The 288,358-nt window shown below is 34.3% G+C and overlaps 13 protein-coding genes, 2 long non-coding RNA genes, 7 other non-coding genes and 4 pseudogenes across 30 annotated transcripts; 8 read left to right on the top strand and 18 right to left on the bottom strand.

Moving 5' to 3' along the window:
• Window positions 1–23,477: 23,477 nt before the first annotated feature.
• Window positions 23,478–24,828, bottom strand: LOC115981068 (receptor-like protein EIX1). The gene is made up of 2 exons (XM_031103254.1): window positions 23,964–24,828; window positions 23,478–23,863 (listed from the first exon to the last, which is right to left on the bottom strand). Exons 1-2 carry the CDS (start codon window positions 24,826–24,828, stop codon window positions 23,478–23,480), a joined length of 1,251 nt encoding a protein of 416 aa, XP_030959114.1.
• A 9,205-nt stretch (window positions 24,829–34,033) lies between these two features.
• On the top strand, window positions 34,034–35,594 carry LOC115979506. Its single transcript, XR_004089071.1, has 2 exons — window positions 34,034–35,363; window positions 35,531–35,594. It is a non-coding gene; the product is annotated as an uncharacterized LOC115979506 (long non-coding RNA).
• Window positions 35,595–37,885: 2,291 nt separating this feature from the next.
• On the bottom strand, window positions 37,886–39,649 carry LOC115981067 (receptor-like protein EIX2). The gene has a single exon (XM_031103253.1). It carries the CDS (start codon window positions 39,647–39,649, stop codon window positions 37,886–37,888), a length of 1,764 nt encoding a protein of 587 aa, XP_030959113.1.
• A 32,592-nt stretch (window positions 39,650–72,241) lies between these two features.
• Window positions 72,242–86,291, top strand: LOC115982239 (mannosyl-oligosaccharide glucosidase GCS1-like). Its single transcript, XM_031104780.1, has 22 exons — window positions 72,242–72,701; window positions 72,811–72,884; window positions 74,033–74,284; window positions 75,097–75,271; window positions 75,443–75,529; window positions 75,662–75,730; window positions 76,088–76,184; window positions 76,749–76,831; window positions 77,588–77,695; window positions 78,515–78,636; window positions 78,816–78,923; window positions 79,097–79,170; window positions 81,202–81,327; window positions 82,624–82,691; window positions 83,413–83,562; window positions 83,705–83,755; window positions 84,312–84,368; window positions 84,908–85,057; window positions 85,271–85,362; window positions 85,470–85,579; window positions 85,662–85,725; window positions 85,823–86,291. Exons 1-22 carry the CDS (start codon window positions 72,405–72,407, stop codon window positions 85,965–85,967), a joined length of 2,559 nt encoding a protein of 852 aa, XP_030960640.1. The 5' UTR covers window positions 72,242–72,404; the 3' UTR covers window positions 85,968–86,291.
• A 548-nt stretch (window positions 86,292–86,839) lies between these two features.
• Window positions 86,840–90,592, bottom strand: LOC115978777 (nuclear pore complex protein NUP54). The gene is made up of 9 exons (XM_031100641.1): window positions 90,022–90,592; window positions 89,874–89,927; window positions 89,581–89,640; window positions 89,375–89,485; window positions 88,586–88,651; window positions 88,424–88,510; window positions 87,777–87,878; window positions 87,534–87,683; window positions 86,840–87,318 (listed from the first exon to the last, which is right to left on the bottom strand). Exons 1-9 carry the CDS (start codon window positions 90,367–90,369, stop codon window positions 87,211–87,213), a joined length of 1,086 nt encoding a protein of 361 aa, XP_030956501.1. The 5' UTR covers window positions 90,370–90,592; the 3' UTR covers window positions 86,840–87,210.
• Window positions 90,593–92,799: 2,207 nt separating this feature from the next.
• LOC115982238 (F-box/kelch-repeat protein At1g67480) lies at window positions 92,800–97,761 on the bottom strand. 2 transcript variants are annotated; one of them, XM_031104778.1, is made up of 4 exons: window positions 97,520–97,761; window positions 95,985–96,054; window positions 95,001–95,874; window positions 92,800–93,672 (listed from the first exon to the last, which is right to left on the bottom strand). In XM_031104778.1, exons 3-4 carry the CDS (start codon window positions 95,528–95,530, stop codon window positions 93,045–93,047), a joined length of 1,158 nt encoding a protein of 385 aa, XP_030960638.1. In that variant the 5' UTR covers window positions 95,531–95,874; window positions 95,985–96,054; window positions 97,520–97,761; the 3' UTR covers window positions 92,800–93,044. The 2 variants fall into 2 exon arrangements, with proteins under 2 accessions (XP_030960638.1, XP_030960639.1); XM_031104779.1 differs by lacking the exon at window positions 97,520–97,761 and adding an exon at window positions 96,902–97,115.
• Window positions 97,762–100,232: 2,471 nt separating this feature from the next.
• On the top strand, window positions 100,233–100,328 carry LOC115983018. Its single transcript, XR_004089834.1, has one exon. It is a non-coding gene; the product is annotated as a small nucleolar RNA Z102/R77 (small nucleolar RNA).
• Window positions 100,329–120,733: 20,405 nt separating this feature from the next.
• LOC115982236 (small ribosomal subunit biogenesis GTPase RsgA 1, mitochondrial) lies at window positions 120,734–124,514 on the top strand. Its single transcript, XM_031104777.1, has 5 exons — window positions 120,734–121,626; window positions 122,487–122,708; window positions 122,818–123,012; window positions 123,152–123,345; window positions 124,116–124,514. Exons 1-5 carry the CDS (start codon window positions 120,931–120,933, stop codon window positions 124,297–124,299), a joined length of 1,491 nt encoding a protein of 496 aa, XP_030960637.1. The 5' UTR covers window positions 120,734–120,930; the 3' UTR covers window positions 124,300–124,514.
• Window positions 124,515–128,395: 3,881 nt separating this feature from the next.
• On the bottom strand, window positions 128,396–129,568 carry LOC115981543 (probable signal peptidase complex subunit 1). Of its 5 annotated transcripts, none has more exons than XM_031103752.1 (2): window positions 129,367–129,568; window positions 128,396–128,900 (listed from the first exon to the last, which is right to left on the bottom strand). In XM_031103752.1, exon 2 carries the CDS (start codon window positions 128,898–128,900, stop codon window positions 128,619–128,621), a length of 282 nt encoding a protein of 93 aa, XP_030959612.1. In that variant the 5' UTR covers window positions 129,367–129,568; the 3' UTR covers window positions 128,396–128,618. The 5 variants fall into 5 exon arrangements, 4 of the variants coding, with proteins under 4 accessions (XP_030959612.1, XP_030959614.1, XP_030959613.1 ...); XM_031103754.1 differs by having other exon boundaries at window positions 128,396–128,915; window positions 129,367–129,566; XM_031103753.1 differs by lacking the exon at window positions 129,367–129,568 and adding an exon at window positions 129,208–129,356.
• Window positions 129,569–131,948: 2,380 nt separating this feature from the next.
• Window positions 131,949–135,732, top strand: LOC115981066. Its single transcript, XM_031103252.1, has 2 exons — window positions 131,949–131,977; window positions 135,589–135,732. Exons 1-2 carry the CDS (start codon window positions 131,949–131,951, stop codon window positions 135,692–135,694), a joined length of 135 nt encoding a protein of 44 aa, XP_030959112.1. The 3' UTR covers window positions 135,695–135,732.
• Window positions 135,597–135,747, bottom strand: LOC115983077. Its single transcript, XR_004089879.1, has one exon. It is a non-coding gene; the product is annotated as a U4 spliceosomal RNA (small nuclear RNA).
• Window positions 135,748–139,296: 3,549 nt separating this feature from the next.
• LOC115982350 (60S ribosomal protein L17-2) lies at window positions 139,297–143,091 on the bottom strand. The gene is made up of 7 exons (XM_031104925.1): window positions 142,972–143,091; window positions 142,813–142,849; window positions 142,621–142,661; window positions 140,108–140,338; window positions 139,924–140,026; window positions 139,771–139,838; window positions 139,297–139,648 (listed from the first exon to the last, which is right to left on the bottom strand). Exons 1-7 carry the CDS (start codon window positions 142,972–142,974, stop codon window positions 139,580–139,582), a joined length of 552 nt encoding a protein of 183 aa, XP_030960785.1. The 5' UTR covers window positions 142,975–143,091; the 3' UTR covers window positions 139,297–139,579.
• On the bottom strand, window positions 140,505–140,633 carry LOC115983044. Its single transcript, XR_004089849.1, has one exon. It is a non-coding gene; the product is annotated as a small nucleolar RNA snoR74 (small nucleolar RNA).
• LOC115983042 lies at window positions 141,152–141,281 on the bottom strand. Its single transcript, XR_004089847.1, has one exon. It is a non-coding gene; the product is annotated as a small nucleolar RNA snoR74 (small nucleolar RNA).
• Window positions 141,443–141,572, bottom strand: LOC115983043. The gene has a single exon (XR_004089848.1). It is a non-coding gene; the product is annotated as a small nucleolar RNA snoR74 (small nucleolar RNA).
• On the bottom strand, window positions 141,708–141,837 carry LOC115983041. Its single transcript, XR_004089846.1, has one exon. It is a non-coding gene; the product is annotated as a small nucleolar RNA snoR74 (small nucleolar RNA).
• LOC115983040 lies at window positions 142,007–142,136 on the bottom strand. The gene has a single exon (XR_004089845.1). It is a non-coding gene; the product is annotated as a small nucleolar RNA snoR74 (small nucleolar RNA).
• A 19,410-nt stretch (window positions 143,092–162,501) lies between the features above and the next one.
• LOC115981065 lies at window positions 162,502–164,694 on the bottom strand. The gene is made up of 4 exons (XM_031103250.1): window positions 164,497–164,694; window positions 163,208–163,446; window positions 162,675–163,104; window positions 162,502–162,558 (listed from the first exon to the last, which is right to left on the bottom strand). Exons 1-4 carry the CDS (start codon window positions 164,692–164,694, stop codon window positions 162,502–162,504), a joined length of 924 nt encoding a protein of 307 aa, XP_030959110.1.
• Window positions 164,695–166,033: 1,339 nt separating this feature from the next.
• Window positions 166,034–178,781, bottom strand: LOC115982234 (endoplasmic reticulum metallopeptidase 1). Of its 2 annotated transcripts, none has more exons than XM_031104775.1 (21): window positions 178,185–178,781; window positions 177,861–177,946; window positions 177,609–177,710; window positions 177,067–177,173; window positions 176,881–176,981; window positions 176,213–176,300; window positions 175,694–175,782; window positions 175,405–175,544; window positions 175,141–175,303; window positions 174,883–175,018; window positions 174,605–174,701; window positions 173,059–173,188; window positions 172,829–172,888; window positions 172,615–172,733; window positions 170,981–171,105; window positions 168,781–169,005; window positions 168,405–168,565; window positions 167,632–167,795; window positions 166,959–167,041; window positions 166,784–166,869; window positions 166,034–166,693 (listed from the first exon to the last, which is right to left on the bottom strand). In XM_031104775.1, exons 1-21 carry the CDS (start codon window positions 178,398–178,400, stop codon window positions 166,550–166,552), a joined length of 2,622 nt encoding a protein of 873 aa, XP_030960635.1. In that variant the 5' UTR covers window positions 178,401–178,781; the 3' UTR covers window positions 166,034–166,549. The 2 variants fall into 2 exon arrangements, with proteins under 2 accessions (XP_030960635.1, XP_030960636.1); XM_031104776.1 differs by having other exon boundaries at window positions 177,861–177,960; window positions 178,185–178,269.
• An 11,657-nt stretch (window positions 178,782–190,438) lies between these two features.
• LOC115982318 (probable arabinosyltransferase ARAD1) lies at window positions 190,439–194,257 on the top strand. The gene is made up of 4 exons (XM_031104874.1): window positions 190,439–191,129; window positions 192,463–192,759; window positions 192,862–192,957; window positions 193,360–194,257. The coding sequence occupies exons 1-4, from the start codon at window positions 190,653–190,655 to the stop codon at window positions 193,780–193,782; spliced, it is 1,293 nt and encodes a 430-aa protein (XP_030960734.1). The 5' UTR covers window positions 190,439–190,652; the 3' UTR covers window positions 193,783–194,257.
• Window positions 194,258–194,760: 503 nt separating this feature from the next.
• Window positions 194,761–200,630, bottom strand: LOC115982482 (annotated as a pseudogene). Its single transcript, XR_004089637.1, has 12 exons — window positions 200,556–200,630; window positions 199,751–199,868; window positions 199,169–199,231; window positions 198,508–198,544; window positions 198,293–198,374; window positions 197,262–197,380; window positions 197,068–197,163; window positions 196,537–196,647; window positions 196,347–196,448; window positions 195,953–196,000; window positions 195,529–195,744; window positions 194,761–195,131 (listed from the first exon to the last, which is right to left on the bottom strand). The product of XR_004089637.1 is annotated as a sulfite oxidase-like (transcript).
• A 3,413-nt stretch (window positions 200,631–204,043) lies between these two features.
• On the bottom strand, window positions 204,044–240,635 carry LOC115981064 (annotated as a pseudogene).
• On the bottom strand, window positions 211,371–214,556 carry LOC115982973. The gene is made up of 3 exons (XR_004089799.1): window positions 213,875–214,556; window positions 211,929–212,082; window positions 211,371–211,573 (listed from the first exon to the last, which is right to left on the bottom strand). It is a non-coding gene; the product is annotated as an uncharacterized LOC115982973 (long non-coding RNA).
• Window positions 240,636–242,170: 1,535 nt separating the features above from the next.
• On the top strand, window positions 242,171–253,313 carry LOC115982433 (flavonoid 3',5'-methyltransferase-like). 2 transcript variants are annotated; one of them, XM_031105035.1, is made up of 6 exons: window positions 242,171–242,325; window positions 248,354–248,406; window positions 250,287–250,369; window positions 251,344–251,488; window positions 251,609–251,740; window positions 252,654–253,313. In XM_031105035.1, exons 1-6 carry the CDS (start codon window positions 242,253–242,255, stop codon window positions 252,945–252,947), a joined length of 780 nt encoding a protein of 259 aa, XP_030960895.1. In that variant the 5' UTR covers window positions 242,171–242,252; the 3' UTR covers window positions 252,948–253,313. The 2 variants fall into 2 exon arrangements, with proteins under 2 accessions (XP_030960895.1, XP_030960896.1); XM_031105036.1 differs by lacking the exon at window positions 250,287–250,369 and having other exon boundaries at window positions 242,249–242,325.
• Window positions 253,314–262,808: 9,495 nt separating this feature from the next.
• Window positions 262,809–264,039, top strand: LOC115981063 (annotated as a pseudogene).
• Window positions 264,040–264,053: 14 nt separating this feature from the next.
• LOC115981061 lies at window positions 264,054–265,214 on the bottom strand (annotated as a pseudogene).
• Between the last annotated feature and the right edge of the window lie 23,144 nt (window positions 265,215–288,358).

Here is a 288,358-nt window from a genome sequence, read left to right as displayed (position 1 = left end):
TTTACTATCTTACCAAATTTAGAAACACTAAATTTGGATATAGGAGAAAGTCCAATAAGCATGGTCAAGCCTAATTAGAATTAGGTATAAAAAAAAAATCCAAAATAAAGAAAGCTTTAGAAATAAAATGCAAGAATGGCCTATTCGGCCTTGCACAGATAATAATTTTCAAAGTGAATGCAAGGTGGGTCTAAGGTTGAAAGACCCCAAAGAATTATAAAATTCAATCATTACAGAAACATGACAATTGCTAACGAAAAATTTATTTAAAAAAAATATATTATTATAAGATTTTATACCTTGAATGTTCCATCATAGAGGACAAAAAATCTATTGTTCAAAATTTCACATGTATAAATACATGTTGCTTTTACTTTTAAAATAGAGCACAAAAATTGTTCCATTTATTCACAAATCCACCACATGGTTTCATGAAAACTTTAGTGGTCTCTATATGTTTGAGCATCATACTTTCACAAATTGAGCCATTATTTTAGTGCTCATTATGAATTAAATTACATTTTCTTTATGTTATGCACATACATATTTGTGTTATGGACTATGTTATGGATACATCAACCACCCATAAGCCACAAATTTTTTTTATATATTTGTGGTAAATAACATTTGTGAATTTTATACTTGACAATGCTACTCCAAGTCTAACACTTTGCATAGTAAAAGTACTAGACTATCTAAAGGACCTATATTCTTAAGTTTATAAGCTTTGGAATGAGAACTTGTCAAAAAGAAACAGCCAAGAAAGAGATCAAAAAGTCTTTAAGTGGAAGAGGGGAATACAACCAAAGATTGTTAAAATTCCCTTGACATCACAAATGGAGAGTCAAGCCCCAGTAGCTTTGAAGCCAACAAAGAAGAGCTTGTTGAAAAGAAACCAGCTTAAAAGGGTACTAAAAGTATCACACACATATCTAAATCACTCGTTATGTGAGCTAAGTGGTTCCAAGCCAAGCATGAATGTTCTTACATCCTTGCAAAGGTGGGCTCGGATATTCAATTTCTAAAAAAGTCTCCAAGGCTAACAGGTAATTAAAACCTTACTCTTTCTCCTATTAATTTTATAAAACTTAATTGTCAAGTGTAACATATATAGTTTACATTTAAGGCATTGCATAAATTACCAATTAAATACAAAAGTAATCTTTGGCATCATCACTCTAAATACCATAATAATACATGGATGTTAAGAAAAAGAAGCCAAATCCTAAGATGACTATTGGTTGTGCTCAAAAGCGGAAAGTGATGAATTGCGCTATTTAATAATTCATCTCTTTTTACCTTTTAATATTTGCATTTCTGTGTTATTTTTGAAAGTTAACTACCCATTGAGCAAGGTTAAAAAGGAGTATATATATCTACCCTCATATAGATTCAAACAAAACGTGCATGAGGGGTTCAGCCAATTGGTTGAATTACCTGAAACACCGGTGAACTACCAAGTTTAATAGTACTCTTATGACAAAGGTCAACTACACGGAAAATAGCCTTATAAAGATTGCTAAATGTGAGTCTACCAAAGAAAAAATTTGTAAAAACAAAGAGAAACTGTCGAGAATAGGAGTATCCAAAATAATTGACGATCTCTACTTTAGTCTCGACACTTTAAAGAAGCATATAGTCAATAGCTTCATTTTTTTTATACATTATATAATACTTCTCTATGATTCACATTTAGTTCACTTCATCAAAAGATATCTATTATAGTTCAACATGCAATTTGCCTATTTGGATATTGTCATTCCTAACAAAATGCAGCAAGCATTAGTGAGGTGACTCATTTTGAGTACACAATTAAAGATAAGATTAAGCCCCAAGAAAGAAATATACAGATTCAAACCATGACAAATTATTCATTTGCTTATCATCAAACAAAGGACTGCACCCTTCATGTTTGAATGGGGGCAAACCCTTTGGTCATTTTCAGATACTATGGACAACAATGATAAAAGAACTCAGGATGACCTTCGTCCTTTGATAAATAAAATATAGCCTTGGAACGACCTCGACGAATTACCACAATGTGGCCTAGTTCTCATCCCTTCAAATGAATGAAGCAAGAGAGAACTAGGCCCTCAACATGAAATATCATGTTAAGCTTAACAAAAAAGATCTCAAAGGAGGAGAACTCGGCAAGGAGACTCCAATAGTAAAAAGAATGATGTACGTGTCAAAATAACTCATCAAGAAGACTACAACAATGAAAAGATCGAGGTACGTACACATTAGTATCGTGATTTAAGGTTTCTTGTCGAGGTAACTCATTTATTTCTTTCTTTTTAATTAGCCATGCCATATATTAGCTTATTATAACTAAGTGCAAATCAAACTTGCATGATTATCTACAAATATGTATATATAGAACATGTTGAAAATATTTCTATAAAGTTATTACAAATATCACAATTAATATGGCTATATATTTTCTTAGTAGCAAATGTTTCATCGTCATGAGTCTAAGAGGTTCTATCAGGTCTCCTAAACTTAAAATGCTAGATGATCGTGTTCACAATATGGTCATGATTTTAAGTCTCGATAAATTTCCGCTATCTCCGTCAACTCACCAAAATCTTTTTAAATTGCTTTAAAAATTATATACGGTGTAAGCAATTAACAAAGACCAGCTTAAAGAAGCATATAGTCAAATAGCTTCAATTCATTTTATATCATATAATACTTTTCTACGATTCATATAGAATGCACTTTGTCAAATGACATCCATAATTGTATAGCATGCAATTGCATATTTGTACATTGTCATTCCTAACAAAATGCAGGTAGCACTTTTGAAGTGACTTAACTGTACAATTAAAGAAGAAGGAAGAGGAAATTGCTATTACAAATAGCAATGGCCATAGTCGTCAAAGCACCCAAAAAAAAAATTGAAGCAAAAGAGATCTAGGCCTTAGACATGAAGTATCATGTTGAGCTTAAAAAACCTTGAAAAGAGAAGAACTCATCATCTTAAAAAGGAAGAGCTAGTCAGGAAGATCCCAGCAATAAAATGATCGGGGTATGTGACAAAATAATATCGTCATTTAAGGTAACACATTTATCTCTGTATCTTTTATTTTCGTCTATAAAAATTTACACCTAGTAAGGTTTCATGCAAAAATATATGCATTACTAGACAGATCATGAAAGAGGTAAAACTCTAGGATTACAAGGAAATAAGAAAAAGGTCCACCTAGGCTATTGGTAACTTATTATTTATATATGAATTGTTTTAAAATTCTTGTTTAACCAAGTCTTGGCAAGTGCATGTGCTACGTAATGCAAATATCAACATGGCCTCAAGAAGGTCCAAAACGACATAGCGTCAAGGAATCTTTCCAACAACAAGTGACAAGATTCCTTAAATGGATGTAAGTCACCAAAAATGGTTAAGTGATAAGATTCTGCCAAGAAGGATGTAAATCACTAACGAAGCCTAAGTGATAAGATTCCTTAAATGGATGTAAGTCACCAAAAAATGGCTAAATGATAAGATTCCACCAAGACGGATGTAAATCACTGACAAAGCCTAAGTGACAAGATTCCTTAAATGGATGTAAGTCACCAAAAAATGGCTAAATGATAAGATTCCGCCAAGACGGATGTAAATCACTGACAAAGCCTAAGTGACAAGATTCCTTAAATAGATGTAAGTCACCAAAAAAAAAAAAAAAAAGGACAAGATTCCGCTAGACCGATGTAAATCGTTGACGAAGTCTAAATGGCGAAGCTCTGTAACTGGATGTAAGTCACCTAAAAGTGGCTAAGTGACTAAAATTCCCTTAGACGAGTGTAAGCAGACAAGGATTCTCACACAAACGTGACAACCAGAAAATGAATGAAAGAAGAAGCATCGAAGTGATCAAAAATGGTCGTCCAAAGAAATCACCTCGCTCTTCAGCATTGATAAAAAACGGTCGTCCAAAGAAATCACCTTACCCTTCAATGGTGATAAAAAATGGTTGTCCAAAGAAATTAGCTTGCTCTTCAGTAGTGATAAAAAATGATCGTCCAAAGAAATTAGCTCACTTTCAAGATCAAGCTATGATCCCTCGAACATCCAAATAGACCTTCAAAAGGTAGATACTAAGAATTCATCGCAAAAATACTACCATTCTTGAAGAAGAAAGTAGTTGAAGATAAAGAAGCTTGAATCTAAACAAGTCAAGAATATTCCCTAAACCTGACTAGCATAAAGCAAAATCAAACTTGGGAATGGGGGGCAACTGATGAGTCTAGAAAAATCATTAAGGTCGTCCATTAATATGGGCAACCTTGCATCATTAGTAGACCATCAAAGATAACCACTCAACACATTCAATAACGACCATCAAAGGTCTTAAACTCTCATCAAGACAAAAAATGTTACAATCAAGGTAATAATCACCCTAATTTATGTACAACAGCTACTTAAGTTACCTATAAAAGGGACAATCGGTCTCACTAGCTAAGGTATGTCAAAAACCACTACAAAATGCTATCTATATACAAAAGATATGGGCTGATACTAACTTAAGCATCGGAGGCTCCCCCACCAGGCACAATCCGGTGGTCTCTTCGATCAACTCTCTTTATCTTGCAGGTCCTACAAGATCGTCTAAAGTTCCGGATTGGATGAGTGATCCAACTGACGATTTTGGCATCATCAACTCACAATGCATTCCAAGTGGGAACATAGCAAAGGATTAAACCACCTCTTTTTTGGCCTCATCATTGTTAAAAATTAAAACTATAAAAGCACCCTCTCCTAGCAACGATGAGACCATATTTTACCCAACACTCCAGCCATGACAACCAGCATGATCGACCTCATCACCCATCGATGCCACACCCACTGCACACTTCAATTAACCATATTTTCTTTTCCTTTCTTTTCTTTTTCTTTTCAAAAATTTTTTTATTATTTTTTTGAATTTTTAATTAAAGAAGATTTTTAGAAAATTCAAAATTAAATACTTTACAAGTAGCTAACATAAGTGCATGGAAGAACTTAATTGAATAAGTTTGAAACTTAGTTTTTCATATTACTTGGCTTTCCTCTACCAAATTTTTTTTTTTTGTGCCAAGAGACATTTTTTAAAGTGAATTATGAATTGACATTCATGTAATATCTTGTGCAAGTGCTTAGGGAGCTTGTCTGTTATTAGTGTCATTGCATCTGTAAAATGTAAAGAGTGAATTTTTGCATGTTAACTTGACTTGAGAATATTGTAGTATGATTGTGATTATAGGTGCTTTCCTAAGAGTAAAGAGGTTTAGATGTGCACTGCCCCAACTTCTATCTCCATTAGTCTGTGGGATTCTCAATCTGGAATGGCAAAACAAACAAAAAGTTGACATTGTGATTCGTGCACAATGGAGGTTACAAGCGTATTCACTATGTTTTAATAGGATACATGAGAAGTAAAGTACAAACTATAAGACATCTTACTATGCGCAGCTTCAAATTTATTATGTTGGAGAGATAACACTTTCAAAAGACTCCACTTGAGAACTAACATACTGAGAAATCACTTAACTCAAAACGAAAGCCTAAATATTAAGCATATATATGATAAAAAAAAGTTTTAAGTACAATACATGACAAATAAAAATTAATTACAACACATATATATTACATTACTTAGTTCCATTACAGATCAATCTCAGTGTCTTTTCTTTCTCAAAAAAAAAAAAATCTCAGTGTCTTTCTGCTTGAATTTTCCTTTACAGATGAGCCATATTCACTTCAATGACCACTAAAAACCTATCCTTCCTTTTATCAGCAAAATAGAAGTAAGCCTGTCTCTAGGATTTCTTTATCACCAAGATTCCACAAACTGCCCAAAATCCCACAATGAACCTAATGCAATACTTAAATAAAACCATGACTTTTCAAATTCATCTTCACCATCATTATGCAAATTTACATATTGATTTTTATGTTATGCATTCTAGTCACTTTGACAAGTTCAAATGGCTCAAAAAAGTCATAGAATGCATGTTTGGAGAAATGTGACCTGAAAGATGATTGCTTGAGAGGACAAGAGTTTCTAATTGGCGCAAAACTCCAATATTCTTTGGTATCTTTCCAGTAAACTCCATGACAAATTCAAGGAATTCAATATTATTTGGAAAATGTTTCTCTCCAAATTAACCAGTTTGAAGAGAAACATTTCAAACTTCTCATTATCTTTTTATTGGATGTGAATTTAAAATTCTAGCCGTTGGATTGCATGTTCTTACCATATCCTCCATGTTCTCAAAATTTCAAGAAGATCAAAGATCAATAGTTATGTCATCAATAAAATTTTTAAATTTCAAGTTTTTATGATAAAAAATTATGCATTAAAAATAAGTTTTTTGATCAAATAGTAAATGAAATTGTATTTAAACAAAATTTAATATGCATGTTAAGAACATAAAGAACATGCAATCCAACAGTTAGATTTTCAAAATTCACATCTAATAAAAAGACATAGGAGAAATTTGAAAAGTTTCTCTCCAAACCAGTTTGGAGAGAAACCTTATCCATATTATTTCATATTATTGGGTAATTTCGTATTATTTTATGGGTTAGTTTTAGTGATTGAGTTTAGCTTAAAAGGAAATGAAAAAAAAAGGAAAATTGAATGTATTAATAATTTGGTGGTTGTCATTTTAACTATGCAAACGAAGAGTTGTTTTTTGTTTGAACTTATGACATATTGTCTATAATGGTTACTTTCTACCATCTGAATAAGATCAATTAGTTTTTAGTGTAACCTAGATTTGAATCTAAGTCCTTTATTCAAAGATATAAAAAATAAATTTACGAGTTGATCCAATTAAAATCTCCAAGAGTAGTGAAGTTATGTGAACTTGGATTTTGTTTCTCCAAATATTATTTTTTAAGTATTTTTTAAAGTACTTTTTTTGTCTTTTATTTGTGTTCTTACGAAAATTAATTTGAACTCAGCAATAAGGATATTTTAAAAAAGAATTAAAAGTAGATATTAAGAATCCTATTCCAAGTATATATACATAACAATGTGACAATCTAAACAAGATTATATTTTTTTTCAATTGTTATTGTCATATTTTATTGTAATTGGCTAATCTTTTAACAAAATGCACTTTACTTGTAATTGGATAGATCTAAGATAGGTTTAGTACTTCAAGAAACATGTTGTTCAAGTCAAGTATTAAAAACATTATTAAAAACATGAAGATTGGTCCAAGAAACAAGTGAAAAAATGATGTTCATTAAGTCTCGACAGATAGCTCGACAAATGCCTGCTATTGAGACTTACGATTTTCAGTTTTTCAGATCTGAAATCCGGCCCAGGCTTTTGTATTTGTTTAGGGTTTCTTTTCTCACAACCCTAGACATATAGGCTTATTTTAAAAGCCATCACACACGGATACAAAGACCACAAGACTTATTTTCTCTGTGAGAAGCTACTGCGTTTGTACGCCATAGGATTTTGTAACCAATTGCTTCTTGATCTTCATTTGTTCAAATTGCTGGAGTTAGTCATGTACTGGAATCCGTGCAAAGGGTGAGTCACAAATTGGAGGTTTGTGCATCAAGAGAAAGAAGGCTACTACAAGATCAAGTCCAATTGGATATTCGAGTGAAGGTTCAACTATAGGTTGGTATTAAAGTGAATGAATTCTAGGTAGGGATTAGTAAGTCAATATTAAGAAAGAACCTTTATTAATCTATTGGCAATTAAGAGATGAGTCATATTGAAAAACTCATAAAATATATGATAAAAAAAAAAAATCACAACTTCTACATTACGCTGATTACTGAAAGTCTTGGTCAAGTTGATATTGTGGAAACTAGGAGTCACACTAAAAAAATGGAGTCGGACCTTAGTAAAAGCATCAATCGGTGAACAGAAATAAGTCTAAGCAAAACTAAATTGGTCATCCCTAGGCTTTGTTCTTAGGGAGAATGGAAAAATGGAACCATGGAAAATAATTGAATAGAGAAGATACTTTATCAATCAATGGAAAATTTTCTATCTCACGTGTTTCGAAGGAATGATTGAGGAATTTAGAGGTTGGAAATTTGGTGTATATTTCCTTTGATAATAAAGAAAATGGGACAACAAGAGTAGTGAATTTGCAGCAATTTACTATTATATTCTTATCGGTTGAAATTTATGTACACTATTGTATGTATAGTACATTTAGTTTCTCAACTAAATTTAAACATATAGTTGTATTATATTTAGTTTTCATTGGAAAGTGTAACACTATTTGTATTTTATTAGTCAATACAATTATATATTTGATTTTAATTGGGAATGTAATGTATTGTTACCTAACGGCCAAGAGCCTTGTACCACAATTGATTGACACTTTTTTTTTTTCCAAAGGAAACATCACAATTCAAATCCTTTCACCACCAATTATCGAATTATAAAATTAAAATAAAAATATAATAGGATATTGTACATAAAGCTGAATTTGATTGGGGTGAAAAGAGGAAGGATGGAAAAAGGAAGGACAAAAATGAAGAAGAAAAGGAGATTTTCTCCTGTTTGGTTGGAAACAAAAGGAGGAAGGAAAATAGTGAGGTGAGGGGGATTTTCCACCTAGGCCTATCATTCTTTTTCTACAAATAAGCAAGAAAATAAGTGAGAAAATGTCCATGAACATGAAATTTTAAAATTACCCTTTCTATCTCATTGTTTCAAATTCCAATAAGGGCATAATAGTAATTTAGATTTTCCTTCCCACTTTTTCATCATCTTTACCAAACATACATAATAGAAAACTAAAACATTTTGGGACAAAATGGGCTTTTGCCCTTTTCCACAAAACTAATTAGCTTTTTGCCCTTCTTCCCAAACTAAATAGGGAACTGCCCCTCTTTTGAAACTCGACTTTTTCAAAATCAAGTTAAACCCTATAGTGACGTTTTTAAGGACCTATAGTGGCGTTTCGTAACTTGATATCCATAAAATCGAGTTATAGGCAATTTTATTGCCTATAACTCGATTTTGTGAATATCAAGTTATAAAACGTCACTATAGGTTCTTCAAACGTCACTATAGGTCCTTAAAAACGTCACTATAGAGCTTTAGAATTTTTTTTTTTTTAACTCGATTTTGAGAAAGTCGAGTTTCAAAAGAGGGGTATTTCCCTATTTAGTTTGGGAAGAAGGGCAAAAGGCTAATTAGTTTTGTGGAAAAGGGCAAAAGCCCATTTTGTCCAACATTTTGTATCCTTGTACTTTTCTAACCTCCCAACGTGTTCTATTATTCCAACTAAAGAGAGCTAAGTTTACCCATTTTTATTATATATAATGAGCAAATTTTAACATTACTTTTAAATAATAAACAAAGGGATAAAGTAGTGATTTTTCTTCTTCTTCATATTTTCCTCTCTTTTCTCTCCATTTTGGAGGTATTAAATTTTGTGGCCCATCCCATTTTCTATCCTCTCTATTTTCTCACCTACCAAGCAAGAGAAAATACTTTTCTCTCTCATTTTCCTCTCCTATCTTTTCAATCCCTCCCAAAATCACTGAAATAAAAAATAGTGAATGAGTAGAAACTAGGTACAACCGCTCACTAATTACCAATGAGTGATACTTTACCTCTGGACCACTACTCACATTCAAGTTTCTATAGAGTGCGATACTGCAATGTACTTGGGGGCCTTTTTTTTCTTGCCTTTGTCCATGCAGAATTTTTATATTGGAATTGGACATAAAATATTGGATCCAAACAAATATTAGCCCATTTATTTTTCTTCATAAGTTATTGGACTTTTGACCCACATTACTTCCCTATACATGGTGGGTTATTTTCTATGCTACATGAGTTGAACTTCAACGCCCAAGTTTGTAAGGGAGCACACGCTGCACACCGCCAAAGGAGTGCTCTTGGAAATTTGGAATTAGAAAATCCGCTCCGGAGTGCTTGACAAACTCATGAGCAAGTTCTATCTTAAGCAGCATAAAACAACATTGTCTTCCTCATTAAGATTTTGGAGAATAAATCTAAATACATGGATCAACCTTATCTTCTTCATTAAGCTACTAGAGCACATAACCATGGTTTTAAAAAATTAGAACAGACAAATAGTGATCAAAAATTGAGTTTGGTTCTTGGTTTTGACTGGACCAATTTAGGGTCCAATCATGCCGCCAGTCCCATTTTTAAACCATGCACATAACCAACTCTCACAAGTTGCTTGACAGCTCATAAGCACTTTCCATACACAATGGATATATGAAATTACGTGAAATATTCGAATAAACAAATAAATTCAAACTACATAGCTTTCATCTTAAATATAATCTGATGAGAACCAAGAGTATATGGCTTCATTTCATGCCAAGAGTCTTGTAACTATATTGATACCTAGTTTTTTCAATTGAGACATCTAGGTCTCAAATCCCTCTCTTCCATTATAACTATCGAATTAAAAAAATTAAAAAAAGATTTATTTCCTAATTACAATATAATAAAATAAAATAATGGATAAATTATATGGATAAATCTAATGTGTTCCATAGGCTGACTTTGAAAGGTAAGGGGTCCGTTTGGATTGAGCTTATTGTTGCTAAAACTGAAAACTGAAAACTGAAAGTACTGTAGCAAAATAATTTTTAAATAGGTGAATAGTATCGTGGGACCCATTTTTAATATTTTTAATGCGTGAACAGTACATGAACAGTAGGTAAACAGTGAACCCATGTGAGGTTACTGTTCACGTGCAGAAAAAAAAAAAAAAAAAAAAAAAAAAAAAAAAAAAAAAAAAAAAAAAAAAAAAAAAGAGGCAAAACGTGGAACTGAAAACGCAAGAATAAGCACTCCCCAAACGCTCACAAGGTATATATTGATAATGTGTTAGACACTTTTTATTTTTGGTAGGAAGAATGTGCTAGGCACTTATCTTCTCGCCTCATTAAAAATGGTACAATGACCAATATAAATAATCATGTGATGTGCACGTCACTATCTATATTATCTATAACAAGATTTCTTTTTTCGAACTGAACTTTTATGTTGTTCAAAAATACCTCTACACCCTATGTTAAATCTTGGAGACAAATATGTAAAATAAAACCACTACACCCCTCTCAGTTTTCAAATACACATTCATCTCTAAAATAATTTCAAATACACGTTCAAATCCATAAATAAAAAAACAAATTTTTTTTTTACCTCACAATCTGTTCCAATTCAATGTTTGTGTTCTATTTAAATTCAAATACTAGGCCTTTAAACTATTGCTCCTTTAAAAAAAGTTCTTATCCTTATCCTTGTCTCAATTTTTTTCCCTATATCTCTATATAAAAATAGATTCCTACAATCCAACACACATGTTAATCACCTTTTAATTGAATTCAAGTTTTTAATCCCTCATCTAAATAAAAAAGAGGAATAAAAAAAAAAAAAAAACCTCCTTTTAGTCTCCTAATTTTAAACTTACCCACCAGTGTGTAGTTTCTTTTTGGGGGGGAAAAAAACACCACCGAAAATCCATCCACCTTTTTACCTATTACAACTTTAAACTCCCCATTATCTTACACACACATTTGATTACCTATTTTATTTGAATTCAAATTTCCTACTCCCCATCTAATCCGAAAAACAAAACAAAACAAAACAAAACCCAAAAAAAAAAAAAAAAAAGCGCAAAAAGCTATCAACTACTACTATGAGTTTTAAATACACTGCTCTATTTGTACATGTATATATTTCACATTTCAGCTTTTCTTTCTTTGCACAAAGACTTGATTTCCTCAATTTCATTTTCCAATTCATCACCATATCTTCATTTACATTTGCTTTGATATTGTTTTAATTATACTTAATATTTTTTATTTTATTTTCCTTTTCTTTGAACTAATCTCATGTTTGATTTAATCTCCTATTATCTATTTACTTCTCATAACTTTTATCTCTATTTTCCAAGTTCTTCCCACAACTCTATTGATTTGCTCTAATTTTATCTTAATTTACACAATCTTGTTTTTAGAAAAATATTTTTTTCTTCACTTTTTAAACAATCATCGCTCCCCTAGAATTTTGGTGAAAATGTTTTGTCCTAAAAAATAATATAAAAGAGCTTTTGAGCATGCACAACGCGCATGCGTAAAGGCTAGCTAGTTTTATTATAAAAATATTCATTTTGAAAATAATAGGTAGATAACACATGACCATTTTCTGTTAGTTATAGTTAACAAAATTAAGAAGAAGGATCAATTTAGATAATTATTAAACCACGAGACTCATCACACGGGCTTTGCGTGTGTAATAATGCTTTTTTTTTTTTTTTTGGTTTAATGTTATAATGTTTAGAAGTGATATATTGTAATTTTTTTTAAAGAAAAGGTAAGGTAACATAGAATAATGTTCAAAATTAAGATAGAAATAGTATTCTAAGTTTTAAGTAGAATGAAGAAGATAAAAGAAAAAGCTTAAAACATAATCGAAGTGTTTGAATTCAAATAGATAACAAATACAGATAGGAATCAAACATTTGAATACAGGATAAGAATGGGTAGTTTTTACGTGAGGTAGTGGGTTTGTTTTGGAAGAAGTAATTTTGTACTTTTTTTTTTTTTTTTGATAAACATATTTGAATTCAAATAGAAAACAAATATGGATAGGTATCAAACATTTGAATACAAATGAGAATAAAGGTTTTTTTCCCCCCTTTTGTGCATGAGATAGTTTACTCTTTTAACCTTTTTCTGTTTTTTGTAGGAAAAAAAAATTAAACTAAAGGATATGTTATTTTAGAATTTGTATGAGGATATTTTGATATGTCAAAAATTGAAGACGAAACAGGGAAATCCTCTTATTAGTAGTATAGATAAGGGTTAAAAATACATAATTGATAGCATTAATTTGCAACTACCCAAACCCCAAGTGTCCATAGCACATTTTGCACTTCGATTTTCAACCAATTCAAACTTCAGTAGAGCTGTAGAAGGTATCAGCATGATTTGCCAATGGTCTTTCATTTATTTATTTATTATTATTATTTGAGATAATAAGAAATAGTTACAAATTAAATATGTTGCTCATGGCTCAAACCCATGCACTCTCCCTGCTCACCCTACTTAGAAAATGTATCCAAATGGAAATGGTACAGTGGTAATGGTATTTCATCTAGATTGAGATCACATGCAATACCTAGGGTATTGCACGGGGTGCAATAGCTCAAATCTCAGCCTTCCATTTAATCTAATGGCTCATTCTTTTGACACCTCACCAATTCAAGCTGGCAATCCATGTGCTCACTTCTGTTTTCATTTCAGCTTCCCAAATTTGAATTTCACTAAAACTCTCTCTCTCTCTCTCTCTCTCTCTCTCTCTCTCTCTCTCTCTCTCTCTCTCTCTCTCTCTCTAACCGGGTTCTCTCCCTCACTCTCCCTAATGCACCATTCTCTCAACCTCCACGCTTGGTCTTTGCCTCTCCCTCAACCCCGTCGTCACCGCTTCCAGCCTACCCAACTTAAACCCATCGGCAAAAACAAAGAAAAAATAGTAACTCACCATATGAGATCCTAACCTCCAAACACTTGCACCTTTTTTAGACCCAAATCAAGGTGCGTAAGGGTTAAGTTTTGGAGAGAATCAGGTGTAGAGAGAGAAGTTGATGCTTTTCTAACCTAGATCAGAAAAAGTAAGGGCTAAGGTTTGGACATAATCAGGTAAGAGAGAAGTGGATGCTTTTTCAGGTTTGATCTATGGAGGGAAATGAGATGAAGAGACATAGAAAGAGTGTTTGGTCGAAGGAGAGAAGAAGCCACCATCGAAGGTGGTGGTTGTGATGAGCCAGCCTTGCTGATTTGGTTCAGAGACTTGGGCTTTTTTCAGAGAGAGAGCATCACCCAATAGGTTTTCTTTTATCTCCATTTTTTATTAATTTTTTTTTTTAATGAACTCTGTTTGGTTGCTAGGAAAGGAAGGAAAGTAAATAATGGTGTCACAATTTTGTTGATTGATTGATTGGTGCTAAATTTAATTTATTTTCTCTTTTTTTTTATGTTTTTGGTTTTTAGCTTAGGAATTGAAATCAAGTCTTATATTGCTTGCATTTTTGTCAATTGTTTAAAAATGCTTAAATCCTCGTAATTTGTATCCAGTGGGCTTATTATTAGGCTCCTAATGATGAAAGTTTGAACCTTTATGAGCTATTTGACCAAAACATGAATGTTCAATACACTGAAAGGCTTTCATTGGAAAATTTTGATAGCATATATTTCCATTTGGAGGTAATTACATAATATTGACTTTAAAGACTTCTTGTAGATGTGTTGTTAAAAAGGCATGCTTTTATTGTGTTGAATGATTCATATCAACTGTCACTCCTTAGATATAGAAGAAACTAAATGGGTAGCACAGATGATCAAATTCTTAATTATATAAAATTTACTGTTTCATATTTTCAATTGTCCTGGCATCCCTAGAAACTGCTACAGATGCAAATCATTAGCTGTGAAGTTTGTTATTTATAATTTGTCTAATGAAATTGGTTCTTTAATCTTAGTCTTTTTTATTTAATTTGTAGTCACTTCGGTTACTTTTTTTTTTTTTTTAAATAACTTGCATTACTTCCACAACTCAACTGAAAACCATAACAACTTAGTACTGTGCTTTAAGTATGGCTGAATATGTTGTGATTGAATTTTTGTTTGATGGTGAGCTTGTGTGTGTCCTTGTTGTAAATATGTATTATGGTTATAGCTTTTGTTTGGATTTGAAACCAATGAATGCTGGTTGGATGGGCTTTTTATGTATTAGTGTAAAAAAGTTGCAGTGGGTGAGTGTATTAATCTTCTTGTTGTTTTCTCCCCTTTACTTTGATTTTTGTTATTGCCTTGCCTGTTGTTGTTACCTCTTAAGCAATTTTAGGAGTTTCTTTCTCTTTGACATAAATTGGAAATTCTATTGCTTGGTCATGAGCTATTTTAAAAATCCTTATGGCAATTTTCTTTTTTGTCCTAATTTTTCTTAAGTGCATGTTATTTTCCTAAATATGGATTGACCATGCACTATGCAGCAATGTATTATTTTGGTAGGATAATATGTTTGGCCTGTTGTAGTTCATTTTATACATACAATCTATGGCTCTTGACAGATGAACTTGTGAGGAATTATTTTGTTATCTTGAATTGTTACTAATCATACTTCATAAGTTCAGTTCAAATTTTAGGTAATGAATTACATATTTTTATATGTTTGTTAGTGCATGCCCAAAATATTCTGGGTTTTTGGTTCAAAATCATCTTCCAAAATTTGGTGATTTTATTTTTCTTTTAATAAAATATTAAGTTGTAGAACTGAAAGAGTAAATTAAATTAAATTGAAAGAGAAAAATGGTTTGGTGTTGTTTGTGTGATGCTAAATTGCATTGAGTTGTTGAACTTGTTTTCTTTTTTTGTATGGTAATGAATTGTTGACAACTTGTGTTCTTTTTTCTATAGTAATGAATTTATTAATGTTTCATATGATAAAAAAAATATGTTATTTACCACTGTGGTAGAAGTCTTACTAGTAAGTTCAAATTATTGACTGTAATGATTGTGACTTAAAAAAATAGAAATAAAAATTCTACGGTTACTATACTAATTGAAGTTTTATTTTTTTTTATTTTTTTTTCCAACACCACAGGATGACATAGAAGCCAACGCTACTCAACCTACCATCAAACTGGCTTTGTTCATGATTTTTTTTTTTTGGAGAAATTGTACATGAAATTTTAGATGTAAAGAACATGATTCATATCTATTTTGGCTGGGATTATAATCAAGATGTGGCTATTTTGGCTTTTGAAACACTGTAATCACATATTTATATTGTAAAGCTAATTAGCTAGGCTACAAAGCCTTTTTATTTTGGGTTTTGTTCATTTGGTTGTGGATAAAAATTACAATGAAATTTTGTTGTTTACAACAAGTGACAAGTGACTCTCGTGGCCCTACTACTAAGCATAAATGGTCTTTTCTTCTTGTTAGTACTAGATGGTATAAGGACCATAATTATTAGCTTGTCTTTGAGAAGGACTTATTAGCTTTTATGTGCTCTGGTTGTGCCTTTTATATAAGAACTTATCCGTAAACTTTCTCAGGAATTTATCAAGTTTTACAATACTATGGATCATATAGGAATTATGAGGAGAAGTTTCTCCACAATAATTTAACTAGTGTCTTTTGTGGAATTGTGGAACAAACAAGGTTATGTTTTTTGGCAAATTATATGATTAACGTTGCTTATCCTAGTGAACAATGCCCCATTCCTTCTCCTAAAAAATGAAAAAGAAAAGAAAACCAATCCAATTCATTGCAATGAGCATTTTTTTTAAGCAAATTCAACACAGTATAACAAGTTTCTCTAACTCTATAATTATATAGCAGCACAACAAAAGTTCAATTACAAAAAGGACCACAATTAACCAAAGAAAAAATGAACGTAATGGATAATGAATTAGATGCATATCTATAGTTGTCAAGGTGTCACATTGATTTATAACAAGCAAAAAATTCAAAATTTAATCTACAATACAACATCACAGTTTGACTCCAAGAACATATCATTCCCCCAAGAACAATTCCAGTTAAAACAGGGGCCTCGAGTAAGAGCATGTAAAAGAAATCGGTTATCCTTCCCCTAAACGAGTTCTCTTCAAGGAGCTTCTAGAATCAAGCACGTATATGTGATGAAGCATAAAAATATTAATCACTTGCATTTAAAAAATGAACAAGATTTTCGTACATGTCATTGCATTTAAAAATATTAATCACTTGCATATAAAATTAATGTTTAACTAGAAGTTACTCAAACATACACTTGTACAATCTAACATGTTTGAGTAACTTCTTTAGTTACAAAAAAATATCCAAAAAATTTGCTACATGTGTAATCAATTGTCTAAATAGTCAGATATGCTGTCCAAGAAACTGTCTAAGGCAAAGTTGTCCAAAAATACTGTCCACTGTGCAATATGCTACTATGTCCACTATGCAATATACTATCAAACAAACTGTCCAAAAAAATTTGTCCATCATATTGCAAAATCAATATTAGCCTAAAAATATGTCAAAAAAATCAAGTTACATTTTAAACTTAAACAAACATGAGAAAATTTCACTATAATTGAACTTACCATTTATTAGTTTTTAACGTACCAAAAAAGTGTTGTGTATGCAGGCAAGCATTTGTATTTTCAACACATGGAGTTAGTGCATAATTGAACCTAACTTCATTTCCCTGTGTATATATAAAAAAATAAGTTTATTCGATAAACATGTATGAAAACATTTATTTTTTACTTGACCAATATTCACATGATTTGATACTTGAGACAATGATGGAATTAAGGTGGTACTAATGAATGCTGCCTATGTAATCACAATGATTATAAGAGTAAAGGTGTAAAAAATAATCTAGCTACTTATGACTACAAAACATAAAACATATAAACAAGTATGTTTATTCAAAAAAAAAAAAAATTTGGTAAACCAACGCTGAAATAGATTAAGTACTGATAAGTCTGTTACAAAAAAGCTCGGTTTTGTCAAAAGCCAGCAAATCCTCCACCACAGGCAGTGGGTTAACAAAATTAACAAAATCCGACGAAAGGGTGGCTCCAAACTTAGCCAATGCATCAGCACATTGGTTTGCCTCCCTGAAAATGTGTTGGACATTTGTACTATGTTTATTCAAAATTTCATGTATGAAAACGTCTACATTTTACCTAACAAACATCCGCACCATTTGATACTTGAGACAATAATGAAGTTAATGGTGCCTATGTAATCACAATGATTATAAGAGAAAGAATTTACGAAATTATCCTCATGAAGCAGGCAATCATACTCTGAACATGTATGGCACATTGCTTTTTTCACATTTTCAATTTAAATCTGTGTTTTTGTTTATAGCCCTTGCTTCTTACTCTGTTGGTTTCTCATATGCTTTTTGTTGCATTGGCATATGTTTTAAGAGAATTCTCTTGCCACACTGTGCAATGAATTAAAGAATACTCCTGTAATTAACAAATATACAAAATATCTACTATTATAAATATAAAAGAATGAATGTTTTTCATTGAAAATAAAAGCTAAAAAATTTTGTACCATCATTGTGCTTATCATATATAAGAATTGCAACAAACCAATATATGATCATGAGAGATCATGACTGGACAGTTTCAAGCTAAAATTTCTTAAGAAACTATTTAAGTGTATCAAACCTATACAAGAACAAACATTCAATTATCAAAATTTTCTATCCCTATGACAGTAAATTTTTATTACTAAATTCTAACTGCAAACTTGAAATGCAAAGACTAAAACACTACAATTTAAACACATCTAGGACCTAAAAACATTGAATTCAACCAATGTAACATCTAAGTAAAATAGGGATTTTAGCTATATCCCCTCTATCACTAACCATCCATTTCTTTAATTTTGCTAGACCATATTTCACATATCCATTTGAAAATGTGCAATATTCAAGTTGCAGCAAAAAAAAAAAACTACCCAAAAATATTTGTCAAAACAAAAACTAAATAATGATTCAAGCTAAAATTTCTTAAGAAACTATTTAAAGTGTATCAAACCTATACAAGGACAAACATTCAATTATCAAAATTCTCTATCCCTAGGACAGTAAATTTTTATCACTAAATTCTAACTGCAAACTTGAAATGCAAAGACTAAAACACTACGATTTAAACACATCTAGGACCTAAAAACATTGAATTCAAACAATGTAACATCTAACTAAGTAAAATAGGGATTTTAGCTATATCCCCTCTATCAATAACCATCCATTTCTTTAATTTTGCTAGACTATATTTCACATATCCATTTGAAAATGTGTAATATTCAAGTTGCAGCAAAAAAAAACTACCCAAAAATATTCCTCAAAACAAAAACTAAATAATGATTCCATGGTGAAATATATATCACTTGTAGAACTAAAATCAAACCCCAACTATCCTAACCCCTGACCCAACTCTCCTCTTACCCAAAAAACAATATTTATTTTGATTCAATGTATACAAAAGAGAGAACTAACCTCCTTGAGTCATTCGATGTTAGAAGCAACCTAGGAATCAAAGATGGACTAGCAATGACTGTGCCAAATGAGATTTTGGGGATTTTCCGATGATACAATGGCCAAGTACTGTCGGAACCACCGATCTAGCCATTGGCTACATCACTTCAGAGAGAGCTTCACTCCTTGAGAGTTGAGACGACTTCACACTTGGAGACAAAGAAAGAGGATGAGTGTGAGTGTTTAGGGGTTAAGAAATTTCAGATGGTAAGATGTAGTTTTTTCTTTGTTTTGGTTAATGGGTCTAAGTTAGGTATGTTAGCAGCAGTGACAATGGGTTGAGGGAGAGGCAGAAAACAATTGTAGAGGAGGGTAGCTATGCAGGAGAGAGAAATTTGATTTAGGCTGCGTTTGGTTCGATGTAAATCGAATTCCGAGTGTAAAATGAATGCAGGGGAAAATGAATTCTCGTAAAGAAATTAAAATCCAGGTGTTTGGTTCTGTAATAGAAAATAGTCTTGAAAACGATTTCTAGTGTTCGGTAACATTCTGAAAATGCTATTTTCCTACAAATTTTTCACATTTTCTCAGCCATTTTCTCAGCTTCCAAACAAATTTTATATTAGAAAATTTCAAAATATACACTTTTAACACAACCAAAAATCAAAATAAAACATATTCAGAACATATACATGATATATCAGTGGGAGAAGGAGCAAGAAAGAGGGAGAGATTGAGGGAACGAGAGATAGATCGAGAAAGAGAAAGATCGGGGTGGATGGAGGACAGTGGTGGCCAGATCAGGTGGGTTTGGGGGTGGAGTGGAGTAGGCTAGTGGTCGGTGGCGACCAAATCGGCGACGTTGAGCAAAAGGGGGAAAAAGAGTTGAGGAAGAAGAGAGAAAAAAGAGGAAGGCAGTGGGGCGGTGCAATTTGGGCTAGCCTTGGCTTGGCTGGGCGGCGCAATCTAGGTTGGCCTTGGCTTGGCTGGGCGGCCGGAGCTTGGCGTCAGACTGTGGGTTGAGTTGAGGTTGGTGGCCTTGGCTTGGCAGGGTGGCCGGAGCTTGGTGTTGGACTATGGGTTGAGTTGAGGTTGGTGTGTGGGCTGGAGCTAAAATGAGGTTGGTGCGTGTGTGAGAGGAGTGTGTGAGGAGTGAGTAAATTCCAGAAAGCATTTAAAGGTAAAATGGGAACGGAAGTGATTTTACGGGTGGGCAAGGGTCTTTTACGGTCAAACTGAATTCTATTTTCAGTTTGACTTTATTTTCAGGTGTTGCCAAACATGGACCCGGGTGTAAAATGTTTTCTGATTTCAGTTTACCACTGAAACAAACTCAACCTTAGTGAAATATGAACTTAAACCCATTAGCACAGAAGAAATGATGGGTTTTGAAAAATTTTAAGGGTGAAACGGTCTTTTTAATATTTGGTGAGGTGTCAAAAGAATGAGCCATTGGATTAAATGAAAGGCTGAGATTTGTGCTATTGCACCCATACAATACCCTAGGTATTATACAGGATCTCAATCCCTTTCATCTTTGCCTTAATGAATAATGACACAAGTACGACTGTAAGAAGAGAGGGCTTTCTAAATAGAAATTGGGAAATTTTATTACTGTCAAAACAAAAATGAGAAAGCTTAAAGAAAGATGACTTACACTTGCTCTGCTATATATACGAAGGTAGTATTAGATTTAACTGGAGCCAAAACAAACAAACTAACTAATTTCTAAACATGCCAATCAGTGGATAACATCTATACAAGCACTAACAAACTAAAAGGCTAAACACGTGTTCAATCTGTCAACCCATGTCCTCTTTGTTTAAATGAAACGGCATCGTTTCCTTTTTAGTTTCTTCATCTTGTCACTTAATAAATATAAAATGGTGTTGTTGCTTTCTTTCTCTTCTGACTTCATCTTTCATTTGTTAAACGACACATCCCTTTGCTCTTGTTTCTCTTGAAACTTCACAACGACCAATGGTAAATGCCAAAGCAATAGCATACCACCTCGTAAATGGATGGGTTTCGCTTCTTAGCTCAAGACCTTTGCTACTGACAGTAACGTCCCCCATCTCTCTCTCTCTCTCTCAATGTAACTGATTCTTAGATATTTGAATTTTGCTTTGTCATTTTCAATTTATGTTGCTTTGGTGAATACATTTCTATGTTTGATTTTGGATTTTCAATGTGAATTTTAATAAATATGTTTTCTTTGATTAGTACCAAAAATAAGCTGAATAATAAAATAAGTTGGCAAAATTAAACATACTAAGCGTACACTAAATTTATCCATAAACAAAAAATACAAAAATGAGGTTTCGACAATTCTAGAATTTTTACCTTTTGTATGTGACTCTATTTATAATGAATCCTAATCTCAGAATAGCTAGAAGTTGAATAAATTGAATCAAATTAAATCCTTTATGACATCATTGTAGCCTTACTCTTTATTAATTTTCTCACAGAATTTGTTAAAAAGCTCAGAAACTTAAAAGTTAGTTTTACCCTTACACATGCCAAAAGTTATAATTCGATCTTCTTAGGTACGTAGGAGTGAGTGGTAGCGTTGTGTTAGGCAATGAAGCCTAAATTCTGGAAAGAAAAAAAAGACATGGTAGAGCCGCATTGTCTGATATATAATTCTGATTTTATTATTTCAAAGAGGTAGCAAACACATCAAATATAGTTTACATTAATTATATATGACAAACAAACATCAAGTACAATACATTTATATAACCCGTAGTTCCATTTGAACTTCATCCTCCGGCTCCCCCTTGCAATTACTTGTGACAGAAAATACAATAAAAAGTATAACATGGAACTATGGAAGCACAACCTAACATGTAATGATTCATCTTGCCTTCTTAAGTAACTTCCCTCAAATTCATCATGATCATGAACCAAACCTGCACTGGCCAGATAATGAAGTGAAATTATATAAAAGGAAAGATGAATTAGATGTACTATAACTAACAAATGATTTTTTTATTTAAATTACCTTCAACCTTAGGATTCAATCTTCCTTCATAGACGAGTCACATTCACCGAGATCACCACAAAAAGCCTATCTTTCATTTCATCAACAAAGTGAAAGTAAGCATGTCTCCAAGACTTCTTTACCACCAAAGTACCATAAACTGCCCAAAATCCCACAATGAACCCCAACGCAACACTTACATAGAACCATAATTCTTCAGACCCTTCGGTGTTGCCATCTAAATTTTCTTGATCTTTATGTTCTGGACCCTTGTCACTAGGTGTTGAGTAATTTGTTGGCAATGGAGGCCCACACAGTTGTGTTTTACCAGCATAATTGGAGAGATCATTAAAGGTTTGGAACTAGTTGGCTGTTGGAATTTGTCCAGACAAGTTGTTATATGACAAGTTCAAACTACTTAATGCAGTGATCGAATTCATGCTTTGAGGAATGGGGCCTGAGAGAAGATTGCATGAGAGGTCAAGAGTTTCTAAATATTGTAGGTCTCCAATATTCTCTGGTATCTTTCTAGTCAGGTGGTTCAATGACAAATTTAGGATATCCAGTTTTGATAGATTTGTTAATTCTATTGGGATTTCCCTTGAGAGATTGTTCTGTGAAAGATCTATGGTATTTATGATTGGGTAACCATAGTCCAACCGTTTTCCCTTCGACACCAAATCCATATGCTCCAGGTTAGAATGTGTGCCAATCAGCGAAATTGTAGGATACAAATATTGGTAACCACCCAATCAACCTAAACAAGTAGGAATAGATCTTGAGAGATTATTATGCCCAAGGTCCAAGACATGGATTTGGGTGCAATTACACAATTCTTCAGGAATGATTCCAGAGAGCATGTTGCCTCATAGGCGTAATGCCACTATTAAAAAAAATCTTTCTACAATCCATTTTTGTATGATTCCTGAGAATCTATTGTCTCCAAGATCAATTGCTAATATGTGAGAGCAGTTTTTTAGGGATGAAGAGAGGTCAACTGAAAGATTATTGTGGCTCAATTGCAACCGTATAAGACCAGGTAGTGAGCCCATTGAGTTTGGAATACCACCAGAGAGATTATTCTTGGAAAGATCCATAGTAGACAAGTTTTGCATACCCTTCCAATGGTCATGGATTTCTCCAGACAAATGATTGTTTGAAAGATCAATAAGAAGCAAATTCTTTAGTTTGTTTATGGACGGGGGAATGCTACCGTTCAAAAAGTTCATGGAGAGATCTAAGTTGAGCAATTGCAGCATTTCTTGGAAGATTTTTATTGTTATTTCTCCAGAAAATGAATTATTCCTCAAATAGAGATTTGTCACACTAGTCCATAAAGGGAGTGAGCCCTCTAAAAGATTGAAACTCAAATCTATAGATGCAAGAAGATTAAATTTCAATGACCCAAGAAGATTTCCACTTAATTGGTTATGAGAAAGATCTAGATTATAAATTTGTGAAGACAAGTTCCATAATCAATCGGGTATTTTGTCTAATATTGCAGCATTTTTGAGAGTGATATCCCACAAGTTTTTCTGAGTCCTAAGCCATGCAGGAAATGCAGGGCCTAATTGACAGCCATCAGCTTCGATGAGGGGTAGATCAAAGGAGGGAATCCAGTTATGACTCACATTAAGAACTAAAAGATTGGTAGTTGATGACAAAGATAAACTGCTCAGTTTTGTGAGATTTAGGAAATGAATTTCATATATGATTCCTTCCCAAGAATTACTGAAGAGATTCAATTGTGTCAACTCTGTAAGTTGTCCAATACTTTCCAAGATAATTCCACTCATCTTGTTATAAGAAAGGTCTAATTCTTCCAAACGAGACAAATTTCCTATATTTTTTGGTATTGGACCTGAAAATGAGTTTCTAGAGAGTAGAAGGCTTTTCAAACCTTTAAAATATCCCAAAGAATAGGGCAAATTCCCAGTGAGCATATTTCAAGAAAAATCTACCTCTTCTGTTACTGCATCCTGATAAGACATGGAAAAATTCTGTTATTTCGCCGCTAATATAATAATTTAATGATATATCTAAACTTTGCAAATTGTAAAAGCTCCCTATTGCAATCTCAGGGATGGAGCCCTTGAGATAACAAGAGCTAAGATGGAGATTTGTGAGGCCAGTGATGTTAAACAACCACTGAGGAATTAAACTAGAGTTGAAGTTATTATAAGAGAGATCGAGGACCGAAAGTGAAGTAAAGTTAACAAATTGAAGAGTTTGAGGAAGATTTTGAAGTTCACAACCAGACAAGTGCAATTCTATTAAAAAAGGAAGCATATTAACAATTTGTAGCCAATGAGTCGATGCCTTACTAAGGTTCACGCTAATCAAACTAAGGTACTGCAAGGAAGAGAGACCAGATAGCCAATTTAAATTTGAAACAGAAAAGTTAATCAAAAACGTAGAGAGATTAAGATAGTACAAGTTAGACAGATTCCCAAGATAAGGAGGGATTGTTCCACCAAAGGATGCATAGGAGAGATCAAGGTAACTCAACCTATTGAGTGAACCAATGAAATTTGGGATGGGAATTCCTTGAAAATCATTGTAGCTCAGGTACAAGTAATTTAGATATTTTAGATCAAGTAAAGAAGGAGATAACTCAACACCCAATGTTAACTCCTTACAAAATACACTACCTGCTACCTGATTGCAAACAGGTTGGCTTTTGAGATCAAGTTTAATGACGTGACCTGTTTGATTGTTACAGCCCACTCCTAACCATGTGCAGCAATCTTGGCCAACCCAAGAAGAAAGACCATTTGAAGGATCCTTAAGCCCTTCTTTAAATTTAAGAAGAGCTTGCCTCTCCATCTCAATGCAACCCACGGGTATTCCCAGCACTAGAATAGGACCATATAGCTTCAAGTGAAATGAATTTAGTTGACAAAAGAAGGAAATGGAAACAAAGGAATAGAAAGGTGGTTTACAGGCTAGCCATTGTTCCTTGACGCCTTACAAAGTCGAAGGTTGAGATGCTACTTATATAAACGTGGGGATTGTCTATTTTAGATTTTTCCCTCATCCCTTTGTGTTATTTATTTTTTGGGTAAAATGCAAATCTAACCTCTAAGTTTCTTCAGATTTCATTTTAGTCTTCTAACTTTGCTTTTATTCATTTCAGTCCTCTGACTTTCAAGTTTATTCAACTAAGTATTTTCCAATTTCCATCAACTTTTGTTATATGTTGTGGTTAATTTTTTAATTTTATAAATTTTTCTTCAAATTTTTTAAATTAAAAAAAAAATTCAATTAATGATTGAAAAATATTTTCCAGATTTTTTTTTTCAAAAAATTTTAACAAAAGTTAACACAAATACCTTAATTAAATAAATCTGAAACTTAGAAGACTGAAATGAACGAAAGCAAAGTTAGAAAATTTAAATAAAATCTGAAAAAATTTAGAGGGTCAATTTTGCATTTTAGTCTCATTTTTTATTTGGTATTACACAAGTACAAGAAAACATTAAAACTATCCTCAATCTCTGAATCTGGAATTGACTCTGTGTCAAGTCATCTGAGGAATAGAAGAAAAAACTTTAAAAATAACTAGCAAAAAAAAAAAAAAAAACAAAAGAAGAAGAGTGATCTGACTTCCACTAATTATGTTTGAATGTTTCAAGCCTTGAATACCAAAATATATTTATCATGCGGCCGGCTGAAATTATATTACTTGGGCTGTTGGTAGAAACTATAAATAATGCACTTCTGCATCGACTTTCTAAGGGGTTGAATTTATCTTGCTTATGAAAATGATCTTTTTGTGTTTGTTATTACACAAGTACAAGAAAACATACAAAATTACCCTCATTCTCTGAATCTGGAGAGTTGAATGTATCATTTCTCTAAATCTGCCACATTTTCTCTTTAATATGAAAATGATGGTTCGAAAAAATAATTGATGTAAGTGACAATATAAAACTTCAAGATTTGTTTTTTTTTTTTTTTTATTTGGTATTACACAAGTACAAGAAATCATACAAAATGATCCTCAATCTATGAATACTTGTTTAAAAATATATGTATATAGACTTGAGATTATATTATGTAAGTTTGTAAGGATCTGTTTGGATACCGCTTATTACTGATAACTGAAAACACTGTAGCAAAATAATTTTTAAATTTGTGAATAGTGCCGTGGGACTCAGTTTTAAAGTTGTTTTTGCTGAAAAAAAGTACTTGTGGGTCCTATGAACAATGCACAGGACCCACTAAAAAAAGCACCCACTAGGAAACGCGCAAAACACGCTTCCCAAACTCACTAAATAAGTCCATAAGATATCAAAATATCATTTGTAGTTTTTTATATATATGTATAACATAAACAATCCCCTTGTAGAAAAAAAAATCGTAACTTTGTGAAGGGGTAAAAAATTTGAGTCATGGTTTTATTATACATAGGGAAAGAATAATTAATTGAGTAGCTCATGAACAATCTCAAGTTTGTTTGTCAAGAATATGAACCAAGCTTGAATATGTAATTTTGTTCTGTAACGAGCTTGAGCTTGCCTCGTGTTAAAAAAACAAAAAACAAAAACTTAATAAATAAGCCTAAACTTTTAATACACAGCTCAACTCATTTAAAACCCTAGACTACTTTCACATAAGTATATTTTATTTAACTTAAATATTGGAAAAGTAAGGCAGATAGCTTTTAATTATTTCTTTCACTCATCATTAGAATGTTGTTGGCTACCCAACCATGGTTGATGGGGTTTGGCCCATCAACCCAAGGGCTAGGGATATTTGGCCAGCGTTGAAGCTCCATCTTGACAAATCCAACATAGATCCAACCACTTTTTTTTCTCTCTTGTTAACAAAATCAACTAAACTAGATAAATAAATAAAATAGAAAATAAAAAATAAAAAACTAAAACGAAGAAGAAGAGGAGGAGAAGAAACATAAACATAAACAAGAAAATGAAAGGAACAAATCTCATATAGAATATATCATGTAGCAAAAAGTATACCAAGCATTGGGTATATACGTCCACCCTCTCACAACATGTGGCCGATATGAGAGGGTGAATGTATACACTTGCTACATGGTATACCTTGTCATCATGTAGAATACCCACTTGCTGTGAGATGGTAGATTTATACCCATGATGCACACTATACCTTCTCATCATGTAGACTAACTTAAAAAATTTATTTCTAATGAAAATATGCATTGAAGATTCATACCTTTTGATTTTATGCATGGGTCAAAAGTTGACTGAATTGCCAAGAGAGATGGTTTGGTACTCCATCTAGTCCGAATGCTCACTTTTTGCCATTATGTTTAATATAAATGCAATAAATAAAATTAAGAGAGAGATTGCAGCAAATAATGATAGAGAAATTATTGAAATACTATTGCATATCAATGAATGAAAGAACCTAAAAAGTTAAAAGTCTTGTAGCTCAAGTGCTTAATTGATTGGCACTTCATTGTTCACATATTCATACATCAAACTCTTTATACTCTTTTCTTCTTTTCTTTTAAATATTCTTTAAAAAAATTGCTAAATAGCATGATTTTAGGAAAAGTTTGTTAAGTAGCATTTGATCAACTTATTTAGTTATGGAACACTTTTTTGGAACTCGAGTTTGTCAAACTCAAGTTCCAAGTGAAATTCGAGTTCCTAGCATTGTTTGATCAGATTGCCATAATGCTTGCCCAAAAAAAATGCTACATAACTAGATAAGTTTGACCCTATGCTTTTTTCCTAAATATTTTCAAATATTTTGCTATTTGGCAAAATATGCCTCTTTATTAAGTTTTATTATTATCACTCCAAATATATCAATATTTCTCTCCTCCGTCCTTTCCCAATTTCAATTTTCATCAAGTTCTCAATCTTCTCAACTACAAACAAATCAACAAAATTTCACAAAAGAAACCAAACACATAGAGAAAGTGTCTATTTTGTCAATTTCACAAATGATTTTTGAAGAGGAAAAAAATCACCCTCGTCCATCATATAGCAAAAGAAGAAAAATTTAGCATCGTCCATCATGCCAACTTCGTCCATCAAGCTAGCATTGTCCATGTGATGAACGACTATAGAATACGTTAAATGGGTTCACCATAAATGACATGAGTAATAGTTAACGTGCCATACAAACAAAAGCGTAACCGACAGACCAACGGGCAAAAGATCATTGAAGTCTATAATGCCTCCGCATTCATTACTAATGAGTATTAATTTATCAAGATCATCCATCTCTCAACGGACAAATTAAATGCTATTCACTACAAGGTGTAACGTACGGACATCAATGACGGACGAAGCCATAAAAGACATTCAATATCCAAGATAGCTAAGGAGTAACGTATGGGCACCAACAAACGAATAGCCATTGTCAAACAATAAAAAACAGCCATTAATACCAACGGCTCTATTTCCCACAAATGCATATATTTATTCAGACAATGAATACAAGGGCTATAAACCCACAAAAAACAATGGGAGAAAGGTAGACAATTCTCACCCCTAAAACTATTCTCAAGTTGAATTCTTTTGCGATGACTCCAATTGAATTCCATTCTGACTTAATTATTAGAGGTCCTCTGGACAAATCCAACACCTTCGTCCATCTTAATTGACAAGGAGTTCAACTGAAGATTTTCTACATCAGTAGCTATAAATTTAGAGAAGAACAACACCAAAAGGTTTGTCTCTAGACAAAACCAACGCCTTCGTCCATTTGTATCGACAAAGAGTTCAACTAACGATTTTTTTGCATCATCAATTTTTTTACAAAATTCATAATTTTTCACACAAAGACAAATCAACCTTCCACAAATTTTCACAAAAATTGTTGTCTTTTCCCACATTTTTCTTTTCTCTGTTTTCATCTTCTCTTATGAGTTTTTGTTACAAACCCAATTGAGTTTGTTGGTTGCTTCAGGGGAACTAAGACCTCTTAATTGATGAATAGACTACTTCGAGGGAGTTCAAACTAACCTCCAAAGTGAATATTCACTCAATAATAATATTGTTCAGCTTTCTTTATTAATCAACATTAAGCCATATAAATAGATGGCTTTTCAAGATAAAGCTAATATTTAAATTCAAAAGAAATCTAATTTTTATCTACAACAAGTAGGTAAGATTTATTCAAATACTAAACTAACAATTTATCCTATTCATATCTTTTTATTTTGAGAAAGTTATCCTATTCATTATCTAATTACCCAACTCCTAATAACAAAAAATAAAATCTTAAATAATTAAATTAAATTAAAAAAAAAAAACTAAGCACGTAACCGTTTTTCTTCTCCAATTGTCACCTTTGTTTTCCCTTGTGAGCTTGTCTTTGCCTAGATTCTTGTGACCTTCTTGATCTACTAAGAGAGAGCTGTAGCATGGGAAAGAAAGACCAAGAGAAACGTTGGGGGGAAATATTATAAAAAATATATATTAACTATTGTGCTACAATATCGCAATACATGTATAATGTATTGTAACGTTTATAAATAACTTTTCATTTAAAGGTGAAAATGATCAAATTAAGTTTTGATTATGATTTAGACCTCAAATTTTAATTGCAAATTAGTCAATTTAGGCATATTTATTAATTGAGTATAAATTAAAGTGATTAGTCAATTGGCATAAGCATGGATGGCAACAAATGTATGTATAAACATATAAATTGAACTCACAGACAATCAAAAGCACAATGATAACACGTGAGGTGTTATTGAAAAGGAAAACCCAAGTACCGAGCATAAAAACCTCTCCCCAACTTCACCTTTTAAAGTGATCCACTAGAATAGATAGTTGCAATATATATTACCCACAAAACCATACAAATCAAGTGGCAACCATGTGCTTGAGCCCTTCGAGCTCCTGCATACAGGTTGCAATTGACTCTGCAAGTCCATTCTCTACACTAGCATCTTGATCTGCAATTGAGCCTTTAATTGCAATATCCAAGTCTCTCGGCCAGCTATGGGCTACTTCAATGGTTCCAAGCACCAACAACACTCAAGAATACTCAAGGTCTTGATATGTATAATGGTTTTAATCTCCTCTCATGATATATGGCAATTTGAGAGGGAGAAGGTACATAAAATGAGAAGGTTTTATCGTTTTAGGTCTATAGCGCTTCAATATGGGGACTCTCCTTACAAATTTCGTGTGCGATGAAGGTTATATAAAGAGGTTAAGGGCTTGTGCTATAGTGAAGTTCATAACAAAATTTACTCAAGTTTTGGTGCTTCCACTTTAAATTTCAAAATGTGAATTTGCCTGATGGTGCTTCCACTTTAATATATGGGTCTTGTAACAAGTACCCTTAGAATGTTTTAATATTGCTTTCATGTAGTGTTATTAAACCCGGTCCAGCTCGGCCGATCAGACCAGTGACCCGATGATTTGTCGCGTTGATCAGGCCGGGTGATTAATTGGAGTGAAAAAGTATGTGACCCAGTCTAAACTGGTGGGTTTTAAGCAACCCGTGTGACTCGGTTGGGTTTTATAAACCCGGACGGGTTTGTGAATTATGTAAAATTGCATTAATAGATCTATTTTATTGACTCTTTTATTATTTAAATAGTCGTTAACCCGTGCGATGCACAGGAAAATTATTGATTATGAAAAAAAATCCAACAATGAATGAAGAATTTAAGTTATCACTTATTCAATGTTGTAGACAATGCTAAATAGCCTTAAAAATCTGAGATAAACCCATGGAATAGATTCGAAATTTGTCCACAAAGAAAGAAAGCCTTACGTGAAAAAATGTATTAAATTAGTATAAATAAAAAAATTAACTAAAATAGTCCAATTTAAAAGGTTTCAAAGTAATAATAGTCCAATTCAAAATATAAATAAATATATTAAATTAGTACAAATATAAAAATTAATTAAAATAGTCCAATTTAATATAGAGACATATATTTCTTTATATATTATTGGTCAAAATTCATATAATTTTTTTAAGATGTTTTAACTAATATATCAATACCAGACCCAAATCTTTACCCAATAATAATAATAACAACTAAATTTTCTAGAATATTACAATTATAATATGAACCTAAAAATCTTTTTTTTTTTTTTTAAAGAAATGAAAAAGAAGAAGAATAGGTTGACAAAAAAAGAAGAGAGAGACATGACATACATATTACATGGTGGAATGGAGGGTCTCAAAATTGAAATGAAATGTGGCTTGGTTTTCAGACTTGGTAAAGAAAGAAGTTCAAGGTTTTTAAGGTTGGACCTGAGTTTAACCGAGGTCGAACCGCAATAATGCCATATATAATTAATTTAGTAATTAATTAATATGAAATAAATAAAATAAATATATAAAAATTAATGATCTTAATTTAAAATTTAAAATATTCGAAGATATTCAAGTATAAAGGAGGCTTAAAAGTGGGTTCCAATTAGCTCAACTAGTAAAATCTCTAATAGTTGAATAAGAGATCTGGTGGTGTCTTTTTTTTTTTTTTTTTTTTGAGAAGGTACTGATTGATGTCTTGATCTGATGATAAAAATCTATCATTAGGAGCGAATATCATAGATTGAAAACTCTCTGGAGGCTTAAAAACAAAATGATATTTCTAGCAATTTATTATAGACTTTAAAAAAATATTTACCATTTGAAATATTTTTTAGTGCAATAGTCAATATAAAAATATCTTTAAAATCGAATATGATTATGACTTTATGCCATTAAAATATTTGAACTCTTTATTATTGGCAAGTGACAAGTACGACTACAAATAAATATAAAATAAAAAAAATCTAAATAGCTTAACTGTAAACCCTTTTGATCGTGGCTTTTAAGACCAATGGTCAATACAGTAACCATGTTGGGATAAAACCAAAAATTCATACTCTAACCTCTTTCTCATAAACAAACGACCCATGTTCTACAGAACTCACTATCTCTAACCAAAATCACAAGGTAAAGTATCACCTAGTCCACGATGAAGCTAAAACCATGAAGAACGAAGTCTATGGTGGAGCTATGACTTTAGATCTGGTTATTTCAAGCATTCTTCTTCCTCTACTTAATCATGGGTGGAGTCAATAAAAAAAAAAAAAAAAAATTGACTTCTCACCTCATCTATCTCTCTCTTCATCCTCTCACGGCAAAGGAGGGTGTTGTAATGGTAGTGGTTGTGATTTGTGGATTTGGCATGTGTTTGTGATTTATGGGTTTGGTTTGTGCTAGTTGTGTACTATGTTTGGAGAAATTTATGGGATGAAGAGGAAGATGATGAAGAGAGAGATGGGATTATTTTGGTTTTGGTGATTTATGGGCTCGTGATATAGAGGGAGATGGGGATGAAAGGAAGAGAAAGAGTTGATCGGTTTTTTTTGGAAAGGAGAAGGAGATTGGTGGAGATTTTTTTAGAAAAAGTATCTGGCGAAAAAATAGTGAGAAATAATTTTTCCAACAATCTCGTATTGGAAGGTTGACTGCTTATCATGTCGTCTTTGTCGTTGTCATCATCTTTTTCAATTCTCTGTTTCTTCTGAACCTTCATGCTTCCTAACATGGCTTCAATTTGCTCGGTTTGAGGAAGGAGATCGACCTCTGTTTTGAGGAAGAAGATGGTTGTTGAGGGTGTGCATTTTGGAGAAAGAGCTGAACCTTCATGCTTCCTACCATGGCTTCAATTTGCTTAGTTTGAGGAAGGAGATCGACCTCTGTTCTAAGGAAGAAGATGTCTGTTGAGGGCGTGCTTTTTGGAGAAAGAGAAGGTAGAGCATCGGGTTCGAGTTTTAGAAAAGTTTTATTATTATTATTATTATTATTATTATTATTATTATTATTATTATTTTAATATTGTGCTGATGTGGAAAATTGTGGGAGTTTCAAAAGTTTCGGTTTTATATATATAAATATATATATATATATATATATATATATATTGATGTGTGATAATATGGTCATTTAAACAAGAGAAAACTTGAAAAATCCCAAAAAAGCATTGTTTCAATTTTCAGTTTTCACAATTCTCGAAACCTACTACCACGGGTTGCTATTGTGCATAAAAATTTTTATTTTTTGAAGTCTAAATAGATGTACTTGGCCAACAATTAGCATGTAAGTATGACCATATAACTCTATGCCACCAACTATCTTCTTTTGTTTAGATTTTTTTTTTTTTTTTTTTTTTATTTCTTGATTGCTTTTTAATTTAAGCATCTTTTGTTTAATTTTTTTTTTTTTTTGGTCATGTATAGTGTGAGTGTATGAGAGACTGAGAGAAATATGCATTAGAGTTTGAAATTTTTCTTTTTATTTATTTAATATACCTAATTTTTAGACATGTAACAAGATTTTCTTTAGCAAAGACTTTGTTGCAATCTTATGACATTTGTTTATTTTCCTTGTGAATTTTATAGAATTTCTAATTCTATTACTTATGAAACATTGATTTTGAATTATAATGCATGGCAAGTTTAATTTAGGCATATGTCTATTTTTTTTTCTTTTTTTCTTTTTTAATTTACATACTCATGTTATGATTTCTCAAATTTAATTTTATATATATTTAATTTTTAAAAAAAAAAGATTATTTGACCTTGTGGTTCAACCAATGACCCACTAGTTAAACTAGTAACCTAGTGACCCATCTCATAGACCGGGTCAATGTCTGGTCTAGGTTTAATAACTATGCTTTTATGAGAAATATAAAAATTAATTTTTAAAAATTAATTGCTTTTTTATTTTTTAAATATAAAACTTCTAAAAATATTTTCTAAATTAATATCCTTAGAACATCCGATAACTTTTTCTCTCAATATTTTAAATTATTACTATATCTTACCTTCGAAATTATTGAGCTAAAATGTTTCCGGCCAGTTAGTATAGCTCGAAGAATGGCTCGGCGCCTAGGCCTTTTAGTGATAAACAGTCTTTCGGCTTAGAATTCTAACATTCTAATTATTTCACAGGCTATGCCTCTGAGAAGGACACACACTAGCAGGCCCAAACCCAAGCCCCTCATAGGCCCAACTTCAATTTCATTTCCATTGCGAACTCATAATGACACTCTCTCCGTCGCGACTTCCAGTTCCAGTTTTATAGACTGTGTCTGCGTTTGATCTAACACTCTTAATTTCATCCTTATATCGATCACTAAATATATCCACAAAAATCGACATGCTGTGCATTTGAGCATGGATAAACCCTAATCTGAAAATGAGTGGAAATGGCCGAAGAACTACTCGGAGCAGAACCAAATCCGCCGCCGATGCCGACGGCGACGAACCTCTCCGTAACACAAACCTAACCCGAAACTACGTAAAGATAGAAATAGAGCTCACAACTCCATTCGGATCTTCGACGTCAATCTCAAAGTCATGCTAGGAGTCAGCGTTTTTGCGTTCTTTGTGATCTTCTTCTTAATTCGCCGCCTTGTAAATCCGGCTGAAGAAGCACGGAGACCGTTTTGGTGGCTTCTTAGTCCTTAATCGTAGTGGTTTTGTGCACTTATCCTTTGGAATTCTTCTTGGATTTCTCTCTTTTTTGTTTTTCCTTTTCTAGTAGGGGTCTAGTATTATTCTACACATTCTTTAGATCTCTTGGCACTTGCAGGGTACATAATAATCAGTTTGATGTTTTGTCAAATTAACTGTTAAATTAGTAATTACCTTCTTCAAATGAAGGCAAATCACCTTTTGACTTTGAAGATAAAATTGCAGTGCAGGAGGGGGAAGGAAGCTGTATTATTGTAATGTCTTACAGCATAAATTCTATTGTAATTCTTTTGGGCTGCGAAATTTTGGAATTTTCAGTAGTGTGGTAGCAGCCAAAGGAGATGATTATAAACAGCTATTCCTATGGCCTCCATCATACACCAAGACTGTTGGGTTGGGACTGTTGGGTGTCTTTTAAACATTCAAAAGTGCATTTGGTTGGGTGGAAAAGTAAGAGTAAAGTAAATGGTAAAGAGAGAATCGAAGGTGGATTGATTAGAAAAGTGGAAAGAAGTTAAAAATGATTGATTATTAATTTTCTATTCAGCCCACCATTTTTAATCTTCCCAAAATATGAGAAAAATAGGGGAGAAATGTCTATATATTCTTTTTTTCTTTTTTTTTTCTTTTTTTTTTATTGATTCTTCTTATATTATCTTTCATCCCACCTTACTATCCTCTCAAGGAATGTATAAATCAATTGTGGGTTGAAATTGGGAGATTTTTGACTCTGTAGCTTACACATTTTAGTAAATGTTTTACATAACCATTACAACCATTTCCTCTTGACTTGCTCGTGAACTATATAGCGTCTTTAACAGAATGGTGCCTATTATGCAGGTTCTAAAGAGGAAGTATACTTTGATCTGCAGTCCTGCTTAGAACCTGATTTTGAAGATTTCTTCAATGTCAGTGGTGGTGAGAGTTGTTTTCAATTTGATTCAGAATTTGGCTGGCTTATATATGTTTATTCTTAACTTCTATAATTCTAAGCATAGACTTTTTTTTAATAAAATAAATAAATAAATTGGGAGACCAGTTTATATTTGCGTCTTAGATTTTTTACTAACTTGTAATTTCTGCAGATACCACCCCATCTTGTGAGAACACTCCTATCCATCATTGCGGCTTGAAAGAAACTCCTCACGTCAAAAAACCAATTTACATGGGCAGTAGCTCCAGTCCCATTCTTGAACCCTCTCCAACACATATGAAGAAACAACTAATTGAGCTTTTTCAAGAGAGCTTTAGGGATGATGCTATTGATGGCAATCAAAATATACAAGAGAGGTCAAAAGCCAATCCTACCATTTGTCCTCTTTCTTCAAAATCTACAAATAAAAGCCTTTATGGATGTGTAGCAAACTTTGCATGCAGTAGTGAGGCAATACACAATAGAAGTTACAACCCTGGGAAGGGAAAATTTGCCAAGTCTGCAAGATGTTGCCTTTCGAATTTGATGTGCAGCCTGAGCTTTAGTGGGAGGCGGAAGAGGCTGAGCCTTGCCGGACCCTAGTGTTGGAAGCAAAGCCTAGGTTTTTACTGTCTATACTTTAAAGAATTGGTACTCCTAACTGGACATAAAATTGATCTTAAAGCTCCCTTTTCATCTTACTTGGCTTTCTTCAAGCAAAATTGCAATTATTATTTTTATTTTATTTGTGGCTGAGGCAGTCTTTAAAGTGAAATATGAATTGACATCCATGTAATATCTAGTACAAGTGCTTGGGTAGCTTATTTGTTATTAATGAATTGTAAAAACTAAAGAGAAATTTTTTGCATGTTAACTTCCATTGAGGATATGGTATTCTAGTCAATGGTTGTGATTATAGGTTCTTTAGATATGAGTTAAGAGATACTTCCTCTGAGAAATGCACATATATATATATATATATATATGATGAGCCAAGCCAAGTTGTAGATGTGCACTGCCCCTGCTTCTACGGCTCCATTAGTCCATGCAATTCTCAATTTGGAATGGCAAAACAAACTAAAGTTGACATTGTGATTCGTGCATAATTGAGGGTAACTAGCGTCTTCACTATATTGCACATGATACATGAGAATGAGAAGCAAAAACTGTAATTCGTCTTGTTACGTGCAGCTTCAAATTTATTGAAGTTCTTGTTGGGAAGATAAAACTTTGGGGAGACTCCACTTGAGGCCTAACATATTGACATTGCTTAAGCAAAAAGCTTAAGCCTAAATATTAAGTACAATACATGACAAACAAAGAATAAGTACAAATACATATATATTACATTTCATAACACACACACAAAATATATATATATATATATATATATATATTATATTGCTTGGTCCCATTAGCCCAATCTCAGTGTCTTGTTGCTTGAATCTTCCTTTGCAGACAAGCCATATTCACTACAATGGCCACTGAAAGCTTATCTTTCATTTTATAAGCAAAACAGAAGTAAATATATCTCCAAGTCTTTTTTACCAACAAGCTGCCACAAACAGCCCAAAATCCCACAATGAAACCCAGTGCAATACTTAGGTAAAACCATAACTTTTCGAATTGGTCTTCACCATCGATATTTATATGTACATCTTCTTGATCTTTATGTTCTGTCTTCCTGTCACTTGGCATTGAGACACTTGTTGGCAATTGAAGAGGCCCATAAAGTTGTGGGTTACCTACATAAATGGATGGATCATTGAAGGTAACTAGTTGGATGATGGAATTTGTCCAGACAAGTGGTTATATGACATATTCAAATGGCTCAAAAAAGTCATAGATGACATGCTTGGAGTAATGTGACCTGAAAGATAATTGCATGAGAGGTCAAGAGTTTCTAATTGGTGCAAAGCTCCAATATTCTCTGGTATCTTTCCCGTCAACCCATTCCATGACAAATTCAAGGAATTCAATAACGTCAATTTGCTAGTTCCGCTGGGATCTCCCCTAAAAGACTGTTTTTTGAAAAATTTATGAGATTCACATTCATGATTTGATCATAGTATTCATATTGTCTTCCTTTAACAACCAAATCCATATGCTCTGTGAAATGCACCTATATGGGTTAAGAGGTACTTCCTCTGAGAAATGCTCATATATGTGACGTACTAAGTGTTAGATGTGCACTGCCCCTGCTTTTATGTCTCCATTAATCCATACATTTCTGAATCTGGAATGGCAAAACAAACAAAATTTTGACATTGCAATTCGTGCACAATGGCAATAACAAACCGTAATACATAGCTTCAAATTTATTAAACTGTCTGTTGGTGAGATAATCATATAACAACATTGAGAGACTCTATTTGAGGCCTAACATATTGAGACATAACTTTTACCCAAAAGTTAAACCTAAATATTAAGTACAATACATGACAAACAAAGATTAAGCACAATACATACATCCATACATATATATATATATATATATTACATTTTCTAGTTCCATTGAAGCCCAATCTCAGTGTCTTTCTGCTTGAATCTTCCTTTGCAAATGAGCCATATTCACTGCAATGATCACTAAAAGCCTATCTTTCATTTTATCAGCAAAACAGAAGTAAGCATTTCTCCAGGACTTATTTATCAACAAGCTGCCACAAACAACCCAAAATCCCACAATGAAACCCAGCGCAATACTTAGGTACAGCCATAACTTTTCAAATTGATCTTCACCATTTTTATGTTCTGCATTCCTGTCACTTGGCATTGAGAGACTTGTTGGCAATGGAGGAGGCCCATAGAGTTGTGGGTTACCTTCATAAATAGATGGATCATTGAAGGTTTGAAACTGGTTGGTTGATGGAATTTGTCCAGACAAGTTGTTATATGACAAGTTCAAATGGCTCAAAAAAGTCATAGAAGACATGCTTGAAGGAATGTGACCTGAAAGATGGTTGCTTGAGAGGTCAAGAGATTCTAATTGGCGCAAAGCTCCAATATTCTCTGGTATCACTCCCGTCAAATGGTTCCATGACAAATTCAATGAATTCAATAAGGTCAAATTTGTTAGTTCTGTGGGGATCCCTCCCGAAAGACTATTTTTCGAAAAATCCATGAGATTAACATTTGAGATTTGATCGTAGTATTCATATTGTCTTCCTTTAACAACCAAATCCATATGCTTTGTGATACCTGCATATATGTTGCCATGGAAAGACTTGTAACCAGTCAAACTACCAAAACACGATGGAATAGATCCTGAGAAGTTATTTTGGGCAAGGTCCAAGACATGGATAGAAGTGATACCACACAATTGTTTAGGAATATCTCCAAAGAGCATATTTCCTCTCAAGCTTAATATTGTTATGGACGGAAGTCTTTCTCCAATCCATTCTGGTATGGTCGCTGACAATCTATTCTCACCAAGATCAAGTGTTAATAGTGATTTGCCTGGAACAAATTTCAGGCATAAAGAGAGGTTCCCAGAAAAATTGTTGTTACTCAATTGCAACCACATAAGAGAAGGTAGTGAGCACATTGAGCTTGGAATGCCACCAGATAGATTATTCTTGGACAGATCTATGAAGACCAGACTTCGCATACTCTCCCAGTGGTAGTCGATATTTCCAGATAAAGAATTGTTTGATAGAGCAAGATACATCAATTGTCCTAGTCCATTTATGGATGATGGGATGCTACCATTTAGATAGTTGCCAGAGAGATCTAAAGCTATCAAGTGCGGCATTTCTTGGCTGATTCTTATCGGTATTGGTCCAGAAAGTAAATTGCTCCTCAAAAAAAGCCTTGTCACATTAGGCCATAGTGGTAGTGGACCCTCTAAATGATTAAAATCTAGAAGTACCGACTTTAAGGAAGAGAAGTTTAATGACTTGGGGAGGTTTCCCATTAATTTGTTATGAGAAAGATCCAACACCTCAAGTTGTGAAGACAAGTTCCACAACCAATTCGGTATTGTATCTGAAATTGCAGTATTTACTAAATAGATCTCTCTGAGTTCCTTCTGTGTTCTAAGCCATGGAGGAAATGTAGGGTTAAATTGACAGTCCAAAATATAGACATTTTGTAGACTAAAAGGAGGAATCCAGTCATGTGTCACATTGAAAACTAAAAGGTTACTAGATGATGATGACAAGGAAAAATCATACAATTTTGTGAGATTTAGGAAATGAGTTTCAGTCATGATACCTTGCCAGTAATTCCCGGAGAGACGCAACACTCCCAACTCAGAAAGTTGTCCAATTGATTCTGGGATGGTTCCGTTCATCTTGTTGTCATTGAGGGACAGTATCTCCAAACGGGACAAATTTTGTATAGATGATGGAATTGAACCGGAGAATGCGTTGCTATAAAGTTGAATCTCTCTCAAACGTTTTAAATTCCCCAAAGAATGAGGGATATTCCCAATGAGTTTGTTATCTCCCAACTTTTACTCCTCTAGGCTACTGTTACTGCATTCCGATAAGGCCTGGAAAAATTCTGTTATTTCGCCACTTAAATTATAATTTTCTGATAAATCTAAGTTCCTCAAATTGCAAATGTTCCCCTTTGCAATCTTAGGGATGGAGCCTTTGAGATTGCAATGGCAAAGTCCGAGTTTTGTGAGGGAAGTGAAATTGAACACCCATTGAGGAATTGAAGAAGAGTTGAAGTCATTATGAGAGAGATCAAGTACTGAAAGTGACGTAAAGTTGACAGAGGGAAAACTTTGAGGGAGATAATGAAGTCCACATTCGAACAAGTGCAACTCCAACAGAGAAGGGAGCAAATTAACAGTTTGAAGCCAATCAGTTGTTGCTTGGGAAAGGTTCACGTAATTCAGACTGAGGTATTTTAGGGAAGAGAGACCGGAGAGCCAATTTAAATTTGAAGCTGTTAGGATATTCCAAGAGAGATCAAGATAAAGCAAGTTAGAAAGATTCCCAATTTGAGGAGGGATCGTTCCATCAAAGGATGTATAGGAGAGATTAAGGTAAGTCAACTTATTGAGAGAATAAATGAAATTTAGGTTGGGAATTTCTTGGAAATCGTTGAGGCTTAGGTCCAAGTAATTTAGATATTTTAATTCAAGCAAAGGAGATAATACACCGATCGTAGGATTCCAACATTCTCTTGAGGTATTACCAGACATTTGATCACATAAAAGTTGGCCATTGAGGTCGAGTTTTATGATGTTACCTGTTCGATTGCTACAGCCTACTCCCAACCCAGTCGCAGCAATCTTCGCCAACCCAGGAAGAAAGAGTACTTGAAGGATCATAAAGACCTTCTTTAAATTTAAGAAGAGCTTCCCTTTCCATGTCAATGCAACCCACAGTGGAGTTGCCAGCACTAGAATTGGACCATATAGCTTCAAGTGAAATCAACTCAGTTTGCAAAAGAAGGTAAATAAGAGCAAGTAGAAAGGTGGTTTTCATGCTAGCCATCGTTTCTTGGCGATTTACAATGTTGAAGGTTTAAATGCTATTTATAATGATCATAGTTCATTTCAGATTTTTTTTTCCCCCTTTTCTTTGAAAGGGAAATTATGTTACTTATCTTAAAACATGTTTCGGGGGAAAGACAACGAATTTTTTGCATTCCCAAACTAGCCTTCTCACACACCGATACACGCTACTGGCTAGTATGTTAAAGTTTTTTTTTTTTTTTTTTAATCAAGAATTTTCTTTTTTCCTTTTAGCTAATATTTGGATATTGGGTTCATATTAATTTATGGGTTAGTTTTGGTAATTGAGTTGCCATTTGAAGAAAAATTAAAAAGAGAAATATAAAATATTATTGGTGGTTATCATTTTAACTACAAAACGAGGAGTGGATTTTTTATTTTTTCTTTTTAACCATAGACGCATGTATTTAATTTAATTACAGCATTATTATTTTTAGAGGAAACCATAACCACATGTAGATAAGAAATCCTTAAATTCAAATGGGAATAAATAACCTAAACAAGAGTGGGGAAGGTTTTTTTTTTTTTTTAATTTATATATTAATACGATAGCATTTGAATTTATGATATCAATATCATTTATTTGTTTGTTTATTTATTACTAAGAGCGTTGTAGCTTTATTGGTTAGAAATCTTTATATCACCCTCCTAATTATCGATGTATTGAAAAAAATAATGATATCTATTAGTTTTTTTATATAGGTGGGATTCAAACTTAGATTTGTTTTTTTTTTAAGATAAGAGGCTTTTTCCCGTTAATCTAGTTAAAACCCATGAAAATAATGAAGCAGTGAGATCATGGATTTTGTTTTTTTAGTTTATCTTTTAATTGTTAAGATACTATTTTGAGTTTGATTTTTTTTTAAAGAAAATTAATTTGAAATAAACAATAAATATTTTTTTAAGGGCGTATATTAAGTTAATATAATAATGGGAAAAATACATATTACAAGTATAATATGATTTTTTTATATAAAACAGAAGATTTAGTTATTAACTAGAGAGCATTGTTATATATATAAGATATGATTTTCTGGTGGGTGGTTTCTCGAGAAGGATTGGGTGCTCTAATAGCTTTATAGCTGAGCTTTAGGCTCTTAGAGACGGTTTAATCCTCTGCCATAACATGCATTTGACTACTGTTGAGATTCATCTTGATGCTAGTGCAGTCGTTCAGCTCTTTTCTACTTCTTCCAATACTAATATGTGTGCTATGCCTCTCATTGATGACTGCAGGCAGCTTCTTTCGCAGATAGCCCATGTCTGGATTGCTCATTGCTTTCATGAAGCAAAGTTGTGTGCTGACTTCTTAGCCTGTGTAGGAACTAAGCAAGATAGGAACTTTGTTTTGTATAATGATCCGTCTGTGGATCTTAGGGAGCTGTTAAGCTCGGACAAAGAGGGTCTGTATCATAACAGATCCATCTGTGATCACTTCCTTCCCCCTTAATTCTTGGTTAATGCAATTTCCTATTTACCAAAAAAAAAACTAAATTGGTTGTCCCTTAGGCTTTATTAGGGAGAATGAAAAGATTCTCCATAAAAGAAAAAATAAGTGGATGACACGTTTGGGGGACAAGGAATTTTTTCCACCCCTAAACTAACCTTCTCACACACACCAAGGGAATGTTAAAGCATTTTTTAAAATTTTTTAATCAAGAATTTTCATTTTGCCTTTTAGCTATTATTTGGATATTGGGTCATTTCATATTAATTTATGGGTTAGTTTCGGTAATTGAGTTGCCATTTGAAGAAAATTGAAAAAGAGAAATATAAAATATTATTGGTGGTTATCATTTTAACTACAATATAATAAACTTTTAAAGTCATATTAACAAATGTCCTTAGGGTATTGGTTAAGAATTCATTTTAAGAAAATTTTAATATCACTTTTATGGGAAATGAAAAAAATTATCAAAACATTAATTTTTTTTTTCTTTTCCAATAAAAACTTTCTTTAAATGGATTATTAACCAATGCTCTAAGGGCACTTGTTAGCATTTCCCTAAATTCAAATGGGGATAAATTTATATATATATATATATATATATTTTTTTTTTTTTTTTTTTTTTTTTTGAGAAAGATGGGGATGAATAACCTAAATGAGAGTGGTAAAGGTTTTTATTTATATATTAATATATTAATAAAAAAATGAAATATTTTACTTAAATTCAAATAAAAGAAAATTGTGTTCATCAAATTGTACTCATTTTTTTAACATTTACACTTTCTCCTTCTCTTTACCTTTTCATCTCCCCAAACATTCTACCTTGATATCACTCTTCCTCTTTCCTTTTATCTTCCTTTATTTTGTTTCTTTTTATTATCATCCTCTTAGTATAAATCTGTCATTTACTCTTCCATTCTTTATATAATTTTCTCTCACAAAAAAAGTGGTTATTTCCTATTCTTTCTTCAGTGGATTTTTATTTTTATTTTCCTTGCATCTCTATTTTAGCTTGATAAAGTTTTTTATTTTTTAGAACTCTATTTTGGTTGATGGGATTTAATTTTGTGTTTTAAGTTTTTTTTTTTAAATGACTTTGATTGTTAAATATTATTATATTGCATTATAAATAATTAAAAATAGTATATAAGAATGTACTATTATTATATTACATAGAATTATTTGGATAAGTTAGTGTTTGTTGTTATGTATTTTATTTTTATTTTTTTCTCATATCATTTTATTTAACATTTAAATTCAGCCCACATCCCCCATATATATCATTAAATTATTTATATTTCCACTCCTTTTTTATTTTAAAATTTTTAAAATATAATATTTTGGCTAAATTAAATAAATAAAATTGTCCACATTAAGTGGAGTAATGCCAGGGAAACTCCCATTCTCACACCCAATGCATCAAAGGAAGAATGAATTACAAAACAAATCAAGTTAGAAACACTAAATAATAATAATAATAATAATAATAATGCATATTTAATGTTATAGAATCATCATCAAATTTTGGAAAACGATAGGTTGCCAATGGAGAGAGAGAGAGAGAGAGAGATGGTATAGAAAAAACCAATACAAAGAAATAAAGAGTAGATAATAATAAAATAAATAAATAAACCAAATGTCAATTAATAATCGTTGATTAGAAAACAAAGAGGTTGTAAGGAGAAGTAAAAAATAAAATAGAAATTACCGTCTGGAGAACATTAAAAACTTTAAAGTGTAGTAACATAAACCATTAAATTCACTTAAAAAATTAAATCAACAATCAACAATTAAATACAATCATAGTACTAAATTTAAATTTAAAACTAATCAAACTCTAATTATGGAAACCATATTAATCATAACTAAAAAAGAGATGTTTTCTAATATTAGTAGAAATTACATAAGAAATAAAGTTAGAAAATTTAAAAATCCATTTTTTGACTTTTCATTTAACCTTATATATATTTATATATATATATATATATATGAGATGGGTTCAAGTTACACCTGGTGTAACTTTGTAAGAGTTACACATTTTTTAAACCATTGATTTGCAAAAGATCTAATGGTTAAAAATTCACTAATAATTATGTCATTATTAAATATTTAATGCTATGAAAAAGTCAGCTCACTCATTTAATACTGGCATTTTATTTTCTCTCTCCCTTTATTCATTAGAAGTTTGGATATTTTAAAACTCTTAAACCATTACAGCGAGAGATAAAGCAAGGAAAAAAAAATTTGCAGAAGAAGAAGACGAAGACAACTTCGAATCCACAACAAGCCACTAGACAAGACTGCCCATTTGCATAGCCATTAACTCAGACTGGAAGTGACTATTTAGATGGATTATGCATATCAATTGCAATTGTAGTTGGACTTGAACATCCCAGTATTTCTCTTTTGACTGTACTTGTCTTTCAAAATATTTTCTTTCCCCTAAATTTCTAGTGGCACGAAAATCCTTATAAAAGACGTCTAATTTTATTCAATGAAATTTTTATATAAAAACCTTACATCAATTCACTTATACAGGTGTGTTGTCTCCAGCCAACTCATGTCAAAGACTCAATCTCAAAAGCATATATTGTAAAGCTCTCATTTTTTTCTTTTCATCGAACACATAATAAGAGCCTTCACCGAGGTCCTGGCATATGAGAGAGAGAGATAGAAGAAGAAGACAACGATGGAGTGTGAAGCAATTGTATATATAATTCAATTGTAAATCTTTCTTTTTGAAATAAAAAGCAGCAGATTACTTTTAAATTCAATTGTATATATAATTGTATAAATTTTATTTAAGATAATTTAATTTTATCATCAAATATCTACTTTTTTTTATTTTTTTTTATGGGATCAAATATCTATTTAATTTCTCTTTTAGGATGAATAGGTTGTTGAAAATTACAAGTGCCCTTTAATCAAGTAAAAAACAATAAATAAGGAAAGAGACAAAAGTGGAAAGTAATAACATTTAATGATGTCTTTTTTAACCGTTAGATCTCTTAAAAATCTATGATGTAAAAAAGGTGTAACTTTACAAGAGTTACACCAGGTGTAACTTGAACCCATCTATATATATATATATATATATATAATTTTCATACACTATTACTTTCGAAAATCTAATGAACAATGCTACCTCTCATTTATTGTCTTTGTTATGCAAATCATTAGTTAGTAAATATATAATAATGGTAAGAAGCGTTACAAATGAGATCACTAAAAAAATATGTAAAATTAACTAGCCACTATCATTACGGAGTCGTAGTCTAAAATTTTACGTATCCAAAAAAGTGGAATATTTAGAGTTTTCTTAAAGGTATGTGTAAAGATTCACTATATATATATGTGTGTGTGTGTGTGTGTGTATAAGGGTAAAAAAAATGTATATTTAAGGTTTTTATTAACTTAAAAACTAATGAAAAACCAATGGTTAATAACTAAAATTATAGTATTAATAACATATTTAATGAGACCATCCTAAAAAATTATCATGTGCAACGCTCGAGTGTGCGACTAGTAATTAATTAAAAAGAGGAAAAGAAGTGAGATTGAATGCATTAACGGGGTTCATAAAAAAAAAAAAGAATGCATTAACAGGCTTAAATCAATAATGGCCTATTTGGTTAGAGATTTTTAATATTATTGTTTAAATATTGTAGAAATACGTGTGGGTTAAAAAGTGCAGTAGGAAAACATGTTTTAGTGTTTAAATACTGAAAGTGAAAATTGTTGTTTAAACAATAGTACTAAACACCCCCTCGAAGATACAACATTCTTCACCCTTTTTTTTAATTATGAAATAAGTTGTCTTTGGATTTATTGTTAAGTTTTTCCTTGCAAAATAACAGGGCAATCTCACTTTGAAGATTTTCTGTTTTTCTTTTTTTCATTTCAGTCTGTAAGTTAAATTACACAAGAGGCAATTATGAATTTGGAAGTCTATAGACGTGTGTCCCAAAATTCCACTCCTGTTGACGTATAAAAAAATAAAAATAAATAAATAAATAAATAAATTGTTGTTTGCATTCAAGGAATGAATGGGGCCAAGAAAATGGAGAAAACATAGAGCTATCAATTCACACAAGACAAGACTTGTACCGTACATGACAAGAAATAATGGCCAAATTTTTGTGAAAGAGACAAAAAGGAAGAACAGTTGTTTTCACTTTGTGAATTGGAGGTGATCATGTGATGACAAAGAAGAACAGCTATTTTTCTCAGTGCTAGACTAATTGAAGTAGCACAATTAGCATCCACATCAATTGATGTAAATATTTGTAAAATATGCAATATACAAAAAGTAATAAATTTTATACAATTTATTTCAAAAATCTTTTACATCAATCCTTCTAAAATTGTGTATATTTACACATTTGCTGCAATAATCATACATATATGCACGGTTACTGTAACTTGTGTATACCATTATTTTATTAATTTCACATTTTGTGCCTTTTTTTCTCTCCCTTCTCCTCATCGTCTTTTTCCTCAGATACACGCACACAAACACACCCACACAGACAAACCAATAGACAGACAAATTAGTGTTGGCGACAGAGATCGTTGCTTGTGGATCGATGGAGTCTATGCTTGTGGGTTTTGATTCTTGTGGTGTTGGTGGATTTTTATTCTTGTGGTTCTTGTGGTGGAGATTGGTGCTTATGGTGGATAAATTATTTGACCATGAGAGGAAAACAAAGAACAAGATGCTTGTGGAGGGAGGTGATTTGACCATGAGGAAAGGAAGAAGGAGGAGTTTACCGTGAAAGGTAGAAGAAAGAAGTAGAAGAAGCCAGATGGACAAAGATTGGTCTGACTGAGAAATGAGATAAAAACAAAGAAAAAAGGATAAGTACAAAAGAAAAAGTAGGTACTTTGGAAAAAGGGACAAGTACAAAAGAAAAATAATAATTAAAAATTAAAAAAATATTATTATTTAAATAGAGGAAATTGTAAAATAGATGAATTGTTGTGGGTACTTTGAAAAAGTAGTAATGTAAAATAGAAAAAGTAAGGGTATGTTTGTTTTGGGTGAAAATCATTTTCGGAAATGTTTTTTCGTATTTACGGGTGTTTGGTTGCGCATGAAAAATGCATTTTCTGGAAATGCATTTCAGTTATACTATGTTGGGAGTGGAAATTGATTTCCATTTCTATTTTACCTTCAAATACTATTTTCCAGAAAATAGAGAGAGAGAGAGAGAGAGAGAGAGAGGGAGAGAGGAAGAAGAGTTGCGCCAGAGAGAGAGAGGAAGAGAGAGAGAAAGAACGATCTCGCGCCGTCGATCTCGCCTTCGCGCCGTCGCGCCGTCGATCACGATCTCGCCTTCGCGCCGTGAATCGCGATCTCGCGAAGCACCGTGCCGATTGCGATCGCGAAGCACTGCGTCAAAGCACCATGCCAATCACGAAGCACCGCACCGCGCCGATCGCCTCTCTCTCTTCCTTCTTCTCTCAATTTGACCGGATTTGATGATTTTTTTTGTGGGTTTTGTCTGTGTTTCTGTATTGAGGAATGAATGATATTGTAATATTTGTTTGGCAACCGAGAAACTGTGAGAAAATGTGACCGGATTTGATGATTTTTTTTCTGGGTTTTGTTTGTGTTTCTATATTGAGGAATGAATGATATTATATATTCGTTTGGCAACTGAGAAAATGTGAGAAAATGTGTTTTCCATGGTATTTTCAAGAACACAACTAAACACCAGAAAATATTTTTCGGAAAATTTTTTGAAATGCAACCAAACACATGAAAACATTTTCCTTTCCGAAAAATAGCATTTCTGGAAAATGGAATATTTTCCGGAAATTCTTTTACTCGAACCAAACGCAGCCTAAGTTTTAGTGTAAAATAGTTGATGAACCTCTATTTTCTACAAGGATAGATCTACATGGGAAGGTAATCAAGCCTACGATTATATTAGTATATCATTTTCAACTTTATAGCAAAACCTATTTTTTAATAACGGTCTATTTATTAATTAATTATTTTAGAAAATTTTCTAACTATTATCGTGCACTTTTTTTAAAAAAAAGTTTTTAAAAGCATTTCCTAAAAAAGGGGTATTTATTAATTAATTATTTTAAAAAAATTTCATACTACTATTATGTTTTATTTTTTTAATAAAAAATTTTTAAAAGCATTTCCTAAAAAAAACCAATTCCATTTAAACAAAATACTTGTACCATAAACGACAAGGAATAAATGGCTAAGTAATTGTTTTCATCTTTAAAATAAATAAATAAAACCACTTCGGATGCTTGACTATAGTCACATTAAACTTTTTTTATTATGAAAAAACAATGATAATATATATTGTGGGGCCCGAAATCTGAGGTCCCAGCCCACTTTGTATTAAAAGCCCAAAGTCCAGGCCGAGGAGCCTTACTGCTAAGAACGCACAATGAAAGCTCCTTAAAGGTCCAAGGATGTGGCCGAGGATGACTTTACGCCCAACATCTCACAAAAAAACCTGAAGAAAAGGACAAATTCAGTACAAGAGCAGCACAAGGGAGAAGGCTGCCAACGCCTTAATGTGGAGCCCATCGCCTGACAAACCCATACTCATACCATGCTGTCCAGCTTTTCCCAACCACTCTGATGTGAGGATTGACAAGACAAGTAACCACCCCGAACGAGGAGAAACGGACACGTAGGTGAGGAATGGAAAGGAAATACTAGTATAAAAGGGAAGCTCGTTGCCTTGAAAGGGGGTCTTCCCAGGAACCAGAGAAAAGGGGGGAGGACGAACTCATAAAAAAGGAGGACGGTGAGGGCGAGACGCTCCTCGGACTAATTCCGAGGAGATAGATCTTCATACCACATCCGTGTAAGGCTTAGACATGCAGGCCAAATCCACCTTCGAATGGGCTCCCATGAAAATCTTGACTAAACCGTTACCCAAAGACCAAGGTCTAACCTTTCCAAACCCACTCTCTACAAATCATATTGTTCGGGCCTTTTATATACGAGCTCAAAGCCATCTTTGGGTCATTAAAAATCGTGTCCCTACAATTGGTGCCGTCTGTGGGAAGGATTGCACGTTGGCGCGGGTGGCGGTGGAGTCAACTCTCTAGCAAGCAGAGGTTCGTGGGGTTTCCTCCGTCTCCGGCGACATACCGTTGTTGCTCCAACATAAACTTCTGCTAGAGGCTACGCCTTGCAGTGCCAAGGGCGCGGGCATCTCTAGGGGCTTCCGGCCTCGAGCCAACTCTCCCCGCCCTGGTATAGGGGCTTATGGTCGAAAAATAAACCAAGTACAAAAAAGAAAACTCCAAAGTTTTGGACAGAACCAAGGCCTTGTATGGTCCTCGGACTCAAGCCTATGGGGAAACCAAGTACAAAAAAGAAAACTCCAAAGTTTTGGACAGAACCAAGGCCTTGTATGGTCCTCGGACTCAAGCCTATGGGGAAACCAAGTACAAAAAAGAAAACTCCAAAGTTTTGGACAGAACCAAGGCCTTGTATGGTCCTCGGACTCAAGCCTATGGGGAAACCAAGTACAAAAAAGAAAACTCCAAAGTTTTGGACAGAACCAAGGCCTTGTATGGTCCTCGGACTCAAGCCTATGAGGAAACCAAGTACAAAAAAGAAATCTTACAAGTTTTGGACAGAACCAAGGCCTTGTATGGTCCTCGGACTCAAGCCTATGGGGAAACCAAGTACAAAAAAGAAATCTTACAAGTTTTGGACAGAACCAATGCCTTGTATGGTCCTCAGACTCAAGCCTATGGGGAAACCAAGTACAAAAAAGAAAACTCCAAAGTTTTGGACAGAACCAAGGCCTTGTATGGTCCTCGGACTCAAGCCTATGGGGAAACCAAGTACAAAAAAGAAAACTCCAAAGTTTTGGACAGAACCAAGGCCTTGTATGGTCCTCGGACTCAAGCCTATGGGGAAACCAAGTACAAAAAAGAAATCTTACAAGTTTTGGACAGAACCAAGGCCTTGTATGGTCCTCGGACTCAAGCCTATGGGGAAACAAGTACAAAAAAGAAATCGTTTTGGACAGAACCAAGGCCTTGTATGGTCCTCGGACTCAAGCCTATGGGGAAACCAAGTACAAAAAAGAAAACTCAAAGTTTTGGACAGAACCAAGGCCTTGTATGGTCCTCGGACTCAAGCCTATGGGGAAACCAAGTACAAAAAAGAAAACAAGTCCAAAGGGGGGCCTCAAGGTTGTATGGTCCTCGGACTCAAGCCTATGGGGAAACCTAAGTACAAAAAAGAAAATTCCAAAGTTTTGGACAGAACCAAGGCCTTGTATGGTCCTCGGACTCAAGCCTATGGGGAAACCAAGTGCAAAAAAGGGACAGAACCAAGAACTCAACCCTATGGGAAACCAAGTAAAAAAAAAAAAAAACTTACGAGTTTTGGACAAGACCAAGGCCTTGTATGGTCCTCGGACTCAAGCCTATGGGGAAACCAAGTAAAAAAAAAAAGAAGAAAACTTACGAGTTTTGGACAGGACCAAGGCCTTGTATGGTCCTCGAACTCAAGCCTATGGGGAAACCAAGTACTTGAAAGAAAAACTATGAACCTTAAAATCCATCCGAGGAGAACTCCCCATTAACAGTTGGGTTAATCCCTACACTGAATGGATTCTCCAGTCTACCCTTGGGTCCTCAGTACCAAAGGGATTGATGCAATATGGAGCAATATACTACCGAAAACACAATTGAGGTCCCTCACTGCTCGGCTATCCTTTCGGATGAATTATTTAGAGTTTATCGTTCGCGGACATTTGTCTAGCATGCATCGCACAGCGCTCGGCCGTTATCCCGGTTAGTTCCAAGAGTTTAATTTATTAAGGATTAGCATTGTTATACTTGATAATGTCAGTAAGCTTAAACTAGCAGGAATATGTTTTAAGGCATTTTTCTGCTCCAAGTATCATTAAAGGCAAGCTTATATTTGATATTCATGCACAAAGTAGTCGTTACAGAAAAGAAAAGTATTCAGAAAGAAATAAACTCATCTTTTATTAAGACAAAGAAACAGTACAGTGTACAATGAAAAGCTGAAATAAGCTTACATTAAAACTAACTACGTAAGTAAAAAGAAAAAATACAAGGCGGCAAAGATAAAGCCGAAGGAGAAGCACAGAGGAGAGGTTGGCTGCTGTGCCAAGACGTTGAGTAAGGGAACCATTTCGCAATACTTTTACATGTCCATAACACAGGCAGCAAAAAAACCCAACGAGGGGCCTGCACCTTCGAAGAAAAGGTGCAGAGAGCACCTGGCTTCGGGCTGGCGCCGCTGAAGAAAAGGTGCAGGGAACCCAACCTGGGGCCTGCACCGTTGAAGAAAAGGTGCAGGGAGCCGGAAGTTGAGGAGCCCCCGCGGAAATTTGCCTGCGACAAGGCAGACGGTGCTGATGGCGGAAATTCCTTCTTCTGACATACCAAAAATCTGGCATGACCAGAACCTGCTTCGGATTTTGACTGAAAGGGGGAGAAGTACCATCTTCCCCCTGTCAAAACGAGGGACTGGCTTGAATCTGTGCCATCCTTGTCCGTACCATATCACCTTGAGGATTCGGTGCCTCTGAAGCGCGCGAAGACCTTTCATCCCCATCCACGCTTCAAACACCTTATTTTGAGGCAGAAGGGCACTAGAAATGGAGATCGCGGATATGGAAGAAGAAGTATGATTCTGAAGGGAACAGGAGAGTTCATGTGTAAGGGGAGCGACCCCTACCCTATTTATACACAGAAGCAAACCGATGGCATTTAATTCATGCAAATTTCCAAGGAATGCTACGGACAAAGCAGACTCGGCTCAATTTCCAACCTCATCCTCAGCCGTAGGATCTGAAGATCCTCGTGAAGGCACGCCTCGGGTACCGAAATGTCAAAGGACCCCGCGTGAGCGAACAATAAAGGAGTGGCCCTTATCTTGACACGCCTCCCATGTAAGTGAAAAAATACAAGTAATAATGGAGGACTGGATTTGAGCGAGCCGCAATGTGGGCCTGATGTCACCAAAACCCTCCTCCCCAACTAAAAAGCCGGGCAGCAGGATTTTGAGGGGCTATTGTGGGGCCCGAAATCTGAGGTCCCAGCCCACTTTGTATTAAAAGCCCAAAGTCCAGGCCGAGGAGCCCTACTGCTAAGAACGCACAATGAAAGCTCCTTGAAGGTCCAAGGATGTGGCCGAGGACGACTTTACGCCCAACATCTCACAAAAAAGCCTGAAAAAAAGGACAAATTCAGTATAAGAGCAGCACAAGGGAGAAGGCTGCCAACGCCTTAATGTGGAGCCCATCGCTTGACAAACCCATACTCATACCATGCTGTCCAGCTTTTCCCAACCACTCTGATGTGAGGATTGACAAGACAAGTAACCACCCCGAACAAGGAGAAACGGACACGTAGGTGAGGAATGGAAAGGAAATACTAGTATAAAAGGGAAGCTCGTTGCCTTGAAAGGGGGTCTTCCCAAGAACCAGAGAAAAGGGGGGAGGACGAACTCATAAAAAAGGAGGACGGTGAGGGCGAGACGCTCCTCGAACTAATTCCGAGGAGATAGATCTTCATACCACATCCGTGTAAGGCTTAGACATGCAAGCCAAATCCACCTTCAAATGGGCTCCCATGAAAATCTTGACTAAACCGTTACCCAAAGACCAGGGTCTAGCCTTTCCAAACCCACTCTCTACAAATCATATTGTTCGGGCCTTTTATATACGAGCTCAAAGCCATCTTTGGGTTGTTAAAAATCGTGTCCCTACATATATATATATATATATATATATATTAATATCTATATATATATTTATATATATACACAATTATTTACACAATTGTTTTTAAATGGGAAACTTCCACGCAACAACAACAACATGACTAGGAGTAAATGCCAAAATAGAGAGCTAGCAATAGCAACAGTAGTGACTAGAAATGACTTGTACAGTATATGAGAGGAAAAAATGGCCAATTCATTGTGAAAGGGGGATGATGGCAGAGAACAATTTACTGGCATCAAGCAATTATTATACAGTCCAAACTTCCAAGACTTCAGCTTTCCAAAGTCTTTGGGAGTTCCAAACAATGACCAAAGACTTGTGAAACGTTAACAGTAAGTCTACTAATCTAAACGACACGTTTACAAGGTTCATTGAATCTTTTAGTAAGAATAGTCATATTTTGTTTTCTCTCATACAAATTGATAGCAGATATCTTTCATTCAACCACCATGTGTTTCACCAAGTCTTTTGGTCTTTGCTCGGAACTTCCACAAGACTTGGGAAGTTATAGTCTTGTCTATTAACCAGTGTGCGTTTTCAAGGTTGATGAATGACTACGTTGAAAGCAACGAACAAGAAACTAAAAAGAGAAATAAGAGTGTTTGGGAAGCAAAGAGAAAAGGAAACTAAGAAGAAAGAGACATTTAGATTAAAAACAATAGAGAATCAATTGAATTAATTCATCTCAGAACAAATATATTATTTATATATAAGAGCTAGGCTTAACTACTTGCTTCTTAGTTTGAATCCAAAGAAAATTAAAAAAAAAAATTAATTTACTTTCGACTATGAGGAAACACTTGATCGAGAAGCAAGCCTAGATCAAGTGTTTCCTCATAAACCCCTTTTTCTGGTTTTATATATGAACTGCACATCACACTCATCATGGTGAAGTTCTATTTTTCGTCCATAATTTTTCATTATTTGTGAATTCTAATGCATAAAATTTTTTATTAAAAAAAATATCATCATTTTAAAAGGAAAAAAAAAACAGTTCATGTAGATCATGAGGATCGAGAATTTATTTAATGTTCACTAAATTGATATTTAATTTATTTTTTACTAAAGAATTTATTGTACCATAGAAAATTAATAGTTGATAATGATGCAAAATTGCAAAGTCATCTTGTTGAGGACCAAATTAAAAAAAAAAAAAAAAAAAAAAAAAAAAAAAAAAAAAACAACAACAACAACAACAACAACAACTAAACAATCTTTTAGATGGAGTTAGACAACACATACCCAAATATTGAAATCCCAAACTTTAATTTTGTAGTCTAAATAAGCAACAAGCCAATTTCTTAGACCAAATACATAGTTATAGTGTACAACCAAATATAATTTAAGTGGCCACTTCAATGTTTGAGTTTTTAAGGACAAATTTCAATTTTCGGGGCTGATTTTTAATTTTTGGGGGGCCAAGAATTTTTTTCAAACAAAGTTCTCAAATAACTGTCTATTTATTAGTTAATTATTTTAGAAAATTTTCTTACTACTATTGTGCTTTTTTAAAAAAATAAAAAGTTTTTAAAAGCATTTCCTAAAAAAAGGGTATTTATTAATTAATTATTTTAAAAAAATTTCATACTACTATTATGTTTTTTTCTTAATAAAAAGATTTTTAAAGCATTTCCTAAAAAAAACCAATTCCGTTTAAACAAAATACTTGTACCATAAACGATAAGGAATAAATGGCTAAGTAATTATTTTCATCTTTAAAATAAATAACCACTTCAGATGCTTGACTATAGTTATATTAAACTTTTTTTATTATGAAAAAACAATGATAATATATATATATATATATACACACACACAATTATTTACACAATTTTTTTTTAAATGGGATACTTCCACGCAACAACAACATGACTAGGAGTAAATGCCAAAATAGAGAGCTAGCAATAGCAACAGTAGTGACTAGAAAAGACTTGTACAGTACATGAGAGGAAAAAATGGCCAATTCATTGTGAAAGGGAGGTGATGATAGAAAACAATTTACTGGCATCAAGCAATTATTATACAATCCAAACTTCCAAGACTTCAGCTTTCCAAAGTCTTTGGGAGTTCCAAACAATGGCCAAAAACTTGTGAAACGTTAACAATAAGTCTACTAATCCAAACCACACGTTTTCAGGGTTCATTGAATCTTTTAGTAAGAATAGTCATATTTTGTTTTCTCTATTACAAATTGATGGCAGATATCTTTCATTCAACCACCATGTGTTTCACCAAGTCTTTTGGTCTTTGCTCGGAACTTCCACAAGACTTGGGAAGTTATAGTCTTGTCTATTAACCAGTGTGCGTTTTCAAGGTTGATGAATGACTCAGTTGAAAGCAACGAACAAGAAACTAAAAAGAGAAATAAGAGTGTTTGGGAAGCAAAGAGAAAAGGAAACTAAGAAGCAAGAGACATTTAGATTAAAAACAATAGAGAATCAATTGAATTAATTCATCTCAGAACAAATATATTATTTATATATAAGAGCTAGGCTTAACTACTTGCTTCTTAGTTTGAATCCAAAGAAAATTAAAAAAAAAATTAATTTACTTTCGACTATGAGGAAACACTTGATCAAGAAGCAAGCCTAGATCAAGTGTTTCCTCATAAACCCCTTTTTTTGGTTTTATATATGAACTGCACATCACACTCATCATGGTGAAGTTCTATTTTTCGTCCATAATTTTTCATTATTTGTGAATTCTAATGCATAAAATTTTTTATTAAAAAAAAATATATCATCATTTTAAAAGGAAAAAAAAAAAAAAAAAAAACAGTTCATGTAGATCATGAGGATCGAGAATTTATTTAATGTTCACTAAATTGATATTTAATTTATTTTTTACTAAAGAATTTATTGTAACATAGAAAATTAATAGTTGATAATGATGCAAAATTGCAAAGTCATCTTGTTGAGGACCAAATTAAAAAAAAAAAAAAAAAAAAAAAAAAAAAAAAAAAAAACAATCTTTTAGATGGAGTTAGACAACACATACCCAGATATTGAAATCCCAAACTTTAATTTTGTAGTCTAAATAAGCAACAAGCCAATTTCTCAAACCAAATACATAGTTATAGTGTATAACCAAATATAATTTAAGTGGCCACTTCAATGTTTGAGTTTTTAAGTACAAATTTCAATTTTCAGGGCTGATTTTTAATTTTTGGGGGGCCAAGAATTTTTTTCAAACAAAGTTCTCAAATAACTATCTCTTTATTAGTTAATTATTTTAGAAAATTTTCTTACTACTATTGTGCTTTTTAAAAAAAATAAAAAGTTTTTAAAAGCATTTCCTAAAAAAGGGTATTTATTAATTAATTATTTTAAAAAAATTTCGTACTACTATTATGTTTTTTTCTTAATAAAAAGATTTTTAAAGCATTTCCTAAAAAAAACCAATTCCGTTTAAACAAAATACTTGTACCATAAACGATAAGGAATAAATGGCTAAGTAATTGTTTTCATCTTTAAAATAAATAAATAAATAAATAACCACTTCAGAATCAGATGCTTGACTATAGTTATATTAAACTTTTTTTATTATGAAAAAACAATGATAATATATGTAGGGACTCGATTCGTATCAAACCACAACAGGGTTGGATTCGCACGTAAAAAGGCCCATACAATATCATTTGTAGAGCGTGGGTTTGAAAGGCTAGGCCTTGGTCACCAGGCGGTGGGTTTTCCGTGGTGTTCATACATGGTTAAATTTTCTTCACCCCTAGAATCTTACTCCTGGAGGTGGGCTGGGAGGCTCTGGTTTTTGGTCATTTTTCCCAGCCCCTTCTCTAGATTACTTACTTTTCCTTTTATACTAGCCTTCGTTCACTGTCCTTCGTCCACGTGTAGGGTCAACCTTTCCAGGACTGATAATTATCCCATCAGCCTATACCCAAAGTCATTGGGGGTGGTTGTAAAAGTCAAAGAATGCGGCTCTGTCAGATGCAGAGTATTGAATGGCAGTAAGGGCAGCTTTCCCTTGATATTTTGGATTTTCTTTCAATCTTAGTCCTATACCGTTTTTGTCCCTCTGTCCGATGGGACTTTGGGTTCTGCCGAGGACTGAACTGTCCTCGGCTGTATCCCAAGGCTATCTTGTGCTTCATATTATCGGGCTTGGGCCATAGCCCTCCTCGGCTTGGACCTTTGGATTCTCCACGGGTAAATGGGTCTGGCCCGTAAATTACTTGGGCCCCACAATATATATATACACACAATTATTTACACAATTGTTTTTTAAATGGGATACTTCCACGCAACAACAACATAACTAGGAGTAAATGCCAAAATAGAGAGCTAGCAATAGCAACAGTAGTGACTAGAAAAGACTTGTACAGTACATGAGAGAAAAAGATGGCCAGTTCATTGTGAAAGGGAGGTGATGACAGAGAACAATTTACTGGTATCAAGCAATTATTATACAATCCAAACTTCCAAGACTTCAGCTTTCCAAAGTCTTTGGGAGTTCCAAACAATGACCAAAGACTTGTGAAACGTTAACAATAAGTCTACTAATCCAAACCACATGTTTTCAAGGTTCATTGAATCTTTTAGTAAGAATAGTCGTATTTTGTTTTCTCTATTACAAATTGATGGCAGATATCTTTCATTCAGCCACCGTATATTTCACCAAGTCTTTTGGTCTTTACTCAAAACTTCCACAAGACTTGGGAAGTTATAATCTTGTCTATTAACCAATGTGCGTTTTCAAGGTTGATGAATGACTGAGTCGAAAGCAACAAACAAGAAACTGAAAAGAGAAATAAGAGAGTTTGGGAAGCGAAGAGAAAAGGAAACTAAGAAGCAAGAGACATTTAGATTAAAAAAAATAGAGAATCAATTGAATTAATTCATCTCAGTACAAATATATTATTTATATATAAGAGCTAGGCCTAACTACTTGCTTCTTAGTTTGAATCCAAAGTAAATTAAAAAAAAAATTAATCTACTTTCGATTATGAGGAAACACTTGATAGAGAAGTAAGCCTAGATCAAATGTTTCCTCATAAACCCCTTTTTTTGGTTTTATATATGAACTGCACATCACACTCATCATGGTGAAGTTCTATTTTCGTCCATAATTTTTCATTATTTGTGAATTCTAATGCATAAAATTGTTTATTAAAAAAATATATATCATCATTTTAAAAGGTAAGGGTTGTCTCTCCCCAATGTGGGATTGAGCAAATCCGTGAGGGTCACACCTGAACCCAAAGCAGACAATTCTTTCTTGGGGTAGATTCATTCCTCCCACAGTTATTATTATTTTATAACAATGCATATATAGAAATTTAATTCTTAGATTTGCTAATAATTGGTTATTTGATAATATATTTTGGGTGGGTGAAATTACAATTTCTACAAAGAAAATAACTTTAATAGATTATCAACAACAAATTTTTTTTCCTAATTGGTCCAATTAATCATTGTTAAGTTTATTAATTTTCTTAGTTATGTTTTTCGATGTTTTGGATTGTAGGCAGAAAAAATAAGGTTTGAGAAAGTTTGTTTAAAAATAAAAGAATAATTTACAAATTTTATATTCTTTTTAATGATTCACAACTATTATAAACAAATTTTATTAAAAAATGAATATTTTTGTTAACGCCTATTGAATTTCTAAGAAAAATTGTATTGCTTTTATTTTGATACAACAAAATTTATATTTATGATTGTTCTTATATTACATTTATGATTGTTCCTATAATAAATAAAAATATGATTATGAAATACATTATTCTTTATTAAATTAGTTTAAATTTTTTTTTTTTATAAAAAAACAAAGCTAATAAAACTACCATAAAAATGCTTATTACGCGCAATGCATGGGTTCACGGCTACACGGCTAGTATTACTAGAATCTGAAGCATGGCATTTTATGTTGCTACACTCACATTCAACAGCCACGTCATCATTTTTTGTTTCCAATTTTTCTTATATATTTTTTTAAACATTTTCTCATTTAAGGTGACTTAAAAACTCCATTATTTAAAAATTAAAATATCTTTTAACAATTATTTTTATTATTAATTTTCCAAAACTCTCTCTCCCTTTTACCTCTTCATCTCCCCACTACTTTCTACATTAATATCATTCTTTCTCTACCTTTTTATTTTCCTTTATTTTGACTCATCTTATTCTCAACATCTTATTATAAATTTGACATTTTCTTTTTCATTTTATGCATAGTTTTCTCACACAAAACAGGTTACTTCTCTCTCTCTCTCAATTTGTTTTTCATTTTTTTGTTTGATTTTTTTTTATTACATCAATTCTTTAGGTTGATTATTTTTATGTTAATTAGAATTCTACTTTGGGTTGATGCAATTTAGTTTTGTGTTTTAAGTTTGTTATCTTTTATATTCTCTTTGATTAAATATTATCCTACTACATTATACATATAGTATATAATAATATAATGTTATTATATTACATAGAATGACTTGGATAATTTGACGTTTATTGCTATATATTTTATTTTTACTCTTTTTTCTTCTCATCTTATTTTATTCATCATTTAAATCCAATCACATCCTCCATACTATTAAATTATGTAGCACAAATCAAGAAAGTGGCTAGACACAAACCTGCCTTCCTTTACCATACATTGGGGGAATCAAAATATTTGTGTGATAAAGGGTCATATAATTTATAATTTAGATAGCACCCTTTGAATGTTTCTAGGTCCATAGATTGAGCAATTTGTAAACTTAAAAGGCTATTGAGAATGAACTTTTTGAATCGAGTCTAAAAAAATATGAACTACTATATATCATTTAAGAATGCTACTATATATTTTAATATTGATCTTATGGGAAAAGTTACATAAAATATTGAGGAAAAAATGTTTTATATAACAATCTACTAAAAATGTTTTTTAAATATTTAAACCTTTCTGTTTTTCATATCACTGACGTGTTTTACAACTACCACATGTTTTAACTTAATTCTTGATATTCTTAAGTTGTTTCGGCAAAAAAAAAAAAAAAAAGGGTTGTCACAAAAGAGGAGTTCATTTAAAGTTTTTTGCGAAATGAAATATCTGCTTTGTAAGTCTACCAAACTTGATAATTTGTAAATGATGGAACCACTCACAACAATATTTGCATAGTTATATAGTTCCAATTAAAGCAATTGTGTATACTTTTAGTCTTCAAAAAACACACATCTACCAATAGTTAAATGTTCATCTTGGATAGTTTTAACTTTTCGTATAATTTTACCTTTACATATTCATCTATTTTAATTTAATTTTTTTTATTAAAAAAAAAAACTTTAATTTAGATATTTATAAGTAAACAATGAAATAATGATTCATGAATAATATAAATATATATATATATATATATATCTATATATATATAGATAACTTTACATATAATTTTGCATTTATACATTCATCTTCTTTAATTTAGATGTTTATAACTTAATAATGAAATCTATAAACAAGGTAATTAAAACAATCATATTTCTACAATTCAAAGAGTCACAATTTCTTTTCTTTTTTTAAAAAGGCCTTTTACATTTCCTCGGAATTATTTTAATTTTTTTTTAATAAAACCTTTGACATACCACTAACCTAACCACTTCATACATTAAAAGAATGTAAGGCTCATTATTACTTTCGTTAATATATTATGGATATCTTAATTGATGGAGACCAAACTAGAGAAATGTCTTTCATATTTCCTTGAAAATTCAAAAGGGAAAAAAAAAATGACATACCACTAACGTAACTACGTCTATAACTATTTAAGCCATCTATAATATCTGTAGGGACACAATTTTGGAGCCCAAACCCCTATCATGTGAAGTTTTGATCCAAAAAAGCCCAACACAATGAATTTTGTAAAGTATGGGTCAAAGAACTAGGTTTAGATAAGTTAGACAAAGGCTTGCATGGGATAAAGGTACACATGGACAAGAACAAAAGCCATTACGTTGAAAGATCTCACGATCCGAGGAGATTCAGAACTCAATTTATGTATACAGACCAGTGCATTAAGGTTTTTTTGCATGCCACAGTATTTTGCCTTTCTTTTTCTACCCCCTCTTTTTCCTTATGGGGGTTTCTATACATTATATAGGCTCTTCCTTATCATCTGGGTTTTACATTTATTGATCATCCAAGCCTCAACTTGAGCACCCATCCCATCAGACACCTCTTTTAGTCCTTTGTGAGTTGTGGTAGCTAAGGTAACACTGTTCAGGCGTCTTCTTCACATTAATGGGGCCAGGAAAGTAGCTGTAATGCATCCAATGTGGTGGTGACAGCTTTTGCTTAGATATTTTGTGTTTCCTTCATTTTCACGTATTTAGGAGATGGGCTTCAGTGGCTTGGACATACTTTTGCTCTGGATTTTCAATGTCTGAGGAGAAATTCCTCCTCAGACTTTTTTTCTTTGTTTCCAGTGATAGGCTTAACATGAATCGCCTAAGCCACGTTATCTCCTCGGACAGGCTGGTGTCCTCGGACGGGCCCAAGGCCCAACTCATCACTTTGGGCCATAGTCCCCACAATATCTATTTCTTATTGATAACCATAAAATTTACAACTAGCCAGGAACATACAAAGTAATAAAGAATAAATGAAGGAAGAAAAAAAGAAATGAAATCAAATGTCAATTAATAACTGTTATTTGGAAAATAAAAAGGTGGTCAAGAGGAGTAAGAAATAAAATAGAGATGACTATACAGAGGACATTGAAAACTTTATAGTGCAATAAAATCAACCAAAACATTCACTTAATTAAATCAATAATCAACAATTAAATATAATAATACAAAATTTAAACTTAAAACTAATCAAACTCTAACTAGGGAAATTATATATATATATATATATATATAATCATAATCTTCATACGCCATAACTTAAAAAAAATTAACGAATAGTTTTATCTCTTATTTAATGTTTATGTTATGCAAATTATCAACCAATAAATATATGATAATGGTAAAAAAATGTTATAGACAAGATTATGAAAAATATGATAAAACTATTTTTAAAAAATAAAAAAAATAAAAACTTTTTATAAAGTTTAGGGACTAAAATAGTATTTTATCTAAAAAATTATCACGTACAACGCGTGAATCTGCGACTAGTATATATAATAAAAAAATAATAAATAAATAAATAAAACATAGGGCCCTAGTCCAACATGGCTCCATCCCTGCCTACGGTCCACTGGTATAAACTTAATACTAACGGCTCCTTCTTAGGTAATCCTGGCAAGGCTAGGGGAGGTTTAGTGTGTGCTATTGGGTCAACATCTAGCGTTATTGTGGAGCTTTGGGCTCTTAGAGATGGACTCAGTCTCTTCAACCAGTTCCATATTCAGTCTCTTAATATTGAATTGGATGCCTCTATAATTATTAATTTGCTTTGCAATAATAACAGATTCTCTAGAACCTTATCTCCTCTAATTGATGATTGTAGGGTCCTTCTCATCAGGATTCTACATCACAAGATTCAGCACTGCATTCAGGAGGCTAATAGGTGTGTTGACACTTTGGCTAGAATGGGAGCTAGGATGCTTACTGATTTTGTTTCTTTTGTCATTCCCCCTTCTTGTATTTTGGATCAAATTAGGATTTATGCCTTGGGTGCTGTTTACGTAGGTGCTGCAGTAGCAGTGCCATAACTATTTAGTCTCTTCTATAATATTTTCCAGTTTATTGAAAAAAAAAACAAAAAGACTTACTATGGGGGAATTATTTGATTGTGTCATTTTAGGTTATCAGGTCTAGGCCCGTTGTATAGAAAGTATCCCACTTTAGTATGTTTGGATTGGATGGTTTCGACAGCCTAGATGGGCTAGGTTAAGAGAGCTTATCGACTTCTAATGGTGAGGACACAAGAAACTTTTCTTCTACAAATCATTGAAAGAGGAGGGGGGGGCGGTGAAGAATGAACAAAATAAAAGAATAAAGATGTTGTTTATAGATTATTATACTATTATTAATAATTATTGACATCAAAATATTATTATTATTAATATGGTTAAAAAGTTGCTATTTTATAAACTTCTAAAACATCAACAATATTTAATATACATATGGCGACATTTTGAAGGTTTAGTTTTTTTATTTACGGGTATATTAGAATGTAATTCTCAGTGGATAGATGTATACATCCAAAATGGGGACATCTTGATTCTTGAAAACTACTTTCGAAGAAAGAGTGCTAACCCAATGAAAAAAAAAAAAAAAAAAAAAAAGACTCTTTGGGTATCATCCAAAATCGGGACATCTTGATTCTTGAAAACTACTTTCGAAGAAAGAGTGCTAACCCAAAAAAAAAAAAAAAAAAAAAAAAAAAAAAAAAAAAAAAAGACTCTTTGGGTATCTCCCTTACTCCTTCGCTTTCAAGTCAATACTCAAAAGACCGAAGTCAATGCGCTTATTCAAACTAGGAAACTTCCAAGTTCGTTGCATGAAATTACCTGCGCAATTGTAGAGAAAATTAGGCCCTGTTTGGTTTAGAGCTAACTCAATTCTTAGTTCTCAGTTTTCAATTCCCATAACTTAAACCTAAAACTCATAACTCAATTTCACTCAAAAATTGCAAAACACATGTTTGGGTTGAGTTCTCAGTTACATATCTCTACCACTTTTCCTCAAACCCGTGGACCCCACCACTGACACTACCCAGTGCAACATTGTTGCTACCCGCGGCTTATTAACAAAAAAATCCTCCACTCTTCCTCTTTACTATCAAATTTTTTTGTCTATCAAAATTTTCCACTTTTCTCTGTTTCTTTCTCAACTTTCTCTATCTCTCCCCTCTTCAATTTGTATTTGGGTGTTGGCTGGGTTTCACGATGGAGATCAGGTTTGAGATTGGGTTTTTGGGGCTGGGTTACAGTGGAGATCAGGTTATGGGTCACGATGTGGCTTGAATCGGTTAGGGCTGGGTTACGATGGAGATCGTGTTATGGGTCACAGCGTGGCTTGAATAGGTTTGTTGTGGATCGGCGCTGGGTTGGTGTTTCGATGGTGTGGATCGGCGCTGGGTTGGTGTTTCGATGGTGTGGATCGGCGCTGGGTTTGTTATGGTGGTGTTGTGGTGGCGCTAGGTTTGTTGTGGTGGTGCGGTGGTGGCACTGGGTTGGTGTGGTGGTGCTGTGGTGTCGCTGGGTTTGTTGTGGTGGTGCTGAGAAAGAGAAACAGGTGAATTTGCAACAGTAATATCAAGCTGACATGACAATACACCAACTGTGGGTCCACGAGGTCTTCCATTTTACGGAAATTGCCACTGAGTTTGAGTTTGAGAAACAGAAAATAGCAAATCCTTGTTTTCGGTTTTCATCACTCTCACTCAACCCAAACTGAGTTTGAGTGATGAAAACAAGGAGAGGAAATCAAACCAAACACTCCGTTCTCAGTGGGTCCCACGCAATTCTCAGTTTAAGTGATGAGAACTGAGTCATCTGACTTAAAACGGGGCTAATCCAAACAGGGCCTTAGAGTCACTCTTTTCTTGGTAGATAAGAAGTGTTCATTTCTCTTTATCAATAATTGGTTTGCTTCTATTCTGTGCAGTTTTTGATTTCTGTGAATAAAAATCTAATTCATCCAAAGAAAATCATAGTGTTTCTTATCTAGGTTTTCACTTTTCAAAGATATTGGACACAGAGTTATGGCAGAAGTTGGAGTTACGGTCGTCTAGATATTGCATCGAGAAGAGAGGTGACGCAGTGTAGGAAATTCTACAACGTTTTTCTTGAAAAATTCATTTCTCTCAATCTGTGGTTGTTATCGTTAAGCCCTTTTTGTGGGAGGTATTCGAGACATCATACTTCAATCATGTTTAGATAGATTGCCCCAATTACTATTTAGTTGGTACAATTTTCTACACGAAAACGGCCAAAAAACAACCCTTTTGACTTGGGAAAAAAAAGTGAAACATTTAATTAGGGCTTCAGAATTTTATTGATATCTCGTTTGTTTTAGTTTTGATTTTGGCCCATGAACAGTTGTTTCAAAGGGAAAAATATGACCTACAAGATGGTCCAAAATTTAGTCCGATTGGATGGCTAGATAAAAAAGTCAACTTTTTGATTGACCCCAATTAGGGATTTTGGTCTTAATTCTTATCAAAAGGGATTAAATTGTCACAACTTTTTGATTCACCGTCCAATCATGTTGCATTTATTTATTACCCCTTTTTGGCTTTTAAAATCACAATTTTCACCCTTTCTTGAATTTTTATCATTATTTTGACGTGTTAATTAGGACCGGACAGAATATAGTATCAACAATAAGTATAATCTAAATAACAAGTTGCTGTAGGAATTTTCTATTATGATTACTTGGCAAGGCAGAAGCTTCATAAATTCAAAACTTAGTCTATGGGTTTTACTATTTCAACAAAATAATGATTAGGTGCAATTTTACAAAGGGCAAATGTTATTTATTAAGGAGTTAACTAAGTGTGTCATAGAAGGAACTCACCTTTGGGACTTGTCTTTTGGTACAATATTTTTTTATATGAATAATGGATTCCTTTGATTATATGAATCGTATATTTTTATATGTATGTACGTATGTGTGTGCTGTGGGGAACCTCTTTGAGGTGAGATTTAAGATTTTCTTAAGTTTGAGAGTCAGGTTGTGATTCATGTGCAAGTTTTTATATTTAGGAAGAATTGTCAATAATAAGTTTGGACCTTCATTTAGGTGACGAGAATGTGGACACTTGAGCTCCTCTTATTCAAATCTCTCACGTCTTCTACTTTCAAGTAAGGGATATGTGATATGGGCATTTGATAAGCATGAGGTTTGTTTAATAAAATTATTATGCATTAAAACATTTTAATTAGAGATGTTGCATATAATCATTATTTGAGTAAAGATATATGTTCGTGAATTTTTTTTAATCTTATATATGATTTTTTTAGCATATTGATGCTATTACTCATACCACGAACATAATATTTAAAATAAAGTGGATATGCTACTATTATGAAATATTTATGTAAAAGCATAATTGTTAAAAAGATTTAGCTTTTGGGATATGTCCATTGTTATGATCTGAACTCGACTAGTAGGGGTTAAATTATTGGCATTTCCTTGGAAATATTGATTGATTGACCATTAAAAGTGGTGAGGGCTCTGTTATACCTCCCTTATTGGAAAATACCAACTTATGGAGGATACCAACTAACCCCCATGGTTTATGATTTGATCACACCGAAAAGGTGTGATATTTTCTGTTATGATCCCAAGATTTCCTAACATTGTGAAGAATGTTAGATGCCTAACACAGTGTGTTGGAAGCCTCCCAAAAGTTATGACAGACTTACAAATGGACTAACTGACTAATATATTATTTGTGAGCTATTAAGCTATTCAAAATTATTTTTAAAAAAAAGTATGATTATAAGAAAAGTATGTTGAATCATGAATGTATTATAAGTCTAATAGAAAGTTTATGATAAAATCTTTTATAGTTTATTTAACAATAAGGTTACTGAATTATGTTAAAGTGACAAAAGTTATTTAATGTAAGTTCCTTATTTTGTCCATTTATTTTTACATGAAAGGGAAAATGATTTATTTTCATACAAAACTTTATAAGTTATTTTAAGAATAGTATGAAGACTATTTATCAAAGCTAGCATATCCATAAGACATTTGATTTACACACATTCTTATTAAATGCTCGTGGAACTTAAACTTTACTGGCGTTTGCAGTTCACCCTATTATTTTTGAGTGCACAAGTTCTTTCTTGAAAGCAACAAGAGTATTAAAGGTGACAAGGGATCTATGGTTCACATTTGTTAGAATGTATAGTTCTTTTGTTGTATGGAAGATATAGCTCTTATGTTGTATTGGAGGAATCAAGATGTACTTGATCCTTTTGAGCATAGATATATTTTGGAACCTTAGTTTGTTACGCTTGTTTTGAAATCCTAGTTGTATGTCTTTGGGGCTAGGTTTGTAAATAAGTGTTTTTGCTAAACACTTAGTTATGTAATATTTACACGAAAACCTTAAGTTTCAACAAAGTGGTTAAACTTACAGGTTTGAAAGTAATGAAGTTTTAAGTTTTATGAAATTTTGTATATTATGGCTTTTGGGCAAGGAGATACAAAGGTAGACGAAAAATGAAATTTTTATAATCACCTTTAGCTTTAGTTGGTTCGTGTTAGTATTGAGTTTAACTTGATATTAACATGCCAGTTATGCTCTAAAATCTGAAGTATAGGTTTGGGTCATGAGAACACCTGTCTCTATACATGAAATCCTTAGATTCGCTTTTAGGAGCTTTGCTTGTTGGCACGTGTGTCGTCCATAATTCAATTCAATGGATCTACAGACACCAAATCCAAACCTACATTCATTCCTTGTGAATACACTTTCTTTTTGTTTGTTTGTCTACTTGCATGCTTTCCTTTCTTTACTTGTTTGCAATGTGTTTGCTTGTCTACTTTGTGTTCTTGTTTGCTTGTTGCATGTGATGTATGGAGCATGCACGTAACTTCCAAGATGAAACAAAAAGGGCATTGATCAGTAGATTGGGGGCTTAGCCCCTTTATGAGGTCCTTTCTTTCCTAGCATTTTCATTAGAACCATGTCTAGTCGCTTTCCTAGATTAGGGTTCATTTCTTGTACCTTGCTTGGGCCACAACATCTAGGTGTGGATATGTCTACTTTTCTACTCTATGTGTTGTTATATTGTCCATGCTATATGTTGTAAAGGTAGTCATGCACTTCGGATGATGGGCGTTCATGATTAGGAAGGCAACCCCTCCCTAATCATTGTTGCTCTTAACCTTGGAGTATAGGTATGCATTCAAGGCTTGTGTTGTAAATGTATATCCACGCTTTATTGGGTGCATGATTTACTACATGTGTGATTGCACCTATACATGTCAGCTGGTGACATCGGTTTCCTCATGTATACGACACACATCACATGTTTAGTACTTTGGTGAGCCTCAGCATGCCTTAGTCCAAGCATATTGATGCATGTCATATACATAGGCATGAAACCCTATCGGTGCGCCATGGCGCACCTAACATGAAATTCTACCAAATTTTCGCCGTGAAAATGTGGCATCTTCTTGCCATATTCTCACTGCGAAGCTTGGTGAAAATAACATTATGCATGACATGATGCACCTGACCCAAAATGCTATCGGATTCCCACTACCAAAATAAGGCAAAATGCTGCTGGATTTTCGTCGTAGAAATTTGGTAACAATTCTAATGTGCTAGCAAAGCATTGATGAAGGCCACACACCCTTCCCAAATCAAATCTCAAAGACCAATTTCTATAAAGCCCTGAAAGCTAGTGCCAATAGTTTGTTTTTATCTACCAATAACCAAAAATTAAGAGTTTACCAAAACAAAGGACCATCTTACGATAGGCATTGTGGGGTGCTTAAAACCTTCCCCACATGTAACCTGACTTCCGAATCCAAGAATCAAGATTTTTATCATCCATTAAGATTTGGAAAAAAACTGATTTTTTCTTAACCTAGGATTGGTAATAAAATCAACATAGAGTTAGGTGACCAGTTCACACCTTAGAAAAACTCAATGATTGGTGGTAACTCTTGAACCTTAATAAAAAATGACTCATTAGTCATAGTTCACACCCCAAAGCATGCTTCATTCTCAAAAAGAGGAAAATAAGGGAAGAAGAGACTGCAAGTGCCCTGTTGCCCATTTCTCCAAGCCCTATCCACACGTGTGGGAAGCACACGTCACTATCCGGAGTGGTCAAAGGCCACGAGGCATCGATAAAATTGATTAATTTTATGCAAGACAAATCGATGAATTAACTCACAGAGAATTTTAAGCAACTAACATATCCAAAATCTATGCTAAATCAAATAATTATACAAAACTAAACACTTTTTCTAGATAAGTAAAATCAATTAAAAACACAAGAACATAAGCATTAAAACCATAAAATTATTGTTAAGAACATACCAATAAATAGTTAGGTTGCATCCCTTGCCTTAACAAGACTTTGAGCAAGCCATTACACCAAATAATGTAAGGCACCTAGCCCTTGAATTTTGCCATAAAGAACCTTTAAATAGGCCAATAGTTCCTATTACAAGTTGGATTCCCGTTTGCCATTTTTGTTTAATTTTTTAATTAATTTAGTTTTTCTATAGAAAAATTTAATTAATTTAGTTGTAAGAACATATGAATAGTACTAGGTTATATAATCCATGCTTAAGTATTTACATGAAAACATTCAATAGAGTAACAATGAAGTAGTCTTATCTAAGTAAAGTAGTTATATCGATTTTCAATATTATGAATGGATCACTTTAAAAAAAATTAAAAAAGACAATTGCCATAAAATCATACTACAATTAGAAACTATTTAGATTCAGTTTAGATTTTGACAATGCTTGACTCTAATGTATTATTCCTTCAATCCCAAATTGTTTGGCTTACTTAAAAAACCCAACTATTTATGGGAACATCATTAAATGCCTTATCCTTTTTTAAAAAGTTAAAAGCTTCCTAAATTACTCTTAAACAAATTTATCAAAAATTTAAACAGCTATAGATATAAAAAAAATAAAAAATAAAAAGTTTTACAATGTTCAATTTTCAAAATTATTGTAGAATACAAACTCTATTGGTGTACTATTTCTACAATTCTATTTGCTTTAAATTACAAACTTATGTTCAAATTTAAATTCTATAGCAGTCAAGTCTCATTTAAATACAATCTTAGTCTTCAAATTAAATTTTAATACAAGTACCGATAAATTCTACAAGGGCATAATGGGAATGTTAATAAAATAATGGGGTTTGATTCTTAAAAGAGGACTTAATTTTGAGACATCTCAAAATGACATACAAGCCAAACAATTTAGAACAAAATGAAGTAACATATTTTACCCCAAAAATTAGAAGAGCTAACATGTTTCCTGCCCGTTGTCCATGTCCATTGAATTGCCACCCAATTGAGCTCTACTTCTAAGAATGGCTTGGCGCCTAGGCCTTCGGTGATAATAGACTTAGGGTCCGTTTGAATACAACTTATTTTGCTGAAAACTAAAAACTAAAAAACACTGCAGTAAAATAATTTTTAAATGTGTGAATAGTGCTGTGAGACCCATTTTTAATAAAAAAAGTTGCTGAAAAGTGAGGTTTATGGGTCCCGTAAACAGTGCACGGGACCCACTGGTGTGCACTGTCCACCACTTATTTTGCTGAGTGAACAGTGCACTGACAAAAAAGTCAAAAATCACGGCTTAAAAAAAAAATGCAGACACAAAACGCGCTGCTTTTCAGCTATCCAAACCAATGTTATTAATTTCGTTCCATTTTGGTCGGAATTTCTCGTGCCGATTTGCAATCTGGAAAGGTACTACCACCCATTCCACCTCAAGTCAAATTCCGGCATGTTTCTGCCGTTCCAGTCAATTCCGGCCAATTTCTATTGGTGTACTATTTCTACAATTCTATTTGCTTTAAATTACAAATTTATCTTCAAATTTAAATTCTATAGTAGTCAAGTCTCATTTAAATACAATCTTAGTTTTCAAATTAAATTTTAATACAAGTATAGAAGGGCATAATGGGAATGTTAATAAAATAATGGGGTTTGATTCTTCAAAGAGGACTTAATTTTGAGACATCTCAAAATGAAATACAGGCCAAACAATTTAGAACAAATGAAGTAACATATTTTACCCCAAAATTTAGAAGAGCTAACATGTTTCCTCCCCGTGGTCCATGACCATTGAATTGCCACCTGATTGAGCTCTGCTTCTAAGAATGGCTTGGCGCCTAGGCCTTCGGTGATAATAGACTTAGGATCCGTTTGAATACAGATTATTTTGCTAAAAACTAAAAACTAAAAACACTGTAGTAAAATAATTTTTAAATGTGTGAATAGTGTTGTGAGACCCATTTTTAATGAAAAAGTTGCTAAAAAGTGAGGTTTATGGGTCCTATAAACAATGCACAGGACCCACTGGTGTGCATTGTTTACCGCTTATTTTGCTGAGTGAACAGTGTACTGATAGAAAAGTCAAAAATCACGGCTCAAAAAAAAAAAAAAAAAAGTAGACATAAAACGCTTTGCTTTTCAGCTAACCAAACCAATATTATTAATTTCGTTCCGTTCTGGCTGGAATTTCTCATGTCGATGTGCAATCCGGAAAAGTACTACCACCCATTCCACCTCAGGTCAAATTCCGGCCTGTTTCGGGGTGTTTCGGCCGTTCTGGTCAATTCCAGCCAATTTCGGGTGGAATGGGAATTTTGGCCGATACTGGTTTTGCCTTTAAGAAAAAAAAAAAAAAAAAAAAAAAAAAAAAAAAAAAAAAAAAAAAAAATCTATCCTGCAACTACGTTGTTTTACATCTCAAATCAGATGTTCACAGATCCATTCACACATGTAAAGCTTCTATTTTGACAAGATCTAAAGCTTTAAATTCATAAGAAAATAATCACAACCCAAAAAGAAATTAAGAAGAGAGAAGAAAATTAACAACAATGGCAATATCCAACCTTCATCTGCATGCTCTATCTTTTCTTTTCTCTTTTCATTTTTGGCTTTATTTTCTTTCTGCACTACATTTTTTTGCTTACTTGTCTTCAGGTTTCGTCAAACCTTCAGAGTGCTAAGAGCTTGAGACTTTTTTCTTTGTTAAGTTGAATGCTAAAAAACTGAGACTTGTTATTTCTAAACAATGTGGTTTGGTAAAGTTTTTAATGGCTCCTACTTCCAAGATATAATTGTCTTTTAGTGAAACTGAAAATTATTATTTTATTTAATTTTGAATGATGTGATGTACTGATGGGTTATTACTTATTATTATCTACTTGCCTATTGAAGTACATTGGATATAGAATGTAGGCGTGGAGTTTTCTTTACCACACAATATGAGGGAATTAATTTATTGTAATAATAAGTATGAAAAAAAAAATTATATTGTATATATATTTTTAATCTTTTTTTAAACCTGAAATATTTTGAAATAGTACACTGGAATTGGCTGATACCGAAATATTCTGTTCCACTGGACAAACCGAAACGGGTCCTAAATTAGAGTAATAACAATGATCCAAACCACACCTTAACCAGACTTTAGGCCCAGTATTCTAACATTCTATTTATTTCATGGGCTATGCTTTTTGAGAACAACACACACTGCCAGGCCCAAATACAAGCCCATCTTAGGCCTAACTTCAATTTTATTTCCATCGTGAACTCAGAAGGACATTCTCTCCGTCGTGGCTATCGGTTCCAGTTATATAGATTGTGTCTGCGTTTGATCTAACACTCTCAATTTCAACCTTATATCGATCACTGAATACATCCACAAAAATCGACATGCTGTGCATTTGAGCACAGATAAACCCTAATCTGAAAATGAGTGGAAATGGCCGGAGAACTACTCGGAGCAGAACCAAATTCGCCACCGATGCCGACGGCGACGATCCTCTCCGTAACACAAAACCTAACCCGAAACTACGTAAAGATAGAAATAGAGCTCACAACTCTATTCGGATCTTCGACGTCAATCTCAAAGTCATGCTAGGAGTCAGCGTTTTTGCGTTCTTTGTGATCTTCTTCTTAATTCGCCGCCTTGTAAATCCTGCTGAAGAAATTCGGAGACCGAGGGTTGTAACGCCATTTCCGGCGCCAAAAATCATGGACCTTCCTCAGGTGAAATGTGAATTTTTTTTTTTTTTGAATTCTGGTTGATTAGTCATTCAGTGTTAGTTTTATTGGTATTACTATATGTCTATGGAGTGAATTGAATTGGTTATGGCAGTTTCAAGGAGAGCACCGAGAGAGTTTGTATTGGGGAACCTATCGCCCTCATGTTTATCTTGGAATTCGTGCCAGGTATAGTGAATATTCTTTTTTGTTTGAGGATTTTTTTTTTTTTTTAATTAAGCATGTTCTTTGTGAAATGAACTATGAATGGGAATGAAGGAATAGTCATATAGATTATTATTCAGGTCATGATGATTATCCTGAAAATTCAAAAAAAGAGAGACCAAATATTTCTAGTAATTGATTTATTTGTTTTTATAGTAGAGTTTATGTTTAAACCAGTTTCAGTGTAAATATTATAGGAATTTCTTTGAAGTGTAGTTTTTAGAGCATTTGGAATTTTCATTGAAAGTTGCCAAAGATGATACCAGAACTATTGTTTTGGGGTAGAGGATTTGGTTTGGGTAATACTCTTGGGATGTTCGGAATCTTATTTTGCTGTTTTTGATGTGGACATTGTGGAGGGAACATAATAAGCCGCACTTTGGAAGATACAGAGAGACCAATGGATCAGTTGGAATCCTTGTTGATTTGAACTTTGTTTGATTAGTCTCAAATGCGGTGTTCTACACATGGGAATTCCATTTTTGAGTGCCGAGATTCACTTAGATTTTGTGTATAATTCTTTGTAATTTATTAAGTTACTTTGTGTTCATCATCATACACATGAAGTAATCTACCTTCTTAATATATACATTTTATAGGAGTTAGGGTTTAAGTGTAAAAAAGTGGGTGGTTGATTATGGCTGTTCATATTCTGTGCTAAAGTATGTAAATAAAGATCCAGATTTAAACTTCAAAGTATCAAACACCTTTTACACAGTACTTATCCAAAAAAAAAAAAAAACACCTTACTTTGGTTTCGTTTTTGGTTTGCAACAGTAGATAAATAGACTTTAGTTTGAAATCAAAATTGAGGAATTTCATGATCCCAGATCTGCAATTGTGCGTGTTGTGTACTTGGAGTTCATGTTTGGACATGACTAAAGTTACTTTAAACACTAAAGTAAGTAACTTTGTATTGCTACAATCAGAAAGCCAGTTCCTGGCAAAATGATATAGTTGGGAAGATCACATGGCTGTTATATGTTAGAAAGAAGAGGAAAAAGAAAACATTTTTGTCAGCATCTGATTGTTTTTATGTTTGTTTTATTATTCACTTTCATCCAACTTTATGAATTACAAAAGATGTGGTAATAAGCTGCTGTAAGTGGCAGGACTCCACGGTCTTTGCTTGCTGGCTTGATGTGGATTGGTGTAAAGGATGGAAGATATGTCATGAGACATGTCTGCCAAGATTCAGATGAGCTAAGCACATACGGTTGGACACATCATAATGGACGTGACTTTGGGCACCAAATTCTGGTTGACCAGGACATGACTTTGGCAACAAGTTTCCTGAAATCCAAGGTTGATGGCAGTGGCTATGGAGGAGATTGGGCTGTTCGGATTGATGTTCAAAGCAAGCAGTAAATGACCTGACCTGCTAGTTATGATCTTTGCTTTATCAAATGCATATACTATGTTAAGCTTTAATAAAAATTAATAATAAATATAAGGAAAAAATCATCTTCAAAGAAAGAAAGAAAAAGTAGCATCTCAAATTGAGTTAAAAAATGATGGACCTGTTAGGACTGCATCAAGTAATCTCTCTGGCATTCTTTTCTGGCTCTGATTCATAAAGACCATAGTTGATTATTTTAAGTTGTTTAAAGAAATTTATGAAGTTTCTAATGCTTTTTATTACTAATATATAGCTCTTAAGCACTTTGTAAATCACGTATTTTAGGTTAATATCTTGGAGAGAAGTGACTGAACGGCATGGGTTAGCCAACAGGGGTTATTTTATTTTATTTTTCTCCTGCTTCTTGTTGCTAGTTACACATGCATATCCCTACTTTGATGCTAGCACAAAAATGTGAACCACATTAGTGTTGTGTTAATCTTTTTTGTTAGAAAATGATGATCTGTTAATCTTACAGAAAGAGAGAGGGGGGGGGGGGGGTGGAAGCTTTGCCGATCTCATTTTGCAACACAAATTTTGTACGAAATGAGGTACATTAGTAGGCATAAGGCAAGCCACAGTCCAGAATTTGCATGCATCATTCATTTATTAATAGAAGATTGCCTGAGGGAATGAATGTTATATTTTCAACATAATGCCTACAGTTAAAAGATTGCCTGCATACTTTATACACTTGCCATGCACATGGTTTTTGGCAGACTCAGGATTTCTTGATTAGCCATTCATACATTAATAGTTGTTGTAATTCATCAACAGATCTGAAAGGAGTGAGGATATGTTGAGAACTGCACATATATTTTTCTATATGGCTGATGAAGATGGCCACGCTCTAAGTTTGGGTAGAGATAACTTGGATGTTCATGAAGGTTCTCTCCTTGCATCGGGTTCACGAATAGATGTTGGAGGTTGGCAGCTACATTTAAAATCAATGGTAATGTTAGCAATGGAATGAAATGATAAAGTAGCCAAAATTTTGCTTCTTTGTGGTGTTATATTTGTAGATATTATCAAGGAAGTTTTCCATGGAGTAGCATTATTAATTTAATCTTTTTCCTAGTTTGGATACCTACCTGTAGCCTACTTTGTGTTTGTGCTTTTGCAGGATGATTTGGAAGTCCATTATTCTGGTTTTAAGACTAATCACATTCACAATTTATCTGAGCTTGTCCAGGAAAACCTTGGAGCTCAAGTATGTCATATTTATAGTTGCATCCCAATTTCCATTTCCTTTTTTTCTTTTTTCTTTTGTATTATTAGAAAAACTTTGCAGCTTCAAATTATTAACCTGGTTATTAATTTCTTTGCTTCATAACGCCACCAGGCAAGAAAGTATGGTCGGCTGCAGCTGTCTGACACATCTGATGGCTCTCCAAATATTCTAGTTTTTCAGGTAGGTGGTTATAGAGTGATTGGGTACCACGTATTCTTTGAATTATATTCAACTATTTAACTAATTTAGGATCTTAAAGCTGTGAATTATCTGTTAACTGCTCAAGATTTTTTTTCACCAATCCATTGGAGGCCACTTGAGCTTATGGGCTACTACAGAAGGCTAGCAGCTACCAAACCACCCCCCTTCTCCCAAAAAAATAAATATTTAATTAAGGGTGTCCCTAGTGAAAGTGTGTTTCAATTCATAGTCTCTGATATGAAACCAAGACTTTAATAAATAAGCTAACTGACACCTTCCGTCCTTGAATTTTTCATTATCATCTACCTTCTTTTGAAGTTATGCAATTCTATGCAGGTTTCTGCTAGGATTCCTTTCAAAACAGATATTGTGTTTGTCTCTGGAACTGGATTGCAAAGCTCAGGAGTTGAAGAACGTGTCAACAGCCTTACAGGTGCCTTCCACATGCATTCAATATGTCTATGATATGCATTTGCAAATGTTTTATTTATCTGTTCATTGAGTTTTCCAATGGCTGCTGGCAACAAATTATATATGAGAAAAATCAGAAATGTACAAGATAATAGAAAGCCGCCACTTGAAATTTGAGCTACATAAAATTGAAGTTCTAGATAGGGTTATCTGTGGGTTTAGTCTTTGAAAAGTATTGTCGCTAGCCATTATGATTTAATTATCGAACCAATTTCACTCTGCCTTCAATCTTACTGCTAATGTTGCTTTCTATTATGGTTTTTGTCAATCCATAAATCATAGTTCTCCTTCCTGCTAATTATCTAGAATGTGTTTCAGTTTCTCTGCTAATTATCTAGGATGTATTTCTCTATATATAGTTTTATAGTCCTTTTCCCCTCCCTTTTTGGCTTGAACCTCTCTTTGCCAGTTGAGCCCAGACCCAGGGGCAGGTCTTTCCTGAATCCAGGGGAAGTTTTCTACTTTAGCTTCCAAATTAAAAGTTGTTGTTTCTCCTTTCTAACTCTGTTTTACTGTTAAATTTTAGGTACCTCACTGACTGGTCAATTGAAAGAGAAGCAAAGAGAATTTGACACTAAATTTGAGAAGAGCTTTAATCTGGCTGACAAGGTATCAATTGTTAAATCTTTGGAAGCTTTTTCCATCTACTTTATCATACCTGATTTTTTATTGTCATGACACCAGTGATGTCTCTCATTTTTATAGTTGCATTAGATGAAGTGATGTAACAGATAGAATTCCCTTTTAATTTAAAATATATATATAAAAAGAAGAAGAATTTAGAGTTCCCTTCAATGATATCATTTTGTTTAAGATATCAATTTGATCCTGAGTAATATGGTGGAGACTATGCTGGATAAGCTGACTAAAGCTTGATAACTAAATGCCCCTGCCCACCATCTTGAGTACTTTGTTGAAGTATGAGATGTGATGTTTGCAGCCTACCTAAGTCCTTATTTCCCTTGTATTCATGCCTTCCCTCACCCTGCCTTTAAATTTTAGGGTGCTATTTATGCTTTCTGATGTGATATTTAGTTTTGACCCAGCCATCTCTGAAATATCAAACACTAAAACCGAACAATTATTGAGATTGGTTAAATACATTTCATTAAAAACAGTGCAACTGACAATGCATAATTTGTACATTTGTGATTACTTGAACTTATATATATGATTTAATTTTAAGAAAGTTAAAATTACAAATGGAATTTTTTTTTTTTTTTGATAAGAAAATTACAAATGGAAATTAATGGAAGGAAGAGTCAAAACTCATTAAAAGTCTTTTTCCCTTAAGTTTTGTTTTATTCGCCTACTTTATTCTGCCTAAACTTGAAGAATTCTGAATTTGTGGGGTTATATTTTCAGCTCGATTCTGAATCCATGATTGCTGGTAAAGCTGCTATTGGAAACATGTTGGGTGGCATAGGCTATTTCTATGGCCAGTCGAAAATTTCGCTCCCAGGAAACCCTAATGTGAGTAATATGAATTTGTTTGATTTTCTTTATGTGAACTAAGTTCTCTTTCAGTAGCATCGAAGTATTTAAATGAACATTGATTATTCCAAACATAAATGATAACATCAGCCATATGATGAAGTTCTTGTTCTACATGATTTGAGGTATTATTCCATGTCTTAAGCTGCACCATTATCAAGCCCGATTTCTAGTTAGTTAGAGTGCTTATAGTGATTAAGATGGAATTTTAGATCTTGTTAAGTATTTTAGACATGTGAGTGTTAAAAGAATGATTAATGGACATAATTAGAGACTGGCAAAATAACAAAAATAAAGCTTTCCATGATTAGTGGACGGTAAGAGTAAAAAGTAACTAAAGATTTCAGTGGTTTCCTGTCTTTCTTGGGGCTTTCCAATAACATAATTAGAGCGAAATATCACTTGATTTGGTTCACTTCTAAAACCTTTGACATTGAGAGTAGTAGTATACATCAGGGGGAAAAGAAACCGTCAAGTATTATGTGTTAGGTTTTTTGCATTAACTTCTGTTGTTCACGTTAGTAATTACATTCTAACATTTTTTAACAATGGGACATTATCAAGTCTTGTAGCTCGGTGGCAATGCCTAGTCCCCTTTATGTGGAGAACCAAGGATTTGAATCCCCCATCCCCGCACTTGTAACAATTGAAATATAAAAATGTTTCATTGTTTTATTTAGTTTTCATCTATTCCCCTTCGTTTTACAATTTGTGAAACTGCTATTATTCATATATGTCATCAGCTGTCATCAATTTGGACATCTGACAAAGTCCTATAGTGGGCCATTTTCTCTGCAGCTTGGGGGTCTCAATAATTTTATTTCATATTGGCCAGCTGAGCTTTACTCAACTGTTCCAAGTCGACCCTTCTTCCCAAGGGGATTTTTATGGGATGAAGGTTTTCATCAGCTGCTGATCTGGTTAGTTGTCTCTTTTATTGTTCAATCTGCATTTTTTTTTCATTGTCACAAGTGCAGATTTTCTGTTACCAGTATGTTTAAGGAAATATGCAATTTCTCTGACAGTATGAAGTTGATTGCTTTTTTAAATACTAATACTTATTATTAACACCATATGTATATTATTTAACTTTGAGCAGGCATTGGGATGTTCACATTAGCTTGGATATCATTGGACACTGGTTAGATCTAATGAATATTGATGGATGGATTCCACGTGAGCAAATTTTGGGTGCCGAAGCTCAAAGGTAAAATTGAATCTTCATTTGGCTGTGCTCTTTTCTTTTCTTCTTCCTCTTCCCTTTTTTTTATTTTTTTTATTTTGTTGTGTAGAGAATCTTTTTCAATTATGCACAATAAAGTTAAGAGTTTTAGATTTTTCCGGTGCAGTAATGCAAAGTCTTTTATTGTGCACTTGCAGTAAGGTCCCAGAGGAATTCATTCCCCAGCATCCCACTAATGGAAATCCACCAACTCTTTTTTTGGCCCTGCGTGGTAAGGTTCTCTCGCAATAACTTTACATAAATATGTTACTGGAGAATCAATTTCTGATCATTTTATGAGGCTTCTTATATGTTAAGTTGAACAATAATGTCAATGAGTTGATGGTGATGCTTAAGTTGATACAAGTTATGGCCTAGTGCAAGATCACATAAGGCCTTGATTCTCTGAATTGAATCATTATGTAGAAAGTAGTTTGATACTGAGTACTGTAGTTGTGGTTACTTATTGCTTAGCTAAAAATCAAGTTTTTGTAGACTAGATTCTCTCTTTGATAATGTGCCTCTCTCCCTTCAAATGTGCTTACTTTGTAGTGGGGCAATTAGTACAAAGCTTACAAGCAAGGGACAATTAATAATTAGGGAGTGGATCCCTTCAAGATTACATTTGTACATGATGCATCAGTTTATGATTTACCACTTCCTAGATGTGGGTGATCAGAATTAAGAGCATTTATATGGAATAAATATGGAGAAAATCACCATCGGAAGAATATCTCTGAAACTGAATCTGCTATAGTGCTGTTTCATGCCGCAATATTGGGGCTGATATGGATGTCAAAACAACAATGAGATGATACTTTATTAAACTTTTATATCTTTAATGATAAATAGTGAGCTATGGTACTTTTTTTTTTTTTTTAAAAGATGAATAGTGAACTATAGTAAGAAATGTGGAACCATTGCTAGCTTTAAAGTGCCAGTTATACAAATAACAAAGCTATAATTTGTCAACGAACTATAGTTTAATTGGCACTTCCTTCATAATATTGGGATGGAGGGTGATGTTATGGGTTGAAAACCCACTAGGTGCATGTGTAACTTACCAATTACCAATCAAAAAACAAAGCTAAATATGGTCCTTAGATTCTCAAGATTGGGATTTCATATTGAAGTAGTGGCTGAGTCTTATCTGATGCACTTTCTATTAATGATTAATAATTTATCAACAGAGGTTAAGATAAATTAATATCTTTTTTCTGGTTAAGTGAATGAAAAGTCATCTTGATTTGAAAATCTACAACTGCCAAGGAGATCTAGCTCAAATGGCATCTCCTTCCCTTGTAAGAACAAGTTGGAAGGTGAGATCATGGGTTCAAAACCCACTATGTGCATATATAACTTACCAATTAAAAAGAAAAAAAGATCTGAGAATCAACAACCATAGCTCATATTTTTTTTTATAGGGTAGCACTCATGGCTCATTCAGCAATATTGAGCCCAACTGCAAAATTCCACTAACTTATAGAAATAAAATTGGACCATACTGACTTGGGAGTTCTGACTGGGATTTGGATTCAAAGGTAGTTGAGAAATTTAGGAATCAATGACTCAAATTGGATTTTAAATTAACTTGCTTGGGACATGGGTTATTTGTTAATTTGGTTATGAAGATGCCATTTCAAACAAGTAGAAGGAGAGAACTTATGTTCATACAGTGGGTGAACATCCCTTCACTTTTTATGTAGAAGAATTGAAGTTATTGCCCATGCCCTGTTTTCTGTATCTGTGGCACATTGTTTAAAACAAGTCAGTTTCTTCTTCTCTTTCTTTCTTTTTTTCTTTTCTTCCAGAATCGTGCATGTCTCTTGTTTTTGTCATTCAGTTATGCATGATTACAGGAGATTAAAGAACTTGCTACTCTATTTCTTTCTGTCCCCATTTTTTTTATAAGCAAAATAATGTTATTCGAAAGAAGAGCTAGTTCGAAAACCACTCCTTAAAATTACAAACTGAGATTCAAAAGATCTAAGAAAATTTAAAAAGGTTGATGATGGTAGATTAAAGAATTTGCTACTCTGTTTCTTTCCCTATTCCTTGTATGCATTTGTTATCTAAATAATAATTTAGCACTCTGGACTTTGAATCCAGCGACCTGGGTTCGACTCCCAGTAGGAATTCAATAATATCATTTACTTTTACTTATCAAAAAACATACACCTATCCAAAAAAAAAATCTAATAATAGTTTACCATCTTTCTATAAACCTAATTCTCCATGTGGTGCGAAACTTTGCTTCTTCTAGACATTGTTCATAGCTTAAAGAGAAACAAGTTTACTTCCATGGAAAGCAAGGAGATCTCTTCATTCCTAGAGCGGGCTTATGTTCGCCTTGAAGCATGGTTCCAATGGTTCAACACTACACAGTCAGGTATATAAGGTTTATCTTTCATTTCCTCTTTTTTTTTTTTTTCTTTTTTTTTTTTTTTTAATTTCCTGTGGTGGTTGGGGCTGTAATTTTGCGAAGCTGTAGACTATAAAAAGCACATTTGACATCAATGTATGTTTTTGTTTATAATGTTTACATTGATTGTTACTTATCAAAAAAAATTACATCAACCTATGTGAAGCTCCATTCTCTGAGCTTGATGTCATCTAAAATAGTATATGATTGTGTTTAATATTACTCAAGGATATAGACTATATATAGCCATTGCTGGCATGGTGTATGTAAATGTATATGCTTGTATTTGTATATCATATCATATACTTTTATTATAAAATTTTCCTACAAATTGTGGTTGTGTCGACTGGATGTCCTTTTTAATTTTTTTTTTTTTGTATGTGTGTATGTTTTTTTTCTCCTTATGCCTCATGAACAGTTCTTTTTCCCCTTTTATTTTAAACGTATAACATAGCTCTTGTCAACATTGTTGTCTTCTATAGAACTCTATTACCCATGGGTTTGGTATATTTAAAATAAGCAAAATCTTGGTGATTTGTCATTTTGGTCCCTTAAATTTTTTTTTTTTTTGGGGTCCTTTTAGTCCGGAATGTTTGTGTTTGTCGTCAATGTTGGCCCTTCCATCAATCTCTATTAACTATTAACTACTAAAAAATATTTTTTGATTCTAAAAGATAATAAAATTTCATTCTATTTATGACAAAAATACAATGTACACCCCATAGGTTTGATAAATTGTCATTAAAAAAATATTTCTTTAGTAGTTAATGGAGTTTATGGATGGAAGGACCATTGCTGACAACAAAAAGACAATTCACCAAGTTTAAAGGGTGTAATTTTATTTTGGCCTTTAAAATCTTACTTCAATTAAAAATTTAAAACTCAATTTCCAAATGTTTCAAGAGATGTAAAAAAGAAGTTTCGTTATGTATTTTAAATTGTTTTAATAATTTACCTGGTCTTACACAATGTGTTTTCACCACGTAACTTAAAATAATTATTGATCTTTCATTTTTATTGTTCAGTTTCAATTTTATTTGTTGAAATATCTTAGTTTATATGTGCTTTTTTGCCACAAGTATAATACCAAGAGACACATTCTCAAGTGCAAGAATGCACAATTGCGCACTCTCACATTCATTTGCATCTATGCTCTGTTCTTCTTCTTCTTTTGTGGATAAATAGATGTGTGTCTATTCTTTCACAATGCTGGATTTTTATTTTTCAAATTTCTGATAGATCTGGACTATTGTCTTTGCACAGGGAAGGAGATGAGCAGCTATTATTGGCATGGGAGAGACGTTACAACAATTCGTGAATTAAATCCAAAGGTTCTATGTTTCAGCATTTCATAATTAGAAACAAGGAAAATGACTTTCTTTTGGTGTGTAAATATAGAAATAGCATCAATTTTACAATATACAAGGTCCAAATTTTGAGAAAAAATCTATTAAGGTTAGCTTTTAATTATGTTCTTCATATGTTTTCATTATCAGGTAGCTTTTTTATAACATAGGTTGAATCTTTTATTTTTATTTTTTAATTTATCGGACATGTCCAAATTAAATTCTTTTGAAGTTTCAATAAATGACAACTATTATCTTATGAGTTTGTTAAGTGAGTGTCTTCACATCATGCTGTATCATCTTTTTTCCTTTTATTTATTTTGTTCTTTTTTTAAAGCATTTCTGGTACAATGAATTACTGAGACCAAATATATAACTATTGTGCTTTATCCCTACTTCTAATTATGTTTGCCCCTAGGGATTCAGTAGAGTGTTTTTGGTAACAAAAACACATCTGCGTATATTTGCAAATTTACCAAACCTTATTACTTGTCACCATAATCTTCTCAAAAATAATTCTGGCAAACTTGACTCTATTGATTTAGGCGATCTTAGGAGTAATATGATGTCATGTGTAGATCTAGAAATTGGACTTCATTTTGTGCATTATTTATTGACCCCTTTATCAATGTAATGTTGGATTCCTTGGAAACGTTTCCCTAATTGAAAACTAGTGGTAAACTTACATTGTTTCTGGCATTTCCAGACACTGAGCTCCGGTTTGGATGATTATCCACGTGCTTCACACCCAAGTGACGATGAACGTCACTTGGATCTTAGATGCTGGATGTATCTTGCTTCAGATTGCATGCATTCCATTGCAGAGCTTCTTGATAAGGATACTAAACCTGGAAAGGTAATGAGAAAAGATATCTTGAAAACTATTAGAGGTCTCATCTAGAATTCCAATCCCCCCGCTCCCCCATTGTAACTCTTGAATTATCAAAAAAGTAGAACTCATCTATTACTTAATTGACCTTTGAAATTAAATGATGCAGGATTATGGTGCAACAGCTAAGCTGCTCTCAGATTTTCAAATTCTGAATCAGGTTAGTTTTATTATCATGCTGTCTGAAAGTGTTAATTCCTCTACTTTTTGTGCTTATCATTAGGTAATCTATGATATGTCGTTTTTATTTTATTGAGTAAATAGGTAGTACTATTGGAATATTGATCACAAACAATTCTTCCCTTACTGTTATCAGTGAAGTGAGGAGAAAAAAAAAAAGGTGTTATAAATTTTGATGACTTTTCTTTTTTTTTTGCTTTTTTTTTTTTTTTTTTTTTTTTTTTTTTGGGTTTGGAGGGGGAGGAGTTGAGTAAACTCTATTAAAAAGCATAAAAGCAAAGCTCAACCCAAGAGCGCGGGGTTTCTACAAGAGTAAACCCTTCTAAGAAAAGGAAAAAGGAAGAGAATGAAAAGTCCAAATGAAAAATACAAATAAAGTTTTGAGCCGCAAAATATAAACTCTAGGAAGTAACTCCAAGCCGTGAAAGAAGGATGTAGTTGAGTATTTGATTAGATGTTTAGGTAGAGTACATATAAGAGTAGGGTTGCCATTAAAGATTTATTTTATGTCTCATATGTGCTTGATGTTTAAACAGATGCACTTGGATGATAAATACGGAGCTTACTTTGATTTTGGAAATCATACAGAAAAGGTATGCTGCTTGCATGTTTCTGTTTCTCTCAATATGATATGATGTTTGTGGTGCACTTTTCACAAACTGGTGAGTTACACATGCATCTTGTCGGATTGAACCCGTGACTTCACCATTGTCCTGCATTGTTTCATTTAAAGGTCAATTGAGTAATATATGAGTTCTCATAGTCTCCTAGATAGCTTTTCTCATCGTTACACCTTACTCTCCTTTTACATAAACATGTTTTCATCTTATACATTTGGTAAGAATTTAAAAAGGTTCATCAATTACCACCAATCTATCTACTCTGCAGGTAATTGAATAAGAATTGATTCAGGGACTTCTCTAGGCTTCTTAGTACATTAGACATTGAATCTGCAGGCTTGACATGCTAGCATTTGCTATCATCATTGAAACATTAGATATAGATTGACTCTGTTGTGGAATAGGCCCTTGCCCTGCTGAATCACATATATTGTTAGGAGAACATGCCTAGATATTACCTTTTTGCTTACAAGATCACCTGTTTGTATTGAATTTTGGTTTAACCATGCTAGGTTCGTCTGCACTGGAAAGAAAATATGGTAGGACACAATTATGCAACTCGAGAGCTTGTACGTGAAGTGTTAGAAAGGCCTGAGTTGAGACTGGTTCCTCATGTTGGCTATGTTAGTCTTTTTCCATTCATGGGGAGGATCATTCCACCTGTAAGTTACAGAAAATCAAAATCTTGATGACAATGTTTGACCAATTTTCTGGTGCTTGGCTTTTTGTACTTTGTAGCATTGTAATATAAAGTTGTTTCTCCTTTTTTTTCCCAGTGTGTGTGGGTTCTTTTTTTTTTTGGGGGGGGGTGTGGGAGGGGGGTGGATTGTGTCCATTTGTTCTCGTAGATCTCTCATGTGGACTGTTTTACACAGGAATCATGGATTCTGGAGAAACAGCTTGACCTCATTTCAAACCAGAGCATCCTATGGACTGACTATGGACTCCGTTCTCTTTCCAAAACAAGGTGTTAATCTATTCTATCTAATTAATGTACTTTGATACATGATTTGCTTGAGATCATGTTTTTCCTAGAACTAATCAGACCACCACGTCTCATTTTGTATGCTGCAGCTCATTATACATGAAACGCAACACAGAGCACGACCCACCGTATTGGAGAGGTCCTATTTGGATGAACATGAATTACATGATTCTTTCAGCACTCCACCATTACTCTAAAGGTATAACTCGGCACCTCATTCAAACAAAAAGAACCACAAAGAAAATCTTTTACAACAAATCTTTTTGGGTTGATTGTAACAGAGGATGGACCATATAGAGACAAAGCCAGAACCATCTACGTTGACTTGCGAGGCAATTTGATTAGGTACTGTTTCAGATTCTTTTGCCCACAATGCCTGAATATGGCCGAAGCTCTCGTGAACTCATTAGTTAATTTAAATATTATTCAAACCTTGCTGCAGAAATGTGGTACGCAATTATCACCAGACTGGGTTTCTGTGGGAACAATATGATCAGAGGAAAGGCAAGGGAAAAGGCGCACGTGTATTTACTGGTTGGACGGCACTTGTGGTATTAATGATGGCAGAAGCTTATGGCGAAAGTTAGGATACTTGGAATCAGTTGTGCCGTAATATATCATTAGATGTTTAATGGTCGGAGCATCCCATTTTTTTTTTTTTTTTTCCTTTTTTGTTTCACCTTTTCCTACAGTTTTAAGGGAAATTATAAGTTGATAAAATCATTGGTATCGACATTTGCACACTTGCCCTTTTGCGTGCATCATTGTGGCATAATGTTTTGGAGGATCCAATGTTGCAGGAGCTTGTATCAAGTATTTTATTTCAGTTTTTCTTTTTTTTAGTTGAAGATGAAAATAGATGATAACATGACTAGGCGTGCCCTTTGGAATCTCCCAAATATTGTTATTGATGTGCAAGTCCAGTGAAGTGTGCAATTAGAAAGAATCAGAATAGTGATCAATCCATGGTTAGCAACCTGTCCGCACACCAGGTACCTGTGCTAAATGTTCGACTAGGTTTGCATATATGATAAGCAAGCACTGGATTTCTAAAGTTGACAAATGCGTGAAGAGTTCTAAATGGCAATATCAATGCAAACACGTATCAACATTGAATAAAAATTAACCGGAAGCATTTTCTTATCTGGATAAAGAGCTGGGACTATCTAATAGATATTTTAAGCTTGGAGACGCGATTTTTTTTTTTTTTTTTTTTTTTTTTTTTTTTTTTTTAGTGAGAGAGAAGTCAGAAGATAGTGATTGTAGACCGTGATTTCTTTCATCTGTTTAAAAGAATGCAGTGCTTTAAAACCGACAACTGATGAAAAAGTACTCAAAGAAACGGGAATGATGTTTGAATCACAACCATATTAGATCATTTAAACCGTTTTATAAAAGTTCAAAGAAAAATTTCGACCTATGAAAACGTTCACAGGAGAAAAGCAACAAATGCAGCAAATTTCATCCACTGGCTGTAATTATCATGAATGCATATTAATGGAACCCAATTGTTAGTCTACATCATACTGTATTAGAGTGTGCTCACTGGGCCAAAAGAAAAAAAAAAACTATATTCGTCATTTTTGCCTCGTGGCCTGACCTGTTCTCTATAAAACGGGGATTTTTTATTATGAGTAAATGAGAGTTTCTAATGCTCTAAAGGTTAGCTTAAACGAATTCTTCTATTTTACTTAAAATTTTTCTATAGGTATCGAGTAATATCAGCCGCCAGTGATTTTTTTGCTACCTCAAACGCAAAGGCTTTTTTAACACATTGAAAATATCATCAGAAACAAATGCAAAAGTGTCCGGCGTTTAAGCTTTATTAGTTCAATCTGTCAATTCTGTGTCCTCGGCCATAATGATCTCCATGTCCCTGATATCTCTCTTCAAAACATTGCCAAGCCTAGCAATGGCCTCCGTCTGCTGTTGTACAACCTGGGCCACAAAAAATGAAGATACAATGATGTCATACATCATAAATTTTCAGAATTCTAATAATGAAACTTAAATAGTAAAGCCCCATACTGAGAAGTTATAAATTATTATGCCATATTAGTGCACTCTAACCCCCCCAAAAAAAAAGTGTTCCTCAAAATAATTAAAACGTCAAGAAAAAAATGATGAGCTTTCAAATTTTAGTCTGCTCTCACCTCCTGCATATCAACAAGACTCTGTTCATGTATTTTGGTTGATCCTGGAAGATAAACAGAACCTCCGGCACCAATGCCATTTGCTTGAACACGGGACAAAGTCAGCAGGTTTTGTACTCTTCTAGAAAGTTCTGCTCCAGATCCTTTCAGCTGAAAATTTGTACTTATCAGTACCATCTCCAGATAACAGCCCAAGAGAATTACCAAGCATCAAAATGAGGGTAAAGGGCATGAAACGTCTACCTGTCTAGTTATTGCAGCTAACTTCTCAGCCAATTCAACTTCCCCTTTCATTAAGGGTAATCGGAAACCCTTACCCTCCAATGCCTCCACCATTCTCATTACCTTTAGGAATATCACATGCAAAGATAGAAGTCAAAAGAAATTACAAGGAAATTCTTTATCCCGAGCCTCAGAGCCAATTGCAGATTTGACTAAAAAATAGAGAACAGTAAAAGAAGCAAACCCTGAGAAACCTAAATCATACTTTTAGTCCCTAAAACTGTGTGTGGATTCAATCCTTTTAGATTTGGTCCCTGATAATTCAAAAAGTGAACAGTTTCATCCCCCAATTTATTTTTTGGTTTATGTGACTAACAGGATGCTAAGGAACCCCATTTTTGAGGGGTCAAATCAAACTAATCATATATTTAAGAGACCAAAATTGAATTGACCCCATAGATGGAGGGACAAAATTGTGGAATTTTTTTATGTTTCCTGGACTAAATCCGAACTTTTTGATATTTGAAGGACCAAACTTGAACCCCAAAATTTCAAGGACCAAAAGTAGAGTGAAGAACAGACAAGACAGATTGATTTTCTGATGCAATTGACTAGATCATTCTACACAGTTAGCATAGTTTCTCAAACAGAGTAGAATTTGTCCTCACCCTTAAAAGACGCCTTTGAAGACCTTGCTCTTTCTGTCTCATTCTTTCAATCAACGGAAGAGTGTCAGCTTGCAAATGTCTTTGAAGCTGCAGAGATTATTCGATATGTAAATGCTAAATCCATGTGAGAGAGAGAGAGAGACAAACAGAGAGAGACAGTACCATCTTCACATTGCTTTGGGTAATTCGCAATCTCTCAGCATCTGAAACAATGACATCATCTTGGAGCTGCATCAAGCCAGTAGTAAAATGTTATACTGGCCTACCCCAAAATATGATAAATAAAAGGGAAGAGGGCACAATCCATAAGGTAAGGTTTACTAGAACATCCTATTATCCTTGCCATTTTTTCTCCTTGGAAGTGCAACATTAGAAACAACAGAAAAATAACTATAGCAGCCTCAACAAGATAATCTTCTCCTCATCGCTAAATTTATTCCTTTCATATAAAATATTTCACTTTACCAACAGAATATATATATATATTCCCCCCATTTAACTCTTTCATTGCTGTAGATTGTTTACTGCCATAACATCTTACTCGATATGCGTCATCACCTAGCTATACAAAGTTCCAATAAATGAATTCATTTTTAACCCTTTTCTTTCTATCATAGCCATTTGTCTAACCCAAAGCATAAGTGGTATCATATACTTGATGCTATTTCCTTCACTCAAAATTATTTCATTAGGCCTCATTCATTACAAAACCATTACTAATATACAAAGACTTTTCCTTCTGCATCCATAAGTTTCAATCAAGTCATAGCAATAATATAGCTTCCATAATTCCATTATCATTTTTTTCTCGATAACTAAAAATTGCATGGAAATTGTTCAAATCAACAATATTATTTTTGTTGGATCCAAAACAACAATCTTTTCAGTACAAACTTCTAAGAAGATCACTTGTGAAAGCTACCATTTGTGGTTCAAATTAACATACATTACCTTAAGACGTTGTGAAAGATCCTTAAAACCCTGAACGAGCTGGGGCCATAGGCGCTCCCTGTCAGCACTTTCCATACCTTCCAGCTTTCCCATTGCCTCCGCCCACATAATCTGGGAACACAAACTATCTCAAAACTTAGCAAAAATGACTCAAACAAAAAATTTTGTAGCTCACAATACAAAAACCAATGCAAACATAAACTCACATCTGATACACCAGCAGGCTTCACCCTGAACTGCGGATCCGTTACGCTGAACAACAAATGCTGCAAAATCAACACAATCGTAAACACATAACATAAACCTCCAAAACCCTAATTTCTCAATTCCTTTGCTCAGAAATGGCATTGAATCGAACTGAAATTTTCACTCCATTATTTAAGAACAATAAATTTTCACTCCACAAACACAACCTAAGCTGAATTTACTCCATTAAGTTATCCAATGCATTCGAAAATCTAAACAGAGAGAAACCGAAAAAGATAACGTATAAACGAACCTTGAAAGCATATTTAGGGTTTCCAGGCTCTTCTTTATAAGCATCGACAATCGCCTAATCCAGATAACACAAAAGAAAATCAAAAACTCAAAACCAAAATGCAAAAATGAAAAAGAGCTTAGGGTTAGGGTTAGGGTTAGGGTTTTACTTGAATATCGCGATCGGCGAGAGAGAAAGGGAGAGGAGACACAGGAGCCATCTGAGTAGTCAATTGCGCATTGGGGAAAGGAGTGGGCTGCGGCGTAGAAAACGGCGTCGATTGGAAGCCGAAACCGGTAGATGGCGACTGTTGCTGAAACAACGAAGTCTGTTGCTGTTGCTGTTGCTGCTGCTGTTGTTGAGAGGAGAATGGTGTGGAGAAGAGAGAAGAGCCGAAACCGCCGGCGAAAGACGGCGTCGTTGGAGTGCCGAAAGCTGGAGTTGAAGACGGAGTGCCGAATGCTGGAGTGGAGGAAGGAGTGCCGAATGCTGGGGTGGAGGACGGAGTGCCGAACATTTTTGCTCTTGTTGTTGTTGTGGTGGTGGTGGTGGGAAGAGGGAAACTGGAAAATGTGGGGGGTTTCTTTGCTTAAACACAGAGCCTCATTTTGAGTTCTGCAGCTCAGGTGCTCCAACTTTTCTTTTTCCTTTTTTTTTTTTTGAGTGTTTAGTGCTTGGGATATTTGGCTTGAGGGCTGAAGTTGAGAAGGACTGAGAGATGGTGAGATCTGAGAATTTTGTGTTTGGGCGCCAGAAGCCGTGAAACTTTTATGCTGCCAATTTAAATTTGTTTTTAATTCTTTAGTCAAAAATTTGTTTTTAACTCTTTTTTTTTTTTTTTGGTACTGATTTTGGGGAGGGGCATTTATTGAAAATAAAAATATAATAATAATAATAGTAATAATAACCATCTAAGCTATCAGTTTATCATCAAACCAAGTTGTTTATAAATGGCTTGATTTTTAGTTTGAAAAAAACATTTTTTTATATTTGTTTATTTAGTAAATAAGACAAGTTTAAATTTAGATTCTACTGTTAAACAAGTCAGTCTCAAATATAATAAATTGTTTGAGAGTAATCTCAACCTTGTTTGACAAAAATAAAATTAAACTTGAATATGTAATTTTGTTTAGTGATGAGTTATAAACTTGACTCTTATTTGAAATAAAACTAAATAAACAAGTTTGAATTTTTGAAACTCAACTTGAATAGATTTGTTTATAGTGCTAATTTTTTTTTTTTTCACGAATATAATTTTTTGTTTTTTCTTTCTAAGAAAGTGAACCAAGGGTATGATTAAATGAAGTTTATAAATGAGTTAAAGACCAATCACAAAAATGATATTTCGTTCTCCAAAAAAAAAGAAAAAAAATCGATAAAGGTTATACAGCCACCAGCAAGTAACATAATGGTTGTTGTTTGCATATTACCAAAAGATACGTATGAATGAACCTGGTACTTGATGACCTATTAGGGGCAAAATGGTCTTGAAAACAATTAACAGCTCACTGATTAGGTTTTTTTTTTTTTTTTTTTTTTTTCTATAAAACTCAGTATATATTATTTCTATTTTGTAATTTTAAGAAAATGGTCAAGTTTAGATCTAATGTCCAGTGATAATGGACCCGTTAAGATAGTGACACATGTCCACTTTTGGACATATGCCATCATTGGAAACATGTCACCATCTGACCGGTTTAGTGCACTGGACCTAAACCAGGTCCTTTCACAAAACTAGTGATTTTTTTTTTTTTTTTGAAATGTGGTTTTTTTTTTAATATGACAACCTTGAAAATAAAAATAACTTACACTGTTACACATTCTAATAAATTAAAACTACAAATCAAATCAAAATCCTCTAACTTCCATAAAAAAAATAAAATAAAAAAATCACAATTGTTTATCTAAATTAGCAATTAGCACACCCTCAGTGCTGCCCTATTATACTTTAGTTATGTATAATAACCACTTTAATAAATAAATCAGACAAAGTTTATTTTATGCATACAATGTCTCGAACAACATTATAAGTTATAACGCCCCTCCCAAAAAAAATTGGGAACCAGTTTGTGCAATTTCAGTAGAAGAGCTACTACACAAATGGCTACTCGCAAACAGCTTCCTTGAACTTCTCATTAATCTTCTTTTTCATTTATACTTGATAGAATTGATTTGAAGGATCAGAGAATTGCCTTACTTGGGAAGGCCAAGGCTTCTTTATACTGTTTTAAAAGTTAACTTGGCTGTATTGAGTCTCTTGAACAGCTGGCTTCTTTAACTTGGGGTAATGTGGAACGAGATCTCATCAGGATTTGTAGTAAATTTTCTACACGAGGGGCAAACTTAGCTCCAATGCTGATACACAATTATTGCAATCACAAACAAAAGGGAGGAGAACCATCCTTTATGCTTTGTTGTGGCAATTGGAGAGTTCCACTTCAAGGGGATATGATGTTTGGTGTGATGAACCTTTATCACTACTACTACAGCAGAGAGCTGCAGAAGTCGAGTCGGGCAACCAGTAGTGGTCACTTCTTGACATGAAAGCAACAGAGCTGCAGATTGAGTTCAATTAAGGGTGCTTCTCATTAGAATAGAGGAATTAACTCCGCTGCATTACTCCTCGCTATGGCTGTCCTTAAACGTATCTAATTTACGGCTACCCTTGAGGACATCACTGCGCTCTCTTAAGTTTGCTCGACACTTCAAATGCTAGATCCCCCTCCACTTTTTGGGACAATGGCTTCCAGCTTGGGGGTGTTGAGCTACTTCACTCACTCGTTTAATTGCTTCCTTTTTATTGACAATCCTAGAGAGTGGGCAGCCATTATTGCTACTCAACAACATCCCTCTTTTAAATCTGCCGGTTCAACTGAAAGACACTGACTATATATACCCATTGTATACGTAAATCAATTTTGTTCATGAAACACGCTGCAACTAAGAATGTTCCAACCAGATAACACTTATATTTAACATCAAGCATAGGAAATGTTCTAAATTAAAAGTAGCATCCAGAACCAGAATACATAACAAAATTAAACTGAGATCCAATAAGTCATATAGTACCTGACAACTCAACATAAGAAACGGGTAAATTATGACTAGTGCCACAAATTAGTCAATGCAAAAGACCGACACATTTAGAAATGCATGACTGTTGAGAAGATCCTCAACTTCCAAAGACAGCTTTTACACCTTGATTGTCACACTGCAGAGGCAAAAACCTGATGGCTTTATATCAGAAGTCTTCCACTCAGAGCCCGGGGCTGCATTTGGATCATACAACAGAGTACTGTAACCAGGTTCCTCCTGGAGTGAGAACAACAACAATTTTCCATCCAGTATTCCAAATCGAAACCCAATACTTGAGCTCCCTGTCAATGGAACTGGAACCATCTTCCATGAATTGTCATCTGGATTGAAGATTGCCAGTTTCCGCTGGTTCTTCCACTCCATACAAAAGAGCTTCTTTCCCAGCACAGCATGAGCCGTGACCATGACGCAGCCATTCTTCATTTCACACCAGGTGTGCCTCTCAGTGTTGTACACGTCAACAAACTTAGAATTCCCAATTGTGAAGTTTGATCTTCCACCCATGACATACAGCTTTCCCTCAAGCCCACAGGCAAAGCAACCCCACCTTGGGCGGCGAAGACTTTCTATCAGGGTCCATTTGTCAGTATCTGGGTTGTACACCTCAACACTAGATAGACTGTTGCCATCCATCCCATAACCTCCAACTGCATAAACCATACCTTTAACCTCTGCACAACCAAAGTCATACCGAGCCTCATTCATGTTTGCTAATTTACTCCAGCTGCAGTAACAAAAAAAAAAAAAATGTCACAAAACTAGCCAAAGAGATTTTAAAAATTGAAGTAAAGAAAAGGGGAAATAGAGGGGAGGGGGGCTTCGTTTTTGAAGGTTAGACCAAGTCCCTTGTTGAAACCAAGATCTTTTATGGTGTTTGATATCTTGTGGTTGGGAGAGTAGAAACCCAATTCAATACTTAAACTAAATGGAGAACCCACCAAATCAAACACAAGAAAGCAACAACTTGGTATTGCAACACAATGCTGACTAAAACAAGGCATTCGCGCAGACAAGGGTCAAATCTCCCTCAATATTCCTACCTCAACTGAAGTTGTTTTGATTTGGTTCTGTAACACTTCAGTATGGGTGGAAATGATAGAAAAAAGAAAGATTAGTTCTGTAATATTTTGAAACTGAAGCACATCAACCCGAACGAACTTGAAGTCAATACCCCCAAAATTAGGCTCAAATTTCTCTTGGAACAGGATATTGCACTAAGGATGTCTATGCTTACAGTCTTATCACATTTTTATTTTCTGCTATGGGGCAAGAAACATAGGAACTAATTCATAAATTCATTTTTGGACAGGAAAAGTATTGCATATTCTAGTGAACAATGTATCTTATTAAATGATTTAGTGGTCACAGCACAAATCTCTATATGGAATTCTGCTTTCGAAGAACACCATTGATTGTAATACTACATGTAATCTCAAGGGAAGTTCTAAATATTTTAAGGTAGTAATATTATAAAGGATTTTGTTAGCAACTACCCTATAGGCATAAGTTCAAATGTATTTAATCCTATTAATGATTTCTTTTTTATCCTTTATGAAACAAATAAAGTCAAATTGTATACAACTATTAAAAGTAACACACAACCGCCTTGAATTTGTGCTCATATAGTGCATACAACCAATAAATCATTGTCTACTGTTTTTTTTTTAATCGAGTGAATTACATCTCATAATTGAATATTTAGTATCTCTTACCCTATGGCCTTAGGCCAACCATTAACAATACCCTATTATTACCGTTATTGGTCAAACAGTACAAATCTGTTATTTCTTTTGAACAAAATTACCAAGTTAAGGCTGTTTTAAACTCAAAAACTCCAGAGTTATATAAAAAACCATTTAGAAAAAGAAAATAAAAAATTACCATCCAGCAAAATGCTGCAAAATATTTACAAGCCTGAAATATAAATTAATAAAATTTCAATTAAATATGACAACTGATCTGAATCTATTGCCATAACCAGTTGAGATATATCAATCAAGTATAAAGCAACATAGTTCCAAGCGTTTAAAAAACCTATAACAGAAAATAAACCTGTTGAGGCAAGAATCATATTGGTAAACATCTGCGGAGGCAGAGCCCGTCCCATCGACTACAGAATAGCCAGCCATGACAAGAAGCTTTCCATCAAGAACCACCACCCCAAATCCAGCTTTCAGTGGACCAGGCATCTGTGGAAGAAGGCAGTGTTTCTGGCCCAAACAATCCAGAACCTCCCAGTGGCTTTCCTTCTCTTCAGCATCGAGAGTTAAGACATAGAGCCATTCCTCTAGCACCCCAGCTAATTTCCGCACAGATATGAATTCTTTGCTTTGGATAAACGACCTCCACCTTTTGCACACACCACCCATAGCTGGGAAATTGGAACGAGGAACAAGTGCAAGGCAATGCTTTGCCACATCATCAGGCAGCCCAGGTAGAACAGGGCTGTCAAGATCATCAACAACCTGAGAACATAAACGAGGATTGCTTTTCCCACAAGTGGGTATATTTTGCTGGACTGGATTGGTGAAACACATATTCGGTTTCGTCACTCTCTTCTTTCCACTCACAAATCCCACCATTGGCTGAATTGAGCAGTTATATAAATCTTGAAATATATAGCTGATTCTTGTCTCATCAACTATATCACCCAGAAAATGTATCAATATATTTAAATGACAGACTTTAAACTAGAGAAATTCATGGTATCCTTCCCCAATAGGAATTCTGCAAGACCAAGGCATAAAAGATGTTGCAGAACGAATCACTTGAGCTGTAAATGCTGAGGATTTTCTGTGTTTCGTCCAGTCTGATTCAAATGCCATGCCAAAAGTTTTTCCCTTAGAATAGTTTCTTCTTGTTCTTCTATGCAATGAATTATTAAAGCCTCCAAAGTTGTTTCTTCCTCCGCACATTGCCCAAATATCTACATAGCATACAACAAATTTATCACTGCCTACTTTTCAAAACAGGAATGCAAAAGTACAGACGTTTATACATAAAATCATTGACTTAAACATGATGGGAATCTCATACCAGTCAAGGCCATAAAAATCAGCAAGTTTTAACCCCCTGTAACTTCCATTTGATTGAAGTACGGGACAACCTGATCATATAAGAAGAAGAAAAGTCAATTCAAATTAGTATCGCTGAAAATTGAGTTAAAGACCCCACGAAGAAAAAAACATTGACATTAACAGCTAAGCCTATGGCTGAAATTCTAACATGGACTCAACAAATGCATAAACTTTTTTCAGTAGTCATGATAACTATCTTTTTTCTCTTCTTTGATAAGTTTTATGGAAAAAGAGAATTACTTCACTTTCAGGATGATGAACACAAAGTATCTTTAAAAAAATTACCAAGAATCAAACAGAAAAGCTAAGAGAATTATAAAACTCAAAAAGTCACGACTACCGTTTTCAAAGAACGGGGCCTACAAGGGCCTATTAGCCTGGTCATAAACACCATAATTGCAAACAAACGGTTGAAATTAAAAATTAAAATAAAAAAAGCATTTTCTCCAACTTCCTGTGTTCATATCTATACATCACGTTTCATCACCGCATAAAAAATAAATAAAGGGCACTACTTTATTGGAAGTGGTAGACAAATGAAATTGACCCAATAAACAATCCAAAAAAGGCCTTATTATATATTCCTCTTTAAACTTCAAAACGCGTAAATTCAAAGGCCACTCGCCGACCCACCTACCAATACAACAACAATATAACAATAGAAGAGCCTAGAAATATAAAGATCAAAGATTTATACAATTTTTTTTTTTCTAAATCATTATTCAGCATAGATGTTAAAACCAAGGTGCAGAACTAAATATTCACAAACAAGTAAAACTCAAGCTATAGGGATTAGTAGATCGTTAACTGGCCCCGTAGCTATGTGTTTGTTTTTCCAATTGAAAATCATGAATAGATCAGATCTAATATCCTCACCTCGAAATTTACAAACAAGAGAGAGAGTTTAATAACCAGATCTGAAGTCAATTGCTTAAAGAATGACAAAGTGAAAACTTTAGGAAGTAAAAGCTATTAGAACAAGTTTAGTGTATCAAGTAAAGGTGGAGGTAGTAAGTAGAAACAAATAAAGCGAGAGATAGGAGCTCAACAGTTGAAACACAAAGAAAGAGAGAGAGAGAGAGTGCAGAAAATAGAGAAAACCTTCATGTATTTATATACTCATAAGAGCTAAAACACTAATGAAAGAGCTATTGTACCATATTTGACATTGAAAGCTAGACACAACCACAAAAAAATTTCAAAAAAAGTTCAAATTTTCGATTTAATGTCATGAAAAAATCTATATTTACCGAGACCCCAGTTGACAAAATACCATTTTGCAGAACAAAAAAAAAACCAACGTAAAAAATCACAACCTCAAAAATAAAATCTAGGCATAAGCGAGAAACAAGCAAAACAAATTATAGATTTCTAAAAATGTCATAGTATAAGCACTAACATAGGAATCAGAGGAGCAAATGTTGGTGGATCTGAAATCAAAAGTCATGAACCAGTACAATGAAAAGAAACAAAGATTAGAGACAAAAGTAATACCTGAAAAACGAGGATGTTATCAAATTCCAAATCCAAAGAGATTGTTACAGAGCTGGGAAAAAAAGAAAGAACAATATATATGTGTGTGTATCAGTGTATGAAATATAAAGGTGAGGCAATTGTGAATGCAGAGTGGGTGGTTTTATAGGAATATCAAGGAGAGCCAAAACAAGAGGGAAAGATAAAATTGACAGAACCCGACCACGTCACAGAAATAGAAATATATGTATGAGAGATATTTGCCTAACTGGTAATAAGGAAAAAGACCAGCACAGCATTATCTTTGTGTATTATTCCCGACATAAAGGAATAGTTTTTTTACTACACAATTTATCTATAAATATTACATTCTGTTTTGTTTTTCTTTTCTAATTATTTTGAGTGTGTCAAAAGTTAGACTGATGGGATAAGGTGAAAATTGCTTACTCAGACAGAAGTGTTCTCTATGACTCTATCCATGTACACGTTTTTGAGCCGCTGGGTTTTAGGTCTAGTTTTGGGATTATGACTAAATCCGTGATCACCTTTTGGGATTATGATTCCGTGCGTCCAATCTGGTAGATATGTTTAGAAATATTTTTATAAATTTTTTTTTTTTTAAATTTTATAACTTTTTATAATTCCTATAAAAATAGTAATATTTTTTTTTTAAATATTGTATTAACAAATACAATATTTAGCTTAAGATATAGATAAAATATGGTAGAATTATGTAAAGTTATTATCCATCATTCATAATTAATTATTGGACAAGTTAAAACTATAACAGATTATAGTAGATTTATATACGGTAATTATTCAACATTCACGGTCAATCATTTTTTAGAAGTTAAAATTAGAAAAATAATAATAATAATAATAATAATAATAAATAATAAATAAATAGTTATGCTGAATTGGTACATGCGTATGTGGGGTACTTGGTTCCCTACTCGACTTTTGGGTTGAAAGTTTTGGGTGTGGTAAATTTAGACACAAGGTGCTCTGTAAAATGAAATTCTTGTTGTCAAATTGAGAAAACAAGACGTGGCCGATCAATCAGATAATCACTTCCTCAAAGTCATTTTCTTCCTTTATTTAGGGCAAAAAAACAGTTACGTTGACTTGAAGATAAATTTTTACCAAAATTCTCATTATTTTATTTAGAGAGATGTTACGTTTACAATATTTTTACAACAAATCACAGGTGGTTAGTTGTTATTGATTCAAATTTGAAACTAACAATAAGATTACTTTTTTACCCTAACAATAACAACCAGTAACAACTTGCCACTTACTGATTGTAAAAATGTTATAGACATATCATTTCTCTTTTATTTAAATAATACTACAGACATAAACCATTTTATAAATTATTAATATGATAAATTTTATGATTTGGTGCATTCTTCCTCTCACAATCACGTGGATTCATTGTAAATTTAATTTGTGTGGATCTACTTTGAATGTAAGAAGAGGAAATACTAGCATACCATATCATCGTGCTCCAAAAGCTTCTAATAATTACTTTCAAATCATATGACGGTAACAACTGCTAAGAAAAGGAATCTAAATAAGTATAAATTAAAAAATTTTAAATATTACATTTAGCTATATAAAATATCATCTTAATCCCATCAAAGAATAAAATAAAATACAAACAATATTGAGATACATGCCTGTCAATGTTTTGATAATTTATCTCTTTTATGCTCGTACAATTATTATGATCATGCGTGCGCATCTCTGATAATATTTATTTGTCTAAATTTTATTTTATATTTTTTAAAATTTAGATTATTTGTTACTTGGACTCTAATTTTGTCAATTTTGTATCGTTTATTTATTTATAAATACAATAGAATTTTAATTTATGATGTCTACTCCATAATGATTGTTTTTTGTTATCAAGTCAAGACATCAATTAGTTTATGGTATAGGTAGAGTTTAAACTCCAAATATGTTATTTGATAACAAGAGACTTTACTAGTTAAATTAACTATAATTCACGACTTTTTAATTTGTAATTATTGTCAGCTTAACATTTCCTTTCGCTCACATTAGAAATGCAATTGTTAATTCTTTTAAAAAGAAATATTGTAACTATCAAATTAAATATGGTCTCTCTTAGGGATGGCAATTTTTCCCCGCCCCGCTTGACCCACACCCCTCCCCGCTTCACCCCGTGCGGGTTTTCTCCACCCCGCAAAAGTGGTGGGGCGGGGATGGGGCGAGATTTTAGACCCGCACCACGGGGCAGGACGGGGATAGGTTTACACTTTTTAGACCCACCCCGCCCTGCCCCACCCCGCATTAATAAGGGTTAAATTGTAATTTTATCGTACCCTAAAACCCTACTATTTAAACAAAAATATCATCAGCTTATTTTATTCTACCTAACGTGGCTCTACCTCTTTTTTCTCTTTAGCAAAGTTGGAAATAAGGTACTAATTTTAACTTTTTTTTTGTTTTTATTATAAACAAATTTATATACTATTGAATTGTTGATTTCATTCATAATTCATACGGTATTTCTCAACTTACTTTTCATCATGAAAATAATATAATTTTTTTTAATGAGGTACGGGTCTGTGGCTCTAAATATGTGTCTGTATCATTGTTTTTGTAATTTTGTGTGGGCATTTGGCTGCTTAACAACACTGCTTCTTTATGCTTGTTAAAATACATATCTATTTTACAAGCTGGGTTTTTGTTTTTTAATTTTTGGAGAACAAGATGATGAGGGTCAAGGATATGTTTCCCTATTGGTTTGATTGCCAATATGATGGCATCAATCATGTGATAGGCTACTAGCTCTAGCTGTTCATTCTCGTTCTCCACGCAAAAAAATATTTACAATTTAATTTTGTTTTATGTATTTTTATTAAAAAAATATAAGGTACAGGTTTTTTTTTTTTTTTTTTGAAAGGGGTACAGATTTGAGACTTTGTCCCATTCTCTATGAAATAGTCACAAAATGGGAGGAATTAACTAATGCATACTACTGACTACTTAGTATAAAGGAAATTTGTTTTAGTGTTTTTTAGGCCAATGAAATATGAATACCCATTTGTGTATGTGCTGCAGGTGCTATGATTTTTAATTTAATTGTTTAACGACATTGCTTAATATATTTTAATTGTTTAACAACATTGCCAAGGAGATTTGTTTTAATTTTTTTTTTTTTCGTTCCCATTATTTTATATTATCTTTGTTGGAGAAATATAGTTTGTCCATTACTAAGTTGCTAAATTAACATCAGGAAAAAAATGACTTCACATGAAAACATTGGTAGCTCCAATCCATCTGGCAGCAATCAATTTCCTTTGATAGTAGATGAAGATAATGCAACCCCATCATCATCTCTGTTGAATATGCCAAACGATGTCCAAGCAGTCTAGCCTAGCAATGAAATAATACAAGAAGAGGGGAAGTACAAATCAATTATTTGGAATCATTTTAAAAGAAAGAGAGTTGATGAGAAAGACAAGGCTGAGTGCAATTATTGTAAGAAATTGCTAGTAAAGGGATCCAATTATGGCACTAAACATTTGCATGGCCACGTGAAAATATGTCCAAGGAGAAAGTTTCAAGACATTAGGGATATGAATCAAAAAATTTTGGCTAGGGATCAAAATAAAGTGGATTCAATGGCGGGTGTGAGTGCTTATAATTTGATCAAAATGTATCAAGAAATGAACTTGCTCGTATAATCATCTTGCATGAGTATCCCCTCGCTATAGTTGACCACATTGGTTTTAGAAAATATTCAACTTCTCTTCAACCATTGTTCAGGATGGTTTCTAGGAACACAATCAAGAAGGACATTTTGGGCATCTATGAGAAAGAAAGGGAGAAATCAAAGCATGAAATTGATAAGAATCAGGGTAGAATTTCTATTACCACTGATATGTGGACTTCACAAAACAAAAGGCGAGGGTTTATGGTTGTAACAGCACACTTCATTGATGGTTTATGGAGATTACAAAGCCGAGTTGTGAGGTACTTTTTTTTAAAATATATATTCATTTTTATGTTTCAATTAAATTCTTTTCAAATGTTTTATGAACTTATATCATTGTTGGTTCTAATTATTTAAATTTCTCATTTAAGGTTTATTTATATGCCATCTCCACATTCGAAAGAAGTGTTTTCTAGTGTCCTTCTAGATACTTTGTTGGAGTGGAATATTGATAGGAAGTTATCTACTGTGACTATGGACAATTGCAGTACCAATGATGCAGTTATAAAAATTATCTTAGATAAGTTTCAACGTGGTGCACTTATTATGTGTGGATCAATGTTGCATATGCGTTGTGCAGCACATGTTCTTAATTTGATTGTTCAAGATGGTTTGGATGTAATTGGATCATGCATTGAAAAGGTTCGAGAAAGTGTGGGATTTTGGACTGCATCAACAAAGAGAAGGCAGAAGTTTGAAGAGACAGTCAACAAGCACATGTTGAATGTACCAAAGAACTAGCCCTTGATTGTAAGACTCGTTGGAACTCTACCTATCTCATGCTTTCTATTGCTATAAAGTATCAAAATGTCTTTTATTGATTGAACATAGGTGAGTCATCTTATAAGTGCATTCCAACGGAGGAAGAATGGGAGATGGCAAGTAATATATGTGAGAGATTGGCAGTGTTTCACAAGGTTACAGTACTATTTTTAGGTACCTCATACCCTACAGCCAATCTTTTCTTTCCTAAGGTGTGTGAAATAAAAATAACTTTGAATTCTTGGTTTACAAGCGCAAATGATGTGATTGGGAGTATGGCATTTAAGATGTTGGAAAAATTTGATTGTTATTGGAATGTGATTCATGGCGTTATGGCTGTGGCAACCATTTTAGACCCAAGATATAAGATTGAATTGTTAGAATATTATTTTCCAATAATTTATGGTGATGAAGCTGATAATGAAATTCAAAGAATTAGAGATATTTGTTATGAAATGATTCGTGACTACAGTTCTAGGAGAATGGGTAGGGAAGGTACTCGTGGCCCTTGTGTGGGAGAGGATCTGCAAGTTGATGACTCCCTTATAGATTTTGAAAGATATCTTAATCAGGAAAAAAGGGGTGGGAATATTAAATTGGAGTTGGACCATTATCTTGAGGATGATTTAATGCCAAGAACTATGGATTTTGATATTTTGGCATGGTGGAAATCTAATGGGCCAAAGTATCCTACTTTGTAACGTATTGCAAGGGATATCCTTACCATTCCAGTGTCAACTGTTGCCTCAGAGTCATCATTTAGCACAAGTGGTGGATTGTTAAGTCCACATTGCAGGAAACTTCATCAAAAGACTGTAGAGGCATTAATGTGTGCTCAAAATTGGTTATGGGCTGAAATTAATGGTAATTAAATTTACTAGTTTAATTATGCAATGATTTATGTTGTTGCATTCTTTATTATATTTTTCAATTGTTTGATTGAATTTATTTTATCTTTTTTTTAGGTTCTTCATCTACCATAGATGGAATTGAAGATAAATTCCAAAATATCCTGGATGATTATGATGATGATGAAGAAAGTGGTGTCACAATGATGGAAGAAAGTGGAAATTCTTTTTGAAGAACTAGGCAATTTTTATTTTGTTATGTATTAGGAGTTTGGATTATTTTATTGTGTCACACTATGAGATTTTTGTTGTGATATTGTCTTGTTAAACATTTAGATAATATAATTTAGTTTTTGCTAAAAATTAGTTTGATTTGATAGGATAAATTTATTTATAATTTCAAGTATATTTTTATTATTGAAACATGTCATTTTATTTGAAAAAATGGTAATAGTTGTAGGGAAAATTAACAAGAAATAAAGTTTTACGGTGTAAGGCGAGGCTTCGCGGGATTCACGGGGCCTTATGGGGTGGGGATGGGGCAAGAAATTTTCCTCGTCATGCAGGGCGGGGCAGGGGATGGGGCAAGAAAAATCCATGCGAGGCGGAGGTGAAGATCTCATCCTTTGGCCCCGTCCCGCCCCATCGCCATCTCGCCATCTCTCTCTCTCTCTCTCTCTCTCTCTCTCTCTCTCTCTCTCTCTCTCTCTCTCTCTCTCTCTCTCTCTCTCTCTCTCTCTCTCTCTCTCTCTCTCTCTCTCTCGTGTTGCTCCATCACCTTCTTTGTGGCATTGGTTACAAGCAAACCCCCACTTTATCCCTTGGGAACATTGTCGCCATGCATGGTGCCCAATCACCTAGTCAAGACATCTAGGTGATCACCCATCTGATCGTTCGAGGTGGTGGCCAGAAGGAAGTACACAATGGCAACAATTGTCAAATATTTCAGGATCAAGAATACAGCACAACGTCCATGAGTGTGTGATACAATTTGTGCTCCGAGGGTGATGTTATGCTAGGTTATTTGGACTTTTGGGAGAAATAAGGGGTGATCATATGTCAAGTGGGTTCGAGTTTGTTGTTAATCCATCAATCGACTTTATCACATTAGCTTTGAAAGCCTCTATAATTAGCTATCGATTATGGGTATGTGGGTTGTCGACCAATCCACCAAGGGAGATTTGGTAGTTGGATCATTCCCGCTAGTTATCTTGTCGATCGCAGCGTTATGGTGATCTAGTGGCAAAGATCATGTTAATGGTGGCAACGAAAATCGGTATATATAAATGCACACATTTGGTATGAAAATTTTATTTATTTTTTATTTTTTTTATTTTACGAGTGAAAATTCTTTATTAACAAAGAAGAGCCAAAAATACAACTAGCTGCCTGCTTCATCCCACACAAAAACGACAAAACACGGGGGACAGCAACCAATTAGAATGTACTGAAAATTTAAAGACAATTTACATCAAATTATGGTTCAATAACATAAAAAATTGAGATCCAATTAGAATCTATTTGAATTTTTTATTGAATCTTCACTTTAACATATTATACACTATTTGTGAAAAGTTTTCATGACAAGGATGTTAATAAAAACTTTTATACTAGTTCTTATTGAATTTAATTTCTTCAATGTAATTTTAATTGCATGTAATAATTTTTTTTTTTTTTAAAAGGTAAACTATGTTTTTGGTTCCTATCAGATACATCATATTTTAATTTGATTATTAACCTTTCAATTATGCTAATTTGGTTTTTAACCTTTCAGTACTGTGTCAATTTAGTTTTTGACGTTATATTTTAGATGAAATTTGATAACATGTCTAATAACAAAAATAAAAAATTAGCTTTCGTTGATATAACAATTAACTAGAATTTTATTTTGATCGTTTATTATGTTATCCATTTTCATTCAAAATATAACAATAGAAACTAAATTGACATAACACTGAAAGGTTAGAAAAATAGATTGGCAGAATTGAAAAGTTAGGAGTCAAATTAAAATATAATGTAAGAGATAAAGATTAAATATATAATTTATCCAAAAAGAAATTTAAAAACCATCTATTCAATGAATCAATTTATACTACATTAATTACAACTTAAAAAAAATCAAAATCAAAATTTAAAATGATAAAAAATTTATCCGAGTGGTAGCCAAATTTACCGTAACCCTTAAAACAGAGCCTTTAACATATAGCTTTGATCAAGTGGGATGATTCATCAAATGTTTCTATCCTCTATGGATAAAGACACAACGTTCAACTTCACCATCACTCGCATTATCCATACCGTCAAATACATAAAAAAGCAGATTTTCATAGCGAACCATGCATTTTCTGACACTAGGGACTTGCTGAACCAAAAACCGAGAATCTCAATGCCTGGCACCAATAATAGTGCTTGTCAATTGTCATGTACAAGATAAAATCCGGTTTTAGCAATAGCCCACAGAAATTCAAAAGTCTAAGAGAAACCCATATTAATCATTTCATGGAAATCAACAAGAGAAATATCAATTATACTTTTCACTTTCACGTCTGATTTTGATTTTGATTTTGATTTTGACAAGTGATTCCGTGGCACTTTTATGGTAATCACACGCCACAAAGAAATATTTGTGGCTTGATTAATTAAACAATAAAGTTCAATGTGAACCACCGGTTGTTTTAGCTAGTGGAAGCCACACTTTTACTAAATTGTCCTAAACTACAATATCTCATTTCTAGAATTAACGATGATTCCTAAAAAAAATTAATAAAAAAAAACCCCGATGATTCCCGCAACCTGGGACGTTGATTTTTACGTGGCCTCAACAATCAAGATTCGGGATGCATCCTTAGCTAAGACATGTGGATGTGGTGGTGGAACATGACCCTTCATTATTACTAAAAATAATAACAAGGAAAAGTTAACCACACTTATTGGTTAAAGAAATATTTTATAGAAAAAAGTAATTAATTATTTTGACAATATTTTATATTTTTCATACAAGTTATGTCAAAAATTTTCTAAAATATTCATCAATAATTACCCTAATAACATTCATTAATAGGACTCATAATTATAATGAGAAAGTTAACGGATCCTTTGAGTGGGGGTGTCAATTCGGGTTAGCGTGTCGGGTTCGTGTTGTGTCGAGGTAGGGGTATTAGATTAAATGGCTCAACCCTAACCCGACCCATTTAATAATCGTGTCAGGATCCTTCAACCCTAACCCGACCTGTTAATAAGGCGGGTTGACCTGACCTAACCCATTTGACACGTTTAATAAACGAATCGTGTTGGGTTGACACGAATGTAACACAACCCATTTCAACCTGCATAATATTAAATATAACATCTATCTATAAATTATTTTTTTTTACATCCCAAAAACCAGTGCATACACTTTAAGTCTTCGACCCACATTCAAAATAATATAGTTCAATAAAAATATAACATTCATTTAGAAATAAGTTCTTTACACTTCAAAAAAAGCGCAACTCTTCAACCCAAATTCAAAATAACATAGTTTAACAAAAATAAAATAACATAGTTCAACAAAAATATAATATCCTTGGAACTCGCCAAATGCTAAATATCAATATTGAAAGAATTTGAGCAAATAGTAGACTAATCCTGACTATGACCACGATTATCATCCATAGATTCTTTGTTGATGTCCAAGTTCATAACATCTTCCACAAGCTCATCCAATTTCATTTGTACAAGTTCTATGCCAAAAAAAAAAAAAAAAAGTATTAGTAGTTACAAAATATGATCATGCCTCAACAGTTTTACAAGAACTAAAAAATAATAATGTAAGAGTAATAATAACTAATGAAACAAATAAGATTACCTTTCTCATTTGTAATTACTTACTTTTTTTTTTTAATTTAAAATATATGTTGGATATAAAAGGTATTTGAAAAATCTAAAATAAAATAATTATTTATTTGTTATACGAGTTAAACAGGTTGTGTTAAGTGGGTCATTTCGGGTTTGACACAAATAAATTGGCGTGTCAAACGTGTCTATTGCGGGTTACGCGGGTTGACCCGCTTATGACACGTTTCTTATCGTGTCGCTTTTGGGTCGACCCGTTCATGACCCAAACCCATTAAGGCCCAACCCTAACCCGAAAAAAACCGTGTTAGGTTCGTGTCATGTTCGCGGGTTGGGTCGAACATTGACACCCCTACCTTTGAGAGTATTTGTTTAGAAAGTATTTTTAGAAACTTTTTATGCAAAAATAAAAATGGAAAATATTTTTTTACAGCTTTTTATATTTCTAATATAAAAAAGTATAAAAAATTTCATAAAATTGTTCATTAACAAATACCCTAAGAGTATTCACATCAATCCGTGTATAATATAAAAAAAATGTGTAAAATTTACATAATTTTGCCTAAAAATGACCTATATCAATTTGTGTATAATTGTGTAAATTTACAAGTTTGTTACAGTAATCGTGTAAATTTACACCGACACTATTCATTTTGCACATAATTGTTTATTCCTTTTTTTACGTATCTTGAAGATGAAAGAAGAGAGTGGATGATAATTATTATATGTGAAGAAAGAGAAAATTAAAAAAATTAAGAAAAATTAATATTTTAATAAAATATAATATAAAATAAATAATTTAATGTGAAATATTTTAAAAAGTAAATGTATAAAATAAACAAAAAATTTTGCTAAACTAGGGCGAATACTTTTTTTTGATAGGCTAAGGCGAATACTCTAAAGTAACAGGATCCTAACAATAATACTCTAATTAGAGTATTACTATTATTATTATTTTATTTTTGGGTAAGCCGAGCTGTGCCTGTGGAAGTGGAACATGACCTCAAACAATGTTCCAAGTTCCAACTGGTGTTACAATTATAGTATGTGACATGGCGTGGTGATGGCAGAGATGTAATTTCGGTATAGACTTGGGGCAATTTGTTGGATGATGATTGTTAGTGGGGGGGGGGGGGGGTGGTTGACAACTAGACTGGCTTGGGTCAATTGCATGAACTGTGGAGTCGGGTCGAAGTTGACGGCGGATGAGCCCACTGGATTGGGTGGGGCCCACCACGGGTGAATGGACGGTCCGATTGTTTTGACTGGCCGTTATTGAGAGGGTATGGCTGAGTAGCTTTTGGATATTTAATTCCAATTTCGTGGAAAGAGACGTGTGCTTGCTTGGGAAGGGTGTAGAAGAATTAATTGCACTCAATTTCTATAAAATCGATTCAATTAGCAATTCTAAACCTATGTGAATGTGATATGGTTGATGGGTCTAGACTGTCTAGTAGACTAGTTTTAGTGTCTATCTACTCGGACAAAAGGGTTTTTGTCCACAATTCCCTTTGACATCGAGCAATTTGGGATAAGGTTCATGTTCATCGTCTTGTTCTTCTTGAGTCCACGGTTCCCTTGACAACGAAGGGCAAAGTTTGGAATCAATACTCTAAAGCTTTTGGACCCAAGACAATGTTATGAGTTCACCTTTAACCAAGTGTCATCATTTTGATGAATCTAGTATGCTAAATTATTAGACCCAAGACAATTAAATGATCATCAAGATAGGCTCAAGTCACTAAAAAAGAAGATAAAAATAAATAAAAACCCCTATTTCCTTCACCTTTTTTACTTTGTTTTTGGACTGCAGCATTATTTATTCCCAAAAAAAAAATAAAAAATAAAAAACTACTACATTAAAAAATGGAAAATGATATTGAAAAAATCTAAATTTGAGATTATATTCTAACTTTTTTTTATCAATTAAAATCCTAAATTTATGAAATCATTTTAATTTGAAGTCGATGTCCATCTCAATTATTTACTTTTGTTATTCTAAATAGTAATAGAGTAAAGAAAGACAAAAAAAATCATTAATTAAACTATGTGTTTTACCTAGAACTTGTTCATAATCAATTTGGCAACCAATGAATAGAAAAGGTAGAGAGGGAAGACTATTTAGAGAGAGAAAAAAACCTCATTTAAAATGAAAAAATAATTTCCCAAAAATCTAACTTAGCTAAGTGAAGCATAAAATTTTATTAATTTATTGTTTTACTTACTATCTAGAATAATAGAAATGAATGGTGAAGATAAACATAAATCTCAAGCAGTCAAATTGAAACAGTTTTATAACTTTATGATTTTCATGACAAAATTATAAATTTGTAAAATAATTAGAAATGTGGTGTGAACTCTAGACTTTTATACGTAGTTAAATTATTCCTTAAGAATATCATTTCTTTGTTTCTTATAAGCCACATAGTCAAAGGTGAAAGGTATAGCCAGATTTGATAAGCTTTCAACAATGACAATTTTAATATCTGTTTTTTTATAGATAAATTTAAATAGCTGAGTTATATATAAATCAAATATAAAACCTATTTAATAATATGATATTTCTTTTTTATTTCTTAAGGGGAGGTTTTTGCAGTTCAATCTCATCGAGGTGGATTTGTATGTTTACAAATTGTGTATATTTTGATTAAAAAGAAAGAAGAAAAACTATTTAACTACCGGTCCGTGTGGTGAACCTATAAAAATATTTAAAATTAAAAAATAAATTCCTGCCAAAGCAGTTGCACGCGAAGTGGTAGACAATAATTTCTCACCTACTGGCATTACTTATGCAATACATCACATATCTTTTACACGGTGCAACATACACCCTCATATAGGTACCAGTCTTTCAAAGTCTTCGTCTCACCGGCTGATATATAATTGTCGTTTATATTTATTTATAAACAAATAATTGTCCATTAGACATTGGAAATCTTTGAGGTAAAATCGTAACCTTATTCACAGTTAGGTTGTTTCTGAACAAATAACTCTATAATTAACACACATGATTGGTGGCTTGATAGAAAATGACTCGAGCTTTCATGCACATCACACAGGTTCAAGCACACCCATTAGCACTTTGTGGGTGTCCTATTCATTTATGCCCTAAGGCAAGTTGGCTGTTATTATGGTAACACCTAGGCAGTGTAGTCACGTGGATCGCCCCCAACTCATTCTTTGTTTGCTAAAAAAAAATAGTTCAATAACTTTCAAGTGGCTATCAATATCTTTCAAATTCCAATTAGGGGCTTACCTTGAGTAATTAATTAATCGTTAATAATCAAGAATATCAACAACCCCAACCACTTTATTTAATCGAAATTCTTTAAAAAAAAATTCGAATACCTTGAAAGTTATAAGTGTTCAATCTTTTTATTAGAGAAGTTATACTTATCTTGCCAAACACTGGCGACACGTATCATCTACTCATTAACAACTCTGATGTATATCTACTTAATAAGTAACAACTTAGATGCCATTGATTTTTGCTTTGTGCGTTGGGATCATCTACCACCATTTTTAGTTTTTATATGAACTTTGTGTTGTCGACTTGCCGTAGTGTATTGAGCATTGACAAAAGTACTTCTCCATATATAATATATATATTCCCTTTTCTTTTACTCGGTTCAAAAGTCTGATTCTGATGTCTAAATCTATATCCATTGCACTTGGTCCTACCCAATAAGTGGACAAATGCATAATTGAGATCTATATGGTTGAATATCCAGCTTACTTTTTTTTCTTTTTTTTTTTTTGGTGTCAATGCTTTAAGCGCTTTATCCTCCTTTTCCGGTTTTCCCTAAGAACTACTTCGTCAAATTTCACCCTTTTTCCTCTAACAAGTGCCAAATTCTACTCACAATGACCATAAAAATTGTGCTGGTTTTTCAATATAATGTTGGGTATAAAAATGCGATGAAGTTTTTTTTTTTTTGGTCTAATTTTAAAATGGATAAGAGGGTTTGAAGCTTCGAATTATTTCTAACATTGATTGCACTATCACAAACAATTAGGGTATGTTTGGTATGCTGTAATAATTTCTGTAATTAAATAATTATTCATATGTAATAGCAATTCGGTCATTTGGTTACATCTTTATTATGTAGATTAGTTATTACATTGCAATAATTATTCTTTAAATTGAAGAATAGTTATTTCTCTTTAAAATGGATGTAATAGTTATTCTTTAGTTCATATAATAGGTTTTAAAATAAATATATTTCCAAAAATATAAAGTTTCCTTATACATCATCTTTTACAAGCTTTCTATATGTAACAACCAAACTTATGAATAGTAATAGTTATTATATTATAATGTCTTCTATTCCCAATAATAAATATTACTATTGCTAATGTAATTTACATTTAGTGTACCAAATGTACCCTTATAATTTCTTGATCATGCATCTGTTTGCTTCAAAATGATATGAAAAGCCGTACAGTCCATTTGATAAGATTAGATAGAGACATGCAAGCCGGCTCAATTGGTGATGTAATTGATGTAATTATTTAAGGCTCCAAATAAAAGGAGGCCCCACTTGTAAAAAAAAAATTATATATTTTAATTAAAAAAATTTAAGCACTTTTATTGATAAGACAATGCATTAAAAAGGTCTAATTGCATCATAAAATGCAAAAGATTTAGCCATAGGATGATAGGAGTACAGACTGAAGTGCACAGGCTGTACTGCCCAGTGCGCAACTGTACAGTACAGCCCACAGTTACAACTTATAAGACAATCCGGGTTCTCACTTTTTTTTTTTTTTTTTTTTAACCCGATTTCTCACTTTATCTATTATAATAAATTATTATACCAATTTTGAATTTCAAAAAGCAAGAAAAATATATTTTAAATTAAAAAAATTCAATATATATATTATTTGATTAATATTTAAATAAAAAAAAATCCCACTTAACATTTTTACTAAGCTGGCCCTGGAGGCATGGAGCCCCATATCATATGTTGTCATATATACGTATTTAATTTATAAAAAGATAAATAATAAGTAAGTAAATAAAAAATTGAATTGCTTTCACCTTCTTCACGTCGTTTTCCCAGAAGATAATGCTAAAATATGTGTATTTTGCTTGGAAATCGCCTACCAGGCAAATATTTTAACTTAGTTATTACTTTTTAGGAGCTGTTTAAATTAATCCTCGTTCAAAACTTATACTGACAAACCATGTTCGAAGATTAGAGTCTACTGGAGCGGTAACTACTACAATCAGCCTATCAGTAACAAGTCTATAGATTCAGTGTTGAAAAGTTCCAGGACCCCAAAATTCTGATCTAGGCGTCATGATAGAGAGAATATAAAAATTATGCTAGCTCGAGCCTTTAAATTGGGACCTCACGCAGGACTAGTCTACAAGAGTTGGTCAAATTGTGCATGTATATGGGATTAGGATGCAAAACTATGACTGGGGATTTCACAAAAACAACTTTCAGCTAGCCCAAACGAAGAAGGGGAACCTTGTGAAAAGAATATATGAAGCCACAACTGGCACAATAGAAAAGCTTTGTTTTTGAGTAGTTCTATAATCAACCATATAAAAAGTTACAAATTTTGCTAAAATTACTTTACATGATAAATATATGATGACTAGCTGCATGTTACTTTCATATGAACCTATCACTTTTTCTCTATCACTAACAGGCTGTCACATGGACAATTGTGATAAGAGTTGACGTTGTTTATTATTTAGTCTTAGAATTTTGTTTGTTTTTGTCTTTATTTAAACTAGCATGTAACTCATGCAAACACATGTATTCATTTAAAATTAAACAATTTTTACTATAAAAGTATAAATAATTAGTAAAATTATTAAAAAAAAAATAGCATGTAATATATGCATACGTATGGATATATTTAAAATTAAATATAATTTTTATCATAAAAATATAAATAATTAGTCAATTTTTTTTAAAGTAAACGTAGTTAGTCACATATTAAATTTCTTACCTAAATTTAATATTACTTATGATCATTTTTTTTCTAATTTTTAATAAGATAGAATGTGTGGTGATCTTTGTTGTATGGTGATTTTTATTGATCGAGTATATATATGTGATTGGTTTTTTTTTTAATTTATAATTCATTAATATTAAATTCTTAGTATCTTGCACTTATTAACTCACGTTGCACAAAGATTAAAAAACCTAAATGGATAATTATGGCGTGGTCCTTACATAAATTTAGACACATGACGCAAAATTAGATTCTAATTTCAAATTTTAATTGAACTTTATCTAGTTTTGCCTATATATATATATATATCACTTAAACCCTTTAAAAAAATTATAAAAAAAAAAAAAAAAAAAAACCACTTCTATTTGTAGTTTTATTTGAACTTATTTACATTTAAAAGGTATTGCAATGCTCTCTTTTCGGAGTATATGTTTCAATTTTTGGGATGTATTTGGCTGAGTTGGGCATTGGCTACCGCACATACAATGTACGTGCATGGCTACAATTAATGTCCACGTTTAGTATTTTTTTTTTGGCCAAAATAATTCGTTCAAGAAGCTTGGCAGTGAATTTCCATGAAAACTTCTGCAACAAACTAGAACTCTAGCGATTTTCCTGTCTTCTACTTGAAATCAATAGGAGTGTTTGGTACATGCATTTAAAAACATGTGTTTTGTTATTTGAAAACATGTGTGAAAATACGTGTGGATGAAAAAGTATATGAAAATACGTGTAATATTGTTTAAAAACTGAAAACATGTGTTTAAGTTGCCATACTAAACGGGGCCTAAATGCTTTTAAGGATAATTCTCAAAAAAGAAGAAGGTATTATTGTGATTTTGAATGAAAATTATGTTTTGTTGGTTGAAAATTGGAGTTTTGACTAAGGAATTTCATGGCTGATTGGCATAACTTACCAATAAAAGACAAAATTAAATTATGTTAGGACTTAGGCACTAGGTAGGCAGTGGGTTGGCCGTGGATAATGCACATGGGGTGTGTGCTAGTGCATAGTGCGGTGTGTGTTAATAATTAGTAAAGAAAAATAATGAAACAACTAATAAACAATAATTAATAATTTAATTAACCAATACATTATAAAAGACAAACAAATTAAATTATGATAGGCTAAAGAACAATTAATAATTTTATAATTAATGAAACAACAATATAACAAATTATAATTTATAAAAGACAAACAAATTAATGAAACAATTAAATAACAAATTTTAGATTGTGTAATTTATGCTTCTTAAGAAACACCCTGAGAAAAATTCTTGGAGCCGCCACGGTATACATATGTGTCTAAGTGTCTAACACTCCCCATTCTCTATTAGACCAATACAAATTAAAGGACCATTTTGACCAATCCAAAGCAACCAAATTTGATTCCGGCTCATGTCCATTTTAAAGACCATTTCTCAATTAATAAAAATCAACATTTCTATATGTCTTGATAAAAATTTTCATGTTTCATCTGCAAAATGACAAATTTGCCCATGATGACCTAATTTGATACGATTTTGTCCTAGGTTAACTTGCGGGCTTCTTTGCTCTCCAACCGCTGTGGAATTATGGGCCAATTCTCCCATCAATAAACCCAGGTGTTTAAAGGCCCAACTTCATTTCTAGGCCACCCTGTGCCACTTGACTGCAAACATCCCCTACAATACCCTTCACTAATATTCTTAAAATATCAAATTCTCCCATTTATTTTTAGGACAAATTATAATTTTCTCACCTATAGTTTGACCGAAATTTAAGTTACTTACCTGTGGTTTGAAATTTGACACTTTACTCACCTAAGGTGTGACCGAAATTTAAATTTCTTACATGTGGTTTGAAATCTCATGATAAAAGTATTTCGCTATATCCATTTTGATCTATTTTGATACTGTATTTTGATATTTTTTGTGTTTTTGGAGAAGAGAGACATAAAAGAGGAGTAAAATCACATATTTAGCCATGTTTTTAACAGAGGTATGTTATGAAACTCTAACTAAGCTAATCTCATGTAGGTAAAGTATCAAATTTTAAACTACAGGTAAACAATTTAAATTTAAGCCAAACCACAAGAGGGTAAGTAGGAGTTTGCCCTTTTTTTTTATTAGGGTTAAATTGCTGTGTGGTTGGTAAGAAGATGATGGAAAATGGTTTTTTTTTTTAGCGTAATTTTAGAAATTATTTTGTTAGTAAGCACGTTTTTAAGGAAACTAGCATCTCAAGCCTTAGAGGCTTGAGTTTCGTGACAAACTCGAGTCTTAAAGACACGAGTTCTATATGCTGGCAACACTAATGTGGAATTATAATCCACATGGAACTCAAGCCTTAGAGGCTCGAGTTCCGTAAAGGTGCTGCCATACTTTTGTTTTCATTCTTCTCTTTTTTCTTCCTTCTTCTGCTTTATTCTTCTCAAGCAACCATCAACACCCACGCCCAGAAGATCGAAGGCTGGGGTTTCTAAGAAGATCAAAGGTAGCGGTTCTTAAGGTTTTTAAGAAGAACGAAGGCAGTGGCTGGGGTGAAGAACAAAGGTGGAATGACGGTGACTAGGGTGAAGAACGAAGGTAATGGTTCTTGAGGTTTCTAAGAAGAACGAAGGCAAGGTCGGGTGAGAGGCTCACAGAGATGGAAAATTTGTTGGTTTTGGTTTTGCTAGTGTGAGGAACTTGAGTTCCATTTGGATTTTTCTTCCACATTAGCTTAGAACTCGAGTATTTGAGACTCAAGTTTCTTTACTGAACTAGAGCCTCTAAGGCTCGAGATGCTAGTTTGCTAAAATGTTTCAAAAACCTACTAACTAACGAAATAGTTGTTAAAATTATGTTAAATCAAACATCCTGGACAAAATAACTCAACACAACACATAAAATAAGCTTATTTTGACCACATGTGATCTATTAAGCATTCATACATTGACTACAAAAAATAAACACAACAAAATAGATTGTAAAACCTGAAAAAAAATAGCACATCACAACTAACAACACACACAAAAATCCAATTTTCACCACCTTTGAAGTGTGACCTTTTAAATAACCACACACTGACTACCAAAAAATAAATACAACAAAATAGAATGTATAACTTGGACAAAATAGCAAAACACAACAACACACAAACATGTCTATTTTTACCACCTGTGATCTGTTAAACATCCACACAATACAAGAACTTGGGCAATAAGCTAGTAGCTCAATACAATATGTCATATATATTCAAGAAAACCGAGAGGCATAAAAGCCAATCTTAACACTTATACTAAACCTGCCAACTACACAAGTAATATTTTCAGTAGCAAATAAGTCAACCACAACAAGCACAAGCAACAGATAAGAGTATATTGCAATATTTCCATCTATATGTATAAATGGATATATACTTAGTAAGCCATAGGAGGCAGAGAAGACAATTAGATTACTGCAAGTTTTTAAGGCAGTAAACCATAAAAGACAATAAGCTTGCTAGCTATACAATGCTCCTAGCAATATAATTAGATACAATTATGAAATACCACAGGTATTTCCAAAAAATAGCTTTTCCAAAGTATTGAATGACAAATACTTTATAGTTAATAAGTCTATAACTTATATAAAATAAAACCTATGGACTAAAATTTCTTTTATATAAGCACTAAGAGTTGAGTATTGTTAGAAAAGTAATATCCAAAAGAGCTTCCAAAATGTTCCCAAAAGGCTGCCTCCTTTACAAAATAAATGATTCCTTCTACAATAGACAAAAATATTTAATAAATAATATATTAGTACCAAATACAATACCAACTAGAAAGGACAGCAAGTTTATAACAATGAGGGGCTAAATGCAGTAATATACCAAGTTAATTACCAATCATCAATACTAATTAAGGGTCGTTTGCCAGGGCTAGAACCTTTACCTGAGCTGGTATTTGCTGTTGCACTTGATGTTGATTGTTGATTTAAAACTAGAAAAGAAAAGGAAATAAATACAATAGATTAAATTTTGTTTGAATACATGAGACATTCAACAAGAATTAATAGACAATAAATTTCAGAATTTAAATATATTACCTAAATAATGAAATTCCTCCTCCAACGCCTCTACCTCATCCCTTGATTGGTGATGAGAAATCAGAATTGTGACTTGAAGCCAATTTTGTGCACATACAAGGTTTTGAGAGGAGAGAGAGAACTTCGAAATGGATCAACAATGTGGCCTCCGGTGCTGAATGCTGACTCAAATGCAACAGTAGAAATTGGTATAGCCAGCAAATCCTTAGCCACTTTGGGCAACACTTGGTACCTATTAGAATTGTCCTTCCACGACCCCAATACCTCAAAATTTACATGCTTTCTACCATCACAATTTTCAGCCAGATACTTTTCAACCTCATTACTACAACCTACAGATTGCTTAGCTTCCAAGAAACGCTTATATCAAAAGTGAACCATCACATATGGATCACTAGCATCACCTTCCCATTGCATTCCCATAAATTTCATAAAAAGAAAACTTCAAAAACCTTAATTTTATCATGGATCAAGAACCACAACCACATACAAAAGATGATAAATTTTATCACTTTCCCCCCAATACTTCTTAAATTTAATTTGCATGTTTGTGGCATTGTTTTTCAATAGGGTGTTTTGGGATTTAACTAAATGATAAATACTCTCCTAAATAAGAAATACCTCATCAAAGAAGGCATTTGAATTAACATATAAAGAACTGGAGAACTTCTTTGTTGCATTGTAAAAAAGCCTCACGAAAGTCACAAATGCCCTACAATTTGGGAAATCACTCATATAGGGAGATCCTAACCGCCACTATTTTCCTTGGTCTTGAAGTACGACGAATAACCATCATCTTCAGAGTCCATTCTAAGGAATACTTTCTCAAAATTTTCAACAGTTTCTAACATGAGGTAGGTTGAATTCCACCTAGTAGGTACATCTAGACAAAGAAGACTCTTAGACTCCATACCTAATCTCTCCATAAAACTCCTAAAAGTTTGATTTCTATTGGGTGAGGACTTCACGTACCTCACAGCTTCACGCACCTTAGGATATGGGCACAACACTTCATATGCAAGAACTCATTTTCTAAAACTGTTCCATTTTAATCTTTCGAACTCTTTTGCAAAAATTTAATTGTGGTTAAATTTGAGCTAGCATTATCCACTGTCAAAGTGAATATGCCATCAATACCCCACTTATGCAAAGACATCTTAATCTTTCCACCTATAGTCTCTCCCTTGTAGTCTTCAACTTGACAAAAATTTAAAATTCTCTTATGTAACTTCCAAGCATCGTCAATAAAGTGATATATGAGACACACCTATAATTCAAATTTTGAATAAAATTCCATGTGTCCGTAGTAAGACACACCCTACAACCCTTCAAGTATCTCCTTAGTTTTTGTCTCTCACTATTATAAATGCCAATCACATCTCTAGCCATAGTTTGATGAGATGGAATATCCTTTAGATGGAGCTTAAGTTGCAAGGTAGTTACATATTTCTTAAACCCATATCCCTTAACGCACCTAAAAGGCAACTTATCAATTATAATCATTTTAGCAAGTGCCTTTCTATAAGCCTTAACATCAATTTGACGTGACAATGAATATGATATGTACATTTGAAACATATAAAAAAAATAAATGTTAGAGTTACCTTTTTGTGATTTGTAGGTGGTCATTAATATTGTGCGTGGGCGTTAGTCGGCCTAGACTAAGATTGGGCTGATGTCTAGAGGCTTAGGGCCCAATGGATGGTGTAGAAGAGGCGTAAATAGGTCCACAACATGAATAATCATGTTAAGGAGTGTCTACCCACCTGCACTATCCCTCCCAAGGAGATCTGGTTGGTGGAACTCGACCAAGGAGATATAATGTCTTGGGGAAGTTCACCATCCGAGCACAGGCCTCAATGCATGACACAAGTTACCAAGAAATTTCCATAGTGATAGTCCAAGAATATATTGACCCCTTGTAATAAATTAACCAATTAATTAGCTAAATGAATTAATTAAGTTAATTAACATGCAAAATGCGTGGTAGTATAAACAAATCATTAACTGTGTAAATATGTAGCGGAAAATAAAGTTGATACGGTGATTTGTGAATGGGGAAAACTTACACGGCAAAAATCCCACCATGTGATTTTAAAGTCACCACTCTTGAGAATTCACTATTATCATAACAAGTGGTTACAAGTAAGGGAATTTCAGTACCTTATACCAACCTACAGTTGAACTCTTACCCTAATACCTAATTGGACTTGTTCTGTAATGACAATCTCTCCTTTCATTACACGACTCCCAGTACGTGACTAACCAATTCGATGCGCGGATTCTAGTACGTGGCTTACACACCGACTTGAGAAAGATGTTGGCTGCAAAGTTCTTCAGTTCATCTCACACGATGAAGATCACGAAACTCCTTGGTTACAAAACCCTCCGGTGTACAAACACAGCAGCTTCTTAAAGATAAAGATGAACTAGGGCATATGTCTCTGGTTCACAATATGTTTGTGAAAAACTTTTGTATTGAAGTGCATCAGCTGTGACGGCCCTTAAAATAATCATTATATATGTTTAGGGTTGTGAGAAACGAAAGCCCAAACATCTATACACAGATTGGAGTGAAATCAAATCTGAAAAACTAATTTTCTTAAACCTCGATAGATAGCTTATCTGTCGAGAAGTTGTCGAGCATCGAGCTTAAATATCCTTTTAAACCTCGATAGATACTAGCTGTCGAGTTTTAAAATCTAGCACTTTTTCACTTGATTCTTGGACAATCTTGCATGACTTTAACACTTGAACTTAAGACTTTGTTCCTTGAAACATTAAACACATCCTAGATCTACCAAATTACAAGTAAAATGCGTTTTGTCAAAGGATTAGCCAATTCTATAATGACATATGTTCCTAACATGAATCACATATGTCCTAATACATAGTGACAGTGTTAAGAGGGCCCCGTCTCCTGATTATATATTTGATACGTCGAAATAGTGAACTAGACTTAAATTCCTATTACGATTCTAAGAGGTAGTGGGAACCATGCAAAGGTGGAGGATTCTCATCATACTAATCCACTGACTCAAGAGTATAAAGGGGGCAAGATTGGAGAAATCAGGGGTTGGACATTTTTGGGGAGGGAAAATAGGAGAGAAAGGGAGTTTTGGGGAATTAGGGAAACACAGAATCTCATTCAGTCGTTGCATGCACTTCTAGCAACCAAAGACCACATCGGGTAGCTTGAAAAATGAATCTTTATAGGTTATAGACCAGCTCCACCATCGATCGTCTAGCTCTTTCCCTTTTGGGATCTCTCATTGTAAGCTATTCTCCTACTGACACATACAAATTAGTTGTGGTATTTGTCCAAAGCAAGTGTAGCTGATTTGGTCCTCCACATGATTGATAACACATTAATTTATAAATAGTAATCAGTAAAAATGTCATGTTAACAAGTGTTCTTAGGACATTTGGTAATTTACAATTTTAAGAAAATTTTTATACTACTTTCTTAAGAAATATAAAAAGATGTCAAAAAAAGTTAAATTATTTTTTCTTTACCCATAAAAAATTTATATAAATATTTGCTAAACCAATGTTCTTATTAGGGCATTTCCTAACTTTTCCCCTAGTAAAATTTGCACTATTCTATTTCCAGCATCACTCCCACTCCCAGTCCTATGCCTGTTACATTGCAGTCCGTAATGAAGCCTACCTTAACCGCTTGGGCCTTGTCCTTAAATCGTTTCATTTCCTTCCGAAATTTGTCCTTTGTATTTGATTGGGCCTAGGCATTTTTTGTTTTTGTTTTTTTGCTTGACATAAACTGGTCGGTCTTTTAAATTCATTGGGCCTTTTCCAAACAAGTTTAAAGCAACAGTTGGATTCCGATATTACAAAAGAGAGTCTAGACTCTAGAGTCTCTCAAGACACTGCCGGTGAGCGGTTAACTTTCCCTCCAAAAGGTAAACTTTTTTTTTTTTTTTTTTCAATTGCTGCCGTGGCATCCTCATCAATTCATTTTCCATTTCCATTTCCATTTAAAATATAAAATCTATTTCACTTCCTCCAGGCCTTCTAAGGTTCTACTACTGCTCTAACAGAAATGGACAAAATACCCAATTCATGACTCTCTCTCACTGATACTACTCATTACTCTCTCTCTCTTTCTCTCTCTCCTATCCAAATTCCAAAATCCCTCGAATAGAACAGAATCACACTCCGAAAACAAAAACTTTCCATCCAAATTCTGCAACCAAACAACACCATATGCCGATCGCTTCCATTTCACTCATCCGCCACCGCGCCATTACACCGGCCGCCACTTTTCTCTTCAGCTCCAACCACAACAACCTCCTCTACCGGTTCTCGACTCTCCGATGCTTCACAATCTCAGCCAAACAACAACAACAAAAGCAAAAACCCAACAACGTCTCGAAGAAGCCACCGCCGAACAAGAATCTCCTTAGAGCCAAACACACCTTCAGAGACTATTCCTCCTTAGCCCCAATCCTCTCTCCCAAAGAGGCCCCTCCACTCTCCCAATCCCAAGCCATCGGCACCGTCGCCGCCGCTCAGGCCAACTTCATGCGCGTCATCGTCCAATCCGAGCCTTCTAGAACCGCCGACGTGGCTCCTCCGGAAGGTTCTGGAATCGGAGTGGAGTTGCTGTGCGTGGTGAGGGCGGTGCTGAAGAAGATAAAGAGGAGAGTGTTGGTTGGGGACAAGGTGCTGGTTGGGTCCATTGATTGGGTTGACCGGAGGGGCATGATTGAGAATGTGTTTCAGAGGAGCTCGGAGATTTTGGACCCTCCGGTGGCCAATGTGGACCATTTCTTGGTGCTTTTCTCGTTGGAGCAGCCGCGGCTCGAGCCTTTTGCGCTCACTAGGTTTCTTGTTGAGGCCGAGTCCACTGGAATTCCGCTCACGCTCGCATTGAACAAGTCGGAGCTTGTGGATGAAGAGGTTAGGTTTTAATTAACTTAGTCTTAGTTGGTTTTTGTTCACTTCAGGTGTGAAAAATATAACAGTTGGCAGTTGCATTGCATTTGAGTTTAGGTTTTAGCTTTGAATCGCGATTTAGAAGAGAAAATTTTATAAGTAATGCTGTCCTTGATGCTTCACTAAGTTTAGGCTTATATTTGTTCTTGGAGGTTTTTATTTTAATATATATATATATATATATATATATATATTTTTTTTTTTTAAATGCAAGTAGTTTGGCAAAAGTGCTAAATATAGTTCTTCAGTTGAAAACTAGCGAAACCTCTGTTGTAGGATGGCAGCGGGTGGGGTGGGGTTGAATCAGGGGTGCCCCATTCCCTTCCCTTCTCCTCTTCGGGACGGGAGTAGGGTGGGTTGAAGTTATTTTGACGTCCCTAATGAGAGGGAAAGGGGATGGGTAGTCGTGAGAGTGCTAAAAGTGGGAGACTACTAGTGTTTTGGAGATGATGGTATTAGAATATGTACAATATATTCGGGGTGGGATGGGGCAAGACAGGGCGGCCTGAGCAAAATCTGTCCCCGCCCCATCATCTCTTCGGGACGGGGGAAAACCTGAGCGAGGTAGGATGGGGCAGTGCAGAGCTAGTAGGGTGGGGAATTTTTGCAATCCCTAATCTGTTGCTTTGGCTGTTGACTTCTCAATATATAGTTTCTAAAAGTTCTTTTATGAAGCCACTACTATCTCTAGAACTTGTTCTGAATGTGAAAACATATTCAGCAGGCTACATATTTTGGTCTCCTGTTACGAAAAATTGTTCATTGTTCTCTTTTCTTTTCCAGCTATTTGTCTGAATTTTATTAGCCTTTGATGGTGTGTGCAGACACTAGTTGGATGGAAGACTAGGCTACAGAGTTGGGGCTATGAACCAGTGTTTTGCAGTGTTAACTCCAAATCTGGGCTTGATGCTCTTGCCTTTATTTTGAAAGATCAGACAACTGTAGTTGTTGGTCCAAGTGGAGTTGGGAAGTCTAGTCTGATTAATACTCTGAGAAGCAGCCACCATGCTTCTGATGCAGAAGAAGGGGATAATTGGTTTGATCCTGTAGGTTTGATATCTTTCTGCTTCATATCTTCATTTTCTTAATATCTTTTCTTTGTGTTTGCATGTAATCTTGGTATATTTTCCACCTTTGTTAATGTACTTCTTTCAGATTCTGGGCAGCAAGTGGTTTGAGGAACAGCGTATTGGGGAAGTTTCAACTCGAAGTGGCAGAGGGAAGCATACTACTCGCCATGTTTCTTTGCTTCCATTGTCAGGAGGGGGTTATCTTGCTGATACTCCGGGGTTTAACCAGCCAAGTTTGATGAAAGTAACAAAACAATCCCTTGCACAAGCTTTCCCTGAGGTTTGCGCTATTTGTGAGACACTATGTACCTCATTTGATTCATTTACATTAGTTTCTTCTACTCTTGCAAATCAAATGCTGAACCTGATTTGACATTTTTATGTTTCAACTAATGGCTTCTCTTAACTACTCTCTTCAGATCCAGAAGATGCTCATTGACAATGAGCCCACAAAATGTTCATTCAATAATTGCTTGCATCTCGGTGAACCAGGGTGTGTTGTGAAAGGGGAATGGGAAAGATACCCATACTATTTTCAACTTCTTGATGAAATCAGAATCAGGGAGGAATTCCAGTTGAGGACATTTGGAACCAAAAGAGAGGGTGATGTAAGGTATGTTCAAACTGTACATGGAGCGAGTTTAACGAGCATTTGTCATGTTGGTACCTGCTCAACTTTTTAGTTTGATATCTATGATGTAAAAACCTCTTCTGGAGCATTTTGTAATGTTCATTGTGACAGCAAAATACTGGCCAGAGGCTCCACCATTATGATCATTGACATTTTATTTGACCATTAGTTTGTTCATCACTTTTTTTTTTTTGTCAACCAGTTGTATTGTATGGGTCTTCATGTAGCCTTTTGGTTAGTGTTTTTTGATAAGTTGCCTTTTGATGTCTATATGGTTTGAAAAGCTCAATCCTGGAAAATTTTCTGGGTGATTAAACCTTCTGAGTTTATTCTTTAATTAGTTTTGTTAAGAATGGTGCATTATGCCTGCAACCTGATAATTATCAAAGTTTTTGTTAGTCCTGAAAAGTATACAAATTTATTGTATTAATGTGAATTATCTATAATGGATGTTCTGCCTATGAGCTATGGCACAACTGGACTTCCTTCTCCCATAATAATGGGATGGAGGTTGAGATCGTTGGGTCAAGAATTATTGGGATTTGGGTGTGTGCATAACTTGCTACTATTAAAAAAAAAAAAGAACTAATGGATTTTCTATTATTTCTTTAGCCCTCCCTCTGGTAAACTCCTGCCATAGTGTTAATTCGTCTTGTACTTGTATTTCTGCTTGGTTGTTACTGGTATGTTAATACTTTTCATGAAGTTTACTAGTTTCGTTAGTTATTCCAAATGAATCATCTTGTTTGCAGGTTCAAGGTTGGAGAAATGGGTGTTAAGCAAGCGGAACCGCGTTTGGAGCCTAAGAAGCATAGGCGAAAATCTCGTAAGAGCATCAACCAGTCAATACTAGATGGTTTGGATGAGCTTGATGATGACGACAACTTAGATATGGAAAATGATCCGATTCTGAGGGCAATGAAGGAAAATCAGTAGGAAGTAACTGCCGCACATCTTATACTGTAAATAATAAATTTCATAACCCTTTTCTCTTGGTGGTTAAACTGAATTTACCAGTACAGGCTAGTGAGAGACTAATTAGATTTCACTTTCTGATTAACTGGAGGCAAAATCTTTTTTGAAGACAGTTAATCAGATTTGACATGTAGAGCTAATCAACTAATACAATGTTCACCTTTTCATGCTTGATCTTTAATTCAGATCTGGCATCTGTCCAGTTCGTTGTATATGCTTCTTTAAAGCCTTCTATATTTTGATGAACCGTTCTTGAACAAGTCTTGTTTGCAAAATTTCAGGAGTCCAATGTTATGCTGTCCATGCCTCCATGGATTTTTAACCTTTTGTCTTTTGGGGATAACAATTGCTATAACAGTTGAGGGTTGGCATGGGCAAATGCCACTTTTTAACGTCATATGTAATTATTTAGCTTGCCCTTTTTTTTGGGTAGGGTGATTGGGAAATTTATTATTGGCCCAAAATGCAAAAACAGTGCATGGATTTGGGTCAATTGCTAAAACACTTCTAGGTTTTCAATTCTTTCTTAGAACTCTTTAAAGTTTCCATATTTGCCAGATTGACACGAATTAATTGGTGAATCTTCTTAATGTGAGCATATAATGGTCATGTGAATTTTCTATCCCAAAAGAGAACAAAAGTTAGTCACATGTCAATTTGGCAGATATAAAAATCTTACGAAGTTATAAGGAAGAATTGAAATCTTAGAGGGTGTTTTTGCATTCTGCCCTTTCTTATTGTGTAACCATTGCATATTATATCAATCTTACATAAAACTATACCACCACAAGTGCAGAACACCTTACTAAGCATGCGAATTTCGCATATAACGCCTAAGTTGAGTCATCCCCCTTTCCCTATATATGTGAGTGTGTTTTTCAAATACAAAAAATACTCAGTGTTGTCGAGTCATCTCATATTGGTAAGGTGTGATATTGAGAAGGGGTTTATTACTTGCTCCGCGACACTAACTGTTGCATGCAGTTTTGGTGTTGGCGTGTGAGTGTATTCCTTTACCTCATCTCTCTTCCTCTATATATGTGTGTGTTTCTCAAAATTAAAAAATACCCCTCAGTTGAGGAGGACAATGTGCAGTTATATCAAGATTTTTGGACATACTTGCCTTGGATGTGAACAAGGACTTTAGTATGGATGGATGAATTTCATTCCTGCACACAGTTCTTTCTCAGGAGTCTCCGGAATAAAAGAGAAAACTCAATCATCTGCGGATTACTAAATAGTAAAATATACTCCATTGTGTTTGCATTGTGAAAGTTGGTTTTCAGGGATGTCAAGCAACATTCGTGAAGCCAATTTGCTGTGCATATAGGACCTCAGGCTGCGATAAAGTCCTCAAATTGCTTTAACAGCTTAGCCAATAAAATCTCGAAAATTGTCCTGTTCGTGGCTGGAAATCAAAACCTGTTATCCAAGGCTTTCTGGTGAAGCTCCTGGAATGTACTGAAGCTGGCAGATACATCATATATGTTGTTTTAATAATTTTAACCGTCTTCATAAATCACAACACTAAGTTTAATCCCTTCAAAAGTTCCTCACCTTACAAGATACAGTTCTCTTTATTTCAATTTAGTGCATTTGGCCCTTTCAAAGTTGCTAATTCCAGGCCTCATTAATAGCTTAAGGTACCAGGGGAGGAGATAAGCCCTCCACAATGATTTATGGCTTTACGCTCCATACGTATTTTAGTGGTGAACAAGTGTAATGGTTATCTGCAGCCTTGGGTCCTGTGGAATGCAAGGTAGATAATGGATTGACTGATTTGGGGTAAGGAGAATGAGAGGAAGATCTGAATAAGCTTATGACTGGTTTTCTTATTGATATTCATTACTTAAAGCATCACCTTGGTGGCGGTTAAAATTTAGCAATCCGGCATCACAAAAAGATACTTTATTTATTTTACTACCTTACTTCACAAAACACCCAATATCAAGTTGAAACAACGCAATAAAATAATATAAACAACCTAATAAAATATTGTTTTTTTGTTTAACATCTTAGTTACAGTGCACACGCAATCTTTACGTGTGCATTGTCGCTCAAAAGCCGGAATTTTTGGCTTTTCCTCCACTGATGCAGCCCACTTTTGTTATATTTGGTTGGTAAATTTAGCATTTTAGCAATTTGAATTGCCTCCACCGATACTAATGCTCATACCCAATATTTGTACAAGCTGGTCTAGAAGTTAGTTAGTGTAACTAATTTGAATGTAACAACTTCTAACCGTAACTAGTAACTAACTCCCAACCAACTGATTGTAACAAAACTCTTGACAATGCAAGTTATGTACAAACAGTTAGAATCACAATTGACAATACACTCAGTTTCATTACACCAGAGCCATTGCTTAGCAAGGTAAGCAAAAAAGTGATGAACCAACAGGCTCAGATTTAGGAAAGAAGAGCAAATTACTAGATGTGTATATTTTGTAATTCCCTTGGACCTAATGCCCTTACACTAGAACCAAATGAAACTGTTTTGACACTATTTTCTCCCCTTGGCTTCATCCATGCCCGAGAACCAATCCCCGGAGGGGAAGGAAGAGAAAGATAAATGTTTTCATAAAATGTGTGAACAGTATTAATATGATAGCACATTCCATGTTTGCTTTTTAACCACCGTGCCCACCCTGGGTAAGTTCCTGCTGCAATTAGATGAGAGGCTATTACTCCTGGAAGAGAAGGTCCAATCATTTCCATTTTTATAATTGTTGATTGGCTAGAGACAGAATGATCCATCTTAATTGTCAGCACGAAAAACACATTCCATCCCATTTACATGCCAAGCTGAGAGGAGTATGACAAGAAAAATGACATTGTCAACCCAGAGGAGTTTATGACAAACCCACCAACAACCACACAGCAAAATGTCTCCAAAGCTAGGTGTTCACATGGCTACTTCCAGTCATTAATCTACAGATTACCTATCATTCTTCTACGGCACATAGGGCAAGAATTTGCCACATGGGCATGGCATCCAGATTTAGAAGCTCAATAGCCATCAGATGGTTCTCAACATATAAACTTGTGACATAATTAAACATCTGCAGTTATATGCAAGTTAACATAGCAAAAACCTAACTACTAGACAAGAGATCAAACCACAGCAATAATCCAATTCTTGGTGTTTCATAAAATGAATGCACTTCAAGGTTTCATCCAACAAATTAACTATACTTAAACTTACAATAAAAGCACCCAAAACTGATGGGCTCTAGGAGCACAACTATCTCTGCAACATTGGACAGCCCATGCGGGGCATACCTAGCACAAAACATTTTAAGAAAATATTGGACCTTTGAAAAGCAAGAATCCATCATTTACCATACTTGTCAATTTGATATGTTCAAATCATCCAATCTTGGCCAAGTATATAAAGCAATGAGGAATGAGTAAACATAACGACCAAGCATCTTTGGGTCATCATTGTTTACTTAAGGCTTCACTGCTTTTCTAAGTACCCAAAGGCACATATGGACATTCCACATCCTCCTATTAGATGCCTCATGATACCATCTTCTTACTAAATGACTCAATATCATTGAAAGAAAAGCTCAAAGGGGGGCATTTCCTTTTGGAGAGTTAGCCGCCCTATATTACACATGCATTTAGTGGGTCCTAAACCCATAACCTAACGCTTCACTATATTTGGCCATTTGCATCAGAGCTCACTGCCAAGTTAAGACTCCCTATCAATAATTTACTGAGCTTCAATTTCAACAAAAACAGAGCCTTAGTCCCCAATTTTATGGGTTCGGCTATGCATCTTCAATAGATTAGTTAGGGCCGGTCACATGTATTATTGATAACAAACCCCAACATCCAACGTCCAAATTGAAAAATGGGTAGAGCCATATAAAATGTTATAACATGAAACCAACACAAATTAATTCAATAACACCCTGTCATCATATTTCAACTACAACGGTGATCAAATCTTCAACACCAGCTCGATTATATGCATCACTATTCGCATAGATATATCATCACTTGAGCAAATTTAAATTTTTCTCAGAAATTTGACCAAGAGGAAGGCAAAATAAAAAGAGAAATTGTAGTAAATCAGTAAACATAAAAGACTTGCAAAGCTTATCAAAATCAAGAAAAGAAAATTCTTTCTACCCATTGTCTCAAGGTCCAAAATTCAGGGCAATCAAGTACACTGTATTATCCATATCAGGAAGGAAAAATAAACGTCACAAAAACATCGATTTTCAACCCCTAGCAAATTTGCTTATACGAAGATTGATCAGTAGGACTGACCTACTTCTTAGCGGGTTTCTTCTTTGAACTCACTGCCTGCTGCTGTTGCGGCTTGGGATGCTTCTCGGCCTCACTGGGGTCCAACCACTTGAGCGGGTGGCGATTGAAGAAAGGCCAATTGGGGACTGTCACCAATGTGGTGAGAACCACACCGCCAGCGTATATTAGCATCATCATCTGGAAAGATCCCAATACATAGCCAGTTCCGAAAGAAACCGCAGCGAATGCCAATAGCAATATCTGCATCAGCTGCTCCGCTAGCTTTTGCCCTTGCCAATCCATCTAAAACACAATCCACTAACAAGTTTGATTTTTCAATCAGAATTTATCAAATTTATGGAAACTTAACCCTAGATCATCAATCCAATCGATGAAACACCTAAAACTAAATAAAATTTTTAAGATAATGAATTGAAATTTGAAACCCTAGGTACCTGTTTGGTTAACGAGAAAAGGGAGGGAAAATAAAGTTGAAGCCTTTATGTTAAAAATGGCTCCACTTTAGTCGATCAGTAGTGGAAAACGTCAAATTGAGTTAATTTTTCATTTCAACAGAACCAAACAAAGGATATGTAAAGAAAGATATAACCTTTAAGTTTATTTTCCCTCGATTTCACATGAACCAAACAGAAGCTAAATTACTCAGAAATGGTGGGAATTTATGAGTTTGGTATTAGGAACAAGATTAACAAGACAGAGCCCTAATCTTTTTGCAATCCGAAGAAGAGAGAGAGAGAGAGAGATGTACCTGAGTGAGAATGTGAAGAATACAATTGTGTGAATGAGGAAGAGAATGGAGTATTTTACAGTTTCGGAAACTAGTCTTATAGTGTAATATTTAGGGATTTGGTAACCTCAGGCTCAGGATTTATCATCAATCAAATCCGAGTTGAAACGCTTTTCTTTCTTTCTAGTCGAGTTTTTAAAACAAGAAGTCAACAACAATCAATGGGCCGAATAAGCATTTCCTGTTTTCATATGCCTAAAAATAAACTAGCCTCTACGCACTCGAGGATCTTCAATTTTTTTCTTTTTTGATAAAGGTTAATAATTTGTATATATTATAATTTAGAATATTTATTATAATTTAGGGTTATTATATTTTTTAATCACAAAAAAAAAATTAGGATGTGATGAAAAATTATGTAATATTGTATGGCAGGCACTAAAAAAATTAATCAAACCCAATAATCACAAAAAAAAAAAAATATATATATATATATATATATATATATATCATTCCCACACTTTAAAAAAGAGTCATTAATTAGAAAAAATATTAAACAATTATCAAACTGACCAAATAAAAGAAAAGTGTAATCCTATTTTGCACGCAGTATTTTTGTGGAAGTTAAAAGATTTTTTTTTTCCCTTTCAAACTCTAAATTACATAAAAGAATAAGGTTTTTTTGTTTTTGTTTTTTTCCTAAACTCTAAGTTAGCGTTCAGTTAAATATTTTGTTGAAAAAAAAAATATCAGAGAGTAATTTGAGTTCAAGTAGAACTCATATTTTTTTCTTTGAAATATTTACGTTTAGAAATATGAGTTCAAATATAAAATTCTCTTTTAGAAATATAAGAAAATTCATGTTTAAAAATATGAACTCATATTTAAAAATTTTAGTCCAAATAGAAATCAAATATTTTATATTCATGTTTTCAATATGAGTTCTAATATAAGTTCAAAAAAATTTCATGCTAATATGAGTTATATGACTTCAAAAAGTGAATATAAGAAGTTATATTTGAACAAAACAATAGGAATATAAGAAAGAGTGATGTGAAAGTGTTTTTTTTTTTTTAAGATAAGATAATGATATGGAAAGAATAATGATAACAAAGTAAGAAAACCAAATATAGGAAAGCAAATACTAAATGACAACTCATAAAAGCAAACGTAATAGAGAGAATTCAATACGCATGAGGCGTTCTAAATAGAGGTCATAAAAGATACTTACATTTTTGTTGTTGACTACATTGCAAGTTCAAAGACCAAATAGTTCGTTGGAGATGGAGGACAAAACACACGAAAATCTTAAAGATCAACACCCTAGTGCAAGTTCCTTGAAGTTATACCAAAATCTTGAAGATAAACACCTCGGTGCATGTTCCTTGAAGTTTAAATACAAAAATCTTAAAGATAGGCACCCCAGTGCACATTCCTTGAAGAAGTATGTGAAAGAAATTAATGGTGAGGTTGAAATATGTGAAACAAATATTTGATTTGTTTCTAGAAAATAAGAAGTTGTTCATGAATTAGAAAATCAAAATAGAAAAGACCAAAGTATATTGACATACACATACCGTTGAGCAGAAGTAAATTTGAGTAGAGCAAATAGAAAAAATGATGATAATGGTGAAAAGAAGACTAAAAGAATTGAGAGAATTAGAGAACTGAAGAAGAAGCAATTTGAGTTTGAAAATCAATGTGAGTGTACCGGGAGTGTGGTCCTATTTTGTAGATAGTGTTTTACGTGGGAGTTTCTATTTAGAAAAATGATCCAACCAAATTGTGGTGACACGGTGTTGAGGGCCATTTGTGAGAGCCCAAGCAGAAAGAAAGAAAACCCAATAATAAGGGCAATAAGGAATTAACAAAATAGATAGCAAAAAACCATTAGGCCCAAGCGGCATGAATAATGGATCATAGACCCAAGGAATAAACAAATGGGTCTTGAAGAGGCAAGTTGGCTCAAAGAAGCCTGGAAAGAAAGAAATAGCATCACATGGGCAGTGTATGAGGTAAAAAAGCGAGAAAGGGCCACCGCAGGCCCAATGTAATGTAAACTAAGAAAGTAAGGGGTTTATGGCAGACCCATAAACCCCCAAGGATGAGAATAAGGTTATTGGGTCAGGGAAGCCCAATGAAGTTAGTAAAAAGCCCATAGGAGTGTGGAATTAGCAAATGGGCCGAGGAAGCCCAAAGAAAGCAAACGGGCCGTGGATGCCCAAAGGAAAGCCCAAAGGGACATAGGAGCCCATAAGTAAAAGTAAAACAGTGGCCATGTCAAGCCACTAAGAGAAGGAATAAATGGCTGGCCCAAAAGAGGCCTAGCAGGATTAAGTTATTACGGCAGGAATAAAAGTACAACATTGCAAGAAATAAAGAAAATCAAGAGTGGGCCAAAGAAATGTAAGGCCCATCATCAGACAAAGTCCAGCTTTTGGATGAAGCGGGAAAACAAAGAAAAGCCCACATAAGAGGTCAAAAAACACGGACGGCGAGCCTCCAGATCACGGCAAACGCATGAGCAGCAGGTAAATTTTTGGATATATCTGAAAGGAAAGCATGCGTAAGGCCCAGACATCACTAGCTTGTACCTAGCCAATATGGGACGTGGTGGGATCATGGGCCAGAGGTAAGAGGTAAAAGGGGTATGGTTTGGTGGTGGGGAGAGGGGAAAAGACTTATTTTGCGGCTCTTGGCCAAGCCCTTTTGGGAGGTACATCATGCTGTGATGACAGACCACCTAAAAGAGGCAAGGTTGAGGGGGGAGCCATTAGGTGCATGCCTTGAGGGAAAGAGAGAGAAAGCATTTATGCCGTGGCAGGTAAGAGTGCTATGGTAGACTGACGAATTAAACAAACCTGCCTTTGTCTGGCAAGGGTGAGTGGCACACAGACGAACCCTTTGGTGGTCGGCAAGTACGCCCAGACCAGACAAAGGCGGTTAAGGGGCAAAGTGGTAAAAAACTGGTCACGACAGGCACTATAAAAGGACCCTTGCCGTGTCATGAAAAGGGGATTGAAAAACAGAGGGTATTCATGGAGTAAAAGAAAGCAGAGTAAAAGAAAACAAGAGAAAGAAAAGAAAAGGATAAGAGAGAAAATAGAGGAAAGAAGAGAGGAAATTGAGGAAAAAAAGAGAGATAATACAATGGGCATGCACCAGTAGGTCAATTTCCCTCTCTTCCCCTTCAAATCCTGCTCTCTTCCAAAACATAACAAGGATTCCTTTTGGGCATTAACCATTCAGGTCTGACTCTCTCAAATCCATTAATCCTCACGGCAAGATCTTTTCTTAGTAGATTATTTGCATTGAGAGGAGGCGTTCTCCCCTCTTTGGTTTTGCTTCTGCGAACCAAACTTAAAACTTGACTTTATGCCCATTCTTGATTAGTTCATATTATTTTCTTTCTCCTTTACTTTCTTTGTAAATGACATTATCACGACTGTAATTATGTTTTATAAGTAGGGATTACTTGGCCATTTTTTATTAAATAGTCAGAGTACTCTGTTTTGTTATTATTATTATATCTGCTTGCCGTAATTCATCTGAAACAGTTCTGCATGCCGTAAGCCTACTCCTAGCAGACGAGGCATAGTTTGTGCACAAACCGGCCCAAGTTGAGTTACAGTTGGACCGGTCTCAACTCCCTTACTCAGAAACATTCAGGCCCATTATCGCAGGTGGCAGCCCAGCCCAACGCACAATATGCAAAAAAAGGCCCCTACACATGGTTAGCAATTTGAAAACTAACAGGAGAGTAGTAGTGTCTAAATTTAAGGGATATGGATGAAAAGTTATAGCGATAGTTTTATTGTATGAAAAATAAAAAAGAACTTTTATAATTAAAAAAAAGAAGAAGAATTGTTATAAAAAATAATAAATAAAGAAGAATTGATTTGGAAAAAAAAAAAAAAACGTGAAGGGAGTATGAGTAAGGGAAACTTGAATTCAAAAGAGAAAAAAAAAAGGAAAAAAAAAAAAGAGGTAACGAAAAAAAGAGTGAAAAAAATAAAATAAAATAACCCACTTAGGGGAATTGTTAGACATGGGTTTAAAAAAAATGAAATAGATAACAAAAAAAAGAAAAAAAAATTAAAGGGTAAACCTTAATAACAGGGTAGATAACTCTTTTTATTTATTTATTTATTTATTTTTTATGGAAACGGTTTTTTTTTTTTTTTTTTTTTTTTATTAGGTTTTCTAATTTAATTTTTAAAAATAAGTTAAGAAAATAGTTTAAATAAATTGTAATATATATCTATTTAGTTTTTTTTTGGATAAACTTGAGGATGTTAAAAAAAAAAAAATGATTTGAAGATAACTTTTTTTTAAAGGAAAAAAATAATAACAAATGTATAGTTGCTTTAAAGAAGTGGGTTAGTGGGAGAGTGATCTTATTTTGTAGGAAATGTTTTAGGTGAGAGTTAAAGATATATTTTTACTTTGTTATCCTCAAGTTTTGTCCCTACTTAAACATAGGCTGTAGGGGTATTTTGAAACACAAAAAAATCCAGTCCAAATAGGTGCAGCCCTTTAAATAGTAGTATAGATAAAAGTGGGTCAAGTTATTATTATTATTATTTTTTTGGGAGAATAGGGGGAGATCAAGTTGAGCTAAAATTCCTTCTCAAAAAAAAAAAAAAAAGTTGAGCTAAAATTGAATATTCAAAATAAGTATTGAATTAAATCTTTTTTTTTTTTTTGAGAAAGGGTATTGAATTAAATCTATGCACTACTTATATAATATATAATTGAAACATAATCAAACATTATAACTATCCAATTGTCATGATAATTCATAAGGTTGCAATCACTAAAAATACTGAAAATATAACATTATAAATTGATTTACATCACATAAGTTGTAACTATTCAAAAAATTATTAAAAACCAAAATACCCCTTTGTTATTGATAATCTAGTTTTGTGTAAATAAATTAATAATATGTCTCTTTTATTATTTTAAATGTAAAATTTAGATACCTAAAGTATGAAATCCAACCTTTACCCACCCTTAATGGGTTTAAAAAAAACTCAAACCCTAACTTAGGCTTGGATTGATTCGAAAAACCCACAAAACTCCGATCTATTACCATACGTCCATACCTATGTAATTGGAAGGATGAACCCCACATAAACTGTATTGGGTATAGAAATAATTATAATTTTTATAGATTTTTTTTTTGGCATTTCTTTCTCTAGTAGAGACACCTTGATCATTATTTGAATTAAATTAACCATACTTATTTTTAAAAAAATCGTGAAAAATTAGATTAACTTTTCAAGGAGCTTCCTCTTTGTGGAAGAAAGTCGAGCTTAATTCAGGTGTGTTAATGGCATGATGCTTGGCCAATGGTGGCAGCTTGGGATTTGAAAGGTAGTAGCAACATCAACTTGAATGTGATCTTGATTTAGTGATGTGGTGGCATCGTAAAGGTGACATGGATGTTGGGTTTCTTGGTTGACAACTTTGGAGTTGATTGGGTGTGATTTCTTAATTGATTTTTTTTTTTTAATTTTTTTTAAACATGTGGATTCTTAATTGATGGTTGGGGGTTTCAATATGATTGGCAAAAGTGAAGTGAGTAAAGGTGCTATATTTTGGGTTTATCTAGAGAATTTAGCTTGAGTCTAGTATTCCAATGCATTGAATTTGATATGATAAGAACAAATGATCAATTTTGAACGCTTGTCTCGTTTAGTGCACTCAACAAAAGTAAAAAGAGTTGGTTGGTTTTGGTCATTGTATATGATTTAACGGTTTGGAGTCATTCTTGACTAGGCATGAGTTTGATTTGGGCAATGAGCCTTGATTTGGTTTTGTGGTATAGTTTTGGTTGGGGTTTCACTTTAGGCACATGAGTTTGACTAGGCAATTTGTAATATAAAACTATAAAGGGCTTTATTTAAGAATCGGTTTTTGTTATGAATTATTCTCCCCACGTAGGAATAATAATTTTATGTATGTGTTATTCTTTATGGTGTACAAATCCTGTAACAATATGTATGTAATTATGAATGTATCCCGATGTACACCGGTTTTGCTCGTGGTGGTTGAGTAGTTGTCACTATCTACTCATAGAGTTAATCTAATCAAAATTCTTTCATATATTGAAAAATTTTAATTTTCCTTTTTACATTTTAGTGACTTTTACTGGATATTAGGTTCTTATTTTCCCGCCTTAGGAAATTCAATTATACGTATGAAACTCCATATAAAGCAGTAATAATATTGAACTAGAATTGTAGGGCTTTACCCCAAAGGGAGCCCTTCCAGAAATTCTCGAAGGCCTAGGTTGAACCTAGGCCCAAGAGGGGGTTTGGAAATAGTTTTCAACCAGCAATAGACGCGCCTCGGTTAGAACCTCACTAGCTGCGTCATTGCCCCAAGCGCAAAGATGACGTTCTCTTTCCGCCTCCCTCTCTTTTTATAGTCAAGTAGGCCTCGCGCTCTTCTTTCCGCTATCGATGTGGGAGGACCTTCTTGCATCACTATTACTTTTAGGCGCTTTCACATTCAGCCACGTGTTTTACTTTTTATGCATCAAAGCTAAGAATTTAGACAACCTACTCCCAGGCTCTTGTTTTTCAGGTGCTTCAGACTAAATCAAGATTTTAGCTTTAGCTTTCCTGGTTATTGAATTAACTCAGTTTAAGTATTCTTGTCTCTTCGTTTTTCCCCTTTGTTTCCAAGATTTTTTTTTTTTTGAATGAAATGGCCCTTAATGAATGTTTAGGAGAAGAAGGATCTAAATAAAAGGGCTTGGTTCACCATGTCTCAAGTCCATTTGCTAGGAGTAGCTGGTATTTTCAGCTGGAAATATAAGGAAGAGAATTTTGTAACTAAGAAATCATTGTTAACATCAAAAGTATGAAGCATCATTTTTCTGCGTTTCTTCCATAGAACCTTATACCTCCCAGGCTCCCACACAGCTTTATAGAAGCTCTCTCCTTTTCAAATCTGAACTGCCTCGTCCTTCTCTCTCCGGCGTTGCTTCACTGTTTATCCTTCGGCTTCGTATTTCCTTTCTCTTCTCCACTATTTTGACAATAGCACTTGTTCCTTTTGCTGGATAAATTTTCTTATTCATATCCTCCAGTGGCAAACTAGCATGTCCTTTTACGTGACACAGAACTGGTTAGAAGGAAGTTGAGGAAAATAGTTACAAAGAGCTAGCGGCCAATTGCCTTTCTACGCAATGGCACCTCCTACCCACACCTTCACCCGTGGTTCCTAGAAATTTCACCTAAAAAATACATGAATTACGAAGATAAATGTTTCGATATTGAATAGAGCAATCATCACACAGACTTTAAGAAAAAACTTATATAGTTTTGGAGTAGTGCTCCGGAACCATGTAAGATATATGGTTTTGGAGTAGTACTTCGGAACCATGTAAGAATTGCCCAAAATTTTAAAAAGATAAAAAACTGTTCAATGACACAATACTAGAATATTAATTTTTTTTAAAAATTATTATTATAGGTAAATGATATATCTAGCTCTATTTTTAGAATTCAAGAAATTAGAACTCGAGAAAGTGACCTAATCAGGAAGAGAAGAGATGTTTATAGGTCCATCCCATTTATAATGAGTAGCCCAACTGGTAATATTGTGGGCCAAATAATTAATAAGTTTGGATACAATAACAAAAATCCCAACAGGATTGGGAACTAATGGAAGCCCAAACAGTAGGCTTGAAAGGAATAAGAAAATTTGGAGGTGAGGGTTGTTGGAGAGCCTCAATCACAGGTTTAGAATCACCTTCAAATAATACAAAAAGACAATTGATGATGAACTGCTAACTTGAGAGCCAAAAGTGCTGCATGAACTTCACCAATCTAGGAATCAGAGGGAGGCAACAAGGATGATTAAGCGAAGACTGCGGCAGCTATGGAGAAACCAAGTCTAATAGCGATATCAAAGTTAATCTTCATCCAGCCAAGAGGAGGAGGGATCCAAGAGGAAGCCAGGGTACGAACTTCATTGCAAACCAAGCTGCCAGGTGCTCGTAGTAGGATTTATTGATTGCCTAAGATGTATGTTTAGAGTTTGAAGAGGTATTTGGAAAAAAAAATTAAAAAATTGGTTTCGAACACTCTAGATATTGTTTATAAGAATAGAGGCAAACAATGTGAAAATTTGTCTTTCCTTGTCTGGTATTTTCAAAGATCTAGATGGATATATCAAGCATTTCACAATATCATTTGTATTCATATATCCTAACTTTGAAAGGTTGATGGGCCAAGCTGTGAAATAACATGTGGCGAGAGTGTATGAGCAATGTAATAATGAGATGCTCAAGTGTGGTGATTGCAAAGTGCACAGCTAAGATCACCTTAAGGCCATCTCCTATTCAAGGCCTCCTTGGTGAGGGTAATGCAATTTTCCATAGTGGTGTTTAAATATCGATATTCAAAATGATGTGAAAACTGTATTTAAAAAATATTGTAAAAACATGTGTAGGTATTCATAATAAGAAATATGTGTTTGGTATCATGTTTCTAATAACATATTTTCAAGAGTGAAAAAACATAATTGTATTTGATATGTGTATGTGTTTTTTTTTTTTTTTTTTAAGTGATGACTCACTGAATTGTACAATAAAAGTATATTATTTAATTTAAGGAGAGAGAAAACTCCCTCTACTTACCGTTGATTTATCTTTAGTTTTCACATACTCTTTTTTGTTCATTTGTCTCTATTCTCTTCTCTTTGTTTCTCTCACATACTCTTTTTTGTTCATTTGTCTCTATTCTCTTCTCTTTGTTTCTCTCAACACTATTATAAACTAGTTAAATCTCAATGAACAAGTTGAAGAGAAAAGCAACTCATAGTGACTACATGATTGAAGCTGAAGAAGATCTTGTATATGAAAGTTCCATGTATAATAAGCTATGGCTGAGGAATTGTAAGGATTAATGAGGATTAGGCAAGCAGAGGGGAAGTTAGGGAAGATCTAAGGATTTATGTGATTTGAGAGAAAGCTGGTTCTTGGTGTTAAATGGATTTGAGAGAAGTAGTGATCAAGGAGTATGAATGAATTTGAAGAATTTAAGAGGAGTTATGAGGTAGCATCCAAACTTAAAAGAGAAGTTGAGAGAGAGAGAGACAGAGAGACAGAGAGGAGCGTAAGAGGAGTTTAAAGGGACTCTGTTGGCTGGGTTGGATTATTGGGTAGGTAGGGTTTTGTAGAATGTGATGGACAGTGTTGCCATCAAAAGTCTCTGAAATAAAGGAAGACGACCCAAGCTTGATCTATGGGGGGTTTTTAGAATTTAGATACCTAATTATTGTTCCTTGGAAATACAGCTAGCCTGATACTCCAAAACAATTATTGAGAACTAGTTTTATACCATACACACTTTGCACGTGTAATGAGATCTTTTTTTTAAACTTGTGTTTTAATTATATATATATATAATTTTCATTTTGAAAATCTAATTTATAAATAAATAAAATAATTTAAAAATCAACAAAAGAATAACATTATTTTTTAAACAATATTTTAGTAAAATTAAAATTGTATTTTTACTAGATTGTCCATTAATTTTGTCTTTATTTATATATAAAGATGCAGAGACATTTTTGAACAAAAAAATAAAAAACCCAAACAAGAAAAACCCCTTAAATAATAACATAGATAAAACATAAAACATAAAAATAAATCAAATAATAACTTCAACTTTTTTTACAAAACTTTTTTATTTTCATTTTTGTTTTATTAAGTAATTTATTTTTATTCATATAAAACAACACATAGCCTTTTATGTCGTTATTGTTATTTTATTTTGTATTATGCAAATTAATTTTATGGGTAAATTAACACGTCAAGTTGTTCCCCAAGAATCCTTTATAAATATTTGATGAAATGGTACGATGAACCAGCTGTGGTAAAACACATAGGGCAAATAAAGATAAGTACAACAAATTAACGAAATTTGACCACTAAACAACCAAAAATTGCAACGATGGCCATGGATTAAATGCATCTAATAAAAATAACAATGTATATAAACTCCTGCATTCTTAGGCTTCCAATCACAAAATCTTCAAGAAAAATTTCACTTAAGACTAAATATAGTTTGAAAAAAACAACAAGCCGTCCAAATAATCTAAATAACAGCTCATTCTATACGACAAGCAATAAAAATCCCCATTGACAGGCAAAAGGGCAGCAGCAAGAAACTCGAGACGGCCATTCAATTATCAGTTCTACAACACCAGCCACTCAAGACGAAGCACCACTACGTAAAGCATGAGACTTCTTTGATTTGCTAGTTGTCAACTGGGACTCGGGCTGCAAAACAAACCAAAGGTAAATAAGCAAGTACGACTAGTAACGAACTCAATAATTCCAATACTACGACAGCACATCATTACTTTTTTGACATTAAACTTGATACAGTAAGGATGAATTACCTCTTTCTTCACAGGTTCTTCCTTCTCGGACAAAACCAGCTCAATGTGGCAAGGAGACGACATGTAGGCTGTCAAAGAAAAAAGATCCTAACTCAATTATCAAGATAGAAGTAGATAAGCCAGAAAACAAAGTTGAATGCATTTATAACATACGGTTGATTCTTCCATGAGCACGGTAGGTACGACGCCGTTGCTTCTGTGCTTGGTTCACTTGAATATGAGAGACGAAGAGTGAATCAACATCCAAACCCTTCACCTGGAAGATTTAAAAACAAAACTATAAGATAACAGTAAGGATTACCAAGACAATACAAGCAAATAACCAGAAGAAACTTACTTCAGCATTACTCTCTGCATTCTTGAGCAAATCTAGGATGAATTTAGCAGACTTAACAGGCCAGCGTCCTTGTCCATTAGAGTGCCTGTTCTTTGCCTGAGCAGTACGTCCAACACCACGACAGAAGCGTCTAAAGGGGATGGCCTGTTTGTGGGCCAGAACATCCTCCAAATACCTCTTGGCCTTGACCAATGGCAACTTCCTGATGGCAAATGCTGTCTCTCTAGTGTTCTGCAAGGACATTAAATAGACAAACTCTTTTAAGATAAGCACCATGATAAATGAGCAGATACATGAGAAAGATAAAAATAATATATTCAATTAAGCTTAAAAAAAGGACCAAACATCATTGCAACATTAACTGTATACAGCAGAGCTAATAGCAAATTTTCAAAATATATGTAGCATCATTTACTGAACCATCAGCAACCAAAAACTACATAGGTTCACCCAATAACAATGCAACTAATTTTCCTGAAATTTACGAGAACCCTCTTCACAAAAGGCAAAAGGGCACTGCTTTTTTAATCAGGTTCCAGAAAGAACAAAGGAAATATCAATATATACTTCATCAAATACGTCCAAAAAGAAGCAAAATCAGAGCAATGCAGAGACACGAGGCATAAAGCCCAGAACCTTCAAATCCTCACCACCTTGATTTCATTTTTCAAAAATAGGGAAAAAAAAGTGTGCCAAAGAGAACCCTAAAGTACCAAAACTAAGTGCTAAACTTACTAGTTAACCAGTTTTTTTTAATGAATGACACAGTAACCCCAATTAATAATTCATAAAGAGGGACAATTCCAAATTATTTCTTAACAAGCAATTTCATAGCAAGACAAGTATCCCTCAACTCTCCCGAACAAGCTCACCACAGAAATCAATACAAACCTAACCAGATCCTTCAGATGTTGCATCAATTACTGAAACTTTAGTCACACGTGGAAACTGAGGCTCACTTAAGGAAAGTGCAACTGATTTCCCAGACAATCACTTTATACCAATTGATAGGATTAAAGACTTATAAAACTAATGTAATATAATAAATGTTTCATCATTTACTGAACCTTCGGTCACAACAAACAAACAGAGGTTCACCCAATAACAATGAAACTCGATATCCCTGACATTTACGAGAGGCCCGTTCACACAGGCAACAGGTCCCTGCTTTTTTAATCAGGTGGAGCAACCAAAGACACTCATTGGAGACAGTTGCATAGGCAACAGATCTTCACTCAATATTCTCATACAGTTCAAAAATCAAATCTAAAAATGACACCTAGTATACAAATTCAAGCTCAAAATCTTAAAATAGCTTCAAGAACCAAATATAGTAAATATTCCATCATTTACTGAACCTTCAATCACAAACAACAAACAGAGGTTCACCCAATAACAATGAAGCTTGATTTCCCTGACATTTACAAGAGCCCCGTTCACACAGGCAACAGATCCCTGCTTTTTTAATCAGGTATAGCAACCAAAGACACTCACTGGGGATAATTTGGATAGGCAACATATTTTCACTCAATATTCTTGTCTAGCCTAGCATATGCATCAAACTTAAAATCCTAAAATAGCTTCAAGAACCAAATATAGTAAATGTTACATCATTTACTGAACCTTCAGTCACAAACAACAAACAGAGGTTCACCCAATAACAATGAAACTTAATTTCCCTGACATTTACGAGAGGCCTATTCACATAGGCAACAGGTCCCTGCTTTTTTAATCAGGTATAGCAACCAAAGACACGAACCAGCAATAAGTCACATTGTCAACATATTTTCACTCAATATTCAATATTCTCATCAAATTCTAAAATCAAATTTAAAAATGAAACCTAACATATGCATTCAAGCTCAAAATCCTAAAATAGGTTCAAGAGCCAAATATAGAAAATGTTCCATCATTTACTGAACCTTCAGCCACAAACAACAAACGGAGGTTCACCCAATAACGATGAAACTTGATTTCCCTGACATTTACGAGAGGCCTGTTCACATAGGCAACAGACCCCTGCTTTTTAATCAGGTTACCCGACAACCAAAGAAAATGTAAAAGACATCAAACAAAAAAGCAATTTCAACAATGTTTAGCATACTCTAAAACAACCTTACATCAAACTCAATAAAGCCACTACTCTCACTAAGATCATGATTTGTAATTCAATACACAAATTAATTGGTTCATTTACATTAGCTATTAGCTGGTTATTATCAACAATTTACACTATCGACGATGATATTCTGAGCATTTAGACATTACTTCCCAATACATTTTCTTTCAAATTCATTGAAATTTCATATACAGATTCTTGAATACCTACTATGTTATAACATTCAAGTGGCATTTTCTCAGATTATATGCGTGTGAAACATGTTCCTTCTATCTCTCCAAGAAAACCAAACACTATAAAACAACATAGATTTATGTTTCCCTCATAAATAAACACTTAATATTAATACTAACGAACCAAAAATTGAAGATGAGGCAGTAACAGATTATAGTACCTTGAAATGAACCCTAAGGTCTGAACCCCTGGCCTTGCAGGCTGCAATAAATTTAAACATAAATCAGGCAATCAGATCCAAACAACAAACGGTGAAACAAAAATAAAAAATGGTTTTGTCAATAAATAAAAAAGACAGGAAATGAAAAAGCTTAAGAAACTGAGAAGTGTAAAATGAAAATGTCGAACTTACATTTGGTGGGATTGTCGGGTTCTCTGGAGTACTTCACCTGAAAAAAACAAAAAAAAAACAATGAGATTTTTGTTAAGTTTAGAAGAGATTGAGAGAAAGAGAAAAATTTGTAGCATTTGAGGAAAAGAGATTTGAGAAAAGGAAAAACGTATTGGATACCATGGCGGCTGATCTGTGCGCCTCTGAGTGAAGCTCTTGGAATTGTTTAGATGGGTTAGCTCTTGCAGAGGAAGAGAAAGAAAGAGGAGGCGTTAAGAGTCTTATTATAGAGGGTTGAAATATGAAACCCTAGTCCTCCTCCTAAAACCTAATGCCGTGGTGGCCTTTATTTGGGCCTTTATTTGGGCCCATATGTGACTAACTATCTGGGCCTAAAGTTTTCGCACCTACCGAATATTGTTTCGGACCAAAAGCTCACTTAATTGGTCTTAACCGTGCTTTTTCTTTCAATGAGGACCCTTTCTTTATTCATATAAAGTTTCTTTCCTCTTCTTTGCTACAGCTGATAAAAATCATTGTTTTGAACGAAACCTGTGATATGTGGAAAGCCTATTTTCAAGTATTTATTGGCGTATTTTTTTTTTCTTTCTTTCTAGAGTGGAGATAGTTGCACGTAATGATAGATCATGGCCATATTATTAAAAAAAAAAAAAAAAAAAAAAAAAAACTTATAAGAGCACTAGTATTGGGGGTGCAAACCCCAATTGCTATTTGTTGATGTCCATTTTTTGTAAATCCGTACCCAAAGGCCCATACGGAGGAAAACCCAATGAAAAGCAAGGCCCAAAGGCCCATCAAGAAGACCAAAGAGCAAGAGAGGTCCAAAGAAAGAAATGTAAGGGAAAGCGATCTGCATTAGAATACAACTTTGCCGCAGAATACAGTTCTTTAGTAGAATGACTTTAGCATATAAAGACGAATTGGGCCCAAGAACCTTTTGATCCAGCCAACATTATTTGGCCCACAAAGGTCCAAATCCTTTTGTATAAAAGGATAGGTGTGAAAACTAATATAAAAAAGCATGATGAAAAGAAACAAGGAATAGCATGAAGTGTCAGTAGCAGGAAACGCGTGAAGAAAAGAAAAGCCAAACTAAAAGAAATGACAAACATAGCAGGAAACACATGAAGAAATAAGACAAAGACATGCAGCAAAACAAAACAAAGCTAATTTGCTACGGCGGAAACGGCGTGGGAACGAAAGAAGACAAAAACAGAAGATAGTGAAGCAAGCACACAAGGGCTGGAGCATCACTAACATGTACTCAGCCAATATAGGAGGAGGGCCCACGGTCAAGGAGATTTAGAGGGTGTGGTTTGGTGGCGGGGGGAAAAGGGGTTTATATTTGGTTTTCAGCCATAACTTCTTTTGGAGATATACTCTGTCGGGATGGTATCTTACCCAAAAGAAGTAGTAGATGGTTGAGACTATTTGATGCATACCATAGAACTAGGTAATGAGGTAGCCCGATCTTTATCCATTTGAACCTAGAGGTAGAGGTATACAGCTAGAACAAACAAAAGAGAATTTTGTCACGAAATGAGTAGTGATGCAGCAAATGTATTCTGAGCAAAGGTAGTGGCCGGGTAACCAATGGGTTGGTGGGCATACTAAAGGAATGCCTACAACAAGCCAAAAATAGTTGGTGAAACCTTAGGGGTAAAAAGGAGAAATCCTATTGAATTTGTTTGCTATAAAAGAAGGAGGTAGCCATGGATGTAAAGGGGGAAGCACCTAAGGGAGGCACTTAGAAAGAGAGAGTCACCTAGAGATAGAGACCTAAGAAAAGAAAAGACCAAAGGGGGAACAACTCACAACAAGAGAGTAGTAAGAAATTAAGAGTAAAAGAATAGAGAGAAAGAAAGAAAGAAAGTGGTAAAATGAAGAGAGAAAACACGGCAGGAATAGGGGCATGTATCAATAGATCATCTTTTCCCTCCCTCTTAGCAAACCTACTCTTTGAAGTCCCCTAAAAGTAGTAGTCAGTAGCCATTTAGACCTATTCTCCAAAATGCACAACTTTGATGGCAAAAGCCTATGACAAGGTTGTTCAAGTTGGGGTTTGGGTTCCTTTTGGTTTACTTATTTTATGGGGAGATTCAATATTTGATTTTGATTGCAAATATATTTTATTTTACTCTTTACAACTTATAACTGTTGTATTTAGTCATTCTACTGTAGCACATTTTTTATCACGTTTACTGCATCAGTTGTCCTGCTGTGATATCTTTACTTGCTGTACTAGTTATTCTGCTGTAGCACCTTTTTATTATATTTACCATGTTAGCTATTGTACTAGCTAAACCTTTTCCGCTAAAGTTTTCTTATTTCTTTGTTATTATGTGTTTTACTTTTGACACGAACTAATCATTATCTTGCCATAAGTATATATACAAATACATTGTATCTCATGTTCTGCAAAATATATTTTATATATGTATATATGAATACGTATAAGTACATATATGAATATAAGTATGTATATATTTGAGAATGTGCTAACTCATGTAAACTAACATTTGCTTGATTGATATTTTCTTTGAGTTTTAGATTTGTTTATGTGCAGGAAGTAGAAAAGTATTTCTGCAGTAAAAAATGAAGAGTAGTCATTCACATTGCAGAAAAGTGTAAAAAGCTTTACTACACAGCATAAGGTGTTATTGCATAGTAGAAGGTTTTACTGCACAGTAGAAGGTTTTACTACACAACAGAAAGCTTTACTGCACAGTAGAAAGTTTTATTGCACAACAGAAGATTTTATTGCACTGCAGAAAGTTTTACCGCAAAATAGAAAAGTCAGTCCTATGGCAGAAATTGGAGAAAATTTCCTTCTGCGGTAGAAACAAAGGATAAGCCACTTTGCAACGTCTTCCCTTGGACTTGGACTCAACATTTGCGCACAAACTGGCAGCGGCAGAATGGTACGTTGGAGCCCATTCTGTGGAGTGCCAGACCCAACTTTCTTCTTAGAAAAAGCCTAGACTAAGTGTTGTCCAATAACATCAAGACGCGTGTCTAAGGTACAGGAAACGTAAAAAGAACCCTCGACACTATTTTACCACTTAGACCCTTAAAATCATGCAACATTTGGGTATGGAAACCCAAATTTTTTTCCATCCTTAGAGCACTAGCATCCAGAGATGCAAAATTAAAAAAAATTAAAAAAAAACCCTATTTTACATCATCAGACACCACTTTATCTATTTTACCAACTCATTTTACAATAAACCCAACATTTCAATGCTTATTTTTATATACAACCCAATAAAATAATATAAACTACCGAATAAAATAATATAAACACTACTTTATCTCTCCTCTCTCTTCCTCTTTATCTCTCCTTTTCTCATCCACTCCCATCACCCAAACCCAAACCCAGCTCCTCCACCACCCACTAGCCAAACCCAAATCAATCCAACCACTGAAACTATTAACAACAACCACACCACTACCACTCCACGATCATCAAACACCATTGGAATCTGCCACAAACTTATCCACCACCCATCATAAACCCAAAACAACAAATCCATCCACCACTCTAATACCAACCACAAACCCATCGAAACAAATCATAACAATCCTATCACCAAACCCAAATCGAAATAAATCAGAACAACCACATTCCCACACCCAAATTGGAACAAATCAAAATGACTATATACCCATACCCATACCTAAATCAAAACATCCATATACCCATACCAAAATCAGAACAACTATAGCCATACAATGGACAACCACTACCAATCTATGAAGGCTAGGTATATGGTTTGCTTTGTTAAACTGTAAAAGACACACAAAAATTAAATGACTGTGCAATTTGTAATGTGAATTGCTTTCTTTCTTTTGTTGACATATGGATTAGCAGAAAGTAAGCAGCAGCATCACCGGCTATTGCACTACTTGGTTGTATAGATAGGTGTGAATTTGTTTCAATGCCATATTTATTTGGAATTAGACTTGATTGCTACATAGTCAACTAGTTCAAAAATGTTTGCAATAAAAAAAAATTCAAGGAACCAAAAGAGAGAGAGATGAGACAAAAAGGGAGGAGAGATAGGAGAAAAGAAGAAAAAGGAGACAAGAAGAGGGAGACAACAATGTATGTACCCATGAGACTTATGCAATGTCTTCATTGAGTGTCACTTGTTCTACAATAAGTCATTTTTATTGTGCTTTAGAAGGGCATTTATGTACCCATGAGACTTATGTCCTGCAAACAAGTTTGGAAGTTGGTAACTTTGGAAGGAGATTTTTGGTTTGTAGCCAATTTAAGGTAAGCAGCAATTTTTTATTTCTTTTTGATTTGAATTGTATGTTAATGGTTAATAGTGATGGATTGTGAACTGTAAAATAACATGTTCTAAACTTTGTGGGTGTAAAATCAATTCTCAGATTAGTCCCAAACGTGGCTTCTTTCAGTGGGTGGATAACCATACTTGTAAATGTGGGAATGAAATTGCCCCACTTGTCATTTAAAGGATTAATATGCTTGAGAATGAACTGCAGCTTGCAACTTAGAGGGAAAGGTCAGCTAGGGAAATGGAAGAAAAAGCTATTGAGAGGGAAAGAAAAGCTCACGAATTGTATGTAGAAGTTAGGGAGAAAGCAATGAGGGCAAGAGAGAATGAGAGATTGTGCAAGCTTACACTAGTGGTGTTATGGGGATTTTTGTGTTTTGTAATATTGGTTTTGTGTTTTGCCTTAATCAACAAACAGAGTTAAGAGATTGAGTCTAGCATGATGGCTGTGTGTTTGTACTGTTGTTTGTTTTGTTGAGGTTGGTTGGACCATAGAGCTTAATTTAGTGAGCGATTATTCACTATTTTGTAAGTTGAGTGCTCAGATGGTCATTTTGTAAGTTGTTTTGTAATATAACAACTTTGTTAATAGAACCACCTGATTTGGTTGTTGGTAATATATTGTTGGTATTTGTAAATTGATGACACTCAACTAACATAACCACACAAGGTAAATTTTGTTAGAAAAATATTTTGGAGTGAATAAGAAATTGACTTTTAATGTGTCAACTTGAATATGATATTGAAGTGGTGAGAATCCTTGAGTCCTACATAGGAAATGATAGAGAATATGAGTTTATATGCTCATAGGTTGGACATTGGGTTGGGCTTTAGGCATGTGTGGATTAGGCCTTCTTGTCCAAATAATAATAATATTTTATTATTTTATTTTTTGAGTCAGTAAATCTGTATATAGCAGTTATTTCTAAATCAATGTGTCTGTTCAATAACATATATATCCATTGTCTCTCATTCATGAAAAATAACTTTTGAGAAACTTTCCCAGAGAGAATATTTTGTGCATTAGCATTTGAGTCAAAGAGAGAGAAAGAGATATAGATTAGTTTGTAGAGCACTGACCTTGTGTGCTTTTTCTCTGTGCTATAAATCATTTTATCCTATGAGGTAAACATCTATGAGTCTCAAAGAATCACAAATTGTGTGAGGGGTGAAATCTGCTTTAAGGAGATTGTGTCAAACACAAGACTTGATATGTATCATTCATCCTTTATGCATTTGGTTTGTGAATTTTTAATTATTTTGTAAATTTCTACTTATATATGCAGTATCTATTTATTGTTTTTGCCTATCATATCTATTTGTGTTATTACTTATAATTAGGTTTGTATGTTGTTCCTTTTTGCTCAATCACAAATGCAAATTGTTAAAATATATCCAAAAATCTTAAAGCAAATTTTATAATTTCATAATTTATTTTTGTGATAGAGTTTGCGTTGATATAAAGTGGATTTTTTTTTTAAAAAAAAAAAAAAATTTTGACTGACGGTTTCAAAAGAACTTTTGCTTGGCCAGACTCTTGGACGTGTTGTTATTTTATAACCATCGTTGTAGATCTTTTTCAAAACTTATCCGTTTGGCTCTAGATTCAAAAGCAATTTTGATTGAGTTCAATAATATAGTTTTGTTGCCTATATTACATATATTTCTCTAGTGCCTTTTTATATATAAAAGGTTGTTTGCAAAAAGTTGTTTGTACCACTCATTCGGTTTGAAAATCTTAAAGGGTTTTGTTTATACTATTCCTTTTGATTCGTTGATTTAAATTTTTTAATAGCATAATATTTTATTATATTATTGGCTATTGATATATAAACAACTTTGAATCTTTGTGATTGTAGTGCTTGAATGTATCGGCGTGAATCTTTGATATATTGTGCTAATTTTATTTTTATTTAATCTTTTAGATATTGTTTCGTTGGTATTGTGTGGTATACATGTATTGTAAACTACCAATTTGTGTCTTCTGATATTTCACAGCAACGTTGTTTGAAAGTTAATATTTATATATCTTTCTTAAACTTGGTTGGTTTTGAGGATTCAATTTGATTTTGTTTAACACAGATATCAAACAAAATTGTTGTGAATCTTGTTGTGGTTTAAACCAACATGAATCTTTCTGTGGTGGTTTTTGAAGTGAACTTGGTAAGAGGAAATATCAAGGAATGGTGGGTGGACACTGGGGCTACTCGCCATGTATGCTCAGAAAAGAAAATGTTTTCTACATATAATCCTATGGGAGATGGAGAAAAAACTTTTATGGGTAATTCCTCAACCTCTAAGGTTGAAGGAAATAGAAAGGTTGTGCTAAAGATGACTATGGGCAAGTATCTTACTTTGAAGGATGTACTGCATGTGCCAGACATTCATTAAAACCCTGTATCTGACTCATTATTAAGCAAGAATGGTTTTAAGTTGGTTTTTAAGTCTGATAAATTTTCACTTTTTAAGAGAGGAATGTATGTGGGCGAAGGATATTTGAGCAATGACTTGTTTAAGATGAATGTAATGATTGTATTTCCTATTATTGATAATAATAGGAGTATATATTCTGTTTACATGCTTGAGTCATCTAATGTTTGGCATGGTAGATTGGGTCACGTTAATTATCATACTTTACATAGATTGATCAATTTAAAATCACTACCTAAGTTTGAAATTGATTTTGATTATAAGTGTGAAACTTGTGTGGAAGCTAAGATGACCAGGGCATCTTTTGTATCAGTTGAAAGAAGAATTGAACCTCTAGATTTAATACATAGTAATGTATGTGACTTGAAATCTGTACAAACTAGAGGTGGTAAGAAATATTTCATCACTTTCATAGATGATTCCACTAGATACTGCTATGTGTACTTATTAAGGAGCAAGGATGAGGCAATTGAGACATTCATTCAATATAAGAATGAGGTTGAGAATCAATTCAACAAAAAGATTAAGGTTCTAAGGAGCGATAGAGGTGGGGAATATGAATAACCTTTTGGTGAGTTATGTTTATAGCATGGTATTGTTCATCAAACCACTATACCTTATTCATCTCAGCAAAATGGAGTTGCTGAAAGGAAAAATAGAACCTTAAAGGATATGATGAATGCGATGTTGATAAGTTCCTGTTTGCCGTAGAACTTGTGGGGGGGAGCTATTCTTTCCAACAATTATATTCTTAGTAAATTGCCTAGAAAGAAAACCAAAAAGACACCATATGAATTATGGAAAGGTAAAACGCATTCCTATCAATTCTTAAAGGTGTGGGGGTGTCTAGCAAAGGTGGCTATCCCTATTCGTAAAAGGATAAAGATAGGGTCAAATCAGTGGATTGTGTTTTCATTGGTTATGCTCATAATAGCAATGCATATCGGTTTCTAATTCATAAATCTGACATTTCTGACATGAATGTGAATACCATTATTGAATCAAGGAAAGTAATATTTTTTGAAGAAATATTTCCTTACAAATCCACACAAAAATAAGTTCTCTTAAGAGAAACTTTGAGTCTACGTATAGTACCTCTCATGATCAAGAGTTGATGGAAGAGAGGAATGAGGTTGAGCCTAGACGTAGTAAGAGGGTTAAAATGTCAAAACCGTTTGGTCTGAATTTTCTAACTTATATGTTAGAAGATGAACCTTAAAGTTTTAAGGAAGCTATCTCTATACCTAAGACACATTTCTGGAAAGAAGCTGTCAATAGTGAGATTGAATCTATCTTACAAAATCATACATGGGAACTAGTGGATCTTTCGCCAAGTTGTAAACCTCTATGTTATAAATGGATATTTAAGAGGAAATTGAAAGTTGATGGATTTATTGACAAGTACAAGGTAAGACTTGTTGTAAAGGGTTACAAACAAAATGAAGGTGTGGATTATTTTGACACATATTCACCTGTTACATGAACAACATCCATTCAGATGTTGATGGCTATTGCAACGTTGCATAACCTAAAGATACATCAAATGGATGTAAAGACTGCATTCTTAAATGGTGAATTAAATGAGGAGATTTATATGGAACAACCTGAGGGGTTCATTGTTCCTAGTCAAAAAAAGAAAGTGCGTAGGCTTGTTAAATCTCTTTATGGATTATAACAAGCTCCAAAGCAATGGCATGATAAATTTGACAATGCAATGATGTCAAATGGGTTTAGAATCAATGAGTGTGACAAAAGTGTGTATATTAAAGATACCGCAAGTGGCTATGTCATTGTGTGTCTCTATGTTGATGATATGCTTATTATAGGTAGCAATAATGATATCATTAAAGCTACGAAGAGAATGTTGACTAGTGAGTTCGACATGAAAGATTTAGGTGTTGTAGATATGATACTAGGAATGAAATTTTCTAGAAAATCTAATGGACTTGTCTTATCTCAATCACATTTATTTAGAAAGTTCTTGAGAAATTCAGGAAATATGATGACAGTTTAGTAAGAACTCTATAGATGTAAATTTACATCTAACTAAAAATAAAGGCAAGGAATATCTCAATTAGAGTATTCAAGAATAATAGGCAATCTTAGGTATATAATGAACTGCACAAGACCGGACATAGCGTATTCTGTTAGCAAGTTGAGTAGATACACTAGTAATCTAGGGGAAGACCATTGGAAGGCATTAGTTAGGGTTTTGAGGTATTTGAAATACATCCTAAACTATGGATTGCACTACACTCAGTATCCAGCTGTACTAGAAGGGTATAGTGATACTAATTGGATATCCGACACAAAAGACACAAAATCCACGAGTGGATATGTCTTAACCCTTGGTGGTGTAGCTATATCTTGAAAATATTCTAAACAAACATGCATTGCTAGGTCCATAATGGAATCAGAATTTATCGTATTGGACAAAGTAGGAGAAGAAGTAGAGTGGCTTCGTCATTTCTTGGAGGATATGCCAATGTGGATGAAACCTGTGCCTTTTATTTGTATACATTGTGATAGCAAATTAGCTATTGGTAAGGCACAGAGTCATATGTACAACGGTAAGTCTTGACATATATGACGTAGACATAATATCGTGAGACAATTGCTCTCTAATGGAATTATTTCCATTGACTTCATAAAGTCGAAAGAGAATATAGCAGATTCGTTAACCAAAGGCTTGAGTAGAGAGCAAGTAAACTACTTATTGAGGGGAATAGAGTTAAAGCCTATGACCTAAAAGTTTTCGGGATGGCAACCCAACCTAGCTGATTGGAGATCCCAAGATCTAGGTTCAAAAGGACAATCGAATCATGGAGACTAGTTTTATTACTACGGAGATAACACCTTCTACCCATTCCTATGATGAAATAGTGATGCCTGTAAGCGACGTTCAGGGTAAGACTTGCTTTTAATGATTCTTAATTCTTGGAAATCCAAGTAGGGTATATCAGAATATTCTTAATAAGAGTCACTTGTGTGAAGTGGGCCGCTTCCATGAGAGTTTTAAGGTTGAATTCTCTAGAGCACTTCATGAATATACTAGGATATGTTCAGGGCCAAAATGAACAAAACCATAAGAATGAACTGTGTTCGAAAAGGAGGTGTGTGAATTCTATTGTCTTGGTATACACAAACGGCTGAACAGTTCAAGACATCATGTTCACCGAATATCTAGTATATCAAATAGTCTTTCACAAAGGAAAGTTCAACGCCAAAAGCTACTTCTCCTGATACAGTAACTTTTCTTCTACTTTCATTGTGTCTGCATTATCATTTGCATTGTGCTTTATCAACTTCCATTCATGTAGGTGATTGTTAGAAAAATATTATAAAGTGAATAAGAAATTGAATCCTAATGTGTCAACTTGAACATGATATTGAAGTGGTGAGAATCCTTGAGTCCCATATAGGAAATGATAGAGAATATGAGTTTATATGCTCATGGGTTAGACATTGGGTTGGGCTTTAGGCATGTGTGGACTAGGCCTTCTTGTTCAAATAATAATAATATTTTATTATTTTATTTTTTGAGTCAGTAAATCTGTACACATCAGTTATTTCTAAAACAATATGTCTGTTCAGTAACGTATATATTCATAGTCCCTCGTTAATGAAAAATAACTTTTGAGAAACTCTCCTACAGAGAATATTTTGTGCATTAACATTTGAGTCAAAGAGAGAGAAGAGACATAGATTAGTTCGTAGAGCACGGACCTTGTGTGCTTCTTCTCCGTGCTGTAGATTATTTTATCTTGGGAGGCAAACGTTCGTGAGTCTCAAAGCATCACAGATTGTGTGAGGGGCGAAATCTGCTTTAAGGAGATTATGTCAAACACAAAACTTGATCTATATCATTCATCTTTCACGCATTTGGTCTGTGAGTTTTTAATTATTTTGTAGATTTCTTCTTATATATGCAGAATCTATTTATTGTTTTTACCTATCATATCTATTTGTATTATTGCTTATAATTAGATCTGTATGTTGTTCATTTTTGCTCAATCACAAAAGTAAATTGTTGAAATATATCCAACAAATTTTGTCAGAGTGCAATACATACTAAGATAGTAACAATCTCAAGAAAGCAAAAATGTCAATAAGAATTAAGACGACACAATAATTCTGTCATAAATGGCACATGCCAAAACCAGTCACAACAATTCACAACCAAACTATTACAACCTTTCTACTAGGCATTCATTGTTTTTTGTATGCCACCTTGATAACAGGCTTGCAACCAATATATAGATATTGTTTGACAAAAGACAGACATGCACATCTTCCAACCAAAGCATAAAACATTGTTTTTGGCACTTGATCATTTTAACTACTAACTACACTAGGTTTGTGGACCAAAACAAAAACAAAACATTTGGTCTAGTTTCCTTCTATTTTGCTACTCTTGATATACTGTCATTCCTACCTATTAGTTGAAACTTGGTTAGTTTTGATGTACTACCCTTTTTGCCTATTGGCTGAAATTTTGCTTCTCTTAATATATTGCCATTTCCTCTAGTATCCACAGCAGAACCTTCGTCATTTCTTTGACCAGCTACACTAGCAACAGTAGCTACACCAGCCACACCAACTACACCACTTGTAGGCTACAAAATGAAGACCACAGTCAAGCCAATGTATGGTATAGCAAAAACAAAAATTATATAAATACAAACTGCAATACCTGGGATGATGATGGTTAGGCCTGTTCAAGAATTCATTGGCGCCGACAAAACCGCCCGAAACCGCGCTGATCCAACCGCTGAAAGCTTCACCGAAGGTTCCCGGTGTGATGATCAGTAGGCTTTTTCCGTTACCAAGGTCGGCCGGTGCAATGGTCGGCAGCAAGATCTACAAACTGAAGAGAAACCGAACCGAACCGATATATATATATATATATTTAACTTATACATATATAATATATAATCATTCATCAGTTTTAAAATAAAAGAAATTGAGAGGGAGAGAGAGAGAGTACCAGTTTGGCATGAAACTGAAGTCTGAGAGAAGCAAAGGAAGAAGAAGGAAGTTAGAACGACGCCATTTCATTTATTTATTTATTTTTTTTAAAAATCTGATCCAAATGACGCCGTTTTGGAACCATTTTAAAATTTTACCATCAAGTTCAAAACGGCGTCATTTTAGTGTCAGAATTTAAAAAAGAAAAGAAAAAAGAAGAAGAAAAGGAACGCCAGGAATGACTAACGAGGTCGTCCTTATCAAAAGAAATTTTTGAATAAAAAAGTCAGGAGGAATAGTCAAGAAACGTGTGTGTGTCAGGAGGAAAGTCTGAGACTTTGAGTGGTCTTGTCCAAGTAAGTGTCTCCCACTTGCATTTTTTGAAAAAAAATATATTAAAAAAAAAATGCTGTGGTCGTATAGGTTAGTGTGTTACAGTCATGCCACTTGCGTTTTTTGAAAAAAAAAAAAAGGATGCCTTTCACTGATAGAGTTAGTCACTGTGCAAGATATTTTTTTCCTCTTGTGATCTCAACCACAGATGTCTTTTCTCCTCCTATTCAGCTGCTCTCATTTCTCATCTTTACTTTTTAGACTTCTGCTACTCTCAAGACTCTAGAACTCAGTCATCACTCATCAGCTAGACAGCTGCCTTCATTTCTCTTCCAAACCCTGATCCCGTCGAACAAAATTAGTTTTTCCTTCTCAATCTCAGGCTCTCACCTAACCATTTTTCTCTTCTTTTTTTGCTCTCAGTTAGCCACATAATGTTTCTTCCAAACCCTAATCCCACCAAACAATTAGTAGTGTTTCCTTCTCAATCTTAGATTTTCAGGCTCTCACCAAGCATTTTTCTCTTCTCTTTTGCACTCAGCCACATAATTTTTTTTCCATACTCTAATTCCGCTGAACAAACAGTAGTTTTTCCCTCTCAAATTCTCAGTCTTAGGCTCCAACCTAACCTTCCCCTATTTGAGAACACAAGCTTTTAGTCTCTTTCTCCATACTCATCTCTGATTCTCAGTCTCACTCTCTCACAAAGAAAGACTTTCCTCTCAAGGTCTCACGAAATTCCTAATACCTAAGACAGTTGTGCGAGTGCTTTTTCTCTAGCACTCAGGCCCAAGGATCCTGGGCCAAATAGTTGTAATTTGGTGGACTGGGCTTTGATTCACCGCAGCTAAAGGACTGTTTAAGAATCAAGTGGTGCACAGGGCATACTTCCTACAATACACATAAACTAGCAAACGAGGATATTTGTATTGAACAACAATCAAAACAGCAAAAGTAATGCAAAGCAAATGGCAAATGTACAAAGTAATGGTTAGGGATCCTCAAATCAATAAGAAATGCTTCATTGAATTTTCTTTATTATGATTACAGTGTACTCACTAAGACGTGATATAAGGCTCAAGTAAGCTCAAAAATTACAGTCTTAGATGACTATTCAAGCCTCTAAGACTTGCAAAGTTTGATACTTTTTTAATTCGAGTATGTGCTATAGTGGCTGTTTTCTGGGATACCAGGAGATAATTTACTAATTTCTCTGAGTTTTCTTCTCGACAGAACTTTCTTAATGATTCTGTTGTAAATTTTTCTCTCCCCCTCTTCTTCGCAATCCTTCCCCTTTTTATAGTGTTATTCTAGAGTCCCGGGGAACTATTAATTCCCCTGTTTTGCCCCCTGGGTACCAGAGCCTATTTTGTGCCTATCGCCCAGAAGGTTCAGTTTTCCCTGTTCTTCATTCTTTTCTTTCTTTTAGTGTTGTTTCTTCGAAAGTCCATGGCTAACTACCTATTTCAGAGTGCGCTGAGGTCACGTTTTTCACGGTTCAGCTTTTGGCTGTCCTTCTTCTTTATCTTTTTTCTCAAATGGGCAGAATCCCACTCTGTCGGTTCGAAAGTCCTTTGCTATTACTCCCTTTTTATACCCCTTCATTTTGGTTCCCCAAGGTACCGTCCACTTGCGCTATGAGAAGTCACTCTAGGTTTTCTTCTTTTCTTGCTGGATCTCTGGTACCTGAGAAGGACGTATCCATCCTCTGTTTATTGTTCTTTTGGCTTTTCCTTTAAGCTGTCTTAATCCTTTCTTGATTGTGCTACATGCCTCGGGGATCCCAAACCTTTTGGCAGCCTCTGAGGATCCCGACTCAGCTTTTTTTTTACGCTGGTAATTCTTCAATCTTCTGATCTGGGCTTCTTTTCTTTTTCTTTCTTCTTTTCTCACAAACTTTCGGGCTTGTCTTTTTTTCTTTATGTTTTTGGGCTTCAAGCCTTTTGGGCTTACCATTTCTTTTCATTTTCCATGGCCCATTGTGCTTATTTCTTTGGGCTTGGGTGCTGTGATTTTTTTGGACCTCAACAACAGTCAATCTCCTTTTCATCTCCGTTCTCCACTGTGGCTCTGCCACTATGTATTTTTGTCTTTGGTAACCCTAACCCCTACTTTGTTTTAGTTTTATTTTATGGTCACTAAATGTTTCTTGTTGATTCTTTTTTTTTTTTTGGGTTATTTTCTTGTAATTTCAAGGGTAATTTAAAAGATTCAGCTTAAGCCTAGTAAAAGAATAAATCTCAAAGGCTTAAACAGTTCCTGGGTATTTTCTCATACTATTTATATTTGTTTTGAATTCACAATTTTTGATTTTTTTTTTCTTTTTTGTTTGATTTTCTTTTAAGGATTATTTTTTATTTTATTTGCAGTTCACCATGTAAATGTTGTGTCAAACTTTCATGTTTGTGTTTGATTTTGCTTTTTAGTTTTAGTTTTTTTTTTTTTTTAAAAGGGTCACTCATGTTGTTTGCTGTTTGGTTTTGTTTCTAGGGTCAAAGATTGTAAATTTATTTTTTGATCATCCTGTTGATTAATCATACTGTTGTGATTTTAGTTATAAATATATAAATATATATATATATATATATATATATAAAATATTTCTTTTAAAGTTTCACTCATGTTGTTTGTTGTTTGATTTTGTTTTTAGGGTTCAAAGATTGTAAATTTATTTGTTGATCATCCTATTGATTGATTATACTGTTGTGATTTTAGTTTATTATATTATGCTAATATGTTGTGATTTTAGCACTGAGAAAGTTGCTTGTATAGTTTTTGTTTACTAGTATTTTATTGAAATTAGTGTATGACTACGTGTTTAAGTTAAAGGTTGCTTGCATAATTTATTTGTTGTTGATTCCTTAATTACTATGTATATGTGATTGTTATTTATATTGATGTAATTAGATCATGGCTGCTTGTGCTTCTTCTTCCACCCTTTCTACTGAGTCTACTCCTAGTTCATGTGTTAAGGCTAATCAACCAAATACGCAATCTCCCATTCCACCATTAGGTGCTGCACCCCCTCAAACACAAATAGAAACTCAACAAGCTACTATTAATGGTGGTAAAGAGCCTTCTAAGATATGGGATCATTTCTCTAAAATAGAGGGATGTGACCCCCTTTACCCTAAGTCCCAGTTCAATTATTGTAAAAAGAGTTATAATTGTCACCCAAAAAGAAATGGAACCTTTGCCATGTGGTCTCATATAAAATCTGGTTGTAAGAAATACCCCTATAGGCGTGATAAAGGCCAAACCACTTTGAGTTACCAAAGTAAAAAAAAAAGGGGAGGGAGAGGGTGGTAATGAGCTAGTGTTGAGGAAGTTTAGTGTGGAAAGACTAAGGATGGCCTTGGCTAGGATAATAATTGTTGATGAACTACCTTTTAGGTTTGTTGAGCATGGTGGGTTCATTGATTTTATAGCAGAGGTAGAGCCTAGGTTTGAAGTTCCCTCTTGGGTTACTGTTGCAAGGGATTGTCTTAGAGTTTACATTAGAGAGAAGGAGAGTTTGAGAAAGGTTTTAATGGCTGGTCAAAGGGTGTGTTTGACAACTGATACTTGGACTTTAATCCAAAACCTTAATTACCTTTGTTTGACTGCACATTATATTGATGTTGATTAGGTTTATCATAAAAAGATTTTGAATTTCTGCCTAGTACCTGATCATAAGGGTGAGACCATTGGTAGGATGGTTGAGTCTTGTTTTCTTCAATAGGGGATTGATCATATTTTTACAATTACTATTGATAATGCAAGTTCAAATGATGTGGCCATATAATATTTTAGGAGGAAAACAAAGGAGAGGATGGGTAGCCTTTTGGGTTGTGAGTTCCATCATATGCGTTGTTGTGCCCATATTTTGAATTTAATTGTGCAAGATGGGTTAAAGGACCTTAATGAGTCAATTGTTAAGGTTCGTAATGTAGTGAGGTATGTGAAATCCTCTTCTAATAGATTTGAGAAGTTTAAGGCATGTGTTGAAAAAGAAAAAATTCAAAGTAAAAGTTTGTTGTGCCTTGATGTGTCTACTAGGTGGAATTCAACTTACTTGATGTTAGAAAGTGCACTAAAGTTTGTGGTTGCATTTGAGAGGATGGAGGAAGATGATGGGCATTTCCTTCATTATTTTGAGGATCCATCTAGCGATCCCCCTCGGTTTTTAGATTGGGAAAATGTAAGACTTTTTACAAAGTTTCTTGGTATGTACTTTTTACAAAGTTTCTTGGTATGTTCTATGAGGCAACTTTAAGATTTTCTGGTTCTTTGTTTGTGACTACTAATGTGTATTTCCATGAGCTTGTTAGTCTTCAAGACCAGTTAAATCAATTGTGTAATGGTGGGGGTGATCCTTTGTTAAAGGGTATGGCACAAAGAATGAAATTGAAGTATGACAAAGTATTGGGGAAGTGTTGATAGGATAAATCTGATGTTGTTTGTGGCTGTTGTGGTTGATCCTAGATATAAATTGAAATATGTGAGATTTTGGTTTAAACAATGGTATGACAAGGAGAAGGCTGATGAGTTAGGATTGAGAGTTAGGGAAATTTTGAATAGATTGTACAAGTACTATAGTGGAGCAATGGGGACCCCATATGGTGCTAGTGCTAGTGGGACTAGTGAGTTTGGTAGTAGTGATGTTGCTACCATGTCCTCCATGCTAAGTGACTTTGGTAGTGCAAAAGAGAGGATAAAGAGGTACAATAACATTTACAAACAGCATATAGCAGATGAGGATAGTGTTAAATGCAAATTTGAATTGGACCGATACTTGTTAGAAGCTAGTGTAGATCCGGAGACGGAAGGCTTTGATATTCTTGATTGGTGGATGGTGAATTCTTTAAGATATAAGATCCTTTCTCAAATTTCCCGTGATGTTTTGGCAATTCCCGTCTCTATCATTGCATCAGAATCTGCATTTAGCATAGGGGGTCGTGTCTTGGATCCTTTCCGTAGCTCATTGTCTCCCAATACTGTTGAAGCTTTGATTTGTATACAAAATTGGTTGAGGTCCAAGGATTCAACTGAACTAATTAACCTACGAGAGGCAATTGATGAAGTGGAAAACTATGAACTTGAATCGGGTAATGTGTTTATGTTTTTTTCTAAATTTTTTTCTGCTTTTGTTATTTATAAATTCTCTTGTATTTTTTTGTTATTTATTTATTTGTGAGTTATTATTTATATACAATTTGTTTCCCCTCCCCCCCCCCCCTCTTTTAGAGCTTGCACCAAAACCCATTATGGGTACAGATTCTGTTTTAGACTGATTTGGAAGGTGGGGTTGTTTTTTGGACTTAGCTACCTAAGGTAACTTAAAATTTTATGTAATTTGCTTATGTTTATTGGCTGCCATTTGTAATGTTGTTAATTGTCATGTATTGCTTTCTACTTTCTACTTATCATTATTTTTTGGGGATTGACATTGTAGGGATGAAGTTTTTTGTATATGATGATTTGGAGTTGGAGTTGTTGGCTGGCTGATTGCAGAAATTTTTTGTGGTTGAATTGCTGACTTAATCATGGAGATGACCAAATTAGGAGTGTTTGGGTGCTTGGGCTACTGTTGGTTGGTGGCTGCTGGCTTGATGCTTCTTTGCTGCTCTCTACTTTATTTTTGTTTACTAAATGCACACATGACAACACAAGCACTAAACAAACACACTATTAGTCTTAGTAGACTAGACTGCCTCCATGTTTTGTGAAAAATATGTAGTTGTGTAGTGTATCAATTGTATATTCTGGTCCAACATCCATTATGTATATTTGTATGGTACTTCTTAAGCACTACTTGACTATTTTGTAGTGCTGCACTACTCCCCCTCCTTGGGGGTGTGCTACTGCTTATATTTGATGTGATTACTATGATAGAAAAATTAATGTTAATGTTGCTGCCATGCTGGAATTCTCTTGTTATTGGAGACTTGATACTTTATAATTGTGTGTTTGATTTGGAATGTTGTGACAGGTTTAGATTTATTAATGTGTTGATATATTTAATAAATACATGTTTAATTTTGAATTTAAGTTGTATTATAGTTGAGACTTGATACTCTATAATTGTGTATTTGATTTGGAATGTTGAGTCTGGTGATAGGTTTGGAGTTGTCTTCTTGTGGTTGAAACTTGATAAAGAAAGGCTTAGTTAAAAAGAAGTCATAATGGGCTCAAAATGCTATTTTTTAAAGGCCTAAAATCCCAAAGCTTAGAATAGGAATTTTTAAAAATCCAGCCCATATAACCGAACGAACCGCACCGAACCGCTAAGATTAACCGCACCTTGTGTAGACCGGTTTTTATCTTCCAAAAGTGAGGTGCGGTTAAGCATAGGGTGAAACCACACCCTATAGGTGTGGTGCAAAAAACCTTTCCAAAACCGACCAAACCGAACCGTATACACCCCTAATGATGGTCTAGAATCCCATGTCTCTCTAGGAAAACGAAAGCTTAATTGGGTAGATGAAGAGTATCAATGGGCCCTAGTTATAGCTTATGGAGTTTAAACTCTATTAGCTGGTTGTGAGGACAAAGGCTAAGATCTAGAGGTTTTAGCAAAAGGTTGATATGCAATTTGGGATGCAAGTTGAGTTGTAGGCTGAGGCCTTGCTTCAGGAGCATTTTTCTTGGTCCTATTTGCAGAATTACCTCCCTGTGCTGATACAATAGCATCACAAGTTACAAAAATATTGATGCATATGTGAAGCAAGATGCCAAGTGACTAGGGTTGAAGTCTAAAAATACTTATAGCTTTATCCTTTTGAAGCCTTTATCTCCTTTCCCATGCAGTTTCACCAATAATGACAGCTTTGTTATCTCTTGAATTGTGCCATTATTTATGATACTTCCCACATTTGATAGTCTTGTTTAGTCTAGAAATTCTATATGGGTTCCTTGGTTCATCAGTGGCTTTTTTCCTTAGCTCAGGTGCTCTACCAAGTGGCTTGTAAACATGAGGGGCAAGAAGAGCAAGTTGTCCAGTCTGAACCCATTTTGATTGGCTAGACATTGGTTGCATAATCTCCTGGTAAGTTTGAAGATATGTTTCCCTTAGGTAGCAAGGATGTACATAGTCCTCCACTTTCTCTAGGTTCTTAAAAATACCAGCAATACCATGTTTGCAAGGGATTCCTGTTAAATCTCATATCCTACAGCTGCATGTCCTATTTGACAAATCAACCACATACATTTCACGGTCATTATCAACTACATACATGAACCTACCAGATGGAGTAGCACAAAAAGGTACACACTCTTGTTTTAACTTCTCTAAGCTGTCATGAATATTTGGACACACTTTCCTAGCATACTTCTCTATACTTTTTCTCTTTGTATAGAGTTTGATCATTAACCTATTCTAATCCACTCTAACATTGCTAAGATGGACTTGTCCTTAGTAGGAAAAATCATGGAATTGAAGGATTCACTCAAATTATTAGCTAGACAGTCAGTTAAAGCCCTACTGGTAAAATAAGACTTAGACCATTGTGCAGGGTTAATATCAGCAAGATACTCCTAAGCCTTGGTTCTAGATCCTTCAATTGCTGCATTTTCCTCTAAAACTCTCTAATAGTTATGGCTCCAGCACATCTTCATAATGCATCCTTCAACTCCAACCCCTTGTGGTTAACTTCAAAGTTATTGTAAATATGCTTCACACAGTACCTATGCTCCACAGTTGGAACAATATCTCAATTGCAAGAATAAATCCCTGTTTCACATAGAATTCAATAGAAAACAATACTAGTAATATGAATAATCAAAACACATGTAGGTTTAAGCTAAACACATGCATGTATTAGTAATATGAACATACGAAGTTTATACCTTCTGCCTATCACTGATAAATACCAAATTTAGTTGCTTTGGAATCCCATTGTCATCTAAAAACTGTTGAAGGAACCAAACTCGAGAGTCCTTGTTCTCTTGTTCAACAACAACAAGTGCAACTGGAAAAATATTATCATTTTCATCCTTAGCTGTGACAGACAAAATTTGCCCACCAAATCTTCCTTTTAGGTGGCAACAATCCAATCCTATGATTGGTCTACAACCTCCTAAGAATCCAACCTTCTGTGCATTATACCTTATATACATCCTCCAAAATTTTAGTTGGGAATTTTCATCCTCCATTTTAGTTTGTAAAATAACCCTACTTCCCGCATCATTCAACCTTATCATCTCTGCATAGTCTCTCAGCTTCCCAAATTGTAGCCACTCATCCTTAGTAATCAAATCAATGGCTTTTCTCTTAGACCTATACACCTGACTCACATTTATGTCAACAGAAATGTTACCTCACATGATGTCGCACACCAGCTGTAGTCCAATTAGGGTTCTTGCTAAAAATTTTCACGTACTTCTTAGCAACATAAGCTGATGTCACTTGGCTATGTTGGAAGGTTCTAGGGTAGGTGCACTCAGGATGAACTGTCTTTATCTGGAAGGTCAACTCCCCACTGACTGTAGATGCATAACTCCTCCATCCATGCTCATTCTTGTAATAGACAAATATCTTGTTCTTCTTATTCAATTTGAACCAGATATCCACAAGTTTCTTTATAACATATTCTCTCAAAACCTCCATAAACACCTTAGCCTTCGTTTGGGAGGAAAGAATGGAATGGAATGAAAAGAATATTTTTAGAATATTCTTCCCTCCCCTTGTTTGGGAGTTTTAGTGGAGGGAATGGAAAGTCTATTCCTTTGTTTGGGAGTTTAAGTAGGAGGGAATGGAATGGTTAGAAGGGAATACTCATTCCTCCATCTTCTCTTAAAACCTCAAATTTTTGTTCCTCCCAAAATTAGGAGAAATGGGAGGGAATTGATTTAGGTTTAATGAAATTTTTGTTAAAAATCCTAAAATACCCCTTTAATCTCAGCCCCTTTTTACACATCACGGCAACTTTTTTTCTCAACTAGTCGTAAGAAAAAACATAGCTATCATTCTTGCACTCTACTGCTCATGTTGCTACTGTCGTTCTCTTCACAGCTACTACTGTTCTCGTTGATTCATCAAATATTCTATGAGTTTTTATATTGAATACAAGTCTTTCTTTTTCTTTCCTTGTCTGCTAGTCTTTTAATAAGTCTTTCTTTGTCCGCTAGTGTTTCATGTCTTTCTTTGTCTGCTAGTATTTCTTTTGTTTGCTAGTCTTTCAATTCCAAGCCACGCAAATGTGTCCTATTGACACTGATGTCTAAGCCTAAAATTAAAAAGTGTGGGATCTCTTGGCCAAATTTAGGTTTGCTTTATTTTGTTATTTTGTTTTGTTTTGATAAGACTCATTACAAGAGTTTTTTTAAAAGATATTTGTTTGCATTTTTAGATAATGTTTATTTTGTTGACAATAAATATGTGATGCGTGAATTGCTTTACAACATAGAAATATATATAACTTGATTTTTAGCTACAATTTTTTTCCCCTAAACTAGAATAAATTTTTATGTTCTTTAAAATGAGGGATATAATAGTAATGTTATTATAAAATAATTCCATTCTATTTCTTCCAATGTCACTTCCAAACAATGTTACTTACATTTTATTCATTTCCATTCTTTTATTTTGAAACATCCAAACAAGATTTTTTTAATTTCGATCCGTTTTATTTCATTCTATTCCATTCCCTTATGAACTCCCAAACAAAACCTTAGAGTTAAGAAACTTCATTCCCTTCCTCAGCTTTGGTTTTCTCATATCAGTCTGAATATTAAACGTTGGCTTTGTTGAAGCAACAACTACTAGCTCATCATCATTAAACCCTACCAAACTTCCTATGTCATCCTCAACAGGTGGTTCAAGCCAATCATTGACTTCCACACTAGTATTTTCTCTTGCATTATTCATCTATGGGGCATCATTACCTACTGCATTACTACTATGTGGGGCATCAGTAGCTGCTGCAATACTCCTTTGTGGGGCTATAGTGTCCCTAAGTCCATTCCCCTCAGCTCCATTCTATGTAGATGGCCTAGCATCCATATTCCCAAATACATCATCATCAAAATCTAGCCCCTCAAACCCTTCCTCTAACCAATCAAATTCCGAACCTTCATTTTGCTTAGTTGCTAGCACTTTATCTCCTTCACCATCCACATGTACTTCTTCATCTACTTCACTCACATTAGCATCATCATCATAATCTAAATTATCACCTTCTACCACCCTTTCCTCAATACCTTTTACATTCTGTCCAAGTATTTCAACAACAAGTGGCTTCTCACTACCTTCCACATATAATACTATCCTATCTATTAGCCATGCAACATGAATTTCACACATATACAACACCTCATCATCTCCAGTTATTAGTCTCAAGCCTTGCTCCAATTTACCTCTAGGAATTAGATAATGATATGTACTTGTACTAGGTGCCCCAAACTTCTCACACATATCTTGTATTTCACAAAAACTTAGCCTATTAAGGTCAACATCTTCAATTGTAGCTATGTTGCCACCTACATATTCTAGGTTTTGGTTCCACACAAAGGTGCCACCATAATTAATCTCAACAATGAAATTCAAATCAGCCATCTGCATATAAATAATTGCTTAAATTTCAAAAGTGTTAATAGACAAAAGTGTTTGTTTTGCTTTTGGGAGACAACCACATGGAAATGGACCACATAGCCCACATGTACACATGTTTTTCTTAGACCAAAAAGATTTTTAGGGTCCACATAGAACACCACACAGAAAAAGACCAAACAATTAGCAACTTTTAGCTCATTAACCAATATATAAATTTATAAGCTATTGCTGAAAATTTCTAACATTTCCTACCAGAATATGCACATACATTGACAAACGCACAAAAGTAACACATTAACGTCATCTAATTTTAAAAAAAAAATTAAAAGCCTTAGGTTAAAGAATGTACCTAGAATTAACTCCGGAAGGAATTCCTCAAAATCTATCAAGAAATTCCAGTAAATGATCTTGATGGAGTGGCTCAATTGAAGAGAGAGTGAAAGAGTGGCCTCTCATGTTTGTTTTGAATAGGTTCTGGTGTTTGATTTAGTTTGTATTATGTTTTTCATTTAACAGGTGTTAGAGTAACGGCAAGTGGATTGGTAGGCTACGGACCCCTAACAGACGAAACCACAGATGGGTAAAGTGCCAATTTTTAAACCTCAAGCAGGCAAAGTGTTTTTCGGGCAAAATCACAGATGGGCAAAGTGTAATATCAATAAATATTAGTGGTATTTTCCCGCAATTTACATATCTAAAAAATGCCAGTGACTTTTACCCCCGAGAAGAGGGGAAAAGAAAAGAAATAATAAAATGACATCAATGTAAATTTTTCTTTAAAATTTTCCTGAATCAAAACAATTTTCACTATGGAATCAGCTACATCAATCATTTGTTGCAATTTCTTGGCAATGCTGCCGTCATGGGTATACAAGACCTTCTGACATTATTATTTGTCCCTTCAGTATAGTTCTATCTTCTCATAAAACTAGTCACAATACTGTGACAAAAAAAATACATCCGTGGGAGCTGGTGAGGGTTTACGGCATTGGTCTTGGTCCTACTATTGGCATGATGGAGAAGAATGAAGTGTTCAGCCAAACAAAAAAAAAAAAAAAAAAAATCAGATGAATTTTGAAACCTATTGATTTTTAATTAAACCATCTCATACAGGATTTGATTTTCCAACCAATGCATTGGCAGGCTTGCGAAAAACCCTGCCATTGTGGAGCTAAAAGATATAATTGGAAATAAAGCTAGAATAAGCAGTAACATCCACCCAGTCAGGGAAAAGGCTTTTCAACTTCTTTGCCGGACCAAATAAATTTTGGTCTAATACAGAAACTTGCACCCTTAATTTTTCAGAACTGCTAGCCTGCAAAAATCACAAAGTTGAACATGATTATCAATGGCTGCAAGAAAGATCAAGACGAAAAGAAACTGCTAACAGTGATCAAAACTATACCTCTAACCAGAAGGTCCAATTCTCGTGGCTGGTTCCACTGAGTCTCAATATATATGAAGGTGGACAACCACGAATTATTTCAGGAGCTGTACCAGTTTCACAAGGGTAAAATTTCTACTACAATGAGAAATAATTTAAGCCAAAACCAAAGTGGGGTTGGAAAAAATTTTCATACCTGGAAGAATATTATCTGCAAATGACCAACCGGATAAGGGACCAGTAATATTAAGGACTGTAACCCAAATCTCCTCTAATGAACTGAAAGAAAGACAACACATAAGTTTAAACATTACAACTGGAAACATAATTTATAATGCATTGTCCACTAGTTTCATTTTATATGTTTCAACCGTGTAAATTTTTTTTGTTTTGTTTTTGATTGTATACACTTCGTCCTATGCTTCAATTCTTCCCATATTTTTGGGTGCATATAAATCATACACCAGTCATGCAAAACAAAAAGAGTTGACTTCTAAACGCATCAGATATCACATTGTAAATTCTGGACTAACAAATATACAAATATGGGGTAGACAAGCATCTGTACATAGAACTATAAATTTATACATGAATGAAACAAGATTCCAGGGATACAAATGTCTGCGGTCTGCCTAGTTGTGCAAAATAAATAAGCAACGAATAGTCTTTTAGAAAACAAGCCCATCAGAATTGTAATAAACCATTTTTTTAAAAATAAGATCTATACTTTTTTTAATAAAAAGATCTATACTATTTTATTAAAAAAAATTGAAAATCATGAATATTTATGGCTTTCAATAGTAAACTATGACAATGTCATGCATATAAATATAACTTAATGGATAACACATGCATTTCAATCCACTCACCCTAAGGAAAGTTCCAAGTATACTCTTCGAGATCCTTTGCTAAAAATTGTACGTGGCTTATACTCAGACAAATGTGGGAAATGTCTATACTGCTTCAAAACATCATTGCTTCCTGTGGGGAACTTCAAGCTTCTTGAGAACAAAAAAGTAACTGGGTATGTTGCCTGCAAAAGAGAGAGATCCTCTGATAATTTTACATTGCATCTATTGGCAACCATGATTTTAAATTAATATAGAATGATTAATTGAAAGTAATAATTGCTTCAACTTATGCAAGGTATCTTGGTTCATATAAATCATTTTTACAATTTAATAAAGAATGGCAAACCCCAGTATTTGTGCCAGGTGTTTAGGTTTTATTTTATTATTGTGGCTGAGGTCAGGTGTTCAAAAGACCAGCTTAGGCATCAATGAGAAGTAAAAGAAGCTTTTGTCAATCCCATAACCATATGTTGCAACAAAAAAGATCTGGTCAACAAACCTTAAAATAATGGGTGGATGTGTGTGTGTGTGTGAGAGAGAGAGAGGGAGAGGGAGAGGGAGAGGGGGAGAGAGTAAGAACTCTTTAGCAGGAAATTAGCATTCTAATAAAAAATGACTCTCATGGTTTACTTTACATCTCAAAAAAACAGAAGAATATTGACTTATTGTAGGTATACAAGGCTTTGTTGGCAGGGATGAGGGGACTGTCACTTGACAAATTAGTAATTACGAGTTTGAAATGTAAAAGGTTCCTTTCCAAGGGATAGAAGACCATCTTAAATCATACATACCATCCAACTCTCCTGGTGAGACGACATTGCAGTTTCAAAAGATAACTCTGAACCAATGTGCAATTCCTTTGCCACTTCAGGTACATATTTGAAAACGAAAAGTAAAGAATTGGAATCCACCACAGAAAAATCATACGTGGAGTCTACAACCTGATTTGCATCTGTCAATCCAGAAGTACAATTTTTTTAGATGACAGGACCAACAAAAGAGGGGGGGGGGGGTGTTTAATTCCAAAATCAATTAAGTACACTAACACTTAAATTTACAGGCTGAAAGTGTAACACTATCAAATGTAGTATTTAAATAATCAAGTTTGAAAAGCTTTCAAAAAGTACAAAAGTCATTCAATATATAAAATACTGGTGGCTGCAGTACCTGCAGTAATGAATGTATGCTGAAAAGCAACCCTCTTAGGTGCATCGTTGCTATATGGAAAGAATTGCGATGACAGAGCCAAGGCAAGCACAGTAAGATGCAGCAAAAATTGCAGAACTGATGAGCTTGCTAACCAATTACCACATATAGGTAGTAGGGGGCCCACACACAAACCAGTTACAACTCCAATTGTTGCTGCCACCATAATATCTGGAAGAAAATACCCTGAAACAAAAAATCTGATAGTAATTACTAACTACCATCACTATTTGTTGCCTCATGAACAAATGTCACATAATAAATTCTTTGGATTATTGACTTTGAACTGCCTTATATTTTTTTGGATTATATAAGACAGCTTAGGTTGTAATTGGATTTGAGGATTCAAAATCAAGGGATTTGAAGAATATTGCCTGTATAAATTGTGTGATATGAATTTAACAACACATGATAATCTGAGCTTTAAGAATTTTTCCCTAACCAATTGTAATTGGTGCTAAATTTTGGGCTGTTAAGAAGCAAAATATTCATAAAACAAGTATAGCTAAAATGAGAATGTTAAGATGAATAGGTGGAAATGCATGAAAAGATAGGATTTGAAATGACAAATCCACTTAAAGATATGGGTAGCTCCTATTGATGAAAAGAAAAGGAAGAGTCACTTGAGATGGTTTGGTCAGGTTTTGAGGAGAGTGATTAATGCACCGGTAAGAAAGAGTGAGTTGATCCAAGTGAGGGAGTGTAAAATGTAGAGAAATAACCAAAATAACATTATTAGAAGTAATAAAAAAAGACTTATTGCCAATAGCCTTGTAGCTCAATTGGTTGACATCTCTTGATATTTCCAATTGTGAAATCCATGGTTCAAATCCCCCCCCCCTCCCAACTATCGAATTATCCAAAAGAAAAAGGACTAATCAATTAAGAAAGTAACAGAGTGACAAAGTTTGGCTACAAACTTAGTTGTAGCCTAAGGCTAAAACTCCTGCTATAAAAATTAACATGATTACATATTTTGAAAATCTAATCGTTGGATTGCATGATTTTTATATTTTGAACACTCTTGTTAAATTTCGTGCCAATAGGATGTTATTTACTATTTGATCCATAAACTTATTTTTTATGCATAATTTTAGACTACAAAAACTAGAAATTTAAACATTTGATTTATGACATAGCTATTGATCTTTGATATTCTGGAAATTTTGTAAGCATAAAGGATATAAAAAGAAAATGTAACCAAATCCAATAAAAAGATCTTGAGTGAGGTTGTAGCCTTAGACCATAACCAAGTTTGTAACCAAACTTTGTCCGTAATAGGGAATATGACTTCAGATAGAATAGAATAAAGGAAAATAATACATGTGGCTAACCCTAACTAATCTACTGAGGATCCATGGCCAACCCCATATATTTGGGTCATGGCTTGTTGTTACCATATTATTATACCTAATAATTTTAAATTCTTGTATCAACAGAGCTAAATCCATCCATAAATTTCATAAATAGAAAACAATTGGCTGTTTCATACTCTATTCATATCATTTAAACTAAAAAGTGAAACCCAAATCCTTCTCTTTAAATGCTTCCATCCAAAACCATAAAAGTGTCATTTTTTTCTTCTTCTTGACAATTAATAAAATTTGATTGAACGGAAAAAAGAAAAAAGAAAAAAAAAAGAACTATAAAGGAATATCTTGAAACTTCTAACAGACGGACTTTCATAAGATTAGTATGAATAAATCCACTGACCATAGCACAACAGAACAGAAGCAGTGGATAAGAGTCATAAACACATGAATTGACCAGTTCATACAGTTTTCCCAATACAAAAGAAATTAACTGTAAGGTAAAGTTCATTTGTCAAACAAGTGATAAAATCCATTTGATTAACTTCAAGTGCCACATCTATCCAAGTGCTCACTGAGGGATGCAACTCATTATTAGTGCAGCCATAATTAAGTTCAGGAAGTGATAATATATCCTGAGCAGGATTGAGGGATGAAAACTCATCTCTAAAAAGTAAAAAATATATAAAAACCTTATGCAAACAAAACTGCATTTTCAGTCTTCTATGATTTTAACAAAACAGTCTTGCTATGGTTCATGCCTCAAACAATAGCAAGATTTTTGGAAATTAAAGGTTAATATATCATTAGCTGAAAAAAAAAAAAAGAGATAAAAGTTTAGAAAATCTAACCGTAAGGGGGTGGAACAGCACCCACCATGCCCATCTTTTCAATCACAAATTGAACAAGAAACCCCCCGAAGTAAACACCATATGTAAGGCATGGAATTAGAGGTATTATGTAAATAACTGTTGACCTGAAAAAATAAAAATCTTAATCAGATCACAATGTTCAATATGCTACTACTTTTAACTCGTTGCGGAGGATATAGAAAACTAATGAGAGAAAATGAACAATGCATACAAGAAAATGTAAATGAAGGATTTATTTTCAAAGAAGAAATCAACTAAGAGATCATGCAAATAAAACTGGAGAGGAAGAGAGAGAAAACAAGGTTGCACTCCAAATTCATAGCTTCACCATGGGCAAAGAAATCAACTATAAACTGGATGTACGAATAATCTATACTCACTATCCCATCCCTACTAAAGGTTGTACTCAGTGCACAAAACTCCCTGTTTTAAACTTTTTGGGAGAGGCGATTGGTAGGTAGCCTTGCACTCATATTTTTTTGAAGAGGCTGATTCCTAGACTCGAACCTGCAACATATTGCTTTGGGTGGGACTTAGGGAGGCACTTGCCATCACACCGAGGCCCAACATCTAATCACTATCCCCACTAGATATACATAGTTCTTTTCCCCACACTCCAAACTTATGAGCCAAAGACTTAGGCTGCATTTGGTAAGGAGAGAAAGGATAGAAATTTTTTGGTGGAACCCAAGCGTTTTCTCCATGGACCCACCAAAAATTGATCTCTCCAAAATGGAGAAAAAACAAGGGTGGAAAACTGGTCCAATTGGTTTTACAAAACTACTCCCTTCTTTGTTACAAGCTTCTTTTTGTTCTCATCCATTTTAGTCTTTTTCTTCATTTGTTTGTCTTTAGCTTCTATCCCTGTGCAGTAGTAAAAGTAACTTGCAGATTCTTCTTTTTCTCTTTTCTTTGTTCTTTGCTAAATGGGTGTATATCATGTTTGCTATTATGGCTTTTATTTTTTAACTGGCCATTGTTGGGGTTTTATTTATTTATGTTTCTTTGCTTTAATTTATTTTTTAATTGGGCATGATTTTTGTTTTAATACACTTGGTGGGGTTATTATTTTTTGGTTGATTGTTTGTTTATTTTTTAATTGAGCACAGTTTTTTAATAAGGGTGTATGAGTCAATTTTATACCAGCTTCATTTTCTATCCTTGCATTTTTTTCTTCTCAACCAAACAAATGAGTTTTCCATTTCTCAACTGTTCCATCCTTCCAACCAAACGCATATGAGAGAAAACTAAATCTTTTCTATTCTCCCACTTTTCTATCCCTTCATCATTTTCTATGCTCCCTCTTTTCCACCCCTCCAACCAAACAAACCCTCTGCAGGGAAGCACAACTTCTTTCTTTGGCTAGGCTGAAGCCCATTGGACTTGTAAGCTAACCAAGCATCCAAAGGTGACGTAGGATCTGAGAACCAATATTCACAAGGATTGCAAAAAACCAAAGAGTAGATATACAAGACCTTCACCCAATAAATTAAGAGTTTCTCTATACAAACAATTAGGAACCAGCCACAACATAATTGACTTCCAAATTAACAGCTAAAAGAATTGACATTGCAAAAGAAAGAAATCAAACTGACTGACATTGATATGGGTACCTGAGCAATTGGCATCCATAATATTTGACTGCCAAGCGAGAGGAAACCCATGAAACAAGCATAGAAGCAGACAGGAAAAAAGTCAAGAAGCCTCCACTCAAGCCAGCTACAAGATAAGCCTGTTTTTACAAAGGTTCTTTAGAAATTTTAAAATTTTCTCTATAGAAAGATATTTGAAATTTACTAATTAAACTAATCACAGTGCACAACATACCGATGTAAATATAGCATGATAACCAAATGCTCCCCAAAATCTTGCTTCATCAGATAGTGCCTACAAGATTCAAATTTAAGGTTAATGCTAAGACAACCACATTGAGAATCTGCTATAGGTTTATACACTTAAATGGGGAAAAAAGATAGAATGAAAAATCTATGAAAGAATTACATGATGAACTTGGTCTTTACCAAGGAATATTTGAGAATATTCAAATAGAAGTTTACCTCTCTTGAAGTTTTAAGAACTGAAACCTCTTGAGAGAGAGGAAAGCAACTCCAAAAGATTCTTGGAATTAACAGACCAACAAGTGAACAGGGGACAAACATCATGAAAGCCAAGTATGGATGAGCAAACCTGCATTCCAATCCAGCATGTCAAGAAGAACCTTGCATATGCACCGATACTTATTTTTTCTTATAAATAAACAAAAATTTTATTGAAAAAATACTACTTCAGATACATGTATAATGAACATAAAGGAATCTAAAGAATTACAAAAAAATATTATGTAGAGAAAGGAAACGACTCTCAAAAATCAGAGAAGGAGATACTATTAGTAAAACCCCATGCATGAGACCGATCAAACAAAGATCCAGTAAACAATGTTATCAATCGAGTCCCTGAGCTTTCTGTATCCTCAAACAAATGATGATTTTGTTCCCACCAGAATGTCCACATCAAAAGTAAGACTATGTTCCAAATATTTGAGGAATGCACTAATACCAAAGTGTAAAACTTGATCTTCAAATAAAACTAGAGCCACTCCAAAGATCCGGAGTTTATTTGTTTATTTATTTTTTGGTAGAGGTTTCAAGAAGTTTAACATGATAAATCGGCTTGGAATTCAAAAACAAAACTTATTATTTAGAGACACATCTGGAATCTTGCAATTACTTTATCACTTTGTGCTTAATTGAATCCTACTCTCTCTCTCTCTCAAAGGCACAAACAATATGACATACTACTAGGCCACTTCATATGCCATGATTTTCCCCAATAGCCGTAATATGCCACAGGTTAAAATAGAGAAACTCAGAGGGTATAATCATGCACAATGAAAAATTCTTTCAATGATGGCAACAGATTATATAAGCCAGTGAAGCACGGACATGGATATAGGCACGGGTACAACATGGTGACACAGTAATTTTTGAATAATTAAGACACGGGTATAGTGGGGATGATACCTATATTAATTAATTATTAAATATTTTTATTTTTAAATATTGTTAAACATTTATTTTTCATATAATGTTAAACAAATATCAATTTAAGAGTAATAAAGGATACTAAAGTGAATTCATGACTAATATATGATGTTTAGAAATTAGAATACAAATCAAGAATAAGATCTAAAAGAGTAAATAAAAGATAATCAGATAAGTGTTCAAGATTAAAACTAAAAAGAAATAAAAGATAAAGAGTCCCTCTTGTGTCCCAAAAATTTTCAAAAAAAAGAAAAAGAAAAAAGGACATGACTGGGACACGAGTACAAAAGTGTTCTAGGCGTGACTCGTGTCCAACATGGGTATGGCACCCCAAATGAAATATCCGTACTTTCTAGTTATAGGCTGAAATGAAGTTCCTTGAGATCAAATAATACCAAATACGATTTTATCAATCAGTATAGGGATTTCAAACTCATATAAGCTACACCTTAAAAAATAATGCATGGACAAAAAGCTAATACTTCAATATTTATATAAAAAACAACATTAAGAAGATTTAATATTTATTGAAAGAAGTAGTTCAAAAAAGATATCAACCCACCAGCTCATCGCATGACTAGAGAACAGCAATCTTATGATCGAAAATAAAATTGGAACAATAATTGCAAGTATAACCCCAGTAGTGTGGAACAGCAGTCCTGAAAAATTACAATTTGACAAAGTTACCAAAAATCTTCCAGTGGCGCCGATGTTAAATAAGAAAAATATGGAGTAAAAAAACCAAAACTCTTAACAGGAAGATATTATAATAAGATTCATACCATAGAATGTCAGCCACAGGAAACATTTTTAAATAAAAAATCAGCAGTGACAATTTACCTTTTGTAAAATCACAGAAGATTGCAAACCAAGAACGCAATCCAGAATACAGCAAACACAAAAATAAGGGCATAGTAAGGAAGATGGCAATAGGAATACTATGAAGTATAAGAGCTACCCTTCTTGAATAGACTATCTGAAAGATTCAGCACCCAAAAAAAAAAAAACAAAAGCAATGTTATTTGTCACTTAAGATTACACTTGTAGGAAGACAAATCTATCATAATCAGATTTGTAAATCAGAATTTAAAAGCATACCATGAACCATGTTAAGTAATCAAAGAAAACATCCTGATCCACGTAATTGTTGGCAGTAGGAGCAAAAGATTCTCTATCACGGGCATTTTGTAGCATAGAAGAATTGGTGAAGGCCTTAATTATGCTGAACAAATTGTCCCCACGTGCTTGGATGCTCCCAGGTCTGGAAACATTTGGATGTATAAGAGGAAGTGTTTAAGGATGAAATAACATAAAAATTCCAATTAAGTAAATATGTACCAAAATAGCACATGTAATGCATACAATAGTTTCTCAATTGTATCATAGGAGGTATGATAAAAATAACCACCAAGGAGAAAGATGATATCCAGCCCAGGAATATTGCCATAATCTTGGGAAAATATTCGGTAATCTGTATCTCCAGGAATTACTGGAAAAACATCCTGCATATAACAAAAAGATCCTTTGCAATTAAATCAGTTATTACCGAAACAGAAGACAACTGCAGCAAAAGCACATAAAATGTCAGGGGGAAAAGAAAACACATGTCATAAGTTTAGTTAGAGAGAGAGAGAGAGAGAGTAATAAAAACCTGAGCCGCACTATGAGCCATTGGGTACACTGCTGATTGAGCGTAGATGCGAGAAGGCCATGAACCAGGTCCAGATTGGCAAACCAAGTCTGTAAATTGAACAACACAAAAATCAGCAATGCATTATGGAACCACAAAGCTAAATATAGAATGGGAAGTTGTTATCCTCAATCAACAAAGACGACAGTTCTCAATATACGAATTGTTTCTCTATTTCAATAAAAATGTTATCAGGAGCAGAAATTAAGCACATGCTGATATCTATTGTTAATACAGGTCACCTTCATTGACCATGCTTGTCAAGCATTTCATAGCACAAAAATATACCCATATTTTTAACTTAGTTGAGGTTACAATTGGAAGAAAGTTGGTTTGTCCGTTTTCTACATTATAGATTGCCCTAATCCACCAAAAGGAAAAGGTTTGCCAAACAGTTAGTTGCAGACTTGCACTCTTGCATACAGCCATATTAAGCATAAAATTTTCAGAAAATAATATTGGCACTGAATCATATCCTACCAGGGCCTCCAGAACCAGATGCTTCCACATTTATAAAAGCTCCAATTGTATCACGCCATTTATGTGTCTTCATGAAACCATGTGCAGCCTGAAACAGAAGGAGTAAACAAACAACACTTTTTTATATATATAAGTAATGATAATTTTATTCAAAGTGAACGAGAATACATAAACAAACCAACATGTCATAAGTTTAATTGAAAAACAAATAACTGTCAGATATATAACCATATAATTTTCATAGCTGAAATGGTGATGGTTGGCTTTGCTTCTCTTAACTAATTAACACCATCATTTATTCAATCTCCCAAGAAAAGGAAAATTGTCAAGGAAGTAGCATCAGGCCATTCTCACTTCTGTTAATTTGTAATATACATCCTCCTTAATAGAAGTATAAAAAAAATAGTATTTTAACAGGTGGAGCACATTAAAGTTCAAACACATCCAACTTGCACATTTATAAAATAGTATCACTTGCATCTACTACAGCCAGAATCCTTTTCAACCATGCTGCTGATATCATGAGGCAAAGCCTAAATAAAATAACATTACACCAGGAGAAGTGCATACTTAAAAAAAAATTTATTAGAAAGAGAAAAAAAGAAAAGAAAGAAAGACAGAGTTAAAATCATTTTTCTTCCAAATAAAGCACAACCATGATGCCTTACCAACATAAATAGTTCTTCTGCACCATTAAAAAGAAAAATAATAGGCCGAGGTGGGACCCAGTTAGAGTCTACAGTGAGCCTTGCTACTTCCAGCAATGATGCTACAAGAGAAAGGAAAAAAATAAAATAAAATAAAGACGAATCCAGCAAGAATGGCCAATAGGTGTAAATTTTCATTGTACCCACCAACACATGAACCACAGTCACCAGCACCTGGGGAACCAAGCGGGCTATCAAAATGACCATTCAATAAAAGTGATGGGTCACTGTCCTGTGAATTTGCTGGTGATATCCTGTCATTCAGCAAAACTAAATCCTTAGTGATATTTGTCAAAATTGCAGTCATTTTTTTTTTTCTTAAGTAATGTTAATTTACGCAGACAAACAAATTTCCTCTTAGAATGCAGTAAATTTACATGTTTCAAACTTAACCAATCTTATATCATCTGTGTCTTTGTCCTAACACTTCCTCATTTTATCCCAATAAACCTCTTTTCGACCTTTACATAAGTCAAAATGTTCCATTTTATCCCCACTATAGTTAAATTTTTCCTAATAGCATCAAACAATGAAACTTTGCGTGCTTCTCGTGATAGTATATTTAATGCAGAAAGTGGGGCCCAGTAGTTTTATGGCTGATCGATCACCGATATATAAATTCCAGGATTAGCACAATAAATGCAAAGTCAACAACCAATACAAATTCAATCAGAACAATTTATAGTTACCTCATCACGATGTTTGTATGATTTCTATAACCCAGAGATATGCTGTACCCTAAGAACATCATGTTGAAGGATCCATTAACAACAGACTCCTCAATTTCTATTCTGCAAATAAATAATTCAACAAACACTGCAAACTGTTAAACTCAGATAACCAACAAATTTACTCCAACAATTAGTAAACCCAACAATCACACAGAAACATTGAATGTACATTACTTCACAACATAGTAAATTATAAAAAAAAAAACCGACCTAATATCTGATCCAGCTCGCTCCTTTATCATTTCCAGCTGTCCTTTGATATAATCAGCAGCTTCTCGCAGACCAGCTCGACCTTCCTATCAACCCATTACTTATAAATTTAAAAAAAAAAACAAAAAAAAAAAAACATAATTTTTTATAATCTAAAGGAAAAGCTCGCCTCACAACTGGCCCCACCGGCCATTTTTTATTAAAATTCAAAATTCAAACTACAGGACATAAAATTTATTAACAGAGGTTTTAGAAATTAAAACCAAGAATTGAAAAGAAAAAAAAAAAATTTATTATTGGTATCGAGAAATGATTTAGACTCACTTGGCGGCCATCGATATCTTCGGACAAAACGCGGATGTGTTGGACAGCCCTGGCTTCGGAGAAGCGATCGAGAGGCGCGTCGATCCCAAGAGGCTTAACGAACTTCATGTGGAGAATAGGGTGGACAAGCATCGTCATGAGACCGTACATGATCGCCAAAGCGAACAAGAATTTGAACCCAGAGATATCCCCCTTACTCAACCTCATCAGAGCCATTTTTCTTTTTTTTGGTTTTCAGCTCCGAAAGAGAGAGAGAGAGAGAGACTCAATCACAATGAAAACACAGAGAGAGAACAAGGCTTTTTTATAGTGATTTGTAGTGATTTGATTATGGAATGGGAAGAGAGAGTGAGAAAGAGAAAGAAAGGGTGACAAAGTGAGTAAATGTAGCCTGAATGTGTTCCTGTTTGTTGGCGGAGTTTACATGCGTAAACAAATGGGATAAATACAAATGGTCAGCACCTCCCACGACGTTTCGTTTGTCTTCTCCCCAAGTGAGGTTTTAACCAACTTTACGAAAATGAGTGTTTTTGACAAGTTATACCTTGTTTGTTTTTTTATTTAAGGAATCTCTTTCGGTCCTTTTTCTGGAAGTTTAAGTCATAAATGTGATTGGGTTAAAATGAGTTTGGTTAACTTTCGTTAACTGGAGGAATTATCACATCATCTATTAACTAAATAAAATATAAAAATTAAAATTCATTATCACTTATCATTTTATATTTAAAATAAAATGAGATATCCAGTTAAAAAAGTACTAAAAGTAAGTCAAACTCAGTTAAAATAATCTTAATGAGTTGGGTCAAACCGGTGACAGGCCTACATGGCAAAATTTGCTGAATAGTAGTATCATTTTAGAAAAAAAATTTGGTGAATAGCATGCAACTGAACTATTGAAGTTAATTAGCGAAGTAGACTGTTTTTGGAACTCAAGTTTGATAAACTCAAATTTCAACCTAAACACGAATTTGACAAACTTGAGTTAAAAAAAAAAAAAAAAAAAAAAAAAAAAAAACTTAACTAATTAACTTTGTCTTTGTGCTACTTTTCTTTTCTTTTTTTCCTAAAAACATGCTATTTAGCAAATTTTGCCGGTCTACATAGATCCGGATTAGCCCACAGGTTTTTTTTTTGTTCTTTTAAATATTAAAAATGAATTAATTGATTAATTAGTAATATGAAAACAATATAGGTAAAATATATTAGCTTCTCTTTCATAAGATGAAATAATCATTTTATAACATTATCATTACATTCTCATTATAAGAAGTAAGTAGTAGTTGTTATTGTGAGCGACTGAGTTCTCGGCCAGCCAATTTTTCTAATTTGGGCCTAACTTGCATAAACAAGGTGGGATAATGCCGATTGCCACTCAAAAATGGTGAGTGCACTGTTAATTTTTCTCATATTTGGTGATGGATTGGGTCCCAATATATCCTTTAGTTCTTTCATGTGTGTCTCTATGAGCCAACAAAAGAACATTGTGGTCCTCTCATTTTTTAGCTTTATGACCTAAAGCATTCTCATATTTGGCCAATATTTAGTTGATGGTGTATACTTTAGAAGGGGTGGTCCTACAAAATAAGAGACTATTGTCCGCAAAGAAAAGGCGAGTAAGCTTGTCCTAGGTTGCTTTACATAGTAGAGCATGATGAAAAAAGATAAAAGGATAGAGGATCAATTTGCCTCGTTCCCTTGATGCATGGATACTGTTCTCACACATTCCATAACAAGGGAGATACATTTTTTATGGAATCCGGTCCGTTTTATGCATTATCTTTTCTAGGAATCCTCATTCTACTCTGTCTCTTATAGTTTTCATATGGTAAAATGTTTCAAGGCCATTAAGATATTATCAATAATTAAATGACTTGAGACAAATGCATTATGGATCTTTGAGATAAAGGGCGGGAGGACACAATTTAAAAGATTTGCTAAAACTCTGGCAATAAGTCTACATATGACATTACAAAGACTAATCAGTCTAAATTCTGTTTTTCATAAATGCCTAGACACGTAAGAGAAAATACTTTTTTTTGAGAAGAACATAAGAGAAAATACTAGATATTAATTTCCATTATATTTTATTCTCTCACGATGTACAATCCAATTATATTCCGTATAAACTTACAAACATATTAAATAGTTACACTGAGCCAAACATAATATTTATGAATATTATCGCTGTCATTTGATCACTAGAATGATTTGATCGTTTGAATGATGAATGAAGATGATAGTTCAAATGATTAAGAAAAAACCAAATGACACTACAAAAAAAACTGCCTATAGTTGCATTTGGGGGGTCAATAGTAGTGTTTGTAAAACGTTGCTATAGCCTAGCCAAAAAAAAAGTTAAACAAGAGTCCAGCACAAATAAATAAATAAATAAAATAGGGGACCTATAGCGGCGTTTGCAAATGCCCCTATAGGTCCTGGTCATACAATGGCCTGTAGTAGCGTTGCTATAGCCCAACACAGAAAAAAAAAATGTTAAAGAAAGAGTCTAGCACAAAAAATAAAATAAAATAAACAAGTGACTTATAGTAGCGTTTGCAAGCACCACTATAGGTCTATAGAGGCGTTTACAAACGCCACTACAAGTCCTAGTCTTACAAGGGTCTATAGTGGTGTTTGTAAAACGCTGCTATAGCCCATCACCAAAAAAAAAAATTTTAAAACAGAGGACCTATAGTGGTGTTTGCAAATGCCATTATAGGTCCTGGGTCATGATTGCAAACGCTGCTATAGGTCCAAAAAAAAAAAAAAGCCAATTCCCGCACTTTTCCGCCTACCTCCACTGTTTTCATTTAAAATTAAACCCCACCTACCCTCATTATTTTCACTCAAAATTCAAAACCCACTTACCCCACCTACCCCCACTCCCTTATTAATCCTCACACTTTCCCGACTAACTTCTTCATATTTCTTTTCTCTTCTACTTCTTCTTCTTCTTCTTTTTTTTTTTTTTTTTTTCTCTCCCTTATCTCTACTCCTTTGTCTTTCTTCTTTTCTCTTTCTTTTTTTTCTTTCTACTCCTTTGTCTTTCTTCTTTTCTCTTTCTTTTTTTTCTTTCTTTCACTCTTCTTTCACTACACACCTGGATTTATTCTTTTCTCTTCCTCGCCATTTTGATTTTATTTTCTCTGTTTTATTTGTGGTGATGTTAATGTTAGTGGGTTTTGGATTTGAAAATGGTGTTGCAGCTAGTTGATTTTGTTCAAATTTGTAGATGGTGCTATTGTTATGAATTTGTGATTGAAGGAGTGCTATTGTGTTTGATGCCATTGATTGTATAGTTGCAGGTAAGCATTTTTTAAAAAAATTTTAATGATTGTTTTGGTCTATTCATTTTTTTTTATAATAGTTTTGGTCTATTTCTTGTTTGCTGTCAACTTTGCTTTGTGGGTCTTTGAATGTGTTGAGGTGGACTTGCTGTTTTTTTTTTTTTTTGGATGTGAGCATGTTGTGTTTGATTTTGGATTTTTTAGGTGGGTTTGTTTTATTTATGTTTTTTGTTTTTTATATTTTAATTTAATTAAAATTGTAATTTTAATCTAATTACAATTTAAAAAAAATCAAAAATTTTTTTTTTGTTGGTGGTTTTTGGCTATAGTGGCGTTTTCAAAAAGCCACTATAGGGTATGGACCTATAGTGGCGTTTCTAAAACGCTGTTATAGGCCTTTTTTTTTTAATTAGGGTATGGACCTATAGTGGCATTTATAAAAATGTTGCTATAGCCTTTTTTAAAAAAAAATGGGACCTATAACAATGTTTTATAAACACCACTATAGGTCTATAGTCGTGATACAATAGTGGCATTTGTAAATACATTATCCAACAAACTATTTCTCTCTATCTCATTTAATACTAGTATTTTTTTTATGCATTTTCTTTTCACTCTTTCAAATCTTTATTAATTTTATTGATGCTATAATGGCTATCCACATTTGACTACCCAGTGTGGGGCTCTAGTTATTATTGTTATTTTTAGATTTGATAATTGAGGAGAGAGATTTGAACTCACTCCAAACATTTTCAATGTAATTAATAAGAAGTGCTAATTTAATTACAATACTTTTAACACCTTTAGCACACTACACACCTTTGGTGCGGTGGTCACTTAATAAGTATAAATACTTGTGGAGTGTGGGGGACAAGGGTCGAGGTTCAAGTTTTCAGGAGGGAGTTTCACACACATATATACTTAGATTATGTTAGAGTAGAAATTATAGCTTGTATAAAAAAAACACCTTTAGCAAACTTATCAATAGAGAGTTATTTATAAAGATTAGCAAAATTTAATTAAACAAGGGATAAAACTTAGAAGAATATTTGAAGTCCTTAGACTATTTTAGAATTATGTCAAATAAGTTTTACTAAACTTGTGCCAAATTAGCATTAATTAAGTTGTCAAAGGCTTTGTAGCTGAATTGGCACCTCCCTATGCACAAAGTGCTTGGGGGTCTACGGGGGAAATGATTTAAGCTGCGGGGTTAGCGGCATGTTGTAATTATCTCTAAAAAAGAAGAAGAAGCACTAATTAAATCTTGTATCTTATATCTTGTATAAAAAAAACACCTTTAGCAAACTTATTAACAGAGAGTTATTTATAAAGATCAGCTAAATTTAATAAAACAAGAGATAAAACTTAGAAGAATATTTGAAGTCCTTAGACTATTTTAGAATTATGTCAAATAAGTTTTACTAAACTTTTGCCAAATTAGCACTAATTAAGTTGCCAAAAGCTTTATAGCTGAATTGGCACCTCCCTATGCACAAAGTGTTTGGGGGTCTATGGGGGAAATGGTTCGAGTTGCGGGGTTAGTGGCATGTTGTAATTATCTTTAAAAAAGAAGAAGAAGAAGCACTAATTAAGTCTTTAATGTCTGGTGGAACAGACTCCATCCAGATCATAAAATGAGGAGAGGAAATAACTCTCCTAGCAAGAGCATGAGCTACCACATATTGCATTGTCTCTTGTATATGAGAGAAAACAAAATTTTTTTTTTTCAAAACTCTTGCATCTAATAAGGCCTATTGGATGATATGCCTAAACATTTGAGCTATTTAGAGCTTTCCATAACTAACATAGAGTCTTCCTCCACTTAGTGTTGTTTTTGTTTTTGTTGCCCGGGCCTCTACCATCTCAAGTCCATTAGGAATTCAAGTTAGGGAGGGTTGGTGTATAAGCAAAAAAAAAAAAAAAAAAAAAAAAAAAAAAAAAAGCCCCCCCAAATAAGTACCTATAGATTATTAACATACTATCAACCAAGATAAAATAAAAGACACAAAAAACTATTGTCTTTTAATACATTACAATACAATCATTTATGAAAAGATCAACAAAGACAAAATATTATTGTTTCTTAATACACTAAAATGCAATGCAATCATCTATGAGAACACAAAGATTTTTTTTTTTTTTTTTTTTTTTTTTTTCAGTTTTATTAATCTTTTAGGTTAGACGGTTGCTAGTTGGGCTAGGTTGATTGGAGGGGAGGGGGCCTCAAGAATTGACAGTAGGAAGCATAGAAATGGAGACATTGTGCTTGCCCAATTTAGCCTTCAAACATGAGACATGAAACAAAGGATGAATTGCAGACTCAGGTGGAAGTTCCAACCTATATGCCACTTCTCCAATCCTCTCAAGAATTTTGTAGGGGCCAGAGAAACAAGGGGATAGCCTATGAGAAGCTCTGCAGGCCACAAATTGTTGCTTATAAGGCTGTAGCCGAAGGTAGACCCAATCTCCAACTTGGAACACTCTTTTAGTCCTATGGAGATCACTCTACTACTTTGTTCTAGTTTGAGCAAGTACTAGATTTTGTTTAAGCAAAGAGAGAATACTATGTCTAGGTTGTAAGATAGTGTCCACATCAGCCACCTTAGTAGTACATGAAATATAATCTAGTAGTCTGGGAGGAACAAAGCCATACAAGGCTTCATAGGGAGTCACCTTAGTGGTTGTGTAATAATTGGTATTAAACCAATATTCAGCCAAGTTTAACCATTTGAACCATTTAGTAGGTCTATCACCAGCAAAAGATCTCAAATAATGCTCCAAACTTTTGTTTGCCACTTCTGTCTGCCAATTTGTCTGAGGATGATATGTAGATGACATAGCTAATTGGACACCCTAAAGTTTGAATAACTCAACCCAAAACTTAGTAGTAAACACTAGATCCCTCTCAGACACAATTGAAGTAGGCATACTATGTAACTTTAAGACATTTTGAGCAGATAAAGCAATCACTTTGACAACAGAATAGGGATAAGACAAACTCATGAAGTGAACAAATTTTGTTAGCCTATCAACCACCACCATAACCACATTCATTCTTTGAGATTTAGGCAAACCAACTACAAAATCCATACTAACTGCAGACCTTGGTTTTCAGGAAGGCTGAAGCAATCCTGTTGGATGGCATGTCCCATGCTTTATTTATTGACAAACCCCACACTCTCTATTGTGTTGCTTCAAGTCTACCTTCATTCCTACCTAAAAAAAATCATGTTTCAACCTATGGAAAGATTTAAGAAATCTTGAATGGCCCCCTAGTGGACTGTCATGGACCTGTCGAAGCACCTTAGACTTCAAGCTACAATTGGATCCCAGATAGATCCTTTGTTTATACTTAACCCATTATGCAAAGAAAAGAATCTGGAACAATTGGAACTAGATTGTAGTTGTTGCAATAGTTATTGCACCTCAGTAGAAAGCTGATAACTAGCTTTGAGTTCCTCAATCCAAGAAGGGCATGGAAATGAAATCAAGAATAAGGATGAAAAAGATTCAAAAATTTCAGAATGTGACAAGGGCATGTCAGATTCATGTGACAAAGGCATATCAGATTCATCAAGCCCTACTAATTGAACATTAGAACAAGACCCTTGAAATGGATAAAGGCCTTCTATCAAGAAGAGTTTAGCAAACTTACAGTGATGCCTAGGCTGAAACTTCTCATCACAGTTAGAGCAGAGGCCTTTCTTCCTTCTCTCCTCCATCTAGGCCGGTGACAGCCTTTGCAAGGGAAGCTTAGACCTTGATTCCAGCTCAAAATCAGGTCTTGGTCCAATTAGATGAGGTTCAATATTGGGTGTATCATAGAATAAAAGGGTTTCAATTTCTATCAAAATCCCACCATATTAAATATATTAAATATTTAGATATATTATACATTAATAATGATTTATAAAAGGGATTGAGCGTTCAGAAAATTACAAAATAAGTTTTAAACTTAATAAATTAGTTTCAACGACTCATTAATACTGATTAAAGATCTTATTTATACTTGCTCTTAGATAAGAATCTTATAGAATAAATAGTATAATATAAATAGAAAAAGACAAAACTTTTTATCTTATTATTTTGTTGGTGGGTAAAATATGAATTCCCATCTATAAAATAATTAAAGATACTAAAACGACAGTTGAAACTTTATATCTTCTATTTATTCTTTATTTTCCAAACCAAAAAATATCATTTTAAAAATTTAGTAGACAAAAGACTCTTTATTCTACTTAAGTTTCATATTGATACATTCAAAACATTAAGGAATACGAAACATTACTTTTGGATTTTTTTTTTCCTTTTTAATGATTTTCTTATAATATTTATATAATATTATAAGAAATCATAAAAGAACTAAAAAACAAAACTTAAAGTACACTTTTTACTTTTTTTTAGAGTTAGAGATAGATTCAAATTATTCCAACGTTTGATTATTTATTTATTTATTTCTTGTTGTACAAATTTTTTTTTTTTGAATTCCCTGTTGAAAGAGATTTCGATAACGAAAAAGCTTTCAATCCTACCCAATACCCCTCCCTTTTCCAAATGATTGAAGGCTTAGACAATTTAAGTGAAGAAGGTTTCTGAAATTTTTTGCTACTTACTAAGTACTCTTCTTGAATTTTAGCCAATCCAAAGGCTTCATTAAGATTCTTGGATTTAGCATTTTCACAAGTAGCCTAACATCATCCTTGAGGCTGCTGAGGAAGGAACTCGATTTATGGTTTTCTGACAAACATCTGATTCCATTTGAAAGAGCTTCAAACTGCCCCTTATAAGCCACCACATTACTTGTTTGTCTCAGTCTCATCAATGCTTCCATTGGATCTTCAAAGGCCGAAGATCCAAATCTTGTTAACAATGCCTCAACAAAACTCTCCTAAACCAAGAACACCCCTATTGATTCACAATCTTGGAACCAGAGCATCACCATCCATATGGAAAGAGGCCATAAGAAGCCTTTCATTGAGTGGAATTTGATAGAAATTGAAATGCTGATTGACCTTGTATACCCAAGCTGCAGGATCATCTCCTCTGAACCAAGGAAACTTAAGTCTCACACTCTTTGCCAAATTCAAGAGTGGCAAGATAATAGCTTGAGACAATGGAGTCTTTGGTTGTTGTCTCTTCTCTTAGGCTTTAATAAGCTTTTGTAAAGCAAGACTAATGGCATTTAATTGCTGGGTATTCACATTCAATTGCTAGGCAATTTCTTGTAGGGAATTGGCATGGTGATCTGTGGTAGTTTTGAAGGAAGCTATTGACTCATTGATGTAAGAAGAAGATTGAGTCTCAGCCATGGTTGTAGGAAAGAGGGCTCTGATACCAAGTGTTAGGTTCTTGGATTATTGGGATTGAGTGGTAAGAGAAGAAATGGGAAAGAAGAAGAGAGTTACATTCAAGGGTAACAAGCCTCCAAAATATAGAGAGGGATTAGAACAGTGTTTAGCTAATTTCTTTCATAACCTCTCATTGATCCTTTTCAGCTATTATATACAATGCAATTCCATATCCCCCCCCCCCCCCCAAAAAAAAAAACTAACCACTAACTAACTGCATATCAAGCTTAACAGTAATTGACTAAACAATATAACTAACTATAACTAACAGTAACAACTAACTGAATCTCCTAGCAACACTAATCTATTATACTCACATGATATTCCAATACATACACATATAGCCACTAGGTAATATAGCTAGTTTCCTAACAGTGTGGGGCTCTAGTTATTATTGTTATTTTTAGATTTGATAATTGAGAAGAGATATTTGAACTCACTTTGAACATTTTCAATGCAACCTATAAGAAGTGCTAATTTAATTACAATACTCTTAACACCTTTAGCAAACTTATTAATAGAGATTTATTTATAAAGATCAGCTAAATTTAATTAAACAAGGGATAAAACTTAGAAGAATAGTTGAAGTTCTTAGAATATTTTAGAATAATGACAAATAAGTTTTACTAAACTTGTGCCAAATTAGTACTAATTAAGTCTACAATGTCTGGTGGGACAGATTGCATCCAGATCATAAAATGAGGAGAGGAAATAACTCTCCTAGCAAGAGCATGAGCTACCACATATTGCGTTGTCTATTGTATATGAGAGAGAACAATTTTTTTTTTTTCTTTCTTTTCAAAACTCTAGCATCTGACAGGGCCTACTGGATGATATGCCTAAACATGTGAGCCATTTATAGCTTTCCATAACTAACATAGAATCTCCCTCCACTTAATGTTGTTTTTGTTGTTTGGGCCTTTACCATCTCAAGTCCATTAAGAATTTAAATTAGGGAGGGCCGAAGTATAAGAAAAAAAAAAATCCAAATAAGTATCTGTATATTATTAACATACTATCAACCAAGATAAAATAAAAGACACAAAAGACTATTGTTTTTTAATACATTACATTACAATCATCTATAAAAAGATCAACAAAGACAAAGACACAAAATACTATTGTTTCTTAATACACTATAATACAATGCAATGCAATCATCTATGAGAACACAAAGCTTTATTTATTTATTTATTTTTTAGGTTTAATTTGTAACTATTGGGCTAATAGGTTTTTTTTTTTTTTTTTTTTTTAAATAATAATTTTTTTAAAGTTTTGTTTTTTTTAAGTTTTTGGGTTAGACAGTTGCTAATTGAGCTAGGTTGATTGGAGGGGAGAGGGCCTAAGGTTTTGAAATGGGTGGGGGGGGGGGGTGGAGGGGCAATATCCAAATTGGAAAAATATATTCACTAAAAAAAAAAAATTCTTAGGACCAAGGGCGGGCTAGGCAAGGGTGGCTCCACATTGTGTCCAAGGTGGTCAAAGGACCACTTTGACTTGAAAAAAAATTATTATATATAAATTTAAAAATATTTATGATTTTTTTTTATTGTTTAAATTTTTTTTTGACCACCCTAAATTTTTTTAGTCCTAACATAATTAAATTTTGGACAAAGTTTGGAAACAAATTTGATTGTAGACTTGTTATGTAGACGGTTACAACTTCAGTGGGTTCTAGTTAGCTCAATTGGTAAAGTCTCTGATTATTGAATAAGAGATCTTGGGTTTAATCCCCACCTACACTAAAAACTAATTGGTGTTTTAGTTTGATGATAAATAGATATTATCAGAAGCGGACGCCATATGTTGAAATTATATATAAAAAAAGGTTATAACTCCACTCAATATTTTTTTTTATTGGCTGTGAATTTTGACAAATCTACTATTGGGTTACATTTTTTTTTTTTTTTTTGGTATCCTCCATACTTGCAAAATTTCAAGAAGATCAAAGACGAATAACTATGTCATTAATCAAATGTTTAAGTTTTGAGGTTTTGTAGTCTCAAATTATACATAAAAAATAAGTTTATAGATCGAATAGTAAATAACATCCAATTGGCTTGAAATTTGACATGTATTTTAAGAGCATAAAGAACATGCAATTGAATAGTCTGATTTTCAAAACGTATATCCATATTAATTTTTTTAGTGAGAGTTGTAGTCTTAAGTTACAATTAAATTTATAGCCAAACTTTATTCTTAAACTTTTGTCCCCTTAAAAATATATTAGGTCTTTACAAACAAAAAGATTTAACAAATTTTTTGAAAGAGATGTAGTTTGCAGTATTGATAATCAGATTATCATGCAATAATTTCCCCCCCAAAAAAAAAATTCTTAAAAAGAAATTGTAAGAATTTATGTATTTGTGTGTTTTTTTTAATCAATATATGAAGTTATTTTTTTATTAAATTTTATGTAATTTAAGTTTTTTAATGATCACCCTAAAAGAAAATCGCTTGAAACCACTTGGGCCCCCTTGGGTCTGTCCCTGTCAAGTTCTCAGTAGAGTGTGGCAGTAGAATTCTTTGAGACAAGGATGCCATAATCCTACCCCTTCGAATCCTTTAAAACTATCCTTAGAGTTGTTATTGTACATTAAAAAAAAAAAAAAAAAAATCCAATTGTACATTAATATATATTCATCTGTTACATAAAATATAATGTGTTTACCACCATGTGACCTCATACCACATTAACCACACCCTCAAAAAGGAAAAAGAAAAAAAAGAAGACCAATACAAGGGACCATGAGAATGATGCTTAGAGTTAATCATTATAGCATTAAATATAAACATCTTTTCCATACGTTGACCAAAATCACCTCCACGGCTCTACTACACAAATTCATTATTAATTTCTTAATTTATTTATTTTATAGAAGAATTCATTATTAATTTCAGTTCTACAACTACAAATAAAATTTAAAAGATGGATTTTACTAATGTGTGATTAACAAGCATTGGTGAGGTGACCTGTGACGATCATATTGGTTGGGCGGTGGAGCAATAGTAGGAGAGAGGCTGTGCTGTTTGGTCAGCCAGTTATCATTGCTGTTTACTATTATTTTCTAAAATTAAAATAATTTCTTTATTTTTTACTATTAATTTGGATAAAATAAAGTTAATACCTTTGAGGTTTGGACTAATGCAATTAAATTGGTTGAACATTGGAGCAATAGTAGGGGAGGTTGTCTTGTGGTGTTTAGTCAGTCATTATCATTGCTATTCTCTATTATTTTCTAAAATTATAATAATTTATTTATTTTTTACTATTAATTTGTATAAAATAAAGTCAACATTTTTGAGATTTGGACTAAAGCAAATTAGGTCACTAAACCGTTATTAATTTTCTCATTTTTCTCACAATAATTAAAGGCCAAGTTCATCAGTTTTAAAATTTTTTGAATCTAGTTGGTATTAAGCAAATCAGCACCAGCATTCTGACAATTAATTGTAGTTTACACTTTACAATTAATTTTTTTTTTTTTTTTTTGATATGATACAATTAAAATTTTTTTTTTTTGATGGGATACAATTTTAATTTTAATTTAACGGAAAGTGTCCAATTAGCTTGAATTTTTCCAAGAATATGTGCAGCAAGAAAAGGCAATGGCATATTGGCATAGCAATGCCATTCCTTTAACATGTAATCATCCTTTTGTTCTTCCTTTTTGTCTATCTGACATAACATAACTAAATAGACAGTTGTTAGTTGCTCCTCAGAGAGAGAGAGAGAAGAGAGATAGAGAGAGAGAGAGTGTGTCATAGTATAACAAGAAACAAAGAGACTCCGTTGCTATCTCGATATTGCACACACACAGACACATCCAAGAATGTACAAAAAAGCTTCACTCTCTCTCATTTTCGTGATTCTTCTTCTAATCTCATACTCCATCTTCATCGGGACCGTCGATTTCAGATCCTACTTTTTCCCTCTGCTACACTCACCCACCGATACACCCTCTCTCTGTGCACCCTCCTCTCCTCTCCGCGTCTACATGTACGATCTTCCTCGCCGGTTCAACGTGGGCATGCTGAACCGGCGGAGCCCGGTGGAGACTCCGGTGACGGCTCTGGTATGGCCTCCGTGGCCCAAGAACTCGGGCCTCAAGAGGCAACACAGCGTGGAGTTTTGGATGATGGGCTCGCTTTTGTACGAAGGGGATGGGGCTGAAGAGAGAGAGGCGGTTAGGGTTTCGGATCCGGAAATGGCTGACGCGTTTTTTGTGCCGTTTTTTTCTTCTTTGAGCTTCAATTCTCATGGCCACAATATGACGGATCCAGATACAGAGATTGATCGCCAATTACAGGTACTTGATCGGTTCGATTCTGAGTTTTTTGTTTGTTTGTGTTAATTTGGTTTTGGAGGAATTGGGAAATTGGGCATTGGGTTTTGTCGTTAATGGTGATGAATTGAGTGCTTCTGCTTAGTTTTTGAGTTGGGTTTTGTCGTTAATGGTGATGAATTGAGTGTTTCTGCTTAGTTTTTGAGTTGGGTTTTTAGCTTTTTGTTGATTTTATCATGTACCTAAAAAACAAAAGAAAGGAAGAAGAAGAAGAAAAATCCAGTGGGGTATAGCCGAACAGCTTAATAATCTTGTTGAATGGCAACAATAACAATAACAATAACAAATTCTTAGTCTTCTTGGGGTCAGCTATGGATTCTCAACAAAGTAGTTAGGGTTGGTTACATGTATTCTTTTTCTCCATTCTATTCTATCTGAAGTCATAGTTTCTATTTTGTTTCTATTTTGTTTCTATGCTCATTTGGATGAATTAAGCTTGATTTTTTTTTTCACATAAGCATTTTGCTGATTACTTTTGTTTAGTAATAAGTTTTATTGATGGAAAGGATCTACCTCAAGTAAACATGAATTAGTCCCAAGAAATACGAAAAAAGAGATCTACAAATGAAAAATGGGAAGGATGAGTAAATTGGATGCTACTATTGTTATATTGGAATAATTATGAATTGGTAGCTTATATTAAAGTATCAGGAGAGAGTATGTGAATTATATGAAAGTTTGGAAATTATTTTATTGAGTCATGTAGCAGAAAGACATTGAAGTGGGTGTTTGTGATTTGGATTTCATGGGTTGTAGTGTAGGACAGTGGGACTTGTTAGTTAATTACATCACTTTTGAGTCATTAGGCTTTGCTTTATAAGAGAAATCCCACTTTTGTGTTTGGTTAATCATTCATTCAGTTGGTACTTGAAGTTCATTTGGTGACCTCTGATGATCAACAACTCAACGCCACAAAGAGTAAGGAGAGAAATGATTTTAGTTCTTTCATTAGTCACCTTTAAATAACATCTCCCTTTTTCATTTGACTATATACTAGAAAACTATGCTTGGATCGGTTGACTGGATTTTAAAGTAACTGGTTGATGAGCGTTATGATCAATGGCTTAGCTGTTTGTGTTTGTTTAAGTTCATTGTGTTTTACCTATTAACTATTTTATGTGATGCTGCTTATTTTCATTGCACATAACTTTTTTCCAGTATCTTAAAATCTGCCTCTGATGTCATCTCTTTTGCACATCAACATTACGTGGGATAAAAATAAGTTTTTAAATGCTACACCTTTTTTGAACTTCTGTATTTTTTATTACAGCTCAGTATGGGTTGCTTCTGATTTCAGATTGATTTACTGAAATTGTTACGGCAATCCAAGTACTGGCAACGGTCTGGAGGTCGAGACCATGTAATTCCTATGACACATCCCAATGCATTCAGATTTCTCCGAGAACAGGTTAATGCATCTATTCAGATTGTTGTAGATTTCGGCCGCTACCCCAGAATCATGTCAAATTTAAGCAAAGATGTAGTGGCCCCTTATGTGCACGTCGTGGATTCATTTAAAATTGATGACACTCCAGACCCATTTGAATCTCGCACTACACTTCTTTTCTTCCGTGGGAGGACATACAGGAAAGATGTGCGTTAATTTGAACCTAGTTGGAATAAAAAGCAACATCTAGTTCTTTAAAGTCTTTGTATGAAATTCTAATTGATTAACATGGGTCTTGTAATGTTGCAGGAAGGCATCGTTCGTGTTAAATTGGCAAAGATATTATCTGGTTATGATGATGTTCACTATGAGCGGAGTATTGCCACTGATGAAAATATAAAATTGGTATGTATTGGATTAATAGATCATGTATTAGTGATATCAAAGGTTTTTTTATTTTCATCTTAAGCATCCATTGCTGCCTTCTTCTAGATACATTTCTTACCTTTTGATGCATGTTGCTACATGTAGAATTTATCAACATCATGCGATGTTTGTGGCATATAATTTCTGACCGTAATTCCAAAAGAAAAGTTCCTGTACTTCCTTATAGTGATAATTAAGGTATATGACCCCATGTTGAAGGAACATAGTAAACTTATTTCTTGTTGCACAGAATTGAATCTTCAAAAGCAGCATTTTTTACATTACATGAGTAGGAGAATCATGGTCAGCACTGTAAATGCATGTGATTGCACACTGTCCACATTTCTCATTTCTTTATGTTTTTTTTTTTTGTAATGCCAGTCCTCGAAAGGAATGCGTTCTTCAAAGTTCTGTCTGAATCCTGCTGGAGACACACCTTCATCCTGTCGCCTGTTTGATGCCATTGTGAGCCACTGTGTGCCTGTTATTATAAGTGATCAAATTGAGCTCCCGTTTGAGAATGAGATTGACTACTCCCAATTCTCTATATTCTTCTCTTTCAAAGAGGCACTGGAACCTGGTTACATGGTTAACCAGCTCCGAAAATTTCCCAAAGAGAGATGGATTGAAATGTGGAAGCGGCTTAAGGACATCTCCCATCATTATGAATTCCAGTACCCCCCAAAGAAAGAAGATGCTGTCAATATGCTATGGAGGCAGGTAAAACACAAGCTTCCTGGGGTCAAACTTGCTGTGCATAGAAGCCGAAGGTTGAAAGTCCCTGATTGGTGGCGGAGAAGATGATTTCAGAAGCCTGCTTTTGTGACTTTGTAAATTCATAGTCATTTCATCATTCATGGTGAGAACCCTTTGAAGAGAAACAACCAAAGCTAGTAACAACCCACAACCGGCCAGTTAAATACACAGATTGAGAAACATTTTTTTTTATTATAAATTTTATGGTTTCTTTTATTCTGTGTCCTTAATTTTCTGTGTTTTACTGGATGACACCCTCCTCCTCATCCCTCAGTGTCAAATGAGTGACATTCTTTGATGCTTTTATTTTAATTTTTTTAGTGGAGAAAAAGAATTGAAGGACTCGGCTTAGCGCTGGTGTTTCTGCCTTTCAATAGTGCCGAAGTGAGGACATAATAATGTAATTAGCACATGGATTGGTTATACATCCTATAGTCTGACAAATTGTTCCTTACTGGTTATAATTGTGTTTTTGGATGAGGTTATGTAATGCACATTGATAAAGCTCAGTCATTACTCATTAGTCTTAACATATAAGTAAACTTCCTCCCCCACCCATCCTTCTTTCTGATAATTTCTTTTTCGAAAGGCCATTTCAGGATCTCTTGGGTTGCTCAATGCTGTTTCATATTGAAGCTTCTACTCCATTCTATACTAGCGATGCCATGATGTCTTTCCAACTAAAACATAAACTACTACTCACCCAGTTTTTAGATTCTCTAAGTAAGATTAAAGTATGTCTCCCATTTCATGCTTCCGTATGATCAAACTATCACTTCTACTTTTTCTAATCCGATTAAGGTTTAAAAGAATGCTCAAAAATTATTCAGGGGTACAAGAAAAATAAACCGGTAAAAGCTAAAGAATATTCTCAAAATGAAAACCATGCAGTTGAAATATACATATTAGTTTCAGAGATGTTTTTCTATAACCAGCCAAGCATGTCTTGTGGCATCTAAATCATTCAAAATGATGTGTACGTGAGATTTGTGTAGTTCAGACACTGCCATATTGGTGCTAGCATAGTGCATATCGATCAGACGTACTTTAATCCCTAAATTGGGAAAAACTAGAGGGCATAATTATGATCTTTACAGGTACCAATCTCAGCAAATAGAACTGCCTCTGGCGTCCATCAACAAAATCTTACACACGGGAATCTATCTGAGAAATAGACTTGACTCTCAATTGCTCAGATTTATTGATAGCGTGCAAATAACACTGATCAAAGACTGCGAGTGGATTCTGTCTTTGTGACACCAAATAGTGTAGAAGGAAAATCAATTGTCAGGGTGTTCTGTGTGAATGTGGATCCGATGCCATGAGGTGTTCAGAATTCCCCTCAAATTCCATATGAACTCCACGTTTTCGGGCTGAACATTTGCAGCAATATCAACCTGTCCATAATGAGACAAATACATATCATTGCTGACAAACAAGAAAAATCATTGACATGGACCATATATCACTTCAAACATGTCCCAGCTGCATAAATCCAATCATCAAGCAGTCATTGTCATATAAATATACGTTGTATAGGAAGGATTGGAAGATTCCATGCAGACTACTAAGTCCATGGGTGTGCATTATGTATAGTGGTTACTTCTCAATCAAGAATTGATATTCCTCTGGCTAGGACACTTCAAATGAGAGATGTCCCCTAAAAATACACCCAAAATTTCCGAGACAATCTTGAATTCGGTTCTTGATTAAGATTTAGCTTGGTGGATCAAATATTGACCATCTTATTATTCTCAGAAAAGTAATGTTGATTAAAGAATAGTAGTAACTTACTGCTTTAGCAACTATCTCAGTATTCTCTGATATTTCAGCCTCAGCCTTAAAAAGCACCCGTGCCCACTTGTCACTGCTTTTATCATCAGCAACATAGGGAATTCCTGTCTTTTGGTACCTGGACGCTTCCACCCATGTCTTGCCACCATCAAACGATACATCCACTCTCTCAATCCCTCGCCCACCTCCAGATACTGCATATCCATGAACTGTTATCTGCATAGCAAGTGATGATGATGGTAAGGAAATGGAGAAGTCCTCATAGCAGACCAAATTTAAGCATAATTACTGGAAGCACCATCCACATTTAAATCAATTTTATGGTGGAATCCATGTTCATGAGCTCTTCGAAGTTTCTCATTGTGCAGAATTGCACTTCTCATTGTGCTAAATAGAACTCTTGACCATGGAGAAGATCACATACCTTCCCAGGTTTCACTTTAGTGACATCCTCCAAAGAACAAATTACAGACTGCAAAATCCATTGAAGACAAATTTTAATCAATTATTGCTTCCTTGATGAAAGTAACTAACATGTTACTACTCATATTCTGTTATCACTGTTTCATCCTGGAATATCCCTATTGAGCAATAACTTTGAAAATTAATACCCCTCACCAAGTTGATATAAGTGATCAAACATGCACACAAGGAAATCTTAAGGCATCAGGCATCAGGCATCAGCAAAGCTATGTATTCTGTATACGTTCGGCATTCCTAGACATGCTATGAGATCAGAATTACTGACTGGACAATATATTCCAACTCAGGTGGCAGATGATCCTAGGAATATCCTTAATTCCTAAATAATAATATACCTGAACTGGGAAATCCATTTGCGGCCTTCGAGTAGACCAATCAATATTTTCCCAATTAATTTTGGGAGGAGACATTTTGTAGTCCTTTTGCATAAAAAAACCCTGTTCCACAGTAACGTTAATTTGCTCAATCAATTTTAGGAGATGAAAGAACAGCAAAGAAGATGGTGCATTTGGAATTATGACCAACCTGGCATTCTTCAGCAATTATATTAATGGAATCCAGCCATTTAACAGAACGTGCACCTATAACACCAGGAACAATAACACGCAGTGGATATCCATGATCCCTGTTTAAAGGCTTTGGAATGATAACATAGGTTATTAGGACAAACTAATCATACTTCTTCCCTAAAAGAATTAGAGATATGTGGATGAAAAGAATTCCAACATAAGAAAAATTTTCATTTGTAACTAATAAGTCAAAAGGGTCAGGGACTAAAAAGGGCTACTTGTAAAGAAAACAGTTCACTGTCACATATCAAGAACCACACAGAAAAGTGACCTGGTGAAGAATTAAACAAAATGTTGCATCAACTTCTCTGAAGTTGACAGCATGTTCAAAAAGAAGTAATTCTAGCATAGAGGGGAAGCACATTGTAAGATTGATAAATATATATTTGAGAGCAAAGAAATTATATATTGTTCATATAATGCCAAATGCACATTTATTACATAACAACACAGAACCTAAGTAGATACATACTTAAGACACCCTCACCTCTCCATTCATCTCATACGCGAGTATGACCTCAGAATCAGAGGTCGTTGCCTGAATGAGTGGAATTGATGCCTCATTTGGACCCTCATTTTCCTGCTAGAACGTTGACATTGAAGAATTATCAATCTATGAAATTTAGTCCATGACAGAACAATGTTTAGAAAAAAAAGAAAGAAAAAGAAATTGCAGCTTACCTTGCACTTGTCCACACTTATAAACTCGACATGCTTTCCTCCTAAAGGGGTGATAGAAGCCAAATTAGGTATTCCTACAAGTTCAAGAACATCTGCCAGTTTCGCCCCACCCCAAATGGCTGAAAGCAGATAGAGTCAACAGTAGGAATAAGGACGCAAAAACCGCAATGATTATAACTTTTAGGCTTTTAGGATCATCACTAACAATTAAAATGGTCTAATAGTCATCTATTTTTTTACAACATTTTTACAACAAATCCTAAGTGGCAGATTGTTACTGGTTGTTATTGTTAGGGCAAAAAAGTAATCTTAGTATTAGTTTCAAATTTGAACCAATAACAGCTAACCACTTATGATTTATTGTGAAAATGTTGTAGACTTAGTATCTCTCTTTAGGATAAACTTCAGCTACAAAATTAGTTGTAACATAAGACTACAACCTTACTCAATAAAATGAACATTACTACATATTTTGAAAATTTAACTGTTGAATTGGATATGTTTTCAATACACATGTCAAATTTTGAATAAATTGGATGTCATTTATTATATAATCTATAATCTTATATTTTTACATAATTTTAAACTACAAAAAATTGTAATTTAAGCAATTTATTGATGACATAACTATTAATCTTTAATAAAAAAGATATAAAAAGAAGATGTAATTCAATGGTGGATTTGACAAAATTCACATTTAATAAAAATATATTGAGTAAAGTTGTAGTTTTAGGTTATAACCAATTTTGTAGTTAAACTTTGTACTTTTCATTTAAATACATTGTATACATTTTATTTCAAAACATTTAGAAGTTTCGGACTGAATTCTTGTGTATAACAATAAATGGCAAAGGATCACAAAGGGGTCTACATTTTTTGACCAGAATAGGTGCCATAAAAAGAAATAAAAGACAAACTATTATGACAGTGTAAAATACTAAAATCTCTATGTTCGAATGTCCAAATCCAAAATTTACAAGCTGACAACAAAAAATTCCAAAACTTGTGCAACAATGATAAGGAAAGCAAACCATTTCCAATGGCACAAACATCGCAGCCAACACCTTTCACGGTTTTAACTTTGCTCATGGCAGTCCTTCTATTACCTGCACACTGTTTAACTCAAAACAAGGGAAATCATTCAGTTAATTAAATTTGAGCCCTATGATTGCAACAGAGAAATGGAATGTATCTCAGCCAACCCAAGGAAACCAATGCTAACAATAAGACACGCCATGAAACATACTTGTAAAGTGGCTGTCACTATGTGTTTGGGTAGCTTCCTGTTTCACATGGAAAAAAAAACACATCTATTGTAAGAAAGGGCTTGGTTAAGCCCAAATTCACCATGGATTCACTAATTTTTTCTTGACTATTGTGTAAAAAATTTATTTATTTATTTATCTTTAAAAATGATTCATTTAATGCAAAAAAAAAAGGAAAAGAAAGAGAGCTCCTTAAATAATGCCTGAAAAAAATTCATATGTAGAGCTTGTAGGCTGTAGCATCATCAATTGAGGTGACGAGCTTTGTAGGGTTCGAATCCCTCTTCTCCACTTGTTGATTATTTAAAAAAAAATCATCTATTAAGGTGGCAACTTGTGATAGTAGTTTGAAATTTTACTTTTTATATAGATTTACCACTCATAGCATTCTTATTATGCATCAATCACAATCACAATAAACCGCACTAACAGTTGTCGAAAAAGCTATGTCTCTAGAATTATCATTATTGTTAATTTGATTTATTATCATATTTCATGAAATGAAAAAAGGAGGGTAAAAATTAAGCCAGTGTGTTGGTACTTGGTAGCCCCTGATACACGGAACAACTTCAAAGGGAAACTTCTTTTTTTGTCTCTCATTGATAATCAAGAACACGCATGATCGTGCAAGTCAATACTTACTTCATATCAGCAATAGATAATTCCATGGATTTTTCCACCAACCCACATATAGATACTCGGTACCTGATATATATATGTAACAAATAAGTTGTAGATGTCAATGAAATCTTATATTAGGGATAAAATGGGCTTCTGCCCTTTTTGGGCAAATGAATTAGCCTTTTATCCTTCTTCCCAAACTAAATAGGGAAATACCCATCTTTTGAAAATCGAGTTTCTCAAAATCGAGTTAAAAAAAAAAAAAATTATGGAGTCCTATAGTGACGTTTTTAAGGACCTATAGTGACATTTTAAGAACCTATAGTGATGTTTTATAACTTGATATCCATGAAATCGAGTTATAGGCAATGAAAGTTACAAAACGCCACTATAGGTCTTTATAAACGTCACTATAGGTCCTTGAAAACGTCACTATAGGGGTTAAATCGATTTTCAAAAACTCGATTTTTAAAAGAGGGATATTTCCCTATTTAGTTTGAGAAGAAGGGCAAAAGGCTGATTAATTTGCCCAAAAAGGGCAGAAGCCCATTTTGTCCATTAGAGATCTGACATTTAGAAGGTTTGAGTGTAGAAATATTAAACCTTTCAATGTCATCAACTATAGGGACTGGCCCATGATTTCGCTTGAGAACAAATCCACTGGGGTCACATAAGAGGAGGAAATTAAGGCAGAGCGTGAAGGCTCAGCATTGAAAGGTTCCTGTATCAAAGATTTACAAAAGAAAAAAAAAAACAATAAGTCAATAACAATAACTAAACTTTTTTTGATAAACTAGACTTGACTTGAAGCCAAAAAAAAAAAAGCCTACCTAAAGTACGAAGCTTTCCTAAACAGCATACATTTTTTATTATTTTATTATTTATGAATCTAAATAGCATACATAATATAGAGTAGAAAAAAATATATGAATATTTGGCGCCACATCCAAACACGTGACAAATATGTCACACTCCGAATGCACGTACATACGTATTTACCCTTTGTTTGTGTATAAATATCAACGAAAACATTACCTACCCCTCCTATCCTAAAAACTTAGCTGAATTTCCTGACTGTAACCCCAAGAAAAATAGAAAAAATGATTTTATTTTATATTTAAAAATATGATCATATAAGAGGCTGTGACAGTTATATAGGAGTCTTTAACAGTGAAAAAGTGAAGAGGAATTTGAATTAATTATAGGGAAAAATAATAAATTATATAGTATAAGAGAGGAATAGAACACATGGATATAAAACACACGGGGTTATCGTACACATGAACACATTTGATTTATAAAAATGAATCATTCATGGTAGTTGATTTAAGAACAAAGCTGGCGAAAGAGAAACATCATAAAATCAATGTCATTGAATATCTCCGTTTAAAAAAACGAGGTATCTAACCTGGGAATTAATTATAAGGCTTGGATGCCGAGGTGGTTCTTGAGAATAATCAGACGGGCCTCTTAGAAATTTCATTCTTCACAAACACTCTCACACAGAGAGAGAGAGAGAGTTCCATTTTTGCTACTGTCAATAAATAAACATTTTAACGTTCTAGTTGTTTTTGCTACGTGACATGGATCCGATTTAACCAACTACTCCATTTTGTTTTCGTTTTTTAAGGTTTGGACTCAAATTAACATGGGATTTCCATTTTTTTTTTTTTTTTTGAACATAGGAGTTAGGTTGAAAATATAGAACTAGAAGGTTGTTATATGAAAAAGTTTAGAAGAAGATTGGAAGATGTGAGAGAGGAGATAAATAAAAAAAAAAAAGAAATGATAAAAAAATTATTCGACATATAAAAAAAAAAAAAAAAAAAAAAATTAAATAAAAATTATAAAAAACATTTTAAAATAAATTAAAATAAAAAAATTAAAAAAAAAATTAAAAAAAAATAAAAAAAAATAAAAAAAAAAAAAAAAATAAAAAAAAAAAAAAAAAAAAAATATATAAAAAAAAATAAAAAAAAAAAAAAAAAAAAATAATAAAATAAAAAAATAACGGGGGAGGCTCAGTAATGGCCAAAACTTAAATTTCCAACAACACTTTGATGTATAGCTGGACTAGAAAAATTGAGGGGAACACAACCAAAAAAAAAAAAAAAAAAGAAGAAAAGAAGAAAATAGTTTTTTTTTTTTTTTTTGGGGGTAAGAATTTTTTTCTTTTTTTGGATGAAAGGATGTCAAGAAAGCAAGGTTTTAAAATTTATTATGTGATTTTTTAAAAATAATCTATTATGTGGTTGCAGTGGCGGCGCCACGTTATACATATAATACAATTAAAATTTTATGATTTGTATACCTTAAAGAAAAAAAAGTGGCCACCCTGAGGGAAAAAAGAAAAAGAAAAAAGAGACCACCCAGAGAAAAACCTTTTGATAAATATTTGGTTGGCTTCTTTTTCAGACCTTCATCGTCTTCTTCTTGCTTGGTTCTTGTGCTTTGTTTTCTTCAATTGTTTTTTCCTTGTTTTATTTTACTCTTAACGTAACAAATTACTGACTTTACTCTTCTATGGGACCTTGGGCCTAGTGTAGAATGCTTTAAAGCCTAAATTTAAAATTTAAATTATATTTTATATTACTTACTGAATTATTGTGATATTCACATCAACTCGTTCAACTTTTTTTTGGGTCTATTTTAGCATACTAATGAACTCTTTCTATTTTATACAATTATTTTCAAAACACCCAATCTCAAATTATTTATTTTTTACTACATATCATTAAAATATTATTTCTTTATCAATTTTTTTATGGAAAAATGTTAGGATTATAATTTTTTCTATAACTTTTGTCACAATTTGCTCACATGACAAGTCATGAATGGTGGACCCATAACTCCACCCTTCATAGCTTGCCATATAAATAAGTTGTGGCAAAAGTAGTGGTCCTAGCATTACTTTTTATTTTTATTTTTTATTATTCTCCTAATTCATGTATATTTTTCTCTTATTTTTAAATTTTTTTTTATCAATTTACATAGCAGTAGTAACAATGTAGCTCTTTTTTATTTTTATTTTTATTTTACACAATTAAGTTTGGCTAATTTGATGTAGGTGAATTTTGGGGTTAAATGTAATAAATTAATAACCTTTTAACTATTTTGCATTGACCTATATGAGTGCTCTTAGTATGTTTACTATTGATTTATTGTCTAATTGTTACTTGAGTGGGACATGTGTGGGAGTGAGGTAGTATTATTAAAGACAAAAATTAGACTATTGAAATCATTGGCAGTGAGGCAGTGTATTTACAGCGTTTACACATTGAATTGTTAATAGAGTAACACTATTTACACAAACAAAATTAAAGTATTAAGAAAGATTCGTAATGATATGCAAACAACAAAAATAATGCAACCAAAAAAAAAAAAAAAAGTTGAGTTGAATTTTCATCTTAATCGAGTAATGCTACAAACACAATAGTGGATTAATGATTGCTAAGTTATGTAAATTTAAGAGATGTGGCTTATAGCATTGGAAATGAAACTATCATTTATTGTCTAATTGTAACTTGAGTGGGACATGTGTGGGAGTGAGGTAGTATTATTAAAGACAAAAATTAGACTATTGAAATCATTGGGGGTGAGGCAGTGTATTTACAGCGTTTACACATTGAATTGTTAATAGAGTAACACTATTTACACAAACAAAATTAAAGTATTAAGAAAGATTCGTAATGATATGCAAACAACAAAAATAATGCAACCAAAAAAAAAAAAAAAAGTTGAGTTGAATTTTCATCTTAATCGAGTAATGCTACAAACACAATAGTGGATTAATGATTGCTAAGTTATGTAAATTTAAGAGATGTGGCTTATAGCATTGGAAATGAAACTATCATTTATTGTCTAATTGTAACTTGAGTGGGACATGTGTGGGAGTGAGGTAGTATTATTAAAGACAAAAATTAGACTATTGAAATCATTGGGGGTGAGGCAGTGTATTTACAGCGTTTACACATTGAATTGTTAATAGAGTAACACTATTTACACAAACAAAATTAAAGTATTAAGAAAGATTCGTAATGATATGCAAACAACAAAAATAATGCAACCAAAAAAAAAAAAAAGTTGAGTTGAATTTTCATCTTAATCGAGTAATGCTACAAACACAATAGTGGATTAATGATTGCTTAGTTATGTAAATTTAAGAGATATGGCTTATAGCATTGGAAATGAAACTATCATGTAACGAATTCAAAATATGAAAACTCGTAGAATGAAATTATAAAAACTTATTGTTTGGCGGGAGAAAAAGGTCCCCAATCACACTTTCTTATGTGTGCCATGTACTGAGGAAGATAAGTCATGCAACCATTTATTCTGAGATTGTTTCTTTGCTCGAGTCGTTTGGCTTCAAGCTCCATTCTAGAATTCATTCTGGTAGCTCTCCAACTTTGTCAAATTATCTACTTCTTCAATGTCATTGCAAAATGCAATTTTGCTAAACTGGATGATTTCCTGTACTAAGTTTTGATCTGTTCATGGGAAGTATCTTGGAATATTCTTAAGGATATTAAGCTGATATGTGAGAGTTTGTTAATATATCATTAGTTAGTGTACCTTTAAATGTAATCATGCTACCTAACTTTTGCTAGTGTTGTAAAAGAGGATGAGGGGATCATTGTTGAAATGTCCATCTTTTCTCTTTCCAACTGCACAACATTATTCTAAATAAATAACGTCTACTATAATTTTTGCTCAAAAAATAAATTCTTTTTTTGAGGTTTCAGTGATGTTTTTCTATAACCAGCCAAGCATGTCTGCTGGCATCTGAATCATTCAAAATGATGTTTACGTGAAATTTGTGTAGTTCAGACATTGCCATATTGGTGCTAGAATAGTGCATATCGATCAGAACTTTAATTCCTAAATTGGGAATAACTAGAGGGCATAATTCTGATCTTTACAATTACCAATCTCAGCAAATACAACTCCCACTGACGTCCATCAACAAAATCTTACACACAGGAATCTATCTGATAAATAGATTGACAATTGATCAGATTTATTGATAACGTGCAAGTGGAATCTGTGTTTGTGACGCTAAATAGTGTAGAAGGAAAATCAATTGTCAGGGTTTTCTATCTGAATGTGGATCCGAATTCCTCTCAAATTCCATATGAACTCCACGTTGTCGGGCTGAACAGTCGCAGCTATATATATCAACCTGTCCATTATGAGACGAATACATATCATTACTGGCAAATAAAAAAAATCATTGACAAGGACCATACATCACTTCAAACATGTCCCGGCTGCGTAAGGATTGGAAAATTCCATGCATACTACCGTGTTTGACTACAGACTACAGCGCTTAGAGCTAGTTTTTGCTTTTTAGCTTTTATGTCTAATTTTTTAAAACTTTTTTTTTTTATATAAATTTTTTAATTTTTTTTCAAAGTATAAGCATATTTTAATACAATTTTAGCAAATTTTTTTTTAGCAGAAAGAAGCTACCTAAGCTGTTCCCAAATAGACTGGGTGTGCATTATGAAGTCTTTATTTCTCAATCAAGAATTGGCATTGTTCTGAGCAAGACGCTTCAAATGAGAGATGTCCCCTAAATATACACTCAAAATTTCCGAGACAATCTTGAATTCACCTCCTGATTAAGATTTAGCTTGGTTGGATCAAGTATTGATGGACATCTTATTATTCTCAGAAAAGTAATGTTAATTAAAGAGTAGTAGTAACTTACTACTTTTGCGACTACCTCAGTATTCTGAGAGATTTCAGCTTCGGCCTTAAAAAGCACCCATGCCCAGTGCCCACTTCACTTGTCACTGCTTTAATCAATAGCAACATAGGGTTTTAATACCTGACACTTCCACCCATGTCTTGCCACCAACAAAAGTACATCCACTCGCTCTATCCCTCGCCCACCTCCAGATACTGCATATCCATGAACTGTTATTTGCACGACTAGTGATGATGATTGTAAAGAAAAGGAGAAGTCCTCATATTAGACCAAATTTAAGCACAGTTACTAGGAGCACCATCCACATTGAAATCAATTGTATGGTGGAATCCCACGTTAATGAGCTAGTGGAAGTTTCTCATTTGTGCAGAATTATGCCTGTCATTGTGCTAAATAGAATTCTTGACCATAGAAAACATTACATACTGTTAAGTTGTAATTTCTATGTAATTTGTGTTGGTTTTATTTTGTGTCAATTTAATTGTATTTTCATACTTAGCCTCCGTTTGGATACTAATGAAAAATGAAAATTATTTCATTATTCAACTTATTTTTGCTACTATTCATGGATCCCACTTCACTTTTGATACTATTCATGAGTCCCATTGTACTATTTCAGCTAACTTTTACCTTTATCTACAGTACTTTTAGCAATAAGTTTCCAATTTCAGCAAAATAAGCGGTATCCAAACAGACTTTTAGTGATTGTTTGGAAACAACTTATTTAGTTGAAATTGAAAACTTTTTGCTGAAAGTACTGTAGTAGCAATAAGTTTCCAATTTCAGCAAAATAAGCGGTATCTAAACAGACTCTTAGTGTTTGTTTAGGAACAGTTTATTTAGCTGAAATTGAAAATTTTTTACTGAAAGTACTGTAGTTGCTGAAATAGTACAGTGAGATTTATGAATAGTACCAAAAAGAGCAACGGGACCTATGAATAGTAGCAAAATAAGTTGAATAGTAAAAAAAACCTAGTTTTTTAAGCCAATGCCAAACGCACACTTAATTCATCATATTTGTGGGCTTTACTTGTAATTAGGTTGGGCTCTTGCGGGACAATTCACATGATAAGTGACTCGCGAAATGGCTTGTGAATGGCACATGACTGCAATTGAAAAACAGTTGAGGAAGTAGTTCTTGGGACGACTCGTTAGATAGTTCACGGGACATGATTTGTGAAATTCTAGAACTTGAGGCATCAGTTTTTCAGATCCTCTACTATACCTTTTCCCTTACCCAATATATATACACTCAATTCCTACGAATTTTATCCTAAGCACCCACATGATAGTCGGGAGAATTGAGCCTTTCATTGAGAGCCAAACACTATTCTCTCTCACCGTAGCCAAACCTTTGAAAGGAAATCATCCCAATCACAAACATCACTATCCATGAGTGTTGTGAGTATTTTGGTTGCAGGAGAATATTGGAGATTGCCCAATTTCAACCTGGGAGGTTGAAGGAGAAATGGGGCTTGATTGCAGGATTTGGGTAGCTAGATTGAAGAAAGGACTTTGAGCAATCAGTTGCGAGTTAGAGCTTGGAGGGCTCAAGTACTTGGATAGCATAGGCTTGGAGGGTCTTTGATGTAACCTATGTACTGCAACTATTCATTTTAGTGGATCATTCAGTGGTCTAATTGCGTAGAAGTGTTTTTTGCTTGGAACTTTGGTTTTCCCTTTTGATAACACATTTGATGTTTTCTTGGATTTGTTTCTCTTTACTTATTTTCAATTGCTGATTTAGTTGCTTTAATATGTCTATCCATTCAATTGCAAGTAGCCATGTTTAGTTAATTTGGTTAATCATGTATATTCCCCATTAATCATAAAATTAGCCTTAATTAACTTAGTAGTAATTAAAATTTAGGAGCGTAAACAATTACCTAGATTGGATTAGGTAATTCTGACATAGCTTCTCACTTCTGAGGAAACTGCAAAATCCATCAAAGACAAATTTTAATCAATTAATTGCTTCCTTGATGAAAGTAACTAATATGTTACTACTCATAGTCTGTTATCACTGTATCATCCTGGAATATACCCCTATTCAGTAATAACTTTGAAAATTAAACCCCTCACCAAATTGATGTAAGTGACTAGTGATCAAATCAAACATGCACACAAGGAGATCTTAAGGCATCAACAAAGCTGCGTATTCTTTATACGTTAGGTATTCCTAGACATGCTTTGAGATCAGAATTATCGACTGGACAATATATTCCAATTCAGGCAGATGATCCTAAGAGTATCCTTAATTCCTAAATATAAATGAACTGGGAAATCAATTTGCGGCCTTTGAGTAGACTGATCAATATTTTCCCAGTTAACTGTGGGAGAAAACAATTTTTAGTATGTCTTTTTGCATAAAAACACCATGTTCCCAGTGACGTTATTTCGCTTAATTAATTTTAGGAGATGCAAGAATAGGAAAGACGTGTTAGAAAAATATTATAGAATGAATAAAAAATTGAATCCTAATGTTTCCACTTGAATATGTTATTAAAGTGATGAAAATTGTTGAGTTTCATGTAGGAAAGGAAAGAAATAATATTTGAGTTTATATGTTCATGGATTGTACATTGGGTTGGGCTTAGGTATGTCTGAGCTGAACCACCTTGCCCAAATAATAATATTTTATTATTTTATTTTTTAAGTCAGCAAGTTTGTGTAGAAGCACAACTCACTACAAAAAAAATGTCCTCTGGCCGCGTTTTTAAAACGCGGCTATATGCAAAAAAAACGTAGTGAGATATAGTTCTTGCGCAAGAACTATATCTACAATGTGCTGTCCAACCCATTGAGGATATAGTTCTTGCGCAAAAAATAAGCATGTTTCCATGCATCCACAACAGCAACAACTTGTCTATCCATCTCATTCTCTTTGAGACTAGGAGCATCCTCATATAAGAACTTAGCCAAATTCAATGTAGTGAGATAGAAGAGCATCTTTTGTTGCCACCTCTTAAATCAATCCCATTAAATTTTTATGGCTAGCAGCCCTAGGATGTTCAGATAAGAAATGGGTTTCTACATATCACCCTGTGGGTAATGGAGAACAAATTTTCATGGGCAATTCCTTGATTTCTAAGCTTGAAGAAAAGGGAAAGGTGGTGTTGAAGATGACTTCATCATGTGGCTTGAGCACTTTTTTCCCCCTTTGATCCTTACACTGGTAGCAATCCTTTGCACGATGCCCAAGTTTGTCACACACATAATATTTGCCATTGGACCTCTTAAAGTCACCACCTCTAGTGCCTTGGTTCGAACTTTCGCCAGAATACTTAACTTTTCTTCTTCTTGTGCTCCACAATATTTGCCTTGGATTCCATGGAATGATTCCCTAGGACTTTCTCAGAAAAACGGCTGTCTTCCTCAATTCTCAATCTCACAATAAAGTCTTCAAGCCACATCTCCTTATGCTTATGCTTCAAGTAATTTTTGAATTCTTTTGTACTCACTAAGAGTGGGATGTATGTGAGCAAGGGTTATATGAGTGATGGACTCTTCAAAATTAATGTAATGTGAATTTGCATTATTGTAGTTGTGAGATTATTATTGTCACTATTGTAAGTGTGTGAATTTGCATTATAGTAGGTGTGGGATTATTGTTTTGTAAACGTGTGGATTTCAGTAACAATATATTTGATTGAATGTTGGCAATGTTTAGTTGAATGTTTAATATATATAAATTACAGAAGAGACGAAGATCAAGTAATAATATATATTATTACTTAAGAGAAATCACAGCAACGTTGCAAGTACCTTACCTTATTAATTGTTATGTTAATTTTTCATGTCATTCAAAGTTTAAAAGAATGGTAAGAATGGAGTACTGATTAATGTGTGAGCATATGATAACATGCAATATATAAACTTGGCCATGCTTGAGAATGTCTAATATTTTGGAATGCACAAGAGTCTGTTATGTTTTCTTGCTAAATAGCAAATATGAGGTATTAAAGATGTTCATTTATTCTAAGAATGAAGTTAAGAAATAACTTAATGAATGTCATAAGTTCTTGATTGCCATAGAACTTATGAGGGAAAATTATTCTTTTCACCAATTATATTCTCAATAACTTGGGTCAAACAACCTTCTTATAAATTCTTTAAAATGCGAGGGGTGTCTTCTTAAAAGGAAAGTGGTAGGACTGAGACTCGTGTATAGGTTTGCTAAAGAGGGCTTTATTCAAGCTACAAAGCAATGGCGTGAGAAATGTGCCTCCTATTTCTAAATGTTTTGATTGCCAATTATTGATTTGGAAGTGCACATAGTTATGGTAGGTGTTGGCATATTCGTCTTAGACATAGTACTATGAGGCAATTGCCATTTATAATATTCAGAAAAAAAAAAAATGCCATTTATAATTATCATTTTACTTATCAAAAAAATACTATGAGGCAATTGCTCTAAAATGGAAGTATTTCCAGATTATAAAATAGATTTGTAAGATTGAATTTAATCAACCATCTTGTTGGGTTTATTGCATGCCAAATTTGTTTGTATTTCAGCAATTAGTAACCTTGTATTTAGGTGGGATTTTTGTAAGGGTAGTGAGTGAGATAGTGTGAAGAAATGCTCAAGAGTGTGCAAGAAAAACAGAGACTTGCGACTGGATCTCGCGGGTGACTCGCGGCTGCAAGCCGCTAGAAGCTGCATACATGCCAGGCATGCCAGAAGTTGAAGCATTATGCTAGCTGGAGCACTACAGGACAAAATAGGACAAATGGCCGTTCAGTTATCTCGCGGCTGGATCTCGCGACTCAGTCAAGCCACGAGGCCAAGCCGCGAGCCAGCCCTGTTTTGAAAAACCTGACTCTTCACATTCCATTCTCACCCCAGTATAAATTCCCCTTATACCCACGAAAGAAAGAGAGCTTCCAGAGAGAATTTTGAAAGAGAAACCCTAGAGAAAATTAATATTGATTCATCCACAATCTTCACATAAGAGACTCTTCAAATTCCTCTACTCTCTACCTCTCCATTGTTAAATCCTTGAGAGACCTTTTTACCAAAACCTTTTCTCACCATATCCATTACTGTGAGAGGGCTGTTTGGTGTTCTAGAAAGCAGTTAGGAAGGAACCAATTTCACATTGGTTAATGCTATGGTCAAGTAGCGGAATCTGGAAAGTTAGAAAAAAAATAGGTTCGGCGCAACCTCGTTGGAGGAAGAAACTTGGAGGGCTTAGGTACACTAGGTAGATTAGGCTTGGAGTGTCTATTGCTGTTCATATATCCCAACTACATTTTCTAGTGGATTACTTATCGCTTGAAGGGCGGCGGAGAGGTTTTACGCCGAGGGCTTCAGTTTCCTCTTCGATAACACATAATTGTGTTGTCCTTGTATTTTCATCTCTCTTCCCTTAATCTTTACCTTTTATTTTCTGCTGTGGATGTGATTTTAATTGGCTTAGATTGTTTACCAATTCTGTTTATAGCTTATGTTCATTTTCCGCACTCTTATTGTTTGTCATAAAGCTTGAATTGGTTTTTTTGTTATTGAGGGTCTAAACGTTTAAGAGTGTTTTATACACTATTTAAACTTTCAATTGGTATCAGAGCGGGTGCACTTGCTGTGGTTTAATTACCTAAGTGTGATCCTAGACCCCTTTGTTTTGTATGCTGTTATGGAAAAGGACATGTTGAATTGTGGTTTAAGTTTTTGTGATAATGACTCTATGAGTATGTTTGAAGGGTGTCCTAACAATGAACTCTTAGAGTTATTAAAAACAAAGAAACATGCTAGGATATTTGTTCACATGCTGAAATATTTTGAAAATAAGAATCACATCTTACATAATAGCATATCTGAATCTAAATCTTTGATTAAGAAGTACAAAAGAAAAAATAGAATGTCGTGTGTGAAGATTGATAATCTGAAAAAGAAATGTCAATCTTACAGAAGCATGAAAATTGAAGATAAAATTCTGTTTGAAGGTCAAGAATGTTTGTCTCATGCGAGCTTATTTGTGCATACCTCATTCACTACAAGAAAAACGGGCTATTGCGGCGGTCCAAAACCGCCGCTAAAGCCCCAAAAACCGCCGCTAAAGGTACATTCGACCTATAGCGGCGGGTGCTATTGCGGCGGGCAGTCCCGTCGGTGCTGCAGTGCCGCTATAGGTAGATTGCGGCGGTTGCGAAAAGCGCCGCTATAGATGTATCTTTTAGCGGCGAGCATACGGCGTCGCTATAGGGAATCACTTAAAACACACCTTTAGTGGCGGTTTTTGCCCGCCGCTATAGGTCTCTTTTTTTTTTTTTTTTTTTTTTTTTTTCCTTTTTCTAGTGGGTTTTAAAACCACATTTCTATTACAAATGCACAACTAAAATTTGTCATAATTAATATATGATACCATAACTAAATTGGGTAATTGTTCTACAATCTCATCAATTTGAGGCTTTGATAAACACTTGATGCCACAGAAAAATGATGCCAATTAATGGCCCAATACAAGAACAAGGAAGTAAATGGACATAAGCATATTGCTACCTAAATCAACCTCCAAACAGTAGCACAGAGTGCATTGAGTTTGGCTCCCCCACCCAAAGCACTTTACATATAAGTATCAGCCATGAAACACACGTAAAACAAAAAAAATACAATTCTAATAACAGTAGATTCTGTGTTTCTGTGTTCGAATAAGGCCTTACCAGGAACAAAATTTGAGTAAATTTGTGTGATCTAGAGAGTGGAGAACCCTAACCTGCACGCAAATGCACCACAAAAGAACAAGGCAATTAAAAAAAAAAAAAAACTCATAACATATAAACACAACACTCTGCATATAAAAAAAAATGCGAAACTGGTTGTGTTTAAATGAGCTTATTTTCAACAGTTTTTTTTGCACTCTCACACTCAGCAGATGCAAAAAAAAATATCTCTGAGAGTTGACTCCCAAGTCCCAAACACAATCACATATTTAAATTCAATTCACAATCATCCAAAAATAAAATAAAAAAACCACAATCACAGAGTCACAAACATTGTAATTTATAAACGTATGGCTTATGGAGTGGAGAGAGAAAAATTAGATTATGAAATTTAAGGACAAAAAATACTTGAGAGGGCAGATCGGGATAGAGGCTGGAGGCTGCAGCGGCCGGAGAAGGTGGTGGGTTGGGCAGATCAAGCTTCAAAGCCAGGCAATTTCAGCTCTTCAATAGCCACCAAAAAGTTCTGGACATTCTCAAAGTACTGATAGGTAGGCAGTGGCTGTGATTCCCATGTGAGTTGAATTAGATTTCATAAAAAATTAAAAAAAAAATTAAAAAACCTTCCAATTAAGTTCTATTCAATGAGTCTAAAGATATTCAGGCTGCCACCAAATGGATTATTAAGTTAAAAGTTTCAATCTACACTCACATATTCTTTTCCTTCCAAAATAAAGAATGTGCACACAAGCCCTCCAAATATATTTGGCACTTATCAAAAGTTATTGATCCTTAAATTGCTTTCTAAGACATCAATAGTCTAAACATTTTGTAGCTAAAAAAGTTAGGAGAAAGTAACGCCCACACAGTGGGCTACAAATTATACTTTTTTTTTTCCCTTCTTTGGCTTTTCTTTTCGGTTTTTTTTTGGGGTGGGGGAGGAGGTGGCTTCAAAAGGCAGGTTAGGAAAATGACTAATAACATTTGGACTAAAATCATGCTATAAAGCTAAAAGATGCATTATGTGGGCTCCATTAATTGAACCTAATTTGATAAAAGTGGCACTTTGGGACCAAGCTGATTTGTTTACAGAATATATAGGAGTGCTTAGATAAAGGTAAACACAATATTGAAATGTAAAGAAAATACAATTATGAAGACAATTTATGCATGCTCAAACAATGATGTTGGGATAATGACAGAAAGTCTCTTTAATAAGCATAGACTGATCCTTAGAACTGCAATCACATACAATGGATCTAAATATTTTTGAATACAGTAAAATATGTACTATTTTTTCTAGAAGGAAAAATGTTTACAATTGGATACCTAAAAGGTTTATTTAGGTAAAGTTGCATTACCTTTTCCGGTTGGCAATTATTAAGATAGCACAAATGCTTTAATGTAATGGTTGACATAAAATTTAAATCAAATCTGGTGTAAAAGTTGTATACCAAGCATCCACCAAAACTTGCAAAAGACACTAAGTTCAAAATAGTAAACAGTTCTCCCTGACTGAATTAAGGATATAACAGTAAACTAATCAAACAAGCGATCAAGGTTTCATAAAATGCATTCAGATGATTGGACAGCACATGGATGGATTTGAAAGTGATTCCATCATGTCAAATGATATTAGAACTTCACATAATTAAGTTTCTTAAAATCCTAAGAAATCTAAAAGAATCTGAAAAATAAATTATCATAACAACATATAGTTTTAATGATAACATGGATGCATCTAACATGGAAAGAGTTCTGATCATCTAAAATGTAAAAGACCTGCATTGCTAACATTGAAAATTTTGGAATTCAAAAGCAATAATTTTTAAATAAGAGTGTAATATCATGCCCTTTACTGTAAGTTCTTGATGCTAAACAGTTTATTCTAAGGAGTGTGGTTTCGTTAAACTAACTCAAAACATTGGTAAGTTATTATATTTTTTTGGATAAATATTAGTAATTCCTAAAAAAGAGTAAAAAGGGTTGCCAACCTAGTACACAGGAAGTATTCGAAGTGTCAAAAGAAAAAACTGAATAAATATTTGCACAAATTTCTAAAAAGTCCAATCCATGAAGTGGAGAAGATTGCTTAGTAAACACTGTCCATTCAAGGCCTTGAAATTAAGTTTATAAAAATTTAACATGCACAAAACATTAAGTTCATTTGGAAAATCAGATACAGAAATATCACAAAGCATATAAAACAATGTGAAAACTGTTTTTTATTCTTGACTTGAGCAGTTACAACTTTAAAGGGAGCTATTATCTAAATATGTAATTCAAGCATAGTATAATTCACAATAACAATTTAAACAAATTAAAGTCCATTAAAAAAGTAAGAGTAAAATTACCCTGTAAGAGGGCTGGAAATCCAGTGGAGCTCCTCCCTTCTCACCACCAAATTCACCTGGAGGACCACGAGGACCTCCACGGTACCCATCATGATCTCCAAATTTTGAACCTCCTTCAAAGCGAGGTGGGCCACTAGAAATTCAAACAATTAAAAAATATTAAACACAACAGCTATATGTATGAACATATCAACTTACAAACAAAAGCAAAAGGAGCTTCATAACATAATCCAGGAAAGCAAATAGAAATACAACTCAATCAATAGGGGAAAAAAAAAAAATCAAAACCAGCAAGCCCACTAGAAATACAAATTTTTTGTAATTTAATACCAATAAAGCAAAGAAATTAAACAAACCCCCCCAACCAAACCAAATCCAAATATGTAACATTATTAATTCTTATTCTCTCTGATGCTTCCTTAAAAAAATGATGACAAAAATGAAAAGTTATAATCACTGAATTCAATGGCTCTCGATTTTTCACATTAAAAAATCAAAACTAAATATCTACATCAAAATTGGAACAATAACCCACCACAGTTTTTTGCTTAAAAAATTGAATTGAGGTTTTTGATTTCCTATTTAGCATTTCAATAAACAAAAACAACGTTAAGCACAGAAGTCAAAATTTTCTATATTATTCATTAATCTTTCATTTTCCTCAGTTTCCTAAGTGACCCAATTCACAAAAACCGAACAATAAAAAAATAAACTAAAATTGAGTAGAGAGAGATTCCTTGGAAGAGGTACTTGCAGATCTCTCTGCGATTCTTCTCTGAAATAATCTAAAAATTGAACAAAACGAAACATTAGTATATTGACACGCCTAAATACAGATCAGGTGGCCGGAAAAAGAAAACACCGAAAAAGAAAACCAAAAACATAAAGTTAAAGATAGTGAGAGAGAAAGAACCTTGGATCTGGCGGTGGCGGAAGGGGAGGCGCCACCGCTCCAAGAGAGAGGAGTGGTAGGGCTGCATCTCGTGGAATCAGCATCCTTCCTCCGCGAAACGGCGCCGTCGCATCTCAACGTTGCTGACCTCGAACGCGGCTGCCTTATCCCCCACCGAAGCGGAACCACAGCTCTAGGCGGAGACTTCAGCGAAGAAGAAGACGACGCCGCTTGTGACTGCTTCAACCGCACCAGGAAAAAAGAAAAAAAGAAAAAAAGAAAAAGAAATAAAAGAAAGCATATTGACATCGCCGCTCATCATGGAACTTAGAGAGAAGAAAAGAAAAGAATCTGAGGGTGAGGGTGAGGGTGAGGGCGTGAGGCGGCTGAAGTGAAATGTAGAAAGTAGGGTTTTTTTTCTTTTATGTTTTAAGTTGATGTATAAAACGACGTAGTTTTGTAGGAGAGAAAAAAATAAAATATTAAAAATGGTTTTAGCAATGTTCGAAACTGGGCCAAGTATTGTCACAACGTGTCTAACCACTAGACTAGCGGTACACATCTTGGAATATGTTGTACATATTTATATTTAATACATATCGGTTGGGTTGATAGAAACTTAAAAAATGAAAAATAAAACATATTCTGAAGGTTCAAACCTGGGACATGAAGGTGAAACACACACGTGCTTAACACTAAGGCAACATACATTTTATAATTGTCAATTTTCTTGCCAATCGGATGTAATTTACCCTTTGATCTTTAAACTCATCTTTTATGCCTTATTTTAAACTACGAAAACTTGAATTAAAACAATTGATTGATGACATGGCTATTAATCTTTGATCATCATGAAATTTTTTAAGCATGAAAAATATATGAAGATAATGTAATCTAACGGTAGATTTGTCAAAATTCACATCGAATTAAGAAATATAGCGTTGGGTTCAAGTTACACTAAATGTAATTCTAAAAAATATCACACCAACCAATAACTTATTGTTGAATTCATATTTTGAAAATCCAACCGTTTGATCATATTTTCTATTTTTTTTAACATGCATGTCAATTTTCATGCCAATCAGGTGTAATTTACCATTTGATCTTTAAACTCATCTTTTATGCGTTATTTTAAATTACAAAAACTTGAATTAAAACAATTGATTGATGACATGGCTATTAATCTTTGATCACCATGAAATTTTTTAAGCATGAAAAATATATGAAGATAATGTAATCTAACGGTAGATTTGTCAAAATTCACATCGAATTAAGAAATATAGCGTTGGGTTCAAGTTACACTAAATGTAACTCTAAAAAATGTCACACCAACCAATAACTTATTGTTGAATTCATATTTTGAAAATCCAACCGTTGGATCTCATTTTCTATATGTTCTTAACATGCATACCAATTTTATTGCCAATCGGATGTAATTTACCCTTTGATCTTTAAACTCATCTTTTATGCCTCATTTTAAAGTACGAAAATTTGAATTAAAACAATTGATTGATGACGTGGCTATTAATCTTTGATCACCATGAAATTTTTTAAGCATGAAAAATATATGAAGATAATGTAATCCAACGGTAGATTTGTCAAAATTCACATCAAATTAATAAATATAAGGTTGGGTTCAAGTTACACTTGACGTAACTCTAAAAAGTGTTACACCAACCAATAACTTATTGTTGAATTCATATTTTTAAAATCCAACCGTTGGATCATATTTTCTATTTGTTTTTAACATGCATGCCAATTTTCATGCCAATCGGGTGTGATTTACCATCTGATCTTTAAACTCATCTTTTATGCGTTATTTTAAATTACAAAAACTTGAATTAAAACAATTGATTGATGACATGGCTATTAATCTTTAATCATCGTGAAATTTTTTAAGCATGAAAAATATATGAAGATAATGTAATCCAACGGTAGATTTGTCAAAATTCACATCAAATTAAGAAATATAAGGTTGGGTTGAAGTTACACTTGATGTAACTCTAAAAAATGTTACACCAACCAATAACTTATTGTTGAATTAATATTTTGAAAATCCAACCGTTGGATCTCATTTTCTATATGTTCTTAATATGCATGTCAATTTTCTTGCCAATCGGATGTAATTTACCCTTTGATCTTTAAACTCATCTTTTATGCCTTATTTTAAACTACGAAAACTTGAATTAAAACAATTGATTGATGACATGGCTATTAATCTTTGATCACCATGAAATTTTTTAAGCATGAAAAATATATGAAGATAATGTAATCCAACGGTAGATTTGTCAAAATTCACATTAAATTAAGAAATATAAGGTTGGGTTCAAGTTACACTTGACGTAACTCTAAAAAATGTTACACCAACCAATAACTTATTGTTGAATTCATATTTTGAAAATCCAACCGTTGGATCATATTTTCTATTTTTTTTTAACATGCATGCCAATTTTCATGCCAATCGGGTGTAATTTACCATTTGATCTTTAAACTCATCTTTTATGCGTTATTTTAAATTACAAAAACTTGAATTAAAACAATTGATTGATGACATGACTATTAATCTTTGATTACCATGAAACTTTTTAAGCATGAAAAATATATGAAGATAATGTAATCTAACGGTAGATTTGTCAAAATTCACGTCCAATTAAGAAATATGGGGTTGGGTTGAAGTTACACTTGATGTAACTCTAAAAAATGTTACACCAACCAATAACTTATTGATGAATTCATATTTTGAAAATCCAACTGTTGGATTACATTTTCTATTTTCTCTTAACATGCATGTCTATTTTCTTGCCAGTCGGATGTAATTTACTCTTTGATCTTTAAACTCATCTTTCATGCCTTATTTTAAACTACGAAAACTTGAATTTAAACAATTGATTGATGACATGACTATTAATCTTTGATTACCATGAAACTTTTTAAGCATGAAAAATATATGAAGATAATGTAATCTAACGGTAGATTTGTCAAAATTCACGTCCAATTAAGAAATATGGGGTTGGGTTGAAGTTACACTTGATGTAACTCTAAAAAATGTTACACCAACCAATAACTTATTGATGAATTCATATTTTGAAAATCCAACTGTTGGATTACATTTTCTATTTTCTCTTAACATGCATGTCTATTTTCTTGCCAGTCGGATGTAATTTACTCTTTGATCTTTAAACTCATCTTTCATGCCTTATTTTAAACTACGAAAACTTGAATTTAAACAATTGATTGATGACATGACTATTAATCTTTGATTACCATGAAACTTTTTAAGCATGAAAAATATATGAAGATAATGTAATCTAACGGTAGATTTGTCAAAATTCACGTCCAATTAAGAAATATGGGGTTGGGTTGAAGTTACACTTGATGTAACTCTAAAAAATGTTACACCAACCAATAACTTATTGTTGAATTCATATTTTGAAAATCCAACTGTTGGATTACATTTTCTATTTTCTCTTAACATGCATGTCTATTTTCTTGCCAGTCGGATGTAATTTACCCTTTGATCTTTAAACTCATCTTTCATGCCTTATTTTAAACTACGAAAACTTGAATTTAAACAATTGATTGATGACATAGTTATTAATCTTTGATCACTGTGAAATTTTTTAAGCATGAAAAATATATGAAGATAATGTAATCCAACGGTAGATTTGTCAAAATTCACATCAAATTAAGAAATATAGGATTGGGTTCAAATTACACTTGATATAACTCTAAAAAATGTCACACAAACCAATAACTTATTGTTGACTTCATATTTTGAAAATCCAACCGTTGGATCACATTTTCTATTTGCTCTTAACATGCATGTCAATTTTCTTGCCAGTCGGATGTAATTTACCCTTTGATCTTAACTCATCTTTCATGCCTTATTTTAAACTACGAAAACTTGAATTTAAACAATTGATTGATGATATAGCTATTAATTTTGATCACCGTGAAATTTTTTAAGCATGAAAAATATATGAAGATAATGTAATCCAACGGTAGATTTGTCAAAATTCACATAAAATTAAAAAATATAGGATTGAGTTCAAGTTACACTTGATATAACTCTAAAAAATGTCACACCAACCAATAACTTATTGTTGAATTCATATTTTGAAAATCCAACCGTTGAATCACATTTTTTATTTGCTCTTAACATGCATGCCAATTTTCATGCCAATCGGGTGTAATTTACCATGTGATCTAAACTCATCTTTTATGCGTTATTTTAAATTACAAAAACTTGAATTTAAACAATTGATTGATGACATGACTATTAATCTTTGATCACCTTGAAATTTTGTATGCATGAAAAATATATGAAGATAATGTAATCTAACGGTACATTTGTCAAAATTCACATCGAATTAAGAAATATATCGTGGAGTTCTAGTTACACTTGATGTAACTCTAAAAAATGTTACACCAACTAATAACTTATTGTTGAATTTAAATTTTGAAAATCCAACCGTTGGATCACATTTTCTATATGTTTTTAACATGCATGCCAATTTTCATGCCAATCGGGTGTAATTTACTATTTGATCTTTAAATGGGAAGACGAAAAAATAGAGGGAAATTTAAATGTCTATTGCGGCGCTATATCTAAGATTAATGCCGCTAAAACAGGTCTATTGTGGCGGATCATTCACCCGCCGCTGTAGTCTGCCGCAAAATACTTGAGCTATTGCGGCGGTTCATTGACCCGCCGCTATACCTAAGTTGAGTGCCGCTAAAACAGGGCTATTGCAGCGGGTCATCAGCCCGCCGCTGTAGTACGCCGCAAAATACTAGAGCTATTGCGGCGGGCATATGGAATGCCGCAATAGATCTCATATACAGCGGCGGGCCAAAAAAGCGCCGCAATAGGCGACATATAGCGGCGGTTTTTGCACCCGCCGCAATTGCTCAGTTTTCTTGTAGTGATTGAAGGTATTTAATTCATGCTTATGGTATCTTGACAGCGGGTGTTCTCGTCATATGACAGGAGATAAATCACTGTTTAAGACACTCAAAGAGAAGGTTGGTGACTATGTGACTTTTGGTGATGGAAGTCATGCTCAAGTTCTCGGCAAAGGGACTATTGAGATACCTGGATTACCTTTATTGAAAGATGTATTATACATTAAAGGGCTGAAGGCAAATCTTTTGAACATCACTCAAATATGTGATGAGGATTTCCTTGTCCAATTCTCAAAGAAGGGATGCATAATCATCAATGAAGAAGGGATTCAAGTCTTGGAGGGAAATAGGACTATAGATAATTGCTATGGAGTAGTTCCTACGGCACCCATTTCGTGTAGAAGTACTCGTGTTGACATGTTGGAACTTTGGCATCACAGATTTGGGCATGCGAATTTCAAACAAGTAGCTAAAGTTTCTAAACTTGAAGCAGTTGAGGGACTTCCAAAGTTTGGAAAGGTGAAGAAGACTATTTGTGGTGCATGACAAATGGGAAAGCAAACAAAGGCAAGCCATCACAAGGTGAATGTGATTGCTACTTCACGGTGTTTAGAGCTACTTCATGTTGATCTAATGGGGCCTACAAGAACTGAAAGTCTAGGAGGAAAGAGGTACATTATGGTCATTGTGGATGATTACTCAAGATACACTTGGGTTGAATTTCTTAGAGAAAAATCAGAAGCATGTAAAAAGTTGGAAATCCTTTGCAAGAAACTACAAAACGAGAAAGGGGTTCCTATTGTCAAGATAAGAAGTGATCATGGGAAGGAATTTGAGAATGCAGGATTTGAGTCTTTTTGTGAAAAGAATGGAATCAAAAGAGAATTTTTAGCCCCCAAAACTTCTTAACAAATGGAGTGGTAGAGAGAAAGAATCGAGTGATTCAGGAAATGGCAAGAGTGATGCTACTAAATAAGCAAATACCTCAAAAGTTTTGGGGAGAAGCCGTGAACACCTCATGTCACATTGGCAATAGAATATTCTTCCGAGTGGAAACAAAGAAGACCGCCTATAAGATTTGGAATGGAAAGAAGTCCAGAGTAAAGTACTTCCGAGTGTTTGGAAGCAAGTGTTATATTCTAAATGATCGGGAGAACCTTAGGAAATTTGATGCAAAAAGTGATGAAGATATTTTCCTTGGGTACTCTACTACTAGCTGGGCGTATAAGGTTTTCAACAAGAGAACTAAGACAATGATGGAGTCCATCAATGTCAAGATTGATGATGCCTTAACAAAGGTAGAGATGATTGATGATGGAGAAGGGCCGAGCACCAAAGAACCCGATGTTGAGGTTGAAACTCTTGATATAGAAGTTGAAGGATTTACACTGGAAGAAGAATCAACTCCCATGAACCCAAGAATGGAAACAAGATCAATGTCTAGAACATCAAGTCCTCTCACTCCTCCGGAAGTTCATCCTCCCATCTTACGGAATGATGAAGTCTCCACATCAAAGAAGCCATCATCAAGAGTGATTAAGAACCATCCTGAGAGCAACATTATAGGGTCTCTAGATGAAGGTCTTTGCCTCAGAAAAGGAAACATCCTTTTGGCCAATCATGTAACATACCATTGCTACCTTGCTCAATTTGAGCCAAAAAGGGTAGAAGAAGCTCTCCAAGATGAGAATTGGGTTGAATCAATGCATGAAGAGCTGAATCAATTTGTGAGAAATGATGTGTGAGAACTTGCTCCAAGGCCTAAAAATGTTCGTGTCATAGGCACTAAATGGATATTCAAAAACAAAACCGATGAAGATGGAGAGATAATACGAAATAAATCTCGGTTAGTAGCTTAATGATATACTCAAGTAGAAGGAGTAGACTTTCATGAATTCTTCGCTCCTGTGGCAAGACTTGAGTCTATTCGAATTCTCATGTCCATTGCATGCACTATGAACTTCAAACTCTATCAAATGGATGTAAAACGTGCATTTCTAAATAGATACCTGAATGAAGAAGTGTTTGTTGAACAACCAAAAGGTTTTGAGGATCCTCACTTTCTTGATCATGTGTTGAGATTGAAGAAAGCCCTTTATGGCTTAAAACAAGCTCCTAGAGCTTGGTATGATCGGCTTACACATTACCTCCTAGATAGAGGATTCAAAAGGGGATATGCCGACTGGACTTTGTTTGTCAAAAATGATGAAAATTACCTCCTTGTGGCTCAAGTATATGTTGATGACATAGTGTTTGGGGCTACCATTGAAGATCGGGCTATAGAATTCTTTGAGGAGATGAAGAAAAAATTTGAGATGAGTATGGTGGGGGAACTCACATTTTTCTTGGGCCTTCAAGTCAAACAAAAGAAGAAAGGCATATTTGTTTCACAAGAAAAGTATGCTAGAAACATTGTCAAGAAGTTTGGACTAGACTCCAAAAAACATGCCTCCACTCCCATGAGCTCGTCTACTAAACTGAATGTTGATTCTTCCGGAGTGGAAGTGAGTCCTACCTTGTATAGGAGTATCATTGGGAGTCTACTCTATCTTACAGCTAGTAGACTGGACATTGCATTCAGCATTGGTGTTTGTGCTAGATATCAAGCTACTCCAAAGGAATCACACCTGACTGCGGTTAAGCGAATTATTCGATATATCAATGGAACTCCAGATTATGGTTTGTGGTATTCAAAAGACTCAAATGCTTGTGTTGCCGGGTATTCAAATGCTGACTGGGCTGGTAGTGTGGACGATCTGAAGAGTACTTCAGGAGGCTGCTTCTACCTTGGTAACAATCTTGTCTCGTGGATGAGCAAGAAACAAAATTTCGTGTCTCTCTCTATTGCTGAAGTAGAGTACATAGCCGCTGGAAGTTGCTGCACACAACTTCTTTGGATGAAGAAGTTACTCTATGACTATGGAATTCCTCAAGAGACAATGTGTGTCTTCTGTGATAACACCAGTCCCATCAATCTTTCTAAGAACCCGGTCCAACATTCAAAATCTAAACACAAAGAGATACGTTACCATTTCATTCGAGATTTGGTAGAAGAAAGAGTTGTGTGTCTTGAATTCATACACACAGACAATCAAAAGGCGGACATCTTCACCAAGCCTCTCGATGGTCTATGGTTTGAATTGCTCCATAAGACCATTGGTGTTGGTACAATTCCTTGAATCTCTTGTGTGATGTGTGCTTCACCTATTTATATTGTGTTATTTTGTTTGTTGGGGCACACACTATTTTGTTGGCTATATGTATATCATGATTCTGTTGATTGTTAATTGCTTTGTTTGCTTTTGTTATTTTTACATTGTTGCTTTTGATCAATCTTTTTCTTCTTCTGTGTCAAAAATCCAAAAAACACATAAAAAGTAGAAAATCAAAAAGTTTGATCGACATTGTTGAGTTTTGTCTCAAAACTTGTTTTGCCTTGTTCTTTTGTACTAATGGCTTTGTGTATTTACAAGTGTAGCTTGTTCCTTTGCACTCTTATTACTGTGGAAGAAATCTTGAAATTTATGTGACTGTTGTAAATAGATCTTCAAACTTGTCATGAATGATTAGTGAATGGTTATGTTGATCTTGAAACATGCATAGACTTGTGCCTATATATCTTCCCACTCTTTATTTTTTTATTTTTTTGTTTTTTGCTAAAAAGAGCTCACCAAATGTAAATCTCCAAATGAAAAGAGATATTGAGCTGTAAAAACCTGTCGCACATACTAGTATTCAACTAGGAAAAAGGGAAAACGACCAAAAATAAAGTGTATGTTTATTCAAAAAGCCGAAGGCTATCTCATCAAGGTGAAATATCAAATATCACTCTCACAATGAGAGGTGATTGTTTTAAAAGGATCGAAAAGATCAAAGGTTATGATTGAAAGTAGAGTCAAATATAAAGCTCCAAATTATGTAATCAAGTCTTGTGGGAGGTCATATATGCATACTTCTATAATTGAGATGGGTCACATGATCTAGTGCTAATTGTGTATGCCTTGGTTGAATTAATCATTGAAACTTCACATTAGACTAAGGACTATCTCATTGTTGATATCCACACACAACACATAAGTTTATGTTCAATGAATGCCATATTCATTTGTGTGATTGTACTTGATAAAATGTGTTTTCACATGCTCAATCTTTGTTGATTCAAACACAAAAAGATTTTTGAGTGTTTTAGTTGTTTTTGGAAAGTATTTTGTTCTCTCAAAAACTGAAAATTTCAAAAAAACAGTGTTGCCCTGTTTTGGCGACTCAATCGCGGGCCAGTCAAGTCGCATGCCACAATCGCGAGCTCGCGGGTCAGTTTTGGCGACTTGTTCACGAGTGGAAGGTCCAATCGCGAGGGGTACACAGAGATTTTCGCGGCTTAGCTCGCGACTCCCTCGTGAGTGAGACTTCCAATCGCGAAAAACACTTAGCAAATTTTTCAAAACTTTTGACTTGACGTGTTTTGGCCGGTGAAACTGGCGACTGTCTGGCAACTTTCCTCAGTCGCGAAAATCACGTGGTTTGCAAAAATAAGCTCTTTTTCAACACTGTTCTCAAAAAGAGTCTTAATTTGTTTTTCTTGCATCCTGTGACTGTTCATTTTCTGGTCTCACTTTCAATATTTCAACACCACCGTGGTTAACTCCAAAATCTTCCACTATTTTGTCACCATTTTCTCAATTTTCAAGGAAAGGTATGGGTTTTGTCCTCTACTCTTTATCTTTCACAGTTATTGCCTTTTCCTTATGGATTTTGTGCTCTCTATGATATTTGTATATCTCTTGACTGTGTTTGGGTATCTGATTGTCTGGTGTCTTCATTGTGTGTTTTTCGGTGATTATATTCTGATCTACTCTATATTGTGACAACATTGGGTCATTATTGTCTCTTATTGTCATTTTCTGGACATTCCCATCTAGTTTTTAGGGTTTTCTTCATTATCCATATTTTGAAACTAACCTATAGCTAATAATGTCACTTGGATTGTGTTCTTTCCTTTCCTCTATTACATGATGCAGACTGGAAATGTCTCCATTCAAGAAAGCAGCTGTGAAAGGAGGTAGTTCCAAAGGAAAGGAACCTGTCATTGATGTCGAGGACTACTCATCTAAAACAAAAAGAACTCATTCCCCATCAGGGGTGTTCGATCCCAACAAGTTTAGATCCTATGTTGCCTTTTAGACTCATGAGAATTATTTCCGGAATGCTACACCATTACTGGAAAGACCTGTTGATCAATCCTCACTTCATGACACTGACAATCCAAAATGGTTTGCCCACAAGGATTGGAATTACCTTTTCTCCGATCTGGATGAAACTTATGAGAATTTGGTAAAAGAATTTTATGCCAATGCAATTGTGGATGGCGAAGAACTCAAGTGCTGGGTTAGGAGAAATTTTTTTTCAGTCTCTCCTGCATATTTGGCAGAGATCCTTCACATCAACCGGCCAATGCTTAAAAACTCATCGGTTTATGATGATCTATGTCCAAATGAGGAACTACTTAAGGATGGTCTTGGACAAGACTTGGAATTCTCATCCAATAGAAACTCAGTCAGCGTTTCCTCTCTTCCTCCGAAACTGAGAGTGCTTACAATAGTGATGTTTCACAACTTGTACCCCTTATCCAGCACTGGGTATATGAACCTCGGACGTGCCTTGTTTCTTCATGACCTAATCTCTGATGTAGAGATTGACATCTGTGCTCATATCTTTCACGTTCTCCGCAAAATGGTTCTACGAACTGAGTCACGAATATTTGTTCCTTTTTACTGTCTCATTTCTAGGATCTTGAAGCTCAAAGGAATTCACCCATCAGCAGATGAATCTTCCTGCACAAAACCGAGTCCAATCAACATGCGTACATTCAACACAAGCATTGGTCATGGTCGAAAGAGAGTCAAACCGGAAACTTCCACATCTCACAGTGGTTTTAGCATATTCTCCCTTGATGAAAAACTCGACAATATTGTGACATCTGTCCACGAGTTGAATACCAAGATGTCCAGACTCACATCTATTTTACACCATCACAGCACTCGGTGGGATATGAAGTTTACCTTCCTCCAAATTCAATTGGATCAGATTCAGAGGAAGTTAGAAGAAGATATGTAGCTATTCCATGACAAAAAGGGGGAGATGATGTCATAAGGGGAATACAATGAAAGGGGGAGTGATAGCTTGATCAAAGAGGGAGAAAACTATCTAAGGGGGAGATTTCAGCAAGCAGTTTAAATGTCTTACTTTAAGTTGTTATTCAGCTTTTTTTATGTTTTGTACCCATGTTGCTTTTGTAAGCTTTTAGGGTTTATTTTCATTATTTGTAGGCTTTATGGTATGTACCATGCTTTATGCAGCCTTATGCTTTATTAAATCAGTACTTCTAACTAAATGTCATGCATTTTCTTGTTAAGTACTGTCACTCTTGTGCCCTTGTAGGATTGTTCCTAGATGCATATACTTAGTGTATTATGCATTGGTTGAGTGTTGGGCATGCAAGTGACTTGCATTGAGCTTGTTAGCTTGTATGTTCAAGTGTTCATTCCAAGTGTGAATGAGTATTGTGGTCACTACCTTGTAGTGATTGCTTGTTTGATCAAGCCATGGTTTGTTTCTTAACTCCATCTTTACTTGATCACATCATGCTTGCTTCATATGCATTTCATGCTTTTCTGCATACAATGATCATGGTATATTGTTGTGTTTCAGGAGATTCATGTTCATATGATTCAAGAGCTTCACAGTTTCTAGAGTTAGGTGTGAGTGAGTTATGTTCAACTGTTCCCAACTCACATGTTAAGTCTAGAGTCTGTTTTAGGGTTTTGTCACGGAATAGCCAAAGGGGGAGATTGCAAGGTTGAATTTAATCAACCATCTTGTTGGCTTTATTCCGTGCCGAATTTGCTTGTATTTAAGCAATTAGTAACCCTGTATTTAGGTAGGATTTTTGTAAGGGTAGTGAGTGAGATAGTGTGAAGAACTGCTTAAGAGTGTGCAAGAAAAACAGAGACTCATAACTGGATCTCGCGGGTGACTCACAACTGGATCTCGCGGGTGACTCACGGCTAAATGCCGCCAGAAGCTGCACACGTGTCAGGCATGCTAGAAGTTGAAGCGTCATGCTAACTAGAGCACTACAGGACAAAATAGGACAACTGGCCGTTCAGTTATCTCGCGGCTGGATCTCGCGACTTAGTCAAGTCGCGAGCCAGCCCTGTTTTGAAAAATCTGACTCTTCACATTCCATTCTCACCCCAATATAAATACCTCTTATACTCACGAAAGAAAAAGAGCTTCTAGAGAGAATTTTGAGAGAGAAACCCTAGAGAAAACTAAGATTGATTCATCCATAATCTTCACATAAGAGACTCTTCAAATTCCTCTACTCTCTACCTCTCCATTGTTAAATCCTTAAGAGACATTTTTACCAAAACCTTTTCTCACCATATCCATTACTGTGAGAGGGCTGTTTGGTGTTCTGGGAAGCAGTTAGGAAGGAACCAATTTCACATTGGTTGATGCTATTGTCAAGTAGCAGAATCTGGGAAGTTAGAAAAGAAATAGGTTCGGCGCAACCTCGTTGGAGCAAGAAGCTTGGAGGGCTTAGGTACACTAGGTAGATTAGGCTTGGAGGGTCTATTGCTATTCATGTATCCCAACTATATTTTCTAGTGGATTACTTACTGCTTGGAGGGCGGCGGAGAGATTTTACGCCGAGGGTTTCGGTTTCCTTTTCGATAACACATCGTTGTGTTGTCCTTGTGTTTGCATCTCTCTTCCCTCAATCTTTGCCTTTTATTTTCTGCTGTGGATGTGATTTTAATTGGCTTAGATTGTTTACCAATTTTGTTTATAGCTTGTGTTTATTTTCCGCACTCTTATTGTTTGTCATAAAGCTTGAATTGGTATTTTTGTTATTGGGGGTCTAAACGTTCAAGGGTGTTTTATACACTATTTGAACTTTCAAGATTCGTAATCAATTTTTTGAGTGGAGAGTAAGTAAACTATGCGTTTATTGAGGGGAATGAGATTAAAGCCTATGACCTAAAAGTTTCCATGACGGTAAACCCACCTAATTGATTGGAGATCCTAAGATCTAGGTCTTTAAAGGACAAAAAAATTGTAGACACTAGTTTTATCACTAAGGAGATAACCATCTCCCACCCATTCCTATGATGAAATAGTGATACATATTAGCGATGATCAAGCTAAGCTTTGCTTTTAATATTCTTATATCTTGGGAATCCAAGTGGAATATAGTAGGATATTTTTAATAAGAGTCACCTATATGAGTGTAAAGTGGGCTGCTTCCATGAGAATTTAAAGGCTGAATTCTTTTTGATAGGCTAAGAATGTACTGACTTCTTGTGATAAATTAATTGATTAATTAGCCAAATTTATTAATTAATCAAATTAACATGCAAGATGCATGGTAGCACAAACAAATCACCAATTAAACTAAGTATGCAGCGAAAATTAAATTGACACGGTGATTTGATTACGAATAGGGAAAACCTACACGGCAAAAACCCTATTGGGTGATTTTAAGGTTACCACTCCTATTAATCCACTATTATCAAAACAAGCGGTTACAAGTAAAGGAATCCCAGTACCTTATACCAACCTATAATTGAACCTTTACTCCAATATCCAATTAGACTTATTCTGTAGTGACAATCTCTCCTTTCAATGCACGGCTCCCAGTATGTGACTAACTAATTGCGCGGATCCTAGTACGCGACTTGATCACCAACTTAAGAAGGATGTTGGTTGCAAAATTCTTCTGTTCTTCACACGATGAAGATCATGAAGTTGCTTGATCACAAAACCCTATGGTGTACAAACACAGTAGCTTTTTCAAGAGAAAGAAGAACTAGGGCAAATTAGGTTTCCGGTCACACTTTTATTCACACTTGTGGAATTATGTTCTTGTGTAACTGTGTGTAATCTTTTACGACCCTTAAAATAATTCTTATATATGTTTAGGGTTATGAGAAAAGAAAGGCTAAACATACGTTCATAGATTGAATGAAAATCAGCTTTGAAAAACTGAACTTCATAAATCTCAACAGATACCCTATCTGTCGAGTAGCTGTCGAGCCTCAGGCTGAAACAACTCTCTTAAACTTTGATAGATACTAGCTGTTGAGCTAGCTGTCGAGATTTAATGAACAACACTTCTTCACTTTATTCTTGGATAGACTTGCATGGTTTTGACACTTGAACTTGAAACCTTGTTTCTTGAATCATTAAATACATCCTAGATCTACCCAAATATAAGTAAAGTGCGTTTTGTCAAAGGATTATCCAATTACATAAAATAGTGACATATGTTCTAACATTGAATCACATATGTCCTAACACTCTTGAGCACTTAATTAAAATATTGAGATATGTTTAGGGTCAAAATGAACACAACCACATGAATGAATTGTGTTCGAAAAGGAGCTAAGTGAATTCTATTATCTTGGTATACACAAATGGAAGAAAAGTTTAAGACAACATGTTCATTGGTTAGCCAGTATATCGAATAGCCTTTCATAAAGGAAGGTTCAAAGCAAAAACTACCTCTCGATATAGTAAGTTTTCTTCTACTCTCTGTGTGTCTACATTATCATTTGCATTGTGCTTTGTCAATTTTCATTCATGTGGGGGATTGTTAGAAAAATATTATGAATTAAATAAGAAATTGACTCCTAATGTGTCCACGTGAACATGTTATTAAAGTGGTGAAAATTTTTGAGTCTCATGTAGGAAAGAAAAAAGATAATATATGAGTTTATATGCCATGTACTTGAGATTAGGTTGGGCTTAGGTATGTGTGGACTGGATCCCCTTGTCCAAATAATAATATTTTATTATTTTATTTTTTGAGTTAGTAAGTCTATGCATAGCAGCTTTTCTGGAACAATGTGTTTGTTCATTAATGTACATATTTATAGTCACTCATTTATAGAAAATGCTTTTTATGAGAAAACTTTCTCAAAGAAATTTTTTTGTTCATACATTATATAGAGTCATAGAGAGAGAAAGAGACATAGTTCAATTCACTGAGTATAGAGATTGCAGTGCTTCTTCTACGTGCTGTGATTGTTTTATCCTGGAGGCAAACGTCCGTGAGTCTCTAAGCACCACTAGATGTGTGAAGGGAAAAATATGCTTTAAGAAGATTATGTCAAATACAAGACTTGATCAGTTCTACATATTTATCCTTCATGGATTTGGTTTGTGAGTTATTTAATTAGTTTACAAATTGCGTTTTACTTTTATATATTGAATTAATTTGTGTTCTTGTTTATACTTTATGATTAAATCAGTATGTTATTCTTGTTTACATTATCACAAAAGTAGATTATTTATGCAAGTTATACAACAATAAGATGGTGCATTTGTAATTATGATTTATGGCCAACATGGCATTCTTCAGCAATTATGTTAATGGAATCCAGCCATTTAACAGAACGTGCATCTATAACAAGAATGGATACCCATGATCCCTGTTTAAAGGCTTTGGAATGATAACATAAGTTATTAGGACAAGCTAATCATACTTCTTCAATCAGAGATATGTGGATGAAAAGAATTCCAACATAGGAAGAATTTTCATTTGTAACCAGTAAGTCAAAAGAGTCAGGAACTAAGATTTTTTTTTGAGGGGGAGACAGGAACTAAGATGGCTACTTGTAAAGAAAAGAGTTCACTGTGACATATCAAGAACCACCAAAAAAAAAAAAAACCTGGTGAAGAATTAAACATAATGTTGCCTCAACTTCTCTGAAGTCGACAGCACATTCAAAAAGCAGTAATTCAAGCATATAGGGCAAGCACATTGCTCGATAAGATTGATCTCTTCAAGGAATGAAACAATGTGCAACAACAGATCAAGGGAAGATAATTATATATTTGAGGGATAAGAAACTATATATTATTCTTATAATGCCAATATGCGCGTTTATCACATAACAACACAGAACCTAAGCAGATAGATAAGAAGATACTTAGAGTGCGTTTGGATTGGGCGTTTTCTGCCCAATCCTGCGTTTGCGTTTTTCCGTTTTGCTTTTTTTTTTTTTTTTTTTTTTTTTTTTTTTTTTTTTTTCACGCGTTTTGGGTGTTGCGGCTACTGTTCATGCACTGTTCAATGAACAGTAGCCGCAAACTTTGACTTTTCAAAATTTTTTGACCAATCACAGCACATCGTACTGTTCACGGACCCACAAATTTCACTTTTCAGCAACTTTTTCATTAAAAATGGGTCCCACGATACTATTCACACATTTAAAAATTATTTCGCTACAGTGTTTTTCAGTTTTCAGTTTCAGTTTTCAGTTTTCAGCTGTATCCAAACGCACCCTTAGAGACTCCCTCACCGAGATTCATCTCATACGTCGAGTATGGCCTCAGCATCAGAAGCCATTGCCTGAATTAGTGGAATTGATGCCTTATATGGCCCCCCCATTTTCCTCCTAGAATGTTGACATCGGAGAATTATCAATCTATGAAATTTAGTCCATGACATAACAATGTTTAGAAAAAATTCGCAGCTTACCTTGTACTTGTCCATAGTTATAAACTCAACATGTTTTTCTTTCCTAAGGGGTGATTGAAGCCAAATTAGATATTCCCACAAGTTCAAGAACACCTAACACCTGCCAGTTTTGCCCCACCCCAAATGGTTGAAAGGAGATATATTTAGAGTTAACAGAAGGAATAAGGAAGCAAAAACCATAATGATTCTTACTTTTTGGCTTTTTATTTATTTATTTTATTTTTTATTTTTATTATTAAAAAAATACAATGTATGCAATTTATTTCAAAAGATTTAGAAGTTTCTGACTGAATTCTTTCAATGAACTATGACTAATTTAAAATTTTCTAATCATTCAAGAGAAAAAAAAAAGAATTATCATATTTGTTACTCTTTAATCGACTAAAAAGATTTGACATTGAAATGACACTGGACTCCTTGCTCTAGAAGAACAAATTCATTCTTCTCTACAATTTCAGCTTGATCAAATACATTGCTTCATCAGAGAAAAAGAGAAAAGTATCCATATCTAACTTGTGAGAGGCTTAAATGAAATGGTAATAAGCATGCAGAAGAATATCCAAGAAATATGACATATCATAAATTATTGAAACGGAAGTTCTGCACTCGGTAACAATACGTTTCTAAAGTTTGACATTCTGTAATTCAGGAAGTCCTAAACATTTCTCAACATTCAAATCCTTCTCTACTGTTTTTTGATGAATCAAATCTCTCTCTACCTTTACTAGGACTAGGGGTGGCAATTCGTGTTCGTGTGTCGGGTTCGTGTCGAGTTGAGTTGGGAGTATTACGTTATATGGGTCAACAAAAACCCGACCTGTTTAGTAAATGAGTTAGGATTCCTCAACCCTAACATGACTTGTTTATTAAATGGGTAACTGGACACGACACATTTAACCCGTTTAATTAGCAGGTCATGTTAGGATTGACACAAATGACCTATTTATTAACTTGTTTAATTAATGGGTCATAAATAACCATAATAATCTGTTTGATTAATAGGTCATACCTAACCCGAATAACCTATTATCAATTCCCATATATTTCTTTCTCCAAGAAAAAAAAAAAATCTCATATATCTAAAATTATATTATTAGCATAAATCAAGTAATAAACATTCAATTACAACTTACAGTCATAAATCTAGTAATAAAAACAAAAGCAAATAATTCATTTCTTCCTTCGAAATCAAATTACTAGTCCAAAAGGTTCCAATCCATACTATCAAATTCAATAATATGTCAAAGTTCCATAATTAAAAAAAAAAAAAAAATTATTACATGGCATCAAAGTGCCATATTAAAAACTAAATAATTACATGGCATAAATACACATGATGGCAAAATTTAAGTCCAACCATCCAAGTGCCAGATCAAAAACTAAAAGACATCCAAATTAAGAGACTGGATTAGAAGAGATTGAGGTTTTCATTGAAGAGGTGTCTTCCTTGTGCTCATCCTTATTGATATTTATGTTTTCATTATATCTTCAACATACATTCAAATTACGCTTCAAATTTCCAGTACCATTGTCACGCCTTGAACCCAAGTAAGAGATAGGCACGTGACAATAGCCACATGCTTATAAGGTTTACACCCTACAAGTGTGAATGGCCTTCATAATAACTAAAAAAATTATCCTCAAAGAAAATTTCATCAATAAATCCAAAAATATCTTCAATAATACAATTCTCAAAGGATTTCCAAAATAATAATCTTCCAACATCACAAAGAAAAAAAACTAAATCTTTTAAGACTAAAATCTAAGCAAAATACAATATTAAACATAAAAGTCCAAATCTTATTCCAATGATTCCTAAACTTCACTCATACGAACATCCCAGCAGAAGCCCAAACACATGCTACTCTTCTTGATCAGAATCTGAAATGGGAAAGAGAGGGATGAGTTGACAACTCAATAAGTGTCCAAAATCCTAATAAGTTCTATCAAGCAAATAGATCCGTAAATTAATAAGTTGTACATAAATTGAATATTTTAATCTCACAAATATATCATAGATGGATTAGAAAATAATCAGTTTTTCATATATCAAAGCTATAATTTACAATAGGTTCCAAAAACATATAAGCAATTTTAAGAACTTAAAACAGTTCAAATATTCAAATATAATTCATATTCTTAATAATCTTTATGACTATGGTCACGTTATATCCCTGTGATTGGACATCAGATTCAGAAACACGATATGACTTGTCAGACTTCATTGACTTTCCTATTCACCTCTACCAAAACCAATAAACAAATAATAAGAAAGAAAGAAGTTGAGCGCTGCTTTTGTTTTCTCGTTGTTGTTGTTGTTGTTTTTTATTTATTTATTTATTTTTATTTTTATTTTTATTATTTATTTATTTATATATAAAAGCATGTGAATCTATGTCAGACCTCAAAGCAATTTGCAGCTTCTATCTATGCTTAACGCAACAAAGGGTATAGAAAAAGGTTGAATTACCGAGCATAGAAAAATCTACAAGCACCTAGCATCAAGTTTACTAAAAATATAAGGGGAAAATGGGTTTTTGCACTTATTTTTTTAAAATATTCAATAAATTGTCCCTGTTTTGAGATTATTAAGCATTGTGTCCCTATTTTGAAACTCGATAAAAAAATCAAGTTTTCCATATAACTCGATTTAAAAAAAATCGAGTTTCCTATAGAACTCGATTTTATGATTATCGAGTTCTAGGTAAGTTTTTGCCACGCTGGAGGAGCACCCATTAGATGATTAATACTTACTTAGAACTCGATTTTTTAAGAATCGAGTTTCATTGAAACTCGATTTTAGAAAATCTAGTTACATTGAAACTCGATTTTTTAGAAAATCGAGTTTCAAAACAAGAACATAGTGCATAATAGTTTCAAAATAGGGACATTGTGCTAGATATTTTAAAAAATAAGGGCAAAAGTCCATTTTCCCCAAAAATATAAATCTAAACCTTTCTTCATTTGCATCATCAAAACTCTTTGAATACTTAAATAGTTTCACTACTAGCCAAAATACCCACATAAAAAAAAATAAAAAAAAAAAACAAAAAAAAAAACTCTAATTCCAAATAAAGCTTATATTTGACAAAGAATGAGATTCTTAGGCTCTTACCTCAATTGTGAGGTCAATCCTTCTCTACTTGAGTATTTCGGGTAGTCTCCTCTCTCAAAATATTTATCATTATACATTGACTTAATTAGCTTATATGTAGATAGGGTTTTAACCTTATTTTCTAAAAACCCCCTTAGTAATATTAATTATAAAATTAACCCCACAACAAGATTTACTTAAATACCCCACCTTTTTAAGTCTCTCTCTCTCTCTCTCTTTTGTTTTTGTTTTTTGTTTTGTTTTGTTTTTTTTGTTTGTTTTTTTTTTTTTGTTTTTTTGTTTTTTTTTTTTTAGGTATTACAACCATATACTCCAATAGCACTATATTCCTTTCCACACTTTTTGCATTTACAAGTAGGTTTTTCTCCATCTTTTGTAGGAAGCATTTGAAAGAAATGCCAAACACTTGAAGTCCTCCTCCTTTTGTTGTCTTTGTTATTTGTCTTAGTCTTAGTCTTAGACTTCTTTGGCAGAGGAAGTTCTGCCAATTCATCTTTTAAGTCAATGTCCTCACCTTCATACTTAGTGTCAATAAGCTACATCTCATCATTTTCCATCTAGAAAAATTTAAAGAGAAATTATTAAGCAGAAAATTAGTAATTCTAAGATGACAGAAACAAATAAACTTGAAAAGAAATCAAAAAGCACGACAAATAATTTTAAAATCAACAAAAAAAAAAAAATCTATTATTAGTACTAAATAGTTAACAGTATAGTGATTAACACAAAAAAACCAAACGGATCTTCAATTATTTTATTTTATAAGGACAGAAACAAAAAGACTAGAAAAGGAATCATAGACATAGTTCAAGACCCAATTAGTAATATTAATTATAAAATTGACCCCACAAAAAGATTTACTTAAATATCCCACCTTTTTAAGTCTCTCTCTCTCTCTTTATTTTTTTATTTTTAATTTTTTTTTTCAAGTTATTACAACCATATACTCCAATAGCAATATATTCCTTTCCATACTTTTTGCATTTGCAAGTAGGCTTTTCTCCATCTTTTGTAGGAAACATCTGAAAGAAATGTCAAACACTTGAAGTCCTCCTACTTTTGTTGTCTTTGTTATTTATCTTAGTATCCGTTTGGATATTGCTGAAATGCAGTGTGTCTGCGTTTCCCACTTTTTTTTTTCATTGAGAAGCGCGTTTTAGTGCTTTCTAGTGGGTCCCGTGCATTGTTCACAGGACCCACAAACTTTTTTTTTTCAATAAAACTTTCATTAAAAATGGGTCCCACAGTACTATTCACACATTTAAAAATTATTTTGCTACAGTGTTTTCAGTTTTTAGCAAAATAAGTGGTATCCAAACGGACCCTTAGTCTTAGACTTAGACTTCTTGGCAGAGGAAGTTCATCAGGTTCATCAAGTTCATTTTTTAAGTCAATGTCTTCACCTTTATACTTAGTGTCAATAAGCTACATCTCATCATTTTCTATCTAGAAAAATTTAAAGAGAAATTATTAAGTAGAAAATTATGTTATGTTTGGTAATAGTTTTTATTTTCTATTTTCAAAAGCTTGTTTTTGGGAATATAAAGAAAAAACAATTTTCTTGTATTTTTGAAATAAAAAACATGTTTGGTTAGTTGAAATAAAAAAAGATAGTTTTTTGAAGAAAAAAAATAAAAAATACTAAAATATGTTGTTACTAGGATTTGAACTCTAATATTAACTCATTAAATGAGACAGATTAATTAAATTAAATGCGTGTTTTCATTGACTTATGAAAATTAAAAACTGAAAACAGTCTTTTGCATGTTTTTAGTTTCCTTTACAAATTGAGTTTTGAGAACAATTTTTGTTTTCTGTCCATTTTGGGTCGCCAAACAAGTTTTTTAATCTCAAAAATAGAAAATTGTTTTTGGAAACAGAAAATAAGGGGAAAAAACAATTATCAAACATATCCTTAGTAATTCTAAGATGACAGAAACAAATAAACTTGAAAAGAAATCATAAAGTACGACAAATAATTTTAAAATCAACAAAAAAAAAAAAAAAAAATCTATTATTAGTACTAAATAGTTAACAAAATAGTGATTAACACAAAAAAAAAAAAAAAAACCCCAAACGTCTTCAATTATTTTATTTTATGAGGATAGAAACAAAAAGACTAGAAATGGAATCATAGACATAGAGCAAGACCCAATTATTTTAAAATCAACATTAAAAAAAGAAAGATCTATTATTAGTACTAAACAACCAACATGATAGTGATTAACACAAAAAAGTTTATTTCATAAAAACAAAACAAAGATATGTTAAAGTTTGAAATGTGGCAGGTATTCATCTAAAAAAACAAGTGAAAGTCATGTGATGAGAAACAAGTGTGTGGCTGTGGAATTTAAAAAAAATAAAAAAAAATATCTCATTCTCTAATATCTTCCCTAAGCAAATAACACAAACACACCACAACTCTCTTTAGTCTTTTCAGTCCATCTCTCTCCCCGCCTCTCTGTCTCTTTTTTGTTTTTCCTTTATGAGAATCTCACTTCCTAGTCTCTCTTACAAAAAAAATAGATCTAAGTAAATCTCCCCTCCAATTTCAGTTCTCTTCCTAAGCAAGTTGATCTCGCAATGATAGATCTAACATCTAAGGCTTGAGCTTTTGGCAATGACAGAACCGGTCACTCTATTTTTTTGAACTAAAATAATTCATGATTTTCAACTTGGAAAAGTAACAATTTTTTTTTGCAAAAGTGGTGTGTGTAAAATTGTAAATGAGTGTGAGAAATAGACATTGTTCATATACCTTGCTAGTGGATTCGTTAGTTGAAAGCTGAAGAAAGAGGTGAACTAGTGAAGCTGTGAACCCGTGAAGGAGAAGAGAGAATAGAGGGATAGCTATGGTTTTGAGGAGAAGAGATAGTAGAGGAGGTAGCTAGGGATTTGAAGAGAAGATAGAGTAGAGGGTTAAGAGACATGGGGATGGTTAGAGTTTTGATTTTAAATAATGTAGAATCTGTAGAGAAGAAAGAGGGGCGATTGAGGTTTTGAGGAGAAGAAGAGGAGTTAGAGAGTCAAGGCTGATGATAAAAACGAAGAGACAAAGAGTGAGAGAGGCGTGACTGAGATCTGGCAGTGAATAGGGAAGACATGAGTGTGGAGTATGGTCTTTGGGCGTGGCGCACAAGTTCCTTCCATATAGGGATGCGTGAGTGGAGAATACGTAAAAGTTTGTGGGACCTAGTTACTCAACCGTTGGTAGGACCATTCGTCTGTCGGTATGAATATAGAGGATAAGACGTGACCATCCGTCGGGTATATATGCAACCATCTGTTGGGTACATACGTGGAGCACTTATTTGCAGAGACTTCAAGGAAGTCAAATGAGGAGTTCTTCCCCAAGAGTCCGTAGTTGGCGGTGGGTCCCACCAGAAGAGGCACATGCCCTGACGGGTTAGTGGCGGAGTATTTCATCCTGACGGGTCAAAGTGCTTGATGGACTTTATTGGACGAAAATACCCTTATTAGTGTGCAAGTTTGTCTGTTGATTGGATGAGTATAGTGGATCGTCTTTCAAAAGTGTCTCATCGGTTTAGACGAGTTAGTGTTTGCATGTTCTGGGCGATGAGTAGGGTACTTGACGACCCTTTGACATGTGACGACCATCAGGGTAGAATGTGTCGCGTGGTGTTAGGGAAGGTATCTAACAACCCTTTGGTCCTTGACGACCCATTGATACGTGATGACTGTCAAGGCAGAGTGTGTCGCATGGTGTCAGGGAAGGTACCTGACGACCATAGGTCCTTAATGGCCCTTTGATTTGTGACAATCGTCAGGACGAAATGTGTCTCGTGGTGTCAGGGAAGGTACCTGATGACCCTTGGGTACCTAACAACCCATTGATATGTGATGACCGTCTGGGCGGAGTGTGTCGCATGATGTCAGGGAAGGTACTTGACGACCCCTAGGTCCCTGACGGCCCCTTGATACTTGATGATCGACAGGGTAGGATGTGTTGTGTGGTGTCAGGGAAGGTACCTGATGACCCCTAGGTCCCTAACGACCCCTTGATACGTGACGACTGTTAGGGCGGAGTGTGTCACATGGTGTCAGGGAAGGTACTTGACGACCCCTAGGTCCCTAACAACCCCTTAATACGTGACGACCGTCAGGGCGGAATGTGTCGCATGGTGTCAGGAAAAGTACCTGACCCCTTGGTCCCTGACGACCCCTACTCGATACGTGACGACCGTCAAGGCGGAGTGTGGCGCATGGTGCCACGCTCCCTTTGTGACCGACAATGCTTTTGGTGATCAAAGACTCTTTTGGTAAGCTGATGATGCTTTTGGTGACCGAAGACTCTAAGGGTGATAGAAAAATTTTTTGGCTGGTGAAAATATTCCCTATCATAAACAATCCAAAACTTGTGCAACAATCCGAAGGAAAGCAAACCATTTCCAATGGCACAATTGTCCCAGCCAACACCTTTCACAGTTTTCACTTTGCTCATTGCAATCCTATTACTTGCACACTGTTTAATTAACTTGAAACAAATGAAATCATTTAGCTAGTAAATTTGAGCCCTATGAAAGCAACAGAGAAATAAAATGTATCTCAGCCAACCCAATGAAACCAATGCTAACAATAAGACACGCCATGGAATTTACTTGTAAATTGGCTGTTACCATGTGTTTGGGTAGCTTCGTGTTTCACATAGATAAAAACACATATCTACTGTAAGAAAGGATCTGGTTTAGCCAAAATTCACCATGCATTTAGTGGTTTATTTTCTTGATTATTGTGTAATTTTTTTATTTTATTTCTAAAATAATTCATTGAAAGCTACTATCTCCGTCCCAGATGGTTAGTCTTGTTTAGAAAACTCAACTTTTTAAGAGTATATCAAATATTGACTTGTTTCTTTTTCTTTCTTTTTTTTTTGGAGAAAAACTTGTTTCTTGATTTAAAAGATTGAAGGTTCCAAAATTACTCTTAAACAAAGTTTGTAAAAAAAATTTATCATTTAAAGTGCTTGTGTTTGGTAAGGACATAATAGGAAATTCAGTATATTAATGTTTTGTAATTTTAGAAGTATGACAAAATTTTAGGACATCCTAAAATAGAATACAAGACCAACAATTTGGAATAGAAAAAGTGAAAAATAGCATTTAGTGATCCTTAAATAATGCCAAAAAAAAAAAAAAATCATATATCGAGCTTGTAGGTTTTAGCATCAATTACGGCATGTACATGCGTGCTCTTTTTTATTTTTTATTTTTTATATATTTTATAAGGAGAATGAGGAGAAATTATTAGGTCTAGCAAGAGGACTGCTGACGTGGTCTTCTTTTGACCTTTCAACCAATAAAATACTTTTATTTATGTAATTGTGACATCACCTAGTAATTTTTATTTTTTATTCCTTATGCTGATTTGGAAGTTCATTCATATATTTGTATAAATGACATTATCTTATTGGTTGGGAGGACCACATCAATAGTCCTCCTGGTAGACCTAGGGTTTGTTTGGATACCGTTTATTGCTAAAAGCTGAAAACACTGTAGCAAAATAATTTTTAAATGTGTGAATAGTGCCGTGGGACCTAGTTTTAAAGTTGTTTTTGCGGAAAAAAAGTACTTGTGGGTCCCGTGAACAGTGCATGGGACCCACTAAAAAACGCACAAGACAACACAAATGCAAACGTTGAGGAAAAAACGCTGTATCCGTTTAACACCTAATAATTTCTTGAGAATGAGGGTTTAAATGCCATTCCTCAGTTAGGAGGGATAAATTCTTATTGTTGTTAAAATTTATAATTGAAGTAATTTAATTTTTATATGAAACCATTAGACCATCATCACTAATATTAGTGCTTTTTAATGCATCTATCACAACCGCAATAAACTGTAGAATTGATTGTGAAAAATAAAAACTGTCTTGGACGGCTGATTATTTTTATTATTTTTTCAGGACTTCGAAAAAAAAAAAAAAAAGATTCCTGATATAACGGACCAATTTATTCAAAGGGAAACATCTTCTCTGTCTCTCAATGATAATCAAGAACAGAACATGCATATTCGTGTTTGTCAATACTTACTACCCATAATCACGAAAATGCACATTCGTGCTAGTCAATACTTACTACCAGCGATGGATGGTTCCATGTAATTTCACTACCAACCCACATATTGACTCGATACCTGATATAACATATAATTAAGTTGTAGATATCAATGAAATCTTATTAGAGATTTGACATTTAGAAGGTTTGAAACATGTAGAAACAGAACCTTTCAATGTCATCAACTGTAAGAATTGGCCCATGCCTTCGCTTGTAGAACAAATCCATTGGGTTTGGGGTGACATTAGAGGAAATTAAGGCAGAGCGTGGAGGCTCAGCTCAGGCTGCTCAGTACATTGAAAGGTTCCACTACTTGTGCGTGCGCGTGTGTGTATGTGTATATATATATATATATATATATATATATATATATATATATATATATATATATATATATATATATATATATCATGCTAATGATTACCTTTAAGGCAATTATTAATAAATTATATTAGGAAAGTTTAGACATTATTTTTATAAAAAATATAAAAAGCTATAAATAGAATTAGAGAAGTGTTACGCCTATAATATTTTCATAACAAATTATAGTGGTAGTTATTATTAGTTATAATTTGAATTTATCATTAAAATTATTTTTTTGCCCTATCAATAATAACCTCTAACAACCTGTCACTTGAAATTTGTTGTGAAAATATTGTGGATATAATATTTCTCATAAAATTAATTGTTTTATCATTCTTTCATAAAATATTTCTAAAATAGTTCCTAAACCATTGCCTTTAGAGCACTCTTTAAACATTTCCATATATATATATATATATATATATATGTGTGTGTGGAAATGTTAATGGGTGCACTAAGGAAAAAAAAAACCTTAAGTTCGATGCTTTCATAAACCTTAAGTACAAAGCTTTCACCTGGTACTTTATGTGTCCGTTAACTCGGAAATTTGATCCTCCACAATAACAAATTACCCAGCAAAAAAAAAAAAAAAAAAAAAAGTACAAAGCTTTCATAAACAGCAATATAGATCAGGAAAAAAGAAAAGAAAAAAAAGAACATTTAGTGCCAAATCCAAAAATATGTCCCCTTTTCATGAACTCAAATGTACAATTAATGAACTACCTGGGAAGGAAGTTCATCCAACGTTTGGAAAAATCTTACTCCTATTACACACTAATTATTATATGATATCTATCATTTAACGAAAAATGTGTTGTAAAGATAACTATCATTACTCTTCCACGTCAAATACTATTTTTTTCCTATAAAAAATTCCACGTTAAGCCGAATTTTCTGACTGCATGTCCGAAGAAAAGTAGAAAAGTAGGAAAGTGATCATTTTAATACCTAATCATAAAGAAGTCGGCTGTGACAGTAACGTTAGAAATATTTTTTTTTTTTGGTGAAAACGTTAGAAATATTCAAAAATGAAGATAAATTCAAATTAATTATAGGGAAAAGTAATAAAATAAAATACATTAAAGAGACAAACATAACACGTGACATGAATACTATTTTGTCTTTTTTATATTCGTTTTTTTCATCTTTTGCTTTATAAAGAATAAAGCCATCAGTTTGTCCCTTCTCTCTCCAACCACTACTCATGGAAAGAGAGAAAAAGGCATAGAAATTAGAAAACCCAGAGACAGAGGACCGAGCAAGCCAGATAGCATGAAAAATATTTGAGACTATTCAAAGTTTACCAACTACTCCCAAGTCCCAACAACTTAATTGAGTTTCTTAGTGCCCTCCCCAGCACAACTTTTAGTCTATAAATTTGGCTATTGATCTCTTTCTTAATTTGTGCCTTTCAAATAAATCCAATCCATTTTTCTAGTATTAGAGCTCAGATTGACAGATTCTACAACCATTTTTTTAAGAATGAGTTCAATTATTGGAGAACTTCTTGCCATTGAGAAGGGATCAAAATCAAGATCTCATGCAGAAACTAATGGTACGTCATATACTCATACTCATGTCTTACATTATACGTGTCTTTTATATGTAATATATCTCTTTGTTTCTGTTATCTATGGCACTAGTGGGCATGTATTTTCCCGGTAACATGCTTGATTCATGGTTCAAAATAGTCAGATTATATAGTGATTGGTCTACATTCGAAACCCATGGAGAAAGCAACACCAAATATTGATTAATGTCTTAGTTTTATCATTAAGAGCGGACGTTATAGATTAAAACTCTTTAAATATATATATATATATATATTTATATATATATATATATATATATATTTATTTGGGAAACAAACACACTATATAGAGGCATTACGTGATTAACAAAACCACTTCCTTCGGCAGAATGTGAAAGTGAAACCACTAATATAAATGTGAAATTGTGAATGAACATAAGACATTTGCCTTCAAATTAATGTATATCCATATATAAGTGCCTCCAATATTTGGCTATAAATATAATAATTCTTTCAAGTGAGTTGGAAAACACTCACTTGAAACTACCTTTGTAAATCTACTCCCATTTGTAATCATCGTATAATTTTTTCCCCCCAATCCCCAAATTTGTAATCCTCAACAAATATCGTCAAGCGTACTATTTTGTAAAGTATTAATTCAAGTATCAATATTTCAAGTAATTAAGTTTCTGTTTCAATCATTTTATTATGATAATTACTCTATATGATTACTGTCTAAACTTAATTGCTTTCTCACAATTGTTATTTGGATCCGCCATTTGCTATTCTGGTCTTTCTCCTACACCACATGCTTCTCATTAACCTTCAAAATCTATTTAAAATTCCCACCATAAAGCCATGAGCTACTGTAATTTTCAAAGAATTGCTTCGATAGCTTCCATGAGAACTTCCTTTGTATGTGATGTTATTGCTTGATCTCACTTAAAAATTAAAAATTGGAGAACATTTTTAAAAGAAATAAACTAAATTTAAGAATCTTGCTTGAGCGAGGTACAAACGAAACTTTCAGTTTGGATCTCACTTGAGCAAGATTTGAGCGAGAGACACGCAAGCAAACTTTCTGTAAACATTTTAAGATGTTTATTGGAGAGCTCGCTTGAGTGGGACAATTGTAGAAAGTATGGTTGCTGTATAATTTTGTTAAAAAATAAGGGAAATGAATACAGTGGTTGCTCCAAACATAAAGACGATTTACAACCTGAACTCAATTGAGTAGGGCGCAAATATCACTAGAAGGGAAATGATTGATTAGTGCCTTTGACGTTGCTTCAATTTTTTATTAATTTTTCCGAAATTGCCATCAAACTTTTTGTTGCTACAATTCTCTTAGAAAGCCTAAAGGTAGATTTTTTTTTTTTTTAAATTTTTTTTATAATTTTTTTAACTTAGGGAACCTTAATGAAGAAGAACATTTTATTCTCGTCTCTAACCAGAAAAACTTATAAATAACTAATCCCACTTGCTTGAACCAGTTGTCGAGTAATCTTAAAATAGAGGCGGAGCTAGGGGGCGAGAGCAAGCAATTGCCCCCTGACTTCTCCAAAATTTTCTTAGCTGCTGTACTTATGCTTGCCTAACTATGAAAAAAACAGAGCACCTTACTATAAAAACTAAGAACTACAACGTATTAGTCCTAAAAGTGGAAGAAAAAAAAAAAAAAAACTAACAAATGTTAAGAAGGATACAAAATGCTCCTGACACATCTCACTCTTTGCTTTTTATCCTTTGCCATAGTGAAAAAAGTTCTGATAAAAGTTGTTTATGTAGTATAAATGATGTAACAAAAATTTCACAATATTTTTAAATTAATTTATCATTTCACACTTGGACCCGTAATTTATAATTTATAATTTTTTAATAACCATATAACAGATTAACAGGTGGTAGGCTAATTTGGGGAGGTTGTGAATTTTTGTTGTCCCTAAGAGCTCAAGTAGTATTGATGTTTATCTTACCTTTTCACTACTCCCTCACAACATTTTATTTAGTGGGTCTCATATATTATACAAATAATAATTAAAGAAACTACTTAACGTCTTTCTAGGTCACTACCATCCTAAAAGCGTCATTACATTAATTTATAATTATTTATTTTTTGTCATTGATATCAACTAATATTTATCATGACTTTTAAGTGGACTTGTGGTGTGTTTTTATGTTAGAACCCCTTTCCCTCTTTCTTGTATGTATTTGTTTTTCCCAAAAAATAAAACTAATATTTTTTAGATTAATTTTACTTTTTAATCTTGCTTTCATGAATTGTAATCCTGGTTTTGCCACTATTTTGAAATATTCACCCAACGGGCCAAAAAGCCGAAAGTGGAAAATCTCCTATGGAGATGGATTCATCTAATATCAACCCGTATTTTTATGGGGCCTCAATGTGTTTCAGTGCCTTTTTTTTTTGGGGGGGGGTAAGGGTATTTATTGGGTCTGTCTGTGTTTGAATTCATAGTACAACGAGGTTGTTTAAAGAGGTTGGGATGGAGCTATTACAGAACAGAAATAACTTAAAAATATGGGGCCTCAATGTGTTTCAGTGCCTTTTTTTTTTTTTTTTTTTGGGGGTAAGGGTATTTATTGGGTCTGTCTGTGTTTGAATTCATAGTACAACGAGGTTGTTTAAAGAGGTTGGGATGGAGCTATTACAGAACAGAAATAACTTAAAAATATAATAAGAGGACGAGGACTTAAAAAAAAAAAAAAGTTGTGGTTAAGGAGATTCCAGATGTGGCAGGTGGTAGAAGATTGAGGTTTATGATTTGTATCAGATGGTTGATATAAGAGCATTTATATTGTGCTACTAAATTAAACAAAAAAAAAAAAAAAACAAAAAAATTTAGCAGTTCAAATACCAAAATCTACGCTCTTAATTAAAAAAATTAAGCAAATTGTTACTTGTTAGTAGTAGGTTACTGTAGCAACTTGCTACTAGTATTTTAATATATATATATATATATTTTTTTTGTTTGATATAACCAGTGGTGTAGTTAATTTTAATGAGTAGATTATAATATTTTAATGTGTTGCGTGTTAAAATAAAAGATAAAATATATGGTATTTTATTGGTATACTAAAAAAGATAAAGTAATTTTTTGATAAAGTAAAAAACATTTTTTTTTTTTAAATATTAGGAGTTTGTTTGGATATCGCTTATTGCTGAAAACTGAAAACACTATAACAAAATAATTTTTAAATGTGTAAATAGTGTCATGAGACCCAGTTTTAAAGTTGTTTTTACTGAAAAAAGTACTTGCGGGTCCCACAAATAGTGCACGGAACCCACGGGACAGCACAAATGCAAACGTTGAGGAAAAAACCTGTATCCAAATGTGCACTTATTGTTGAAAATTGAAAACTAATTAATGAAAATACTGTAGTAAAATAATTTTTAAGTGTGTAAATAGTATCGTGAGACCCAATTTTAAAGCAAAATTTGTGTTTTTTTTGTATTTGGGGTTTCCATAAATAATGCACGGGACCCAAAGAAAAAATGCCAAACACATATGTAGATTGTTTCCAGTGCAATCCAAACTTAGCTTAAATGTGAATGCTCCAAGGAGAACACAGTAAGGAGCTACAGAAAAATCCACTACGGAGAGAGTGGAGAGTCCATCAATTGGTTTTTACATTGTTTACAAAACTACCAATAGATTCATTTTCGTTTGAAACCCAACTAATATATGGGTTAAAATCGTAAACCTACATTTTGGAACTAATGATGAATGACAAAAATAATTACATACTAGAGTAAAAAAAAAAAAAAAAAAAAAAAACCAAGAATGATTAACATATAAGTGGTTTTTTGTTTTTTGTTTTTTAAATTTATTTATTTTAAATTTCTTATTTTTAAAGAATAGTATTAGTTTATTGAAAGGTACTGCTCAAATGGTTTGGCAACACAATATGATAGGCACATGTATGTAATCAGTGTGATGTAATTCCGAATACCTAACATAGTAGTTGACTACGTACGCAACATAATATGATAGGCACATGTATGTAATCAGTGTGATGTAATTCCGAATACCTAACATAGTAGTTGACTACGTACGCAACATAATATGATAGGCACGTATATGTCATCAATGTGATGTAATTCCGAATATGTAACATAGTAGTTGTTAGTAGGGTATATTATGATGAGTAATGCTAGTATCACAATTTTTGTAACAATTTGCTCATGTTATAAGTTGTGAATGGTGGAGTAAAAATGATGGGTCTACAATTCTACCACTCACGACTTGCCATATTAGCAAGTTGTGGGAAAAGTTATATAGTTCTAATATTTTTTATATTATGATATATATATATATATATATATATTTTTTTAAGTTTATGATAGATATATATGTAATCAATGTGATGCAATAACTAATACCTAACATAGTAAGGTATATTATGATAGGCACATATATGTAATCAATGTGGTCTAATGCCTAATACCTAATATTAACATAGCAAGTTATATCTCTCAATTTTTATGTTCTACTTTATGCTCTACCAATTATATGCAATGCGTTTGAATGTTTTATTTTATTTTATTTTATTTTACATTAAGAAAAGTCAAATGAATACATAATAAGTTGTGATTGACTGATTGGTGGAAAAAAAAAAGATAGATAATTGAAAGAGAGCTCTCATAAAATTTTGTCATGCATGAAATAATTATAATTCACTAGCTCACTTGTTAGTCTTTTTCTAAACTAACATATCCTATATTTTCTATTGACAAATTGCATAAACACTCCATGAAATTTGGGTCTCTCTCAAACACCTCTATTATATTTTAAAATTTTTAAACCCTTGAGATATCACAAGTAAAATTGACTTCTTTGTCACAGTATTAATTACTCTAAGTAATGAAAAGTAGTTACGTAAAAAAAACAAAAAAAAAAAAAACTTTTTTAATAAAGTTTTCATTTTAAATTTTAATAAATAATCAATTATTAAAAAAATAGAATAAAAATTAAAAGGAAAGTTAAAGAAACATATATAAACAATAAATAATAAAAAATTCACGAGCAATAGCCCTACCAAATAACCACAAAAAAGAAGAAGAAATTTTCTTCCAAACTTTCTTACCAACTAAACAGTTTAGGCCCATAGGAAAAAAAATGACCAAAAAAAAAAAATTTTTGGTAACTTAATATTTTACTCATTTTACAATGAAAAAAGTTTGACTATAAATTTGGTTATAGTTTAAGACTACAATTTCACTCAATATTTTTTTATTAGATATGAATTTTAACAAATCTACCATTAGATTACATTTTTTTTTTTTAATATCCTTCATACTTGTAAACTTTCTAAAAAATAAAAAATCAATAGTTATGTCATCAATTAATTATTTAAATTGCAACTTTTTATAGTCTAAAATAATATGCAAAAAATAAGTTTATAGATGCACTAGACTTAATAGATTGAGATCAGGTGCAATACTTGGTATAATAACAGTGGATGACTGAATTTCAACCATTGAATTAAAAAAAGTTAAAAAAAGAATTAAAAAGTTAAAGTTAAAAAAAAGATTGTAAAAATTGAAATGAGATGAATTAGTATAATTGCACGCCGGGTATTGCATCGGATCCAAATCAAGATTGAATCTCTGCCAATTGTAATTAATAGATGGGATTTTAAAAGATGTAATAAATAGATAGCAGTGGCCCAACGGCTCAAACTGGGCCTTTTAACCACCGCACAGCTTAATCCAACTCAAAGTGGTACCTCCCCACGTACAAGTTGAATAAAACGATGGCAGTAGCCCAACGGCGCAAACTGTGCCTTCTAACCACCAGACAGCTTATTCAGTGGTACCACCCCCATGCATTAAGTGTGCGTGGGGAGGGGGTTAGGTTGAGGGCAGCAAAAATTTCTAATCATTAAAAAAAAAAAAAAAAAAACTGTACTTTTAAGATTTATTTAGTATGTTATTTATTTTTTTGATTAACAAGTTTTCGTTTAGTATATACACACAAGTAGTGTGCGTTTTATTCTTGGCTTATGAAAGGACATGTGAAAACTCTTTCAGGCATGGCAACCGCACCGGAGAAGATCATCCTCAAAAGTCAAGCACTTAAAAAGGTTAGTTTTCCCTGTGCATTTGTTAAATTATATTAACTAAACCATTCTCTCTGTGTGTTGAAGAGCTTGGCTTTCTTAAGAGTAATGTTAGGGATACAATTTTTTTAATTATAGTATATATTTTGGGGGAGGGGTGCTCAAGTTTTGCAGTTTTACCATCTTCTTTACAATGAAGAAAATGTTAATTGTTTTTTTTTGATAACCAGCTCTGGATATTCTGTGATTTTAATTGGGGCACAATGGGGAGCTTCACATATATCATATATGGCTATTTAGTTGAAGCTAAACTATTTATCATTTGGATACAGAAATATTGCAAAATTTCCCATAGACAACTGATTTTAAGCATATACTGTTACTTCGTTTTCAATAATGAGAATTTTTTAAAATTTTATTCACAAACTTTGGTATTGAAAATCACATATAGATTACTCTCAAAAAAAGAAATCACATATATATAGGTTTGAATACATCTTAAAAGTTAAGAATGACTTATGAAAAGATGTTTTGTAATACTTTGCTTTGTTTTGGATTGCCTTAAGTATGTTTGGTTGGGATGAAAATTGGGAGAATGGAAAATAGAGTGAAAAATGACATTTTCTACTGTTTGATTCAGGAGAGAAAACAAGAGAGATAGAAAATAGGAAGAAAAATAATCTCTCCGGGCTCACTTTTTTTATCCTCCCAATTTGGGAGGAAAAAAAATCCTAAATGATATAATTTACACAAATATTCTCACTTTAAGTTGCTTTTTTTTTTTTTTTTCTTTTTTTTTCTTTTTCCTCTCTCTCTCTCTCTCCTTAGGCAGCAATGTTGCCTTTCTTTTTGGGCAACAACGTTGGTTGGCCTTTTTTTTTTTTTTTTTTTTGGGGTGGGGGGGGTTATTGCTCTTTTTTGTGGTTATTTGTCAATTTAAAAAAAAAAAATTTGGCATCATTCTTTAACAAGGGTATGAGTAAATTTATTCAAGCTCATTTTTTCCATTCCTCTAGTTTTCCACTCCCAACCAAACAAAAAGGAGAGAAAATAAAATCTTTTCTAGCCTCTCACTTTTCCATCCTCCTACCATTTTCTATCCTCCCACTTTTTTATCTCTCCAACCAAACGGACCCTTAGACTGCCACGTGAGTCCTTAGGCCCACCAACCACTAGTTGACAAATTTATTATTTTTACTTTTTTAATTTTGGGATAAAATTAGTTAGATATAAATATATATATATATATTATGAATAATGCTATTACCACAAAAAAATCTACAACTTTGCCATAACTGATCCACGTGGCAAGCTGTTAGCGGTGAAGTTATGGACCCACTACTCACAACTTGTCACATGAGCAAGTTATGGTAAAAATTGTGGGTTTTATCGTGGTAATAACATTATTCATTTTTGATAGATACTATAGTATTTCAAACATTTGCTCCATAATTATTGTTCTTTATCATCAAATTAAGATACTAATTGATTTGTGATATAGGTAATGATTGAACTTTAGATCTATTATTCAATGATAAGAGACTTTATCGAATAAGCTAATTGGAACCACCAGTGGAAAAGTACTTTAAAAACCCCTGAGGAACTAGCCCTTATAGATTTTGGATAGTTTATTTTTTGTCATAATAGCGTGTGTGTGTGTATATATATCCTTTATTTTTCAAAGGCGTCAAAAATATTGTTTTTGGGTTTATTTTGGTGTTTTCAGTTTATCTCTGACTATATTTAGATATGAGATGAGACAATCGTTTTTCTTTTGATAATAAACTCACCCACAAAGTGGGTAGAGGGAAGCAACATGTATCTCAATAATTAATCAAAATAAAATATGTACCTCAATATGGCTAACCTTCCTCTAAACGTGATGTACCTTTTATATGTTGTAGTACATTTTAGAAAAATGCTACCCGCGAGAGCATGAGCAATTGAAGGAACTCAGAGAGGCCACAATTGAGCAACATCCTTTTTGGTGGGTCATAATTTCTTTCCAAACACTATTTTAATGCCATTTCTTTGATGTTTAATGTGGATAAAATTCCTTTACCATATGTTTGAAGGGAGAAAGAGAAGGGAGGAATTTTGGAAGGGGACATAAGTGGTTTAATTCATTTTGTTTATGGGAAAATATTAATACACTCACTTTATTACACGTATATTTACTCACTTTAGGCCTAGGCTTAAGGCCCCAATTAAAAACAGTCACCAAAGATCCCAAAATTGGGAATAATTGTTTTTTTTTTTTTTTTAAATAAAAAATAAAAAGAAGATTTGGTTGGTTGTATAATCTCCCCCACCCCAAAAAGGCCCCAACCATGACTGGATTTGTGTCTCTATAAATTAAATCACATATAGGCAAACAATGAGAATGTCTCCTTTTTCTTAACCTATAATGATAGCTCACTTAAACTTTTTTGAATCTCATTTTGCTAGAAGTATGAGTCAATTTTGTTGTTGATAAACCTTGATGCTTGTTTCAATCCATACAGAGATTTTTGTATTGAATAGACCTTCTCTTCTTTTTCTTTTTGCACATAGCCTAGAGGTTGTTCCACGTATATTTCCTCTTCGAGCTCTCCATTTAAAAGGGAAAAAGTAAAAGATTTTACAGAGTCAAAAGAAAATTCATTAGAATTTGATTCCATGGTTATAAGAAGGTAAATTTAAAACAAAGGGGATGGCTTCTAATACAAAAAAGGTTGGGTACAAGATGTAATAACAGGAGGCTTAAAAAGGAAAACTCCTATTTTTGCTGGAGGAGGAGCACGGCCAAAGAGCTTTGTTATTGCTATGTTTCTTAAATTTCATTGCACTTCATTTTATATTAAATTAATTACATTTTAATTATCGGCAGTAACTGCGCCCAAGATAATAAATTACAATTTTTTTTTAAAAAACATAAATTTACTGAAGTTATTACTTTTGAACTGTGTTCATATTTGGCAGGAGTTTGATGAATGTGCCTATCGATGAAGGTCTACTCCTCTCAATGCTTCTAAAGACCATGAACGCAAAGAAGACATTAGAGATTGGAGTCTTTACTGGTTATTCTCTTCTTACTACTGCTTTAGCACTACCAGCTGATGGCAAGGTACGTTTCAGAATTTATTTATGTATTATTTTTTTTGGTAACTCCTATTTTACATACTAGGCAAATAAATAGTATTAGTCTGTAAGGGCCAGAATACACTGAGGTTTTCAATTTTTGCAGATAATAGCTATTGATCCAAACAGGGAAGCATATCAAACTGGATTGCCATTTATTCAGAAGGCTGGAGTGGAGCATAAGATTAATTTTATTGAATCAGATGCCTTGTCAGTTTTGAATGATCTAATTACCAATGTAAGTTTTTTATTTTTATTTTTAATTTATTCAATAATTGGGGGTGAGACGATTTGAATCCTAGATATTTTTTTGGAAACATCAAGAGTTGTGCCAGTTAAGCTATAAGGCTTTTGGACATTGCCTATATAAGTTACTAGCATGATGCAATTGTATCTCTACTCAAGGTAGTGATAGTTAGGTTTGTAAAATAATTTTTTTTAAACGTGTTTTCTATTGTTGACCTTATCTAACAAGAACTAGAACAAGTTATTGTTGACCTTTAGGTGCTTATAACAGAAGTATGGGGTAAACGTGTTTTCTATTGGTGACTCTATCAAACAATTAACAATAACAAGTTATTGCTAAAACATGCTGAGTTTCCAATTAGTTCCAACCAGTGGTGGTGATGGGGAAAAATAAGAAGAAAAAGTTTAGAGCTATATCCTTTCAGGCCATTATGTGGTGGTTGAAGTGACTATTCATGTATAGTTTTAGTTATGTCACTTTTTTGATGAGTCAAGTGACTTTTTAAAATAATGCATATAAATAATTTTATAAATTGTCATGTGGTAGATTGAAGGAGATAATTTCAAACTAATTTGGAGCTAAAATTTATCCTAAAAAAATTTGGAGGGTTAACCATAATATGATATAAATATCACAAAACAACAAGAAAATTGTTGTCAAAATACAGTTCACTTTGAAACGACAAGAAAAAGTTTTATTTTTGATGAATAATGACATTATTCCTACTTGCGCAAATGATTTGACCAAATTCAGAATTCATCGACATTGTCTTTAGGTTCTATACGGATGAACTTTTCACTCATCTTATAAAATACTTGTCACATGTTAGTCTTCACTCTCAACCGAACCTATGTGATATGTTGCACGTATATACTTGACGTTAATTTCCTAATTACGAATACAGGGCAAACAAGAAGGGACATTCGATTTCGCATTTGTGGATGCTGATAAGGAAGGCTACATCAAATATCATGAGCTACTTTTGAAACTGGTTAAGATTGGTGGAATAATTGCATATGATAATACCTTATGGTTTGGGTCAGTGGCAGAACCTGAAGAAGATAAGATGGAGGAATTTTTGAAGCTTGGCAAAAAGTGTCTCACGGAATTGAATAGCTTTCTAGCAACTGATCCTCGCATCGAATCATCCCTCGTCTCTATTGGTGATGGCCTCACCCTCTGCAGGCGCATCTGCTAGTGAAATCAACAAATTGAAGTTCTTGATGCTGCACTAGCATGCATGTTACTCAAATGGTTATTTAGAATAAATCAAGTGTCTGAAAAACCTCACAAATATGTGTGACAGTAAGGATGATCAATAAGAGAATCTATTACGTATATCCAATGTATTAGTATTACGTTAATATATTAGGTGTATTGAATAATTTCACATAAAATACGTAGTTAGATCATTGTCTGAGCATGCTCAGCATTTCCTATATAGCTTGGTTTTAAGTTCAAAATAAACTGCCCATGTCCAATGCTAATTGAAGAGATTGTTTTCTTCTGAAACAGCGGGCAATTAATCAAAGTGAATAAAGCCAATATCATCTTATTAATCTGATGGATCACATGTGAAACAATCTTCATTAGGAGACTTAATCTGACCTACATATTATGCTTATTTTTACATCAATAATATATACAATTATTATGTTTTGATTTATTGAAAATCGCAGATGATTGGCATAGGCATGCAAAAATACCTTTAAAAAATTGTGTATTTTTTATTCGTAGATAATAGGGAAAGAGAGAAAAGGGGGGCAGTGGGGGTGGGGGATTCGAACCACTAGGCTATTATTTGACCCCTGAAAACTAAGTTGTGACTTGTGAGTGTGACTTTTTCCTCAATGCACTTAAAGCCTTAAACATTATAGAATTTTGTACCCAAATTATTGGGTTAATCACTTAATCCTAATATTTTCCTAAGCTATTAGATCAAAGAATGTCTCTCTTGATTGATTGATAATATGCAAATTACTTCCTATCATTATTAAATTCCATAAAATTTAAAAATCTTAACAGAAAAATCTCTTCTTTTCTTTTCATTAATTTAAACTCTGCCTGGTTCATCCTATACACAAAGTGTTGGTGTTAGGATTATTTGTTGAAACCTAAACTGAACATAAAAAATTATGCATGCAGGTGATATTTCACATCCTGTTGGTTGTTTGATATTGTTATTGTCTTTAATTTAATAAAAAAAAACATGTTTATTTTTTATGATATAGTAGATTTAGGATTTAAAGCATGATAGTTTTCAATTAATTAAAAGTTTGAATGCTCGACAACCCAGTCTCGAGCTCACTAGATCTCACCTCTGACATCCTCTTCGTCTCATCCTCAAACCAAGCAATCGATTGGCCAAGTATTGGGGATAGCTCTCCTAAGACCACACTCAACCCACAACCTGCAAAAATAAAATCCCCAACCAAGGGAAGAAAGTCACCAGAAACACCTAAAGCAACCCTTAAGCGAGCCAAAAAGAAAGAGACCGAGGGGCAAGCTACCCTAACCTCAGAGTCACTGACCATGAAAAACTAAGAAGGAGATGAATCCTAAAAGCCCAAAAGCCAAAAACAATCACAGCAAAGCAAAGAGAAAGGAAAAATCAGGAACTTATAACAGATTATGAAGAAAAAGGAAATAGAGGAAGAGGAAAAGAGGAACATACCTTGAGAATAAGCAGCTTAATCGGAGAAAAATCCAAAGAATATCGTCGGAACAAGGTCGGAATGGTCGCAAGAGTGAATGGAAAAGAAGAAACTCAGAGCAAATGATTAAAGAAATGGGGAAAATTGAAGGAGAGGAAAGTTTAAAAAACCAAGGCCCAAAAAAAAAAATACTGAAAAACAATGGGAAACCAAAGGGTCATGCAATTAACTCCACCGATCAGCACGCATCGCGTGGCCACGTCGCATGTGGCGTCGCCACTACGCATTTAATTCAGAGTGAAACCCCAAGAGTCATGGACAGCTCAAGAAAACCTTTCATCTTCTATGGTCGTCATGACACGTCATGGCAACCACAGAACTTGGGGGGCAACTGATGGGATTGACGAGACCACATCTCCTAGACGAAGCCACTGAGAATGACGAAGTCATATTGACAGACGAAGAAACCAATCACCACTGACGAGGATGGAAATCATTCAATATAGTCAATAAATGACTTGGGCAGTTACAAAGCCAGCCATGCAGGCTGTTGGGAGCCTATTAAAGCCCCATTACTAGGCAGGAGGCATTACTAAGAAAGACATTAACAACCACAACAGCTAGAATTCAAGGCAACATATATAAAGCCCTCACATTGCCAACACAAGGTACACAGACACTCTGAAAGATACTGATTGTTATTTTGCTATTATGTTTCATTTTACAAAGCACTTTCCTGTTTTGACTTTGGTATTGAAGACGTTGTGGCAGGCACCACATCGGTGACCACCTTGAAAGGAGCAATCTTTTCATTTACGCAGGTATCCAGATAAGAGCTTGGATCCATTTGGACACATTCAACTCGACTGACGAAGTCACGCTTCATCTGTATTATAGCAAATACCAAATTTATTTGCACAAATCCCACTTGATTTAAGATTGTTAAACTTTTTTTTTTTTATAAAAATTGTTAAAACTGTTATAAAAACTCTCTCAAATGCCAAATTTTTATAAAAATTGTAATAAAGCAAAAATAATAATTGTATACACATGTTAAAACTGTTTTGGGTTAATTGTTAAAACTATCATAAAAAATCTCTAAAATGTACTTGGGTATAAAAGTAAATGAACATGGTGTGTTAGTAATAAATCAATTAAAATTAAACGTTTTTCTTCTTTCTTCTTTAAACCTATTAGATGTCTAGAACTCAACTTCTCCTTCCTCAAAACCATCTGCGACTATGTCCCTTACTACCTTCATTGTCTGGATTTAAGAAGCTCACGTTTAGGTGTTTTTTGGGGAATTTGATGGAATGATTTTTTTTTTTTTTTTTTGAGAAGAAAACCTTTGAACTTTATTGAAACAAAAATTAGCTGTAATCAGCTGGAAGAACAAAAAGTAGATGTGGAGGAACATCCTTTGCCCACATCTTTAAACCTCTAACATGCTTAGCATGTTTAGCTAGGTTGTGAGCTACAAAATTGTCTTATCTATAAGTATGATAGAATGAGATGCTATGAAAGGCATCTATAGTAGGTTGCACTAACTCCAAGAGATGACCAAAAGAGGCCAGTGAGTCACCTTCTACCCTCAGATCATTTATAACCACCTGAGAATCACCTTCAAGGATGAGAGCAGAGACCCTGAAATCCTAAGCAAGCTTGATTGCTTGAATTGCGACTAGAGCTTCCACATCATCAAACAAAATCTTGCAGTGCTTGGGAAGCCGAAGGAATGATCTGATTGATTGGGAACACACTAGACCTTAGGCGTTTTTGATTTCTATGGAACCAGATTGTCCAAACTAGCATGGAGAATAGCTACAAATCTTTTCTTGCCTCCTTCATATATCGAAACAAATCCAGGAAGGTAGTAAATGGATGGTGGTAGTGCAAAAGACCAGGTTGGGGAGAAATCCTAAATGGTTGAGAGGGCTGGGCAATTCCAAAGAGCATGTAGAACATCTTTTGAAGACATATCATAGTGTTCACAATTATCCTTGAAGAGAATTTGACGACGACACAAACTCTTCTTTGTTGGGATGGCTTCTCTACATGCACACCAAAGGAAGTTTTGGACTTTGTTTGGAACTTGAAGTCCTCAAATGTCTTTCCAATGAGGTCGTTGATCACATTGATATGTTTGAACCTGATGGACTGTAGAGTTTTCCCCCATAAGGAATATGTATCCATATTTTACTGAGTAACAACCAGAAGAGACATATGGCTAAGTAAGTTTGTCCTCAACTGTTGGGTTATAGATTGAACCCAGTTAATTAATTCAATTACCCAAGTCGATTAATTAAGTCAAATTACATGCAAATCGTGGAGACACACACAAATTACCAAATAAATTAAAGTGTAGCAGGAATTAAATTGACATGTTGATTTGTTGACGAATGGGAAAAACCTCTCGCAAGGCAAAAACCCCACTGGGAGAATTTCATGTTACCACTCCCAAAAATCCACTAATCAAGAATAAGCGGTTACAAGTATAAGGAATCTTACCACTACCCTAGTTTATCCCAAAATACCAACCTACAGTTAACCTTTACTCCAACCCTCAATTGGACTTGATCTTGTAGAGACTTCTTTCTTTGCACGAATCCCAGTACGTGTTTGACTTTTGATCCCAGCAACTGAAGTTTTGTTGTTGGATGCAAAGTTCTTCACTTCAAATCATGTTGAAGATTTGGAAGCACTTGGTTACAAAACCTTAAGATGTACAAGAACGCAGTAGCTTCCCTAAGAATATATGAATTCACTAATCTGAGTCTTTGTGTATTTGATAACTTTTAAAATAAAACTTTTATACCATCTAGGAATTTAGTGAATGAAACCCTAGCAATTCAAGTCATCATAGAATGGAATTCTAAACTAAGAATTCTGAATTGCATAGCTTGATAGATCGAGAGGTGTCGAGTTTGTGTTGAGAATTACTCATTAAGTTTCAATAGATGGTAGTGTCAAGCTTGTGTCGAGACTAGTGTTGAGATTCACTGTTTTAGATTTTCTTCACTTTGTTTCTTGGTTCAATCTTCATGTCTTTCAAGATACCACTTGTTTTGTCTTATCAACACACATCTTGATATCCTAAACACATCTTAGATCTACCCAATTACAAGTAAATTGCTTTTTGTCAAATAATATGCCAATACATAGAAAATATGACCCTAACATCAACCATCATATTACTCAAGGGAATACTGAGTATTAATTCGACCTCTAGGGGGTAAAAAACCCTTGATTAAATCCTCATCCTAGCTATTGGACATATGATTAATAAGAGAACTGACCTTGGCATCTTTAAAACTGCCAACTACTGGAGATAAGACTTGAGGATGATCATTTGAAGGTAAACCATTGGTCAAGCCAAATGCTGATAAAGTCCCCACACTCTACTTTCCACTTGGCTCCCCTTTGTAGAACATCCCGACCCCATAAAATATTGCTAAGTTTGGAGCCAACTTTATAGGGAGAAAGAAAAATTAACAAAGAGACCAAAATGCCCTTTTTCACATTTCTCTTCTTTCCCATCTGCCAAACGCCCATGTCCCACGCTGGTGAAGAGGTTTGAGAATTGAAAGGGAGTGTGACTAAGAAGAGGAACGAAAGAGAAAGATTAAAAAAAAAAAAAAAAAGAGAAGAAAAAAGAGATAAAAACATGGGAAGGGAAAATAAGGAGAAGGTATCTCTTGTGGGGCACCTATTAGTGTGACAAAGGACTCATGTGCTCAATGTATAAAAGACTTTTGCTCATATAAGAAATTTCTAGGATTGTGCTTTTTTTTTTTTTTTTTTTTACAAATACCACCACATGCTTTCTTATTTACAAAACTACCATTCATTGTAATTTTTTTTCATTCATTTATCCCAACTGTTTATTAGTTGGAGTCCACTTTAGTTTAACCTTAACAAGCACTATTGCCAAAAAGACTAAAAAGAGCCACATTTTGCTTACAACATTTTTTTTTTTGTTGCTGAACAACAACATTATCATGTTGCTTACGATGTTAAACACGCTAACAAACATTAAAGGCATTAAGTTTGGAACATGATGTGGGTCAAAAGATTTGGGGTTTGGCTTACCTCCAGTACTTTTTTAACTGGGGGTCTCCTTTTGTTTTAAATACACAATGATAAGTGGTATTGGATTTTAATCTCCCTGTTTTATTTAGTTAGTGGATGATGTGGCAATTTCTCATTAAAATAAAAGGAGATTCTAGTTAAAAAAAGTATTAGAGGAAAGCTAAACCCAAAAATTTGCGTAGGAATTGTAGGGGCTTTGCTATATAATATGAGAGGTGTGACGTCCATAATATTTTCACAACAAATCCTAGTTGTTAGGTTGTCACAGGTTTTTAATTTGAATTTACAATTGAAATTACTTTGTTGCCCACTAAGTGTCCATTTGGCAAAGATTATTTTTGCCAACTTATTTTACTATTCAACTTATTTTTGCTACTATTCATGAGTCCTATAGCACTTTTTGGTACTATTCATGGGTCTTACTATACTATTTTAGCTAACTTTTACCTTTATGTACAGTACTTTTAGCAAAAATTTTTCATTTTCAGCAAAAAATTTTCAGTTTCAGTAAAATAAGCGGATCCCAAACAGACCCTAATAACAGCAAGTAACAATCTGTCACTTAAGATTTATTGTGAAAATGCTGTAAAAATATTGTAGATATAGCATTTCTCATATAATATTGTAGTTTTTTACTATAAGCATTTAAATTCAAATTCAATTCATTGCATTAAGAGGGTGTGGGTTCTTATTTTTGGACAATACCCAGGTCCAAGTAGAATCAAGGATCCTGGGCCCTCAAAGAGTTTTGTACTTGTTGTTTGGTAGACTGGGCTTGGTTCACTGCAACTATGTTCGGCTGATTACGAACTAAGTTGTGCACAAAACATGGATCCTACAACACATACATACTCATATGTGCAAATATATATATATATATATATATATATATATATATATTGTAAAACAAATGGCTAAGGAACAATAGAGAAATAAAGGAAAATAGAATAAAGACATCAGGGCTCCTCAGAAAATAAAATGATATTTCATTATATTGATTTTTAGTACATTGAGCCCTTCTTTCCACTAGGATATGTCACAAGGTTCAAATAAGTTCAAAGGTCACATACTTAGATAGCTCTTTGTGGGCTTCTAAGACTTGTGAGGTTTGAATCCCCTTAAATTCAAGTGTATCCTCGAGTGCCTATTTCAGGATCTCTCACAGTGTTTTTCCTTTTTTGAATTTTTAAGAAGTCTTTCAAAGGCTTTTCTGGCTCTGATTAGTTATTGTTGAATGAATTTTGCTGATGGCTTAATCCCTTTTTATAGTATCTTCCTAGAGTTTTTGGTGTGCCATTGATTCCCTTCATTTGTTGCCCTAGGTACCAAAACCAATGTTGCGTTAGCAATATTGGTGGCTGGTCCTTTTCTTATTTTCTCACTATAGCCTTCTTTTGAGATTTCCCCTTAAAAAGTCCCCAACTAACCTTCCTTTTTGGGGGGTTTCTAAAAGTTGACTTTCAATCTTCTCTTCCCCAAGCTTCTAGATGAACCATTTCAGACCCCACCTTTTGGCTGCCTCATCTTTTGTCTTTTCCTCTAAATTGGTGGATTCCTACCTATCAAGCTGAAAGAACCTCAGCCACCTTTCTTCATGGTTCACTTTCCTGGGTTCCTCGAGGTACCAGGCTTCTTTTTTATCAAGTGCTGATTTCTAACTCATCAGCATTAATTCTTTCTAAGTCACAGGCGGCTAATGGGACATGCTTATCTTCATTCCTTGTGTCTAGAGGCATGCTTTCCTTGAGTTGTCCAAATCCCAGTTGGCTCTTTCCTGCATTTCTCGAGGATCTCCTTGTTTCTGGCAGTTCCAAAGTATCCTGGTCTAGTCTCTTTCTGGGCTCCCTAGGGGACTCTTCACAAAGGCTAGTTGAGCTTCCTTTTTCCTTTTTCTTTCTTTTCTAAGGCCCAAAGCTTATCCATTCATGGGTTTGGGCCTCCTCTTACTCATTTTAAGTAGGCCTTGCCTAGTGGATTTGGCCTTGCCAATCTTTGAGGGCCCATTTAGTTTTAGATTTCAACATTTGTGATATTTTGGACTGCAACAGAGAGATAGAGAGAGTTAGGTGAAGACGTGTTTTCAAAAAAGAAAACAAAGTTAGGTGAAGATGAATTTTCTTAAATAACATGATAGAGTTATTTGTGATCTTTTTATTTATTTATTTATTTTTATGGGAGTTATTTTTACTTAGTGGGAAGAAATTGCCATATTGCAAGAAAGGGCATTTTAGTTGAAAATTAATCGGCTCCAGATTTCTGTTCAAGAGTATTATTTGCTTGGATTTTAAATATACCTATTAGAAAATATTTGGAATAATATAAATTTATACTCTTAATTACAAATAAATAAATAAAATTTTCCTTCTATTTAGATTTTATTATAGTCTAATTACAAATAGATAAAGTTTTTATTTTATTTGAGTTTGGGGATTCTCTTCCAATCTGTTACATCGATGTACCTATAACTATCCATGATGTCTTTTAATCACATTACTCATTAATTCATAAAATGAGTGAATGTTATTCTATATTCTTCAAAAAAAATTATATAAAAGAGTGAATGTTAATTTAATCGGCGAGTAGTATGTTGACAAAAGTTTTCTTATCCACATTATAAATTGATGTAATTGTTGAATTGTCAATTTGTAATTAAATTGATGTGTTAATTGTAAGTTGTTGAATTATCCACATTATGCCAATGGGGGCTTGGCTGACTGGGTAAGGCTCGGGCGCTTCGTGCACCACACCTAGGTTCGAGTCCCGCTGCCCGCAGGAGTCCGTTGGTGGGTATACTTGGTGAGGGGTGTACTCACAAAGTGAGGTGACTCTCACACGGATGGCTCGACTAATTGAGCGGCCACCGGCTCCCTGTCCGGGGGTGTAATATAACCATAAAGACCCCCATTTTCGTTTACCAAAAAAAAAAAAAAAAGAATTATCCACATTATTGTACATATCCCTAGGATTATACAAATAGCGCAGATTGACAAATCCTCTTCCTCTGTCAGCGTGTAAAAGTCACCACTAAAATACAAATAGCGCAGATTCCAAGCTTAGGTGGTTGAAAACGCCTACTCGGCTTTCCACATGAGCCAAGGAATGGTAGGTGCTACATGCATGATGCATGTGATGATGTGAATGAAAATAATATGAGTAATGCAATAATCATAATTTTTACCATAATTTTTATCACAATTTGTTCACGTGGTAAGTTGTGAGTGGTGGAGTTGTGAACCTATCATTTTTAGTCTATTATTCACAATTTGCCCCGTAAGCAAATTGTGGCAAAAATTATGATACTAATATTTTCCAAATAACATCTCCCTCCAAACTAATGTGTCAGTAATTCACTCCAATAATTGGCTATAAGAATACTTTCAACTTTCGAAGTGAGTCCTTACAAAAGCTTTAGAGTGGAAAACACTCCCTTCAGTCTTCAAAGTTCAAACCCCCCTTTGTAATTATCTGCTCCCATTTGTAATCAATTTATAATTTTTTCCTCAACCACCAAGGTTAATTCGTATAATCCTCAACAAACATCATCAAGTGTTCTACCTTGCAAAGTGTTAATTCAAGTATCATTATGTCAAGTAAGTTTTCTGTTTCAATCATTTTATTAGAGGATAATTAATTACTCTATAAACTTAATTAATTGCTTTCTTTCTTGCAATTGTTATTTCGAACATCTTGATTATTTATCTTTTTTTTTTTTGAGAAAATGATTATTTATCTTTTAACCCTTTGTTTGTCAGTTGAATATGTATTTACCTTGTACATACTTTCTTGCGGTGGCTTCCACTTTAGTTTTTTGGATAACCTTCAATCTTTAGTATCTGTTTTGGAATAGTTTATTTAGCTTTTTACTAAAATTTTTTTACTAAAATTGTGTTAAAGTATGCTTATACTTTAAAAAGTGAGAAAGAGTAAAAAAAAAAAAAAATGAAGTTTTAAAAAGTTATACATAAAACCTAAAAAGTTAAAAGACGAGAAAGTAATGGCTACTTTATGGGTAGCTTGATTAAAGATTCTGCTAACCCAAAAGAAAGAAACACAAGAAAAAGATTCTTTTAATGTGAGTTTGGATAGAGTGTTTGCACGTTTCAGTGCATCTACGTTTTTTTTAGTGGGTCCATGGGTACTGTTCACGAACCCACAAAAGTCAGTAAATAAGTTTTTAGCAAATAAGTTTGGGTCCCACAGTACTATTCACATCTTTAAAATTTATTTTGTTACCATGTTTTTAGCAATAAGTTTTCAGTTTTCAACAAATAAGCAATATCCAATGACCAAAACAGTTTTTTTGGCAAGGTGAAAGGTTTCCAAAAGAAGTTTTTAAAGGAAGTTAGGGGTTATTACCTTAATCTACAGAACAAAATGATAAGCATCAGCATCAAGTCTAATTCCATGGTCATTCCAAGCGAGCCTACTCCAAGTGGCCAATTGCAGTTATCTGAGATTGATCAAGCAGCACAGTGGACTCATGCACTAGTCATACACATTTACAAACCCAACAACAACATCCCATCTTCATTCAAGAAGATGAAAAATGCCTTAAGTCATGCATTGGTTCACTTTTACCCCCTAACTAGCTGGCTACGCTGGAAAGAAGGCGATTGGCTAGAACTTGATTGCAATGCAGTGGAGTGCAAGTATTGGAAGCTTATGTTGACGCAAAATTGGATGATATTGGTGATCTTGTGCCTACTGGTGTAGTTGAAGATCTTGTCCCCAAGATTGATTATACTACTCCAATTGAGGGGTGGCCTTTGTTCCTAGCACAATTGACAAGATTTAGTTGTGGTGGCATTTGTGTTGGAACAGCCATATCTCATACTATGGTTGATGGACAATCTGCAACTAACTTCATCAGCTCATAGGCAAAGTTGGCTTGAGGATGCGATTTGGAGGACGATGAGATACCATTTCTTGATCGAACTATGCTGAAATCAAGTGAGCTGCTTATGAAGCCATGCTTTGATCACATAGCATACACCACAAAGTCACCACTCATGATCGGGAGCCTGGATGCCAAGGAAGAGCAAATGGAGGAAATTAGTGTGGCCTTATTAAAATTTACAAGGGAGCAAGGTGAGGGACTAAAGAACAGAGCCAATAATGAAACCCCATATCAAGAAAATGGGGTGTCGACAATAAGGCCCTATTCTAGATACGAGGCTATTTCCGGCCACATGTGGAGGTGTGCTTGTAAGGCACGTGGTGCACTTGATCGCGACAATCAATCTACAAGAGTTCGCATTGTAGTTGACATTCGCAACCGATTAAATCCACATCTCCATAAAACAATATTTTGGAAACACAATTTGTACTATAGTGACATTAACATGTCTCTATGGCGACCTCTTGTCCAAGCCACTGAGTTATTTTGCTGGAAAACTAAGGGAAGCCATTGAGACTGTGATAGATGAGTATATAAGGTCTAATCTTGATTTTATAGCAAGCCAAAAGCATGTTGATGGTCTAAGGTTCAGCTTTCACATTCGAGGACTCAGTACAGAAGCACATTTGAAATGTGAAATGTGCTTCTGACTTGCTATATAATGTGCTTCCATACTGAAATGTGCTTCTATATTAAGTCCTCGAATGTGAAAGCTAAACCTCAGACCATCAACATGCTTCTAGCTTGCTATAAAATCAAGATTAGACCTTATATACTTGTCTTTCACAGTCTCAATGGCTTCCCTTAGTTTTCCAACAGAATAACTTAGTGGCTTGGACAAGAGGTTGCCATAGAGACATGTTGATGTCACTGTAGTACAAATTGCATTTCCAAAATATTGTTTTATAGAGATGTGGATTTAACCGGTTGCGAATGTCAACTACAATGCGAACTTTTGTAGATTGATTGTCGCGATCAAATGCATGACGTGCCTTACAAGCACACCTCCACATGTGGCCGAAAATAGCCGCGTATCTAGAATAGGGCCTTATTGTTGACACCCCATTTTCTTGATATGGGGTTTCATTATTGGCTCTGTTCTTTAGTCCCTCAACTTGCTCTTTTGTAAGTTTTAATAAGGCCACACTAGTTTCCTTCATTTGCTCTTCCTTGGCATGCAGGCTCTTGATCACGAGTGGTGACTTTGTGGTGTATGCTATGCAATCAAAGCGCGGCTTCATAAGCAGTTCACTTGATTTCAACGCAGTTCGATCAAGAATTGGTATCTCATCGTCCTCCAAATCGCATCCTCGAGCCAACTTTTCCCATGAGCTGATGAAGTTAGTTACAGATCGTCCATCAACCATGGTATGAGATATGGCTGTTCCAACACAAATGCCACCACAACTAAATCTTGTCAATTGTGCCAGGAACAAAGGCCACTACTCAATTGGAGTAGTATAATCAATCTTAGGGACAAGATCTTCGACTACACCAGTAGGCGCAAAATCACCAATATCCAATTTTGCGTTAGCATAAGCGTCCAATACTTGCACTCCCATTGCATTGCAATCAAGTTCTAGTCGGCCGCCTTCTTTCTAGCGTAGCCAGCTAGCTAGGGGTAGAAGTGAACCAATGCATGACTTAAGGCATTTTTCGTCTTCTCGAATGAAGATGGGATGTTGTTGTTGGGTTTGTAAATGTGTATGATTGGTGCATGAGTCCACTGTGTTGCTTGATCAATCTCAGATAACTGCAATAGGCCACTTGGAGTAGGCTCGCTTGGAATGACCATGGAATTAGACTTGATGCTAATGTTAATCATTTTGTTCTGCAGATTATGGTAATGACCCCTAACTTCCTTTAAAAACTTCTTTTGGAAACCCTTCACCTTGCCATAAAAACTGCTTTGGTCATTGGATACCACTTATTTGCTAAAAATTGAAAACTTATTGCTAAAAATACTGTAGCAAAATAATTTTTAAAGGTGCAAATAGTGCTGTGGGACCCAAACTTATTTGCTGAAAACTTATTTGCTGACTTTTGTGGGTCCGTGAACAGTACACATGGACCCACTAAAAAAAAATTAGACACACTGAAATGCACAAACGTGCTATCTAAACTCACACTTAAACTTGACACATTACTGATCATGATGCTGATAGCCTGTATAGTTAATTGGGAGTTAAGTCTGGTCGATATAGGATCGAAACAAGCCTTTGCATCACCTTTGAAAATAATCTGGTCCCAGTTCAGAGATTGTGCCACTTCATCTTACTTTCCTTTCGAAAATATTCTTCTTAGTACTTTTGTAGCTTCCTCCGTCAATTTACATGCTTCCTTTCTCGTACGCTCGTGTGTGAGTTTACATTTGATGTACCAAATCTTCCATGCAACCAAGTATCAACAAAAACAATTCATATTTAAAGCCTGTTATCTTTAACTCGTCCCATACCACTTCTGGGTTTGTTTTATTTCTTGTACTTCTATCTTGTTTTTGATCTGCATCTGTTGCTTGCTGTGTGTATTTCCATTAAAAAATAAAGATATCTTTTCTCTAGCTACTTTTAGACCAGAAGGTGCTTCATATATAGTAGTAGGATTTCCAAAAATTTTCAATATAATATTTGTAGTATCTTCACTTAAGATGATGCTAATCGCTAACCCATCAATTTTTTTTTCTACCTTTTACTCTCCTCAATGAAGTTGAACGGCGATCTACACACAGAAGAGAGGTAAGTTTGAAGGGGTCTCCTTAATAGATTCCCTATGAGGGAGAGACGTACCCTCTTGATTTCCCTATTTATTTGAACAAATTATTTTGAGCAATTATAGGTTTACATTATGCTAATAACATAAATCTTATACTGCAAGTACAGTGTAAACTAAGAATTTTCCAATAACTTAATAAAAGATATTAAATTACAGGTTTTCCCAAACACTGCCTAACATTTGGTTTATCCTACAAAAATCAACCAAGATCATATAGTATTAATAAACTATCAACCAAGACAAATGCCCAAAAATCATTGTTTCTTAATTTATTAAGATACAATCATCTACCATCAAAAACAAAAGATACGAAACACTATTATTTCTTAATACAATCATCTATGAAAAGGGAACTCGACGCTCTTTCAAATCTTCTAAATCATCTATGATTGAATCCAAACTAAATGTCGAAGCTATATCCTTTTCAATGTATAACATCAAAGAGTCCGTCAAAAAATCATTTTCCATTTTGTTTTGAAGGCTAGTTTTGACAACTTTAATAGCTGAAAATGCTCGCTTTGTAGTAGTAGTTGTAACTGGAAGAGTAAGCACAAGTCTTACCATTCTATAAACAAGTTTGTAGTGTTCTGAGTTTCTAGTTTTCACTAACCATTGGCACAACTCAGATAAACTGTTCAATTTTTTGACCTCTAGATCCTGGACTACATTATGCTCAAAATGATAAAGCTCATTCTCCAACACTTGTTTGTCATAATCTGTGAAATCTTGTGGATAGAAATTCTTTACCAACAAACAAAATCACTACTTCTGAAAGATTTTAGTGCCTCTTGAGGTTCTAAAGCTGAGCTAAGCCTAAGTAACTCCACTCTGTTTTCACATTATCGCTTGTATAAAAAAAATTAATTAAAAAGTAAATAAGAAAAAGGAAAGAAGAATAGGAAACATTATTTTGCATGATGTGTTATTGATAAGGGTAATTCTGTGGTTTTGATGAAGTCGTCCATATTAGGCGAAAGCGACGGTCCTAATAAACTCATTAGCCTCGCTTACATGTTCACGACTTAACAACGATAGAATGAAAGTCGACGGTTCCACCTCAAAGCTGACGACTGCACCTTAAAGACAACAAACATCTGAATGAGACAACTAGAATATATTGACGAAATATGAAGCTGACGGGGGGAAGCTAAAGAGGATAAGTGAACCTTTGACGAGGCTAACATGGCTTGGTCTCCACGCATAAGCATATAAGGAAATATCTTATGCCCCGTGCTTAACCCTAATCAAGAGAGTCCTATAAGGAAAAGATCTTATAAGATACCTGAATTAAAGAAGATCTCTCCCACAAGGAAAGATCTTCTAAGCCAAGGAACGAATATCAACCCCATGCTACTATAAAAACCCCAAGACCTAAGGTATGCATAATTCCCCAAGTTCTGGCACTCTAGAGTTGTGAAAGTTCTCTAACTTAACTTTTGGAGGGTTTTTGGTTGGTACCATATTGGTACTCTCCTAAGGCCTTTTTTGTTTTTGTTTTTGTTTTGTAGGTGTTGTCTTGAGCACGTGAGGACTGTATAACTTACTGACAATTTTCGGCATCATCAGTTGGTACCGTCTGTGGGAACCTTGCGACTTTTAAGCTATACTATCGCTTCCCGGACAAAGAGTTGCATGGTACTTACTCGCTCAATGGCGACCACCAAAATGTTCAAGGAGATGAACCACGAACAACCACCCTCGAGAGATAGGTTCAAACTCTCGCCACTGCTGTGAAGCGCCTCACCAAGAAAAACCATAATCTGGAAGAGTAGTTGCACCAAAAGAACACGAGACTTAACACACAGGAGGAAGACCAAGAAGGTACTAGCGTTGAGAGAAAGAACCAAGAAGGGCCGGAAGGTAGCAACGCCCTATGCAGACCAGAACAATAGGACACGAGTTGTCCATCTGTCATAGATATAGCCCCATCTCACATAGTTGCAAAGATGCAAATGATGAAGGAACGGATGGACTTTATGATGAATGCCTTAAGAGGACGAGTGTCTAGCAACCTCGATGACTTGGTCCATCAAACTGATTTGCCATTCACTGCGTCCGTCACTTCGTTCCCCCTTCTGCCGAAGTTTCGCATGCCACAGGTGGAAAGTTATGACAGATCCAAGGACCCCCTAGATCACTTGGAGTCTTTCAAGACCCTGATGCATCTTCAGGCGATGGCAGATGAGATCATGTGCAGGACCTTCTTCACTACGCTGAAGGGTCCCGCAAAGATTTAGCAGGTCAACGCCCAACTCCATTGGTACCTTTAAGGAATTAAGTGCCCAGTTTGCTTTGCACTTTATCGGGGGGCACATGTATAAGAAGTCCACTGCGTGTCTGATGAGCATTAAGCAACAGGAGGATAAGACACTGAGGTCTTACATAGCCCGCTTTAACAAAGAGGCACTCTCAATCGATGAAGTTAACGACAAGATATTTGTGGCTGCATTCACGAATGGGCTACGAAAGTTTAAGTTCCTATTTTCTCTATATAAGAACGACCCAAAGACTATGTTAGATGTGCTTTATAGGGTGACTAAGTACTTGAACGCGGAAGACGCACTTCTGGCTTGAGAAGAGAAACCCAAGAAAAGAGAAAGACAGGAAGACATACAGCAAGATAGGGGGCGAAAGATGGCTAGGATTGAAGAATGGCAGGAGGACAGGCGCTCCAAGCCCCCCATAGGGAAGTTCACGAGCTTCACCCCGCTGACTGCCCCGATCGACCACATCTTAATGAAAATCAAGAACGAATGAGCCTTGACCTTTCATGGCAAGCTGAACGGAGATCATAATAAAAGGTTTAGAGATAAGTATTGTCGCTTCCACTGTGATCACGGTCATGACACAGCTGACTACTACGACTTGAAGCAATAAATTGAAACTCTCATCAAGCAAGGAAAGTTGTAGAAGTTTGTCAGAAGGAGAAAGCAGAACCACTTCAAGACCAGGTTCCCCGACGGGAGAACGAGCGCCCTAGACCGCCCATAGAAGATATAAGAATGATTGTAGGAGGTACAACGGCCACTGGGTCGTCCAAAAAAGCCCGTAAGACCTATCTCAAGATGGTTTTGAATATCCAACTAATGGGTTTCATCCCAAAAATGGCGTGGATCGATAACCCCATCATCGAATTCTCAGAAGAAGATGCTCTATGTCTCCACCACCCGTATGATGATGCACTTGTCGTTAGCATACGGGTGGGAGATTACAACATGATCTGGGTTCTGGTCGACAACGAAAGCTCTGCTGATATCCTCTACTACCTAGCGTTCCAGCAAATGAGGATTGACAGAGAACGGCTGGTCTCGACCAACGTTCCACTCATTAGGTTTAGAGGAACTAAAGTATACCCCCTTGGCGCAGTCATGCTGCCCATTACGGTTGATGATTATCCTCAGCAAATCACTAAAGACATCATATTCCTTGTTGTTGACTGCTCTTCTGCCTATAATGCTATCATCGGACGACCTACCCTTAACTCATGAAAGGCCGTAACTTCGACCTACCACCTAATGATCAAATTTCACACTGAATACGGAGTAGAAGAAATATGTGGAGATCAAGTGGCTGCACACGAGTGTTACGTAGCAATGTTGGAAATGGACGACTACTTACAGACAATGAACATAGAAGAGCAATGGACAGTGGCAGAACCCGTTGAAAGGCTTGAAGAGATACTTCTTGATGACTTCAAGCCTGATCGAACAACCAGGATTAGCACCCTTGCCAGCCCAATGGTCCGCCCAGCACTCACAAGTTTTCTCAAAGATAATCGGGATGTATTTGCTTGGAGCCATGAAGACATGCCATGAATCTACCCCTCACTTATGGTGCACAGGTTGAATATGTCGCCATCCTTTCTACCCATCTATTATAAGAAGCAGGTGTTCGTCCCAAAACGAGACCAAGCTATAGCGAAAGAAGTCCATAAGCTAGAAGAGGCAAACTTCATCAGGGAAGTTTACTACCCCGACTGGTTGGCAAACGTTGTGATGGTCAAGAAAGCCAATGGGAGATGGAGGATGTGCATATACTTCACAGACTTGAACAAAGCATGCCCCAAAGATAGCTACCCCCTCTTGCGGGTCGACGTCTTAGTTGACTCTACGGCTCAACACCAGTTATTAAGCTTTATGGACGGTTTTTTAGGTTACAACCAGATTAGAACGGACGAAGCAGATCAGGAGAAGACTTCGTTCATTACCAGCCAGGGCCTTTTTTGCTATAAAGTAATGCCATTTGGCCTAAAAAACGCGGGTGCGACATATCAGAGGCTTATGAACAAGATGTTCGCATAGTAGATTAGGAGAAATGTCTAGGTTTACGTTGATGACATGCTGGTAAAAAGTCGAAGGGAGGACGATCACTTGGAGGATCTCAAGGAAACATTTTGCACCTTTCATTCTTACAACATGAAGCTCAATCCAGGCAAGTGTGTCTTCGGAGTGACGACAGGAAAGTTCCTAGGGTTCATGGTGTCCCAAAGAGGCATCGAGGCTAACCCGGACAAGATCCGGGCTGTAATAGAAATGGCACCCCCTAAGAACGTGAAAGAAAGTACAAAGCCTCAATGGCAAGATAGCCACGCTTAATAGGTTCGTGTCCAGAGCAACAGATAAGTGTCTACATTTCTTCTGCATGTTGAAGAAGTCTTTTGAGTGAATGGTCGAATGTCAGCAAGCGTTCGAGGACCTGAAAGCCTACCTCTCTTCCCCGCCATTGCTGAGTCCCTCAAAACCAGGGGAAGAATTATTCCATTATTTGGTTGTATCCCTGGCCACCATTAACTTAATCAGAAAAGAAGACAAGGTGCAAAAACCTGTGTACTATGCCAGCCGAGCACTTCGTGGTGTAGAGGAGAGGTACCCACCGATGGAGAAGCTCACCTTCGCTTTGGTTATAGCAGCCTGCAAGCTCAAGCCGTACTTCCAAGCCCACACAATGATCGTCCTCACTGACAAGCCCTTAAGACGAGCAATGAGCAATCCTGAAGCCGCTGGACGAATGACACTATGGGTAATAGAGTTGAGTGAGTTTGACATATAGTATCGACAATGTAGTGCCATTAAGGGGCAGGTAGTCGCTGACTTCATTGTGGAGTTCACTAATGAAGAGAGCTAAAAGGAAGAAAAGTAGCCTTGGTGGAGTATACATACTGATGGATCGTCTAACCGACAAGCTAGGGGAGCGGGTATTGTGCTTCATTCTCCGGAAGGGGATGAGATTGAATGCATGGTTTGTCTCAACTTCCCTACTACTAGCAATGAAGCAAATTACGAAACTTTGGTGGCAGGACTAGATCTCGCTAAAGCGGTAGGGGCTGTGAGCATGGTTATTCATTGCGACTCCTAAGTCGTCACTAACCAAGTAAACAGGGATTATGAATGTATGGGCGAAAGGATGAAGAAGTACCTGGAGCAAGTAAAGAGAAGGGTAGAGGACTTACAGGCCAAGATTGTTCAAATCCCAGAGGAGAGAATGAGCGAACCGATCATCTTGCCAAGGCCGCATTAGTAGAACACATGATCCTCCCCGACAAGGTACTTTCTTTTGTTCAATTTTCACCATTAATACATCCTGTCGATATAAAGGAGGTTAGCTCTAAAAGCAACTGGATCGCGCCATTAGTCTCCTACTTGAAAAATGGCACATTACCAGACAATAAGGAAGCCACAAGGAAGCTGAAGGTCCAAGCAGCATGATTCGTTATGATAAGGGACGTCTTGTACAAGAGAGGCTTCTCCTGCCCATACCTAAGGTGTTTAAGCCTAGAAGAAGCAGATTATGTCATGACAGAAGCACGCGAAGGGATCTGCAGCAACCATTCAGGGTCGCGGTCATTGGTACATAAACTAATTCGAGCTGGATATTATTGGCCTACTATGCAGAAGGACGCCTAGACTTATGTCAAAGCCTGCGACAAATGTCAAAGGTTCAGCAATGTCATCAGATAGCCAACGGAAGAACTGACCCCGATGACGGCCCTATGGCCATTCGCTCAATGGGGACTCGACATCAATGCGACAGCTGAAGTTCCTCATAATCGGCATAGACTATTTCACTAAATGGATAGAAACAGAAGCCTTCGCTACCATTACAGAGAAGAATGTGAGAAGTTTCATCTAGAGAAACATCGTTTGCAGGTATGGGATCCCCAGAGTCTTGGTCTAAGATAACGGGAAACAGTTCAGCAATGACTCCTTCAGGGATTTTTGCTCACAGTTGGGAATCAAGAACCATTATTCCTCCCCCGCTCACCACAAGCCAACGGGCAGGTTGAGGTCACGAACCGATCTTTGCTTAAAATCATCAAGACTCGAGGGAGCAAAAGGTGTATGGCTAAAAAAGCTGCTAAGCATACTATGAACATATAGAACAATAGCTAGGACACCTACAAGAGAGACACCATTTTGACTAGCATATGGAAGCGAGACAGTCATCCAACAGAGGTCGGACTCACAAGCTACAAGGTGGGTAATCATGATGAAAGAAAGAATGATGTGGCTATACGCCTACAGCTCGATCTACTAGATGAAATTAGGGCGACAGCTGAGCAAAGACTCACACGTTATCAAGACCTCATGGCCAAGCACTACAAATCCCGAGTCAGACATAGAGATTTCAAGGTTGGAGACCTCGTCTTGAGGAAGGTAGTGGTCGCCGCTAGAGACCCCACCCAAGGAAAGCTCAGCCCTAACTAGGAGGGAACTTACAGAATCACGTTATGGCAGAGGAAAGGCACCTATCACCTGGAGACGCTAGATAAACAGAAATTGTACCACCCATGGAACACCAAGCATCTCCGAAAATACTACTAGTAGATAGCATAAAGAGCGACACTCCTCATTTTCCAATTTATTTTAGTTATTTTTTCACTACAATACTTTTTAAGCCTAAAGGGGAAGGGTTTTTTTTTTTTTTTTTTTTTTTTTTAAGAACAAATTTATCATATAATAAGAGGAGTTTATTCAGATATGATTGGCATATTTATCTGTTTCTACATGTTTAAGTCTACAAGTGGATGAATCCATGATTAAGTCCATAACTGGACTAGTTCATCCCATGAGGATGAGTTAATATTATTAAGTTCACAAGTTGACGGATTCATGATTAAGTCTATAAGTGGACGAGTTCATCCCATGAGGATTAGTTAATATTATTAAGTTCACAAGTGAACGAATCCATGATTAAGTCCATAGCTAGATGAGTTCATCCCATGAGAATGAGTTAATATTATTAAGTCCACAAGTGGATGGATTCATGATTAAGTCCACAAGTGGACAAGTTCATTATTAAGTCCACAAATAGACGAGTTCCTCCAATGAGTTCGTGATTGATTGAGTCCACAAGTGGACGAATTAATTATTAGGTCCACAAGTGGATGAGTTCCGGATACCTTAGGGGTTTGTTAAAATTATTAATCCTCCAAATGGATGAGTTTATTGCAAGAATCCACTAGCAGACGAGTTCATTGTTAAGACTTATTAAGTTTGATGCCTTAATTTATTAAAGACAAGAAGACGAGTTTCTTATTTTGTCCTCAAGTAGGACGAGGTCTTTGTCATGGTTGACGGATTCATCCTAAACCCTCTTGTGTACAGGAGCATACATATATCAATATCAACACACACAAAAAAGTGACGAATGTAAAAAGTATACCATACATAAAATAAGGTCTTTACAAAAAGGGCCCAAAAACAAAGGGGCATTCAACATTGTCTGAAAGTTAGACTAAATATACAATGAGATTATCATTCAAAAAATAAAAAGCTAAGTCAAAGAGGTCGGGATGTCCTGGGGATTCTCGTCATTTTTGTCTTGAACGTCCTGAGCATGAGGATTCTCAACATTCAGAGGCCTAGTGGACAAGACCGAAGGGGTGACAAGAGGATCTGCGGCAGGTTGAGCGAGGATGACACTATCATCTTTTGGATTAGGCTCTGATTCTGTGGAGTCGTCGATTTCATCAAGGATAGTGTCGTTGACAAGAGTTGACAGTAAGGGATCATCCATGGTGACCTTGGATAAATCTAAGTGAGGGTAGATGGACTAGACTTGTTTAAGGCAATCCTTAAACCCGTCAGCATAGTAAATAGCGCAGGAATCAATGAATGGCTGCAAATCCTTGAATTCCTTCACGGCGTCAGCCCTGGCCATCTCCACCTGCCTAAGAAGGGTCGTCAGCTTTTTCTCTATCGTTGCTTTAGCTTCTTGCTCCTTCTTCTTCTAACGAACCTTCTCCTCTAGCTTCTCCCTTAGCTCCTTCACCTCATTATTGAGAGTATGAAGGGCCTCCTTGTACTTCTCCTGATCGTCGGTCAAAGTCTCGTTACGCTTGCGTAGACGAGTAATCACCCCTTCTTAGGCGACACTTCTATCTTGCAGCACCTTCATGTGGACCAGCGCCTACAAATAGAATAACCGTCAGCTATTAAGCAGTGAATAAATAAAAATTAAAAAAGAAAAAAGGAAGAGACGAACCTGGGCAAGGTCAAAAAGGCCTGACACCCCCAGTTCCTCTGTTATTTTCTCAGCACAAGGGTCCACGTCCATATCCTTGATGATTGACTCAATCACCTCAACAGCGTAGTCTTTGTGAGTAAGGAGATGACGATCAGGTCCCTAAGTGACGAGGCCTGATGTCGTCATTAGTCCCTTGTCTGCCCTGTGGCTCGACTTGGGAGGAGACGGCTTCTTAGGGAGCTTATCCTCAGGGGTGACAGACACCTTCTTGGAAGGACGGTCGTCCTTCCCATCAGCCTTCCTTTCAGGAACCCCCTTTCTGATGGTCTTAGGGGCTGACGAGGATGCCCCCTCATTCCTCTTTGCCTTCTTCTCCTCTTCTTTCCTGCGTGTAGCAGCTACCCTCACCTGCGCCCTTTGCCTGGTTGCCTCCATTTCTGCAAAGGACAAGTGATGAGCGTTAGACCAAATGACGACAAAAAGAAAACCGGCGGGAGAAAGTTAAAAAATACTTACATCGACGGGAATAGGTATTTAGTCTATGAGCTACAGGTGTTGGCTTTGGACCACCACAGTATGCATGCAACATATTGAGGGTGATCAAATCCTTACACTTCCATTGCTCAAACGGAATTTCAAGGACCCGACGAATGAAGGCCTATCGCTCGTCAGTTATGATCGGATGAACGTTGGCCGAGAAAGGAAAACGACGACATTAAAACACTTAACAAGTAAATGGAAAAGTTAAAGAAAAAACTAATGGTGCTAAACCTGAATCTTTGACAACATCCTAAGTATTGTCAAAACCATGGGGCATTGTATCCCACTCCTCTGGACGGCATACCCAATCCGTCCCCTAAATGAAGAAATATCTATCCTTCTAGTTCCTGTTAGAATCGGGCATGTCGAACACGAGCCTTAACCCTTTCTTCCGTGCAGCAAAGTGGTATATTCCTTGGGATGAGACGATGTGCTCAGGTTTGTAGTAATAAAAGAACTTGTCCAACAAAAGCTGACAGTTCCTACCACTCAGATGACCCCATAAAATCTCAGCCTCTATAAAGATCCTCCAGGCATTTGGGGCAATCTGGCTAACAGATAAACCAAGAAAATTAGCCAATTGATGGTGCGATGCCGTCAGTGGCAACCTAAGTCCCGTTGCGAACATAGCGTCATACATCCCGACATCCGCAGTCTTCCCTGAATAGCACTTCTCGAATTTCCCAAGAAGACGAATTGGAATATGGTCAAGGATTTGGTAACGATCCCTCAAATTCTTAAAAATGTTGGCTGTCATCATCGACAAGAAGTCATTAACGGTCCACATTTTGGGGAGGATAGATGGATGGGTATGCCCATTCCCAAGGCTTCCTGAACTTCCAACTTCGAGGGTTCTCTCGTCAGCATCACCCTCTTCCCAGTCATCCTCTTCTCCCTCATCACCTTCATCCTCACCCTCATCTATCTCTTCCTCACCTCCCTCCCCAACACAACTTTCCATTTCCTTGTCAAGAGAATGGGCTGACGTTTCCCTCTCTAACAACCAGGAGAGGCCCTCCTTAGGCTCATGACCTGTTTGGAAGACCTCGTCGTAACCCGCTCCCTCACGGACTGACAACTGCTCACTTGTTGCTTCTCTATACATCTATTTACCTACAAACGACGGAGGTATTCTAAGAACCTAAGTTGACGGCCTTTCTAAAAGAGGTAAACGATCAACTAGAAAAACAAAGATGAAAGATAGAATGAAATAAAGGAAAAGGTGACTACCAAGTAAAGTAGACATTTCCTTGAAAGGTGACGGTTTCAGCAAAAGAACGAAGGCAATGAAGTTAGCAAGATGACATGAGTGAAGTTCTCGAAATAACAAGCCCTCTCTCTGAAGATCAACGATGATAAAATAGGAGAAAATGAGGAAGGAACTGAGAAGATATATAGGATGAAAAGAGCACGGAAGACGAAGCGACACCCTTGTCCAGAAACGGAGCCAATCCGCTTAAGCCATGTGTCCAAGCAATTAATAAAGGCTACTCGAGGAATTACACATAAATGCCCACTCTTTTTTCGATAAACAAAATAATAAGTAGTAAAAAAGGAGAGAGCTACGAATTAAACTGATGGTCCTAATGAACTCATCAGCCTCACTTACACATTCATGACCTAACAACGATAGAATGAAAGTCGACGGTTCCACCTCAAAGTTGACGGCTGCACCTTGAAGACAACAAACATCTGAATGAGACAACAAGAATATATTGATGGGATATGAAGCTGATAGGGGGAAGCTGAAGAGGATAAGCGAACCTTTGACGAGGCTGACATGGCTTGGTCTCCACGCATAAGCATATAAGGAAATATCTTGTGCCCACGCTTAACCCTAATCAAGAGAGTCCTATAAGGAAAAGATCTCGTAAGATACACGAATTAAAGAAGATCTCTCCCACAAGAAAAGATCTTCTAAGCCAAGGAACAAATATCAACCCCATGTTATTATAAAAACCCCAAGACCTTCACGAACCAAGGTACGCATAATTCCTCATGTTCTGACACTCTAGAGTTGTGAAAGTTCTCTAACTTAACCTTCAGAGGGTTTTTGGCCAGTACCACATCGATACTCTCTCAAGGTCTTTTTTGTTTTTGTTTCGTAGGTGCTGTCTCGAGCACGTGAGGACCGTGTAATTTACTGACGATTTTCGGTGTCAGCAGTTATAATAAAAGGAAGCTTGTAATTCCAACAACTCCAATGTCTTTCTGATTTTGGCCATTGTCATAAAAACTAATCATGCAAGTCTTGCGTGATTAGTTTTTTTTTTTTTTTTTTATAGATTTACATGGGCTCTTGAGTCTTGACTGGGCTGGCCGGCTGGGATAGGGGGGCCCAAGTCTCTTTTTTTTTTTTTTTTTTTTTTTTTTGGTCGAAAATTTTAGTTACTAAAATTTTATTTTTGCCGGCTGGATCCGTCCTTGCTAGCAATAGCATTATGACCAAATCTCAAACTGTGCATTTAATTATTTTAGTTAGTGTACATATATAACACGCATGTACAAGGGGAGTGCATTCCTATTCTTGGCTTATATTAGGGGTGTCCAATGACCCGCATTAACCGACCCGCCCGCCTGAACCGAAGGTCCACGGGCAGCTCCGAATCCACTCTACGGTCGGTCACGGATTGGCAAGTAAAAAATTCGAATAGTTCAGTTCAGATTCGGGTTTCAAAATATTTCACTCGGGAAACCCGAACCGACCGAATTATTTATAATAAAAAAAAAAGATTTGACATGCCAGAACAGCCCATGCCCAGCAATGCTAGCTCGAGACTCAAAGCAAGATTTTCCTCACACCTTCCCAACATGAATATCAGCCGTTCATCTCAAATTAAAATTTAAAATTAATGGTGTTGATGAGAGTAAAACTGAGCATGATATGATCGGTTACAATGGCACAATAACCCATTTTAAATCAACAGTTATAATACAAGATGAAGAGCCAATCTAACGGTGAGAATTAAATAGGAAAGATTTGATATCTCTCACTTCCTCTCACGAGTCTCTTCACTCTTCAGTTTTCACTTCAGAGACAGAGTTCAGGTTATGGACATGGCTTCGCATTCACGCCTCCTCCTTCCCTTTTCACTCTTCCTCACCTCTTTAGTCTTCACTTCTTCAGTCTCAGACTCTCAGTTCTTTACTTGCTCTCTCAAACTCTCACAATCTCACACTCTATAAAGTCTAAACCGTTTCCCCAAATCCAAACTACTGTTTCTCCAAATCCAAATTCTAAAGAACAAACCCTAGCCACCTCCAATGCCGTTACCCAGTCCCTTCTCCACCTCCAACGCCTAGCGCCGCCGTCGTTGTCCACTCCTCTCTCCATAGCTACCGCCGGAGTCCTCACCCCGTGTACTCTTCACTAAGTCAGTAAGGTAATTTTTCTTTGTTTCTCATCTTTCTTTTTTGTTAGTCTCGTTGGTTTCATTTGTGATGGAAATCAAATGTTAAAATCAAATAAACCCAAAGATTCATACTATGAAACCCTAACTAAAAAAAACTTAGAAACCCTAACTATTTTACTTTTGTTCTTTGTTCTTTTCTTTAATCAATTTTGATCCTGTTTTAATTTTATACAGGATTGAAAGCTGACTCCAAGTATCATTATCTGCCCTCAAGTTTGAAACCCATACACCCACAGTTTTCTTCAAGGTATGGTTTTTGCTTTCCTTTGTGTTTAGTTAAAAAAAAAAAAAAATGTAGTGACTGTGGTGATTGTTTGATGTTTCTTTTTACAAAAGGGGCAGAGTAATTTAAATGATAAATAGAATGTTGAAAGGGAAACTATTGAATGTAATTCATGAGAGGTTGTTTTTAAAGTTTTAGAACATTTACCTTGCTTTGTATGAGAAGATTGTTATGATGTGATTAGTAGAATGTTGAAAGGGAAACTACTGAATTTAATTCATGAGAGTTGCATTAATGTGGCTTGCAGATGCTTTTGATTTTGCTTTTCTATTAGTTTGTAGCTTTGTATGTTCTGTATTGCCCAAATTAGACAAGGTTTATTTAACATTTTGGTCATAGCATCTTATGGAAGTTTTAGTTTACCTTGCTTTGTTTTTAACACATTTAACACCTAGAAGTTGATTATATGAGAAGATTGTTATGATGTGAACAAGGTTGATTTAACATTTTGGTTATAGCATCTTATGGAAGTTTTAGTTTACTTTGCTTTGTTTTTAACACATTTAACACAAGTTTTAGAACATTTACCTTGCTTTGTATGAGAAGATTGTTATGATGTGATTAGTATGATCATGCAATTTGTCACTGCTAAGAAGAGATCTGTGATCTTGCATGTCCCTAATTAATTTACTTCATTGAGTTATCTGTGATCTTGCTAAGAAGAGATCTGTGATCTTTCTTTCTAATAATCTCTTTTGATTATGTTTATTAAAATGTGTGGTTCCAGGATACTGGTTTTCCTTTTTGGTGTGTGTGGTTATTATCTATATATATATATATAAACCGAAACCTTTGAAACTCCCACAATTTTCCACATCATCATTTTAATTTAAAAAAATTTTAATTTTTAAAACTAAATAGTGAGAGAGTCCTAACAGGAGTCTCTTTTATATATATATATATATATATATATATATATAATAGACAAAATCCTTGAAAACCCTAAAACAATCTCCTCTGTCCGTCTCCACTAAGAGAGAAAACCCTAAACTTCAATTTCTTTGGTACGCTTAAGAGAGAAAACCCTAAGTTTCAATTTCTTTGGTACGCTTGCTATTGCTTTCTCTTATATATATATATATATATATATATATATATATATATATAATAGACAAAATCTTTGAAAACCCTAAAGCAATCTCCTCTATCCGTATCCACTAAGAGAGAAAACCCTAAATTTCAATTTCTTTGGTACGCTTGCTATTGCTTTTTCTCTTTTTTGTGAATTAGTTTTTTTTTTGCTTTTGTTTTGTATGGAGTAGTACTTTACAAAATATAGTATAACTATTATAACCTTAAGCTTTACCTTATGGAGACGTATGTACAAGTTTTCAATTCCTTTTGTATGGATATTTTCTCACAGCTATGGAGTAAAGTATATGCACTATATGTTATCTTATGTTTTCTCTTATGGTGTCATGGTTCTTTGTTTATTAATTAAAGATTATGTTGGAAGCCTATATTATTTGCACCTTCAAAGTGTTCGACAATGTTTGAACCAAATTTTTCATCAATTAGGAAGAATTGGATAAAAAAAACTTAGAAAAACTTTCCATCCTTACTGAAATTGTCTCGCAATAATGACTTTTGTTTTTGTTTTGTTTTTATAATTTGTAGGTTCTGAATGTTTTGATTTTTAATTTTATTGTCTTTTGAAAGTTTGACCATCTAAATTTTTGGGTTCAATTTTTTGCTATATTTGAAACAGTTTAGCAAATTTCAACTATTATAACTATGGATTATTCTCTTGAAGGTAACTTATCTTTCGCTTATATTTCTCTATTTGGTAGTCATATATATTTTGTTTTGTTTCAATAATTTCTAGGCAGTGCCAGTAAATTTTCTGATTTTTTTTTCCCCTTTTGAACGTTTTAACATCAGAACTTTTTAGTTATTTTTTTTCAATATCTAAATTTGGCTTATTCATCAAATTGTAACTCAAAAAAATAGGAGCAATTCACCCAATAGTATAGTTTCATAATCAATTTAAAATTTTATAAAATTATTTTAGTCTATTATAAATAAGTAAGTTCTCGTGCGTTGCACGGGTTTCCAACTAGTTTATTATTATTATTAAAGCTATTAATTATACTTGTTACTCTAGTTTGCTAATATGTATCTTTGTTTTTTAGGTCATGGAAACCAACACTAATGAACCCTTTGTTTTTTAGGTCATGATGGTGCTATTCCCACCCAAGTTGGAGATTCTGCTGCTACCCAAGCTGAAGCTGCTGCTGCTTCTGAGTTGCCCCCAGTTCCACCATGCCAAGTGAGTATGACAGCTCCTGTTAGTGGTGGTTGTAGTGGTAGGAAAAAGTCTGTTGTTTGGGGTCACTTTGAAAAAGTAAAGATAGGTGAGGGTGATACTAGTAAAACTAAGGCTATTTGTAATTATTGTCAAAAATCTTATAATGCTGATAGTAAGAGTTGTGGTACTAGTAATTTGTTAGCTTATGTGCCAATATGTCCCAAGAACCCTAATAGAGAAGATGTAGTTAAAGGGCAGAAAACATTAGCTTTTGTACCCAAAAAGGATGGAAAAGACGGATTCCACCTTGTGTCAACATCCTTTTCTGTTGAGACTTCTAGAAAGGCATTGGCCGAAATGGTTATAATTGATGAGTTGCCTTTTAGGTATGTCGAGGGGTATGGGTTTAAGAAATTTGCAAGTACCTTACAACCTAAGCTTAGATTAAAGGATATTCCATCTCGTCAAACTGTGACTAGGGATGTGATTGGCATTTATAATAGTGAGAGAGAGAAACTAAGGAAATCCTTGAAGAGTTGTAGGGTGTGTCTCACTACGGACACATGGACTTCTATTCAAAATTTAAATTATGTGTCTGACATGTCACTTTATTGATGATGCTTGGAAATTGCATAAGAGAATTTTAAATTTTTGTCAAGTTGAAGACCACAAGGGGGAGACTATAGGTAGAAAGATTGAGATGTCATTGCGTGAGTCGGGTATTGATGGGATATTCATCTTGACAGTGGATAATGCTAGCTCAAATTTAACAAAAATTAAATTTTTGCAAAGGGTGACTAAAGATTGGAATGGGGCAGTTTTAGGAAATGAGTACATGCACATGAGGTGTTGTGCCCATATCCTAAATCTCATTGTGGGGGAGGGTTTGAAAGAGATAGATGCATTTGTTACTAAGGTGCGTGAAGCTATGAGGTATGTGAAGTCCTCACCCAATAGAAGTCAAACTTTTAGGAGTTTTATGGAGAGGTTAGGTATGAAGCCCAAGAGTCTTCTTAGTCTAGATGTACCTACTAGGTGGAACTCGACCTATATCATGTTAGAAACTGCTGAAAATTTTGAGAAAGTGTTCCTTCGAATGGATTTTGAAGATGATGGTTATTCGTCGTACTTTAGGACCAAGGAAAATAGTGGTGGTTTGGGGTCTCCGTGTATGACTGATTTCCAAAATTGTAGGGCATTTGTGACTTTCTTAAGGCTGTTTTATAATGCAACAAAGAAATTTTCTGGTTCATTGTACGTTACTTCAAATGCCTTCTATGATGAGATCTTTGTTATTCAGGAGAGTATTTCCAATTTAGTTAAATCCCAAAACACTCTCTTGAAAAGCACAGCCATAAACATGCAAACTAAGTTTGAGAAGTATTGGGGGGAAGGGGAGAAAATTAATCCTCTTTTGTATGTGGCTGTGGTCTTTGATCCACAAAAAAAATTGAGGTTTTTGAAGTTTTCATTTTCTGAAATTTATGGGAATGCAATTGCAGAAGTGATGGTTGATAAGGTGAAAGATCTTTTGTTTAAGTTGTATAATTTTTACACTTCTATTCATTCACCAAATGTGCAAGATCAAAGTGGGAGTGAGAGGACAGAATTGGAAAGTGATGCTAGTGATCTATATGTGATGGTTCACTCGTGATATGAACGTTTTTTGCAAGTTGAGCAATCTGTAGGTTGTAGTAATGAGCTTGAGAGGTATTTGGCTGAAAACTGTGATTGTAGAACGGATGCGAATTTTGAGATATTGGAGTGGTGGAGGGACAATTGTAATAGGTACCAAGTGTTGTCTAAAGTTGTTAAGGATGTGATGGCTGTACCAATTTCCACTGTTGCATCTGAGTCAGCATTTAGCACTGGAGGTCGAATTGTTGATCCATTTCGAAGTGCACTATCTCCTCTCATGGTTCAAAACCTTGTATGTTCACAAAATTGGCTTCAAGCCACAGTTCCAATTTCTTATCGCCAGTCAAGGGATGATGTTGAGGCATTGGAGGAGGAGTTACTTGACTTAGGTAATATGCTTAAATTCTGAAACTTAGTCTATTAATTTTATTGAATGTCTCATGTATTCAAGCAAAATTTAATCTATTGTGTTTATTTCCTATTCTTTTCTAGTTTTAAATCAACAACCAATAGCAAGTGCAATAGCAAATACCAGCTCAAGCAAGGGTTCCACTTCAGGCAAACGACCCTTGATTAGCATTGATGATTAATCACTGACTTGGTATGATTCTTCCTTTATAGCCCCTTACTATTATAAACTTGGTTTCCTTACTAGTTGGTCTTGTACTTGGTACTAATGTATTGTTTGTTGAATATTTTTTTGTCTATTGTAGGAGGATGGTAATTTATTTTGTAAAGAAGGCAGCATTTTGGGAATATTTTGGAAGCTTTTTTGGACATATCGCTTTTCTAACTTGTAACAATACTCAACTGTCAATACTTATAGAAAAGAAATCTTAGTTCATAGGTTTTCTTTTCTATTAGTTATAGACTTATAAACTATAGAGTAGTTATTCAATGCTTTGGAAAAGCTATTTTTTGGAAATACCTATAGTATTTGATTGTTGTAATTAATTATATAGCTTGGAACATTGTATAACTAGCAAGCTTTCTGCCTTATGGGTTACTGCTCAAAAAACTTGCAGTGACTGCCACTGCCTTTGTTTACTAAGTATATATATCTGTTGGAATATTGCAGCATAGTATTATCTGTTGTAATTTATTTTATTGCTGGAAATATTATTTGTTGTGGTTTGCAAGTTTTATGGGTGTTGAGCAGTTTACTGCCTAGGTGCTTATTGTGTTGTTTAATAGATTACATATTATTTTTTGTGTTTATTTTTTGTTGTTAATGTGGAAAAGATTATGTATTGGGATTGATAGGTGCTTCTTGTTTTAGAACACAAGTGACTAAAAAATAAGAAAGATTTTTTGGTGTGTTGTGTTGATCACAGGTGATAAAAAGAATAGGCCTTATTTGGGCCTTTTTGATTTGTCTTGATTGATGGCCCAATAGGTCTAGTTTTGTTAAGCTGGAAGCCCTATTTTAAAATAAATTAAGTAAAAAGGCCCAAAAAAATTATTTTTCCATAATTTTAACTATGGCAAAAAGTCCGGCCCAATCTGAGGCCCAGACCTGTGAAATCGATGACTCCGACCCGGACAACCCGATTACCCGAAACGTCGGATCCGACCCAATATTCGGTCGAATACGGATCCCAAATTCAAGAAAACGATCCAACCGGGTCGAGTTCGGTTTGGGCCCAAAACCGACTTGGCTCGACCCGTGGACACCCTTAGCTTATATAATTGCACTTACATCTACATGTGAAAACTTTTTACAGCACCCGAGAAGATCATCCTAAAAAATCAAGCACTTCAAAAGGTTAGAAACACCAACTTTTTCACAACTATTAATATGACTTATTGCAATTACAATAACATTCTTTTTCTTTGGGTCCATCATATTTACATTACTTTTATTAAGTATCAATCAGAACAAACCCTGCTAACAACTGTACGGAAATTTTTTCATTAAAAAATATTTTATCCTTAAATATATTGTCTCTAATAACAACTAGTTTTTTGAAATCCACTACGAAAACTTTTTTTTTTTTCTTTTTTTGCTGAGTATGTGCGCGCTGTTTTACCATCTTATTTGCAATGGGGAAAATGTTAATTGTTTCCTTTATACCCAACCCAACTCTTGGGTATTCTGGGAATTTTTTTTTTTTTTTTTGAAAAGGTATTCTGGGAATTATAGATATAACATGTATGGGCTATTTAGTTGAAGCTGAAACTATCAACTGGATACAGAAATATTGAAAATCTTCCCCTAATATGTTGTTTTGGAGAATCTGATTTTAAGCATATTAGATATGACTTCGTTTTCAATAATGATTTTTTTAAAAGGTTTCCTTCACAAACTTTGGTATTGAGAATCAAATTTAGATTTGAATATATATATAGGATTATTCACATTAAACATGTCAAAAAAATATAACATTTTGTATTTCAAAACATTACTTTATCAATTTTAATTCTTCACTTTATAGTACACCTAATGTTGTTAAAGATTAATTTTATTTTTTTACTACTTCATTAAAATATTATTTATTTATTATTTATAGTTTATTTTTATTCTGCATGAGACATATCTTTCTCTCTCTTTCTGTGTGTGTGTGTCTCTTCTCCCAGCAAAAACAACCAACCCACCCCTCATGGCCACCACCAGACACCACCCCCTCAATGTCACCACCCACAACAAACCCACAACCAACCACTGAATCAATCAGCCCACACCCACTAGAGAAAGATTTCATTAGAGAGAGATCGAGAAGCAGAGGCGAGCGTAGAAGCAATCCACGGCCTCAACACCCAATAACCCACGGCCTCAACACATGGCCTCAACCCATGGCACAACCCACAACAAATTACAACAACCAACCGCCGAATCAATCAACCTACACACACAACCCAATACACCCCAATCAAGTCACACCCATATCCAGCAAAACCACCCATGGCTGCCGAAACCCACCCACAACCCAGACCCGACTCTACAACCCAGACCCGATCATCCCACACCCACAACCACAAAACCCACGAAACAACCCACAACCTTCACCACAACCCAAAACCTCCACAATCCACGACCTCCACCACAACCCACAACTTCCACAATCCATAACCTCCACCAAACCCACAACCACCATAAACCATAAACCCACATCACAAATCACAAACTCACGGTGGCAGATCGGGAGAGATGAAAGATTTGGAAGAGAGAGAAAGAAAAAATGAGACGAGATCCATCTCGGAACCAAAACGATGAGACAATACCCATCTCGGAACGACGAGGTAGAGAGAGACGAGAGAGGGAGGGAGATAGAGGCCAGTGAACCAAAGAATAAAAAAGAGAAGAAAGCTCTAGTAGAAGAAAAGAGGGAAAATAGTGTGGGAGAGAAATGATATTTTAATCGAAAGATTAATAAAATATTATTATTTTTTATAAGATTTGAGTTGAAGTAGACTGTCATTTGTTATTTTTGACATTTTACTGTAGTTAAAAAGTTAAAATTTTTAATAATAGCAACTTTGATGTGTGTGACTTTTTGAAGGGATGAGAGTTAAAAAAGAGATTCTAGCACATTTTTGATTTTTTTTTTTTTAAGAATACATTTTTGATATAAATAATCTTAAAAATAACATTAAAAAGAAAAAAAAAAAAAGTTTTGTTATACGGTAGCGTTATGATAGTGACTATTAGTGCTTTCTTTCGGATTGCTTTGACTATTCCACGTTAGTCCTTAGGCCCATCACCAACCCAGTTGACAAGTATTTCGGGAACTAGTCCTAAAACTTAGATTTTGGACATTCTAGTATTTGTCATAATCGTACAAATATTTTCCTTTATTTTTCAAAGGCATCCAAATATGTGAGAATCTTTTATCAATATGTATCTCAATATGGCTCACCTTCCTCTAACGTGATTTCATATGTTGCAGTACATTTTGGAAAAAAGCTAACCACGAGAGCATGAGCAATTGAAAGAACATCATTTTTGGTGGGTCATAATTTTCTTTACAAGCACTATTTTAAAGTCATTTTGGTTTGGATGTTTGATGGGTATATAATTGCTTTACCATGGTGAGGGAGAAAAGGGAGGAACAGAGAGAAGGGACTATGTCATATATCCTCCGAATTTTGTGTTTACGAATTTCTCTCATTCTCTGAAATTTGAATGTGTTCTTAGTCCAAAGTCAGAAGGTCTCACTAGAACTTTGCTTGTAAACAATTATCTCTATTTTTATTTATTTGAATAAAGATAATTATCTCTATTTTATTTATATCTCTATCTCGTGGGCTCAAATGATATGTGTCAAATTCTTTTTAGGGAAAATTACAACTTAATCAGCTATGGTTTGTGATGAAGTGTAAACTCGTCAGCCGTGATAGGTAGATGGAACTCCCCGTCAGCACCTGTGTATCTTCAAGAAAGGGGTCACCGGTGTGGTGCCTGCCACAACGCCTCCGATGCCAAAGTTAGAACAATAAAGTAATTCACCAAACTAGAAAGTAATAGGTATTATCTTAGAGTTTCAGTATATCTGTACCTTATGCTGCCAATGTAAGGACTTTATATATGTGATCTTGACTGCTAGCCGTTAGGGTGTTAATGCCTCTCTTTTGTAACGCCTCCAGTCCAATTATGGGGTTTTTATTAGGCTCCAACGGTCTGTTTTGCTGGTTTCGTAACTGCCCAGGTTACTTGCTGGCACCATTGAATGACTTTCCTTTCCTCGTCAGTGATGGCTTGTTCGTCGTCAGGGGTGACCTTGTTACTAGGTTGACCTCGTCAAGGTAATGTGTTCTCATCACTCCCATCAGTTGCCCCGCAGGTTCTGTGGTCGTCAGTGACGTGTCATGAGGGCCACAGAAGGTGAAAGATTTCTTTTCCTGAGTTGTTTGTGACGCCTGGGGTTTCGTTTCGAATTTAATGTATGATGGCGGCGCAGTATGGAACGTGGCCATGTGGCACGTGCTGATTGAGGGTATTAATGGCATGACCCTTGGGTTTCCCGCTACTTTTCAGTTTCCTTGGATTTTTGGTTTCAAAAACTTTTCTTTTTCCTTCACTCTGATTTTCCTTTCTTTTCCTGCTTCGAGTGTTTGTCTCTTTTGCTTGTTTCTGCGATTATTCCGATTCTGCTCCAGCGACTTTGACCTTGCTCCGGCGACGAATTTCTCCTGCCTCAACTGTTCCGCTTTTCAAGGTACGCTACTTCTTCGATTTTTCTCAGATTTTTTCTTCATGGCCTCCTTATAAATTCCTGATTTTTCCTTTGTCTTTAACTTTTGTTGTTTTTGTGTTTGATATGTGGGCATTTAGGATTAGGTATCCCTTTTCATGGTTAGTTCTTCTGAGGTTTGGGTAGCTTTCCCCTCAGTTTCTTTCTTTTTTGCTCGCTTAGGGCGGCTTTGGGTGTTTTTGGGGACTTTTTTCCTTTGATTGGGGACTATCTTTTTGAAGGTAGTGGGTTGAGTGTAGTTCTAGGGGAGCTATCTCCAATTTTAGGCCGGTCACTGGCTTGGTTTGAGGGAGAGACGAGGAGGATGTCAGAGGTGAGATCCAGTGAATTAGACACTGGGTTGTCGTCTAGCGGCGGCCCGGTCGAGGGTGATACAGCCGTTTCCACCCCTCGTCAGGTTAGGGCTTTTTACGCTCT

The sequence above is a fragment of the Quercus lobata genome, chromosome 3, assembly GCF_001633185.2.
Source record: "Quercus lobata isolate SW786 chromosome 3, ValleyOak3.0 Primary Assembly, whole genome shotgun sequence".
Taxonomy (NCBI): Eukaryota; Viridiplantae; Streptophyta; class Magnoliopsida; order Fagales; family Fagaceae; genus Quercus; species Quercus lobata.
This window is presented reverse-complemented; position numbering and strand designations above follow the sequence as displayed.

Bases quoted from the DNA above. Each gene is read 5' to 3' on its own strand.
- LOC115981068 (XM_031103254.1), bottom strand. From the start codon at position 24,828: ATGGAGAGGCAAGCTCTTCTTAAATTTAAAGAAGGGCTTAAGGATCCT. The intron at 23,864-23,963 runs GTAGATTTTTCT...ACTCATTTTCAG, and splicing joins AGGATGCAGTAACAGAAGAG to GTCCAATACCAAAAAATATA.
- LOC115978777 (XM_031100641.1), bottom strand. From the start codon at position 90,369: ATGTTCGGCACTCCGTCCTCCACCCCAGCATTCGGCACTCCTTCCTCC. The intron at 89,486-89,580 runs GTGAGTTTATGT...TTGTGTTCCCAG, and splicing joins AGCCTGCTGGTGTATCAGAT to ATTATGTGGGCGGAGGCAAT. The intron at 87,684-87,776 runs GTAGACGTTTCA...ACAAATTTTCAG, and splicing joins TAGCTGCAATAACTAGACAG to CTGAAAGGATCTGGAGCAGA.
- LOC115981067 (XM_031103253.1), bottom strand. From the start codon at position 39,649: ATGAACGGAACCATCCCAGAATCAATTGGACAACTTTCTGAGTTGGGA.
- LOC115982234 (XM_031104775.1), bottom strand. From the start codon at position 178,400: ATGGCTCTGATGAGGTTGAGTAAGGGGGATATCTCTGGGTTCAAATTC. The intron at 176,982-177,066 runs GTGGGTACAATG...TTTCTCTTGTAG, and splicing joins TGACTGTGGTTCATGTGTTG to CATCATTGCTGGAAGTAGCA. The intron at 171,106-172,614 runs GTACCCATATCA...TTATTTTTTCAG, and splicing joins TATGGATGCCAATTGCTCAG to GTCAACAGTTATTTACATAA.
- LOC115982318 (XM_031104874.1), top strand. From the start codon at position 190,653: ATGTACAAAAAAGCTTCACTCTCTCTCATTTTCGTGATTCTTCTTCTA. The intron at 192,760-192,861 runs GTGCGTTAATTT...GTAATGTTGCAG, and splicing joins GGAGGACATACAGGAAAGAT to GAAGGCATCGTTCGTGTTAA. The intron at 192,958-193,359 runs GTATGTATTGGA...TTGTAATGCCAG, and splicing joins CTGATGAAAATATAAAATTG to TCCTCGAAAGGAATGCGTTC.
- LOC115981543 (XM_031103752.1), bottom strand. From the start codon at position 128,900: ATGGATTGGCAAGGGCAAAAGCTAGCGGAGCAGCTGATGCAGATATTG.
- LOC115982236 (XM_031104777.1), top strand. From the start codon at position 120,931: ATGCCGATCGCTTCCATTTCACTCATCCGCCACCGCGCCATTACACCG. The intron at 123,013-123,151 runs GTTTGCGCTATT...TACTCTCTTCAG, and splicing joins TTGCACAAGCTTTCCCTGAG to ATCCAGAAGATGCTCATTGA. The intron at 123,346-124,115 runs GTATGTTCAAAC...TCTTGTTTGCAG, and splicing joins AAAAGAGAGGGTGATGTAAG to GTTCAAGGTTGGAGAAATGG.
- LOC115982238 (XM_031104778.1), bottom strand. From the start codon at position 95,530: ATGGTGGGATTTGTGAGTGGAAAGAAGAGAGTGACGAAACCGAATATG. The intron at 93,673-95,000 runs GTTTATTTTCTG...TTGTTACTGCAG, and splicing joins TATGATTCTTGCCTCAACAG to CTGGAGTAAATTAGCAAACA.
- LOC115981065 (XM_031103250.1), bottom strand. From the start codon at position 164,694: ATGAATAATGCAAGAGAAAATACTAGTGTGGAAGTCAATGATTGGCTT. The intron at 163,105-163,207 runs GTACGTGAAAAT...TCAGGTGTATAG, and splicing joins TCAGCTTATGTTGCTAAGAA to GTCTAAGAGAAAAGCCATTG. The intron at 162,559-162,674 runs GTATAAACTTCG...TATGTGAAACAG, and splicing joins TTATCAGTGATAGGCAGAAG to GGATTTATTCTTGCAATTGA.
- LOC115982239 (XM_031104780.1), top strand. From the start codon at position 72,405: ATGAGTGGAAATGGCCGGAGAACTACTCGGAGCAGAACCAAATTCGCC. The intron at 72,702-72,810 runs GTGAAATGTGAA...TGGTTATGGCAG, and splicing joins AAATCATGGACCTTCCTCAG to TTTCAAGGAGAGCACCGAGA. The intron at 85,363-85,469 runs GTGTTAATCTAT...TGTATGCTGCAG, and splicing joins CGTTCTCTTTCCAAAACAAG to CTCATTATACATGAAACGCA.
- LOC115982433 (XM_031105035.1), top strand. From the start codon at position 242,253: ATGAGTTCAATTATTGGAGAACTTCTTGCCATTGAGAAGGGATCAAAA. The intron at 250,370-251,343 runs GTGGGTCATAAT...CATATTTGGCAG, and splicing joins ATTGAGCAACATCCTTTTTG to GAGTTTGATGAATGTGCCTA. The intron at 251,489-251,608 runs GTACGTTTCAGA...CAATTTTTGCAG, and splicing joins CACTACCAGCTGATGGCAAG to ATAATAGCTATTGATCCAAA.
- LOC115982350 (XM_031104925.1), bottom strand. The intron at 140,339-142,620 runs GTACTATAATCT...ATGTCCTTGCAG, and splicing joins ACCTTAGGGTTCATTTCAAG to AACACTAGAGAGACAGCATT. The intron at 139,839-139,923 runs GTATGTTATAAA...TTTCTTTGACAG, and splicing joins TGCTCATGGAAGAATCAACC to CCTACATGTCGTCTCCTTGC.
- LOC115981066 (XM_031103252.1), top strand. From the start codon at position 131,949: ATGGGACGTGGTGGGATCATGGGCCAGAG. The intron at 131,978-135,588 runs GTAAGAGGTAAA...ATATTGAACTAG, and splicing joins GGTGGGATCATGGGCCAGAG to AATTGTAGGGCTTTACCCCA.